This window comes from Sciurus carolinensis, chromosome 2 (genome assembly GCF_902686445.1).
Source record: "Sciurus carolinensis chromosome 2, mSciCar1.2, whole genome shotgun sequence".
Lineage (NCBI taxonomy): Eukaryota > Metazoa > Chordata > Mammalia > Rodentia > Sciuridae > Sciurus > Sciurus carolinensis.
In genome coordinates, this window is record NC_062214.1 from 159,012,807 (window position 1) to 159,285,916 (window position 273,110).

A 273,110-nucleotide genomic window follows, 5' to 3' on the forward strand; every position below is an offset into this window, starting at 1 on the left:
GGTAAGACTGAACATGGTGGAAGAGTGTGGCAGAGGGAAACAGCTCACGTGATGATCAGAAAGCAGAGAGAGACGCCACGTGTAGGATACAAATATATACCCCATAGCCACACTTCCTGTACCCCACCTCCTCCAGCCACACACCACCTGCCTTCAGTTTCTACTCAGTTAATCCCAGCAGGGATTAATTCACCGATTAGTTTAAGGCTCCCACAACCTAATCTTTTCCCCTCTGAATCCTCTCGCATTGTCTCACACGTGAGCTTTTGGGGGACACCTCACATCCAAACCATAACACTGCATTACATAACTCTGGAATCCACATAATGGAGGTTAAAGGAATAGTGTACTGTGTATTCGCTTATTTTACTGTATTTTCTGGCAAAAGAAATAGCACTTACTGCTGCCTCTTCTCCCCACTCTCTCTCAGGTTTTGAGGTGGTTTTACTAGGTAAGTTCATTTCTGAGAACACAGTGGCTGATGCTATTGAGAGGGAAATGACAGGGCAACAGCTAAAGCCACATGGGCCTGTTCCACCAATTTTTCATCTTTAGAGGGCTTCTAAGTTAAATACCTAAAACAGACAATGCAAAAAAAAAAAAAAAAAAAAAAAAATGAGCACAGCTAAAGACAGAAACTACATTATGGTTAAAATTAAATCCTCCTACCAGTCATGCATTTTTAATGTGAATGTTTTTGGAAATTGTCTCAATGTTTAGACAGCCTTTTCTTTCATTGGTTATTTATGATGCTTTGCACCTGGAAACACAAGCTAATCGGGAAAGCCAGAGAAAGTGATGTACTTAACAACCCACAACCTTGTCCTACTGTAAATAAGAAGGAAGCCCATCATCTCTTCAAGCGGCACTGTGATAAATAAACCTAAAAAGAAAAAATTAACAGAACTCATGACACCTTTTAATTATTTCCCAAACTGAGGTTCCTCAATATGTAATGTCTTCTAGAGATTCTCTGCCTTGTTGTTCAGTTTAATGTGGTCATTTTATGATTTGAAATGTGCACATAAATAAGAATTTAATACAGTCAAACTAATTGTTTAATGCTTTCAGACAAGTAAAAATAATTTAACAGAGGTGGGATACTAACATAAAAATGAACAGTAACATAAAATGAATATTATGGCTAAATCAACAAATGGATATGTCATTAATATTATTGATTAAATTAAATAAGTTATTAGTTAATTTAGTGAAGTAACAAAAATGAATAGTGACATAAAGCCAGGTCTGAGAATAGGAAAAAAAAAAAAAAAAAAAAAAACAAGGACTTGAGAACCCCAGAAAGGAAATTGGCCCCAAGTCAGTTAAATTCTTCCATGTTGATATCGGTTTCTCACACTTAGACCCACAGATGCATTTCTATTTTAGAATGTTAGTGTGAGATTCCCTGGGGGAATATTACAGATCCGCAGTGGTCATTGTCCTGAGATTAAGTTTCTACAAACAAATTTCCAGATATAAAAGTGAGTGACTGAGCCCACATGCTGAGCCTCAGGGCAGAACCATTGCTCATTTTATGGTACATCTCTCAAGTTAAGATGTGGGTCCTAAACAACAACTCTGCTATTTTCAGAGAAGCTTGGCTCTGGATCCTCACTTCACACTAGGGATAATCTCTAGGATTATTGTAAACATGCTAAAGGTCTAAACATGCTGGAACCACCTCACAGAAATTTGCATAGCATCTCAGTTCTTCAGGAGATGCCGTGAGTCACCCAGGACCATTCCCACATGCACAGAAGCCTTTCCAAGTGCTCTTTTACTGGGGGGAGGTGGGTACCAGGGATTGAACTCAGGGGCACTTGACCACTGAGCCACAGCCCCAGCCCTATTTTGTATTTTATTTAGAGACAGGGTTTCACTGAGTTGCTTAGGGCCTCATTTTACTGAGTCCAAGTTCTCTTTTTACAGAGCAAGAGATTATGTACCCTATAGCAAGTAAAACACAGCAAACAAGACCAAAGGGCTGCCTTAGGTGGTCTCATCAGCCCATTCCTGCTAGGAATCACAGCGCCTGGCTCCCCTCCAGTCAGCCAGCGTAGTCCTGTCTGTGTCATGATTCTGAACACTCACAGCAGATTTGCTGATGACGGCCAACTTCACATAATCCAGATTGGACAGATTCTGGTCCCTGTTGATATCTACCTTTTCTTGAGAGCATTTAAAAAAAATTTTTTTGTTCTTTTTAGTTATACATGACAGTGGAATGTATTTTGACATATCATGTTTACATGGAGTATAACTTCCCTTTTTTGTGGTTGTACGTGATGTGGAGTTACACTGGTTGTGTCTTGACAGCATTCTTAAAATAGCCCCTCAGAGGCAACGCATAGAGCTGGAAAAGAGCTCGATAAGAAGGGGTGAAGTAGTTAATGGAAACTACGGGAGCTGTCATATCCCAAAACAATGCCAGTGTGACTGTGTCACAGGATTAGCTACGCTGGTCCCACAAGTAGGATAATCGTCACGTCTGAGATATTCAGATCACTGCATATCCCCTTGCTGTGTAGACAGAGGGTCAGGACTCTGATAACAGTTAAACCAATTATAAGGGCTGGGCATGTAGCTCAGGGGTAGAGCACTTGCTAGCACACATAGGCCCTGGGTACAATCCTTAGTACTGCAAAACAAATAACAAGGAAAAAAAACACACAAAGGACAAAACGTTTCTGGAAGCATCCTACACTCACACACCTGAACTTGGTGCTGACTACCTTTGGTTCAACATAATATAATGCAAATAAGTGAGTTTTTAAAGCTAAAATAAAGTCATAAAACGAGTATTTCACTTTGTAAAAAATTACTGTGCTGTCCCCTGAAGATTGTGCATATCTCCATATACTTCAATAGCAAGTGTCCTATGAGGTAGCAGTTGTATTCCCTGCAACAAATGCTGCCACCATCTTAACAACTGATGAGCTACAAATAGTTTGTGTGTGTGTGTGTGTGTGTGTGTGTGTGTATTAGTTTTCAATGGATTTTTATTTTATTTATTTATTTGTAGTGCTGAAAATTGAACCCAGTTCCTCACATATTCGAGGCAAGCACTCAACCACTGAGCTACAACCCCAGCCCAACTTTGTATATTTTTAAGTGGTTGAAAAACATCTGATGAAAAATATTTTGTGGCATGTGAAAATTATATGAATTTTCAAAGCAGTTACATTTATTCCTTTGTATATTTTCTACAGTCGTGGCTGCTTTTGTGCTACAACACATTGAAGTAGTTGCAACAGAGAATATCTCATTTGCAAAGCCTTAAATATTTATATTACTGTCACATTATAACATTATTCATATTATCTATGTAAATATTTGTATTTTTATCTGATCCTTTACAGAAAATGTTTGCTCACCCTAGATTAAAGGACAAAGGACAGAAATCAGCCAAATATAATTATAGTGTATAGCTTTTTTCTTTCTTTCTTTTTTTCAGTACTGAGGATTGAATTCAGGGACACTCTACCAGTGAGCTATACCACCAGTTCTTTTTATTTTTTATTTTGAGACAGTGTCACTGAGCTGCCAAGGCTGGCCTCAAATTTCTGGGATTATAGGCATGTACCACTGTGCCCAACTCACAGTGCATTATTATTTTTTCTTTTATTTTAATTTAGCACTGGGGGTTGAACTTGGGGCATTTAACCACTGAGGTACACCCAGGCTCTCCACCTTTTTTTAAGTTTGAGACAGTCTCAAAACTTAAGTTGCTTAGGGCCTCACTAAATTGCTAAAGCTGGCCTCAAACTTGGGATCCTCCTGCCTCAGTCTCACAAATCTCTGAATGAGAGGCCTGTGCTGATGCACCCAGCTCACAGAGGATTATTCTTGGTGGACCCAGATAAAAAAAAAAAAAAAAAAAAAAAAAAAAAAGAACTATTATAAAGGGTGTTTTGAAAACAGTTTGAGAAATGTGACTATGTTGTTCTGTATAATTACGTAATTATTTATAACAATGTTAAATTTCCCTGTGTAATAGTGATGTTTTGGATATGTGGGACAACTGTCCTTGCACTGAGAAGATATTAAGGTATTCAGAGCAGGAAGATCAAATAACTGCAACTTACTTGCAAATGGATGAGTGAGGAATGAACAAAAAGGACACAAATTTATCACTAACAAGACCAAATGTTAGTCATCAGTGAATGTCTGTGAGGCATCCCAGGGTGTTTATTTCAACATTTCAATAGGCTCAAAAATTTTCAAAATAAAAAAGTTGGGGAAAATACACACAAACCTAAAAGCAAAAATGTTAAAGAAGTCTCCAGTCAGGGTAGAAATGACTGATCAGTATTGCACACCAGAGTCATCAGTTAATACAAGTGGTTTGAAGTTTGCATAGCAAACCTCTTCGACAGTTTCGCTTTAGGGCTTGCTAGGGGATGTCATCTCTCAGTCCTCAGCTCTCATCTTTGTGGCTTTTCTAAATTCTCCCTTCTGATTTTTCTGAGGTGATTCCAGACTGCACGGGGTTTACCAAAGATTTACTTGTTATCTGATCTCCATATTCGAAGCAAATATGATAGTCAGTGTTTATCCTGTCTTTCAAGAAACATTTTTTAAAAAAATACCTCCCACATAAATGTATTCCTTGGTTTTTCCTGGTGGGGCATAGAAATCCATCATTAACTGTCACTTTGCCTTTTAAGAATTTATTCCTTGAAGATTTATCATCTCTTTAATCAGAGAAAACTCTTAACCCACCAGTAATGATCAGTAATGTACCAGTAATTATCCACCATTTTCAACCCCTATTTCACCCGACTATTTTTAAGAAAATTTCTTTTTTAAATTATGCTTTTATCTGTAGGCAATAATTTTGAGGGGAGGAACCAGAGGAGGTAGAGTTTGTCATGAAAGTCTGCTTATGGGTCAGCACAAGTTTTGAAATTCCATTCGGAAACTCTTACAGGCCACCAAGCATAGGCAACTCTGGAATGCAGTAAATGTAATTCTCACTCTTCAGGGCCAGTCCCTTGGCTCCCATATCAGGTTGGCTCCTCGTAATATAAAATCTATTTTATCACACTCATTTAGTCTCAGATTGCCAAGCAGAGATTGTGCATGTTGTGGCTTCTCAAGGAAATGAAATGGCATTTGCTTTACGAATAGAGTGTATGATCTCTTCCAAGCAAAAATGTAGATTAGAAACAAATTATTCTTTACCCACTAGTTGAGATTTAAAACAACTCCCCAAATGTCACAGAAAGGAACTAGACTTAATGCAATGTAAAATGCTCGAACCAGTTTCTAAAAATAAAATTGGAAGCACTTTAGTTGCTACAAACTTCATTCCAGGAAAGTGAGTTATAGGAGCATCTTATATTGTTTTATGGGACTTGGAGATTAAAATGATTTTTGGTAGACATTGTGTCGGCTTCCTATTTGAATCAGTTCAAGGTGAAGCTGAGTAGAATTATAGGGGAAATAAATGAATGAGCGTTACTGGCAGTAAAATAGTCAGGCATTGCCAATAACTTTTTAAACATATATACATGTACTTTATACTCCCTTCAAATTTTTATTGGTTATGTCCACTTAGACTGAAAGTTCTACACCAATGGTACCTCTCAAAGATGATTCCTGGTTGTTCAGGCCATTTTATGGTATGATCAACATTAAAGTTTGGAGGAAAGGGACAAGAGTCAGCTCTTTGTGATCCTCATATTCCCAACTCCCATTCTAGTTTGGTGATGGGTAGCATTGCCCTCACCTCAAAAATGGTGACCCTCTACAAAAGACTTTTGCAAAAAGAAGTCCAAAAGTGAAATAATTAGACATACATAGTGGGAATGTATTTTATATATTTCACTCTCGGTAACTTCCTTTTATTCTCCAGTCATACTATCATTGACCCAGTGAAGGGAGAACACCAAAAAATCACAGGAGAACTAAAGAATCTAATACTAGGCTCAAACCTATGCTGATATCCACAGTAGGTCCTTACACCTGTGGCAAAGGCACTTTGAAAGAGATAAAGGGGGAGGGAAAGGTTTCTTCAGCATCTTCAGCACCAGGAAAAGAACAGGAAGTGCTCAGAATATAGTATTTATACAATAAAATCAACGTCTGACTGCAAAAGTACCCGCTCACACACACATATACACCCACACTCAAACAACAGACTTGAGGCAGCAGCTGGAGAGAGCTGGGACAGTTGATGGAGGTAAACAGGACTAATGATGTGGTCCCTGTAAAAGGCTTCCACGCCCTGCTCCCCCTTGATCCAAAACTCTAGGAAAGAAGAGGTGACAGGAACCCCCAGAAAAAGACAAGACAGGAGGGAACTTCCTACCGGGATGCTAAAACACAATGAGCTCCTCCACACCACCATAGAGTAGCAGCAATGAAATGGAAATACAAATGGACGGGGCAGGCCACGGGGAAAGGATATGAGATGCCACCTCACACACACACACACACACACACACACACAAACACACACACCTGGAGGAAGCCCCAGCAAGTGTCAGGGTTGGACTGGCACAGAGAGACCTAAAGTGCCAGCTTGCAGAAGACTGGAAGAGACACCCACGGCGGAGGCTATGGGTGGGGAGCCAGCGACAGAGACGGGTGAAAATGCTGCTGAGTTTCAGAAGCCCAGCAGCCAGAAGCCAGAGTTGAGGCAGGAACCCTGTCAAGAGTGGGGTCAGCTAACCCTGGCTTCCAGGGTGAGCGTGTGGAGAGAATAGGTTCCAACTTAGTGGACCAGCAGAGAAGTGGCTATACATCAGTGGTGTCTCCATAGATCCTGAGATTCTGAATAAATCCCCCTCAGCCTCAGACCTCTCCTGGAGAGGTGGAGGTGGGGAAAATGGAGAAGGAAGGCTAGGTGAAACAGAAAATGACTGGGAACCCCCAAAGAGACTGAGTTTAAGATAAAAGCAGTGATTCTCAACTGGGGGCAACTTTGTTCCTCCAGAAGTTTTGTGGTTGGCATAACTGTGGAGGAGGGGGACTGCTGGCATTTTGTGGGTAGAGGTCAAAATTCTTCCTAATACCCCACAATGCACAGGATGGTCCTCACAACAAAGAATGATCTTGCCCAAGTTGTGAATAGTGAATAATATTGAGGATGAGAAATCCTGAGTCCAGGTGATTGAGTTTCTACTATCAGTAGATATCCAAATGTGAGAGATGTTATAAAAATAAAGATTTGCACACCTGAGTTTCTACAACAAATATGCATGCATACATTCACATAAAATGCAATACAAAGATGACATTTTCAAGAAAATGGTGAGTGGAACATAAAATGGTAGGGCACAGCCATGACAAACTTAAAAATTCAAAGGTGAAGTAAGGAAAACCCCTGAAGAAGAGTTGGGGGAGGAACAGTAAGGAAAAAATATTAAGTGTGTAGTAGCACAAAAACTAAGGGAAAAGAACAGAGTGACTCAAGAGGGACAGAAAAACTAACTGTATAAAATGTGTCACAAACCAAGATGATCAATTAAAAAAAAAGATGGATCAAATTTCAAATTCAGAAATTCAGCATCCTATCCCTTAGAGCAGATGGGAGGAATAAGATCCAGAGAGCATATGAAAGGCTCATCTAAATAGAAGAGGCTCCCCCTGTATTGGAACCGGAGGGAAGAAAAGAATGGCTGTGGGTACAAAGTAGTCTTGTAAATTTTATTAAATAAAAGTTGTGAATTTTTACTTTATCATAACAAGAAAAATTGTGAATTTCCAAAATAGGGGGCAAAATCATCTGTGGAAATTGAGAGGAGAAGAGAAGAAGTCAAAGAGTGTGAAGAATTTGAAATGATGATAATTATGGAGAACGAGTGGTTCGGTCAGTCTATTAAAGAAACTTGGTACCTAGTAGACATTGGTGACCATGAAAATGTAGCAGTGACAGTTCCCCAGCATGTTCCAGCTGCTCAATGCAGTCACAGAGAAATAGCTACATTAGCCAAGTTGGGGTTTTGGTAGAAGCAGTGGTTCTTTAACTAGTTTGTGTCAAAAATCATACTGAGAAAATTTAGGAAACACATGTATGTGTGGACTTTATTCCAGAGCTTCTTTCTCCAGCTTCAGAGGAAGTTTCCCAGTGACATGCAGCAACCCAGTTAGGAACCACTTACCAGTTTGGATTCAATCAAAGAAAATTGGCAAAGGAGGGAATACAATGGTGGGCAGTAAAAATCTAAGCCAAGTGGGACATGGTGGTGCTCACTTTTACAAGTGAGCAACTCCCAGCAACTCAGCAGACTGAGGCGGGAGGATCACAAGTTCAAAACCAGCCTGAGTAACTTAGCAAGGCCCTAAGCAACTTAGCCACTCTCTCAAAATAAAATAAAATTTAAAAAAGATTGAGAATGTGGCTCAGTGGTTAAGTGCCCTTGGTTCAATTTCAGGTACCAAGAAAGAAAGAAAGAAGGAGAGAGAGAGAGAGAGAGAGAGAGAGAGAGAGAGAGAGAGAGAGAGAGAGAGAGAAAACAGAGTTTAATGCGAGAGATGATCATAAATTCAAAGAACATGTCCTATATAGAAAGGGTGATGATAGCAGGTCTCAGAATAAATTTAGAGTGTATTTCCATTCTCATCATAATTTTTATGGAGAAGGAAAAAAAATAGACCTATAGGCCCTAGGATGTGGAAGCCCAGGGTTTGAACCCCAGTACCACATAAAACAAAAACAACAAAAATAACCCCCCAACCTGTAATCTCTCAAAAAGCTACATTTTCTTGTAAGAAATGACAGAAATACTTGCAACTTCTGTGATACTAATTAAACACTGAGGTTACCAAAGGTCAATTAGATCATAAAATACTGCCCACAGGGGTTAAAAGTATGCCTCATCTCCTTGCAGATGTCTTCCCATAGTGGCTGAAGAGCAAAGAGGGGAATACACATTGAGTCCTGACCAACGGATGAAGGCCCTGATGAGGAGGGCTGTCCCCACACTGACAGGTGGAGCTGCTGAAGACCTCCCACCATTTTATTGTGAACCAAGGTCTCTTGTCATCCAAAGAGAGAGTAACACTAAATAAGAGGCAAAGATTAGGACTCTGACAATTCTTATTTCATTATTTTCCTGTAAATTACTTCTGTAATTCTCCTCGGAGTGAAAAAAAAAAAAAAAAAGTTCTTCCTAAAAGACAACATTCTTTTAAGATAGAAGCAAAATGTGAACAATGAGGACCTTGGCAAATGAATTTAGGAAAATATTCATCTCTGGTTAATAAGCTACTTAGATTATCTCTTTAAAGATCAATAATCCTTAGTTGTCTGCTTCTAATTTCAAGAGCATTGACTATGATCACTATTATTCTCTCCTCCCAGCAATCCTTGCACCAGCTCTATCAACAGGAAGCTTACCCAGGGGATGAGTTCAGTGTGTACTGAACTCCCATAGAAGGGGGTGGGCCTGGGGCTGAGCAAACCTGTGAAGAGCGGAGAGCCGGCCTCCTAGCCTGGTCTGAGCATGTCCATGCCCCACACGCTTCATGGAGTTGTCGGAGACTGAAGGGGTAGCCCCACCTTTGCTTTCCTTCTCAGGGACAGGTTTCTACACTATAGTTTAGTGGTTTCCCAAGTTGTACAGTCTTTTGCTTTTTTCCTGGATTTGGATCCAAGCTTGGTAGCAGACAAGACCCTTCTAACCCAGCAGCTGACTGTATCTGTGGCTTCTCTCCTACCACTTTCCTTCCTCTCTCTCTGAAGTCTGTACCCCAGCCACACAAGGTGATGACATTTCTTGGTGATAATATGATCTCATAACTGTGTCTTTTTTTTTTTCCTTTCCTTTTGTGTGGAACTGGAGATGAAACTCGTGCATGCTAGGCAAGTGCTCTCCTACCACACTCTGTCTCCAGCCAAGCACAACTGTGTTTTGTACACATAGGAACATACTCTTCCTGGTAGGGAGACAGACCCGGATTCTATTCCCAGCTTGGCCATTAATCATCTGGGTGAATTCAGTTTCTGCCTCTATAAAATAAGGGGCTAGAGACTTAACAATGGCAAAGTTGTGGCTGATGGGTTGAGTCTGGCCCCATAGGCACTTAGACATGCATACTGTGAGTGTGCGAGTAGTGCACACGAGTACACCTACATGGGTGAGTCGCACTTTCCAGTCCAGTTCCACCCCCAGTGTTCTCTCACCCAAACACAGCAGCATTAACATTGGCATTAGTGCCTGGCCTTAGAAGGCACAGTAATTGCCACCAAGCGACCAGATGATCTCTGAGGTTTCTTCCAGGTTTAACAACATGTAAAATAAATTAACTCCAAACACACGGGCTCAGGCAGATGGTAAGTGTGCATGAGAGGCATGAAAGACCTCAGCCTCAGGTACCAGAGACCCTATCAAATATTCCTGGACTGACACCAAGACCTTTATTAAACAATCAGATTCCCTTGACTGAGGCCATATGGTTAACGAATTTACTTCCTTTTACCTTGTGACTTAGCAGATACTAGCACCACTACTCCCAGAATGGTCTGTTTTTCCACATGAAACTAAACTCATTTCTTTGCAGGACACCTGTTCCTTTTGAAGCTGTAACCCAATGATCAACAATCATCATTTTCCTTCCTGAATACATGAGAGAAAATGGAGATCCTCGCACTTCTTATTTGAACACTGACAAGCATCTGCAGGTTTCAGCTGCAGCAGAGGAAATCTGGAGCCCATTTCTCTCAGCCACTTGATTTTGACAGGATCGTGAGCCTCTGGAATTCCAGTCCACCCTGGGGAAACTTGTTGTTCAGACCCTGTGAATTACACTCACCTATCCCGCAACCCTTTGCGTTGACATAAAATATATGGCCTTCTCTTTGACCAAAACCTATCTCACCTTAAATTAGTTTGAACCTTTTCTTTCACTAAACTTCATGCTGCTCAGGTATGGTAGAAACAAAAAAAAATCATCCAATTTTCCCAAAGAAAAAAGGTTATGGCAACCAGAAAAGGGCAGAAGGTTGAATCAGACGGTCTCTTAAGACCGCTTCTAGCTCTGTTATTTCATAATTCTAAGCTTAAGTCATTAAATCCACAGCTAAAACAGTGGATGCCTCATAGCAATTCATGAACAAAAATGATTATTAAAAATAAGTATAATTGATCTAAAATACATTAAGAAATCTCCCCCTTGCCAAAGTTAAAACAAGGACTCATTGAAGATATACATGTGGAGACACCAATTTCTGGACATCAAAGAAGAGGTCAAAGTAACATAGAACTGGAATATGCAGAATGGCACCCAGAGACCTGAGAATTATGTTCAGGTGATGATCTACAGCTCCGAGGCTCCAGACCTGGGGTACTTGAAATGATTTATAACTGCAGAGCTATGTACAAGAAATCTATCTGGAAGTGGAGTAAAGAAAGATGCTAGTGTCTTAATAAGTGCTTGTAATTCTCTGAGAAAGAGTGAAACCCTGTGAAAGTTAAAACCAACTCTGAACGTTTCTAAGCTTGAGTCACCTTTTAGAAGTCAATACATAACAGTGACTGAAAAGACAGGGTGGAGATTTATGCAAACAGAATTATGACAGTTTTCAACTCATTTCATTTATTTGGAAACTATCTTTTATTCCTGAAACATTTGGTTGGGCAGCGTGTCAGTCAAAAGTACCACAAATCACCTGTGTAGTGAGATCACAGAGCTGTGTACTACCAACCATTCATCTGTACAGCACACAGGCTTGCCTCTCAAGTGCATGGCAAGAGAGACTGATATGAGTAAGAGAAGGGAGAAAAAAGGAAATGGAAAAATGAGGGGAAAGAAAAACATGGACAGGAGGGAGGAGGAGAATAATACAGGAATAGAGAGAGAACTTTTTTCTGAAGAGTCGTGCTTAAATATGGCCTTAGGAAGGCAGGCATGAAAGTCCTACAGACAGGGTAGGGTAAAAGGGCAGATGAGAGAGAGGAACTCGTTTGCCAACATAACACAGATAAGTACCTAGCTAGGACTTTAACTCAAAACCCTAGTACCCTTTCCCACAATCCATGCTGCCCCACTAGAGAATGCTACTCAGTGGGCATGACTTCTAAAGAAGGCCCTACTCGTTACTGCTGAGACAGCTTTGCCAACAAAGCTTGCCACATTCCCCTTCCCCACCCACCAAAGAATGGCAGAGCTGGTATTAGCAACCAAACAGAATTAAAACAGACCCACATTTCTAAATAGTAACAGTGAAAAAGTTCCCAAAATTGATAAACACTTGGAAGAATTCATTTTTCTTCTCTGTATGAATAGCCATCATTATATATTTGTGTGATAAATTCAAGGCAAATCGAGCTCATGGGATGCTAGTGAAACTTCTTAGAATACCTTTTTTAGTCATTTGCTTTTTTCATCCATCCTTTCCTATACAATCAGCTCCTTGGGAAATCAAGGTATAAGCTAGTACAGCAGATTGAGCCACACCTTGGCCTTGAACTTGTTTTTCCCCTAGTAAGAAAGACATGCTATCAATTTCAGCAACTATAAAAATTTCCTACTTTGTAGTTGTGGTAAGTTGTACCTTACAGTGAAAGAAGAACTTTTGAAAATATCTTGGCTGATTTTAAGGATGTTTCTTCACAAATAAAATACATAAAGAATTTGAATCAATTTGGCTATGGGAGAAATTGTGTTAAGATAATATGCAAAACATGTTTGTATTTAAAATATTTCTACTAGAAATTGTTAGAAATATCTACAGTATGGTTGCCTTAACACATCAACAGTTATACATACATATGTAGGCAGTAGAGTGAATAAGCCGTTGGAATGAAAATTTCATTTCATTTTAAAGTGTAACCAAAGAAAATTCCAAAATATGATTTATTAGCTAAATATAAGCTTTAAGGCATTAGATGTGTGTCCACTCAAAAATCAGGGGGAAAGTACAACACAATGAAACAAAACATTACCCAAAATCTCTCTCAATAGATAAGCATCAGGAAAAATGTTATACACAGTCCTTAGAGACACAAAGTACAGGAGAAAAAATGATAAATTCAAATGTTTTATAGTTTGATCTTGTCACATTGGAATTCATGAAAATTTCTAAGTAGAACATTACTTGGAAAATTACTAAATAGACCACCTTGGTCTGAGGGTTGAATAATAACTATAATAGCTGTCATTTGCAAAGCACTTAGTATAAGGCAGGTATTACGCTAAGTACTTTACCTTTTTTATCTCATTTAATCCTCACAACAATGTATGAAGTAGGAGTTATTTTATCCTATTTTTATAGATGACCAACATAAAGCTTAGAGAGATTCCTCATGGTAATTTGGATGATAAACAAAAAATCTCTTGGGTCATATTATGTCTGACTCCAGAATACCAACCTTTAGTCATTATGCAATATCAACTTTCTATCAAAGAAATTCATTGTTCATTCATTCAGTCACTTCTATTAATCTAAGAGCCAATGGAAGTTTTAAAGAGTGATCAAATTGTTTTTTTAGGATATTCTGGCAACGGAGGGGAGATGACTTATGTAGCAGAAGAGACTGGCGTCAGGAGAACTATTTAGGTTTGTCATAGTAGTCTAAGATGTGAGGAAGACCCCTCCTTACATAGTGATCATGGAGATGGAGAAGAGGAATCAGATTTAAAATATATTTTCATGATGTAATTAGTAAGGATAGATGAGAAACCGGATAGGGAGGGGAGAGGGAAAAGAAGTTATTGGGAATGGCCTGGTATCTTCTGGTTTGGCACCTGACTGATGGAGAAAGGAAAATAGGAAGACAAGAATGTCAGGAAATGTGACAAGGACAGTGGAGAGTTCAGTGTGGTGCCTGGAGTCCTTTGGCGAAGGTGTATGGAGCTAAAATCAGTTGGAGGAGTCCTTACCATATGGAGGGAGGTTTGCAGAGCTGGAAGAGAAAACAATCAATAATAACTGGAAGCCTGTGGAAAACTAGCAGTTAAGGCATGGGCAAAAAAAAAGAGGAGTGAGCAGAAGATACACAGAAGCAGAGCACTGAGTGGTGAGAGAGCTGTGTTCAGGAAGGAAAGGGAAGGGTCTCAAGAAGGGAATGATACAGGGAGGCCAAGCAGAAGAACATCCAATACAGATCTTTGGATTTGATCATTAAAACACAGCACAGTACAAATCAAGCAATAAAAGTCAATGTCATTTAGAGTCAAGGTAATTTTAGATGGAATATGATGGCTCCCATAATATTCAGTCCTTTGTTTGAGATTGAGAATGAACTGCTTTCATAATGGAAGAAGGTTGTGAGAGAGTCTTCTTTGCATGACTTAAAAAGTATAGACCAGTCAGGTGCAGTGTTGCATGCCTATAATCCCAGCAGCTCGGGAGGCTGAGGCAGAAGGATCACAAATTCAAAGCCAACCTCAGCAATTTAGCCAGACTCTGCTCAAAATAAAAAATAAAAAGGGCTGGGGATCTGGTTTAGTGGTTGAGGACCGCTGGGATCAATCCCCAGTACCAAAACCAAAAACCAAAAAAACAATAACATAAAAAAAAAAAAAAAAAACAGACCAGACATTTGGGGTGGCTACAAATTCAGAACTCTGTGTTAAACTAAATTCAGAGCATTGGTATTGCTTGACCTAACTTTTTAAATTAAATTCTAAGTCCTAAAGTGAGAGATCTTCAGATAATAATTGCTTAACATACCATATTGTTTTTGTATAAGCAACAGGAGCATCTCACATAATGAATATGAGCCCAGAGACCCTGATCAATTCAGTTATAAAAGCTCAAGGCCTATGTCGTTGAGAAATAGTCCTGGTGAGATAGAGCATACATTTTTGCTTACCAGTTAAAATGAAGCCAGGATCATTTGCCAGGCAAGGGCATTAATGATCTGCTGGACTCATCAGTTTTGGAAATCATGTGATACATGATCAATTTTTAATTTGAGCAGTCTCAGTATCTCAAATTTTGACATTAAAGAAAACTTTTTTATACTATAAAAATGATATTTTTGTAATAATTATTTTATATACTGTTTTAATGCATATAAATTCACATAAAATACATCCACACTGTTTATATTAATGTTACCTTACATGTTAAATGCCTAAAAAGATTTTTTAGAAGTTTATGTTTGACAAATTTGAGAATACATTTACTATGCCATTTCATAAGCGTTACACAAATATAAATATATTAATATCATCTTTAATCATAATATTAAAGTCACTTAATGACATCTTACCATTTGATATATTTCTTTAAGAAACTGATAGAACTTGTAAAATGTTCCTTACTTTGAACTAATCTGCACTCCGACTGGGCTTCCTACCCCAACTCTGTGTTTTATGGGAAGGGCATAAATTATTCTGTTTTACAGTTGAGACACTGGGTCTCTGAGAAAGTGAAAAGAGCAACTTGAGTTATGGGCAAGTTGAGATTAAATCAGACAAAGAATGGGCAGATTTCTGTGCTTGCAGCCCTATTATTTCATTCTTTGTTACACCACAAATAGGCTTCTCTGTACCCCTAACTAGCTCTACCAAGGTGATGGAATTGTGTTGTTCAGATTAAAAAGAGAAGTCCTTGTTTCATCATTTTTATTTGTAGCAACTGGTGAGATAACAATCTTACAACATCTAGAATTCAGAGTATCTATTATCTTGAGATAACTACATGTCAGCAAATAGTCATGAGTAACATGTAGTACGCCAGTGTTAACATGTTAAGAAAATTAACACTGGTGCCATCTAACGTGTTGTCCACAAACAGAATGGCAGCATGAACTACGTCCAGTTGGGACAATGTGCAATCACAGAAAGTAGCAAGGACTCTTGAAAGTTGGAAAGGCATTTCATTTGGAGGTCTCAGAGGAGAAGACTTCAACAACTGCAGTTGAGACATAGGGGGGGGGAAAGCCTTTTTATTCATGTTCTAATTGTGCAAAGGCTGAATTCTAACTGATGAGAGGGCATGTGACAGCCAAGTGGGTTTGAACAATAGAACCAGAGTGTGGTTGGAGGGATTCAAGTTTAGGGCTACGAAACTGGAGTTGAATTTTCTTTAAGGTCTTGCCAAAGGCTTGCAGCTTGGCTTTATCCTAATTATTTATGCCCCTTCTTTCCCTCCAATGTTTCAATCCTTTTGTCTATAGAAATCAGGGAGGGAAATCATTTGTAGCATGCATTGTAGGATGTATGTGGGGATAACAAATTATGATAAAGAATTCTGTTCAGTCTTAGCTAGAGACAAATGAATAGATTAGACCACCCAGAGGTAATTTAGAATATAGGTTTTTTAAAAAAAACAATTACCTTCTTTCTCTGTTTTATATTTCAGCATGAAAAAAATTAAAGAGTACAAAACTAAAGGAAATTCTACCCATAGCCCAGAAACTATCACTGTTGACATCCAGTCTATTTCCTTTCAAGAAGTTGTGTGTGTGAGCATACACACACATGCTTGTGACACACTATTAACACTATTGAAGACAAAAATATTTTATGTAAATTATTATTGTACTATATGTAGTGCTGTGTAGCCTGCGTTTTTTCATTTCATAGAGAACATTTTTAAAAATAATCTTTGAAGAGTTTTGGTGGCTCCTATATTAGTCCATCAAATGTATATAGCATTATTTATTTGATTAATCCCATGTTTTGGACATTTAGGTTATTTTCAACTTTTTGCCATTAAAAACAAGTTGTATTAAATATCTTTAAACATGAATCTTTGTATTTAATTGATGGTGCAATTAAAATACACCTGGGCTGTTAAAATCATTTAAATGGGTTTTTTTTTTTTTTTTTTTTTTTTTTTTTTTTGGGTGCTGGGGATCGAACTCAGGGCTTTGGGCTTACAAGGCAAGCACTCTACCAGCTGAGCTATCTCCCCAGCTCCTTAAATGGGGTTCTTAATGCATATTTTCAGATGACTTTCCAGAAAACTTATCCCAAACTACATTTTGGTCAGTATTCTGTGAGAGTGTACATACTCTGAACTTTCTCAAATAAAGTTGCTTTCATTTTTCTTTCCTCTTTAATATTTGATAGACTTTTTAAAGCCATATTTTGCTTGTTTAATGTATTTGATTATTAATGAGCAATCTTATTGCATTAGGAGACCTATAAGTGCATTTATCATTGAAGCTCTTATTTTTCATAGAAGGTGAAACGTTTCATCTAATTAAAAGAATGTTCTACTACTAAGTCATAACCCCAGTCCAAATTTTTAGCTTTTTCTGAAAGTCCCAGAGGAGGCTGAGATGTCTGCCAATGGTTTAGAATGGGGATGTCAAGTTTATGCAAGTATGTGATGCCTCTGTCCTCTCTCCCTTATTTGGCCTGGATCACTAATTAATTAAGCCTGTGGGAGTTCTCACCCCTTTTCCATATCTTTATTAATTTCTAAAACAGTTTTCCTTGAATGTATTCAATAAATACCTGTTGGTTATCTAACAATGTAATTTTCAGGATTCTGCACTATGTAGTTGTCCTAGATCTCTTTGAAAATCAAAGAGAATTCTTCCTCCAAAGTTTGCCTTCACCGACCATCATTCGATTATGTTTCTTCTCCCTTCTGGGAAGGGATATTTCTATTTTAACATCCTTTTTTAATGCAGCTGATACCATTTCCTAAAGAAGCACCATTTCATGGTATCCTGAATGGCCATGCTGAAGTCAAGTCCACTCAATAAGCACGTAAGAGGGCGATTGCTGTGCAGCATCTTTAGAGATTGATAAAATCGTTCCTATGTAGTCCATTCATCTTGGAGAAATGGTGCTCTTTTATTGTGCTGCAAAAAAAGGGAGCAGCTGGCAAACAGTAGGTAATAAGAGCTTTGCTTTCAATGAGAAATAGGAAGGACCAAGGCCACAGGAACTGATGATGGAGCTTAGCCTGGCTCCTAGTCTGCATCTCTCCTCCCCCAATAGCTTGGGCTACCTGCAATCCAGACCTTAGGCAGGAAGGATTTTAAGATGGTCCACTTCCATCTGAGATTCAGAGCATCTGTCTAAATCTGACTTTGGGCTTGAGAACTGATTAATGAATTTCTTCCGTACTCACTCAGTCAACATTTCTGAGCACCTTTTATGTGCCAGACACTGTAGTGAAGAAGACAGATGTAATTACACAAAAATACTGTTTGGAGGTTTTAGACATCCCATAATTTCTGTTAGCACTCTTTCTCACTCCAAATAAACTCCTAGCCCTTCTGATAACCAAATTCCCACTCAAATCCTCTTCCTATAGGAATTCTGGAACCACAGCTGGTCAGATCCCTACCCTCACAGAACTTACATAAAAGAGTCAAGCACCAAAAATCAAGCAGTTGATGGCAGCCCAGAACTGCAAGTGCTCTGACATGGTGCACAGGGGTATCATGGACTCAAGAAGGATATCAAACCCAAGCATCAAAGAAATGACATCCAAGATGAGAATGGTGATGGTTAATTTTACATCAACTTAATTGGGTTAAAGGAAACCTAGATAACTGATTAAAATATCATTTCTTTCTTTTTTTATTGTAAACAAATGGTATACATGTTGTTTCTCTGTTTGTACATAGAGTAAAGGCATACCATTTGTGTAATCATAAATTTACATAGGGTAATGTTGTTTGATTCATTCTGTTATTTTTTCCCTCCCCTCCCACCCCTCCCACCCCTCTTTTCCCTCTATACAGTTCTTCCTTCCTCCATTCTTGCCTCCCTCCCTAACCCTAACCCTAACCCTAATTTCTGAGGACATGTGTGAGGGTGTGTCTCAAAGAGTTTAGCACATGACTCAGCTGACTGAGTGAAGATTCACCCTCACCAACTGGGGTGGGTATGACCCAATCCATTGAGGACTTTCCCCATAGAACGAACAGGAGGAGGAAGGGGAAATTCTATCTTTCCTTGAGCTGGGACACCTATCACCTCCTACCCTTGAATTTCAGAGATCCTGGTTGTTGGCCTTTGGACCCCAAGACTATAACCAGCAGTCTCCTAAATTCTCAGGGCTGTGGACTAGGACTGGAAGTTTTACATGACCAGCTCTCCTGGTTCCCAGGTTTTTGACCTTGAGTCAAATTGTCCCATTTGTTTTTCCAGTTCTCTGACTCACAGACCATAGATAGACAGTGGTACATCTTGCCCCCATAACCACATGAGTTAATTCCTATAATAAATCCCTCTCTGTCTCTCCCTCCCCTCCCTCCCTTCTCTTTACTATATATCCTATGGGTTCTATTTCTTTGGAGATCCTGCACTTACACAGTAACTAAACTTGATACAACAGAGGCAGCAAAAGAGGTAGAGAGAGGTACAAATGTCGGCAGGAAGAAAGTACAACATATTCAAAAATTAAGTGTTAAAGTGTAGACCGTCAAGGGTGAAGGATAAGCGAAACAGGGTAGATCTCAGGATGTGAGAACAGGGAAGTGGGAAGGGCCAGATGAAAGATGGCAGCAAGCATGGTATGGGGTTTGGACCCCATCCTAAGAAAAATGGGAAGTGAAACCCACAAGTTTGAGGGAAGCAAATGACTACTGCGTTTGTGTTTAGAAAGATAACTCTGGGTATAGGGTTGGGGACTTGATCCAGAAGCTGCTTCCAAGGGTCACGAGACTGCAGCCAGGCTCAAGGTGGCCGGCCTGGGAAGAAGTACGGTTGTGTTAGTCTGAAAGGCTAAGATAACAAACTACCCAAAACTGGGTGCCATCAGACATGGTAGTCTCACCGTTCTGGAGGCCAGACGTTGAAACTGAGGTGTTGGCAGGACTGTGCTTCCCCTCACAGCTCGAGCAGAAAATCCTTCCCTGCCCCTTCTGGCTTCTGGTGTGTACCAGCAGTCCTTGGTGTTCCATGGCTCGCAGGCACATCACAGAGCAAGGCCATCTTTTGCCTGTGTCTATGCACATCATCTCCCCTCTGCCAGGGTGCCTCCAGACTCCCCCTTTTATCATAACACTGGTGGTGCTGGATTAAGACTTACCAGTGATTTCATTCTAACTTGATTACATCTGTAAAAACCATATTTCTAAATAAACTTGCATTCTGAGGTGCTGAGGGTTAGGACATCAACACATCTTTTTTAGGGAATCACAATACAAACCACAACAGGGTTTCTTTCTTAACCCAAGCCCCAGTCTCCACCTGAAGCCTGGGCTAGATGACGGCCTCTTTCTCCAGGCCTGAGTCCCTGTCCTCCAGGGCATGCCTGGTCCTTCCTAGTCCTTTTTTTGGAAGGCTACAGTCTTATCTCAGTCTAGGAAATGGGATCCTTGGGATTTTCCTACTACTGCTGCTGGCTAGTTTAGCTCTCAGAACACTGTGTCTGCATTCTTAAACCAAGACTCTACCCAGCCTCCAGAACACCATGTTCCCAGGCTGTGACATTTCTGTTGCCATTTGCCATTCCTGACTATCACCCTTTACTTACTTTGCAACCTAGTAGATCAGTGTTTCTCAAAGTGTGATCCACAGACCACCTGCTGCAGAATTACCCAAGAGTATTATTTTAATATATGCTTTATTTTGATCCGCCCAATCCCACTGAATCAGAATCTCTCATTACAGGATCTACATTTCTAACACACTGCCCTAGTCGCTTTTATGAACATTCAACTGTGAGATTCACTGCTCTAGATTATGCATTCTTCTTATCTGGACACCCACACACACCTGTCCCCAGTGCAGGGTCTGCCTCCCAGTGTTGGTGCTGTTCTTGGGTATAGATCTCTTCCAGTCCTCTCTCTCTCCAATTTTCCTCATGCTATCATGGTTAAACCAATCATTCAGACCCATTAAGGTGGATCTCACGAACAGACAGAAAAGAACAGAACTGAAATAAATTTTTCTTACAAAGCAAAGGCCCAAGTATTGGAATTTCATTTGGCCTGGTAAGGGCATATAATTACATACAACCAATGAAAATGTGATAGGAATAAAGTTATTTATTGAAAACCTTTAAGAACATGTAGAAAACTTTAAAACATGGTAGATAAAATGGAAGGATCATCCAAAGATTACATATCTACAATAGTATGATATACACACTATGTAACGTTTTATGTATATAGCTGATAGTGAAGACAGGCTATCTAGAGCCCCGCCTGCTTCCCTCAACACTACACATCTATACCCACTCTAATTCAAAAACATCATGATCAGAAAGTTCTCACTCACCTAATATTTAGTTTAAAAGAGCAAATCTGGTGGTTTTAAGGATTTGGAATTTTGAGATTTGGCTCCAGTCTAAGTGGGTTATACAATAGATGAAAGTACGTAAAGATGTCTACTCACTTTTAGAGTTCAGTTCACAAAAGGACTTTTATAATTTTCTTTGAAGGGCTGAAGTTTCAACTCTATCTAACCAGCAGGCATGGGGCCAGTGCGTAAGCAGCAGTCCTGCAGGTAACAAATAAATATTTGATGATGTTGATCCCATTCTTGCCCAAGGTAAAATATCACCAACAGGGTTATAGATGATCATTTCTCAAATGACCTGCTCTTATGCATACATAAAACTCATTTCAGAGTTTTACTTATTAACAACTTGTTATATGTTGTGATGATAGAGTTTTCTAAGCACAGTTGCCTACCAGCTATTTATAAACAAAATGTCAGTGTAGAGAATAGAAATGGGAAACTCTAAAACAATGCATGGCTGACAGAAGGACTGGTCTCACATTTAGAGTAATGAAAAACTAAAGTATTTAAGTAGATTAAACCTAAATAGACCAATTTGGTCTTCAGAGATAGTACCCGAAAATTTCAGTCAAATTAGATGTTTTCGTGTCATTTGTCCATAATTACACAAAGTTTCAAAGAAAAAGATGATCTTGTTCAATTTTTTAAAATTCAGCAAACTTGCATTTCTCTTTTTTAGTTTTTTACAGACTGCATTTTGATTCATTGTACACAAATGGGGTGCATCATTTCGTTTCTGTGGTTGTGCACAATGTAGATTCATACTATTTGTGTAATCATACATGTGCATGGGGTAATGATGTCTGTCTCATTCCACCATTTTTCATACCCCCTCCCTCTCATTTCTCTCTACATAATCTAAAGTTCCTCCATTCTTCTCTCACCCCCCCATCCCCCACTCCCATTATATATCATCCTCCACTTATCAAGGGAAACATTCGGCCTTTGATTTTTGGGGATTGACTTATTTCACTTAGCATGATATTCTCCAATCCCATCCATTTATCTGCAAATGCCATAATAACAACTAGCCTGGAAGAGAGTGTAGCTCAGTGGTAGAGCTTGTGCTCAACATGTGCAAAGCCCTGGGTTTGATCCACAGCACCAAACCCGGCCACCCCTGTTTTAGTCAGTTTTTTCACTGCTGTGACTAAAAGATCTGACCAGAACAACTATAGAGGAGGAATAGTTTATTTGAGGGTTCAAGGTTTCAGAGGTCTTAGTTCATAGAAGGCCGGCTCCATTCCTCTGGGCTCGAGGTGAGGCTGAACATCACTGTGGGAGAATGTGGCAGAGGAAAACAGCTCTCATGACAATCAGGAAGCAGTGAGAGACTCCATTTGCCAGATACAAAATATATACCCCATAGCCACGCCCCCAATGCCCACCTCCTCTAGCGACACCCCACCTGCCTCCAGTTACCACTCAGTTAACCCCATCAGAAATTAATTCAGTGATTAGGTTAAGGCTGTAACCCAATCACTTCTCCTCTAAAACTTCTTGCATTGTCTCACATGTAAGCTTTGGGGACACCTCATATCCAAACCATAACAACCCCAAACAAACAAAAAATTCAATCACCAGTATGAAAACAACATTTACTATGTCTTATTAACCCATTTTAATCCTACTTTCATAATTCCAAACATAAATACAAACTCCTTTATTGATTTTTTTCCTGTATTCTTGCAGGTAATTTTTTGGAGGGTGGGAATCAAACCCAAGACATAAGCACAAGCTCTACTATTACTACTCTCCTAGTCCCTGTACACTTTAAATAGTTGAGATGAGGGGGTTTTATAGTAACAGACAAAAACCAGAGGTTGTTGAACTTCTGACACCACCAGAAATGTTGTAAATGTACTTGAGTGGGAGGAAACTTGTCTTTCTTATCTTCTCACCTCCTTTTTTACCCTGGGTCTACCATCTGTATAATGTTCTCTTTACTGAGCTTCCCCAAATTGTCCTCTGTTGTGCAAAACCTCTTTTTAAAACTTCACGTAATTTCACACTCAATCACTCTCAAGTACCTTGTAAGATAAGATGTTAAAAAAAAAAATGCCATTCTCATTTTTTTCACTCTACTTCAAAATGATTTTCTTATCTAGGAATTAAGAAAACTTTAGATTATTAAGGTATCTCATGTTTATGTCACATTTTAAAAAGTAATGTGTTTGATTAAATGTGGAAGGAAAGAGAATGAAATAGGGTTCTCAATGTCCCTCTGCGTGGTGGTCCACATCCCCATGACTAATATACAAGAGTGTCTTAGTCTGTTTCCTGCTGCTATAATGAAATACCTGAGATTGGATAAATTATAGAGAATAGAAGTATATTTGACTCATATATCTGGAGGCTGGGAAATCCAAGCAGATGTGATTACCCTCGGTTTCAAGTACCTACATTATAACATGGCAGAAGGTGACAGAGCAAGAGTAAACCAGCGTGAATGAGTGGTGGTGAGAGTAGATGACTTTTATAATGACCCACTCTTGTAATAACTAACCTTCTCCTGAGACAACAATATTAATCCATTTATGAGAGTAGAACCCTCATGACCCAATCACTTCCCATCAGGCCCTGTTTCTCAATACTGCCAGGGATCAAGCTTCCAAAAACTGAATTTGGACACATCCAAACCATAACAAGGGGAAACAAACGGGTACCTCACCTTTTCTATTTAACACACACCTTTCACCATAATTTTTCTGACCAGTTAGTCTCAGTCTCTCAAATGTATGATACCTCATGATCTTATACGTAAGCCTCATAATTACTCTTTCATCTACCATCAGGAAGCATTCCCTCAGAAACCCAAACAGAAAGTAAGAAAGCTTTGATTTTTACCTCATGTTATCTTCTTTTATACACAGAAGAATTTTTGTTTTTCTGGGTACTGTGAGTAATTTTGGAATCCATAATGATGTGAATAACCATACTTTTCTCTACATTTCAAATATCCATGTATTAAACTATTTCCTCAGAAGACTTCTTGGAATGCAGAGTCCAGACTTGAAAATGTGGCTTGGTTTTCCATTGAATGCGATTCTAAACTAGTCAGATAGTGTGTTGCTGGTATTTGTTTTTTAATGTGCAGCTATAATAAAAGAACTCATTGGGGCAAACATAAAATTGTGTTTAACTTCAAGGTCAAGGTAATTAGAAGTGTTTCGTCTTGCTTTTTTGTTTGTTGAAAATTTTGTAAGTTTAAGATTTTGATCTAGTTTCCTTTTGATTTTTTTCTTTTCAATGAGATACATTAAGTTCTATTTTTAAATGGGTCTAGGCCTATAGAAAAGAAATATAAACAAAGGATTAGAATACCAGTTCTAAACCTTAACCTCCAAGGGCAAGCACCATCAAACTATCTTAATTTAGTATCAGGCCCAACTGAGTTTGAGAAGTGCCATGAAACAGAGCAGTAACTACACAATTCACATTTAGCAAAGCAGTCAGTCTGAATTACTGTGGGAAGGAAATTTTATGACATTTTTTCCTTCCATTTTAAGATTTTCCTCAGTTTTACAAGGGGGAAAGTAACAACTATCATTCAATAGACTACATTTGTACAGAAAGACTAAGAGCTTTCATCATGCAGACAACCAATTCAATGCATATACATTTTAAGCTGAGAAAAAGAGGGCAGATCAAGAGCAGTCCACAGCTAAGCACTCAAGAGGATGCAGGTAGGGATGCAACAGATCCCAGGGCCGAATAAGGAGTTGCATTTGCAGGTGAGCTGACAGGTGACGTGTTCCCCAGATAAGCCACACTGCAAGCTTGCAGAAAGTCCCTTGTATCAGTAATGGTGATTGCTGGAATGCAGATCGAGTTACCATAGCAAAGAGAATCCAAAATACAATGCCCTAAGTAAGCTGGGAATTTTTTTTCCCCTCAATGCTGCCTAGAGGGAGTGGAGCATCCTGGGTAAGTGGTTTTGTTTCAAGGGAGATAGGAGTGAGTGGCTTTTATTTTGCTGCTCGATTTTCTCTCCAGGTGTTGCTCTCCTCCTCATGATTGATGGTAAGTTCCCTCACACCAGACCCTGGTTCAGGCCTCAGAAGCCAGGAATGAGAAAATAGAGGGCAGTCAACTACCTTTTCAAGGACATACTCCAGACACTGCATAGATCACACTGGTTCATAAGTAGACACAAAGGATCTGGGAAACATCATTCCAACACGGACAGTCTAGACTCAAGAGTTTCCCTGTTCAAAGAAGAATGGACATTAAGCTTCAACTAGCATTCCTCTTCCATATTCCTGAAGGATGACAAACTTCAGAATGTGTGCACACATGTGTGTATACGTGTGTGTGTACATGTTCATGCACAGATATGCTTAAAAATTATAGGGACTGATATGTAAGGCAATATTACTTGTTAAGAAAGACCAAGCATAGACTTTGAGATCAAAGATACCTAAGTTTGATCCTGACTATATCACTGATGAGGTGTGTAGATCTTCAAAGCATTAATTTTTCACTGAAAATGTAAATAGCTATAAATATAGTTTATAGTATAAACTATTATGAGGGGAAATTAAATTATGTATATTTTAGTATAATAAAGAATTTTTCTGGATTTCATTCCCAGTTCCAGGCAGAAAGTTTCTAAAATCCTTGCAATTTCTGAAGGGATAGGAGTGTCTTTATAGACCTGAATCCCTTTGATTAACCTGAGTTTATGCTAATGAAATAAAGAAAACCCCAGATGGGAGATGGTTTTCAGAAAAGCCAACCATGTGATTAAAGCATTGGGACTTTGAACCCTGGGATGTCAGGAAGCAGGGGCAATGGAGATTGAGTCCAGTATGTAATGAAACCCCAGTTAAAACTCTGAACACCAAAGCTCAGTGGATCATCTTGGTTGGTGAGCACATCAATGTGCCAGGCAAGTGACACATTCTGAATCCACAGGGAGAAGGCACAGAGGTCTGCATTTGAAATAATATTTAACTATTATTCCACAGCCTTTCTCATCAGAGTTTTTTGAGTGTTTCCCTCAACTTGTGGCTATCTCTGAGCTAGGGATAGAAAGTTGAATTGACAAGTGTTCCTAACAAGTTAGTGAAGAAAAGCTAGTACCAGCAGCAAGTCACCCTCCACTGAGCAACCAAGATGACCTTCAACAACCCCCAATGTCAAGTCTCCACATAAGTGCTTATGACAAAGCACTCAGGCTGATGAGCCCTTCGGAGTGTGGAGTCACTGGAGGGGGTGGAGTTTTACTAGAAAGGACCTTGTGATTATATTCTGAGTGTTGCCGCCATGATGGAGGGTGGGAACCTAACTCATAGTCACCTTGCCTGGTTGGTCAAGGTATGTGCTTTATAGCAATGAAGGATAACTAAGATTTAGATGAGACAATACAGGGAAGTTTTTAAAACATGAAGTGTGGTAGAAAAAAGTGGGAGTTGCAATTTGACAGAACTATGTTCTAATCTCATCTGTCACTAGTCAACTGTGACTTCAGGCAGCTTTTCATCTCTCTGAATTTCAGTTTCCTTTTTATATATATAAAATGGTATACCAAGAGTCACCTATGAGGTTGTTGGAAGGGAATAACAAGATGAGACTTGTAATCACTGTAGTGCCTGCACCGTAGAAGGTGACTGAATGCATATGGTTCCCTGTCCTTCTTCCCTTCATCAGGGGGCCATGGTGGGAGGGAACTCCTTCTAACTTGCTTACTATTTAAAAGCTCAGTGCAGAAAGCTTTCCAGGATCAGATTACCAGTTATTCTTTTCCTGAAAGGCAAGTCTTAGGTTACAGTTTTACTGTAAACATCTCCAAACACTGCAGGCAGAAAGATCAAGGAGATTTGCAGTTCCTAGAAGGATTCATGACATCCCATGAAAGTTCATATTTCAGGGCTGATCTACTGGCTGATGGAATTCTGTCATCAAGGGTTTTCTTTCTCCATGTGGCTTCTTAGAAGATAATCTGACCTTCACAGTTTTATTCCTCACAATTTGTCCATTTGCACAAATAGTATTTTTTTATCACTTTGATATTAAGACAATATTTCTATTCGGCATTTGCTGCAGGGCTGGACTACTCTACTAATGAAAAATCTTTTTTTTAATTTAGTCAGTGTTTGTAAGTCTTCCTTTTCTCTCCTGTCTTCCTGATGTTAAAGTTCTATATGCCATGATTACCAAGGTAGAAAAGACTGCAGGACTCAAGGTTACTTTTAACGGATAGTTATTTGTGTGGTGTCAAATGGAGGTAGGATATAGATCCTTCAGAGGAATGTGCTTACATGATCGACATGTGTCTTACATGATCTACAAGTTTCTAGGCATAAAAACATCACTAAACTAATACTGACCAACCAATAATTATGTATTTATAACTAATGTTATGTACAAATATTAACAACAAAAATATATTTTTTAGTCTTTCCACTTCATAAAAATGTACAAATAAACTGAAGAATTAGTTAACTTAATTATGGAATTCTATATAACAAATCACTAACCAATAAAATTAAGTTCTAGAAGTCTATTTATTAACATATTTTTATATTAGCCATCTGTGTGTGCAAAAAACATCTAAAAATACATATTATGCAATCTCATTTTTATAAAAAGTAAAATCCTATTGTATGTATACTGTGAAGATGCCAGGGAAAATCTTCAAAAGAATAGGTACTGAAAATCAAGGGATAGAATTACTGTTGGCTTTTATTTATTTTTTTCTGTAGTATAGTTTCAGTTATTCTATCAAAAATATGCAACTTGCACAGTTTTAAAAATTATTGGTTACATAATTATTTTCGGATCACCTTATTTCACAGTGAGAAGAAAGTGCCAGAATAGGCAAAGTATTAGAAGAGGCAGAGTTTTAGAGGAGCAAGCCTCCACTGAACACCAGGATGCTGGCATCCTTAGTAAGCTCACCTCTGTGCAACATAACTGTGGGCAAGGAACATTTCTTTCTCGGTACATCACTTTTTCCATGTGGAACAGCACAATGACATCCTACACCTCTATGAGATATCACCCACATTGGGTGCTCTGGGTCACAGGAAAAAGTACATTGTCAGCACTCTGGATTTCCACTAGAGATATGAGCACTCTGGATTTTCCACTAGAGATAAGAGCTATGGGTTTTTTGGGATATTTATTCAGTATTTTTATTTATTTTACTATTATTAGATTATGTTCTGGAAATTTTTCCATGCATCATGAAGAGAGGTTTCTCTGTCAGAAATCCTAAATTGGTAATCATTTCCATCAGGAGCAGAGTAGTTTTTTGCTTTTGCTTTCCTATTAAGATTAAAGAGATATTTTATAAGTATATTGCTCAGTTTTGCAGTGCAGGCTTTACTAAAGCATAAATTTACAAATAATATGGTCTCTGATCATAGAGTGAAGTAATTCAGTAAAAGGGAAATTAAGGGTTCATAATGATTATTTGAACAAGGTGCAGGCCATTGAATAGAAAATAGATTATAAAATAGAGAAATATCATAAAGTTGTACAAGTTGACTCTTGGCTTTTATTGAGTCTAATTTCTACACAATATTCAATGGTTCATACTCTTGAATCTTTGCAATGTCTAATGGTATGGAAAACTGCTCACCTAATCATCTAATAGAAAAGGGTGATTGCTATCAATTGTTTCTTCAAATTAATAAAGCTGACAGTGAGCATTTAAAACTGAATAAGTTGCAATGGTAATAAGCTTAAAATAGGTTTCTGAGATTTTCGTTCTGATTGCTTCCATGGCACGCACACTTCTACATCTGGCAGGAAAGTGGAAATCTTATTCTGAGGTTACAGATTATCATTGTCAGGTGCCTAATTATAATTCATTTTCAATTTCAACTTTACCGTTCATTAAAGTAGATATCCTTGACTTGACATTCAGTGCAAGAAACACTCAAAAAGAAAACGTGATACACAATTCTCCTGAAAAGCTACCGCCTGGTTCTTTTATAGCCTTCCGCTCATGGTAGCTATAGTAACCATCATTTAAGACACAAACACACAAAATCAAAGTCCTAGACTGATGAGACAGCTCTCAAATGGCTTTGTTCCTTGTCTAAGATTTTCCCTTCCTCCTCTCGCATCATATTTCACCCCAAAGCCTCAAGGGACTCACTCACAGCTTGGGGGTGGGCAAGCCAATGTCCACAGGGACAAAAAGGACCAGGGTGGGCTGGAGACAGAGCGTATTAGGGCCACCTGCCTGTTCAGAGAAAATAAAATGCTGATGTCTAATGTGGCTAAGGAGACTCAGCTCCCTCTATGTCCTGCTGGGAAAGAAAGAGGCTGGCCTGCAACAGCTGTTGCATTGTGTGAGTTTGTCCAGCCCCCTCTAGGAGCAGAGATGGGGTCAGGCCCTGCGTTGCCTGGCCACAAACTCACCGTAACCTTGCTTGGGCCGGGGGTGGGGTGGGAGTGTGGCTTCCAATTCTAGACTGAAAAAGGACAGATGATTTTTCAAGTGTTGATTTCTAAGCAAAGAAAGAAGAAGAAGGGAGCAATGTGGGAGAGGGAGAATAAGCTAGAATTAATACTCTAAACACGAAAAACAAATTGGGGGCAGTGATTTTTTTAAACATTTTAGTTCATTTGATTTATTTTTATAGCAGATACATGCGATGTGTTCAAATAGAGAAGTGGTAAATAGAAACGATTCCATTTAGGCACTTACATTTTCCACATAAAGGGATGCTCACAATTGTATCCAAGACCAGTCTAAAATGCTAAAAGTACACTCTTCCAACATTCCAGTAATTGAGAATAAGTGGGTCACTTTGCACAAGGAAAATTACAGACTCCAAAATATCCCTTTGGAAGGCTATATATGACATTACATTGAGGAGCATATTACCTTGGCTGGAATATTTTACACACATATAGTCTTAACTGAATGACTAATAATTCCCAAGAATTTATTTAAAGAAAGTGTAATATTTTGGTTGGCAAATGTGCCCAAAGGAAGTATTATATTTATAATACTTTCTTTTAATACAGATCCTTTCTTTATATAGTCAGAATGCTTTATGGTGGATTAAATTCACAAATTGAAAGGAGAATGAATACACTTGAGCATTTATGAATTACTCTGTCAAAAGAATACTCTTAAGAACCACAAAGACAAAACCCTGTCTCATGCCTGAGGGAAAGGTTAAATGATTAATGACTTGAGAAATTTGCTATACATAAGGTAATAATTCATTAATTAGATGTGAAGAAAATGCATACTATTGTACTATTGCTTTGCTACCAAAGATCTTAACTGTAACCTAATCTTTTACCTGCCCAAATTAAGTGGGACCTAAATCCTACGATCTGGAGATAAAATACATTTTTAAAAAAGTATGATCCATAACTCAAATGCTCCTGGGATCAATAATATCTTTAGATGAGTTTCCTGACACTGCCAAGTGAAGAAATGACCTGAATGAAAAAGTTCTAGAACTCTGCTGCATGTCTGAAGTGCTGCATATAACATTTATGTCTGCAAAGCTCATTCACTAGTTAAGTTCCATAATCAGTCCCCATGTAAGGCAAGGAAAAGGTGAGGCACAAGGAAGGTGAGGGAACATAGAGTCTCATCCTGTTTACCTTATCTGCCAGTTTGGTACTACACTTAAAAGCATAACAGCAGCATTTAAAGAAGTACTGCTGTTGGAAATGCTCAATTGGCAGATGAGTGTAATGTGATTTCTTAATGCAAAGGGACAGATGCCATTTAATGCAGCTATTAGAAAAAGAAGGATACGTCTTATTGATTGCTGTAGCTCAGAGTCATGCTGATAAATACAAAGTTGACATTTATAAGGCATTATACCCCAAGCAATTGGGACATTCACTGGGGTGGAAACAGAATCAAATCAGGGTTTTTAGCTACAAGAGATTTTGTAAGGCTGCTTGCTTGGCTCTTTTGAGGGCCTTATTCAAAAGTAGGGCAGCATTCTACATAAAGAGTACACAGGTTCATTTTGTGTAGGTAGGAGGGAGTTGGGTAGAATGGGTAGGGCTTGGTACCCATTAGGGTACCAAAAATCCCATGAAAGTGAACACCCTACCTACCTTGATCCTCCAAAGATGCCCCAAAACACAGACTTGGGGCCTAGAGAGACTTAATTTTAAAATGTAATTGTGTGATCTTGGGCAAATTACTCAGTCTCGATGAGAGTCAACTTCTTACCTGTAACCCATTCTTCTGAGAAATAATTCTAAGTATAAAAAATGCCTGCTCATCACAGTGTTCAGTACCTATTAGACTTTCTTTTTCCTGCATCAACCTCAATCCCCTGTCATTTCCTTCTCTGCTGTAAACTTAACGACAACAAGAAGCCTATTCTTTTGCTTATCGATACATTCCCTTGCTGAATATTTTATCAGTTGCCAATATTTTCCTTCCATCTTCACACAATTGAAAAAGAACTATGAGAAAAAAAGAAAAAACAGAATGACAGAACTATTTTAAGGTAATGCATATAAAGTGCATATTGGAACTGGACATTCATGCATTTGTTCTTTTCACAAATAATCTCTGGACAAAAACAACACATATGTGACTGTGGCATATGTAGAACTGGGGGGCACAGAAAAAGCCAGACTTGAGAAGCCTATCTTCAAATAGTTTGCAATCTATTTAGATGCTTTAGGGATATGTGAAAGTACTGGGGGAGGGTGGGCTAACAAAACTACTTTCAAAAAAATAGATGATGTTGTAGTGATACACACTTGCAATCCCAGGAGGCTGAGTGAGGCAGGAGGATTGCAAGTTCAAGGCCATCCTCAGCAACTTAGCAAGATCCTGTCTCAAAATAAAAAATTAAAAGGGCTGGAGATGTGTCTCAGTGGTGAACGTCCCTGGGTTCAATCCCTGGTACCAAAATAATAATAATAATAATAATAATAATAATAATAATAATACTTGAGTTCACTCTTGAAAGGAAAGAGGAGACAACCAATTGGGAGCAGGGAGAGTGGAGAGAGTGTGTTAATGAGGAGTGGCAAGGGAAGAAATGACAGGAAAATTCAACACACCTAGAGCTTCCAATGCACTTTTCAGTTCCCTCATCTCAAACATGATTGTCACCTCTGAGAAAAGCTCCTAACATGAAAGACTGAGCCCCATGCTGAAAGACAATAGACAGACAAACAATACAATTTTGAGGGAATAAAACAATACAATGAAAATCTTTTTAAAAATATTATAATATCATGAGACTAAGGAAGATCTCATACCAATGAAACAAAAACAAAACACTGCAAAAATTTTGGAGAACAACCAAAAAGTTTTTAGAAATCAAAATATTGAAAAAAAAGTGAAATTTGAGATATAGAGAAAAAGCAAAGGTAATAAAATAATCTCACTTTTAAGGTGGGCAAAACAGAAATTTTTTGCTATAATACAGATTTTCATTTCTCCTTAAAGGTCTACAGATGGAAATTATTTCAAATAACCAAAATCACTAACAGTGAGATATTTGATGATAACCTGTGGGAAAGGGGTGCTCAGAAAAATGAAAAAAATAAGACTCGATTCTTATTCCTCAGTCTAGAGAGGAAAATTGTTGTTTTCCAACCTGTGTGTGCTATTGGTGCAAAATATCTTATTGACATAAAGTGATGACACTCCACTCTTAGTGATGCAGGTATTTAAGAATAAGTTTTGAAAGAGAAGAAAATCATGACACATACAAACACAAACACATTTGGAAATTGCATTTCACACATTAATGAGGGAACCAATAAGATATTACAGAAGGTTCAGTAGACATTCAAAGTACCACATGGGTATAGTGAGGTGAGGAAGGCTGAAATGACTTTGAAGAACAAAACTTAAAAGGTGGACTTATTTTCATTGCTTTGTGACACCTGAATCTGAAAAGAACCTATAGAATGTTCGAATTTTATTAATATTTGCACCACAATGAGCTGTGGTTCTTTTCAATCATGTTATCTTCTATATTTATTTTTAAATTTGTTATTATCTATGAGGCAGGTCTCTCCAGAGAAAGAAAATCAATAAGATATACATAGACACAAACATACAGAAGAAATTTATTAAAAGGTAGTAGTTCACATAATTATAGAGGATGAGAAGTTCCACAATCTATGGTTGTACACTGGAGGCCCAGGAGAGCGAGTGGTGTAGATCAAGTCCAAATCTAAAGGTCTGAGAGCTAGAGTACCTTAGTGTAAGTTCTAGTCTGAGTCCAGGAGACCAATGTCCCAGTTCAAAAACTGTGAGGCAGAGAGAGAGAAAGAGAACTCTCCCATGCCAAACCTGTTGTTCTATTTAGGTATCCAATGGATTGGACAAGGCCTACCCACATTGGGGACCACAATTTGCTTTCCAAAGTCTACCAATTCAAATGTTAAATGTCATCTAGAAATAGCCCCATAGACTCACCCATAATATGTTTAACCAGACATCTAGATAACCCAAGGTCCAGTCGACATTTAAAATTAAATAACATCCCTTTTAACTAGATAGACTACCACCTATTATTTTCTCAATCACCCACAATCCCATTTTAACAGAATAGTCAAATCTCCTCTGACAACTTTCTGATTTTTGCCTTCCCCCAAAGTGGCTGAGTTTGTCCCTTGATAAAACTATTAACTGGGTGAATTCTTATTCAGCAACTTCTTGCAGTATTCTAATTTAAGGAATTCCTTTTCAAGGATTCAAAACCAGAAAGTATACATCCAATTCCTCAAAGTGTCCCTTGAACCAGGTTAAAAAAAAAAAATGCTGAAGGTACTTTCGTCCACTAACTCACCCGTCAAAACCCACTGTTTGGGGTTAGGGATGTAACTCAGTGGTCAAGTGCTCTGTGTTCTATCCCGAGTACAAACAACAACAATCCTTCCCTCCAAAATGATTGTCTGTGTCTCCTTCCCTAGAAGTCATGTTACCTTTTTATGAACTATTTCATATTAATGAATTAATTATATTCTTTTCCCAGATGTGTTTACATTTTAAGGGAAGGAAACATTAGGACACTTTTAAATACTAAATATATATATTGAGTGCTGTTTAGTGTAAAGCGTAATGCTCTACTCCATCATCAAACATGGCCAATTCCCATGCTCAGGAAGCTTGTTTCCTATTGAATTTTAAGTGCCATAGTAACATTATTTATTATAAAAAGTCCCAGTGCTTCTCAACTTTGTGTTCAGTTGACCTTCAACAAGGGTGTCAATTCAAGTGTAGTCTTTTCAATAAGTGGCACTGGATGACTGGATATTCATGTGTGACACAATAACCCCTATCTCACAACATACATAAAAAATTAATTAAAAATGTGTGGAGACCTAAACGTAAGCACAAAAACTATAAGATTCATAGAAGAAGGCATAGGAGCAAATCTTCATTGCTTTATGTTATAGACTGAATTATGTTCCCCTTAAAATTCATAGGTTGAACCTCCAATTTACACTGTGACTACATCTGGAGATAGGGCCTTTAAAAAGTAACTAAGTTTACATGATATCATAGGGGGGAGCCCTAATCTGATAGGATTGGTGGTTTTATAAGAGGAAGAGTCACCAGAGATATCTCTTCATGCATGTACACTCACAGAGGAAAGTTCTGCGAGGACACAGAAGGCAGGCAGTTGAATGCCAGAAAGAAAGGCCTCTTCAGAAACCACCTGTGTTGGCAACTTGATCTTGGACTTCTAGCCTTTGGAGTTAGAAGAGAAAATAAACTTCTGTTGTTGAAGCCGCTCAGTCTGTAGAATTTTATTATGGCAACCCAAGCAGACTAATACCCTTGGGTAAATAATGGTTTCTTAGATAAAACAGCAAAAGCATAAGCAACCAGAGTGAACTGTCTCTAGGTAGTCCTAGGTAGAAAGAATAGTATGGGTCAGGGAATTCCTCTCCATCTAGACCACAGAGGAGACTGTGCAACCAATTTTGACTTCATCAAAATTGAACATCTTTGTGTTTCAAATTCAAAGGACATCATCAAGAAAAGCAAAAAAAAAAAAAAAAAAAAAAACACCTCACACAATGGGAGTAAATATTTGCAAGTCATCTAAATCTGACAGGGGATTTGTTATTCAGAATATATAAAGAACTCCTGAATAGGCATTTTTTTCCAAAGAAAACATATAAATAACCAATAAGCACATGAGAAGATGCTTAACTTTCTGAAGTCATTAGGAAAATGCAAATCAAAACCATAATGAGATGCCTCATCACACAAACTAGAATAGCTATAATTTTAAAAATAGAGAATACCAACTGTTGGGCAGGACATAGAAGTATTGGAACCTTTATACACTGCTGGTGGGAATACCAAAAGGCACAGACACTTTGAAAACAAAGTTTGGCAGTTCCTCAAAAATTTAAACACAGAGGTACTATATGATCCAGAAATTCCACCTCTAGGTATGTGACAAAATAATTGAAAACATATGTCTATACAAAAACTTGTATACAAGTGTTTATGCCAGCATTGTTCATAATAGTAAAAAAAAAGGAAATGACTCAAATGGCCATTAACCAATGAAAGGATAAGCACGTTGTAGTTCTATGAAGTGTTGATACATGCTACAACATAAATGACCCTTGAAAACATTATACTAAATGAAAAAAAAAAAAAACAGTCACAAAACATCACATATTATATGATTCCATTTTTGTGAAAGGTCCAGAATAGGGAAAGTGTATTAGTGGTTGCCATGGACTTAAGGGGAACAGAGAGTGGGGGTGGCTGTTAATGGGTACAGCATTTCTTCTAGGGTGATGAAATGTCCTAGAATTAGGTTGTGGTGATAGTTGCATAACTCTAGGAATATACTAAAAGCCACTTCAATTTTGTGAATTTTAAGATTTGTGAAATGTATCTCAATTAATATATACACACACGCAAAATGACATTTGGTCAACTTTGATCAATGTATTAAAGAAAGAAGAATTGAGTTTCACCTAAGGAAAGGTAAAAAGGTTTTTCAGCAATAGGGAAAGTTATAGGCAAAAGCAAGTCCCTGTGAACTACGTGATGTCTGAGAAATCTGTGGCCAGTGCATACCTGGAAGGAGGTTAATGGGAAATGAGACTGGAAAGTGAAATGAAGACCTGAATCAGTCAGACTCTCAGCAGGAAAGATAAAGTACATTCGAAAGATGGTAATTTAAAAGAATGTAATGCAGAGATTGCCCATAGAGATGTGGGCCAATTTAGAGAATCCCAGAGGAGATGGTGAAGCTTGTGTGGGTCTAGCTACGTCGGGAAGGCATTACATGCCATTGGTCTGCGAGGTCAAATGGAGGGGGAAATAACAAGAACTCAGTGAGTGCTATAGCCCTAGGAAAGAACCCAATTTATCTGGACTTTAGGTCAAGAAACTCCACTGCAAAACTTTGAGGGAAGAAGCCCAGGGAAAACATAATGTGACTTTCTCTTCAGTCTCTCACCAGTCTGCCCAGAAGGCATAGCGCCCAGAACCTGTTGATGTAGTGCAAAGAGTGCCTCCTGCAGCCAAAAACTGGGCAGCCTTTGTGAAGAGTGAGTCTGGAGAGAAATAGCTCAGGGCTTGAGCATAAAAGACTTGTGTGTCTTGCCAAGAAGTCTGGACTTTGTCCTGTAGACAGGAGGAAACCATAAAAGGGGTTTAAGCTGGGAAGTGACTGCAATATGATGGTTTGGAGGGAGAGAACCTAAACCCCTGATTCTCAAAGTATGGTCCCCAGAACAGCAGCATCTGTAGCACATGGGAACTTGTCAGAAATGCAAATTATGGTATATCGTCATGCACCTACTGAATCAGAAATTACAGGGCTGGGACCTGACAATCTTTGTTTTAACAGATCCCTTCAGGTGATTCTGACGTGCCCTGAAGTTGGAAAACATTATCCCCTGAATGCTCAGTAGGATCACTGAAAAAACAATTCATACTGATTTGAGTATGGTCTGACCTAAACAGAACCACCACGTATCACTGTACAGGACAGCAGTGAGGAATTTCTAGAAACCACTGTTGAGATAGACTGCAATAGCCTTGCTACTGCAAGGTGGAGGGAATACCACAGGCTCACGCCTTTACCTTGCTAGTTAGGACTTCCAGGAGTCTAAAGGGAAGTATGTGAAATAATCCAATATATCAGGATGGTAAAAATTTTAATCCTAGAATGAATTGACATTTGTTGAAAGAGTCTACTTTCTCCCCTTGGTATGCAACTGTGTGTGAAATATTGTTTGTCCTGTACAGGAAGAAGACAGATACTTGCAAATGTAATCTTATTTGAAAACAAGCTAAATGTTCAAAATTAAAAGATTGGCTAAATAACTGATATTACATCTTCAAAGGTAATATTATATAGCATTATGATCGATGATTTATGAGAACAACTAATGTCATTTAAATTCAAAAAATTGTACTGGTATGTCCTATATGATTTTACAATTGTAAAAAGTTGCATGAACATTATATATGCATATACATAATCTGAAGGGATACACTTTATAATGTTAGTAATTTGTTTCTCTAGGTGGTAAAATTATTAAGGTTTTAATTTACGCTTTTAATTTATTTGTATTTTAACAAATTTTTATAATAAATGTGGTTTTGAGCTAAGAAACAAACATTATTTAAAATAAAAAAGAAGCCAGAAAGTGTCATGGGAATATATTAATATTTGAATACCTAAAACTAAAAAAAAAGTATAAATATGACAAAGTTGCCATAAACAATGTTAAAAGAAAAATAGAGCTGGAAAAATGTTTATAAATTACATAACAGTAGGTAAATAAGAAAAAGAATACCCCAATGTAAAGTTGCTGAAGTCATAAACTATGATCTGTAAAAGAAGAAACATGAATTTTAAATAAAGAAAACATATTTAGGGCTGGGTGCAGTGATATATGCCCATAAATCCAGCAACTTGGGAGACTGAGGCAGGAGGATTGCAAATTGAAGGCCATCCTGGACAACTTAGTGAGACCCCCATCTCAAAATAAGATTTAAAAAAGGAATAGGGATTAATCCCCAGTACCTCCTCCCCAAAGAAAAGAAAAAATATCTAACCTTTCTAGTAATCAAAGAAAAGTTAGAACAATGTGCAATTTTTTTTTTACCTCTCTGATTAGTTTGTAATAAGATTAAAGTGAGTTGAGTTTTATGAGATGTGGAAAATGGATTATTTTATCATGCCTTTTTTAGACTTTTTATTTTTATTTTTTTAGTCGTAGGTGGACACATACCTTTATTTTATCTTTTATGTGGTGCTGAGGATCAAACCCAGGGCCTCATGCATGCTAGGTGAGCACTCTACCACTGAGCCACAACCCCAGCCCCTTATCATGGTTTTGACATGAGTAAATACAGTTACAAAATTTGGGGATGGAAATTTCAAAATATATTTCCAAAGTCTTAAAATATAGACTTTGATCAGAGAGGAATTATTTCTAAGAATTTAATCAGATAATTATATGTATATTTAACTAATAAAAACTGAGAAGACACCTAACCTCACTATAAATCTGAGAAAGTCAAAGTAAAGTAATATGCTATCTTTCATCTAGGAAACTGTCAAAAATTTTAAGTATTCCAATGCCAAGCACTGGCAAGACTCTGAAAATACAGATATATATTGCTGGCAGAATATTAAATTGGTATACACACTTTGGAAAGTAAATTTGACACATCTATTGAAAAACTTACCATGCTTACTCTATCACCCAGTAGTTCCATTTTTGAGTGTCTAACCTAGAGGAAAATATACACATCCACAATGAGAAATCTATAAGGCATGCATGTACACATCTTTATAATAGGCAAAAATATGGGACTGGGGAGAAGAATGGCAATCTTAATTTCCATAGGTAGGGAGTAGATAAGTAAGAGATGGCAAAGTCATAACCTAAAGGCAAGAATTCCTTATGGATAAATGAATGGGAATGGATCTCAAAAACATTGCTGAATGAGCAAAGCAAATTGCAGAATGATATAGGCAGAACCAATATTATTTATGTAACAAATAACACAAGCTGTTTCTTTATGCTTTTAATACATATGTTACATGAATGGATAAAAATGAATTGAAGCATTGGGATGTAGCTCAGCAGTAGAACACTTGCCTGACATGTGTGAGGCCCTGGGTTTGATTCCCAGCACCACAATAAATAAACAAAAATTACAATATGAACCAAACTCAGCAGTCATTTCCTCTGCAGAATAGCAGGTAATGGCAAAAGGGAATTTCATTTTACTGAACATTCTTATCTTTTTTGAGGGGACAGGGATAGTTATTTTTGTATACTTTAAAATTACTTATAGGGGGCTGAAGGTCTAGGTCAATGGGAGAGCACATACCTAGATTGCCTGAGGCTCTGAGTTCAATATTTAGTATAAAAAATTATATATACATGGAAAACCTGGGAAGCAATATATTGAAACAGTAATAGTAGTTAATTCTGAGTGGTAGGAAATAGGTGTGTGTTAATTTTTGCTTTCTTTATTTTGTTCATTAAAAATACAATTTGGGTTGGGGCTGTAGCTCAGTGGTAGAGTGCTTGCCTTGTACATATGAGGAACTGGGTTCGATCCTCAGCACCACATCAAAAAATAAAATCAAACAAAATAAAGATATTGTGAACATCTACAACTAAAAGTATTTTTTTTAAATACAAATTCACCTCCAAAGTAGATAAATGTAAATAATCTTTACCACAACTTTATTTTAAAGAAGGAGAAGGAGGAGGAGGAGGAGGAGGAAGATGAAGAAGAAAAAGAAAATTTTAAACAACTTAAGGGTTGGAAATGGTACAGTGCATGCTTAGCATGCAACAGGACCAAGGTTCTATCCTAATCACCACCAAAAAAATAAAAAAATTCTTTCTTTTTAAACTTTTTAAAAATTTGTTCTTTTTAGTTCTACATGACAATAGAATATATTTTGACATATCAAATGTACATGGAGTATGAGTACGGGCTGTTCCCATTCCTGTGGTTGTACATGATGTGGTGTTACACTGGTTGTGTATTCATAATGAACATAGGAAAGTTACATCCAATTTATTCTACCATCTTTCCCATTCCCGTCCCTCTTCCCTTCCCCCCATTTCTGCCTGTCCAGTTTGGTGAATCTTCACTCCTCCCTCCCCATCACCTATTGTGAGTCAGCATCCGTATATCAGAGAGAACATTCAGCCTTTTGCTCTCTGGGATTGGCTTATTTCACTTAGCATGATAGTCTCCAGTTCCTTCCATTTACCAGGAAATGCCATAATTTCATTAATCTTTATGGATGAGTAGTATTCCATTGTGTATATATGCCACATTTTCTTTATCCATTCATCTGTTGAAGGGTACTTAGGTTGGTTCCATAGCTTAGCTATTGTGAATTGAGTGGCAATAAACATTGATGTGGATGTGTCACCATAGTATGCTGATTTTAAGTCCTTTGGGTATATGCCATGGAGTGGGATAACTGGGTCAAATTTTCTGAGGAATCTCTATACTGCTTTCCAGAGTGGTTGCACCGATCTGCAGTCCCACCAGAAATGTATGAGTGTACCTCTTTCCCCACATCCTCACCAACACTTGCTGTTTGTTACTTATATTTTTATAATTGACATTCTGACTGAAGTGAGATGAAATCTCAGTGTAATTTTAATTTGCATTTCTCTAATTACTAGGGATGTCGAACATTTTTTTTCGTCTATTTGTTGATCATTCATATTTCTTCTTCTGTGAAGTATCTGTTCAGTTCCTTAGCCCATTCATTGATTGGATTATTTGTTTTTTTGGTGTTAAGTTTTTTGAGTTCTTTATATAACCTGGAGATTAATGCTCTATCTGAGGTGAAAGTGTTAAAGACTTTCTCCCACTCTGTAGGCTCTCTCTTCATGTTCTTGATTGTTTCCTTTGCTGTGAAGAAGCTTTTTAGTTTGAGTCCATCCCATTTATTGATTCTTGATTTTACTTCTTGCACTTTAGGAGTCTTGTTGAGGAATTTGGTTCCTAAGCCAATATGATGGAGATTTGAGCCTACTTTTTCTTCTAGTAGGCACAGGGTCTCTGGTCTAATGCCTACGTCTTTGATCCACTTTGAGTTGAGTTTTGTGCAGGGTGAGAGATAGGAGTCTAATTTCATTTTCTTACATATAGATTTCCAGTTTCCCCTGCACAATTTGTGGAAGAGGCTATCTTTTCTCCAATGTATGTTGTCTAGTATGAGATAAATATATTTACGTGGGTTTGTCTCTATGTCTTCTATTCTGCACCACTGGTTTTCATGTCTGTTTTGGTGCCAATACCATGTAGAAGAAAAACAATCCTTAAAAATTCCAAAAGAGAGTGTTAATTAAATTTTGATATGCCACAGGAAAAACTATCATCAAAAACAACATAGAGGCAGTTATTTTTTAAACTTACAAGAAAGTTTGAGAAAATTATTAAAATACAGAGGCAGATGCAAACAAACTTTAGGGTAGGAATTCATTTTTTGTGAAAAAGAAGGAAGCATTTGAGTGACAGGAATGTGGATATCTTTGGTTTTGTTTATCTGTATTTTCTAGTTTATCTTAAAAAACCCTTACTAATTAAATAATAAAGTTAGTAAAAAGGGAAAAAAAATTTAGCAAGAATACAATAGTCAATGGCAAACCTAGTATCACCACAGGTGATACTCAATTATTTCATTTAGCTTCTGTACGTCTCTCATTTTTCTTTTTAAAACCTGCCCCTCAACTCCCAAAAATAGACATTCAGAGTTGCATACTGCATAGGGAAACTCTCTGATGGGCAAAAGGGATCTGAAACACAGTTTCATACTGAAATACAGGTAATGACAGAGCTACAAGTTCCACATCAAGGGACCTGGGTTCCAGTCCTTTCCAGTATTTCTGAAGTGTAGAGAGGGAAGCCCCGGTCTCAGAACCAGCTGAAGTGCTTGTTAAAAACGGAACCCCACACCAAGCCTGGCCCTAACAGTAGTACGCACCCAATGAACACTGAAACTCGAAAATCTTTGCCAGAGACTAATCATTAGACCACTGTGATGTTTTGGAAACTTGGATCCCTCATCAAAGTGCCATTCTTAACAAAATATGGATCATGATGCACTACAGTGCCCCTAAGATTGCTTTGAAAGGGGCAAACACCAGAGAGATGAAAACTATTATTATTGGTTATACTCCTTCTGAGGCAGAACATTTGCATTTTAAAGAGGACCAGAGAAAGAAGGAAATGCTTCCAGAGTGAATTATCTCTAGGTAGTTCTAGACAGGAAAAAGAGTATGGGTCAGGGAATTCCTCTTGATTCAAACCACAGAAGAGACTGCAAGAAGCCAGACCCAGGCCCCCAGATGGGTGATGAGTGTGCAAGAACATAAATCAAATTCCCTAGAATGCAGGGAATGCCTCTGATCCATCACAAGGAACGTCTGCTTCTGACAAAGGAGACTATTCAGTCCCTTGGTACCTCAGGATGATAACAAGCATAGCTTAACTGCTCCTTGGAAAACTTTAAAATTTAAAGAAGCTATCCCTTTCCTGTTCCCAACCAATTTCTGGCCCTAGGAGGTACAACAGAACAAGAAAAAGAAGTACCCCATCCTCAATAAATATGAGCAACAGTGAGTGATATACACAAAGCGTCCTTTGGAGTAGAAGGTTCTAGACTTGCACTGCCCCCTGTGGTAGCCACTGGTTACAAGGTTATTGAGCTTTTGAAATGAACCTAGCCTGAACTGAGATGTTGCAAGAGTAAAAGAAACACAAGAATTTGAAGACATGAAAAAAACTGTAAATTATCTACTTAATTATTTTTAAGTTGATTATATTAAATAGTATTTTTGATGTATCTGGTTAAATATATTATTCAAATCTATTTCTCTTGTTTCTTTGTAAATTTCTTTTCAAATTAAATGATTGATTTACTTTAATTGTATTTACTTTAAAACAAAGTCAATTTAAGAAGGGGCAGACTACAGAGATTCGCTAATGTTAGACAAATATGAGTTCTAAAGTCTAGTTTTTTTTAAAAAAATGTTAAACTGATATACAAAATTATACATATTAATGGGTTACCATGTGATGTTTTGATATACAGATGTATTGTGTAATGTTTAAATCAAGTTAAACATATCTATCTCCTCAAACATCTCGTATTTCCTCATGGGGAAAACATTAAACATCTTTCTTACAGCTTTTTGAGATACATAGTTCGCAACCATTATCTATAGTCACCCTACTGTGCAATAGCACACTGCAGCTTCTTACTCCTAACTGTAACTTAGTACTCATTGATCAACTTCTCCCATCCCCCGCCTCTCTCTCTGTACTTTTAAAATATGACTGTTAGAAAAGCTTAAAGAACAAAGTTGGTGACTCCTTGTAATTCTACCTGACAGTGGTGCTCTAAGAATAAAAAGTAAGCAGGTGTTTCCTAGCAAAGACTCAAGTGACAAGTAGTTGCTCCATGGTCCTTCAGCCCAGTTCAAACAAAAGATTTCTTTCCCTTTCCCTGGTGAAGTTCACTGTGATGAAATGAGTTGCAGGGGTTTGTTGTTGTTGTTGTTGTTGTTTTGTTTTTTGTTTTTTATCTTTTTGGTCTTTTTGTTCCTCAAGGTCAGGGGCCATGTTGCCTTCTGATTTACAAAGCTACCCTCAACTACTGTTATGGTTTAGATGTGAGGTGATTCCTAAAACCTCACGTGGGAGACAATGCAAGAAGGTTCAGAGAGAAATGATTGGGTTGTGAGAGTTAACTCAATCAGTGAATTAATCCCCTGATAGGGATTAACTGAGTGGTAACTGAAGTGGTAGGGTTTGGCTGGAGAAGGTGGGAATTAGGGTGTGGCTTTGGGGGGGTATATATTTGTATCTCGCAAGTGGAGACCTCTCTCTCTGCTTTCTGATCACCATGTGAGCTGGTTTTCTCTGCCATTCCTCCTCCATGATGTTCTGCTATATTGCCCCAAGGAATGGAGTTGGCCTTCTATGGCATAAGACCTCTGAAACTGTGAGCCCTCAAATAAACTTTTCTTGCCTAAAATTGTTCTGTTCAGATCTTTTAGTCGCAGCAGCGAAAAAGCTGACTAAAGCACCCACCATGAATACAAGATACAGATCCACCATGCATCAGAGATGACCCTCAATGATCACCATACTGGTTCCACTTAATGGTTGTTAATGTTTTTGGCTTTGCATTAGTGATAGTGTTTGTAGATGACAGAAGCAACTATTCCTACTGATGAATGTCTATTACTAAAGAGTAAAGACTGACCTGGAGATGATAATAGCTCTGAACAATAGCCCTAAAGGCAATCCAAGCATGTAACAACACCTATGTTGTTGAAAACTTACCGGAGTAAGTATATATTTAACAAGGAAATAAAGGGGCAATGAAATCTGAATTGTAATTAGAATATGCCTGCGGCAATCACAGCAGAAAGACGTGGGTCTAGGAAGGGAATAGCTGGGCACAAAGAATGTTAGACAAGAGTATAGATTTGAGAGTTGTGTAAGACATGTCTCCCAAACTTGGCAAAGAAGAATCTGCTGTGACTCTTTGTGTTGTTTAATTACAAATTGAGCCCTTCTTACAAAATGATAGTTTGTTCATGCATACATTAATTTTTAACCTACTACAGCACACGTGTGCACCTACACACACACAGTTCACCTCATACCATTCTCCTTTTAGGGTTGGAAGCTCCATAGTTCCCATAGAATCCTTTATGGGAAATATGGAGATTTTCAAGTATAAATCTAAAAAAGGATTGTTACAGGATTGCAAGGTTTAAGCTTGAGACATTTGTTTTTCTGGGGCCGCTTGTACCAGTGGGTAATTATCAAAACAAGGATTAGCTAAAATCCAGCTTTGGCCAGTTTGGGAAAATCTGTGGGCCAAAGGGAGGAGTTTGTGAAAATTGCAAATACATTTTGAAGGATTAAGCAGTTCACTAAATGTATACCTCTAAGGGACTTCTCTCATCTCTCCCTCTCCCAACACTCTTTTTCCCACAAACTCTTACTCTGTTTTGTGTTGTAGTTGTTTCATAAGATAGAACATGATTATAATTCGATCTCATACAATTACACGAACATGATTATATTTCAATCATTGAACAAACTCCATACAGTCAAAAAATAGAATGCCACAGTAAAGCATACAGGGAAAAGTACAATATTTGCTTTGCAGTGCCTGAAAAAATGTTAATCTAAAACAGCTCTTAGAAATCAGTAATGAGGACACTAACATTATAAGGGAAGTGAGAAAAAAGAAATAGGGAAATGAAATAGCACAAATGACTAATAAGGTTATATGAAGATGATCTAGCTCCACCCTTACCCAAGATTGTGGGGTTTTAAAATTTCAAAACCTATTGCCAATTTGTATTTGCAATACAAATACAATATGTAATTTGTATTTGCAAGTTTCCTAAAAATTCAAACGATTCTGGAATAGTAGGAATTTGTCATTCACACATTTGTGTAAAATTCATTCATTAACACCTAAGATGAGCTCTGCTGGGGAAATGGATGGGTGGACTGCGATCGAGTGGAGGAATCAACAAGTAATTTTTGGAACGTGGAACATCTCAGTAGTTCAGACGGAACTGCAGAGGTGCCACGTGGAGGGATGAGGCCTGGAGGGGCTCTACCAGCTGCCAGGACAACAGGCATAGGTGAGGTGGGGAAAAGGAGCACAAATCTCACCTGCTTTAGATTTCCTGGGGGCACTTCCACTGGCTAAAGAGAGGGCAAAGCTGTACCCGGTTAGATTTTGGCCTCTTGTTCCTGCAGGAACTGCTCCTGCGCCCACCATTCAGACCTCAGGGTAGCCAGAGCAATGCTAGAACTCAACTCTATTTTGTAATGAATTCGGTTTTTAGGTTGAGCGTGGGAATTTGATCATCATTTATAAGACTGATCTTTTCTTAAGAGAAAAGAAATATTCAATAATGCCACAGGAAATGGGTCAACATGAACTTTTGAGACCAAATTAATCCTAAGATAGAAACAATAGACAGATGGATTGATAGAGTTTGCTCCTCCTAATAGCCTCATGCTCCAATAAATTAAAAAAATAAAAATAAAAACTCTTGAGACGATTAACCTATGGTCCCAGAATAAACAATAGTCCTTTATATGAAAACATTTTGTTTCACACACACACACAAAACAACCTCCACATTGTCTCATTCTTTTGCAGACTCATGAAAAAGTTTTTAAGTATAGCATGTGAGGTCCCATTCTAAGCTGCTGTGTGGTCACGCAACTCAGTCCTAGTGCAGTTCTTCTGGAATTCTCTTCGCATTCCCTCAGATACCTACAACAGCCCCAGGTTGTCATCCTCTTCTTTCTGGCTTGAAACCATTATCCCCTGCTAACATATCACCAAGCTTTTCTTTCTTATTGGAGAGAATAGGCTCAGTTTCTTAACCCAGGAAGGAAGTGGGCTCCTCAGCTCATATCTAATGCCACTCTTACTCCTGCCCACAATGAGTAGGATGACACATGCTTGAGAACACCATTTCTAAACTCTATCAGCAAAATGAAGTCAGGAGAAAAAAACAAAAACAAAAAACAAAAAGCACAGAGCATTGCACAGTGGTTAGAGGAGACCTATTCTTGTCATTGCAAATGCAAGTTTTGGGCATGCCGGGAAATGTTTTAACAACTGGATTTGTGGGGGAAGAACTAATTTGTAGCATATGCAGATTTCTTGTGGTGTTCAATACCCCCACAATTTTGAACAACCAATGTGATGTCACTGAATGTGGAGTTGGGAAGAGATGGTCTGTAGCACATCATAACATTCTGCTTCCACCATTCCAGATTCAGAAGCAAACTCGAGAACACAAACAATCTTAAACCATAGTAACAATGAGTGAGTGATGGACTTTGAATATTTATTGGCTTTGTTTTCAATATATGTGATTTATTTAATATATTCATTTGTTTTAATTTTTATACTGACCACATTTATTTTAACTGCTTGTCCACAAAATTCCTGAAATTTGCCAATGAGTCTTCCTGAGGCAGTCAGTACCATGGAGGCCCAGAAACCCATCTGCCTTGAGCAGGCTGGAGACTCAACCTGCACATTAAGTAGGGATGTGCATTGAGAAAAGTCTTCCTGAACTGATGACTGTAAGGATCTGCCACTAGTGAATTGCATGCACAATCAAACTTTCTTAAAAATCTATACTTATTACCAAGACATCTGTGTTTTCTTTGGACCCTCTCATCCCAGTGTGACCTTACTCAAAGCTACCTGATTCACAAATATTCGTGGGCTTATAGCCAGAGGTGGTATAACTTCAAGGGTAGGTAACTTACATGCAAAAATCAAGAGGGAGATGACCTTGATATTTCACTGGTTCACATGTATGAAAAGTAATGGGGTTATATTTTGCTTGCTTTAATTATGTTTAGATTTAAATGAGTATAATTTTCTAAAACAATAACATAAATGCCAGAGAAGAAAACCTGTCACTTACAGAAAAACAGAGCCAGAATAAAGAATTCCAATATTTCCCCTTCCCCTGTAACTGGGTGGCTAGTCTTCTGACAATGCAAAATATTATTTTAGGAGTTTGAGACACAAGGAGAGAGTACAGACAGCCTGAGAGAAAAGGTTACAATCACAGTTTGGTGAAGAGAAAATACTCTCACAAAGATAATATGCCATGACATATTGTACTGAAGTGCGGCTTTCCATGAGAAATCCCACATCACAAGGTTCTCATGTAACACAGGGCCAAAGTTGTCCCTAATCTTCAAATCCAGGGCCCAAGTGCTAGCACAACCCGCTGAGAAACAAGGCTCTTATACAAATCCTACACATTGTAATATTTCTGCCACAAAGATGAATACATCTGCCAGGATAATTCCCAGCAAAGAGTGTTACTAAAATCAAAAAAGTAAACAGAATTCTTTCACTCCACTGAATGCCTGGTCCATCTTTAACTTGCATACGAAGTTTTACCACATAGGGACTGCCCATTTTAGGGTTAAAGAGCCCAAGCTGAGATTAGACATTTAAAAAAAAAAAAGAAAATGAAAATTGTATGACACCCCCAGTAGGGGATATTTTGAAAGCTAACTTGGGATGGTTTTCTAAAATGTAAAGCCAGGGAATTTTTACCGATGGAAGGTGGGTAGAGGCTCCATCTGAGAATTCCTGATCAAGAGCGGCAGGATTGTGTACCTGGAGGCAGGGTCTCAGTCTTCATATCCCAAAAGAGTCTATTTCAAGATTTCTACATAATTCAGGAAACAGTGTTTTCTGCTTGTTTTATTTTTGAAAAGTTCCAGGTGGCTATTTTCAGCTTTGAGATCCTATCTTTATTTACTGATCAAATGTTCAATTGCTCTAACATCTGTGTGACACAATCATGTAAAACACTGGTACTGAGATCAGGAAAGCCAGTTTTCTCTTAGATTTATCAAGTGCTATAGGCTGAATTGTGCCCCTTCCCCCAGATTCACAGCTAGAGTCTTTATAAAAAGGGTAGATTTGGCTATAGACACAGATACCATAGAGAGGAGATGATCTGATGAGACACTGAAAGTTGATGAGCATAAATAAGTCAAGGAGAGTGGCCCAGAGCACATCCTTCCCTCATGGCCCTCAAAAGAAAACAATTCTTCAGACAGAGTTTAAAATGTAACTTCTGGCCCCAGAACTGTGAGACAATAGCATTCTTTTGTGCATTGTTACAGCAGCCATAACAAACTAATACACCTTGCATGCCCTAGAAGGCCAAATAACTATGGATAACATGTGGTGTTTCCCTTTCCCTCGGGCACTATTAAACATTACTCCTACTGGATAGTTTCTTCAACCGTGACACTGACATTATTAAAAATTTGTCTCAAATAGTTTAAATCACTCTCAGGACATGATTCAATTCTCTCAGAGAATGCCAGACCTATGTGGGTTAATAGGACACATCAACCATAACATCTATAAATAATAAAACGAATATCTGGGCAATTTGGCAATTAATTTAAAATTAAAAGTATTTTTATCCTTCTATCCTGTAATTCTACTTCTAAAGATATAATCATGAATGGGCACAAAAATTGAACTAGAATGTACATGAGAGTTATTGATAATGACAAAAAATTAGATCTGACTTGTTCTATGACTCATAATTGATTTTAAAATATATGGTTACCTTCATGTAATAAATACTGTGTAGGCATTAAAATACTAATGATGTCAAAAAGTTCAAAGAAAGGGAGTGGTGAGAAAAATTTCTCCCTGATGTGTAGGATTATGGATGATTTTTAAAGCTTTAAGTCATAGTATTTTCTAAATCTCTACAACAAACTTGAGTAACTACTGCAATCAGGGAAACTCAAAAACTCAGGTACTGGGTATCAGAATACATAAAAGAGTGTGTGTGTGTGTGTGTGTGTGTGTGTGTGTGTGTAGTTTTTATTTCAAATATTTGTTTAAATATCATTGTTATTCCTCATGACAGGAGGAAAGATGGTCACCCCCTGCAGAAATTTAGGCAATATGCACAGATCTTTCAAGAACAGAGACAACACTATAGTTTTGACCAGAGAATGGAGTGATTAACTCTCAAGGATCGATAGCAGGAGTTGTTGGTAAAGTATGGCTTACAGGCCAGTCCACTGTTTTTGTAAATAAAGCTTTATTGGAACACAGTCACACTCATTTCTTATATCTTTATGATATCATTCTATCAGATGTATTTCTACATTTGATGGGTGTTTAGTTTTTATATTTCCCTGATGACTAATGAATTTGAGCACCTTTATGTTTATTGAACTTTTGAGTATGTGTCGGGGAGGGAGGAGATGTGGTGCCTATTCAAGATTTCTGACCATTTTTCTATTGGGTTAATCTGTTGTTTTCATGGTGATCAGCAATTTATACTATCATCTGGCTTAAAATGGTAGATTTTCCTTTCTTTTTCTCTTCATATTTTCTCTCTCTCTCTCTCTCTCTCTCTCTCTCTCTCTGTCTTTGGAATTTGACTTGGGAAAGATGAAAGAAAAAAGTGGGTTTCAATATGAACACTATCTAAAAATCCATAAGTGAAAGAGTACAAAACAGTGCTACCAGTAGAACGTTCTCAAATGATATGAATGCTCTATACCTGTGATGTCCAATATGGTAGCCGTTGGTCTCATGAGGCTGTTGTGACTGTGAAACTGAGTTTTAACATTTTATTTATTTTAATAATTAATATAAATCATAAATTTAGGCAACCACATGGTGCCAGTGGTTATAGAATCCAACAGAGTAGGTCTCCTGTATGGGCTAAGGGTAAGGAGTTTACGAAGATGCTGAGTAGCTAATGCAAAAGAGGAGTTTCTGAGACTAGTCTGGAGAGAGCTTTGAGTGGCTGGAGCTATTTTCACCTCCTTTTTACTGTGCTTTACTACTATAACTGTTTTCACATTTTTGTATGAGTCTGTTTCCCTTGTCCTGTCCTTTAGTGTTTCTGAGTTCTCAATTAAATCCAGTGAAATAAGTCTTTTCCGGGTGCCTTCCTAGGGACTCATTTGAATAGTTGGCATACAATGCTACAAAGTACTTTCCCTCAGGAAGAAGATGATTTTACCATGGAGACCCTAACAGACTTACCAGCTTTATCCAATATCCCGTGAGGTCACTGCCAGGTTCACAAAGGTTCCTTCTCATCTGAGCCATATCATCTCATTATCTTTGTTACAGATCATGCCTTGAAAACTTCCATAGGTGTCAGAACCAACTGGGTGACTTGTTAAAACACAAATTGTAGGTACAGTCCCTGAAGTTTCTCTTCTAGTGGCTCTGTGGGCGAAGCCCCGGGCATTTACACTTGTAATAAGTTCTCAGGATGTCACGGTTGCTCCTCTGGGGAACTGCATTTCAAGAACCACAGCTGTAGATAATTATATCAGGGATCATCATCCTGAGACAAGGCAATCAGCTTCTCTCAGGAATTTGAAATTTGGAGCAAAGAATCAGAGAGACTGAGGGTTACCACAGAAGGTCTGAGAAGTACTACTGCCTATGGTCCCAGGGTTGGTCTTGTTCTTATTTTTCATGAACTTTGGTTGAATTAATTCTTTGCATAAATTCCTCCATAGAGGAATTGCCCATAGAACATTTCTGTTGTCTACCACTAAAAGAACTTTAACTAAAACATGAATATATCTTATATCAACAAGAAAACAGAAACCGTTAAACAGACAGCATAGTTCAGGGAATTGATCGTTTTGGCAGCAGAACATCTGAGAAGCCAAACACACAATTTGGAGATTAGCAAAGTAGGAAGCTACCTCCACCCCTAGATTGGAGGGACAAAGACAGAAGGTGGTGTTATCAGAGGTCAGTGTGACCTAGAATAAGCTGGAACCATAACAGACCAGTCCAAAGAGGAAAGTGCTTCTGCTACTGCCAGAAACATCACCCAGGGTATCTCTGTAGAGGTAGAGGAATACCCTAACTTTTCCCTTCCTTCTGCTGCCAGTCTCTGGCACTGCCTTCCCATGCCAGGAAGTTTGGGAATGGGCTCCCCATGATACTGAAGACAGCTGAGCACTATGGTAAGATAAGTTATGATTAAGATAAGTTATGAGACAAAGATATGGAAAGATAAGTTATGAAAACAAACTGGAGACAGCCCCGTTAAACTCTGGATTTCTAATTTTTTTTTCCTTCAAAGGCATTTTGACTACTTACAAATTAGAGAAAGAGTAAGATAATATGTGCATCATGCTGTATAATTTCTAAGAGTGTCTTATTAACAGAATAAGAATTTGGGGGACTGGGGATATAACTCAGTGGTAGAGCACTTGCCTTTCATATGAAAGGACCTGGGTTGATCCCCAGCACCAGAAAAAAAGAGTATTTTTTTAAAAAAAATTATTTAAATAGGTTTTCATTAACTTTTTCCAGAATTAGGCCTTAAATTTCTGAGGTCCTTTCCATGGAAAAATTGCTAATGACACAAGAACTAGCATTTGTAGTTAGTTTGAAAAGTATTTTTACAGGTCTCCTCTAATTTAATCCTCAAAAGCCTTTTGAAGTAGGTATTATTCTTAACCCAATTTTATAAATAAGGAAAGTGAAGCTCAGAGAGAATAAGCAACACATATAAGCAAAGTCACATGACTCAAGATGGTAAAATGGCACAGTTCCAAACAGGTTCAGCACACATTTTAATTGCTGGAAAACACCAACTTACTGTAGGAAAATACATTTAAGATTACAAACTTTGACTTGTATCTCTGTTGATGTTCCAATTCTTCCCTTAACTCAAACATATTATCTGGAGAAAAATCTTATAACTGAGAGAGGTTATTTTGAATGATAAGTCTTATTTTGAAAGATTGCCCCAGTGCGCCTTTGCCACTCCCCCACCTGTACAGAGGGTCTATTCTCAACTGTCCTACGGATTCCTAATTACCAGGCCATGATTACTGAATGAGGCAGGGCCTTTTATAAGATCATTCTAGAAAAGCAATAGTTATTTAAAAAGCAAAGAAACCGAGACTATAAATAAAGGTGGACAGTGTGGGTGTTTTTGATGGTTTATAAGACTACTCAGTCACCTAGAATTAAATACATGCACAATAAGTGTGTGAAAAAGTGTGTATGTGTGTGTGTGTGTCTGAGAGAGAGAGAGAGAGAGAGAGAGAGAGAGAGAGAGAGATCCTGTCTGTATCCATAGAAGTGTCCAAACTTCCTCTGGATCCAGATCTGCAGACTGCATTTATGATGCTAAAGAGTCATCATTGTTTCCCTTGGTTACCATGAAAGTGAGCAGGGATCAGTTCAAATCCATTACCACTTAGAGGAAAACGCTTTCAAACACAATGCCTTCTCTTTATATGTATTATCTATATTCACACATATTTCTTCTACAGAGAAAGCTCATATGCACGTATCCACACACTTCTGTGATCATAGTGTGCCATATGCGCGTGTCCATCATTGTGGGAAAGAGCTATATTGCATGGCACACCCCTGTCACCTTAGTTGTTACAGAGAATGGAATTTTTTTCACAGGCAGACTCTATCCTTCCCTTTCCTTCATTGCTGAAAAACCAGGAAAACCTGCTGTAAGGTGATTTCTCCTATAAAATTACTCCTCAGAGTGTGCCCCAACAATATACTTTTATTTATTTATTTATTGTTTATTGGTACTGGGGATTGAATTTAGGGGCACTTGACTACTGAGCCACATCCCCAGTCCTGTTTTGTATTTTATTTATAGACAGGGTCTCACTGAGTTGCTTAGTGCCTCGATTTTTGCTGAAGCTGGCTTTGAACTCACGATTCTCCTGTCAGCCTCTCAAGCCACTGGGATTACAGGCATGTGCCACAACCTCAGGCTCAATATACTTTTATCTACAAGGATAAGCCCTACCTTATAGAAAGTCTCCACATTCAATTTATTGACTCAATAAATATAAGGCTCACCAATTATGTTTCCATCTAAAAGCTTTACACAGCTATAAAATTGGAAGAGCCTTTGGAAACATTCAACTTTCTTTTTGAATATTTTTTCGTAGTGAATTGCGCAACATATTAGAACGTCCAATTAGCTAGAGTATAACTGATTGCACCCTTGATCTGATGGCCAAAGGAACATTTGTATTGTCTGAGTTCCATTTAAGATAATATTTGAAATGGACAGTAGCTCAGACTAGAAAAGCAACAAAGTTGTCTTTTTTTGGTGGGGGAGAATGGGTCTGTTCTATAAAGAATAGGCTTGTTGAAATCAGAATTCTGCACTAAAACATTTCTGCTAGCAAAACAAAGCATTTTCTTCTTTCCTAAGATCCTTAACTAGTTCCACAAATATTTTGTACTTGAACATAAGTTACTGTTGCAGAGTGAAATGAAAGGCGTGATAGGATTTCCACTAATAATTAGGTGGGAGGGTTGTTTGAAACCTTAATTGTGAACGTCCAGTTTCCCAAGAAGCAGAGTTGTCTAGAGATTTTGTTAGTGGAAATGTGGGTGTGACCTTATTCCTGTATATGGTCAAGATACATCAAATACCATTATAATTTACTATACTTTACAACGCGACTAAACGCATTGAGGTTTTTTTTTTTTTTTTCTTTTTTTATCCCGTGTTAAAAGACAACTGGAATTTTTCATGTATGGTATTCATTGACTAATTGGATAATTCCACAGAACACTTATTATGTACAAAAAATAAAATCTGCCTAAGGGGTCAGTATTCTGCTGCACATCTTTTGTGTACATTTGAGTAAACATTTAGCTGTATTAGGATCGGGACAAATCTTGAAGTGTGTACAATGCAGTTCTCTCTAAAGTCTTCTAAAATATGTTCCTAAGTGAATAGTATAGAAAATGAGAGGAGAGTGTTTGGATTTAAAACTATATGTACACACACACACACACACACACACACACACAATTGACAGAAACTTGTGACAAGCTTGATATCTTCCTAGGAGTTGAGAGTCACCAGAGCGGGAAGTCTCTGCGGGGATGAACAAAAGCATGGCTGCGCGATAGTATTATCTCTGCAGCAGCAGCAGGCTCTCTGACGGAGGTTTGCGGCGACTGTCTCTCTCTAGTCTATTACATTGCATTTTTATTCGTGACAGACTCTGGTTATTCTGTCAGTTAAGCCGACTAAGCTGTTCCCCACGTTCTTCCTGATCATCCGATCTCTAGTAAGTGGGGAGAGGGAAAGAGAAGAGAAAGGTGAACTGAACCACGTTGGGTGCTCGAGGATCCCTCCCTTTCGCGGCTGGCGTTGCCTCATTCTCGGGTCTTGGGGAAATACCAGGACCATATTTAGCCCAGAAACCAGTGTGTCCTCCAAAGTAGTTGCTATGCATGGGGAAGGCAGAGAAAAGGCTTAATCGTCGCTTCAGCTGGGACTAAGAAAGCCGGGTAGGTCAGAACTGCCTGGCGGGTGCGCACAAGTCCTGGATCTCTCGCGGCCCTTGGAGACCACGCGCTAGGGAGAATAGAGGTCAAGTCAAAGGGCACGACCACAGGGTGCCCCTCCCTCTCAAGTGTGCTGTCCTCAGCTCTGCTTCTGAACGACCACCGTGGGCACAGCAAGGCGGGAGGGCGGGGAGGGGGCGGGTCCCGGTGGGGGCGGGGCCGGGGGCGGGAACCGGGGGGAACCGAGGGTTGCTTCGGGAATTGTAGTTCTAACGAGCTCCGGCAGCTAGATTGTCCGGGTTTGGTCTGTCCGGTAAGTAATACAACTCCCAAGAGCCTACGGGCCCGACCGGGGAGTCTATGCGCAGTGGGCTCCACATTGTAGCCTATCAGGCAAGGAGAGGGTGATGTCACCTGCGAGTTGGTAACCTACGAGCGGCTGCGAAGGGAAACTGTTTAACCGGATCCCATTGTATCCGGAGCACAGAGCCGTCTTTCCAGCATGCAGGGGCTGCTCAGGTAAGGGGGACGTACCGTCTCGCCCGCCACACTCATTCATTAAGTGGCACCGCGCGGTGGCGCGGGGGTGGGTGTGCTTCCTTGGGCCAGGCGCTGGATTCAGGAGGCGCGCCCTCCCGCTACCTCCCCGGAGCTCCCGGGCCAGTAGGTAAATATTAAACCCGTCCTTCAGGTTGGGTCTGGGTGGGAACAGGACTGAGACAGCTCCCGGCTGCCAATCTGGGGTTTGGAAAATGGCTGCAGCGCGGCACAAAACGAGTCGAGCCCAGAGGAAGGCGCTTCTGAGGACTGGGGGCGCTCCCGAGGACAGGGGTCCCTCCCTCCTTTCTTTCTGAGGCTCCTGGATGGCAGGGGAGCCGGCAGGGTACCGCTTGTCGCTGTGCTGCAGGCTCCCGGGGTTGGTTGGGCGCTGGGGGATCGTAGCCTCGGCTAGGGGCTGCGGGCACTGCACTGGCGGTTGGGAGCTTCTGGCCCGGCGACTCCCAGAGGGAGAATCCCAAGGCAGTCTTGCTGGACACGGAGGTGGCCACAGAGAAGGAGGGACTTGTGTACCCGTCAGCGTCCGAGCAGGAACCCCACCATTCCTGGCACCCTCACTTCAAGCCCCATTTGAAAGGGATGGGGTGACTAGTCAGGAAAAGTAGGAGCTAAATGTTTCAAGAAAGAAGAGGGAAATACGGCGTTGCGGAGCGAGCGAGGGGTGTTGGCGTACAGCGGCGAGGGGAGGCTGCGCCGCCGGTGAACCCGGTTCCAGGCGCTGCAGAGCTCTACCCTTTCGCGTCCTTCTCGGAAGGGCGCACCTCGGGAGAACCGGTACTGAATCGCTTGCTCTGCAAAGAGAACTTGGGCTGTGGCACAGCTCCTGTGTCCCGGAGCCCTGGGGTTGCGGAGGGGCGGGGGGAGGGTCGGATAATCTAAAGATAAGGCTCTCTGTGGGGCAGGAGGGCTGGATAATCGGGTTTACCCAGCTGGTGCCGAATGCCAACTGCTTGTGATCCGGCTTGTCCTCTGACTGGAGACGTTTGCGAGGCCCGACAACTCTTAAAGTCCTCTGGATTCCCTTTTTCCCTAGTATCTTCATTTCTTCCGTTTACTCACTCATTCATCAAACCCTAGTAAGGTCTTTTTTCGAATTGCTTACAGCCTGGGTTTGGGGTGTTTGGGGTGTTCTGTCTCTCGCCCTCATAAAATATTTTCGTGCGCTCAGGAATAGATTCCTGCACCCTATTCCGGACCTCCAGCCCTCCATCTCTCAGGAGAACATCGAGAGCAAATGCCTCCCGTGACCATGTTTGCTCTCATTGAAGTGGTAGTTTTGTGAGCTCTGAGCAGGACCCAGTGAATTGAAGCAGAGTTTGCCTGCAGGACGAATCCCGTTACTATGGCGACTCCTGCCTTCGGAATCTTAACTGCTCCCACTGCTGTTTCGATTCGATGTGGCTCTGCGGCCAGCTGGGAGGGCGTGGCCGGTGGGTGTGGTCAAATGCTTGTCCTGGGCCCAGCTGCTCTCTCCTCCTCACCCCTTTCAAAGCCCTGGACTTTCCCAATTCTCTTGTAAATAGTTTGGACACAATTCTTGGACCCCTTTTCCCACTTTCGTGCTGATACTTCATCTGTCCATCTCCTCCAAAACTGTGGAGCCTTTTCCCTGAGGCAAACTCTGAAAGTCACAATTTGATAGATCTCTTTCCCCTTTCAGGCTACCTGCATCTTTACCCCAATAATGTTGGAGGCAGATTTCTCAAGAAGCATGCTCTACCCTGCTCTTCATAAAGAGAATTCCCTGGTTACCTGTAAAGGTTCCCAGTTTGCCCTAGGTGCAGTTGAATGGAAGTGATTTGGGGACATTTAAGAAGTGAAGTTGAATTTTGGAAATCACTGCCATGCTTTAGAGTTCTGGGAAAATCTAAATGCCATCCCAGAGGATGCAAGTTCTTGAATAAAGCACACATGGCTGGGAGCCAAGAACCCTGGGTCCTGCTCTGACTCTGTCATTACTGGCTAGCCCACCCTGCGGTTTACCCTTTACTCCTGAGAACCTCTGTCTCCCCATTGGTAATGTGAGAAGAGGACTATGGAGGGTTCCTAAAGTTGATTCTAGGCATAAACTCTTGTGACTCTAAAACATAGTTGATTGTTACCCTCTCCCTGCAAAGTATTCTGAAGATGAGGGTTTAAACTCAGCTTCTGACACTGCGGCATTGGGTTAATGTCCCTGAGCCTTACTAGTATGACAAAATAACTTGGTTCTTCATGGCAATGCTTCAAAGTGGGCAAGGCACCTGTATTATTGTTTCTAATAATGTTTATATTACTACTGCTACTACTACCATTATTACTTTAGTATCTCGACCTCTAATTATACTTTAGTCTTAGAATTAATTGTTTAGACTTTGCCATTTTACAAATTCTTGATGAATACAGTTATTTGTCATCTAAACTTAAGTGCAATTAAATTTTTTACGAAGATTTTGTTTACCCTCTGCTTGCATTTTATACCAAGTGCATTGTCACAGAAATCTCAGTGGGAAGTGGGAAGTGTGTATATGTGAGTCAGGCACACACATTCATGTGCAGCTTAACACTTGAGGATGCTGAGTTCCAGGTGGTTGACACTCATCATCTTGTCTTAAATAGGTGATTACATCCCCAGGGGAAATCCCCATGAGGGGCCAGAAGTTATCACTCTTAATTTTTGTCTTACAACTTATCATTAAAGGAAAATCTCCTTCATTTTTCTGCTTATATTCCTCACTAGATTATAAACTCTTTGAGGGTGGGGCCTTTGTCTTTTCTTCTGTCTCCTCATTTGTAGGTCTTTAATAATTATTTGCTGAATGAATATTAAGTAGTAGAACTCTGATTGGAGATCAGAAGAGATACAGAAGTCTGTATTTTTTCCCCTGAGAGTTTCCCCCTTTAGTTTTCTGAAGTTTTTTTAACCAAAACACTGTGTGATATAAAAGCCCTTCCTGTGTTTGAAAATAGAGAGATGTATTCTATAGTTATTTGCTTTTAGAATATATTCACCCACTTAGACTTTTTTTACTTCTCCCCCAGGGTACAATTTCTTCTCCAACTGGATGTTTCTAGATTTCTATTAATCACTCTCCTTAGTCTTGCTAACTCTTCCAGGAGGTATGTGATAGGAGAATGGGGGAAAGAGACCAAGGCAAAGATTCCTAGAGACACTGCCAGGCTACCAATGGCTCCCAGAAAATCTGAAGACAGCAGTCATCTCATCTGGGATAGAATTACTCTACAAACAGGATCACTTGTCCCAGGCTGGCTGATATGAAAGCAGAACATTTGTCCAATATTTGTAACATTGTTATCCAGTAGTCAGATTCTGTAGGCTTTCAGAAGTGTAAGTTATGAGGCCACAGTGTGATAGTGAAGGGGTGCGGTGGGTCACATCCTTGTGGTGCTCACAGGAGTTCAGTGAATAGGTGTTAAGGAATTTGAATTCTGGCTTTTTTTTTTTTGCTTTGTGGACAGTTCTAGGTGTTAACAAGGTAAGTCTCTGTGTGGTTTTATTTGAGCTACTTAGTGTAAAAGGCTGCTTTTAGTGTTGGTGCTGCGGTTCTGAGAACAAACAAGATGCTTACAAATAAAACACAGTTGAGATTGAAAGTGTTTCATTTTGTAAATATTTGGGGGGATGGTATAAAGGGTGGCTTTGGCTTGAGAATCTAGAGTCCTTCTGTAAAAACACTTTAAAAGTTAACAACTGTTGGATCAGAGGAAACAAACTTTTCCAACAAAGCCGGTACCATTGACAGCCTTTGGTGTTAGGTTCAGAAAATTATCCACAGAGCTTGTCACTGCTGTGGGGCCTTCCCTGGCCTCCAGCCATGCTCTGGTATTTTCAAGTGTTAAGTCTATCCTTATACTGCAGAAAACAAAGCAACTTTGCCAATTTAGTTTAGCAAATTTGTTTTCTCCCTGATGGGGCCTCAATTGAAAAGAAAGTGATTTCTCCTCTTTGGAAGAGGACTGTGGACTACTGTCACTTATTTTGGTGATACAATTTCTAGCATGGTAATGGAGGAAACCTTATAAGTGAATATCTATTAAATACAGCATCTGTTCTTAGTGGTTTCCCAAACAGCTCAAAGTTTACAGGCAGCTGAATGCATAGGTACTGTTTAAGAAACTGGTACCGAGGGTGTTTTTTGCATGTGGCTTGGGAGCATGTCTGGTTGGCAGAGCAGGCTGGGGCAGGCTGGGGTGGAGGATACTGCTTTTGAAGTTACATTAACTTAGCAGATGTACTGTCTTTAATGTAGATTGTGTTATTTACAGTGGCTCAGGCTGCTGACAGAGACTGGAATTGAAAGATGGATTTGAAGCATGGGTGGGGAATCCCAGCCACCACCTTATTAGTACCCCCACTGAAAGAGGGATAGAGAAAGATGAGATGCAAGTTGATTTTAGTGACCTACATTCCATTCTAGTAGACTCTTTATGCAGCAAAAAGAAAAAAGTGTTTACCTTTTGGACTTCTGGTATCCTTTCTATTATTCCAGGAGCAGAGAACATTTCAGAGAGGATTTGAATCCATAATGTCTAACATTGAGTTAAAAGTTGAAGCACAGCAGCAAGTGTACAGAGCCTTGTCTCCAGCCTCCATTAATGGGGAGTTAGCAAATAATCTCTCCACTTTGATGAGCCTATTTTCCTCATTGATATTTAAGCATTCCTAGTCTTTACCCCTCTGTGACTTTCTGCACCAGTGTTTCTTCTTACTTGGAGTGTGCACCCCTCTAGCTCCTCAAATACTTAGGTGCTTTCCGATGGAGTTCAGGTACCATAGCTTCCAGGATGCCTTCCTGCCTTACCTCTCAGTTTTCAACCTCCTTCCTCCTCAGAGCCCTTCCCCTGATCGCAGTACACTTAGTAGCATAGGTGTGACATGTCAAACCCTTTCTGATACTTTGTGTGGACTATAACGTTGACTTCTCCCAACTGTACAAAGTAGGTACTATTATTGCCATTTTACTGCAGATAGGGAAGTTACGCAGTTTGCCTCGCTGTGATGCCAGACCAGGCTGGGAACTCAGGCACTCTCATTCTCTTTACACCACAGAATTGATTGCCTGGGTTCTGATATTCCTGTGTGTTATTCTTTTCTCTCCATCTTGCGTTGGGGAACTTTCCCTACTTCCTTTGCATCTCTTAATATTGAGGCAGTGGTTGGTCAACAAGTGCTGCTGTTAAAGAGTAAATTTGCTTCTTCTTCTTTTTTTTTTTTTAATTATTTTGGTACCGGGGATTGAAGCCAGGGGGGCTTAACCACTGAGCCACATTCCCAGATTTCTTTATATTTTATTTAGAGACAGGGTCTTGCTAGGTTGCTTAGGGCCTAGCTAACTTGCTGATGCTGGCTTTGAACTTGACATCCTCCTGCCTCAGCCTCCTGAGCTGCTGGTTATAGGTGTGTGCCACCATGCATGATACCTGTGAAGGTTCTTTTGAAAAGAAAATAATGAAAACTTGAACAGTAGTCAGATGTGTGATGTGATATTGAATATCCTTGAATATTGAAATAACCTTTTTTTCTCTCCACCTCAGAAGACTTTTGTTATTACAATGTAGCAAATTTGGTGCCAAATAAACTATTGTAACTCTTTTAAATCATAGCTACCATTGTAAATTAAATGTGGAAAACCAGGAAAGCGAGTTCAATTTCCAGTGTAGTTGGTGTGATTTCCTGACTTACAATAGATCTTTTCCTTTTGGCTTAAAACTGAATATTGTGCCACTTTGACAATATTTAATGAAGACAATTGACTAAAACAGAAACTGGGTAATTTAGGGAAATAAATAGGAAAGCTATGCCCTAATAGCTATTGCTAGGAAGGGAAAATGAAAACAGAAACTTTAAATTAGTCATTAGGCTACTCAAAAATATTATTCATTTGGTAGACATTGATTTCAGAAGCTTTTTTTTTTTCCATTCAACTTGTTACACTTCTTAAGTATGTCATTTACCTTTAGTAATAACCTGAGCTCATTCTGTTCTATAAATTGTACAGGGATTGGAGTTGAAGGTTACCTGTATTTCTGCCAGGGACACAATTAGGGTCACCTATTAAAATGGTATTTTTCCTTTTTGTTTCTGAAGAAAATACCTGCAGTGCAATTGGCAAACATTGCCCATCTGATGAACTTTCCGAATTTAGACTTTCAAGAAAAGATAACCTAGATCTTAGCTGTGGGGTTTTACAGATGCCCAGCTTTTATTTTTTGAGATGGGCTCTTGTTGGTTAAGCTTAGTTTGTTAGTGACATATAAACCAGGTCAAGGGCATGGGCTAGCTTCACCTTGGTTTGTAGCCACAAACTGTACCCATAACCCTACTTGGCTTTATTTTTTAAGTTTTGCTTTTTTAAAACTCATACTCTTGACCATAAGAGATTAGACAGTACATTGTGGATATGTCAAAGTGCAGTCATCATTGCTAGGGGCAAAAGAAAGTATATTATAAAATGAACTGCTGGAAGGGGTCTTTGTTTTTTCAGACCATATGAGCTAGTGGCAAGTCTTTGCCAAGGGTTTGCCAAGGAAGTATATGCCTCTGACAGGTGTCCTTCTGCAAAGATTGGGTCAGGACTAGGACAACTTCCTAAAAGTTTGACAAAGCCCATACCTTTTATTTCTTTCTTTTCTTGGAGGAATGAGAGATGCCATTAGTGTGTCTTTTGGTGCCTCTTCTTTTTTTTTTTTTTTTTAATTGTGGTGCTGGGGATTTGAACCCAGGGCCTTGTGCTTGCAAGGCAAGTACTCAACCAACTGAGCTATATCCCCAGCCCTGGACTTTACTCTTTCACAAAGCTCCTGCAGATTTACTTTTGGGAAGAGTGAAGAGTGAAGGATGGAGGTCATCATTTGTCACATGAGATAGATTGTCCATTGGTGCTGAGGCTTAAATGTGCGTTCGTTTCATAGAGATCAGGCAAAACCAAGCCGTGAAATGTCCAGACTCGAGTTAAGTTAGAATCTGCACTTCTGTAACAAGAGATCTGGCTTAGGTTCCCCCTTAAATCCTGAGACTTTATTGCAAAACTTATTATAAGAAATTGAAGGAAATGAAATGGACAACTTAAATCATTTGAAGGACCTTGGCTTATGCTCCTCTCTTGAGAGTTGGTGAAATTGTGGATACAGAAAATACCATCCAGTTCTGCTCAGGCAGCCATTTGATATATTTTTGTTTTTTAATAACAACAGTTAACCAGATATTAATGACTTAGGATGATGGTGGCAAAAGAAACAACAGTAACGTTTTTGGTTTTCCCCTCATCCTGTTTGTTTGACAGTCATGTTTGCATTATAGCCCCCACTCCCCCCTCAACACTCAATGGTAATTTGAACTAAAAGTCAGAGAGAGTGAAGGATAAATAAATGCTTGGGATTGAAGCCAATGACTGCAGTGTTTTCTCAGAAAGTTAAATGAACAGGCCTGCTTTTCTATTTGTTTATTTAGTTTTTCCACATTTTTTTTTTAAATTGGTGCATTATGGTTGTACATAATGGTGGGATTTATTATTACATATCCGTACATGCATGCAATATAACAACACTGCTTTTATATTAATATTTTTGCATTTTTAAAATCAGGAACAGAGATGGAATTGGATTAGAAAAACTCTGACCCATTTAGGGCTTGAGATTCTGTGGGTAGTGATAATACTTCTAACTACAGAAATTCTAGGAGCTGTGGCAAGAAACTACCTTACCTATGACATTTTCTGTTGAAGGATTGATTAAAAATTTAAAAAAGGAAACAACATATGTGTTATTTTTAATTTGACCCAATTTCTTATCAGGCTGTGACTGAAGTTACCTTTCTTCCGTACCTGACCCTTCCCTACTATGTATCCTGTGGATCGTAATTTGCCAGTTCAGCTCTCAGGGACACCTCAGCCATCCAGGTTCCATATCAGGGGACCACAATCACTGACCTGATAAGGAAGCACATCTTCCCCCTTAACCCTCCAACTTACCTTTTAATTCTGCCAAGCTCAGGTTGTTTTTCTTTCGGGACGAGTTGGAGGAAGTAGGTGGAGGGGAGGACAGAGGGAATTGTTGGGTCTCATTTATCTTATCACTTGTTTCCCTGTGGATTGCCTTTGTTTATCCTGCCTCTTCAGGCCAGGAATTCCTGTAGCAGAACGCATGTATCCCTGCAGGAGGACTCATATCAGGGCTTCCTTCTTCTTCTGTTTCCATGTGCTGATTTGACTTTTCTGTCCACAGCCTGATCTTTTGAAAGGAGCTACAAGTATTTAGTCTGCTTTTAATCTTTCTGTTGTGTGGAAAAGACGTCTTAAAACAGTGACTTGGGACAAACATGTTAATAAGTTTTTCAGATGGAGAAAAAGAATAATGCCAAGTAGGTTTAAATGTAAACTTTATGTCTACATGTTTGGTAAACAGCTCAACCATCCATGTGTGATACCTCGAGTGAGCGGAATCACTTCATTTTTCAATGGGGACTTTGCAGTTAGTTGCAGGGAAGAAAAATGCCACTTGATTTTAGATTCAGATTTGGGTTTTCTTTGTGATACCTTTAAACTTCCTGGGCCTGTTTCTTCAGTTGTAAAACAGAGTATTCACATAGAATAAACGTCTCCTGGGTAAAAATTTCTTGGTGTGTAAGAGAACAGTATCATCTTAAAATAGTGACCTCACTAATGTGGTATTGTGTAATACTGATATAACATCTACCAGGTTTTTCCAAAAGGATGGGTATAGGGGAACCCTATTTTTCCCCATCCAAAAGTTTCCCACCGTGGCCTCTGCCTGGCCCAATGTACCTGAGATCTGTTCTTAGCTGGAGCTAAACCCCCATGGTCTGACTGACACCTGATCTCTTCTTAACCTGACAGCTCAGGAAATTCCTAGGATGGAAGGGAGGAGGCTAGACCGTGTCTTTTGGTCATCATCCCATCTTTCTAAGTTGATAATCTCTTTAAACCAGAGTTTGACCACCAGCGGTCCGTGGGGGTGAAGGTAGGCAGCCATGATGTTTGGCTTGGCCAGCACAGTATTTTTTAAAAATGAAATGATTTTAGTGAACATTTATACTCTGGTTTGTCACAGATCTCACCACACCCTTATGCCTATTCAGAGTCACTTAGTTTATGTGATATTTCTTACCTCTTCGGCTCTTAAAGCCATTGAGTTTGTGATTCTTGTTTTAAACCAAATTAAAGTGAGATGAGCGTCTCTTCAAAGGATCATCCAACTGTGGGCTGGCAAACGACCCATTCTTCCACTCCAATTCATGGTTTTTCAACCTCAGCACTATTGAAATGTGGGGCTAGACAATTTTTTGCCTGGGGGGCTGTTCTGTGCACTGTAGGATATTTAGCAGGATCCCTGGTCTCTATCCATTAGGTGCCAGTAGCACCCCCTCCTCCAGTTGAAGCTTCCACATGTGTCTCCAGACATGGCTATCTCCTGGGGCAAAATCACCCTGGTTGGGAGCCAGCTGACAGATTTTAGATGGCCTGAGAACTTTTAGCATCAAACCAGTCTTGCATATTTAGGGGTAAATTGGATTTCATGTGGGAAACTGAGCTACCCTGCTGTTTTTATTTATTTGGGCAGTTGGTTAGAGCAGAGTAAAGGTCAGTGGATTAGACCCTTTGGGGGTCACTTCTCCATTCTTCCATGACCACAGCCTGGGAGGTCAGCCATGTTTTAAGGACATGTCCTTGGTCACAACAGGGGACCCGGTGAGACACCAATGCTGTGTCAGGGTAAGCTCACCAGAGCTAGTGAATAAACAACTTTGAAGCCCATCGCCTGGGTTGGTAGGTCAGTAATGTTATCTCTGGATAAGGATGACGAGACTTTGAGGAGAGGAAAGGCCAGCTCTGTCATTGTTGCCAATGGTCAAAATGCTTTAAAAAAAAAAAAAGGATTTATTCCTGAAAAATGACAACTTATCTCAAATCAGAGTGTAGGAAGAGCTCTGAAAAGGAGTAACAGTGCGATATTCCATCTTTTTCCCCTCCCCCAAACAAGAATGTCTTTTAAACTTGACTCTAAAATTTGGGCGTTGGTAGCTCTCACACTTGATGTTTTTAGTGGACAAAGCAAAAATGTTGTTAGGTTTTAATTAACCAACCCAAACTCCTTGTTTTGAGCAACTAATGCAAAGATAATGCTTCAGGAAGCACATGGTCTCAGTTAAAATGTAATCCAAGTTCCTTCTCTGAGGGATAGGTGAGACTCCTAGAGATCCACCCCCTGCTTCAGGACTGCTGGGCCTGGTCTGTTGCTCCAGTCCACATGGGCGTCAGGATTTTCCACGGTGGATTTAAGAAAGAGAAGCCTAAGGAGGCTGATTCAGTAGATCTGGGTTTGGGGGCCTCATCTCCAGGATTCTCAAAGACCCCCCAGGTAATTCTAACATTCAGCCAGGACTGAAAACTGGGGGTGAGGGACTGATTTTGGGTTTTGGAAACATGGGTACAATTGCAGATGTGTCCTAGGGCCGGCTGCCTGACTGATTCAATATGCAGCTTTCCTTTTAAATTTTTGCATTCATTTTGTGTGAATATTTTTAAAAATTTTAGCATTTTGAACCTGTGAAAAGGAAAGGTCTTGTCCATGTGGTATAGTGTGCTCTTTACAATATACTGGGCCCAATGCTTCCAATAAGCTTGAAACTTTATTAAATTTTGGCAGTTTTAATTGAAAAACTCTATCTATGGAAGTTATCCTTTCCTCAAAATGCCTTCCTGGGTGGAGTCAATGAGCATTTCAACCTACTGTTTGAAAGAAAAAGAAATAGAAACTACCCAATCACAAATGGTCAACACTATGAGCTTCCTGGAGATCAAAAGAGGGTGGAGAATAGAAATAAATGCTCTTTCTATTCTTTATTCTTGAAAAGGATCTAAAATAAAATAATCTAGAAAGCATCTAGGTTATTGCAGCAAACTCTGTAAGCTTCCTGTCAGTCTCTTCTCTGGCTTAGCACATGTGGGGTGGCCTGTTTCTCGCATTTCCTTCTGAATCTGTGCCATGTGCCAGCACCACTTCTCCACAGAGGCTCTTGCCTTTGGTCCAGAGTTAGAATGACCAAATGGGGGAAATAGGAAAAAAAATGAACTTTTTAAAAGATAGAAGTTCAAACGCAGATTTCTAGCAAAGTCTAGAAAAAGACTTTTAGAAAAATATACCAAGTAATTTTTGGCCAATCCCATAAGCCATGGAAACAGCACCTTAAAACATTTGTCATGTAAAAAATGTCTGATGTTGGCCATGGGCATTTCACGATGCTGTTGAATGTTCTCAGAGAAGGCCCCATTTTTTTTCCTTTGGAATACAGAAGTATTGTTCTATATATTTAAAACCCAGATCCTCCTCTGCCTTCAGTGTCTGAAATGAACAGGTGACCTTGTGTCAGGAGCTTCCCCAGTGAAAGACTCTTTGCTCTCACTGCGAGTGGTTTCATGTTTTGCTTATTTAGAACATCCCCATCTTTTCGAAGGAACGTTTATAGCATCGGTTATGGGAAACTGACACTGTTCAACCCTGTTTTTCCAATACTTGTTATCCTATGGTTAAATCATCTACCTTCCATTCTCTTCTTTCCTGAATGCTGATTTTGATTCTCAGATGACCAAGGCTTTCTAGTACTAGAGAAATTTGTTAGTGTGATATGGTACTGAAAAAAAATGACAGTTTTAAAAGACGATATGAGTATAGATATTAGAACCACCCTGCTGGTTATTATTTATAGTATTATGTGAGTGAAAAATACAATTCCATGTTGTTGAATAACAACAACAGCAAAAGACAAGATAAGGTTTCTTTTGGGGGGTGATTAAAATGTTCTGAATGTAGTGATAATGATTATATAATTTATGAATATACTAAAAATCACTGCCCTAGGCACTTTATATGGATGGATTTTATTATATATATATAATTGTTATTATATATATATTATATATATATAATTGTTTATTATATATATATAATTTTATTATATATATATAATTGTTTATTATATATATATAATGTCTTAATGAAGCTATTATTTAAAAAAGACAGACTAAAAGGAATCAAACTAAGTGGAACCTTAACAAACAGACATTTCGATCTCAGAGAGTTTGTTTTTCTATTTGTTATGTTCATGTACATGTCATTTTTTCCCTCTAAGCAGATGTATAACATGGTCAAAGAATAGTTGTGGTAATTATTTAATATTTATAGATCACCTGAAATATGGGAAATTTTGTTGTAAAGAAATTTTTGTTGTAGAGGAATCTGGCCTATATTTTTCTCATGGCTTCTTGTCATGAGTTAGGTAGTAGGAGATAAAAAGTTGTATTCCCACTGTGATGATTAGCTACAATTTTGATGATGCATTTGGCTTAGTCACAATTTGCTTTAAACTTGTTCCATTTGATTATTTTGCAGGATTTTTCTGCTTTAGAAAACTCCACACTATAAAAAGCATTCAAGTATGAACTCTTGCCTGCAAAGAAGCTATGTGTGTTGGATAAGAACTATTTCATTTATCAAGTATTATGTAGTTCAGGGTTTCTCAAATTTGGATTCATGATCTTCTGAGAAACACTGATTAGAAGTTAAATTGCTATATTCTTGGTGCCAAAAGAATTATAAGCCTGTAAACAAAGGTAGACCTTGAACTACTGTAGTGCTATTCAGGTGTAAGATGCTATCCAGGCATGTGTGTGTGTTTTCCTGCATAATAACTTACCATAAACTTGGTGGCTTAAAACAACACCAGTCAGTAGTCTGGACATGCTGTGGCTAGATTCTCTGCTGGGTCTCAGCAGCAAGCTAAAATCCAGGTGTCAGCCAAGGCCGCTGTTCTCATCTGGGGCTCAGGGGGTTCTTCTAAGCTTACTGCTAGTTGACAAGAGTACATTTCCTTGTGAATCCAGGACTGAAGATTGTTGCTAGCTGTGAGCCAAAGATTACCTTTAACTCTCTTCCTTGCAGGCCAGCTGGAGTAAAGAGTGTACCTGATTAGTTCAACTTGATTAGTTCAGCACCGCCCCCCCAACAATCTCTCTTTGACCTATAACACAACATAATCATAAGAGTGATAGCTCATTATGGTCACAGGTAACACCTGGGGTAAATTACATGCAGGCAGGGGTGATGGGCTTTATTTAAAGTCCTATCATACCAAGTAACACAAATATGCCGATAGGCTTTTATTTCCTCCTCTTCTTCATCCCCTCTTCCCCCTCCTCCTCCTGTCCCTCCCTTCTTTTTTGGCAATATTGAGAAGTAAACTCAGAGCCTATGACATGCTAGGCATGTGCTTCATTTCTGAGCTGCATCCCCAGTCCTTCTCATTTTACTTTTTTTGAGACAATGTCTTGCTAAATTGCCTAGGCTGACCTCAAACTTTGGATCCTCCTGTGTCAGCCTGGCGGGTAGCTGGGTTTGCGGGCATGCACCACCATATCCATCTGCCAATATGCTCTTGATGATTATTCAAATTAAAACACAAAATTAGAAAATCATCACTTCAAAACTATACTTCTAGACCTGCTCTAGCTCCCTTTAATGCCTCCCCACAGACTTAATACCTTCCTATTGCTACTTATCTTGTTTCAAGTAGTATGCACATGAAGATTTAAAAAAAAAAATTATTATTGAAAAGCTCCTATATACACATATGTAGAGACTAATATAGCCAGTTTAAGAATCCTGCATGTACCCACAGCTTGTCCAGTTATCAATTCATGACCAATCTTTTATCTCTATCTTTAATAGTTTTCCCTTAACTCTGGGTTTTTAAAAATGTGAGTCACAGACATCATATAATATCATCTATAAGTATTTTTGAATTTTAGTGTATATCTCCAAAAAACCCAAGATTCTAACATAACTAAAGATCCATTATTATATCTAGAATAATGTATATTAATTCTTTAAAATCATCAAACTTCTGGTCAGTGTTAAAATTTTCTTTCTTTTTTAAGTTTGTTCAACTCAGAAATCAAATAAGGTTTGTACATAGTGGTTTTTTATGTGTCCCTTAAACCTCTCTAGATCTCATGCAGTTATTTTTCCTTGCAAATTACTTGTGAAAAGAACCAGGTTATTTGTCTTGCAGAATTTCCCACAGTTTGGAACTCATGGTACAGCCTATTTCTGTTTTCTCTATTTTCTATAAATTAGTTAAAATGAAAGTAATTGATGCCTTGTACTATCCGGTTGCTAGAGGTAGAAAAGCTATTGGTAAACAGTATGGTGGGCACCCTTTACTAGATCTTATGCAAATGAATATTAAGAGTATGTACATGTGGGAATAAAAAGAATGTGTCAGGTTTTTCAGTTTCCTATTTGGGGGAACAGTCTTAACTGTTATAGATTTATAGTATATGAATTAGTTCAATTAAAATTCTAACAGAAAACATAATGTGTAAATATATTAGGTGATGTTTATATTAGCGCAAATCTTTGACCTAAGTGTTTTTGTTGAATCAGGTTTTGGGGCTTTTAAAAATGACAAGAAAAAAAAAAAAAAAAAAAAATTCTCAAATGAGAAAAGTACTTTAGTTTTGGAAAATAACCAGATTTTTAAAATTGAGGTCATGAAATAATTGCTTTTTTACAGTGGGAATTTGCTAGTTATTTTATATCTATAGACTGTCCAAAGACATGTCCTTTGTCCTCAAAGAACATGATATATATATTTTAAAGCCTCACCACAGGAATATTCTGCTTTTAAAAATGCAACACTGAGTTTTAGGAGAGTGTTTTTATAGGATTGTCACTGAAAGAAAATAGAAGGTTATCTAGTTTAAGTTTAATTTTGGAAAAAAAAGATAACCTTGGATTGAGGTAAGAAAGAACATGAACACTTAAAAGAGAGGACAGTGGACTTTTTCTGAAAAGAACCAGTTAGTAAATAGTTCAGGCTTTGCTGGCTGTGCTGTCCCTTACCAGCTGTGAAACTCTGCTGTTACAGTACAGAAGCTCCTAGACAATGCACAAATAAACAATTATGACAGTCTTTAGACAGCGGGGCTGGATCTGCTCATGAAGAGTAGTTTGCAGAACATTGCCTTAGAAATCTTTGTTGCATTTTGGAAAAGTTACATTAATTGCTTTGTGACTTAATTGAAATGATGTTTCATGTACAAACACTGGGTCATCTATAATTAGGAATATTTAAAACCACAGGCTTTAATGAAAGCATTGTAGACATTAGAAAATGTTTATCACTTTGTAAAAATATGACCAATAATTCAAAATAAAATACCTTTTAGATTATCTAATTTGGCAGTGTCTCAATTTGGAGAGTATGCCCCAGAATGTGTTCACCTATTTGTGTTTGCAAGGTCTGGAGTGAAGAAGAGGGAGACTTGATTTTAACCCAAAAGTGTTTTATGCTGTGTAAAAATGGAGAAGCTGAGAAGCTTCTTCTCAGCCTCTCTTGATGCAAGTAAGATTGAATCAGTCATTTCCTCTTTCTGTGGCTCAGGCATTTCATCTATAAATCTTGACAGGTCTTGACACCTGTTCCACTCTTACTCTAGTGTTTTTAAATAAATGGAAGAGATTAAAGCTTGTCAAATGCCAGACGTTAGCTACAGAAACTCATTAGAATCCAACTACTTTGGGGAAACCGGTAAGAAACCACAGTCTTAGCAATGGTTTGACTTAACAATTTTTCAGCTCTGTGTTGGTACAAAAGCAACACATGGTCAGTAGAAACTGTACTTTGAATTCTGAATCTTAACTTTTTCCCAGGCTAGCGATACGGCATTTGATGATCCCCTCTTGACAGTGCTGGGTGGCAGTCTTGAACTGCGGCTCCCATCAGCCACATGGAACCCACATTCTCTGCTGTGCCTTGTTGCTCAAGTATGGTATTTGGAAGGATGGGTTGATCAAATGAATTTCAGCTTACAGTATTTTCAACTTATGAAGGGCTTATTGAGATATCACCTTATCTTAAGTCAAGGAGTGTCTGTATTAGATACCAAGTCTCATTTCCCAAATTTTTGAAAATTAAATTTGTATTATTTTCAGCTATATTTAGCACAAAATAGTAACCTTGGGAGTGAAAGTAGAATCTTGGCAGACTCTGTTTTGTTGGATTAGTAAAATTCATTTTGCTACTGTTTTCATTTGTTTTAAAACCTAGTTTGATTATTCAATTAGTCTCTCACCTTCATTTTTATTAGTATTAAGGTTTATTTGCAGAATCTGATCTATTTGTAGTTTGCTAGTGCTAATGAACGAGTTGAAAAATAAGATTCTCAAAATTATAAAATAAACAAATGCCAACAATTTTTCTCATTGATTAATGAGGGAACCAGTAAAATGTTAGCAAATTCTCCTGCTCATAGGAGAATTTGAATAACAGGTAGATGTGTCTGCTTATTTGACTGTTTGTCTCTATATCTGTCTATCTTTCTACCATCTCTTCACAATCAGAAATACTGAAATATATTTGCTGGTGTATACACAACTATTTAATATACTAAAGGGCCAATGATATATACATGTTAGGCATGTAAAATGGCTGGATTGCTACCAGACAAAATTAATTTACTTTGCTGTGGACAGGAGTCATTACATCCCTGGGTGATTTTTGCCAGTTAATTCCTACACTTATAGAGCAGTGAAATAATCTGGTCCAGCGGGTTCTTAGACTTTTCAGTTTCAAGAATCTTTGGCCCTATCAGAAATTGAAGACCTCAAAGAGATTTGTTTGTGTAATATATTCATCATGTTAGAAATTGGAATTGACAAACTATTCACTTATTCATTTGAAAATATCAATAGTGAAACTTAAATTGTCATCCGAGTGATGACTTCATCCAAGCTTCTGGAAAATTCTGTGTATTTGTTGAGGGAATGAAAGTGAAAATGTCGAATAACATCATGCTGTGAAATTTTGAACTCACATACACACTGAAAATATCTGTGATTCCCCCAGATCCCTGTAGAACACACTTTGAGACCACTGGGCTAATTAAAATTTTAAAAAGTCAAAGTCAACCTCTGCAAGGCTTGTTGCACCACACACAGCACTCCCCTGAGGTGCCTGCTAGTCCCCTTTGCCTGCTTCCAAATCTTGGGGTTTTTTCCTGGTAGAAGTCCCTTCTTGAGAAATGTTGCCTTGCCTAGCTTGGGGAATTCTCAAGGTCATTCTGAAACTACATCAGAAACTTTTTTTTTTTTTTTAATTTTGGTTACAAAATTAAAGTGGGCTCACTATGGGAAAAAGTGAAAACATACGAATGTGTATAGAAATAGACACAAATCTTAAGAAGTTTAATAAATTTTTTGATTATGTACTATCTGTATTCTTTTGCATCCTTCTCCCAACTAAACATTGTCTTAAGCATGTTTCATGTTATTAAAACTCTTAGTAAACTTCTTAGATGACTACATTCATTTCCTTTTAATGCATGGTATAGGGTAATCATTTTCCTGTTTTTCTTTTAAAATTATTATGAATAGTTTTTTAAGTTTTAGATTATTCTTTCAGGATAAATTCTTAAAAATAAAATAAAAGACAATGAGTATGAAATTTGAAGTTATGTGTGGTTTTTTTTTTTTTTTTTAATATAAGTACTGCCAAATTGTCCTCCAGGGAGGCTTTGCCAGTTAACATCATTGATAACAATAGCATGAAAAAGCATCTTTCAATTCACTTAGTTATCTGAGGTTGAACAACTGGTCAAAGTTAGCACATTGTATTTTCATTTGCACTTGTAAAACTTGTTATACAGAACTTTCTTCCCCAAGTGTCTCATATATGTGTACGTGTGCATGTATATACATTTATATATATATATTTATATATATATATATATTTGTTTTGCTTAATGACCTTTTTGCCCTTTTATCTAATTTAAATATCAATATCTTTAAACTGATCATAAATGCAATGCAAACATGAAGTTTCCAGAACTTTTCTTAAATAGAGTAAATAATCATGCAACCCATTGAAAGGAAACTTTGATGAGATCTCTAGGCATATATAAAATGACCTAAAATATTTCCCTGTGATTAAGGGTCTGTGGCTGCAGTTTTGCTTAATTAATTATCTTTACAGGCTCTTTCCTCATTATCTGGAGGGAAACCTCAGGCCAGCTCCTGTTCCTTTATCACCAATTTGCATTTCCTGGAGTTTGCTTTAGTGGTTTTTTAAAAATTCTTTTGTGGTTTTCTGCTGATGGCAAGATGCAGAGAAGATTTCTGCAGGCAGAGAATCTGGGAGATGATATGTAGTTTTTCCATTGGATTAAACTTGTTTGAAAGAATGAGGTAGAACAATGAAATAATCCAAATATTATGAAGAGAGAGGGAGAAGTTTATAGTACAATGATTTATGTGATAAAAGAAATGTTATCCTTAGTTCATTTTGTTTATAAATGGTGTTGTAAACCAGATCCTCAATGCTTAGTGAAAATATCTGCAGCTTTACCTCTACAGCACCTTGTTTTATAAATACTGTAGTGGTCAGTCTGATCGCCTTCCTGTCAATATATCATAAATCAGTGTTGTGAGGAAAAAGGGTTTTCTCTTACCACAAGTGCTTTAAGTTTGTTTTAATTTAAATAGAGAAATAAACCCTCTCCCAAGAATTCAGAAACTAATTTTAGATGGTTGTGGTTATGCAGTAATAAGATGTAAAATAGCATTCTCCAGCAAGCTGAGACAAGACAACTTACTCAGCATTAGGGCTCAGTTCAGATTTTATTTTTCTGGGACAGTATTGTGAAGTTCTACACCTGCTTCTGTTTAAAAAGTCACAGCACACCGTGTACGGACACATCTCCTGTGGCACTCTCTGGAAAGGCAGATGTTGGTAGGTAGGTCCCGGTGTGCTTGTTGGGGAGATGTGGTTTGACTCAGTGGCACAGTGGTTGTTACAAGAGGGTTCTCTGGAGGAAGGACTAAGATAGTGAGGAGGTCATGTTTGCACATTGCTCATGAGACCTTAATTTATGTTCTTCCTAAGCTGAGAAAATGGAAATTTCTCCCTAGCTGATTTGTTAGTTCCTGGGTACCATTCAAATCCCAGCTGACCAGTTTCTATAAAATTGACCCAAAAAGCAGAATTTCCAAGAGTGCCAAATACCTTTCTAAATAAAAAATAATATGCTTTCCTCATATCATGGGAATAAGTAACACCACCAATGTAATATGGACCGTGAAATATTTCACCTTAGGTCCCTACATTTTTTGGACCTGCAGTGGCAAAATCTTTAATATAAGATGGAATAGTGATTGTGAACAGTCCTTTTCTCTGTGGCTGGTAAAATCTAAGCTAAAACTATTCAAACAATTTTTGTTGTTGTTGTGTGTTATGGTAAGCATGGTAGTAGTTTTCCTTTGTACTAAACATGTTTGAAGAATAAGGAGGCAGAACAATGAAATAATCCAAATATTATGAGGGAGAAGTTTATATTACAATAGTTATGTAAACTTACTATTTTATGAACTTATCAATTTAAGAAATAGAAAACACTCCTCTGTCATTTTCTAATTCAGTCATTTCCTGTTAATTCTTATTATATCAGTTTTGGGTAGAATATATGATGAATGGGTTCATGCTTTATAACTTTCTTGATGTAGGTTTCTATTTTTGAAAGGACCAGACTTAAGTGGGTCAAGCTTTGACACATAGTTTCTAAGTTAACATCATAAATTTTCTGAAGTTGGTAGCAAAGCTATTATTGGTTTTGTATTTAATGAGATTCTCAAATGTACAACTTGTCTAGTTTTGTTCTATTGAATAAATATTTTTAATACCCTGGCTTAAAAATAGCAAGTGACAACTATGATAGAATTAAAAAAAAAACAAAAAAACAAAAAAAACACAACCATAATGCATTTGGTATAATCGTCTGGTTGGTAGGCATAAACTCTTGAAGTGAGATTTTTTTTTTTAATGTCCTTATGTTATCAATTGCCACAAGGAGAACCAATGTAAGTAACTAAGTCAGAGTTTCAATCCACATATTATGGCTCATGTTGTAGAAAATTCTGTTTTAGTTTAATGACAGAATGAGAGTTGGAATTCAGGTCTTCACTGATTGGCGTCACATCTTAGATGATTGTCTGATGCAGCCTGGCATATCTAACATGAGAGACATGTGACCCTCCCTTGCTTCCTGCCCCTTGTACAGCCATGTCAGGCAGTGCTTGTCAAATGTGCCAGTCTTTCCTCTCCTGTCTGAACATGGACTCAGAATCCTTCTCAAAACAGCATTGTGAGCCACAGCTAGTAGTCCAGGGATCTAACTAGTTTGTGGTTGGAGGTAGTAGCATCATTGATCTTTAAGATTGTTACATTGTTTAATTCAAGTGGAATATTGTTTCTTTTTCTCCTTTGTGGTTTCCAGTCTTTTAGAGTGTGGTGATTCCTTTTTAATTTATGAAACAAATCAGAGTCCCACATGACCATGAAGTCAGTAACACTTTAAATGAATTTTAGTTTTGTTAATCCCAGCATATATTTATTTAGAAAAATAAGCATGCATGTATGTGTGAGAGATTTACATACTTGTGAATGAGGGATCCTTCCTAATATTTCTACCATGGTCCCTCAACCCCTGCCCCTGAGTAGGCCTTAGAAACCCTTTTTTCCCCTTGGTTTCAGTTAAACTTCCAAAAAGTATTCTACTGAAAGTAGAATCAAGTATTTCAGGGAATGCCTTTTCATGCTCTGCTGTGGAGTTCTAAGATTCTGGGAAAGGTGTCTCCAGGAGACCCAATCTTTCCTCCTGTTTATTTTAACTTTAAGTATTGGGGTTATCTATGAGATTTCATTTGTTTGAAGGATTTCACAACAAAAAACCACAAACTGAAACAAAACCCAAAAACCAACAACAAAACTACAAATGGTCTCACCTTATAGTCGTCTTATACATGATTTAATGCAGTGCCCAGAGTATTTGGGGGTTACCCTGTTAGTTAATGCTGAAGCCAGAGTGAGGACTCAGATTGGCTGACTTACAGGCCACTGTGTGTCCCTTTACCTGCAGATCTTCATATGACCAGAGGAGGATGTAAACTGATCCCAGCTCTAGCTGGGAGTATAGCACATACTCAAAGAAAAATCGTTTACATTGTAATACCAGGGGACTCAAATCTACTTCCACCCTTGAGTAAAGGATGGACATATGTGTCAATGCTTGTCTTACTTCAGAGTGGTCTCCTCTTGCTATTTAGGGCGGGTGGAGGAACGCTGAAGCTTATCCTCATTAATTTTCATTTTGTTGCCTTCACAATGGTGAAGCGCTCCTATAGCATGCTCAGAAGGCAGTTTCTGTGTCTTCTTTTCTCTCCCAGTGCTACATGCCTTGCCTGTGATGTTTGTGGCCTACTTGTTCTGGTGTAGATTTTCAGCATTGCCCCAGCAACCTCTCTCATCTCTTTCCTGGATTTTGCCATCTATAAAAGAGTAAGTTCAAGGCTCATTTCTTATCAGAGGTTGCCTGTTGCCATTATGAAATCAGCGTGCCATCAAGATATCGTCCACCTTTGGTACTTTGAGCTGCCTTTTCTGGGATGATAGCCCAAAGCCAAATTTTCCTGTGAAGTCCACTATGATTCCTAGGATTGCCTCAGTTTACCTTGGAAGAGTGAGGCTGTAGGTGATCCAGGATAACAGGAGCAGGGTCTAGGGATGGTTTCAGAGGATGCTGTGCTAGACCTCAGCTCGTCTGGGAAGGCTCGTCCTTTCTCCTGTGTCCTTTGGTTCAGGTTCATTTGAATTAGTGTGGGGCGTTCAATGATTCCCATTCAGATCCCTTCAAATTGGAGGGGCCAGCAGACCTGGCTGCTATTGCAGACGCCTCACAGGCTTCTTTCTTCCTTAGTACTCAGGAAGGTCATCTCCCTGGTAGAGATGCTTTTCTGTTAATTGTGGCAAAGTGGAATGTTTACTTCAGGCAATACTTTCAGCCTCTGTTCTTGCCATGTGGTTTAACAAATTTGCCCTGGCACCATCCCAGGCAACCACTAATCTGCTCTCTTTCTGTTTGGATTGGCCAATTCTGGATATTTAATATAATGGGAGGCATGAAATATGTGGTCCTTTGTGCACTTTTTCATTTAGTATGTTTCCACAGGTTCATCCATGTTGTGGCACATATCACCACTCTATTCTTTTTTGATCATCAACTAATATTCCATTTTATGTATATACCACATATATACATTTTGTTTATTAATGGACATTTGGGTTCTTTCTACTCGTTGGCTCTCATGAATACAGCATTTGCGTGCAAGTTTTTGTGTGAACATATGTTTTTGGTTCTCTTGGATAAATACCCAAGTATGGAATGGCCAGATCATATAGAGACTCTATATTTAACATTTTGAGGAACTGCCAAACTGTTTTCTACAGTTTACTGCACTATTTTTTATTTCTACCAGCAATGAATGAAGAGTAGTTTCTCCACATCTCAGGTGTTTCTTAAGCACCCTTTTTGTTGTGTTTATGAAATGTTTCCTCTTGTCTTGGTGGGGAAGGGAGCAAGACAATGATAATTTTGGAGGAAATGAAACAAATGAAAATCAAATAAATTATTTTCCGATTGGCTCAGTTGCAGCTCTGGAAACCTTTCAGCCCTGAACCTACATGCAAACCTTCCTGTTTGACTGGATATGACATTACCAGGAATTTTACTTTCCTGCTTTTTCCTCCCTGGAGAGAAAAAGAAATATGCCTTTTCCTCAGTTAGACATGGAGGGTTCAAACAACATGAAGGAACCCTGAGTTATTAACAATTCCGTTGGAACATGGACTTGGTCTCTGCCCAGGATCGTTTCTCTAAAATCACTCTCTTGGTACTTCCCCTATGCTGTTCTCCATCGGAGCGTAACATAAGAACTGAATCAAGGTCTGTTCAGTCGGTGTTTGGAAAAGAAACGGTGGCTGGATGCTGGTCAGCTGGCTTGTGCTGTTGGCAGGACAGCTGCAGAGCATGCTTTTCACAGGCAGAAGCCACTACAGGCTCATAAAGTTCTGCACTAGGCTGAGGGATTTGCATTTCCCTGTCTGAGCTCAGGATAACAAGGCCTTTCATGATCCACCGTGGTAGTAAGCAGGCAAGTCCATGGTCCTAGAAATGTCCCAGTAAACCAACTGGAGGCATAAAATCCCCGCTCCTTTTCCCTGTATAGCAGATGTGGAGATTGGGGTCAGTCAGGATGGGAAACACTAGTAAATATGGGTTCTGATACAGAGATATGACAACTCCTACTATCTTCTGGGCATGGCTAATGACTTTTGGTCATATAGAGGCAGTAAGCAATGTGATTATTTTTCCTGATGAGGTGACACTGTAATGGAGAAGGCTGGCTGGCCTCTTGTGACAGCCTCTCTCATATTCCTTCCTTCCTTCCTTCCTTTCTTTTTTTTTTTTTTTTTTTTTCTTCCTTACAGAGCAGAGCTTTATGAATGATGGATTTGTTTTCAAGGATAGATTCTCTCCTGATATCCATTCATGCACCCTCACTCTTGTGGGTGGGGTTCACTGCACATATGTAGGGTCTGGAAGGTGAGTGTTGTCCCCCAGCCCTCCAACCCTGTTTTAGCTGAGCCCTTGAGCACTGTCTTGTCATCCTTCCATTGACTTCCCAGGGCCTTCCACATAATTTCTTACTTACATCAGGAAAGGACCCCGTGTTCCTATCTCCTCTCCATTAAAAGCTGCCCACTCTAGGCACATTCTGTCAAATGAATATCTTGTTCTGCTAAAATGAGGTTTGGTGTGTGTGTGCGAGATAATTGTGGATACCTACCTGTTGATTGCACTCATATAATTTGTCTGCTCCTTTTATTAAACCTATTTTTTCATAGTGTAGGCAAAAGAAAAATTTGAATACATCAATTTCAAGGGTCAATTTAGTATCACAATGAAGTATTAGAGCACTATTAGAATAGCAATGGATATGTTTTCTGTTGGCTAACCTATAGCATGATTTCTGAAATACTTAATATATTTTACTGACTTTAATTGCAACTATAAGTAATTGAATTTTAAAGATTTATACAGTGCACACATATTTCTTTTGACTTGTTTGTGGTCTAGTCATGCTTGGACTTGATTGAAAGTTAATCCTACCTTCCCAAACTCCCCAAAATTGGAGGCAAGCAGCTTTTAAATTTTTGGAACAGATATTTGAAACACATTGCATTTGAAACTCATCTTGCATTGTGTTTCAACTAGTCTTGGGAGGAAAAACTATCTGAAGAGGGCTGGTTCTTATGGAAGTGAGCAGGCTAATGGCTCTTCCCAATCTGTATCTGGACCTTTTTTTCATTACTGACCACAGTGGGTTCAGAGGGGCAGCCTGCCTTCTGCCAAGCTCAGGTCCCTCTCCCTGTGAGTGACTAGGACTAACTCCTCAGGCAGTGCAGATTTAGAGTGTGTCAAGTACCATTCACTGTGACATTTTATATAGTTACCTTCAACTCACACACTGTGAGTGGATTACACGCATTACAGTTGCACTACAGAAAAATCTTCCTTTTATGTCTTTTTTGATGTTTTCATCTTTGATGGGTTTCTGATGATATCAGTGTGGTTTGTAACAGGATGTTTTAGTCAGCTCTTTTACCACTGTGATCAAAAGGCCCGACAAGAATAATTTAAAGGAGGAAAAGTTTATTTAGCGTTCATTTTTTCAGAGGTTTCAGTTCATAGATGGCCGACTCCGTTGCTCTGGGCCTGAGGTGAGGCAGAACATCGAGGGAAGGGCATAGAGGAGGAAGGTAGCTCAAGACTTGCAGTTAGAAAACAGAGAGAGGTCTTTGCCCACCAGAACAATATAAACCCCAAAGACACACTCCAAGTGACCCAGCTCCTCCATCCACACCCAACCTGCCTATAATTAATGCACTGATTAGGTTACGACTCATAATCAGATCATTTCAACTCTAAACTTTCTCACATTGTCTTACACATGAGCTTTTGGGGGATACCTCATAGCTCCACCATGACACAGGAGTTAGTAGAAGTCTGAGATTTCATTCTTTTATTAAAAAAAAATGACCTATGTTATCTAGTTTTGTTCTACAAGCCATTTATGATTATTTAAATTGTAATTAAATTATGTTTAAAAAATTTAGTTCCTTGGTCACACTAGCTTGCTTTCAGATGTTCATTAGCCACACGTGGGTTAGTGGCTACTTACTGCAGAGGATGATGTGGGCATAGAACATTTCCATCGTCACAAAAAATTCTGTTGGACAATGTTGACTATAGACATTTATCTGCCTCAAAAGGAACAAGAAAGGGTTGTCAATCACAGGAATTCAAGCACTTTGCTTAGGTGAGTTCAGAGACATTTTTGCTGCCTGTTCCTAGCCTCGGACCAGAATAGTCAACAGATGTGCCATTTAGCTCCAGTTTTCTTTGGTAATGTTTCCTTGCTGTACTTTCATTTGTTTTTTTAAGGGCTGTGAATATCCAGTAATGAGTCTTGCACATATATTCAAATGCAAGTTAAATATTCTAAAATAGTATGCAGATGGTCCTCAATTTATGATGAGTCAACTTATGATTCTTTCATTTTATTATTGGGTGTATAATTAAATGCATTTTTGACTTAGATATTTTTAACTTAAGGCTGGTTTATTGGAATGCAACCCATTGTGAATTGAGGAGCATTTGTATACATAAACTATTATCTACCATTAGTACTTTTCCATTAGAACTTTTAATTCTATGTCCAGTGAGATGAGAATAAATTAAAACTATGCTAAACTTGGATATCATGATTGACCTGTTTTCCAGTGGTGCACATGTGTGAGTTTCAACTTATGTAGACTTTGTTTAGGGACTTATATTTCATTATCATTGGTTTTGATGTATGTCTGTTGGCTTCTAGTTCTTTGGAGTTATTTTTAAGTCTGAATGTGTAACTACCTTGAAATTTGAATTCACAAATTATAAACTTATAAACAGAATTGGGCAAAAATCATCCCTTCCCCCAACCTTTCACACATGGATTCCAAGTTGTGCATGCTTTTATGTGTCTGATATCCAAGGGTTGAGACTGTGTGCAAGCCATGTAATAGACACATAAACTGTGCTGAAGGACAATTCTAGTAAAGGGACAGAGGGGTGACAATTACTAGAAAGATCCTTCCTTGTCTATGTCACTATTTTTTCTTTCATTTCCATTAACTTCAGTGGTTTGGGACATATACCTGTGTTCTTTCTAATGATGGTGTTTGGTGTGATGGTTTCTACACTGAAACTGTACTAATTTCTAAACTTGGGTCTTTTCTAAGGCCAAGTGTGTGGTTCCAAAGAGGAGTTTAATACCCCAGCCCCACCCTGTCACCAACTTATCTTCAGAAACCTTGTAGGTGAGTTTGCTTGTTTGTTTTTTTCCCCTGCCTTCCTTCATAGTCTTTTCGTGACAGCTGGAAAAACTTACACCATAGCAATTAGCCAGTGCTTGGCCCAACCTCCTGGTGAGACCATTGTCATGGTGTAAGTATCCCAGCTCTTGTTCCTTGCTGTCTTTGTGCTGATTAACTCTAGAGCAAACATTGCTAAGTGTACTTTTTTTATTTGTTCTTATTTTTGTTAAATATTAAAAGGTGCTAGAAGTTGAATATTCTATATTAACATAACCTTTGCCGGTTTTGAACCACGAGCTGGCTTAATGACATACCTTCCTCATTGACCACAGTTGTTGTTGCCTCCAACAATACTTTGTTAGTCAGGTTTTCCAGAGAAACAGAGCCAGTAGGAAATATGTAGATACTAAGGGGGAAATCATGCCATTTGCAAGCTGGAGAACCAGAAAAGGTGGTAGTGTAATTCAAACTGAGTCTGAAGAAAGGTCTGAGAACTGGGGGAGCAGTGTTGGTAGGGCAACAGGGGTGACTTACTGCTGGTCACTTCTTATAACTTCCTTGGACTTTCAGGGCCTGCTCAGGCTGGTCGCATGTACATCAATTCCATTTGATGATGGGATGCTGCTGTGAACACTCAATTTTATGGCTTGGTGGGCCAGATAACACCAGTTTATAATAGGCAGCTCAGGTTGCAAGGTAACCTGTTAGTCCATGGTCAGACATTCAATTTCTTGGCAGCAGGCCAAGAGCTCTGTCTCAAAAGGAGAGTTGTTATCTGTGGATGATGCAGGGCCTTTCTCCAGGTGTTTCACCTATGAATTCTGCCAAAGGCTCCAAATAGCATCCCTGTCTACCACTTATACTTCTGGCACCTTTACATCTATTGGTTCATATGGCCAAGATAGAGCAACTTGGCACAGCAGCCTGGAACTGTTGCAGAACCTTCTCTTGTTCTGGGTCCCATTCATTAGCAGTTTTTCAGGTTGCTTGCTTAATGGGCTATAGTAAAACACCCAAATGGGAAATATGCTGCCTCTAAAACCCTAATAGGCCTACTAGATGTTGATTCACCTTCTTGGTGGTAGAAGGGGACAGATGCAACAATTTGTCTTTCACCTTGGAAAGAGTATCCTGACATGCCCCATATTACTGGACCCAAGAAATTTCACTAAGGTAGAAGATCCTGAAATGTTAGTCAGATTTATTTCCTACCCTCTGATATACTAATCTTTTATCAATAATTGCTCATTAGGTCCAAGTAGCATAATGTCATCAATGTAATGGACTAATACGAAATCTTGAGAAAGAGAAAGATGATGAAGATCTGTGAATTAAATTATAACATGGTACTAGAGTCAGTTTACTTCTAATGTGGTAGAGGTGTACTGCTAGCCTTGTCAGCTGAATGCATACTGCTTTTGCTATGCCTTATGACCAAGTATGGAGAAAAAGCCATTTGCCAGATCAAGAGTTGAATACCAAGTATTAGAGGATGTGTTAATGTTCCTAAGCAATGAAACTGCATCTGGTACAGTTGCTGTTAGAGTCACCACTTGGTTAAGGATGTGGAAATGTGCTATAATTTTCCAACATCCATCTGTCTTCTACACAGGTGAAATAAGAATTCAATGGGGATGTGATACAAATTACCATCCATGCATCTGTGTGATAGTTTAGATATGAAGTGTCCTCTAAAAGCTCATGTGTAAGACAATGCAAGGAGGTTTAGAGGTGAAATGATTGGGTTGAGAGCCTTAACCTAATCAGTGCATTAATCCCCTGATAGGGATTAACTGAGTTGTGACTGTAGGCAGGTAGAGTGTGACTGGAAGAAGAGGGTCATGGGGGGTGCACTTTTAGGGTATGTGTTTTGAGTTGAGCTTAGATAGTCTCTCTACTTCCTAGTGTGAGGTCTTGAGCTTCTTCCCTCCACCACACTCTTCTGCAATGATATTCTGCCTCCCCTCAGGCCCAGAGCAATGCAGTCAGCCATCTATGAACTATAACCTCTGAAACCTTGAGCCCCCAAATAAACTTTTCTTCCTTAAAATTGTTCTTGCCAGCTCTTTTGGTCACAGCAGTGAAAAAGCTGACCAAAACAATCTATCAGGTCCTTTATGGTGATACCAATCTTGGCATTGCTCCCAGGAATATTGCTTTGATTTACTATTTTCCCAGGTAGAGGTGGTTCTGTTGTCTTTCATTTGGCCTTTCCCACTGTAATATTTTTGGAAACAGGTAACTGGTTTGCTTTCATATGCGAAAAGCTGGAGGCAAATTAGCTCAAAATGAATCATACCTTGAGTTTCCTCTGATTTAGATGATATTTAGATGAGACTGGACTTAAGACTTTTGAGTTGATGTTGAACCAAGTCAAGATTTTTGAGACTTTTGAGAATGAATGCATGTATTTTGCATATGAGAAGGAGATGAATTTTGGAAGTCAGGAGATAGAATGTTATAGTTTAGATGCAGCACCCCAAAATTGTACGTTGAATCCTAGGTGATCATGTTAGAAGATGGGGTCTCTGGGAACCCTCATGAGTGGGATTAGTATGCTCTTACCTTTGGACCCAGTCCAGTGCCTTCTACTGTGTGAGGACATGGGGAGAAGGCATCATTCTATGAACTGGAAAGTTTACCCTTACCAGGCACGAAATCTGCTGGCACCTCAGTTTTGGACTTCTCAACTTCTAGAATTGAAAGAAATTTCTGTTCAATTTTTAATTTTTTTCTTTTTTGGTGGTTGTGCTGGAGATCAAACCCAAGACCTTGAGCATGCTAGGAAGCACTCTGCCACTGAGCTATATCCCTGCCCTAAATTTTGGTTTACAAGTCATGTAGTGTAAGGGAATTTATTGTAGCAGCCAAAACAGACTAAGTCACTCACTATGAATCTATTGATGATAATTAGTAGCCCTCACCCTGAAGCCAAAACTGAATGTAGTTCATGAGACAATACTGACGAAGTGGCTCTTTCCTCTCTAATGAAGAGGGGACTTGGGCCTCCTCCTTTCTCTTTGCCTTGGCTTTGGCCTCCCAGCTCAGCTCAACAGATTTGTTTAGACTCATTTCTTCTGTTAGTTGGGGAGGACTTCTGAGGGTTCAGGGATTCCAAATTTGCCTGGGGGTGCGTGGAGTGCTGGGTTTGGTAGCAGAGATAGTGATTTGAGCCTATCCTTGGGCCACTTTTGCCTCTGCTAGTTCTCATTCTGGGCAAGGTTTGATATAGTTTCCTCCCTTGTAAAATGAGGATTTTGATGCCTTGCTTACCTGACTACCTACCTGGACAGGACTTGTGAAGATCAAAGAAGAATAGTACATGGAATCATTTTGCACAGTGCTTTAAAATGTAAGGTCATTGATGTTAGAAATAGTAATATTACCCGTGCATATCTATGAATTACATTGAATCCTTTTAATGCTGTTTTATAAAACCCAATTCTCCTGACATTGGGGGTAACTAAGAACAACTAATGGGACTTGCTGAAAGTGTATTTTAGTTGCCTGATGATATCCATATATCTGTATACATAGATATCTATATTTATCTACCCTTCGATCTATATATTTGCATTTGAATGGTCACCTTGGTTCTTCCGATTATTTCAAATAGTTTGAAACTGGAGGTCAGAACATTTTTCACTGAAGTACTTTCGGTAGAGTGTCCCCTGGGACTTTCACTGTGGTGGAGAGCTGTTGAATTTGATACGCTGTTACCTGTTCTCTTGGTTCATGCCTCTCTGTAAAAGTACAGAGAAGGCAAAACAAAACAAACAAACAAACAAAAAACTCACCTGTGAACTGCTTCTACTTTTAGCTGACATATCAGAATTATTTATGTTGCAAATAAGAGATACTAAATGTAATTTAAGCAAAACAAATAAATAAATAGCCCAAGAGAATATGGGGTAGCCCTTATATCTGTAAGGAAGGCTGGAAAGCACAGATTCTGGGGATTTGATTTCCAGGGGGAAGGTCTACTTGGCTCATCTCAGATCTGGGCTCAGTATGAGCACATTTTTGGTAGGATTGGAGGAGGGCTGGGCATGGCACCAAGACTGCAAGGAAAGGGGACGAGTCATTCCCTATGAAATTAGAATGTCAAACAGGCAGGATTCTCACTTCTCTGAAACTAGAGAATTAATTTAACTTGCTTATCCACAGCATGGGTTATGCCTCCTTTTCCCTTTGGCTAATAGAGGAGCAGTAGAAGTTGAGAAAGACCGAAGGAGGAAGGATCATTGGATCAGGAGGCATTTGTCCTGGAAGTACAATATGAGACCCTTTCCTTACAATCTGGAAGTAGGCAGTGCATTCAGCAGGATCTCTGTATCATTTTATAGGAAGGTGGATGGCTGTGTCGGCTGGTACTGCCGAACTCCAGTGGCATAGGTATGAATGGTGTTCCTGGGGTTGTCCAAGGTCACAGCTTCTACCTCGCCATATTTCTGTGTTTTTGTCCTATTCTTTCCCTACTTCTCTATTTTAATTAATGTGTCCAGCATAGGTTTGTAGAATTTCTGGTAAAACAGCTAATCCACTGCTTTGAATTAAAATGTTGACTTCCCCAGAATCAAACTAATTTATGCTATACTTTTAAAGAATTGTCTTGTGTTCTAATTTTAGCTTCTGATTCTATGGACAGATGGCCTTATAAACACTGTTGGTGCTCTCATAAGGTGACCTGCTGTACAGCAGTGATTCACATGTGAGCAAGGAGGGTATGATGTCCCTTTTCATTTCCTTCCCTCTGTCCCTGGCCCCTGACAGTGTGCTTTCAGAAGAAACTCCCTGGCTCTCCATCACACATCAACTAAGTGGGTCACCCTCTTGTCCTCTTACACAGTTTACCTGAGACAGCTGGCCATGAGACTGCAAGACCTGTTTGTGTGAAGTTCCTGAAAGACCTGTTTGGGGTGACCCTGTATTAGGAGTGGGATTTGCAAGTGTAATTTGCTCTAATACCTAACATTCCTGTAGAATTTATCCAGTGCTGTGCAAAGTATGCAGAAAAATGGGAGACCTCTCATCTAGGCCTGGATTTTCTTCTTGTCTCATCTCAATTATCTGTAACCTCGTGTTTATTCTGCTTTTCCCAGTGTCCCGGGCCAGCCCTGGTGCTTGTGAGCACAATTAGGAGAAACGGCAAGCTCTTCTAAACTTATCTTGATTCTTCTAGAGGGTAGAGAAGAGTCGTAGGGGTTGCGTTTACTTCAGGGCTGGGCACATGTGGGACATGTAGTTGGTGTGCCTTGGTTGGGTTGAGCACCCACATGCACACCCAAGTCTGATGACTGGATGGTCCTCTCTTACAAAGGCAGGCTGTCATTACCTCTGTCCTCTACCTCTGCCTCATACTGGCTATTGTTCTTTCATGACCTAAGGACATGCCTCCTCTCTGCTCTTACACATTGAGCAAAGTAGGATCCTTTGCATCACTTTTTTTCTTTTAATGAATGATTTTGAATTGTGTGGAAACAAAGAAAACTATCTTGTTCTACCTGCCATTGAAGAAAACTTTCACCTCAGATGGAGACTGTCAGAGCATTGAACTTAGCTGCTAGTAGATACCATTTAAATCTTTTTGGAAGAAATGCTGAATTTAAAATGAGTTTCAAACCCACAAGTTATTTTTTTTTTCTTATGACTTTTTTTTTTTAATCTTAATGGAACAGGAAAACAAACAAACAAAAAACAAACCCTAGGCTGTAATAATGAAATCTTCCAAATTTGTAGCATGATAGGAAAATGTAATCATAATGTCAACATTCTGTCATCTCTGTTCATCTTTCTTTACGGGGCAAAAAATAATTAGGGTGGTTTTCACTGACGAAATTCCAAGGACCTAATGCTTTCCCATAACATAAGTTAGATATCAAAATGTTTTACTGAGAGATAATATCAGCTTCTCATAAAATGTAAATGATACTTTTGCCCAGTTTTATGCCCCTCCCTCCAAACTTACAAGAAAAAAAACTAAGGAAGGGGAAATTGTGTTTTTACTACTGGTTGACAATGGTTCAGAGCATCACTTGGATTTTAATGAAATCTGGAAACTCACTTAACTCAGTTTTATCTTCCCACACATATCCAATGAATGCTAAAAGGAAAATACCTCTGTAGAAGTAGAAGGGCTATTTTTAGATTCATTCCTATTTTGGGATTCATTACTCAGAATTTGTTTCCCCCAGGGCCAGGGTCATATTTGTGTTCTGCGCTTGATGGATTTTCCTTACTCTTCTCTTTACCAGAACCACCTGGAGGCCAGCACACTCAGTACGCACGTCAGTTCATAATCTGAATAAATCCTCTCTTCTTGCCTACCTCTTCTCTCCGCCTTTCCCCCAAGTATTGGAGATCAAAAGGTTACTCTGTTTTGAACTTAACCTTTGGTTTCAGCCATTTATTTCCCCTGGTTATTAGTGGCAGCACATTGGTAGAAAGAATACTTTGTCTCCATTCCCCCCCGCCCCCTGAGTTCTATAACACTTAATTTTCCACAGATTTTTTTAAAAAGTTATGTTTAGAAAATGTTGGAGAAGTAATCTAATAGATTACTTTCTTATGAGGATTTAATTATGAATATTTGTGCCTTGGATTCACCATCAAGTATTGAAACTACGGGGTGTCAATCTGAAATCACAACAAATGTCATTACAGATGGCTGGTTATAGATCTAATTGGCTTTTCTATCATTTGTGAGTGGGGCAGCCCCTCATTCTGTGCAATACAGTGAGGTTCCCATTGAGCAACAGCGAAACAGAGGGATTTGGAAGTCAGGTATGAGGAAATAGCAATGGAAAACAGACAGACATCAGATTATTTCAGGTTACTTTTTTGTAAGGGTTAAAGCAGAGTCTTCTTTATTCTGCTGACTCAGGTAAACTCTCCTATTTTCAGGAAAAACTGGTCTGTTTGGGGATCCGTCTGCTTCCTGAAAGCTTCATTTTGATGGCATGTTAGTTAGGAGTGACTCCATTCTGGTTTGGTCTGGTCTGTTTGAACCCAGTACAGGAGCTCCCTTCAAACAGTGGCCTCCAGTAGTTTTAACAGAAATACTTTACTGGGCTGATCTGAAGATTCCTCTCAGGGTGCTTCTTGAGTGTGTGCTTCCCCACCCTGACACATCAGCAAAAGTAAGTTATTGATTCTGCGTGTTTGCTAAAGACACTCCTAATTTACTGAGCAGATAAAGCTGTTTGCAGTTTGTTTTCCATTACGTCTGGAGGAGGTCTTCCTGAGGCCAGTGTGTTGTTTAGCTTCTGGTTTTGGCGAGTTGTCTCTCTGTAGTCTAAAACCATACTTTCATCCTGCAGGCTGGAACACTCAGCGTCACCCTACATGATGTCACACTGCATGTCAGCTACTTAGTCGTTGGTCTTCATGGTATATTGCTGTCCTTAAAGGCCTATGATACCCGTGATTGGGAAACTCACTTCATGAGGCTTTTTAAGGGGGATAAGGGGTAAGCCCAAGAATGAAAACCATGAAAGCAATATTAAAAGGAAGGCCTACATTTACTTGTAATCTTTGTATATTCATTCATTCTCCTCTCAGCTTTGGAGTTAGTCCAGTGGAAAGATTTCTCCAATCATTTATCCACTAAGAGGCGGTCAACAGTGTAGTCCTAACTTTTGAAAACTTCGTTAAGAGTAAATGAGGTGATGTAAAACCTTCTCAGTTATACTTGTTTGAAATTAAACAGGGAAAGGCTTGCCTTCCCCCTGTGGGCCAACTTCTGTTCTTAGCAAGCCCTCAGAGACCCTTTAGCAAGGTGCAGCCTCTGTCCCGACAGGCAGCCGTGGCTATTTTTCTGCCTATAATTAGCAGTGGGTTGAGATGAATGCAAAACAAGTTTCTCTCCACCACCCACCATTTTAATAGCAGAATGTCTGAGATAATGGAACAGTGATAAGGGCAAATAAATTTAGCACTGTGTCCACCATCCAGTATAAATCTTCTTTTTTAAAAAAATTTGTGGCCCACCCTTAACTCTTTTACCCTTGCAAATGGAATTTCAGCTGTGACGCAGGTGAAGCAAACCACATGATAAATTCATCATTTCACAATCCCTTTGCGAAAGAGCAGGGTGGGCCTCTTACCACATCCTTACAAATGAGTACCCCCCGGGTGACCATAGAAAATCTAGACTCCTGGTAACCTTCAACTGGAAGTCGACTGGGGTAGCACCGGGACTAATGTAATTGGGAGCAAATACACACTACAGTTTAAAGGCCTTTTTGTGAGTCAGGGCCCTCTAAGCCCGGAGACAGTGGTGCACTGCTTCTAACTAGAGCCTCTTCTTGGCCCTGAGTTTCTTTCTGTCCAAGCAAATTAAGTATTTAAAAAATAAAACAGGCATCAATTAAAGTCACTACAGACTTCTAAATTATGTGAATTTGAGAAACATTATTCTATAGCATGTAGTATTCCTTCCATCTTCCTTGTCAGAATGAAGTTTTCTTGATTGAACAAATTGTACCTTTGCAGTCAGTGTATCTTTTGAGGCCCGAACTAATACAGAAGTTAAGACGGATCAAGTTCAAATGTTTCTAGCTAACGTGGTGCACCTGAGCATGGGAAGGAAAACACTCGTTTGCTTTGCATGTGAAAACACACAATGATATTCATTTCCATATGTGTCTCATTTTTCTTCAAACATGTGGCACTCTCTTATATTTTCCACTTAAAAATTAACATACTAAATTGATAACTCACAATTATATACGGGGTACAATGTGATGTTTCGATATACGTATATCTTGTAACATGATTAAATCAAGTTAATTAACATGTGGCACACCATTTTATATTTTACCACTTTTTTTTTTTTTTTCCTATTTTCAGTGCTGTGGATTGAACCCAGGGCCTTGCCTATGTTAAGGATGCACACTACCATTGAGCTGCACTCCCAGCCTCCCACTTTTGATATAAATGCAAGCCCAAGAAATAATTTACTTTCCTCTTTCTTCTTCTATATGGAAAGAAAAGTACAAGTAAATAATGATGAATAAGGACCCTTTGACATTGATGTTGAGATAGAATAGGAAATGTTGGGGACCCTGGGAAACCGAGCATCAAATTGTTGCTATAGGTAAAGAAAGTCCTGTGTTAATAGAATGGCAAGCTATTTGATGATTAATAAAACTGCCTTTAAAAACAAGTTTATTATTATTTTCTAAGAAGTTTGTTCTGGTGGTTAAGTGTTTGGCTCTAGAGTCAGCCAGGCAGGGTTCAAACTCAGTTGTGCCATTGTATAGCCTTGGGTGGAAGAGTCAATCTTTGAGCCTCAGGTTCTTGCTGTACAACAATGCTAATAATGAAAACCACACCATAGGCTTGTAGTTAAGTAATCCACTAGCAGAACTCAGTGTCTGGCACATGGTGCATGCCTAACAAACTTTAGCTACTTCTATATTATTTGTCAACACTGAGTAGGTCTCAGAAAGCACATCAGTGGGCCACCACAATGGAATGCACATTTCTGTCCCCCACAAATTCATATATTAGAACCCTGATCCCAGTGTGCTGCTATTTGAATGTGGGTCCTTTGGGAGGTAATTTAATAAAAACTCAGTGAGTAAGGAATAGGAATTGGTGGGCACATTTGATGAAGATACTATTTGTTGAACGCTCAGCAAACTATCCTCCAGCCTGGGAGTTAGTACTATTTTATACCCACGTTACAGATGAGGAAACTGATAGCAAGTTAATTCTCTTGAGTACTGTGCATTGGATTTCTCCAGCAGTGCCTTTGCTTAATACTGGCATTTTAGCATATTTTTTCCACATTCTATGTCTACAGCCTGGTCGAGTCTGGTTATAAGCACCCATACCTGTCACCACATGGTGTTCCCCATCAGTAGAGCTTTTCCTGCAGATCCAGCCATTGTCTCCAGGATGTCTTATCTCCAGAATATCTTGTGACCACTGATTCTTCCTAGCTTACACTGATGAGTGAGAGTCTTGGTTTTGCCAGAGCACCTCTTGTCTTGGTCTTTCTTCAGAATGCCCTTGACTTGCTTTATTCTTATATCTAAGAATGGAAAGTTGTCTCTTCAGAATCATAAATTCCCTACAAAAGAGGAAAAGGAAACAAAGGAGGTTGATTTGATGGCTAGTCACCAGTATGTTGAAATTCTCTGCCCGGAAACAGTTCTCCATTTAGTTTGGAGATGGCCAACTGAGCCATACGGTTTCTCTATTTAGACGAATACTGCCTTTCATTCAGACTAGACAACTGCTTTGAAAGAGTTCGGGTGGAACATGAATGCAGCTGATACACAGAGGTGGAGCGGAGACAAACCTCTCTTCATCAAATGAATAGCCAAGCAGACTTAGGAAAGCAGACTTAATTATGCTTAATAATGGGAAATTCTCTTTCTTAAAAAAAAATACCATTTTAAAGGGTCACTTTATGAAATGAAAAGGGTGTGTAGTTTTGTTTGGGAGGGAAATTACTGCCTCTTTAGCAGAAACTATCTCTAATAGAGTATTCTTTTCTTGATCTATGGGGTAATTGAATCTTCAGGTAATTTTTAGCAGATCAAAAGGAAGAAATTGTGGCAGAATGATTAATTTTCTATCTGGTAGTTTTTTTGTTTTTTTTTTTTTAACAACTAAGGATCTGAAGGTGGAAAATGATTTTAATTGTGATTGCACTCCTCACCCACCACTCATGACCTGGCTCTTGCTAACGACCCCTTGACCTTGCTTTGCATCTCCTCTTGCCTACCGTGTTTCAGGTACATCTGTTGCCTTTTGTTTTTGAGTGTGCCTCGCTTTTCCTCCCCTCCAGCCTTGGCTCTCTGGCTGGAATAGTCTTTTCTTAGATTTCTGTGTGACCGGCCTCTTATCTATCATTCAAGCAGCACTTCCAATGGCATTGTCCCCATTGTCATCTTTATTTTGATTTTGTGTCTTCTAAGGAATCACTCCCCCTCCTGGCCCCTCTCTCTATACATATCTTGCTTTATGTATTTGAAATTAACATAGTTTTGTTTGTATGTCTCCTCTCACTAAATATAACCTCCCAAAACAAGTCCTCGTCTTGCCTGGTTCATTGCTGAGTTTCCAGAACATAAAATGGTGCCTGAAGGAGTTCATTATATGCTTGTTAAATGAATGAATGATTTTTTTTTTTTTTAAATAAAATAAGTGGTTTCTGAAAACTACCCAAAATTCTCATTACATGTACTTAACATAGAGCAGGGGTCAGCAAACTTTTTTTTTTTGCAAGTTGCTAAACAGTAAATGTTTTAGGCCTAAGAGCCAAAAGATCTCTGCTACAGCTACTCAGAAAGCAGCTACAGACAATAAAACTTTATTGACAAAACACTGTTGTCAGGGGAGGGCTGCCAAATTTGGCTCATGGGCTCTAGTTTGCCAGCCCCCAGTGTAGAGTCAATCATTTTATCTTGTACATTCTGGAATGTGAAAAGGATTTGAAGAGTTGCAGTTGGAATTTGAGGCTCAGTTCCCTTGCTTTGGAGCTAGGATATGTGGGTTATCTATTCCTGTTCTGCTAGAAGGGAATGTGTAGTAGAAAACTATTCGTAGCATGATAGAAACATTCCAGAAGAGAGAGCTTCCCACAGGTGGTGGAACACAGAGACTGTTGTAGAAAGAAAATTCAGTTCCCAGTGAGCATTGGAGGATATAGAAACACCAGGAGAAATATTTCTAAGAATTTTTAAATTGAAACCTTTATTTTGACCATTCCCTGGCCAAACTAAACCAATAGAGGATTTCGTTTTAGGCTAATGTGGAATAATTTACATAGGCAGTATATTTAGAAAATGGAATGATCAGGGATTATGGAGCTCCTTATATTCTTTTTCCTCTAAAGGAAGAATAAACTTGAGTTTACCTATATGCCATTGGGCACACTTTTGAAAACTTGAGTTTGTAAAAGGTGTTGTACCAGGGTTGACTGACACAGACCTTGTTGTCTGCAGTATGACACTAACATACATCTGGGCTTTCCTTCTCCCTTCTTCCCACACCAAGCCTCAAAGCAGGAACCAGCCAGCCAATGGGGTTTTTCAGATTTTCAGAGTAGTTTATCTCTGCAGTTGGGTTTCTGTGTTTCTTCTTTAGCCGTGAGAGGGTTAAAGAAAATAAAAAGTTGATTAAATTCTTTTGAGCAGTTAGTATTGGTTTGTGAAAATCCTTGTAAAATTCTGAACAGCATGTTTAAAACATCATCATCTCAAGTCAAAAACATGGAATTTCTTTTTTCTCTCTCACCTACCAATCATTTATAAATTGTGGTTAAAAACCACGTTTATTTAGGATTTTGAGATTTCATTAGCTAAATGAGGCTTCTCAGTTATCAAGAATCTATCTAGAATCACTCCTTGAGTCTTTATAAGTGTGTGACCTGGTGGAAGGCATTAAATCTCTCATAGGGTCTATATTGATAAATGAAGATAACCTGTGGGGTTCCTTTTATAAAGCGCTTGAGCTAGCTAAGCTCAATTTGGTTTAAGATGGGAAAATTAGTGAAGCCCATATTTTCTTTTGAAGCTATTAGCATGCTTTTAGATGATGTATTTACAACTTGCTTCTCCTTCAAAATCGAAAGGTATCTTAGAATGGCTCATGAGGATACAAATGACAATTTTGAAATGTAGGGTATTTGGGTTTTTTCCGTTTTTGGATCTTTTCATCAGAGGGTATAAAGGCCTTTTAGAGAGCCATGGGACAGGCACAAATGGTCCATGTTTCAGGCCCTGATAAGGTGAATGTCTCAGCTGGGTTTCATCAGTTTTTTGTTTGTTTGTTTTTAAAGTTTTTTTTTGTTGTGGATGGACGTAATACCTTTATCTTTATGTGGTGCTGAAGATTGAACCCAGCGTCTCACACGTGCCAGGCGAGCATTCTACCACTGAGCTACAACCCCAGCCCTGTTTCTTTATTTTTTAATGAGATGTTTTCGTGACCTCATGAATGAAAGACATCTCAAGGGGGCTCCTGCGGTACAGATGCTGACACAGACCCATGTGGAAGTCAGAGTTCTCAGGACGAGTCTCCTCAGGGAGCAAACAGTTGGCCTTTGTTGCTTTTCATTCCCTTCCTTTCTGCCTCATCAAGACCTAACTGTTCTGTGAAGTCCCATTCATATTTATTTCATCTCTTTCAAAAAACTTTTGAGATCATCCTAATTGGAAATACCCTTTCTGTCCTCGGAACCCTCCTAGTTCTTAATACCCCTTTGTGGCATTTATGTCTGCTGCTCTGTACTGTCACGGTCTCCCCTCTGCTGGCCCATCAGGTCTGTAATGATCTCAGCCCAGTGTGATTGCTTTCGCTGTTGACCACCTCGTCAGGACAGTCTGGGCTGCTTGGGTTCCAGCAGCTTTCCCTTCCTGTGTTCCCTGGCGCTGTGCTCACTGTGATCCTGCAGGCCAGCCCCCTCCCTTTTCTCTACGTGACTTGGGAAGGCACGGAGCATGGCTCATTCAGTTTGTTTCCCTAACCCTTCCCCTAACCCCTGCTTTCTGAGTATTTGGATGAACCCAAGACTGAGCAAAGCTGTGTTTCCCTAATAACACACTGGAATTCTTCTGAATGATTTTTTCCCCCACTATTGTGGATACCTCCTAGAAATATGGCACATTGCTCTCCAAAACACTGGATGTGCTGATGACACATAGGAACCATCTCGTTCAGACACAATCTAACTGGTGTTTCTTCCATCGGAGCTTTTGAGAGAAGGGGTCTTGGGCTACCCTTTGTTGGACAATTTTAGCATGGGCTGACTGACAAGGCAGAATATTAGGGAGGGGACATCTGAATTCAAGTCTTTATTCTGCTAGTTAGGAGAGGGTATACCTGGGCAGGCCACTTAACTGCTCAGAGATTGTTGCTCATCTGTAAAGCAGAAATAAAAGCTCTTTCTTGTTGCCCATGCCTCTTCCTCTTTTAGGGGAATTAGGAAAATCACATGATATTGTGAACACAAAGGTACTTAGCAACCTGTAAATTACCTAGGAAGAGACTATGCTACTGTGCAGGGTTATGAAAAAGAGTGATGTCCTAAGGTTTTAACACTTCACATTTTTTGTGGTTATATAAAATAAGCAACCCTACCTATAATTAGGACAATTGGCTATTACCCACATGGGGACTTCTAGTGCCACCTGTCATACCCAGATCCTGCAAAAAAGGACAATAGTGCCAAGTTAAACATAGTTTTCTTATTGCCTAATTCTTTTCTGGATGGGAAGAAAGAATTTTATGCCTAGAGCAGAACACGAAGTTTTATTCACTGCATCCTTAACCTATTTTAGTTTCTCACCTCCTTCTGTACCATTTTTGATATCTTACCAGTATCACGTTCTTTTGCAGGTTTCATGGTAGAATTTTCAAATTAGTGACACTTTCCCTAGGTTTTACCTTGTTGTACCCCCACCACTACCTTTTATACCCCTTCCTTGTCACATGGTCTATCTCCCTCAGACTCCACTGATGAGGACAGAATTAGAGATGAATGGCTGAAATTTCAGATTGTAGCTTGTTTTAATTGAGTAGCTGGGTAGTATTATTTGTAAAAGCTCCTTAATTAGCGATGATAATGATTTTTACATTCTAGTAACTTTATCTTTCCAGCACTGCATAGATCAAACCTTGTGTTACTTCCAAGCTTCAAGGAATGCATCCCCAATAGGCTTAAGACTCCTGTTAAGTCAATCTGGCAAAACTTGCTTCCAAAATAGGAACTCTTTGAGTAAAGAAGTGTTACATTATTCATATCAATATGTGAACAGCAAAGGTTCATATTAAAATCTCTTCTAAAATGAGACATTTGTGTTTAAATTTATAGTTTGATCATTAGGCTGACTATTAAGTTGTTTCTTAGAAAATAATAATGCTATAGCTTGAAAGATGTGTTTGTGGTTTGAGGGAATATTGCAGATAGAAAAAGAATGGGTCTTGGAATGAGTCAGGGTTTAAATCCTTGGTGACACCTTATAGTTCTATGGGTTTTGATTATTATTTCATTTCTTGGGACTTTTCTTTGTTATAAAACTATGCTGTCTGTTTCCCAGCATGACTACAAAAATGAACTGAGATGACAACACATGATGAATGTTCCACACAGGCTGTGGTATTTGGAGATACTCATTAAATATTAGTTTCCATTTCATTTGTTCAAGTTGAGTACAAATGCGGTTGTTTGTTTTTTGTATTTTGCATCTTTAGGTCACAGAAACCCATAAATTGGCCTCAGGGAGGAAAAGTTCATTGAATCACATAATGGGAAATTCAAGGGTTATTTAACTTGAGGCTCAGTTAGGTCTTACATTTAAATGATGTCATTAAAGCCTCTTCACATCCTCCTACCCCTTGTCCTGTCTCTCAATTCTACTTTTATCTTTGCTGACTTAATTTTTGTGCAGTTTCTAGAACATGGTAGAAAAGGCAGCTATGGTAAATTTCGGGTGTATGTGGTCCTCATTCATTACGATTCCAAGAAAAATAGCACAACCCTCTCAACTGCAGTATCACTCCACATTAAGACCTCTAGTTTTAGCCAGGCATGGTGATACACACCTGTAATTCCAGTGACTAGGGAGGTTAAGGCAGGAGGATCATAAATTCAAAGCCAGCCTCAGCAACTTAATGAGGCCCTAAGCAACTTAGGCCCTGTCTCAAAAAAGGTGTGTGGGGAGCTGGAACTGGGGATGTGTCTCAGTGGTTAACTGCCCACCCTGGCTTCAAACCCTGGTACCAAAAAAAAAAAAAAGACCTCTAGTCTTTCTGGTGTCATGTGCCATCCCCAGATCAGTCACTTGGTCTAGGGGTAGAGTGCTTTGATTGGCAAAGCCAAGGCCATGTGCCTGCCTCTGTGGACGAAGATGTAGGGGCCATCTGGATGACTTCCCTACTGGAGCAGGTGGAGGAGTTGGAGTAATTCTCATAGGCATGTGAGGTCAATGAATATGGGAGCCATGTCCATCAGAGCTAGTGATCAGAGTTCCAAAGACAGATACAGCTTATGCTCAAATTTTACTTTGTGCATGTGTGTGCACGTGCACGTGTGTACGCATGTGAGGGTGGGTGCGTAGATAACTTCAAGAATGCCTTCAGTGTGTTTTGGTCGTATATTTTGTGCTTGCCAAGAGGTCCATCGCGTACAGAGGGGGACTGAGAACTTCCTGAAATCACATATGGCATTATGTATAAATATATATATGTATACACACACACAGGGAGAATGTTTTCTGGGTTAATGTTGCATGGCATATTCTCTTCAACAAAATTAAAAGGAGCTTATTACTTTATAAGATTTTGCAAAGCCAAGCCTTTGGCATGTCCTCTGCAAAATGTTAGGAAAGCTTTGGAAAAGGTTCTTTTTAAACTGTTTTGGAACATCAATCATAGATTCTCTTAAGGTTCAAATATTTCCTCTGTCTTACAGTGGGACCTCTTTCTTGAATGAAGTTCAGAAAGAAAAACATTGGTTTTTGAGACTTGGCTAAACTTATCTGTGTTTTGTAACCAATTAATTTTGTGGGAGGATTTGTGTTTGTAGTTGATAGCTTCCCAGTTGTGGTGCATCCTAATATAAATAACGGTTCAAAGAAATTAGCTGTTTACATATTTCTTCATGTTTCTCTTGCATAAAGAACTTCTGTAGTATAGTACCATTTTTTTTTCCTTCTTCATTATGTAATTGTAGACAAGAGAGACCGTTCTGTTTCACTGGAGCCGATTCAGACTTTGGAACCAGGAAAATCTTCCCTGCTTCCTCTAATTATATTATTTCACCCTTCAAAGTCAAAATGATGGTTTACCCAGCAACAGATAGAAACAACTAGGCTATGTACTCCTCACTTTAGTGGGATAACTTGGGTAGCCTTGGTTCTAGGTTTGGTAATGCAAAGACTTATGTTTACTAATCCTAGATTTAAGAGCTTATTTCTTCTGGGTTTCTTAGATCACAGACTATCTTTTCCCCTTCCTTCTTTCTTAAAATTAGTTGTTTTGATACTATAAGAGTTAAGTTGCTTAAATAAAGGCAGAAAGAAGGTACTTTTAAAATGGATCCTCTGACTTCTTCAGATTTTAGAACTGAAAGGGACCTTGAAGATTGTCATCCTGCCTTTCTGAGGCTAAACTAAGGCTCAAACAGCCTAAAGATGGAGATAGAGAATATCATGCTAAGCAAAATAAGCCAAACCCCAAACACCAAAGACTAAATGTTTTCCCTGATATGCAGAAGCTAACTCACAATAAGTCGGGGGATAGGGAAGAATACAGTTACTTTATATTAGGTAGAGGGGAGTAAAGGGAGGGGAAGAGGTATGGGGGAAGGAATGATAGTAGAGTGAAACAGACATTACCTCACGTACATATATGACTGCATGACCGATGTGATCCTGCAGTATGTTTAATCAGAAAAATGAGAGATTACACTCTATATATGATCTATCAAAATGTATAAATGCATTCTACTGTCATGTACAACTAATTAGAACAAAGAAAATTAAAAAAAAAAAATGAACTTAACCAGTGTCACAGAGTTACTTAAGGAGCCCAGTAGGGATTAAAGCCTAGATTTCTCTTTAGAATAGTAAGTCATTTTTTTTCCCCTAGCTAACCCACATTTTCTCTGAAAATTTTTTTCATTTTTACCCCCAAAGCTTTGTTTTCCTTGTCACATATCTCAAATGTAAATGCTCTGAGGGCAGGAATCAAATTGGCCTTTTTCATCAATGTGTGCCTAGTAGTAGCATTAGTAAAAACAGCAGTAGCAGTACTAGGAGTAGTAATAATAATAATAATAAAAATAATAATAGTATATTATAATAGTAAATTAATAATAGTTATTATTATTATTATAAATGTACATGTAAGAATTTATGACAAATACATAGTTATTATCTATACATACATTATTTAATCTGAACAGCAATCCTATGGACTGAGTACTAGTAATATTTTTGTTTTACAGATGAGGAAACTGAGGTCCAGACCTATGGGGCCTAGAAATACACATAGAAGGTACTCAGTAAAAATTGTTGAATGATTGGGTGAATCCCTGAAGTTTCCAAAGCATTTTGATATTCATTTATGATGTGATGATTGTTCAAGGGATAATATTATTCTGAGGACACCATGGGTCAGAGAGCTTAAAGAGACTGACCAAGGTTAGTTGGGTAAGAGAATCCAGGACTACCTGGATCCTGACCTTCATACCCTCTTAGTATCATCTGTCCTAAAGGTCAGTGGCTAGGGAAGCTGTGAGGCAGTGCCTGGTTGCGTATTTACCTACATACTGGCCATTCCAGCATTCTTCACTGCTGCTTTATGTAGATCCAGATTTCTATCTGCCATCAATTTCTTTCTACCTGAAGAACTTACTTTAAAGAGTGATGGAATTTGTTCTGGCAGTTAAGCTACACAGTTAAGTTACTTGGGATCATTGAGGTGCTTTTGAAACTCCTTTTCCTGGAGGAGCATGAGTCTCAGATCCTTTTGGGGATGCTTCCTGATGTATACAGAGTATAAGATCTTTCTACCCAGGCTGCTGGGGGCCTGTGTTAGCCCCCGGTCCAGGTGCAAGTCAGTATTTAGCCTGAGATTTGAGGTCCTCCTTTTCAGATTTCCAAAGCTATCACTCTCTTATTCCCACTGAACTTTTAACTCTGACCCTTCAACTCAGCAAGAACCCTGAACTTGGGGTTTCCTCTTCCAGCAGAACCACTGGAAGCAAGTAGGGGCTGAACTCAATGGATCTTGCTTTTTCTGAAATTTGCTGTCTGGCTCTGCTCTTGTCCAGTGACTAGAGTTGTTTCATAGATTTTGTCCATTTCTCCAACTATTTGTAGTGGGAAGGCAATTCCAATAGTAGTTAGTCCATCATGGGTGGAAGTGGAGGTCTAGTGTCTCATTTGAAATTCCAAACATTAGTATCCCAGGGATACCTCTGTGCCCCTGTTTCTCAAGAACGCAGACATCACTGTCTCTTTCCTTCTATTTCCTCTCCTCAGTGGTCCATGTTCAAGGGAGCCTGGTAGTTACTGGCAAGCTGAATTGAGATTTGAGGCAAGTAGAATATCTGCTCGGCCCTGTTGAAGTTGAGGAGAAAGCCTGGCCACCCCTGTGTACACGCACGCTCACATACCATCCCTCTTTTCACAAAGCCACGCAGCATATGGGATGTTAAGATGGCTAGAGAAGCCAGAGGCTCATGTGGCTGAGAACTATTGACTCTGTGAGTGCAAAGTCCACATCTGTTTTTTTCCTCCTTATCTACCGAGATTTAACAGGGGAGTGAGTGTCCACCAGGGCCTCACATTAATGAATGAATAAAAAATGTACAAATTATCATACATACACTGGATTGCAAAGTTGAGATTTGTATGCGTGTGTGGATAGGGGTAATTCTTGACTGCCCATGAATTGTAGCTGAGGAAAAACCAGTTTGACCTGTGGGGGGTGAGTGTGTGTGTGTGTGTGTGTGTGTGTGTGTGTGTGCACGCGCGCACGTATGTATTTGTGTGTTTGAATATCTCTGGGCATGAGCAAGTATGGTTGTTAACCAGCATATTTTCCACAAAGGGACTGGTTTTTATGTGACACTACCCAATAAGGTGGGGCAGTGTTTATATACCTGCCAGCCAGGAGCATTTGTCATGGTTCTCTTGACTGCTGACAATAGGAGGGAGACTAAATGAAAACAAACCGTCCTGGGTGATTGTATTTCTGGAATGGAAGCTGGCACCTGTAAGGTAACTGATGATTTCATGGGGGGTGGGAAGAAAGATATGGGGATCAGTAGAAAGGTGATGTTATATTCTGTAGAAATCTTGAAATAATGAATAAGAGTTAAGCATTGTTTTTCCTGTCATGTCTTCAAGTGAATTGAATACTTCCTTGAATTGTAAAGGAAGCCTAATTTTCTTCACTTTGTTATTTTGAGATCTCTTTTAATGTTATATACCTTTTTATTTTGACATCTTATCCTTTAAGCAATAGTTACTCATGTTTTCTTTTGTCTTTTGTGATCAGCTGTTGTATTTCCATTTGGTACACTTTTGTAATATATACTTTCCATTACTGTTTTTGCTTACTTATTTAAGATTGGGTCAGAAACCGTGAATGTAACAGGATATAGTGTATTGCTATTTCAATAGCTTTAGAATCAGACTTTAGGAAGCAGGACTTTGAGATTATGAAGTGAATTTGTTCCTGTCGGGTCAAACCTTCTAATAAATGCCTAACCAAAAAATTCTTCAATTAGATATTTCTAGTCTTTCATATAATGTTCCTAGGTCTGCCTCCTGGAAAGTGGGTGCTCTGAAGATAAGTAATGCATACTTCTGTAGCAAAAAAGTAGACTGACTTAAGGAACTTTTAAATTATAAAATTTAGGTGAAAATGAACAGCTGTGTGTTGTGTGGTTATAGTGATAAGAGGGTAACACTGATGGACAGAATTGTCTTTGTGAATGGTTTAGTAGCCTCTCTCACCTCTCCCACTCTAAGTTGATTAAAAGTTTAAAGGAAGAAAATCATTGCTTCTATTAGGGTTTTGCAATTGAGCAGACTGTTTTCAATTGTGGGGTTGGGTGTAGTGTTATGGAAAATTGCAGAAAAGAAGGCATTCTGTGAACCAAGTTCAGAGCATAGTTATTTATGACAGTGGAAAGATGAAATGAGACACTTAAAGACTCATGGTATATCTCTTTGATTAATCAAGGTAGTGAATGGATGTAAAGCATATTAAAAGTGCCCAGCCTGTTGAAGAGGGTTGGCAAATGACTGTTATATTTAAAAATTTACCATATTATCATTTTTATGTGTATGGTTTAGTATTAAGTATATTCACAGTATTGTGAAACCGGCCTCCAAAACTTGGATCTGGCAAAACTGAAACTTTTTACTCATTAAACAAGCCAAAAATTTCCCATTTCCCCCTCCTTCTAGCCCCTGGTAACCACCACTGTGCTTTCTGTTTCTGTGAATCTGACTTCTTCAGATCTCTTATAAATAGAATCAGTCAGTATTTATCTTTTTTCAGAATGGCTTATTTCACTCAGCATAATGTTTTCAAGGCTTACACATGTTGTAGTATGAGACGGGATTTTCTTTTCTTTTTTAAAGGATAAATAATATTCGCTTGTAAGTATATCCCACATTTTGTTGATCTATTCATCAGTTAATGGCTTGCTCCTACCTCTTGGCTATTGTGAGAACAATGCTACTGTGAACGTGGGTATGTAAATTACTTTGAGACCCTGTTTTTAATTCCTTTGGATGTATTCCTGAAGGTAGGTTGCTGGAACCTATCATAGTTCTATCTTTAGCTTTTTGAAGACCCACCATACCAGCTTCCAGAGTGGTTGTATCATTTTACAATCCCACCAGTTACACAAGGGTTCCAATTCCTCCACACCTTGCCAGTACTTGTTATTTTCTGCTTTGTTTTGTTAGTAGCCATTTTAATGGATATGGGGTGCTATCTTACTATGGTTTTGATTTTCATTGCACTAATAATCAGTGATGTTGAGCATCTTATATGCATGTTAACCATTTGTATGCCATCTTTGGTGAAGTGTCTTATTCAAGTCCTTTGCCCGTTCTTTAATTGGGTTGTTTGTGGAGCTGTAAGAGTTCTGGATGTCAGTCTCTTGCCAGACATATTTTGCAGGTGTTTTCTCCGATTCCACAGCTTACCTTTTCACTGTCAATTGATACACAGAGGGTTTGAGGTTTGAAGCATCCCAGTGGTCTACTTTTGCTTTTATTGCCTATATTTCTGGTGTTATAGCCCAAAAAAAAAAAAAAAAATCATTGTCAGATCCATTCTCATGAAGCTTCCCCTATGTTTTCTTCAATGATTTCTATAGTTTTAGTCTTTAGTTCATTTTGAGTTTATTTTATACCTGAAGTAAGATAACAGTCCAATTTTATTCTTTTGCATGTGGATATCCGGTGTTGCCAGTACCCTTTGTTAGAGGGACTCTTCTTTCTCCAATAAGTGGCCTTGACTTCCTTGTTAATCATCATTTGACCATATATGTGAAAGTTTATTTCAGGGATGTCTACTTTATTCCATTGGTCTCTAGGCCTATCTTTATGCTTAGACCATATTTTTTGAATTATGTAATCTTAATACAGTGTTTTCAAATCAGGAAGTGTAGGACTTCCAACTTTGTTTTTCTCTTTTTCCTGATTGTTTTGGCTATTAAGAGTCCTTTCAGAGTCCATGTGCCTTTTAGGATGGATTTCTCTACTTTTGCAAAACAAGTCATTGGGATTTTAATAGGGATTGTACTGAATCTATACATTGCTTTGAGTGGTATTGACTCATTCTATCTTTAGCTTTTTGAAGAACCACCAATATTAAGTCTTCCAATTCATGACCTAATCCATGTGCTTTAAAAATTATTTTCAGAAATGTTTTGTAGTTGTTAATATACAAGTCTTTCACCTCTGTGATTGAACGTTATTTAATTTTTTAAAGAACTGAACAAATATTACTAAACCATTCTAAACTTTCGGAGACTGATAATTTAGGAGAAAAATATAATCCAAGCCCGTGTTAAGCCAAACCAAACAAACAAACAAACAAATGAAAAACTAGATCAGAAGGGACTAAGATGAAGTAAAGTTTCCATCTTTTTCTAAGTTTCATTTCAGTCTTCTAAAAGGTGCCACTCTTAAATGGGTTTTGGTTTCTAATTTGGTATCCAATTTTATCACACGCTAGCTAGCTAACTTCTTTGCTTGAACAAGTATATCCATTTTGTATGTATATTTATTATGTAACTTGAACTTTTGATTTGAGTTAGGCCTCTTAAATTGAAAAGTGTTTCATTTTTTAAACTAAAATATAGTTGACAAATAAAAACATATATTTATAGTGAGTATCTTTCATTCTTTTACGCTGTGAAGCTTCCCTAAATCACTTAACCAGCCCCATGTGAAGGCTTCCACATTTAGCCCCTGATAACTTTTGGCTGTTTAACAACATTCCTGAGAATCTGAAGTCCAAACATTGACTCCAGTCCAAATACTCCAGGCTTGGTAAGGGAATAGGAATAACAACTTAAAAACATCTTTTCATGTTATTTCATTTAGAACAAATTTTGCAAGAGAGACAGACTCTTTAGTTTGTAGTCCTCTTGAATTACCCAATAAAGCAGTTAGTGTTCACACCTAATTATTTAGAAGATTACAGAGTTGGGTGGAGAGGACACAATGACTAGCGAGTGGCAGCTTCCTTCTGATGACAGTGGAAAGACTTCTTATTCTGTTTTGTTTTTGACCCAGGCTTGAATCAAGAGCGTAGTAACCCTCTTAGAGAAATTAAAATCCATGACCCATCTTTCTTCACTTATTGTTTGGCTCCTGCAGTTTCAGAAGTGTTTGTTGAGCTAGGTGAATAACTTCCCAGGGACATTTAGCACATGAAAAGGAGTCACCAATGAGAAATCAAACTTTCCTGTGACTGCTGGTTCTTTCTCTTTTAATCGTCAGCTTTGTTTGATGAAAAAAGATGATGTATGTCCACCATTTCAGACCTTGCTCTGGGAGCATGCCCAGGAGCTCATGTAGCTTCCTGCTGCCCTTTCCCCACCTCGCTGTCTGTGAGCTATTGATATTTTGCATAGGTGGGGTAGGCAGTTTTGAAGTACATATTAATAATAGGAAAGCACCTTTTGTTTTCCTGAGAGTGCATCCTTCATTTTTGTTCTTCCTCAAGACTCTACCTTTGTGTGGCTCCTTCATACCTGGATATGGTATCCTTCCCTAATTCTCCCTAGGTCATCTGGGATTTCTGGAATTCACCTGGAATGCAGTTGACAAAGGAGCCTATCAATGCAACAGGTATCATAATAAATTCCTAGTACCTTAGGTATTTCCCCAAAGCTTGACAGGCATGCCCCATTGAGTGATGCTGTGTCATTTGGACCTGATCTCTGTCCTCTGAGCTGCGTGTCTGCAGTTTATGGCAATTTCAGAAAAATCTATTTTTTCCCCCCAACAGACATTTGCTTCTAAAATAATGGTAACTCTATTCCACTGGAATGGATACTAGTATACTGCTAATCATTTTACAGTTCTTGAAACCATTGATTTCCTTTCCAAGTATCTTCAATGAACGTTTGAATCAGGTGTATAAACTTGGGAGGCGTAGCCAGAAGCAATTAGAGTCTTATCTCATTGGTCAATTATCAGCATTCAGATCTCAGTTTCATAAAATTCCTTGATAAAAATCTGAAATTCATGCTGCATGACCATCTCTTGCCTCTTGTAAATTCACATGGTCAACATATTTCATTTCATTCTGTAAGCAGTGTGGTGACTTTTATTGATCGATAAAGGGGACTCCAAACATTCCACCTTTTTAAGATATAACCTCAGGAACATATATTTGAGAACATTGCTGGAAACCAATTTTAAGGTTTCCACAGTCAAAACATTGAGCATACAAGTTAGTCGTGTTAACTAAACATTATGTATAGTTTTTAAAAAGCATATGAAAGTAGAAGAAAGTTTTGAAAATTGAACTGAATTCACTTCTATAAAAATATACATTTTTATTATATTTGATTGCATCTTAAGAATCTACCAAGTAATACATATTCCAAGTAATATGTTTCATTTAGGAGCATCCTGCAGCCTTCTATCCTGGAGCATATATGTGATACTCAGGATTTCCAATAGAACCATAATTGAAATGGAGCCAAATAAAAGAAAACAGTGATAGAAACTGTTGTGGTCTCTTCTAACTGGTTCTGGCACCATTTGAAAAACTTCTGATATAATGGCTTTTGTGAGCCAGAGATTCTGCATAAATTGCCACTCGGGACCTGCAGATTGTAAAACAACACAAAACATTGTTTAAATATTTGTTACATCTTATCCCGGTAGCTGCTGCCTACAACCTTGGGTGCATTCTCCCTCTGTGTTTCTTCAAGGTTGCATCTTACATTACACTGATGTTTTTAAATTTGTTGGCTGACATAGAAAAACTTTTAAGTGGGCCACTCTGATGGATATGCTAACCAAATTAATATTGACAGTGAAACTCTCTGCATTATGGATATGAGTTTCAAAATATGCACAAAAAGCAAACTGTGAAAGGGCCAATATAACAGCTAATGATTTTTTCAGGTATATACTTAGTTTTAATGAGATTATGAGAAGGCTTACAAACATTCTAGTTTTAATAGTATGCTGACACCTGCATGTGCACTTATGAGAATTCATTTTCCACTTGAAACTGCCTGTAGGTTCCACAGAGACAAACTTAGATGACATGGAAATAATAGTCACCAGTCACCGTTTATTGAACATCTTCTATATGCCAAGCACTTGGCTAAGTAGTTATGATACAGCTAATACTTAAAGCAATTCTGGAAATATCTCTATGCAGTCACATATATAGAATTTTGGGAGGGCTGTATATCTAAAAAAATATGCATGTTGATACAAATACAACTTTTTTTCAGTTTTTGACTTGGCTGCCCACTGGAATCACAGTAAAATAGCCATGCCGTGGCTCCAGTACCAGAGATTCTGATTTTCTTAGTGTGGATTATAGCCTTGGCCTCCAACATTTTTAAAGTGTGAACCTCCAGCATTTATTAAAACATTTGCCTATGGAAGAAAATGCATGCTTCTCTATTACAAATCATGAATCCTGTTTGCTTTCTATGGAAGGCCATAGTGAACTCGTCAATGCATCTCTGTGCCCATATGTATCTGTAGGTTAAATTCCTCGATATAGAATCTAAGGCTTCTTCTCAGATGTGGATCGGAGGCAGTACATTACAACAGATATTGCCAGATCGTCCTCCCCCGAGGTGGTAAAAAAGTTCACTTTTCCATTCACAGGTTATTAGACTGTGCATTGTGGGGCTGAAGTCATCTCCCTGCATCCTTGTGTTTTTGTTTTAATTTGTTGGAAGGGATGTTTATTTAAGTGATTATGGAAGTTCCCAACATGAAGAGAGGCTGGGGAAGTCCCACGTCAGAGCTTTGTTTCTCTAAGTCTTTTTAAAGCTGAGTCTTTGGAGGCTGACATGACAAAGCAAACTAATGCCTTCAGTTGTGAACACAGGGGACATGTGTGTCTCCCTAGGGGCTTGGGGACTTCTGGATGGAAAGTGAGTCAGTACTTGCTGGACCCACACCCACCTTACACAGGACAGAACCAGAGGTCAAGTGTCCTCTTTACTGCCTTTTTTTCTACACTTAAAACTCACACACAATGGAAGCTTCTATTATGATCTTTCCATAAACCTCTTTTGAAGATTTATTATGTAACGTTTGTAAGTAGAATTTTTACAAAGGGCAGGGTTCTTCTTTTGAAGGGAGTTCCGGTTTTCATAGTGTGACTCCATCTTCTGGCCTTTTGGTTTCTGGGTGGCTTCTCCCTGCCTTGTCATGAACAGGACTCCTTAGGGAAAGCCTGAGCATAGGTGTGGTGCTGGCCCCAATGCAACGCTCAGCATGTTTTCCAAAATGAGCCCCTCTGAGCAGCAGGTCTTGGGGAGAGGCTGGGGCGCTAGTAAACAATTCACCACACTGTAATTTGAAACCCAGGAAACACCATATACTTAGCTTTCTATAAACATTTTTCACATTTGTAATGGCAGATGGTAGCTGCGTTCACGTGTGTTCAGAATGATCTTTCTGAGGCAAAAGTGTGAAAGCCAGTGGCCCTCCGTGTTTGCTTATGTGTTAAGGGTTTATGGTAGGTTTTCACTCTTGATGACCAATTCACAGTTACTTTTCTGGCCAAAGGAGATGCTTTCTGAATTAGAAAATAGAATAATAAGTAGATGAGATCAGTGACTGAGGGAACTATGAAGGGGCATCGGATCAGCACTGCCAATATCAGTGTCCTTGCAGTGACTAAATTGGGTATGTTGCATGGTATTTTTTGTGCGAGTCGTTGGAATATTTATTAAACCTTTTACATTCTTCAAAATATGCAGGAAAGCTTTATTTTAAATGCCCTTTTCCACAGTGCCCCCAAAACCCTCAGAGAATTTCCCACAATTTGCAGATAAGCTGACCAACCTACAGAGCTCTTGATTTAGTGATGACAACTGCCTGTACAGATTAAGCCAGCCTCATTCCAGGAATTTGCTCTGCTGATACACTCAGGAATGTCCGAGAAAGGAATCTGGTTAGCATATTTTCACCAAACAGTAGTTAACAAGAATAAATCCTCCCTCCAACTTTTTAACGGGGTTCTTACTTTGCGTTATAGTGTCCACTTAAAAAAGCCACCGGGTACTTACTGAGTACTCAGTGTGCTAGACAGTGAGGAAACAGCACACAGCAGATCTCTTAGCCCTCAGATCATGCCTGTGAGCGGTTTTTCCCAGAGCTGAGAAGGAATCTTCTGTTGGGGACAAGCTGGTAAGGCTTCTTTTAATTAGTGAGGGAGAACTGCAAGATCCATCCATTTTCCTTTTTGCCTGGGCTCTTTGGAAGCTCACACTGAAGTTTGTGGTCTAGCTCTCCTAGACTTCATCTTCTATCCCCTGGACTCCTCCTATCTCCACATTTGTCTCTCATTCTGTGTTGAAGGTTTGGTCTCACTGGATTTTCAATATTAAACTGTCTCAATTTACTTTCTGGAAAAATTATACATACCTCTTCTTCATTTCTACAGACGATAAAACTAAGCATCAAGAAATTCAAGTGTCTTTCCTAGAGTCTTTTGATGAAAGAAATGGCCGAGCCCAGATTTGAACCCTGGTCACAATTCCACGCCTGCCAGTATAGAATTGTGTCATTCATCAGCGTCCTGCCTGACTGGGAAGCACAGACATCTGCCCCAAGGGAGAGGGGGGGGGTTCTTCATTATTACCAGAGAGGAGGGCTAATTTTAACAGAGAATCTTAGTTCTACATGGTGTTTCATTTTCTTCTCTTACAATTATATTAAAGTCATTTGGCATAAAAATAGTAGGAAGAACACAAAAGAGGAAGGTAATTAGTGAGATTTAAAATTTGCTTTCAGTAAGCATGAAAATAAAAATCCCTTTGGGCAAATCTTTCTTTATTTTCAGTCCAGGGAACTGAACTGTACCATCCTTTGCCAAGTGGTCCTGTGACCCGGTGGTCTTCACAGAAACCTGTGTAGAAATAAAGATTACACCCACCTGACAATGAAATGTCTTGATAAGTTATAGTTATAACCAAGGAGTACGAGAACAGCATCTGATTTGGGGGCTGTGAGGGCGGGTAGCCATCACCTCTCCTAGGGACCATGTCTTCTCTCCTCACAGGGGAGAGGGACTGCATATTACTGTGAAGATGGCCTCAGGAGTCCCCAGCTCAGAGCATCTCCAGTCTGCCCCTCCCCCTCCCCAATTCATAGTATACTTTGAAGATCTAGAAAACAGTTGTTGAAACTAAATATATATCTGTGCAGTTTCTTTTCTCTCAAGATGCCTGAATAATTTTAGTTGTGAGGAAGTTAAAAGAATGCCTGAAAGAATCTTTCTTTTTTAGCCAGGGTCTTTGCATATCATTTGCATTTCCGGTGTGGATGCGCCAAATGCTGATATGCTAGTGTAGGAAGGTCTTAAACCTTAAGTACCTTGAGTGTGGTCATTGAGGTGGGGAATGTTTTAAAAGGCAGCTATAGTCACAGGTTTTTGTGAAGACCAACTTCAGGAGCAGCTGAGGACCACAGCATATAGAGTACAGGTGATTACCAGTATTTTGCAACACACCAGTGGTTTTTTAAATGGTCTTACTCTCAGATCCCTTTTTTTTTTTTTTTTTTGGTACTGGGGATCAAACCCATGGGTGCTTAACTACTGAGCCACATCCCCAGCCCTTTTTGATTTATTTTTTACTTTTGAGGTAGGTTCTCCCTAGGTTGCTTAGTCTTGCTAAGTTGCTGAGGCTGGCTTTGAACTTGTGATCCTCCTGCCTGGGATTACAGGCATGTACCACTGTGCTTTCCCAGATCCTTTCTGAAAGAGTTGCTAGGTGATTCAGGAAAGTTGGGTTTTTTCACATATTAAAGAAAAGAACTCAGCCTCTTGGACAAGTGAGAGCTTTGATGTGACAAAGCCAGCCATGGAGTGGTAGCTTCTTACGATTTTGTAACCCACATTTGTGTTTGTTTTTGTGCATTCTTTGAGTGAATCCCTTAGAGGCAGTGAAGACTGGAGCCCAAAGGGGAGAATGATTTGCATTTCTTTTGCCTTTAGTTTAAATGTGTTTATTGATTTAACTCCAGAATTGTGGCAGGTCAGCAGCGGAGGGGCAGTGCTCTCTGGCACAGTTGTGATTTCTTTGGTGGGGTGCGCCAGTGATACTTTGGTTTGGCTCTTTCCCTGATGATTGAGATGAGATGTGCTGGCTTCCAGACTCTGGTTTCTGTCATGTGAGCAGCACAAATTTCCTAACTGGAGAACCGTGTTATATTGGCTTTAGGGATTTATACCCTAAACCTATGGTTAAATTATTGGGTCATGAGACACAACAGTTGCTGCCAGTGTTTTAGGGTGAATGTCTGGAGATGCCCTTGTTTGCTCTTTACATGAGGGGTGGGGACAGGGTTACTGGCAGGAGTTTGTGGCTTGGGCTTGGAGAAAGACCTTAATTATGTGCTGATTGAGGCCTGGTCTGGCTGAGGGTGTTTGTGGAATGCTCTTAGACTCCTTTCTCCCTGACCCAGGAAGGAAGAAGGGGAGGCAGGGACCTGTTCAGGCTTTGACTTTGTGCATGTGCCTACCTTAATGCAGTGTTTTCAGGGTGGCTGGTGACTTTTTTGGGTGTTTGGTTTCTTGCATCAGATAAGTTACTGGGTTGAGAAAACTGACTGTTGAGTGAATTTTCAGGAGCCACTCTAAGAGGTGCCCTATGAGAACATCCTTCAGGGACCAAGCATATGGGAAGGGTTGTCCCTCCATTGGACACACTTGTCAGGAGATGCCCCTTCCGTTTCCTGATGAAGAGGATGTTGAAACTCATGGAGAAAACACAATTCCCTCTCAGACATTTCTCCTGCAACCTTTAGACTCTATCCCATGATTTTTTAAAAAAGCTCTAAATAGTATTTGGCATCTGGTGGACTTGGGAAATGAAACCAGACATGAGGAATGTGAGAGGGGGAGAGAGATGGCCAAGGAAAGAAGCAAAGCAATTTTTTCCTTTCACATTTCTCTTGATAAGAGAGTTTGGGTGTTGTTGCAACCCAAATTATATGCTGGGGCCCTCTGGAAAATTGCAAAATGTGAGGTTCACTGTAGCTCTGAAAGCAATAAGTATGGCAACCAAAATGGAGGGTCCCCAACCTTTTGCTCTGAAGTTGCTCTTAGAGGATACATTAGTGCCCCTGCCCCTCTTTTTTATGTCTGTGTCATGGATTCCATTGTTTCAGAAATTCCAGAGATGGGGTATAGTACAGAATCAATGCCTATGTTTTAGGGTTGAGAGTTTAACTGGAGAATTCAATGTGAAGTGCTGCCTATCTTGATTAAAATAATAGAAGCAGGGAACAAATATGGTCCCCACTGTGCTGTGCAAGTACATGCAAGTGCTCTCAATTTTAACCCAGCTGGTGGCCAGTAGGGGTTCACTGTCCCTTGTTCCTTCCCTTTCTCTCCCTAGCATATCTAGGCTTCTGTTTCCCCTGTAGCAACTCTGGTCAGGGGAAACCTTGGTAACTTGCCAGCAATCAGATCCCTGGATGTGGACAGCCATCTCTTATACATGTGTGACAGAGTCCCTGAAGACACAATTAAAATGGTGTATCTATCAGTGCAAATCTATTTTGTCATCTCCAACCTTTAAACTTTCCCCATATATTAGACGCTGATTGTATCTTGCTTTGTGGAAAACAAATTTTATTATGTGTATTATGACTTGGCATTACCAAAGGAAAAGTGTTAGGAAGGGTTTTCTTGTGCACTGTTTACCATGTTTTTATCATCCGAATCATCATCAAATTTCCCTAAAATTTGGCCTCATTTTTTGACTGTTGTTACATTGAGAGTCTTGTTTGTTTTGTTAAAGAGCAGTACAAATGACTCTGACTTTGAGCTAGACCACAGATGGATTGAATTTCTTATTCTTTGCTAAGCAAAATGCACCTGCTCCAGAATCTTAAGTAGCTTTTTAATTGCTTCCTTGTGCACAACATAGCAATAGTCATCTGTAATGTTATAGATGGATTGCATTTTGGATGTCCCAGAGGTGACTTCTTCCTTTGCAAGAGTGCCAGAAGCTGAGATTAGAAGAGAGTTCTGGTTGAGGGCCCAGCCGTCATGGTGGAATTAGTCCTTTCCTTTAGGCTGATCTGATTAAAAAGGGGCCAAGATGTAGAAACCTAGGACTCTGGTTTCGGGAACTGCTCATTCCCTCTTCATCAGACTAGAGAAGGGCCAGGTCCCCTGTTCACTCATTGATGAGTCCCCACTAGGCTGTGATTTCCAAGTGTTGGTTCTTCTGTGTTTCTGTCTCCTAATCCAGTCTGTCATAAGGAGGAGGGTCAGGCAACAATAGCTGAGTAAGTGAATTCTTTCTTGAGTTAAGCATCCACTGAAGGTAAGGAATTGGAAAACTATCTAAAAGATTTTATCAGCGGATCTATTTCCAATGGAGCTTACTTAGGAATGAATTGAGAAAGCAAGCCCCAGCTCTTTCAGCCCAGAAGCTCCTTGCTCTAGGGAAACTGCAGATACTCTGAGGGTGACATCCATCTGTGAAGCTACTGACAGCATCAGAAAAGCTTGACAAGTGGCAAAGGAGTATCTGGTGATCCAACTGGCTTCAAATTTTTTGGTCGTTGTGAGAAACAGATCCAAAGACAACTGCAGAAAGAACACCCAGTCACACATGCCTGAAATTCAGAGGTGGGACCATCTGCTCACTTAAGCATTCATGCTTTTGCATACAGGAAACATTTATTGAGAATATAGTGTGTGTCAGAGACGGAACAAAACTTAGTCCCTGCTTTCAGGATTTCATCGGCTAGTGGGGCAAACAGCTTAAAAACAAACATTTCGCTCAGCTATGTGTATGGCATAAGAGGTGTGGTAAGAAATGTGTGCCCATCCCTGAGAAACTTATGGCCCATAAAAATACCATTATTGGAGTGGAGTCTTGAATGATGAGTGAAAGATGGTCAGGTAAAGAAGGAAAACGCTTTGGGCTGATGGGCGAGCTCAGAGGTGCACCTGGTGTCAAGGTCTGATGCTGGCAAGCTCACGTGTGCGTGGGGCCTGGGTTTGGGCAACGTTCAGGATGTTTGAAGATGAGGGCTGGAAAATCAAGTATGCCAGACCTGGTCCTCCAGTGTACAGCTCTTCCAGTCTGAGCCCCTCTCCTCTCCAGCCTCCCATTACTCACCACCTTTGTCTTCCCTCCATGACTCAAATTTGCCAGTTCCTTACCTGCTCAGGTTCAATGCACACACTCCTCCTGTCTGAAATCCTTTTCCCTGACACTTTGCAGGGCTGGTCCCATTTTGTCTATTCAGTCTCAGCTAAGTGTCACCTATCTGGTATGCCGTCCCTGATCACACTGTCTTCAGCTGCTTAAACAATTAAGTAGACAAACATGCAGGAACAAGACAGTCATTGGTGACCTGCACACAAGCCTGCCACCTGCTTTTGTGGCCAACAGTTTAAGAATGGTTTGTACATGTTCAGTGGTTGAAGGTAAGTTTTAACATACTTATTAGTGACATGAGAAAGTTGTATGAAATTCAGTGTCCACCGTCAAGTTTTATTAGAACTCAAGACAGATCCCTTTTACAGATGTCTGCAACTACTTTCATGGCAAAATGGCAAGGTCGACTACTTGCAATGCAAGCCTAACAGCCTAGAGTATTTACTGTCAGGCTCTTTGCAAAAAAGATCTGCCAGTCCCTAGAGTGGGAAATCAAAGGACATGGGAGAGAAACTTGTAGTCATTGTGATGGAAGGTGAGGGGAGGCTGAATTCCTGGCCTTGGGTTGGAGAGGTGGAGTCTGGATTCCAGCCTTGCTGAGAAGGAAGATCACCTACCTCTACCAAGTTCCCTACCGGCTCCCAACCAGTCAGGCTTCTCCACATGAGCATCTCTACCTTCCCCAGCAAGCCAAGTCTCCCTCAAACTTCTCTCTTCCTAACTGGATCCCTCTCACCCACATCTCCCCTGTGATGGAATGAAGTGATGGGTGTGAATGGCATGTGACTTGCATGCACCCAGTGGTTGTGGGCTCACTCCTGATCGGGAGGTGCTGGAGCAGGTAGGAGGGCTGGCTGTATGTGGCTGCGACCTCTGAGGGGTCAATGGGATGATTACTTGCTTCCTGTTTTGGTCTGTATTTGAGAGAGGAGGATCTGATAGTGGATTTCCAAATATGTATATAATATAGTTGCTGGTTGGGAATCTCAAACACATGCCGCCTTCTATGGTCGAAGGATGGGTTGTGGTTCCGTGGAGAAGCCACCATAAAAACTTGGCCTTTGGCCTTTACCAAGTCTTTTAAACACAAATTGCCTGTCACAGACAAAATTTGGATTCTTATTAAAATGATTTCAATTGGATTCTTGACTGTAATAGGCTCTGTATCTTATTACCCACTGTAGAAACTCGCCAGCACCTTCCTATTCTTTTCTTATAGAACTGTTGGCATTTTCTTTTTAAAACTCGAAGAATGTTTTGGATTGATTTTTAGATAATTTCCCTGGCCCCCCTTGATGCAGGATGTAATGGAATTTGGGTTTATGTGAAACGACTTGCAAAATGCAAAAGTAAAACTATTGCTCTCTTTATTTCCCAAATACTTTGGTTGTACTGTGTGTGAGGCACTAAGCAACATATGCCATGGACATTTTTCCATATGGGGTTGACTCTTGAAGGAGGGAAGAAAGACCCAGTTCTCAAATTGCTGTTAACCTTTGGGTCTGCATCATGGGGGGGTCACAAAATGCTAAGAGAGCCCGGACCATGTCTGTTTAGGTAGATTAGCAAGACTGCCTGGAAGAGGTGACTGAAAATGAAGTTGAAGGGAAGCTTGAACCATAGCCTACTTGCAAGCGCTAGTCTACTTGATTTTCTTACCGTCATCTCCCTGCAGCATGAACTCTGCCCCCTACCCTGTCACACTCACGCACACAATGATGCAGACCTTGACCTGAGCAATCTCTTTTCAATTAATTGGCAATAGGACATTGCAGGGCTTCTGCGTGGTATGTGGTTCCTGCCCTGAGGACTCATACTGCAGACAAAATTAACAGTTATATTTTAGTGAAATAAGTCTCAATTCCCATGACCCAGTGTCTATCAGTGCTGTTGCTGCCAACCTCTACTGGGTACAAGAATTGATAGCAAGAACTTAGAGAAACCTTTATAGCAATTTGACATTGTTACTGTAGTATGCTGATTTTAAGTCCTTTGGGTATAAATCGAGGAGTGGGATAACTGGGTCAAAAGGTGTGTGCATTCCAAGCATCCGGAAATGTTTATAGCAGCTTAATTCACAATAGCTAGATTGTGGAACCAATCTCGATGTCCTTCAACAGAGGAATGGATAAAGAAACCATGGTATCTATACACAATGAAATATTATTCAGTCATAAAGAAGAATAATATTATGGCATTTGCAGATAAATGGATGGAACTGGAGAATATCATGCTAAGTAAAATAAGCCAAGCCCCCAAAACCAAAGACCGAATGTTTTCCCTGATAAGTGGATGATGATACATAGTGGGTGTGGGGTTGAGGAATAAGAGAAGAATGGAGGAACTTTAGATTCCTTAGAAGGAATGAGAGGGAGGAGGGTGTGGAGGTATGAAAGATGGTGGAATGAAACAGACATCATTGCCCTGTGTACATGTATGATCACATGAATGGTGTGAATCTACATCGTGCACAACCATAGAAACGAAAAGTCGTACCCCATTTGTGTACAGTGAATCAAAATGCAGTCTGTAAAAATAAAAAATAAAAAAACAATTTAACATCGTTGAAGTGTTCTATATTTTATAAAAGTATCTACTTATAACAAATGAGAAGGGAAATAACAAGTCTTTCACCACAGATAGTTTGAGAAACTGGTTGTATAGATCATTATAACCTTGTTTTTTTTTGGTGGGGGGGGGTGGTACTAAAGGTCATCCAGGGCCTCATGTGTGCTAGGCAAGTGCTCTACCACTGAGCCACATTCCTGGCCAATGAAAAAAAATTCTTTAAATCTCATCTAATTTATTAATTATGAAAGCAGTATGCCTTCATTGTGATAACTTGGAAAGAACAGAGAGGGTTTTTTTTTTTTTTTACTTTTTTAAAATAAGCAAAAAAATTAATGCGCACATCTGTCACAGAACTAACTGCTTCTCACATTTTGGTACATTTTTCTCATCCTTCTTTCCTGGTTATATATGTGAATTTTTTTTCTATCAAAAATAGGCTACTACATACCTATTTTTAACTTTTATGTTGCAATTATTTGTATGTCCTTGAACATATTTTTTTTTACAAAGGGCTGGTTAGTGGTCTATCACCTAGTTGTACCATAATGTATTTATTTACTTATCTTTTCGTAAAGTCCTCTATTACTAGCACTTATTTTGCGACCTCATTCATTTGCTCTTTTTGATAATGCCTTCAAAACTTTTGTGTAGACATCTTTGATAGGCTACACAAAGAGAGAATATATTTCCACAAGTTGAAATACTAGGGCAAAATGTGGACTATTTTTTAAGGCTTTGATAATTTGCCCTTCAGAAATGTTGAACCAGATTTCATCTACTGTGAGCAGTAGACATGTCTCACTGAACCAAGTACTCTTGGGCTTGGTTCTCTCAGGGTGGGAGGATAGTGACAGACAAAGACCAGGGCAGCAAAGGACGAGGGAGCACTTGGTTAGAAGATGAGAGGAGCACAGGATGTTATGAGGCATGGAAAATGGCATACTGAGTAAAGTGTAAGATATTTTTAGGGAAATAGAAAAGATGAAAAAGTTGAGCTAAAATTCAGTTCACTGGGCCTGGGGTTGTGTCTCAGTGATAGCACTTGCTTAGCACGTGTGAGGCACTGGGTTTGATTCTCAGCACCACATATAAATAAATGAATGAAACAAAGGTCCATCAACAACTAAAAAAAGGTGTATATGTAAAACAATCCACTGGGGCACCGAAAGCCAGTTTGGAATGGTACTGGGCATACCACTGGATTTTGAGTAGAAGAGAGCCCAGGGCTCTGCCATGGGAAGATACAGCACAGTTTGCATCGTGCCTCTCAATCCTTGTTCACACCGTGCTCGGCCCACCTCATGCCTTTTGTATGGTTCCCTGTGCCTGAACACCCTGCTTTCCATGTTCTACCAAAACCCCACTCATCCGTCAGGGACTGTTTCCTGATCTCACCTAGATGTTTCCTGCTTGTTTACCTAGCACTTTCAGGTAGGACACGTCCTGTTACCTTGTTATAATGACTTGGTGTGCTACCATCTCCACCAGGCTATAAGCTCCTGGTGACTCATTTCTGTACCCTTCAGTGTCTACTATGATGTCTGGTAAATAGTAGGTATTCATACACATTTGCCAAAGGAATCCCAGGTACTACACAGGTCTTATATAACCTCTGCACGTACATGCACCCCAGGCCAAAAGGTGTATGTTCCAACAGAGTGGGACACTGGATGTCTCTGCTCCATCTTTATTTCAGAGCCAGTTAGAGCATTATGCAGGATTCCATGATGGAAACCCTGCTCTTAGCCTTCCCATCCCAGAGACTTCCACTCGCCAACTTAGAGTGCGCAGAAGGCTTGACTCTACCAGTGTCTACAAGTCATAGTTGTTTTCGAGAACTTTTACTGATAATATTAATTATGAAATCAAGAAATTGGTGACAGATTTTTAGACTTGGGGTTTGGATGATGCCATATGTTGATGGGTCCAGTTTTACTTTTTAAGACTTAAGAACAAAAACTCTTCTCAATTAACCATTAAATTAAAAGTTGACACACTCCTACTCTCTCTTCTGTGTGTATACTTTTATTTTTAAGTATATAAATTATGTGTGAATACATTATTCTTTAAAAGCTCAAAATCTTATAGGTAAAACTTAAGATTTCTTTGACTTTCATCCCATATCCCATAGTTTTAAAATTTTTTGAAGTAGAACAACTTTTAAAAATGATATTTTAAAAAATATATTTAAGTCCAATATTCATTCATTACATATGTAAGTATCTGTATTCCATGTGCTGGGGACAAGTAGTGAGCAATATGTTAAAGGCCTCAGCCTGCATAAATAGTCAAATAAGATAACTTCAAATAGTGACAACTACCACTCTTCATCACACAGGATAAAAGAATAAGGATTAGGGTGTGGAAAGATTACTACTACTTTGGGAAGGTTGGGGATGACCTCTCAGAGAAGATACTGAGGCCTTAGTGATGAGAATCAGCCATGCACAGGTGTGGGCCTGGACATGCCAATCATGGACACTTGCTGCAAAGACTGTGAGGCAGGAGCCACCATGGCCAGTGTGGATGAGGTGCAGTGACTCATGAAGAGTGATGCGTGTTAGAAAGGCAAGCAGGGGCCAGATTGTGGTGACCCTGGGGGCCGTTGCATGGCTTTTGCATACTCTTCTAATGGTCATGAGTAGCCAGAGAAGGTTTTTATAAAATAGTTGATATATAATATTTCAATACCCAAAGTAGATGAAAGCAGAGCTGCTGGGATTGAAGCTGTAGGAAAGATCCAAATCTGCATATCTGCTGGATAGGAGGCGTTTGGGGCACCTTATGTATAATGGGTTGGGTACATTATGCCTTGGACATTTCTAGCAGGTAATTTGGTGTGAAGACAACACAGCCAGGGACTCTTTATCCCCATTTATCCCCATACACTGGAGAATCTTCCTTTATCTACCTGTAGCTTCTCCCTGTTGGCTTCCACCTTGGGGTGCCACAGCTCTGATCCTGCGTAGCAACTCTGAAACCAATTCCAGGATAGATGTGGACCTCTACTTCCCCCTTGGGTCTTTCCTTGCCTTCCAGGAAATGCCCACCGTAGTGTCAGCCCTGTCTGTGAGGACATGCTCTGGTGTATCAGTAACTGTCAGCATGGTGACATTAACTGCATCTCTGACAGGCAGTGCTCTGTGCTCTGGGGGGTACTCAGCATTCCTGGTAGCCTCTCCAGCTAGGTCACCTGTCCTCAACTCTGAAATATTAGTGCAATCAAGACCCAGCCACATCTGCCTTCTTTGTGTCTTTAAAGAGAAGAGTAGGGGAGGCCGATGGCTAACTATGATTCCTGTTGCTTGTGGGATGATTCCAGACTCATCAGCCCACTGTTTAGTCTGACTCCCTGCTGTTCCTCTGGGGAATTTCTGCCTTTGCTCTGCCAGCTTTCCTGCCAGAGGTGTGTTTCTTCCCCTCCACTCTTTCCAGCCCTTAAAGGGACAATTCTTCAGCTTTTTTTCCCTTTCGACCGTACTTTTTTTAAAATGAAAACTCCGTAAAAATATTGAATACAAATAATGTTCATTATTAAAACTATAGCATGAAAAGAATGTTCCCTTTCTTGCCTTTTCCCAGTTCTATTCCTCTCTGAGAGTTGGAATTTGCTGGATACCTTTCCAAATGCATATCTTTACTATGCATTTACATGTAAATGTTAGTTTTTTTGTGTGTGTGAGATTGTTTTCAAAAGATTCACTGGCATCATACTGAGGACTTTATTCTTCTTTGACTTGCTTTTTCATTTGATGGTATCATTTGGAAATTTTTCCAAGGCAATACATGTAGTAGTAACTTAAAAAAACAAAAAAGCAACTTTGTAGTCACTAAAAAGATTTTTGTGATGAAAATTCAAAAGGCTATAAAGAGAAAGAAATACTTCTCCAACCTCCTTCCATTTTTCTTGTTTTTATTTTTGGGGTTACTGTTATTAACACCTTGTTGTATATATTTTCAAATACATCACACTTTCTTTAAAACATGTAATCCTGTACTATTTAGTATGTATCCTCTATGGCATCTTGAACAGTTTTCCTTATCTACATAAATGGATGCCTCATTCTTTTTGGTGAATGAGTAGGATTCTTTTGTGTGGATATATTATTTAACCATTTTCTTATTGGTGAACTCATACCATCTTTTGTTTGAAAAATTCTGACCCTTCTGGCTCATGTGAAGTCCCTTTGGTTTTGTCATGAAATGAAATTATTCAACACAATAAGCATTTACTGAATGCCTCCTTTTTTCTCCTGGCACTGAGCAGGGCATTAGGGCCACAAAGGACTTTAATGCACAGTGTCTCTGTTCCCCTTTGGGTTATCATGTTCTAAAAGGATGCTTGAAGAACAAGATTGTGATACATGCTGGACTGACTTCCGCCATATTCCTTGTCATATATATTGTACTATTAATTCCACTTAGGGAAGGGAAAGTGAAGGAGAAAGTGGAATTGAACTTAAAGGATGAATGAGATCTCCTAGGGGGCAAGGAAGAAAAGGTCATTCTTATAGGGAGAATAATAAGAACAAAATAGATTGGCAGGAAAAGGAAAGTGATGTACAAAGAATGGCCAGTAGCTCAATGTGGTTAGAGCATGTTGTGGGGTGGAGTGGGTGAAGCTGCCCTGTTGGCTCAGCAGTTGGTCACAGAAAACATTCAGCAAGTGAATGTCTGCCCAGCTAGACTTTGAGCCCTCTTGGGGCTAACCTCTCTTTCCTGCAGGGTCCACACATTGCCACCAGCACAGGGGGCTCTTTCTTGAATTGGTCTAATGTTTCAAAGCATTCTTTGTCTCTTGCACTCCTAACCATGTCTTGGTCTCTTTTCACAGAATTTAGTCATATCCAGAAAGAGGACAGAATTCAGCCATGGCTCCCAGGAAGAGAGGCGGACGGGGGATTTCATTCATCTTTTGCTGTTTCCGAAATAATGACCACCCAGAAATCACATATCGACTGCGAAATGATAGCAATTTTGCCCTTCAGACCATGGAGCCAGCCTTGCCCATGCCCCCTGCGGAGGAGCTGGACGTCATGTTCAGTGAACTTGTGGTGAGTCCCAGATTTCTATGGCACTGGAGGGAGCGAGGGAGGGAGAAAAGGAGGGGGTGTGGATGGGTTCTTTTGGTTTGTCATGGACTTCCTTTTCCACTGAAATGGCCCTTTTCCACTGAAATGGCCCTTGTCCTTGTTTTATGCCTGCACCCTCAGGGTCAGCAATGAGCTGTGGAGAGGAGGAGTTAAAGAGGGTGGCATTACTACATCCAAGTGCTTGCCTTTCTAATTTGTCCTCATTCCACTCCGAGTCTATACTTGTGTGCATAAATAATCCCTTCATGTACTTCACACCTTCTGGGATTCCCCGCTGCTCCCATACCCCCACTCCCAATGTGTAGTATTAATGTCTTATTAAAAACTAGTCATACTTCCTAATTTGTCCTTGATCCTTTGTGAGAGACATTATTACTTAAGCACTGTATCATTATTTAGCCTAATGATAGGATTGAAATAATAACTTTGTGAGAAACTTTTTATAGATGCTATCAGAGTTAGAACACACTATCCTCTAGCAGGCTCTAAGCTTACGTTTGAAAGCAACACTTCTTTTGTGCCCTCAGTTCATTGCCAGTGTAGCTCACAGGGCCACACTTGACAACACAGGTGTCTTCCTGCAGGGACTGGCACCACAGGTCACATGGCCAAGCTTGAGGTCACTGGGGTGGGTGGAGGACACATAGTCCTCTCCCAGGGAGGGGCAGTGAATCATCTACCATGATGGCAGTCAAGGAGGACATAAGAATGCATTTACAGGCTTATTCCATTTCTTACTCAAAGTACTTTACAATCGAAAGTCAACCTAAGGAGATGGTGTCACTCATAGCTGAAGACATCCTCAGTGGTACCGGAGCCAGTGGGCATCCTACGTCCATTTCACATTCTGTTAGCTCCCAAAATGAGACCAAAGCAGGAGCCCATATGGTGGCAGATCCCTGGACTTCTTAAAGACATCTCATTGTTCTGCATTCATAAGGGAGAAAAGTCCATTCTCTCTTCCTTATTGATGTCTCTATTCTGTGTGAAAATTGCCTACAGCTGTTAGTTGTTAAAAACCCCATGCCAAACCAGAACTTTAAGCCAAAACCATTGGAAAACAGATTATCTTGAGGTTTGTATCTGTCCTGGTGAGTGACGATGGATTTTTGTCTAGTCCTGACTTCAGGGACTTAGACCACAAATCCTTCTAACTGCCAGGGGAGGCTTGGGGCAAGAGAGGTGAGCTCAAAACCACTGACACTCCTGCTCCGGGTTTCACTGAGCAGTTGCAGAAGCAATTCTGCCTCTGCCCACGTACAGGAGAGGAAGTGGTGGCGGAGAGCGCCAGGACTCTGGAGTCAGACAGCTCTTCTTGCTGCCAGCTCTGCAGCCTAGGGAGATTTCCTTCAAGATGGTCTCTGTTTGAATCTGAACTTGTTTCTTTGCCTATAAAATGAGGATTGGTGTGAAGATTAAAGAAGATAACTTCTTTAAAAAGTCTGGCACCTAACAGATACATTATTCCCTACATCCCAGTGCAACAGGAGGGATGAGAGATATGTTTTTGTTGTTGTTGTTGTTTGTTTTTCTAGGCACAACACTCTAAACAAATACCCTGTGTTATCCCTTTTCTTTCAAGCAAATTTGCTTGCTGTGAGTGGGCCATCATGGGTCCTGGCTTGCAGGCTTCTTCATCTCTGCTTTTATTGGAAAACCTCTCATCAGAGCCAGCCATTGTAAGCTAGTTTGCCCTCTCTGATGAGTCACTCATGACTTTTGTAAAAAGTGATACCAAGTGGATTTCTTTCAGAAGTACCTACTGCAACCTTATCATCTCATTAAAAGAGCAAAACTGGTTAGGAAGTTGGCCATGTGAGAATCTTTTTGAAAAGGTGGCCAGTTCTCTAGCAGGCTCCCTGCCCCAGGCAGGGGAACCAGTATTCCCAGTCGCAGGAGGCAGTGGTTTCTGGGGGTCCTACTTCCATATCCTGCCTATCTTTTAAACCAACAGCTTTATTGAGACATAATTCACGTACATGTAATCTACCTATTTAAACTGTGCAATTCAGTGACTTTTAGTGTATTCACATAATTGTGCAGTCATCCCCCAAATCAATTTTAAGACATTTTCATCACCATAAAGAACAACCATCATGTCCATTAACCATCTGTCCCCATTGATCCTCAGCCCCACCGTCCCCTGGCAACTACCAGTCTCCTTTCTGTCTCTGAGAATTTGGACAATTCATGTCCAGAATCATGCAATAGATGGTCCTTTGTGACTGGCTTCTTTACTTAGCTCATGTTTTCACTGTTCATTCATAGTAGCATGTAGCAGTACTTCATTTCTTTTTATTGCTAAATAGCGTTTCATTGTACAGATATACTGCATTTTTACAATCCTCTAATCATTGATGAACATTTGGGATTTTGTCAGTTTTGGGTCATTATGAATAAGTCTGCTACAAACATATTCACATGAAAGTTTTTGCTTGGAAATATGTTTTTAGTTCTTGTGGTCATATACCTAGGAGTGGAATTGCTTCTCTGTAGAGAATTCTGCGTTTACCCGTTGACATGTGTCAGACTATCCCAAAATAGCTGTAGCATCTTACATTTTCATCAGCAACATGGAGATTTAACCCACTGAGCTACATCTCCAACCCTTTTTCTTTTTTATTTTGAGACAGGGTCTCACTAAGTTGCTTAGTGCCTCATTAAGTTGCTGAGACTGGTCTTGAATTTGCAATCCTCCTGTCTCAGCCTCCTGAGCTACTGGGATTACAGGTGGGCACCACTATGCCCAGCAGCACTTGTTCTTATTTATTCCTTTTTAATTGATTAACCAGCTGCATTTCAAGCTGCTTAATGGTTCCTAAAGGACTGAGGACATATAATGTAGGGATTACTTTTTTTGTGAGTTGTCAGATAGAAATAAAATGTCCTGCCAAGAATTACTAAATTATTTGGGATATTTGCAAATAAAACATTAAATTGAGTATCTGTTTAATCTCTGCTGATCATACATTTTATGCCTTTTGATCATTAGTTCTTTCTGTATTCTCTATCCTGCCTCCTCCTCCCCTCTCCACTTCTTCCTCTTTGCTCTGTGCCTTAGTCCAAATAAAGAACACCATCAATCTGAGATTGGTTCCTTAAAATAAGATGCAGCTAGCTATATTCTTTTCTTTACTACAAGCTCTTAAAGGTCTTTAGGTTACCCCAGCCAACATATTTGAATAGTTTGAGGCTTGACAACAATCTAAATTGTCTTCATTAAATGACTTTTTCCATCTCAATATTAGCAGTAGCAGATTTCCTTTGGGGTAAACAGAAGAATATGTCATTCATTGACTGACCGACAGTTTTGATGTGAATGCATGTTAAATGCCTGCCTGTGCCAGTCCCTTGATGACATTGTGGAGTTGAAGGTCTAGCAGAGAAGACAGGCACCTACATGTGCAGTCTCATCAACTGTGATCTAATCTGTGAGAAGGGTCACTTAAGCAGGACATTTTGTTAGGGAAGAGTCTTTATTCCCCCCTTTTTTCAGGAGAAGGAAGTTTTACGGGAATAACGTTCCAGCCCTCTCTTCCAGCTTCTACTTTTCTTTCTTTCTCTTTTTTTTTTAACAACCTAAATTTATTTTCTCACAGTTCTGGATTTTTAAAAAAATTTTTTTATTTGTTCGAATTTGTTGTACATGACAGTAGAATGCATTTATACATTTTGATAAATCATACATAAATGGAGTGTAATCTCTCATTTTTCTGATTACACATATTGTAAGATCACATTGGTCCTACTTTTCTTTGCAATATACTGAACTCAGTTCCTTCTCCTTTCTGTTTTGCTGCAAATCCACCTGATTTCAGAAAACACACAGTCTGTGACCCTTAATAGTATACATTTCACAGTAAGATCCCCCTTGAAAAGTTCTACGGTCATCTGGCCATCTATGTGACTGACTAGTGGGTGTCTAATTCAGCATTGAAATCTTCAGTTGTCTGCAGATGTAAAGTTGGGTTCTCCAATGCAGCTTTCATGAGTAAGAGGAAGGTATTTTGAATTCCATTTGCATGATTCCTTAGCTTAGCTCTGTTAATTCCAAAGATGCTGGGGAAGGAGGGTACTGTTCCTGACACCCACTCCTACTGTTACTATGTTGTGTGAAGGATCCTGGAAGGCTTCCTGGGGGAAGTGACATTTAATATGAGACATGAAAAATAAGAAGTAATTACCTCAGCAAAGAGGAGAGAAAAGAGTATTTCAGACAGTGAGAATAGCCTGTATAAATGCTGGGAGGTGAGAGAGAATGGTGGAAGGCTCAAGGAACTGAAAGAAGTTCAGTTTAGGTGGAGCATAAAAATAGGAGGCTGGGGCGTGGGGTGTGGACTGGAGATCCTGAGAAGCAAGCCTGGAAAAGGCAGGTGGGTCCTGGTTGGATTGTTTATTTAAATATATATCTTGAATTCTTCCTTGAACCCAAGGAGAACACCTCTGCTTTCTTACAGGTTTTCCCAGTGAACTGGAGAAAGCATAGCACATCAAAACATTTTGCTACTTAGCTACATTTATAAAAACAGCCATTGCTCTCTACAGCCTCTGTGAGGTGTTGGTAAGGTTCACCATGGTGTCAGGTCTCCCTGAGTAGATTCTGAGTATGTTTCCCATTTTGTTGTTGAGGTGAGACACCTTCTTCTGAGAACATACACCTCCTCTGGCTATTTTAATTTTGAAATAGAAAGGAGAAGAATTACTAGGAGCTCCTCACTGCTCTTCTCCGGAGCGAATCCCCAGGGCTAAGGGTTTCCTGCAGTGCCTCTCTCAGCAGCACTGATGTGGGAATTGGTATCCTCCTTAAGGTTTCTGCTTCTGTCACCCTCAGCTCTTTTGCCCTATGAAGTGGCCGAAATGTCCAACTGCATTTCCTGTATGAGATTCTAAGGGAGAAATTCAAGTTTAAAACAAAGTCTGGTTATTATTTTTGAATGTGTTATTGTAAATCTCACCTCTTATAGCTCACATGTTATATATTTAGTATTCGTTTCATGGACTTCTAAGGGAAAACTTTCATTTATAATACAGCACTGTGAATTTACAGTTAGCTGGAAATATATGCCGCATGAACCCATGCTTCTCTAATCCTGAAATGTTACCGATTCTATTTTTTACTGTTTTCTGGTTAATCTGTTTTCTTTCAAGTCCAATTTTTATTTTTCCATTTATTTGGCCAATGGTTCAAATGATTTAAGATGATATCCAGTATTGTGCCTTCTAGGAAGTGTGAAATATTTTGAAGAAATGTGTTGAGAAATCCATTACCGGTCACAAAACCACCCTTTGTACTCCTGAGGGTTGTCGAAGTTAAATCTAAATGAAAAGGTAATGATGGCGGATACAGTAGGGTAAGAAAATATGTTCTCAAAATATAATCATGCATAAAGATAGTTCATGTTGGGAAATTTTCATTAAGTTCTTTAGGACATTCTCAACATTAGTAACCAGCACAGAATTTGAGAAACCGAGATAGTAGGAATGAGAGAATTTTAGTTGATAGATTAGATTTAGATGAATTCACAGTCACTGTGCCAAGTACATTCACTTGGGAACCTACATCAGTAATCTCTTCATTTTTCAATGTACTCTGAAGTCACTTTGGTATGAAAGGGGCTGTAGGAATCCAACTCTGACTTAAGAATTACCAGTGTACAAATTTTGTCCTATCAGCCACGAGAATTGTTACCTCTTTTCTCAGATGGATGACATAATTCTGTTTCCATTACTAGAGATATTTTAAGCTTGCTTTCATTGTCACCAGAATCAATGAAGAGTTTCATCATGTTTTATCTCTTTATTTTTAAAACTTGCCTTTTACACTAAGACCATGACTAAGAATAGAGCTTTTCACAGGCACTGTTCAGTTCCCTGTCTCCAAGAAAGATGAAAAAATTGGGTAGTAGGAACATTTAATTTTAAACTGATAGAAGAGAAAAAAATACTGTTAAGGAGACATAGTTTTAATTTATTATTTCTTAATTAGAGTGTAAAGCCTTACTTGGTAATTAAGTAGAGGAAACCAGACTGTATAAAGACTTCAAAGACATGTCTAGAATAGTTTCAGAGTACCCTGTTGTCTGGAAGCCAAAAATCAGACTCTAATGAAGGAATTGACATTAAAATTGTTCTGTTTCCATGAGGTTCATTTTCATTTGACAAACCTATAAAGGTCAAAGGAGAAAATTGTGTTTGTCTAATAGACACAACTAGTTGACAGAGAAGAAAAAATAATGAGTAGATCATCCCTTGACAGTACAGCATTTATGGATAAACCAACTTGATGAATTCACAGAAAAATGCTTAGAACAGTGTGAAAATATGCAGTATATCACAAAGAGAAGTGAAAATGTAGATATGGACTTAAATGTGTGCAGTGCTAAAATTCCTATGTAGTAAATGTGAACTACTGCCAAAATACAATCAATGTAAAGGTGACAAAAAATGATCTTAAATCCAGAACTTGATAAATAAATTATTTTGGCCCTGAGAATAGCAGATGGTTTGTGATACAGGCTGATGTTGACGTAAGTGGTTTTGGTCACCTCTATCTGTTTTACTTTTGAATAGAACATTGCATGGCTTCTAAGAAGCAAAGAAGGATTAGCAGCAGATTTTCATCCCAGTGGACTTTATACACTTCTTTGTACTGGCTGAAGTCCTTACTCTCTGCTTAGAGACAGTAAAATGGTTGAGATAGACTCGAAAGTTTCCTTCTAGTCTTCTGATTCACTAAATGGGCCATTAAAGCCCAAGGTAGAACTCTTCCTTGTAGTCTAAAATTTGTATTTTATCTCACAAAGATCATTAAAAGTGAGACCCTGTCTCTAAATAAAATACAAAATAGGGCTGGGGATGTGGCTCAGTGGCTGTTAAATTTGGATTTTGACTTCATGTTAGATCCATTATCAATCTAGTAATCACTTATTTCTGGATTTTTCTTAGTATCAGATCAAAGGAACTTGAAATGGGGGAGCATAAAGAGATAGAGGAAAGAAACAGGAAAAGATTCTTTGTAAACAGAAGTAGTACAAAACCACATCAGGATTTATAATGCTATTGGGGAAATAGTTATGAATTCCCTTGGACCTGATATTTTCTATTTATATGAATCCTAAAGAGACCGGAATGGTATGGACCTACTTAGCTTAAGCTGCAATTTAAAACCTGATAATTTAACTTAGTCCCAGGTGTGAATTACACAAAGTCAAATATATTGTACTAACTTGCCTACTCCCTTCAAATCCCATATAAGAAGCATAATATCGGTGTTCAAAGGTGGGGAGAATAATTCGATTGCCAAAAGAGGTGGTGTTTAGGTAGGCTGTCAAGTGTAATTTTGTAAATGTGTTTTAGTGATGGCTAGAAGGATCTGGTAGTTGTGTATTTTTTTTTTTCCCTACAAATTCTGGACATAAGAATATATTTTGATGCTCTGAGAATCATCTAAATACCATCATTTACTCTTATAAAACATGTGACATGGCCTTTGGAAGGCAAGTGTCTAATACGTGGATGGTGTATTTGAGTCCTAAATTGTCTGAGAATTTTTACCTGCTATGTTTGGAACCTCCCCACCACCACTCTCAATTTCCAGAATTCCTCTGGAATTTCAAACTGTTTCTTAATGGCTCTTACGAGATGTCCGTGACTAATGACATCTTTAGAAGGAAGAGCTGGAATTTTGGTGGGGAGAAACCAGATCCCTAAAAAAATTGAAATTTTTTTTCTCTTGCCCAGTTGTAAGTGAATTTATTGGAAATGTCCTAGACTTGCTGGCTATTTATTTCATTACACATTATAGTACTTAAGAACCAAATTTAATCAAATGACTGAAAACTCCCTTAGAATATACACATGGATTCGTTTCAGGAAAGATGGGCATATTGGATCTAGAAGTCAGAAAATCCTTTGCCATCTTTTCAGCAGTCAGCTTGAGTTTATTCCCCTATAAATAACTCAGCATGTGAAATTCACTATGAATATGTACCTTTGTACACCAGAGCAGAATGGCTCAAGCGTTAGTTCTGGCATTTTCAGTCTCAGGATCTCCAGAGCCTTGAACAATACCTTGCCCAGAGTAGTTGCTCAATAAATGCTTGTGGTCTGAATGGATGGATAGATGGATGGATGAATGGGTGGAGCGATGGATGGATGGATGGATAACTAGTTCTTGAAGCATAACACAGTAAGCATCTGAATGAATGCATACATGCATGTATGGATTAATGACTACTGAATCCATTAGCAGCTGGGTTTGTGTTTTGAATACTTCTTGAAGTAGTGGTAATAGGCTTGGGCTGATCCTTGCACCCACCCTCCACCCCACTCATCTGTCATTCTTTTTAGTCATCTTCCTCGGTGCGCTGTTTGTTACTATGGAAACATCAGTGGTCCCCACGAAGGGTGGTGGATTAAAGGATAAGAGTAATTGATAGTGCTTAAGAAATATTTTCTATTCTTGAAAGTCTCTCTACCATTTATCACATGGTAAAGTAAATACATAGCTGTGCTGTAGGAAGAGACTCACTGTGCTAGATTGTCTTTTGACCCAATTAAAGCTTAAATGTGTCAGATGAGCTGCCAGCAAATCTCCTGAGGGTGTGGGAGGGGCCTGGGCTGGTGAAAGCCGAGCTGGTGTTGTGGAGAAGGGGGCTGTGTGAGCTGGGCTTCAGAGTTTCCCACTGAGCCTCAGGGTGCCTTACTCAGCTGCCACTGTACAGCTGGCTCTGTGTCCCACTAGACAAAGTTCCTGCCTTGAGTTAGGAAAACACTGCTTAGAAATTCTGTTAAGCTTTGGCAACTGAAGTTGCCCTAGATGACAGATTAAAATTTGGGTGGCTGGATGGATATTGGGAGATGATTTAGATATTGAGATCAGAGTTGTTTATTTTAGATGACTGGGAAACTCTGCTGGTGTTTCAGATTAACTAAAAGAAAGTCACTACGATGAGTTCCTAATTGAATAACAAAAGCTGAATAAGAAGTCTGTAGGTTTAGTGGCAGACTTTGCCTAGCAAATGAAATTTAGTTTGCATTGCCTGCAATAAGGGAAAGAAAGGGAATCGTCTAAGACACTAAACCATCGGTAGTAAGAAGCTAATAACTATTTCTACTAGTCAGCCTCTGCTTGTGGGATTTCTTACTTCTTATTTTTGTATGGAATGAAAACATGCCTGTCAGACACAGAGACGATTGGTGTGTAGGTGGTGGTGAGTCAGGTTGTGGCGTTCTGCACAATGACTAAGAATGTTGGCAGAGGTCTTAGAGGCTGGAAACCTTCCAGGTTTGTTCTCTGTGTGTACACATCCCTTTTGGGGTTTAAAGCTCTCTGTTGTTTTCCATTTCTGGCCTCCCTGGCTGGTTAGGAGCAAGTAATAATTCACTGAATACACCTTTATTTAAACTGACAAAAGACTTATCTAACTTTCAGATTTCTAACTACCACCATGGAAATATGGTACTGATCTCAGAGTCATTGCAGTTAAACTTTAAGAGCTGTGTTGGCAATTCATGATTCCCGGATGTGATGGTGGTTTGCTTTGACGGGGCTGCATGTTTATAAGTTTAGTGAGTTATCATAGTCTAACAGTACATTTTCTCCATACATTTATAAAAGTGTAATATTTCAATTTTAATTTTGCTGCCAAAGTGTCACCCTCCAGCCCTCCATCTGCCTTGTCTGGCCTTTTCCACTCGATGTTGTATTTGTCCCCGTGACTGCTGACTTGTGTTCTGGTTGCTGTCCTCACCGGGACTTGACCTATTTCTGGTACTGTGGAGTGGCAAGGGAGGGTTCATTTCGGAGCGGACACTGCTAATGTTGGTGTATTCCTGAGGGAAACCAGAAAGGTGCAGCCTGCTGGGCCTTTGGGAAACTCCGGACTGGGGTTAGGCTAGGTGACTTGGGCCTGTTGGCTTTGACAAATACCAGAAGTATCTAATTTGAAGGAGAAAAGTCAGACTTGTCTGAGTAATAATAGGGTTGGAAATTCTGCAAGCTCTTGACATTGAGTCAGATGGACGGTTAGCTTGTCAAAGACCATTAAAAAGTAAAACAATACAAAACAAAAAGATGAAACCCAAGACACAGGCATACACAAAACAGTGAGTGGATAAGTAGGGTAATCCCTTGGGACTGTGCGCTTCTCCTGCATGTCTTAACTCCATTGTGCCCCAGATCATTCATTGTCCTCCTCACCTCTGTCTGTCTGCGTATGTGTGTGTATGTAAAGGGTTAGCTTCACTCATCAGAAATAGAAATCCTGAATGTCTTAGAGATTTCTTGCTACCCAGAAACTTACCTGCCAGCCCACTGCAATTTATTGATTTGGTTGATTTTTCAAAGAATAAATGCTTTAAATATTGCTTTGGAGGTTTTACAAATAACGTCGTATTTCAGTTAGCTAAAATCTCCAAAAAGAGTTCACTGTTAGAAAGTGTTAATCTTTCTACACATTCAAGACCCTTATTGTATATTATTTCAAAACTCTTTCCCTCCCTTTATCTACCAAATCAATCCGTTTCCTTAGATTGATTTGTGCTGTGCCAATTGTTTTCTGATTTATATAGGTTTCTCTACAGAGCTGCCTGCTTACTCCAGAGTGGAGGACGGGTGGCATTTGTATGTGCAGAAGCTTTCCGCAGTGGGACTTAATAATGTGCTTTGTTAGGGGCGAGATCTAGACTGTAGTTCCCACAGCTGGGCTTCCCTCAGAGGTCCCTTCTTATAATAGTAATAATGTCTTTTGTCCAAGATATTTTAGCTGTATAAAGTACACATTTTATAAATACATAAAAGTATAATTAATATCTCCTCCAAGAGGAGCCTGTGCATGGGTTCTCCTCTCATCACTTGCTAAATCATGTCCTTTAATTGAGTTTCAAAATCAAGCCAGAAAGAATAGTATGGCAAAGAAGAAGGATCCCGTAACCAGTGCTCCCCCGTGCACTTCCCGGGCCTTAACTGATGACGCTTGTTGATTTTGGTGGAAAGCTTGGTGGTTGACACGTGGAGAAGCCAGTGGTGCCTCCTTCTTCATACCCTTCTTTCCAGTTTCTCCTCTAAGGTGACTCCTTGGTTTATCTACATTTTCAACCAGCATTTGGTTTCCTTACTATGAATAGAAGAATCTATTTTCTCTGCCAGGTCTGCCTAGGAATCATTTGTTTTCCTGGGACACCTTCAGATTTGGGGGGGGGGGGAGAGAAAGAGAGAGAGAGAAAAGTTGAGATATTGAATATGAAAGAAGGAAAATTGCACTGTGAATGGAATCCAGTGCCTGGTGCATGCCAGGTAAGCACTCTAACCCTGAGCCACACCCCAGCCTTGACTTGGCTTTTAACAGCTTTATTAAAGTGTACTTTATGTGTCACAGAGTTCACTTATTATAAATGGAAGTTTGAGTTTAATAAGTTTTCACATTAGTGCCACTGTCACCACTAGAGCATTTCCAGACCCACCTCCCCCATGTCCATTTGACCTTCTCTTCTGCCTCTGGCCTCAGGCAAACACTACGTCTTTCTGCCTCTGTACTGTTTAATTCACATGCAGAGGTACTGTTTGAGATACAGTGATCCTAATTGCTTTGTTTCCCATAATTGCTTCTTTGAATATTTTAATTAATTATCAGAATATAAAAATCTCCTGTAACATTACTTTGAAGTAATTTTAGAGATTAAATAAACAAATCTGTCAGAGTGATTCTGAAATTAGTTTGTATCCCATTGTTTTTCCTTCCTCCATCACCTGTGTTCTCTTTCTCTCTGTACCCAGCAAAGAGAGCAAGTAACAGGAAAGGACAGAAGGCAGAAGCAGCCCAACTGTTCATAACTAGAGAAGCACTGTATGTCATCCAGGAGTAGGATGTATGGGATGGATGACAGAGTCAAGTATGGAAGCCAAAAGTAAAACTATATACAATTTCCAGAAGAAACCATGGGATGTATTTTTTGGTCCATAAGTTACAAAAATTTAAGACTTGAAATAACTAGTTATAAGGGGAAAATCTCAACAGATTAGATGTCATCAAAAATATAAATATAAACACCTGGTGATCAAAATATACCCCTAACAAAATGAAAAGGCAAGCCAGGCTAGGAGAAGTGTTCTCAGGACCTGTGTCTGACAAAGTTGATATTTCCATAATCTGTAAAGAGCTCCTTTTTGTCAATAAAAATGTGATAGACAATTTAATAAAAAATGGACAAAAGATCTGAATAGCTACTTCACAAAAAGAACACATAGAAATAGCTGATAAGCATGTGGAAAGTTATATTCAGTATCAGTTGTCCTCAGGAAAATGCAAAATAAAACTTCATTGAGGTTATACTTCACATAAACTGGTATTGCTAAAATTAAAAAGACATAGCAACAAATGTTGGTGAGAACGAGAAGTAACTGGAAATGCCATATATTTTGCTGATGGGAATGCAAAATGGTACCATCAGTTTCTAAAGTGTTAAGTGCTACAACCACTTCAGTGTATGCTTTTGCCAAATTCAAAAATGGCGTACTTAAGATCTGTACATTTCACTATAAGTACATTTTGCTGGAGGGAAAAAAAAAAGAGAAAGAAGTAAAGAATAGGTGTTAATCTTTAAAATGCACTGATTATCACTGTATCTTACAGCATCCCTCCCCATTCTCTCTCCTTGCCAGTTTTCCTACTTTCCCCACTTTCCTCCTATCTTACTGGTTTTTGTTTTGTTGTTGGTGTTTTTTTGTTTGTTTGTTTTTGTTTTTGCATTCCTACTGTGTCAGATGTTGTTTTAGGGACTGAAATTAGTGCAGGGATGAATAGAACAAATAGAGTTCTTGTCCCACTGGAACAAGTCCATAATGGGAGTCAGATCTGCCAGAAACATAACTGTAGCCATGTGGTAAATACCATAAAGCACAGAGTTACTACCTTGTCCCAGGAATGGCGACATGGGCTACCTGGAGGGAATAGTGATACTCTGGAAAAGCTTCGATGAGTAGGAGTGCTCCTAAGACCCATTGGGAAGGGACTTCTGGGGAAAGTTGACAGCATGTGCCAAGTTTCACAGGTTGGCAACTTGGGATCCCAAGTACTAGAGGGCGCTGCCCTTGCAGGAGGTGAGGGGCGGGGCACAGCAGCAGAGGCCCAGTCATGAAGGCCCTTACTTGCTATGGAATTTGGAATTTATCCTGAAAAGAAAGGAACCTTTAAAGCTTTGTGTCATCTTGACTTCCTAACTAGAGGATATATTCCTTGAAGGCAGGGTGTGTTGTTCATTTTTGTGTTCTTTATAATGCCTGGCCCTGGTCCTGGAATGGGCAGGACAGCCAGGAAGTGTTAATGGATCTCTTAAGGCTGTGATAGTCTCTGAGAGTCTTACATGCTTGATTCAGCCATGTGATTAAAAGAGAATGAGTCACAGCAGAGATGTTTTGGAATGGAGGGGCGAGAGTCTTATTACATCCTCGACATTATGCCTAGGCACTCCCTAGATTAAATTATTGCCTAATTTGATCTGTCATTCTGCTTGCTCAGAATTCACCAGTGACTTTTGATTATTGCTCTGAGGATAAAGAACAAAGTTCAGAGTGGCTTTCACAGCCTCCATTGACTGTCTCCAGGGCTTTTTCCTGCCTTATTCCTGTTCATCTCTAAGCTATCACTTCACCTCTCTGGGACACTGTCCTATCTTTCCCACAACAAGCAGGCTCTCAAAAACTTAGTGTGTGCCCATCCCATGATAGTGTGATTATGTGATTTCCCTTCTGCCCTCACGAGAAGATGTTGGCTTTTTGTCTGTCCCGGGCCTATATAAAAATGCCTGGCATTCAGTTAGGTACTCAACAAACAAATAACAATGACAATAAAATTTTGGTTGCAGGGTGAATCATTGAGAAAACTGACAGGAATATATTATTGTTTTGTCTTCAGATGAAGAAATTGGAGTTCAGAGGTTAAAGCACTTGTTCAAGGTTGCGTAAACAATAAGGGCAAGGCCTAGAACCCACAGGCGTCTGCCAACAAAACCTCCTTTTGCTCACAGACACAAAGCGCATGGAGACTTTTCATGTCTTGCATGAGTGCTGTGATCCTGCCTGCCTGCTGGTTGGTTGACAGATTGAACGGTGTGGTGATTAAGAACACGGGATCCGTAGTTCTGTGACCAGGCAGCCTGGACTCTTATACTTCTTCTCTGCTGGCTTTGGCCCCTTGTACAAACTGCGTAATCTGTGAAAAATGTGATCATATTACCCACTTTAGGATTGATATGAGGGCCAAAATATATTAATCCACATGAAACACTATTGTTAAACAAATAGAAACTACTCAAAAATTGTTAGCTATTATATATTATTGGTATTATCAGTATGCATTATTATCATTATCCCCACCCCCCTTTTTTTTTTGGTGGTGGTGATGCTGGGGATCAAAACAAGGGCTTTACACATGCTAGGCAAGCACTCTACCACCGAGCCATACCTCCAGCCCTGTATTCCTTACAATTTCCTTACTGTAACCCAAAATTACATCCAGAGACCCTATACCAATCTAAAATTTTTTTCACTTTTTTGAAAATTTTCTTTTTACCTGAAGCCATCTGCCCTTAACTTATTTTTTGTCTGTGTTCGATTTAAAATTGGTAATTTCTGCATCACAGCAGAAGTTGTCTACCTCTAACAGCAATGTCAAGTACTATTAATATGCTTTGCTGTGAATTTCTAGGCTTTAGGGTTTACACTTTTCTTCACATGTCTGCTCAGTTAGCAAAAACTGCTATAGTGTAGTAAAGGATGTGCTGTTAATTGTGCTGTCCTGCTCTCACAAATCAAACACCTTTTCCCCAAACTAAGCAATATATAAACTGAGCTGTTTGATTAACTGACCTGATTGTTGGGAAGTGATTTGTTACTCTTATTTCCCCCATTCTTCAATAGATAAGACCAGGTGTGACTTGCAGGAAATTTAAAAAGGAAGAACAGAAAGAAAATAATTACTTCACATCTATAACAGTTGCATGCCAAAATTCTTACATTTTAAACATGTTCCCTCATCATGGAATTTTCTGTAAAAACCCTTCATTCCTTTCCTGGTTATTCATTGTTGAAATTCTTAATAGCTAGTTTCTTGTGGTTTGGATGTAATTGTGTGGATGTAATTGTGTAGATGTGTGTGTGTGTGTGTGTGTGTGTGTGTGTGTGTGTGTGTCTGACTTAACTGTTTACCTTGCTCTTAAAAGAAAATAGAAACTCATTTGTGTTCACATAACAAGAGAAACTACAGTACAGTTCCCACCCTGTGCCAGGCATTACGACATGTTTAGTTGACGTTCCTGATCCTGGTAAGAGAAATAATATGCCCATCCTGAAGAGGAGGAAACAGATTTTATAAGACTATAAACCTCTCTGGGGAAGTTGGCATGCCTTAGCTCTGGAGGTGTTAGGTGTTAATGAGATCTGGTGTAAGGGGATAACTAGAAACAAGCCTGACAAAGTAAGTTGGGTTATAAATGGAAGACCTCAAGAGTCAGGCTGAGGAATGGGTAATTAGCTTTTCAGGTACTGTGGAAGTAATGAAGTTTTTTTGAACTAGGAACTTGGAAGAGCACAGGTGCTCTGCAGACAGGGCAGTGACTCTGAAGTATGGTTTCCAGATCCAGCTGCATCACAAGCACCTGGAAACTGAATAGAACTGGGCGTGCATGCGCCTCCTCCCACCTGTTCAGTCCTAAGCACTCGCTTGTTAGTGGCTTAAGAAGCCCACCTGGTGATAGCGACATGCGCTCAAGTTTGAGAACTATTACTTTAAGAGAATTCTCGCAGTGCTGAGTAAGGATTGGAAAGGCCAGGAGGAGCAGTGAGAGGTTGTGCCAGAAGCCAAGCGAGAGGTTATTAGGGCACAAGTAAGTTCGGGTGATTTCACTGGGAAAGTAACAGAAGGAAATCATAAGATTTTTCAAGGAAGATGTAATAGGACTTGATGACTAAATGGTGGTAGGAGTATATGATATGAAGCCAACATTCTGTGTCTGCATGTCCACACCACACTGTGGCAGAGCTGCAGACAAACACAAAAGCCTCTTAGGGTGGGAACTTATTCATATTCACTAAGTTGCTGAGGCTACCTTTGAACTCACAATCCTCTTGCTTCAGCCTCCCCAGTTGCTGGAATTACGGGCGTGCACCACCATGCCTAGCTTATCTGATGGTCCTTTGCATAACTCAGTGCTTCAACTAAATTGGCCATGGTGTCTCTAAAGTACCAAGTCTGTCACAACAGCCTGGTCTTTTTATTGTTGCTTTGTTAGTCAGTATTTTGTCATTGTAACAAAAATACCTGAAATTATTAATTTATAAAAAGAAAACGTTTATTTTGGCCCACAGGTTTTGAGGCTGCAATTCATGATCTTTTTGGCTCCATTGTTTTGGGCCTGGGACAAGAGAGTACATCAAGGCAAACGTCTGTGACTAAGCAAAATCACTCACCTCATGGCCAGGAAACAAAAGAGAAAAAGAGGAAGAGACTGGGATCCCAGCATTCCCCTTGGGGGGACAGTCCCAGTGACCTAAGAGCCTCCCATTAGGTGCTCTCTCAAAGGTTCCATCACCTCCCCAATAGCTCCACACTGGGGACCAATCCTTTAGACAAGGACCTTTGGGGGAGATTTCACATTCAAACCAGAGCCGTTGCTCCCCCACATCATGTCCACGTCCTACAGGATCCAGCCAGTCAGTGTTTGTAAAGTCAACCCCCACAAACCCTGATTTAATACAATTAATCCTAAACTCCCTTGCTTGATGGCCTCACTACTCAGTGGACCCTACAGAGCCATTGGCAGTAGCTCAGGATGACTGTCAAAGTGGGGCCCACTTCTCTTCAGTACTTCTGAGGCTGTGCTTTGTTCATCCTGTTGTGTCCCATGCCTGGCCATTGGCCAGCACATGCTGTCTTAAAGGTAGTGACACACACCTTGACACAGCTTTGATCTTTTCCAGGTTCATTTAAATATGTGTTGGTGTTTTTTTTCTCTCCCCAATGATACTGATAGTGTTCCCTATAGGAATCACATTTAATCCATGACATGCTAATTATTTTCTTTCTTCTTAGGATGAACTTGACCTCACAGACAAACACAGGGAAGCCATGTTTGCACTTCCAGCTGAGAAAAAGTGGCAAATATACTGTAGCAAGAAAAAGGTAAGATATTCATCGTGATATCATTCTTGATTCCCTTCGCTCTCCCATTTGGCCACCGGGCAACTCAGTCCTTTGTAATGTGAATGCATGGTTAACATGTTGTGTTGTGGCCTTGGTGCTCTATGTGGCCAAGTGCCAACTCCTTGCATGTTGTTCTTGTCAACACTGTATTGTGCTCCCTGGCACCTGTAACTGTTATTCATAATTGTGTGTGACCGAGACCCCAAATAACACTGGTTTACACGAGACAGAAGTGTCCCCTGCTCTTTACACAACGAGACGAGTGTTATGGGTCAGGATGAGTGTTATGGGTCCATAGCACTCTGTGACCACCTTCTAGTAACTTTAAATTTTGCTATCTCTAAGGTGCAGCCCGATGTGGCTCCCCAGCCATTTCACAATCCAAACTAAGAATATAGAAAAGGGAGAGAGAGGGCACAAATTACCCCATGCCACTTTTTAGAAACATGTTTCGGGAGTTATACACCTTCCCCCGACTCACGTCCCACTGTTAGGAGCATAGCTATATCTTGCTGCAAAAAACAAAGTCTTATTCTGGGCATTGACTTCCCACTTAAAAGCTGAGGCTTCTGTTACCTCCTCAGGTGATGGGAGAATGGACCTGGGAGCAGTGAAAATACTCTTCTTCCCTAGCCCTCAGAGCGTGAGGCATCACTCCACACGCTGAATCTCCTGAAATAAAGTTCCTCTGCCACCTCTCTAACCCTGTGGCAGTTTCTTAGACTGTCCCCATGCCCATTTTTGGGGAGTGATTCAAAAGTGTTTATGGTCACCTTTTGCTACTTTTGCCTTTATTCCAACAGAGTCTTGAATCAAGATGGATAAGTGGGAAGGGCAGAGCTAGCACCTAAGAGAAAGGCAGTGGACACTCAGATTATTCAGTCTTGACCTAGGAAAGAGCATCAAATGATTACAGCCCAAAATCTTTCCAAGATGATGGAGTCAGCCAAGGAAACCCTCTGTTAGGTGACTAGCATGCAGTTTGGACCTCCACTTGCCCACATGGCTGCCTCTGAGCACCTTGGCCCCCTTTGCTCCCTCGAGTCACAGATGTGCCGCCCTCCCAGGAGCGGCTCCCAGTACTCAGTAAAGGGTTTCTTTGGCACTGAGCTTGCACACTTGTCTCTCTTGAGACCCTGCCTCCAGTTGTGAGGCACCTTGTCTTACTCATCAACTCCAGTGTCTGGTCCTTTGAAATGAATTCATGAAAACTGGACCACTGAATTGTCAACAGTGTTATGCTGAGTACTGTAAAAAGGAAAGCGTGTTTAATTTCCTCCCTGAGCAGTTGTAATTGGTAAAACTATGCATCAGATTTGGTTTTGATGACCTTTGCAAGATGTACCCAGCTGTACCTTCTCCTCAGTGTGATTGCTGAGCTGCTGTCACATCAGCCCAAATCAAAGTCTTCAGGGTCCTGATCCAGTAGTAACCAGTAAGACATCTTCGTCAATCAGTGCATCATTGTCCTCTCCTCTTCTGCTCTCTTTAGACTTGTAGCCAACTAGAAAACTTCTCTTTTGCTGAATGGATTGTCACTCTCACACACACACACACACACACACACACACACACACTATTTGTAATATATTTTATATGCACATATGTATTATACATATATACATATATATCACATATATTATCCATATATAATATATATTATGTGTATATATGTATAATAAGTATATATATATAATGCATATATATTACACTGGGAAGAAAGGAGGTTTTGTTTTTGAGATGGGGGTCCACTAAGTTACTCAGGCTGGCCTTGAACTTGTGAATCTTCCTGCCTCAACTTCCTGAGTAGCTGGGTTTCAGACATGTATCACCATGCCCTACTTGGGAAGGAATTTTAAAATGAAAATAAATTTGTTCATCCCTTACACTGAGAGTATTGTGTGGTCTTTGGGAGCTAGGGTCCTTTTTACTCTGCCATCATAAAGGTCTGTCACCAGGACAGAGAAAGAAAAATCTTCCCATGTCTCTGTAACAGAGGACATTTTTTTGTTTTGGTTCATCTAGTGCATATTTTTTTTTTTCTTAAGATTAGGAAATAATACAAAGTATCGACTGAGAATATGCATTGGCTGAAAGGAAAGGGCAAGAAAATGGGAGCAGCTTACTGAGGTGAAAGTTTTCTTCTTTCCCAGATTTTATTACACCCTTGACAGCAATTGAAAGTTAATCATGGAAACTGCTGCCCCTTACATTAGTGAAGGCAAGCCCTGGAGGATAGTAATGACCTCAGGCTCGCAGCTGCTGCTCATTTTTCAATTTCCAGGTCTATCAGAATCCCTTGCAAGCTTCATCTGAAGTGTGCATGATGGGGTTGTCTGTTGGTAGGAGGATGGATATGGATGTGGCCTCTGGCCTCAGAATCCTATTTCTGATCAATGGGCCCGTCTTGCCTGTACCTGTCTGGATTGCATGGATCTTAGGGGATGATGCCCTGTGCTAGCTTCATTCCACCACCTTAGGTTCCTTGTGTGACTTGGTGATGCCATGGCTGAATGGGATGCCGTTGTAACTCCTTAGGGAATCCTGTGGTCTTATAGATCTGTCTCACTTTAAAATGAATGATAGCATGACTTGACTAAAGATTCTCATGGACAGAACTCCTCACACTGTTTAAACAATGCTATGCCTGTGGTCCAAAACTGAACTTCTTAGGCACTGTGATAAATAAATACATAATGAATACGAGGACACAAATATTTCACCAGGAAGAGTATATGATGTTTCCCTCTTCAGATAATAGTTGTCCAGAGGGACAGGTTGTCCATTCTCAGAATGGAGCACCATAGTATCCATTCTCGATAGTAAGAACAGATTATTTTCCTTGGAACATCTCTTGTGTAGCTTTTTCAGATCAGGCCTATTACCAGCAAGCCAAACTGCATTCATTTGTCAGGCGGAGGGAAGCTACACCCATGGCTTCTCTGGATTTTCTATCTTTCGAGATTAGAACCCAGGACATTACAGACATTCTCCCACAGACTGAAGCTGTAGAGCAAGAACCACTGAAGCCAACAGAAACAAACCACAGGAGGTGGTGGAAAGCAGGTTCTCTGTGTGAATGAACAGAAGTCCTGGAAGCAGACAAGACTGGGACCTGAGCACAGGGCCAGCCTTCTGTCAGCCGATGGCTTCTTTTCCATCAGTGACTAGAGTCCCAGCAGTGGCTATCTGCTTATCAACTCTCTGTTCGTTTATGAAACTTCTCTATCTAAGTCTCTGGTTGGAAACTAATTTCCAGAGCCAAAATGAAAGCAGTAAAAGTATTTCTGGAGCTAAAATGATTGGAAAGAAATTAATTGGAATTTTGCCTAATTGAGTAATCTGGGAGAGAGTCAGAGATGGATGTTGTGGCCTTGTTGAAAGTCCAAACAAATCTCCAACAGTTACTGGACTGGTTGGTCAGTCCTGGTTTGTCATAGACAGCAATCCATTGTCAAATTTTTAAATTTTCATGAAAGGTCTGAAAAGGTCCTGTAGGTGGGACGGGGGCGTATTTTCAAATAGGAAATGTTTGTGGTTCTTATCTTTAAAGGTAATTCCCTTTTTAGTTCCAATCACAACATACTCTTTTGTTTAAATGAGGTTTTTCCCAGTCTCCAGCCAGAAACTGCATCTGTTAACAATCTTTTGGATTTTAAACTGAAGCTTTTTAAACAATGAGCCATCTGACCACGAAAGGCATCTGGCTATGCTTTATTTGCTTATTGTTAACATGATTTTTAAATCCTGGGAAAAGTAAGGAGTAGGTCTTCAGAGAGGTGAAAATAAACTGGTGTATACACTGTATTGTGCTGACAGAAATCTTATCAGCACAAGAAGAAATCTTCTTTCATTGCCGTTCTTCCCAGGATCAAGTGTACTAGTGTGTCATTTAACCAATTCCTAAAAGTATCCAGAAAATGCTTTTAACCCTTCTCAGGCCTCAGAGTTTGCAAAGGAAGTAAATTGGGATACAGACACCTAGCTTAACCACATCAGATTTTGAGACCAAGATCAGGACTTGGAGACTTTGCCTAATTTTCCTCCATTATTTCTGGTCTCTAAAGCTAAGGCTTAAGTAAACAGTATTAGCTTCTTCATACTACATTTCTGTGTTTCGAGGGCCACTTTGGGAAAGGTGAATTTCCACTCTCTTGCTGAGTGTGATTCTAGCTTAATTAAACCATTCAAGATTCTTGCCTATCCTGGCTGCCGTTCAGCCGTGGGTTTTCTGCAAACTGCTGAAATGGTGCTAGGTACATTTTGAAGACATTTAGGGAAAATGGCTTCGGTTGTGTATCCTAACTGGATAATACTCCTCCCCTTAGAGACAAGTTCTCCTTTCACAACAGACACAACAAACTGAAAACTGTCTTGAGCGTGGGCAAGCAGGATGCAGTTCTTTCAGTTCCTCGAGAGTTGGGGTCACCTGTTTGGAATACCAGGAGCAAGTTTTTGATCAAAACATGACTTAAAGGAACGTAGACAAAAGTAGTGGAAATAAAGAAAAAAGAAACCATCATTTTTCTACATGACAGTCAAATTAGCTAGAAAACGAGGTGAGATGAGCCTTTAGTCCTCTAGTTGTTCCTAGTCCCTAATGAGAAACTGTCATGGGTGGACATGGAAGAGAAGCAATGATGTTGCCTTTTTTTTTTTCTTTTTTTTCCTTCAGTGCTATGGATCAAACTCAGAGGTTTTGCAACTAGACAAGCTCTCTACCACTGAGCTACACCCCCAGCCCTATTTCTAGACTTCTTTAGAAGTACCTAGTTTTATCTTCTGCCACTGAAGTTTCATCCTATGAATGGGTTCCAATTGGCTTTTGAGTGATAAAGGCTTAAAGAAAGTTGCAGAAGCAGTCATGATTAGAAATGAAATTTGCTGTTGGGCACAGTGGCTCATGCCTATAATCCCAGTGACTCAGGCTGAGATAGGAGAATCAGAAGTTCAAAACCAGCCTCAACAAATTGCCAAGGTCCTAAGCAATTTATTGAGACCCTGTCTCAAAAAAAAAAAAAAAAAAAAAAAAACTTAAAAAAGACTGGAGATATAGCACAGCGGGAAGGTACCCTTGGGTCCAATCCTTAGTGCCAAAAATAAAAAGAAGAAATGAACTTTGCCCATCCTTCCCCCTTGGCCTCTCTAAAGGATGCATGAGGGACACTCAGTGGCCACTGACCATGAGCATCTCTAGACTCTGTAGGCTCTGAAACGCTTCCTATCTCATCTACATATTCACTGGCATCAGGAGATGAGACTTTGTTATATAATCCTTGGCTGGAACAGTGAGAAATAACAAGCTTTGGGCATCCAGTGTTTCACACAGTGAAACTGTGCAGTTGGTGAAGGGCGGCGCGGGGTGTGATTTACTAGTCCTGTAGAGTCTCTTCTCTAGGGTAGTTCTTGGCTAGATTTTTGAGGATGATTAAAAAGTCAACTTTTCTGTAATGGATGGTTTTGGTAGGAGATACACATGAACCAGATGAGTGTCTTGTCATAAGTTCCACAATGAGTGAAGCAGACAGGCTTCGGGGCACAGAGGAAGGGGCACCAACCTCTGGGGATGTGGCTGGGGCCCTTGTTCCTCCCCTATTTTGACCACCTGTGGGTTACACCAGGGGAGGCGCTGATGTCGTCATGCTTCCATTCCATCATCTAGAAACTGGCTTGTTAACGTCTGAGCTAAGTTCACAAGACCGTACCCTTGACCTCCTAGTTTGCCCCTTGTTCTCTGTCCCTTTTGCCATTGCTTAACCAGTCACATTTAGACTGTTGACCTTTTCTGCTTGTTACTGAACACAATTTTCAGGGCTTGTTAGGAAATCTCTAAGAGGCTGACCTCTTCAAACATAAAGGCCCTGTGGAGAAAGACTAAAATAAGTGAGGTTTGTTTAGCCTGGACAGGAAAAAGTCAGGTGGGTACTTGAAACCAGAGCAATGTTCTCCTGGTATGTCCCTGTGAAGCTTAATCTGCCAAAATGTTACCAATTCCACTTGGTAAAGAGGAGCTGCCCCAAACCCTCCCAATGAAAACTACTCTGCCAACCTGTCCCTTCCCACAAGGGCCCACTGGTCTTCCTCCATGACTCAGAAACTGGAGGGCTAGCTCCTGTCCCCACACTGCACTATGGTTCTGTCTCACTGATTTCCATGCTTTGATCTAAGTATGAGATACTGATTGACACCTGCAGATGGTGATCAAAACCATTTGGTAATGGCTATATAGACCTTCAAACATTCCCATTCTAGGAAGTGATCAGAGATACAGACAGAATTATGTGTGTGAATATTCTTTGTAATGTTCTCTCTAAAAGCCAGTGATTGTAAACACCTTAAAGGAAGATGGTTAAATTGTAATACACATCCACTACAGTGTCTTAGAGCTAGTGAAAAGTCGTTTTCCAAAGGAACTTTAATGACATGGGAAACTGCTCAGTATGTAATGTTGAGGTTTAAAAGAAGGATTAGTATGTATGTATGTAATTAGTATGGTCACAGGTTTGCAAAAACATATATACAGAGCTAGATGGACAGACAGAAATACAGCTATTAGGTGGGATTGTAGGTGTTTTACTTTGACTTATTTTTTCTTTTATACAAATATTTTTCAATTTTTCTACTATATATTAGTCTCCCTCTTACCTTGAAATATCTTTGTTCTGATTATAAAGATAAAATTGCTTTGTTTAAAAAAATACACTCAATGTATTTTGTATCAGTCAGGTTTTGGTCAGAGAAGCAAGACTACTAGTAGATTCTCAGTATGTCTGCCTGCCTGATGACTGTCTGTACCTCTCTGATTTGTTATAGAGAAGTGCTGTTAAGTAATGATAGAGATTGGGTAATGGTCTTTGCATCTAGTTGTGGAGCCCAAGTCCACAGAGCAGACAGCTGGGAAGAGAAGGTGGTTGTGGAATGTGTCTGTCCTGTTGCCTTTGACTCTGATAAGGGCGTCTAGAGCCCTTCGTCACAGAGTGTAACACATACTCTGACCCAGAAGAAGCCAAGAACTTCAAAATGGGCTGCTCCACTGCCCCCCCTAGCTCTCACAGGAGAGTTTCTCCCAGGGTTCACCCTACCAGAAACCTATGAGAAAGGACACAGTTCAGCTAATTTGAACACTACAATGCCATCATGTATTTCTAGTAACACTGGAGGAAAACAAACGTTATTTAAAATGGAAACAACATGTGTGTTGTCAAAACCCCTGCCATTGTTTGCTTTGTCTAGCTCAGAGACCCTACCTTCCCTCCACCTCGGTTCTTTACTTTTCCCTGAAAGATTTAAAACAAAGATGATCAAACACACACAACTTATAATGTATATAATAAATTTATCCATTAAAAGAAAAATGACTCACTAGGAAAGCAAAATTAAGTTTGACTACAGAGCCCCAATAAAAGACTAAGGGACTCCAAAATTTAAGAAAATCATCAATGTAATTTAGACAAATGCAAAACCTTCAAACTCAGCAATCACGATATTTATCTCAGACAAATTTGAATTAAAATTGAAAAGTACATGTGAATCTTTAAAAATGATTATAGGAGTAAACTACAGTGCATTTAAAATTGTATTAATGGAACATAGATAAGAGAGAGAGAGAGACACATGTAACATTTCAAGTTCATAATGCTACTGATAGGAACATAATATAGTGTTAGAAATCCACTACCCAACTCAGTCCTTTGTGTATCAGTCATTAAGAATAAATGAGAAAAGAAAAAAATATAATGACTACAATTATAATCACTATAATTTTGTTAGCATATTAATCTTATTTACAAAACAATAATGAGATGCACTTTCTTTCTGCATATTTTCAAAAACTCTTCCCAATAAATTTCTGTTCACATATAAAATAAAAACAAAAACAAAACAGCAACAAAAACCCAAAGATGAAGCCATTAGCTATGTAGAGTTTTGCATTACCAATTCTGTGACTTTGAAAACATGACGACCTTGACCTGATGAGATTCCTCCCTTTTCTGCTCATACTCAGAACCAAAGGTCTGGTTCTGGTTGCCCGTGTACACCTAAGTGGTATACTCTAGGAGCTGGTGACTCATTTTCTTGTTATGGAAGCCAATACTGTCAAAATGAAAATGACGTTTTAGATATGAAGTATAAAATACTGTTCATTCAAGAATTCTCTGCCCCTGATGGTACTTAACCAAAGTGATGGTTCCAAAATGAAGGTTGATTAGTTCTTAAATATTTGCCTCCTCTTCCTATATTTCTTCTGTTTAATCAAACCAGTTCTGGGTGTTATTATTTTTTTTCCATCCTTACCAATTCTGTCATTCCAGCTCTCCAGACTCCCTTCCCTTGCTTGTAGAAGATCCCAGTTTGCAATTTCATAAGTGTTGCTTCTCCATAAGAGTATGCAAAAGCAGTCAGTGAATGTGTACTTAGGTTAAATCAAAATATATTTCATTTTTCCTGCTGGGAGAAGTGAATAAGTCTTAAATATTGCTTATAACTTTTGGAGAGTTCTTCTGGAGTATTACATTCTGGTTCTGTAGAGTCCTCTGTTAGAATGGATTATCTCCCAAAGTCTTTCAGTCCAGAGAACTGCATGCAAGTTTTCTAAATTTGCTTGCCCCTCATAGTTGTTTTAAACTGTGTTACAATGTCTGTGCAACACTAGTTTGCACAGATCTTATGCTACAGTTATATGTTATAAACAAAAGGCAAGTATTAGTTTTGGGAGATACTTTTCATATTTGAAGACCACCCCAGGGTCAACTCAAGAAGCAGGATACATACTATTTACTGGTTACACAATGTCTCTGATTTCTCTTTCCTTCTAGGTAAAATGAGATCAGTTTCACAGAGTTGTGAAGAATTTGTGAAAGAATAGACTTAGTAGTTTTTAGAGAGCTTGGAACCTGGTGATGATGTTAGCTACCATCAGACAGTGATGGCAGCTGTGTTCCTCATGGTAGTATGGACCTCTTGTCCACCCATATGCTGAACTATCTGGATGTGATGATGTCTGATTTCCTCAGAAAAGTTGTGAGAACTTCAAAAGCACCTTTCCCTTAGTTGAACCACAGTACATTTCAGAGGCAGAGATGGTAATTTAGGAGAATATATTGTAAATAAGGAAGCAGACCAAGAAAGTCCTTCCTGTTAGCACCAGAAATTGGTAAAATGAAGACCTGTTTGTAGCAAAAAATCTATGGCAATGGTGAGCAACCTATAGTTCCTTAACTTCTGAGTGGAGTCCTGGACCTGATTTCAGAAGCACCCTTAATTTATGTTTGGGAATACTGAGGCCTAGAGAAAGTCAAACCTCACTGCTTCTCAGCCATGTGCCATGGTGTCTTAATGCTCACTGAACTGGTCTAGTCCATGGAGACACGCACTTGATTGGGTTTGCCTGACAAACCATCATTGGCACCCACTGAAGTCAAGTCCAGAAAGTGGGCACGGGTGTCGGTTGAACTGCCTTAAAAAAAAAAATTCCTCACACTGTCTGCTGCCTAGAAAAGTGACATGGTCGATGAATATCTTTGGCTTTGAAATAAGAAGACTAAAGGATATTTTTAAATGAGAACATTATCATTATTATTGTTTGTAGCAGGGGGAAAAATCCCTTTATAGAGCACAACACCGAGAGGTCCCACGAAGCAAGTGTCTCCCCCAAGGGAGTGACTTCCTGGGGCCAAATGCCCTGTCTCACCACAAAATGTGTTCAGAGTTTCAGTATTATAATTCAACAGTGTGTTCTAATTGTCTTATATCTTCGGTTAAGCTAATAAAACAAAACTTCATTGTTGGGGAGAGAGTAAAAAGAATGTTTCAGCACAGTTGCAGATATGTTATTGTTAGAAGTATTAAATCTAATCAACAGAGCAGATGTTCTGGATTTCAATAAATTGGAAGTCTCCAAAATTTCTAAAAAAGAAAACTAATAAACCACTAATAACTTTCCCTTCCAGCCATGGAAAACACTATTATTTCCTGGTTGATTATTTAATTTTTCTTATGAAAGTTTTAAACATTCAAAAAAATCCACAATCTAATAACACTCATATTTAATAAAAAGCTAATATTTTGCTATTTTCACCTCAGGTTTCATTTAAAAAAGAAAGAATCTTTTAGAGTTATACCCCAAAGGTGACCTATATTGTGAAGTGCTATTTTTTTCTTGCCCACATATTTATAACCTTATTCTACATACACATATTCATAAACTATATGTAGTATTCCTTCATTTTAAGTGCTATGTAGTGGTACGTTTTATGAGCATGGCACAGTTTGTCTTTATCTTCATTAGCCAGAGCTTAGTTTAGATTTTTCACTATTTAAATTCTTATGCATATGTTCAAGAATTTCTCTAGAATAGACATGTAGACATGTAGTTACTGAGTGGTTTGATGTGAACAGTTTCACCTTTAATTGCTTTCCAAAATGGTTATAATAATTTATTTCTGCAGTGAACTAATTGCCAACCCTCTTTGGGTTTGGTATTGTTTGAGGGAGGAACGAGTATCCTGTGGCGCTCATCGGTCACTTTACATTGAATGTTCCTGGTACAAGAAGCTATCATTAAAACTCTTCAGGTTTCCCCTATATGTCTCATGAAGCAAAGGGAAGTTAAAAATTACTGGAGTAGAAAATGATCATTAAAAAACAACAACCAAAGCCCACGGTTTAGAAAATGAGAAAAGCATTCCATTCAAATACCCATAAAGCTATACAAAAATACAAAATATTGCAAGTTTATAAAAATAGACAATTCACTCTGAATTATGTTTCTTTGGTTTGCCTACAAAGAAAACTTCTCTGTGTGTGGTTCACTCTTCCCTCTAGATCTCTTTGCACCCTCAGTTCCAGATCCAGGCAAATTGTGTTTCCATCTTTAGCAAGCTCTTGACTGATATATGCCATCACAAAACACAGGAAGTTCCTTGGAGTCATTTGCCACTTCCCCAGTTGATGACTGAAGTGCAGGTGCAGCCTCAGCCTGTCTGCATAAACATTTTGAAAGTCTCTCCTCCACCTGTACCCCTTGATTCCTTTGGATATTCAGAAATTGAGGGGTTCAACTTGCTATCTGCCATACCTACACCCTGAGCTCCTTCTTACATATGAGTTCCTGAATTTTGAGGTTGTTTATTTTCCATTCTGCAACTACTTTATTTTGGTTTTTGCAGCATTGTAAAGACAATGAATGTGCCTCTGCTTTGTGGATAGCATATTTCTCTTGCACTTCCTAATACTCACATTTCTTCAATGAGTAACAACCCTGTCTTCAGGCTTTTGCTTTCCCTGTAATTAGGGAACACAAGGCTGAAAGAGGGCAGGACTTCTTGTGTTTGTGTTCACTCATATTCATATAGTAACAAAAATAAGTAAGCAATATACAGCTGAGAAAAAGTAAGGCATATTAGTTGGACAACTCAGTTACGTGAGGTCATGGGGAGCTTGGAACTTGTATGTCCTGAGGGGCTCTCTTTTTACTTCTAGAATGGGAGATAGAGGAGCAACTCCCACAGCTTTCACCCGGTGCTTGTCACTTACACCTACATTGGTGCTCCAATGTGAGAAGAACGCTCTGTCTGCACCTCCATTCACTGGAAGAGACTTGGAGCTTTCGGTTTGAATGGAAGCCCTGGGAGGGCAATGATTTTTCAGCCACCACAGAGCAGCTATCTTTGGCCCCCTCAAATCATTAATTCTTAAGCAGGTTCCTTTTGACAGCTCTGGATTGCATGCCAGTTGCAGAAGTTGGAGTCAATAACTGTCTTAGAGCCCTTCATCTTTGTCATGGATCACTTATCAACAGGGCTGTTGTAAAACCAAGACATAAAGTATGCAGGCCCTTTAAGCCTCTTGCCCATGCATATTGAAGCACATAGGCACATTCCCAAGTTCTTCAGTCTGCAGATGGGAAATTTTGTTAGGCATGATAATAGACAGCTGCAGTGTCCTGTAGAACCCAAAGTGAGTTTGGTTAAAAAATTTGAGTAAGTGGTCTTAGTAACAACTTAACTTTGATAGAATGGAATATCAGTGTTTCTCATATCTGAGAATTCACAAGTAACTATTCATTTTGGACCCCAGTGGTCCTTCAAACACAGAGTATAAAACACATGCTGGACCAGTGTACATTCTTTGTTACATTATTCCTTTAGGACCATGACTTCCTGCTATAGTTAATTGAATGGGCTACAAATAGCCTTAAGCATAACTGGTAAAAAAAAAAAAAAAAAGATGTATCTTGATTTCTAGCTCTGAATAATTGGGAATAAAAACCTGGAAGACTTTGAGAAGGATTCAGTAGTGATGAATGATCTCAATATGAAGTAACATGGTAATTGATTAGCAGTGTCTGCTATAACACATGATGGGAGAACATGACATATATAGCAAATATTTGCATTCCTGTCCTTTAAAGTTCTTCTTGTTCCTAGATTATAGTCAGATTTAAGTAGTATATTCCATACTTTTCCCTTAGGCCTCTCTGTTGTTCTCAGCAGACTCTCCAAGTGCTGTGGCTCCTACTTTCATAGATTGCTCCAAGCCCACCTGACTTTACCAACTCCATGAGATAGGTCTATGAAAGACATCAATAAAAGTAAAAGCTCCCCTTGGAAGAATGATGAAGGGAAGAACAAAAATACACTTAAAAAAATTTTTTTTTTCAGTGTTGATGGATATTTTATTCATTTATTTATATGTGGTGCTGAGAATCGAACCCTGTGCCTTACACTTGATAGGCAGATGCTCTACCACTGAACCATAATCCTAGGCCCCCAAAACACACTTTTCCTGTGTATTTCTTTTCATTAAGAGCTCTAGTATTATCATGCCTGATACTATTGATTCCATTTCGTTTTTGGCACAATTCAGAATTTCTCCTCTTTGAGAAGTAGGAAGAAGCTTTGCACTTCCAGTGTAAGTTCGAATCTGCCACTAATACTTCTAATTTGGGGTTCTCGAAATTCCTTACTCTGTAGGAACCTGGTAATTTGTGGTACTAGGAATGGGTTACAGTAGAAGGTCTACTGAAGAATACCACCCTTAAATTATAGTGTCTTAAATTCTGTTATTCTTTATTGCAGTGTAGGGCAACTTTTGACTTGAACAGATTTCAGATGGTATCCTTTTGTTTGTTTCCTCAATTTCTAAGAAGGATTGATTCAGTGGTGATGAATGATCTCAACCTGAAGTAGCATGGTAATTGATTAGCAATGTCTGTCACAATACAGGATGGGCAATACTTCCACATAATTAGATGCTTCTGATAAAGTGGTGTCTTGCAACTGATGCTTTTCTTTTTTATTTATTTTGCCAAAAATGCTATCCCTAATTCAGTGGTACATTGTACAGTCAATGATGGCTTAAAATTAGAGTCTTGACTCCCCTTGAGGACAATTGACCCTGTATTAGCATTTTTTGTCATTATCCTGAAAATGCTTCCCTGTAAGGACCATGCTGTTAGGTGCTTACTGTTTCCCCATTCTCTTCTTAATTACTATTTTCCAAAGGGTCCTCTCTCATTATAGCTGGTGTTAAGCTTTATATTGCAAATCATAAACACACTTTGATTGTTTTCCCAAGAGCAGGTTACGGAACATCAAAACCTGCTTTATGACATTTTGAAAGGCTGGTCTAGTAGCAGCAAATCTGGTAGCAAGATGTGAGGCAGGAAAGGCGATTGACACACTGATTGGATTTCCACACTGCATAAGAGCTTAGTGATGTGTGTCCAAACCTGTTAACTTACTAACCAACTGGACCAAATTGAACCTGGGTCTGTAGCACCCCATGGTGGCATGTGGGTCTGAACAGAACTGATTCTGAACAGGCTCCATGGAATCATTTGTTTCATGTTATTGCACACACTCATGTCACAGGCAAAATGCCTGCCTGCAGGAGAATGTGGGGTAGTATCACCTCTGAAAATAATATTTGGAGAATGTTTCTTTTTCTTTGTCATGAAAATGAGGGGGTCTTGTCATCTAAAATTGGTTTCAGATGTTGGAGTTGTAACCGATTGAAAGTTTTAGGCTTCAGTTATATTCCAGACTGTGAAGTGCTTTGCCAAAGAAATGACTTGTTAAAATAAATAAAGTCAATGTCTCATAGTTTGGGAAATGGACTGTAAAGGCTTAGCTCTTAGTTCTAGGCAAGGTTTGTGGTGCCTTCTTAGATAGAGCAGCACATGAGATGCATTTACTTCCCTGAATTCCGTAGCAGATGACTTTTAAGACTGCAAGTCTGTCAAGTCATTTGGGGCTTGTCTAGGAAAGGAGAGGATGGTGGGACAGGGAGTTCCTGAACTGTTTCAGAAATGTCGTCATACTCTTGTTCTTTATTGTTGTTGCCGCTCCTCCCTTCAGGGTGACTAAATGTCTTTAGAGTGGCACTCTTCTTGCTTTTCTGATGTGCTGGGGGAGAACAAAAGTGATAACTGGCTAAGAAGAAGCACTCGCCTGGTGTTTCATGTGCCGTCTCATTTCAGGCCATTCAGAAATCGTGGTATCAGTGTAAATAAAGATTGTGACACATAGACAATATCAGTGTAACATTTTGTGTTAGCAAGGAACTGTATCAAAGCATTTTTCCCCACTGGAATTCAGGTATGATTGTGCTTAATCTTTATTTGTTTGTTTGTTTGTTTTGGGGGATGGGTACCAGGGTTTAAACTCAGGGGCACTCGACCACTGAGCCACATCCCCAGCCCTATTTTGTATTTTATTTAGAGACAGGGTCTCACTGAGTTGCTTTAGTGCTTTTCTGTTGCTGAGGCAGGCTTTGAATTCTCCATCCTCCTGCCTCAGCCTCCTGAGCCTCTGGGATTACAGGCATGAATACTTAGGAAGACTGTGTAACCCTGCAGCAATACTAACACAATACTGCTGAGTGTAGTACTTCTTAAATGTAGAACAGGAACAATGCCCTTTCTTTTAAATATTTTTTTTTTAGTTGTCAATGGTTCTTCCATTTATTTATTTATATGCAGTGCTGAGGATCAAACCCAGGGCCTCACACATGCCAGGCAAGTGCTCTACCGCTGAGCCACAACCCCAATCCCCAGAATCCCTTTTTATCTGCTCATAATCCACAGTGCTGAATAGAATCCAAAAAGTCATTTGAATTTCTTCTCATCACTTTATTCTTCCACTAAATATTGAGTTCTCTTATGGACTGAGCACTGTTCTAGGTGTTACAATACAGGAATAGAATAACTAAATTCCCTTCTTTTCCTGTGAGTGATCCATGAAGCACTTAGCAGGTCCTAGACCTCATGCCTCCAAACTTCTGAGCTGAGAGGTTACTAGAAAATCACTAACTTGTTCTGATAACCAGTTCTAAGTCTTTGCAACTATCATTAGCAATAATTATACCTATCAATACTTTTCACTCTTATTCTCATTATGTTAAAAATGATCAAGTTTAATTAACTCTCTTGTACCTTCATTAAGCCCCAAAGTTTATAAATGTATCTTCTAACTTCAAAATAAAGACTAAGCACTTAACACTGCCACAAAATGTTAGTGAGCAGTAGCCAGCTGTGGTCTTCTTTTAAGTCAGAGGGTCTAAACTCACTAAGCTCATAGCTGTATTTGATGACCATCACAGAAGTCTTTGTAATATCCCAAATATGTGACCAAAAATCTTCCCAGGGGAAGATAGAGGACCAGGTGCTCCCTTTTAGTGGAGGTGAAATGGAATGGTTAGGAGTTCAGTGGTCTCAAGTTAGAGATTCTAATACACAGATAGAAACCATGCCATACAGCCTCAACATGGCAAGAGGAAGACAGCAAGTTGAGGTGCAGTAAATGGCTAGGAGTGGAAATGTACTTAACATCCTATCTTTAGCACTCTTCAGAGTTATTTCTGCCTGTCATTATCTTTGAGTATTTCACAAATCTGTAAATAGCTTATTTTTTTTAAATCCCAAATTGGTAGCACTTCAAATTATTATTACCAATTGAAATACAAATTGTGTCTGATGCAGTGGATTATTACCCTCTTATTTTGCATCTGTATGTCTACTCTTTGGATTTTCTTTTAACCAGTTGTAACATCTTCCAATTCCTTCATTTATTAATGAATTAAGTAAAATCTTTGACATGAGTTCTTGCCATACTTTTACTTTTGAAAAAATTCTTTGTTAATATAGAATGCTAAACAAGGGACATAGAGGAACTAATGTATTATAAGTTATTTAAGGTCTTTAAGACCTCAGAATATTTTGCTTTGCAGTATGTGATAGGCTAGCAGGCAGCTCTGCATGAGAAAATGTGATATTTTATATGGGCTCTATTAGGCTTTATACCTGCATAGACCAGAGAAGGGGAGGGAGTAGAGTTCTGGGAGTGAGAAGAGTTGTAAGACTTGACTTGCTAAATGGAAGAAATCCCTATGATGTGTGAAGTGGTGCATACTTAAGAGAGGAGCAGAGAGAGCAAAACTTTAATCTGGAGGTGAGAAAAACATTATTCTAAAGGGGCTTAAACTTCCCACGAAGTTTCTTGGCAGATAGCAATCACAGGTCCTATTCATCTGTGTTCAATTCTCTTAAGATTTTTTTCTTAGAGATAAAACATCCTTAATCTCATAATAAGAAAATCAATTTTACTATTTAGTTTATGGCCAACTTTGTTAAAATTGGGATTACTTAATAAAATAAAAACTGTATATATATATGTTTAGCTCTACTTTATATGACATGTGTCTTTTATTCTAAGTCCTAAATGTTATTATTGGGGAGTTTCAGTTTCCTCTTGGAGAGGGATTTTGATCAGCAATCCTCCAGTCTCAGGAGAAACAGCCTGCAGTGGTGCATCCTCAATACAAATATCCGAGAAGAGCATTTCCTAGGAATTTAGATATATTTGTAGGCATTATCTCTGCAAATAGTGGACATGAAAGTCTGATGAATTTATGGAAAATCTGAGATTTTTTTATGAATTGAGGAAGATAAACTTGTGCTATATAGCCAGAGGAGAATTGTTGGCTTGGTAAAGAGGAGATTTGGGGAGAACATAATCACTCTGTTCAAATTATTTGAATATTTACTGAGTGGTTACTCATAGGAGAGATTAGACTTATTCCATGCAGTTCTCAAGGGAAAAACTATAGCCAACAAGTGCTTAAAGTTATAAGGTATCTGTCAATTCAGTATAGGCAAATTTTCTTACAATTCATGAGAGTGCTGGTTCCAGTGGATTGTGGATTTCTGGAACACTTCTCAGTGGTAAATTGTCTGCTAGTGACTTTATAAGGGACCCCTGTGTAGAGAAACTCATATTATGATGTCTCTAGGGCCAAAGACCAACTATATAATTCTGCAATGTCTTAAAAACATAGACATTTTATAACATTAGGAAAAAATGGGAATGATTTGTTCTTTCTTCTGTGATTCCAAATGGCAAATATGAAAGTCATTGTTCTTGCAAGTCATCATCCTTGAGTCTTTCTGAAAAAAATGACTGACGTTCTGAGGCTTAGGAGGAGATGCTGGATTTCCTGGCAGATGAAGAAGCTGCTATTCTGTAATCATTCCTTGTGTGGACCCAACCAGATTTTGGCAACAGATACGTTTGATGTATAATTGTGGCAGTGGCCAAAAAATATAACCAAGGATTGGCAGTTCTAGTGACCACATAAGTATCATGAAATGTGACAGTGTAGGAAATATTTTCTGAAACCCACTGCCTGCCTTTGGCCAGCTTCAGAGATAGGATATAGTTTTAGCCTGCTGCTAGGGGTTAAAGGAAGGTGTTGAAAGGAGGGAAGGAAGCAAAGTTTCAGCAACCCAGGTTTTTGAGCCTCTTAGTCCTTCTTGATTAAAGAAGAACGAGATAGGCAGAGGGGTTCTTTTGTGTTGTTGTTGTTTTTGTTTTGAGGTGGGTACAAATATCAGAATTTAAATGACTTCACAATGTGATGCCATTTTAAAAAGCAGGATTAGACAATATTCAGGGAGCAGTGAGCTTGGCAAGAAGGTGGAATTTGCAGACTTTTAGGTCACTTTTAGGTCCAGAAAAGGTTGACATTACTGTGCAAATTGCAAACATTTTATGAGCTGATCATAATTTGTAACTGGGCTTGCTAGAAGTACAGAGGCTTCAGGGCCAGGGAAAGCATAAAAAATAGTGGTGACCACATTAGGATTTTGATGTACTCCAGTTCTCTTGAGAGCCAACCTTAAACTAGAACAGGGTCAACAAACTACTGCCAGTCACCTGTTCTTTTTATTTATTTTTTTAATTTTTAAAATTTGTCTAGTCACCTGTTCTTATAAATAAAGCTTTATTGAAACACAAAAATGCCCATTCATTTAAATGTTGTCTGCCGCTATTTTCACACTACAGAAGAGCAGAGTTGAATAGTTGTGACAGACTGTGTGTGCTCCACAAAGCCTGAATTATCAGCTGGCTGGCCCTCGGTCTGTCAGGTTGGTCCACACTTCATCAGGCGTGTTTTGAGAAGATGCTGTCTAGTCTGTTTTGAAGCTGCAAGGAGAGTGGACAGAAGTTTTTAGCAAAGTCTCTCATTAGTATGTTTCCATCTCCATCCTCTCTTCTCTTCCTTCCTGTCATTTGGACCTGGTCTCACACATTGGCACCTGCTCCCTCTCATTCACTTGAGTCTTAGATGCCATGCATCACAGACATACCTCGTGGAATAAATTGTTTTGTCCTGTCTGCCCTTTTCCATCTAGTATTCTATAAAAAAATTCTAGGTACAGAGTGGATTTATTTAAAGTCCATTGTATTCATTAGTGTTTGGAGGTAGGCCCATGAAATTCAGACTAGTAATGACAATTTAATGCAAAAAGGTAATTATTTTGTTCATTAACAAGGGGGAGAATTTCTTAATCACATATGATCACATGTGTATGTGAATTTTCTAATAGTATTTTCTTTGTGTATAGAACCAGCTTTTATTAGTAATTAGCTGCCTTTTCTGTATAATGGAAATCATCAGAATGAAATTTACTTTGAGTCGTACTGAAATAATTCCCTTCTGCTGGTGAAATTTGTTCAATTAAACCATAATATCTCTCCGCTATTTTTGAGATGATTGTAGTATCACACATCACTAGAAAAATTTTAGCCACTCTAGACAGTAAAAGAGTGTCTTTCTTCCTGACAAATAATATCTAAGAACCTCTTGGATTGGTAACAGCACACGTGGAGATTTATGGCTTTAGTGGGCTGCGAATGTTGCTTCAGCCTGTGATTTGTGGTCTAGTGAAGGACCGCAGAACATGTCCTTCACAATCGATTGACCTTTTGCGCAGTCTGTTCTAGGCCTCACTAAGACCATCTTAAGCTGAAGAAACACTCCACCTCTATTTCCATATCATTATTTGGGAAATGGTCCTATTAAGAAAGGGCCCTATGGCAATTTCAGAAAAAGTTAACAGTACTTAAAGACAGTTTTGTAATTGTACTGTGAGTCTTACATATACCAATGAAAGACTTCAGCTGCTCCCAAGAAAATTGTTTGTCACGCAAGTTTCCAAAAATGTTTATGTGGAAATCTAGAAAATTTTAGCCACTTTGGGTATTTAAATCTCATCCCATGACAGCTTCTTTGTCTGCATGACAAAGAAGGGGTTGAAGTGTGCTTTAGAAAGAAAATCCAGTGACAGAAGACAATTAGAAGAGAAATGTTTTTCAGTTATTTGCTGTGAAGGTAGAGGAATGCCCAGGAACAGAAGACAGAAATATCTCAGGTTATAGGGTGTTGATACATTTTATATTACATGGAACATCAGAAAAAGCAAAGTTCATATATTAACAGAATATACAATGTACAACACCTTAGACTTTAGTTCTATATTAATTGTAAAAATACTACAAGATTTGGGGAAGTTAAAAATTTGAATTGTACATAAATTTATAAGTAAAAGACTCTCTGCTATTACCCAGAGGTGGCCATTTAGTTTCCTTTCATGTATTTCTGAAAATAGTTGTATATAAAATATTATTCACATTCTTCCCTGCAAATGGGAAATAATATTCTGAAGCCTCCCCACCCCTTAATATATTTGGTCATTTTTATACTATTACATAAATCCACTTCATTCATTGTTATTGCTGCATAGTAATTTACTCAACCATTTTCCTCTCCATACCTTTGTTTCTTTTTTAGTTATTTGCTAATTCAGTGAGAAAATCTTTATGATATATATCTGTGAATATATAATTGTGGGTATATAATTATGGACTGGTCACATTTCTAAAAGTAGATTTACAGGGTCAAAGGTTATATGCATTTTTAAACTTGGACAATTACTGCCAAATTTTGCCTCTAAACGAGTTGCTCCAATTTTTTATAGTCCCAGTAACAAGTACTTAGGGTGGCCATAACTGGAGACTCCTGACTATATCATTATCTTCATAGCTAACATTTATTGAACATGTTCTATATGTGCTGTTCCCAGTGTTGTCCTTATTTTGTATTAGCTTTATAGATCCTCCTAATGACTCTATGAGAGAGGCAACCATTTTATAGGCAAAAAAATAAAAACTAAGTCACAAAGAGGAACCTTACCAGCCTAAAACTCACGTAACTAGTATAAGTGACTAATGATTTAAATGCATGTCTTTTGATGGTGAGACAAGTGGAACACGGTCCAACTGGAGGTGGCAGAGAGATGAAAGTGAAGTAAGAGACAGAAGTCCAGGATACAAGCCGTGGTGTTTACCTTGTAGAGAGTGAAAACGAAGAAACAATGCAAAATGTGTTCTTATTGGCAAAGTGATTTTGAAGAAAACAAATGCACCCTTGTGTGTTTTAAAGAGGAGCATCTCTTGAAGATTTTTATCAGCCACCGACCATTCCATTTAGAATGAAAAAGATGTGCCATCTGGACATGAAGTGAGCTTAAAAAGACTATGTATTTCTTTACCTTTTAAATGAGTTGAATGATTGAAAAAAGTCAGTGTTCTTGAAAGTCCCCTATATTGCACAAGTTCTTTTTTCTAGCACCCACCCCCCAAAATTGGGATAATGGGAGAAAAGAGGTTAAATAATAGTTTCAGTGAAGTCTTAAAGCACAAGTAGTGCCCAATGTGAATTCCATCCACCAGGAAATCTTAGCCGTGAAGAGCCTCTTAAAGATGTCTGGCTATCTCACAGGGAAACAGGAAGAACCAGATTAGAGAAATTTAAAAAAATGAATATTGGCATCTCTCCTGCCCCTGTTTACCTTACAAAGGAAGGAACTGTTGAAAATGAACAATTGTATAATTGAGTTATTGAACAACATAAATTTTAAAAATTATTGATGTTGGAAATCCAGGCATCACGCTAAGTACAGGGCACGTTGTGTTTTCCATGTTAGCTCACTGTTGGGGCCATGGAGAATCTTAGCACTTGTAGGAATTTCAGAGACAGTCTGGTCTCACCTGGTTATTCTAGAAAGAAGAAAACTCGCCCTAGAGACATTCACACTTACCAAAAAATAACAACTGAGAAGATTAAAAGGGAAATTCTGGAATTGCATCTTCAGATACCCTATCCACCATACCATCTCTCTAAAAATAAGTGATATATGTAAATAGTCTCAAAAACCATAAATCAGTGGAGAATTTAGTAACATAAAGTGTTTTTTCCAATTATCTAACAGACCTTCTGAAGACAAGCCTCAGAACTTCAACGTTTGTAATATTTTCAAGAGGAAACAAAACTAGATTTTAATATGAATTGTCCATTCTGTAAGTAGACTAAATAGATCATTTAATGTGAATGCTAGAGTTCACATTCACATAGGACAACCTTCTCTAAGTGTTATGAATACTTTAAAGAGGGAAAAACTTAAAAAAAAGAAAGAAAGAAAAAGAACAAAGCTAGGAATTTTGCATGGAGGAAAATTCTAATGGTACTGGTGCAGAAGGTAGGCAAAGAGACTTAAATGTGTTGGATTTAAGGAGGTGTTTGTTGCAATTCCAGTGCTGCAACAATGCTAACAGCTCAGTGCTCAAAGTTAGCAGCTAATTTTCAAGTCTTCTTGAGGAATCCCCATGAAGATGGAGACCGAGGTGTGTAACAGAACAGAACAGATTAGGAAGAACCTTGTAACTGTAGTCTGTCTGCCAGTGTATGAAGATAGGTATGACATTGATAAAGGGTCAAAGGGCTTCTACAGAAAGAGTCTAGAGAGGGGATTAGAAGTAACCTGGGGTAAAACATTAGGTTTTAGAATTCTATTAGAAATGTTAAATGGAGCATCAATAGCAGTAGAGATTTAGGGAAAGGTGAACTCATGTTTTGGCCACTAGCCATGTTTGAGTTCTCTTACAGTGAAGCGGTTAGGAACAAAAGCCAGCTTGGCACTGAATGTATATTGCTTGTGATTAATGCAAGGTCTAATCTTTGGAGAGGATTTGCTCCGATTCTTCCTCTTTGCCTCTGAATTTCCAGCAGTGTGACTGTCAGCAACTCACCTAACCTCTCTTTGCCTCTTGTATAATTGGTATAATAGCAATACCTACCTCCTATGGTAGGCTGAAGAAAGAATACCATGCTTAGAATGGCCCTGGACCATGATTAGCTGTATGTGTGCTGGACCACATAGTACATAGGACCCAGTTACCCTCAGGAAGATTGTACATTTTAGGAGTGCCTCCCCTCGGCATGTCTCAGTGCCCAGTGCTCTTTATGGGACAATCCTCTCTGCCCCTCTGGAACAGTTCATTCCTTTCTTTCTGGCCCATGCCCCTGTAGAACCATAGATTCTAAGAGCCACACAAAGCAGGAGAGAGGTGGTTCACAGGTGTGAGTTCCCTCGGCTACTGACACACATACTTCCATGCGGAAGGACCAGAACCAGGACTACTTAAGGGAAAGCTGGATATACATGGCCAAAATGAGTACTCTAAGGGTGTACCACACCCGCGTGCCCCGCCCCCCATTGAGTGATAACAGTCCATTTACAAGCAGCTTTCACATTCTTTAAGTGTGTTTGATTTTCTCAGTACTGAGGCATGCGAAATAAAAAGAAGCTTGCTTTGTCTTATTTTGACTACAGTATCTAGATTTGCTCTTAATCTGTTTGCATTATTAAAACATTTCCAAAGTGTGAAGTTTTCTCTCTGAGCACTAGTCTTCAGTTTCTCAAGCCATCTCTGTTCTGTAATCAGGGCTATTAGGCTTAAAACAGACAGGCTCTTGTGGGACCTTGAACATGGGACTTAATTTTGTTTGTTTTGGAAATTTGCCCTAGTTTGGGGAGAATAAAAAGATCTGGCACCTTCTATTTTATATTATAGGTTCAAATACCATTGAATATCACTGTGGGTTTTGGCTTGTTAAATGCACTGGCAACAGCGGAGTTTGGCTAATTTTAATGCTCCCTTTTAAGAGGGAAGCAGGGTTCAGCATTTATACTACCTCTGTAGCTATTTTATTAACACTTTAAATTATAATCAAGGGCTGTTCTAAAAACGCATCAGATTTCCTAAACTTCTTTAAATCATGGAAGTGTAATCCAGTCCAGCTTCAAAGCCACTGCTGTGGCCTTTGTCCCCAGCATCTGGCTTGTACCATCTCCAGATGAAATGTTCACAACTGCCCGATTTCAGCTCTCAGTTACTGCCAACTTTTAAGTGTTGTAAACAATAGTTATTTTGCCCCCTTGTTGGGAGTACTTAAAAGATAGTTTGGGAATTGCATTTCTTTTATCCCACCCCAGTAGGCCTGCCTGGAAAGATTTGCTTAGAGAAAAGTGTTTCTTTGAGGTAAAGTATGGGACTAAAATTAAAAGATCCATCTAAAACCACTCTTCCAAGGATTGGGGTTCTTACACCAGAAGATGGAGCTCTGCTAAATGAGATGCTAAAACAGACTAGATAGCATCAAATTCAGGTAGCAACTACGTGTGCATAATACAGCATATTCTCTAAGGGGACAGGAAATACTCATTGTAGTAAGGGGCTTTCTGAGTGTGAAGCTAGCCAATTGCTGAATTTTCCTTTTCAGGCTGTTTGATCATACAGATGACTTACAACCACATAGGTGTACAAAAATACATAGAAGTCCCCAACCACAAGGCTATGAGCTCTGAGCTTTGGTACAGCAGAGACCATGGCCAGTTGATTTTGGGGGAGGTTTGTGTTCAGGCTAGCACAGACCTCCATCCACAGAAACCCTGGGAGCTCCTGCTCCAGGTCACACTGGTTTATAAGATGGGAGGCTGACTCTGGCAGTCTTGGAACAGATTTCTGAATTCCAGTTCTTTTCAGCTTAGGCACACTATGTTTTCTACCAAAGTCCCTGAGTTGTCACCACAGTAGGACTGGACCCATTTCATTACCTTCCATTCAACACCAGGCTTCATTCTACCTCCTCTTCAGAAGCAGTAACCTCATTTGGGTCACAGCAAATGAAACCTTAACCTCAAAATTTTACTGTCTACTGAAGTCTGAATAAACTAATTGAACAAGAGGGGCTTACAAGTGGCTGCATCCTGGGGTCATTTTTGAGGCAAGTTTCCTTCTCCCACGAGTCCTTTCCTGATGCGCAGTCCAGCACCACCTTCCTCAGTGAGACATAGGATCTAGGGATTGTTTGTCCTCAGTCCCACCCAGCTGAGTCTTTTTGCGGAAATTGGATTGGGAAGACACGCCCCCCTAATCAAGTGGGAGGCCTGGATTTGAAGCCAACATTTAAAAAAAATAAATGTCTCCTATCTGAGTGTCTTCTAGTGGTTTGTGCTCAGGAGGTCAGGAGAACTGCTATGTGTGCAAAACTGGTGATATGTCACCTTTTCTTTATTTTTTTTTCTTTCCTTTTTAGGACCAGGAAGAAAACAAGGGAGCTACAAGTTGGCCTGAATTCTACATTGATCAACTCAATTCCATGGCTGCTGTGGGTATACTTTATCTTCTACCGCACAGTTTATAATCCAGTACAAAGTACACACTTGCACAATAATTTCAATTGAGTAAGATCTACCAAATGTTATTACCCTTCCAAGCTCCATTCCAAACCCTCAGAGTTTGGTGAGGGGCCCAAGGGAGGGATGGATAAAGGGGCAGAAGTGTTACTTGACAGAGTGATTTTTCTAGTATGTTTTAAATAAAGTCTGCACACACTAAAATATAATTGACTTTAATGTTACAACAGGAAACATAATATGCAATCTGGCTCATGGTCAACTTTAACTTGCAATTGCTTTAACTGATCATTTGGAGCTTTGCAATACTGTTCTAAAAGTTGATATCATTTGAAAATATTATGATTACACAGCTCCTTCAGTATACTCCTTCCATTCTCTTTCTTACTGGGATCTTAGTTCCTTCTTGGCTTCTTGACTTTATAGGGGATCATGATGCTCTTTTCTTCTAATAGGTCCTTCAGGAATCCATGGAGTCAGTGGTTTAATGAAAAGACATAATAATAATAATTGTACTGAGATGTCCTTGGGAAAGCCTTGGCACATGGGGTTTGGATCCAGTCATGGCTTAAAATGCATTCTCAATACCTAAAATATGAATTCTGATCACATTATGTCTTGTGATGTCAGTGTTCCAAGCAGCTTGAGGGGCATCTACTAATCACAGCTAAAATTCACAGTAGTAAGTCAGTCATTGGCCTTTGAGGACTACCATTTTACATCCTGTTGCTGCTGATAGAAGTTAAAGGTTGCCCACAGTCTCACCTGTGGACACACTCAGGATATTATGAGTCAATATATTATATTCACCTTTTGAGTGTATAACATCCAAATAGATAATAGTTTCTAGAATATTTTCCTCTACCAATTTTCCTGCCTTCTCCGTAGTCCTTGTGGAGAATATCTGATCACTTGAAGCAAACATTTTAAATTATCAGTATTTTGTTGTTGTTGCCAAAGTTAAAAACTGATGAGAATATGTGGACCATTCTCTCTTTTGCTAAACTTTGAGAGGCCTTAACCTATAGTAACTTCCTCTCTTCTAGCTTTTGCTTTGAAGATGCTTCTTCTGCTGTTACATGAGAAATGATAAACAGCCTGGTAAATGTGAACAGGGCTGTATTAATTATTGAAGAAACTACACAGTTTTTTGTCTCAAGGGTTTCTAATCTAGAAGCATAGCAGAAAAAGGACAGGAAAAAAATCACCAAATTTTTCTTATTCAATGCTTAATGCAAAATGCCAAAGATGAGAGAAGGGCGATCTCAGCATTTTTACAGATGCTAACAGAATGTGAGATTCGTGATGACCACCAGGGATTTTGTGTGCATCCACCCAAGCAATAATAATTTGGAGCCATTGAACATTTCTTGCATGTAAAGGCTATTTTGTGAATTCTTTTTCCTATTAGGGGAAAAAAAGAACTGTCAGGCAGACTGTCTCTCTTCGTAATTAAGTCAGCATTGTCTGATGTCTAACAAGGGAAGTTTCTTCTTTGTTAATGAATTCCTTGCTATACATGGAGAAGTACTGAGTAATATGGATTTTCCTTTCCTCAAATATTGAGGCAGTTATATTAATTTGTACATTAATGACTTTATCCTTGGCCTGTCCAGAGTAGACCTGCCTCATTCTTGAGGAACAGGGTCCATGGTATCCTGGTATGTGGCCCTTCTTCAAGATGCCCCTTTCTTCTCCTTCCAGCTCCTTGGATGTTTCTCTGCTTCTTACCATCTTTGCCTGGTCTGCATTTTATTTCTATTTGATTTTCAATCTGAAGTTGCTCCCAGGACATCACAAGGCTATTAAATTGTGGCCTTGACATCCTTTCTGTGTTAAACACCTAACAGAGGTTTCTAATGTCCCCATTGGGACTGAGTCATCATCTCTCCAAGGTCAAAGATAAAGGGCATTAACTGTCCATGGAGGCCTCTAAACCTCTGCCTACCTAAAGGAACAGGGAGATCTGATGAGACCAGAAACCCTGTTACATTTTTGGTTTTTCTCACCATATCTGTTGCCACCACCTCCTTGCATAGTTCTAGCTAATCTCTCTGACATCTGTGCTGGAGAAATCCCATCAACACACAGCAGAAATCCTGAGACATTGTCCCTGGGGACCGGAAAGGGGCACAATTCCTTCAAATCCTCTCATGGCCCAGCAGCTAGACTCCTTGGCTGTCCACTAAGAGAACTGTGGAAGAGGCATTTGTCCACATTGTTATTATCCAGTGTCTGCAGCATCCCTGACATCTACCGCTATTGAGTATGCCTCATGTGACAGGCAGGGTATCGGGCGCTTTACAGGTTGTTTTAAATTCTTACCAGCACCCTATGCTGTCAGTGCTATTTATAGAAATAGAGTCTGAGACTCTAAGAAGGGTAATCTTGCCCAAGATCATCTAATTAGGAACTGGTCATCTAATTAGGAGATCAAACCTATTGTATGAGCCAAAGACTCCCTCCAATTTGCCTTTCCCAGACTTGGTTTTTTTAAAACCCGTGGCACACGAAAGAGGCCCGGTGACTCTTCGACTCCCCCCTCACCCCCCTCCCCAGGCCCACACTGTTGACTTCTCTGACAGGGTGGGGCAGAGGGCAGGCATCTGTTTTCTTTAATGTCTCAGGAGTCCGATAAACAGTCCAGGTCGAGAAGCGCCACACTTACTGATCCTTGAAACCAGCCATTCGTAGAGCCAGTGCAGTTGCTTCACGTAAGCCTCCTAACAGGAATGCTTTGTTCTTTAAAGGACCCCAGAGTGATCTGTTGGCTTTTAAAGAGCGAAAAATGGTAAAAGAAAGGAACGCAAGCTAACAGGTTCTCAAAGGACTTGGGCCTGTTTTGTATGTGGCTTTCCCATGCTTTCTCAAGGAGGCTGTGAGTTGAAGTTCCGCGTGCTTAGTGGGTTTGCTTATTGATTTCACACCAAGGAAATGCTCCAACAGCTTTTCAGACTCCCAGTCAGGAGCTGTCCACCTCTGTGTATATCTCCACGTCTTCCAGTGTCTACTTTAGCAATCTTAACTGGGAGATCCTCTGCCCATGTGTGTCCTGCCCTGGGCCCACTTCTGTGAGCAAGCATTTAGGGAGAACATCCAAAGTAGGCCTCTCAGGGCCTGTTCTCTACATGCCAAGAGGCATTGTTTGGCAACGGAGGACATCTTTAGAAATGTAGGCTTTTCTATGAAAAGGTGTAAATTGCTGGGCGCGGTGGCGTATGCCTGTAATCGGGAGGCTAAGGCAGGAGGATCACAAGTTCAAAGCCAGCCTCAGCAAAATTGAGGCACTAATCAACTCAGTGAGACCCTGTCTCTGAATAAAATACAAAATGGGGCTGGGGATATGACTCAAGAGCCCCTTGAGTTCAATCCTTGGTGAAAAAAAAAAAAAAAAAGTTTAAGTTGAAACTTTTCCCTAAATGTGAAGCTTGCAAACTTTAGAATTTATATAAATCATTTTATTTTGGAAATTCACATTAGAATCAGGTTTATCTACCTATCCTCAGTTTTCTTAACACACTAAATGCAATCAAAGATGTAAATCTACCTGTATCGTATACAAAGTAATAATCTCCTCTGTTTTGAGAGGAAGTTAACATTCCATATTGCAAAAAGAAGTTCCAATTTAACTTTCTGTGTCATTTCATAAGTCTCCCAACTCTCCTAGAGAGAGACTTAATGTTGTCTACTTTTATTCAAATGTCTAGGGTTGCTAAAGGGATAGATACATGCATCTTTACTTGGCATTAGTGACCCAAAATAAAAATGGGTCATCTTAAATTTGGGGGCAGTTTTATGAAATTAAGCTTAGGAACAAGAAATGATATTCATAAAAGGCCTGACTCTGAGCTGCAGTGATTGCTTAAGAGTACAAAGGAATTCAGCTGTGCCACTAGAGATTAAGCATCCTTGGCTGGATTTGTGCTGAATTTTTCAGGGATAGGTCCCACAGAGCTCTGCAGGAATTCATTGGTTATTTCTGCACACAGTTTCTTCTCCTACTGTCCTCTGGTGACAGCTGTCCAGATGCATCACCAGTAAGAGGACAGCTTTAGCAAAAACAATAACAAGCTAAAAAGAAAAGAAGCAGCAGCAGCAGCTCTGCTGGTTTTTATTGTAGTTGCCATAAATGAGACTGATGTATTCATTTGCTTTAGGTTTTCCCCTTCTTGTTAAGTGGTCAAACTTAGGTTTTAATAAACATTTAGTTACTTTATACTGATACTATTGATTTACAGTAATAAAGTCACCCTTGGTGATTGGTGATCCTGAAACAAAGGCAGAGACTGGATCATTGAGAACCATAGATAAGAGTCAGTCTTTCTATGGCTATTCAGTCACCTCAGTCTCTTTCTCAGTCAAACCTTTTATCAGAATTGATAACAGAAAAGGCAATTGAGACTGCACAAGGATGTATTCCGAGTAGGACGAAGGAAAGGGACCTGTAGCTTCATGCTTAGAGCTCCTGGGACCATAAGCCTGGAGGTACTTTGGAACAACTAGGCAATCATGAAGTGAATCAGAGTGGAAAGAACTGTGAACCTTACTATATTCATGACTTTTTAATATCAACTGACATGTGCTTACTTAAAATCTTGCTCCTGCAGCATCAGCATCACCTAAAAAAAAATAAATTTCAGAAATGTAACATCTCAGGCTTCACATCAGACCTACTAAACCAGAGCCTGCATTTTCAAAAGATACCTAGACAATTTTCTTGTCCACATTAAAGTTTAAGAAGCCCTGCTCTAACAGATCCCAGGGTAGGAAACACACACACACACACACACACACACACACACACACACACACAGAGCTCTATCCATATCCTGTTTTCTGAATGATGTGGGAGCATTTCAGAAAGTTAACACATTCAATCTGGAAGAAGTATCCATTGTAGTTTCAGGTCCACTTTAAGTGTTGGTCTTTAAAAATGTTGATATAACAAAATCCTTTTGATCTTGATTACACTTTTTGACTAAGAAATGGGAGCAATAGCATGGGAAAAATTGCTGCCACTTTCTCCATTTGATGGTGTGACAGTATCAACTTTAATTGCCAGAATGCTGTGCTCAGCTACAGGTCCAGTCTTTCATCAACTTTGAGTAGCAATATCTATATCAGGGCCTAGTCATAGAATAGTTACATAAGCACCTGGGCAACTTCATCTCAATTATGAGTTCTAAATATTTTCTTAAAGTGTTATTTAAAATTGAAAAGGCCTTGTAGTAAAAATAAAAAAATAATATGGAATTCTTGGTGATGTTTTTCTACACTTGGACTTGTAGTAAACCTTAATCATATATTTATTGATTATTAGAGAGTAGCATGTAATCTGTGAACTTGTCTTGTTTGTATGATAATTAAAAATATAATTTGAAGAAGTAACTTGTTTTCTTTGCATAGAGAAAATCCCTGCTGGCTTTAGAGAAGGAAGAAGAAGAAGAGAGAAGTAAAACTATAGAGAGTTTAAAGACAGCACTAAGGACAAAACCAATGAGGTATTTGTTTCCTGGGCAGCATGTTTTTGTTTCCTCTCTCCTTTCCTTCCTGCCTTCTTTTTTCACTAGTCAAACCTTCCAAGAAGTCCTAAATTCTTTAACCATTGAATATTTAATAAATTGATATTCTTCATTTAAAAGGCATCAGAGAGTCACTAGGTTAGCTAAAATTAAGAAAGAGACTAACAATAATGGTAAGAATGTAGAAAAATTGGAACCCCCATTTATTGCTCTTGGAATATAAAATGGTACAGTCATTTTGGAAAAGAGTTAGGCAGTTCCGCAAAAGGATAGTGTTGCCATGTGACCTGACAGTTCTACTCCTAGACATATAGCCAAGGGAAACGAAGGTGTGTTCCCCCAAATCTTACCCATAAATGTTTATGTCACCATTATTCAAAAGCCAAAAAGTTTGAGTATGTCCATCAAATGATGAATGGACAAAGTGTGGTATGTCCACACAATGAAGTGTTTTATGACCATTAAAAGGAATAAAGTTTAAAAAAAAGAATAAAGTACCTGTCACAGCATACAGTAACCTTGCAAATATTATGCTAAGTGAAACAAATGACCAAATATTATATGATTATATGAAATGTTCATAAGAGGCCAATCCACATAGACACAAAGTAGATTAGTGGCTGCCAGGGTTGAGCAGGGGAGAGTGGCCTTTAAGGGGTTGTTAAAATATTCTAAAATTACCCAGTGGCTGGGGAGGCTGAGGCAGGAGGATTGCAAATTCAAAGCCAGCCTCAGTAAAAGCAAGGCACTAAGCAGCTCAGACCCTGTCTCTAAATAAAATACAAAATAGAGCTGAGAATGTGCCTCAGTGGTCGAGTGCTCCTGAGTTCAATTCCTGGTACAAAAAAAAAAAAATTCTAAAATTAGATCATGTTGATGGTTGCACAACATGAATATACTAAATCCACGGAATTGTACTCTTTAAAGGGATGAATTTTATGACATGTGAACTGTATGCCAATACATCTTTTATCAAAAATAAAAGATGGGCAGCCTTTCTGGCAGTAGTGCTTCCACTGCATGCCTCCTCCACCTTCACTCTCCGTTCAGGCCTCTAGGATTTGGTGAGGTGTTGAGGTTTTCACAAACACAATTCATTAGCACTGGTGCTATGAATGAAGCCAACTGGTTTAAAAGGCTTGACTATATCTGGATTGTGTGGTTGGGTGGAATGGCTCAAAAATAATTGCCTTTCTTTATTTGATAATAAAATGCAAACTTAGAAAAATCTACTAATTGATGAAAAATACTGTGCAGTTTTATGACAGAGGTCTTCCAGACTATCTTAACTAAACCAGTGTTTGTGTTGGTGTGTTTTGCATGCTCAGATTTAATGGGATATCCAAGGCTAAATAATTTGGAAGTTTCTCAAATAGTAAGATAAACCACTTATCTCTGGAATTTTCAAGGGCTTCGACATCCACATAGGCATTGTGAATTATTCCCATTGATTTACTTTACAATAAAAGTTATAAAATATTGATAAAAATTAATTTACAGTCATAAAGGATTACTTTATCTGTTTAACTATATTATATTGGCATGTCATACAAAGGAAGGATTTTGTTATAAAACCTCCTGGGGATGTAAACAGTTATTCGTTTGATAAGCAAATGTCCTGGAGTTGAGGGACACCCGTTTACTTTTCTTACAGTGCACCAGGGCCAGCAGTCAGCACATAGAAGTGCATGGGACATGGATGCTACAGTAACTCAGATCAGCTGATGATTTTAACCTAAGACAAGATATACATTCTGAATGTCCTTTTGGCCCTGGTCTTTTATTCATATATGATCTATTAACTGGTTCTTTGTACCAGTAGAGATGTATTTACCTCAAATGGAGTTTTTTTTTTTTTTTTTCCTGATTCTGGCTAGATTAGAAGAGGCAGGATTGAGAAGACCTCGTCCATGTAAGGCCTTTGGTTCTTTTAGAACTGAGTCTTCTTTCTTTCCCTGAAGCCTGTCTACTAAGGGCTGTTGCAAAATCCCCAAGGAGCTTAAGTCTGATGCACTTCTCTTCATGACAGGTTTGTAACCAGATTCATCGACTTGGATGGCTTGTCGTGTATTCTCAACTTTCTTAAGACCATGGACTATGAGACCTCTGAGTCTCGAATACATACCTCTCTCATTGGATGTATAAAGGCGCTAATGAACAACTCTCAAGGTCGGGCTCATGTCCTGGCTCATTCTGAGAGTATTAATGTAATTGCTCAGAGTCTGAGCACAGAGAACATTAAGACGAAGGTGGCCGTGCTGGAAATCTTGGGCGCCGTGTGCCTGGTTCCTGGGGGCCACAAGAAGGTTCTACAGGCCATGCTGCACTACCAGAAGTATGCCAGCGAAAGGACCCGCTTTCAGGTGGGCACGCCCTCACCTTCATCACCCCATCCTTAACTGCACAGATAGGTGCCTCTTCCAGGCCTGGAGGGGGAACGTGACTTGAGATTCCCTCCCACAAGTGATTACTCACCCTGTAACTTCCCTTCTTCCGGGTCTAAGGACCAGAAAACAGTACATACCTTCTATAGTTGACCAGTTTGAGATTTTAGATTTACTAAACTTTAAAATATAGCCCTGCATCCTGCACGGTACATAGCACACATTTTTTTTTTTGTATCCTCTCAACGGAATGTTCCCTGAAACTTTTACAGATTGCCATTCTTGATTTAGGATTGAGATGAATCGCGATTATGTCACCTTTTTACTCAAATGTAAAAATCAAGCTGAGGTAACAAAGGCTTTATACACGTCTGTGTGAACATGCATGCTGCAGAATTTTTGAAAGTAGAATTTTTATTGATGATCTGAAGGGGGAAAAGGTAGCTTTCATCGGATCAATGTAATTCTGACTAAACACAAGATTTTAAAAATTAACTTTTGGGCATAAAAAAATTTTGTGAAATGAGCATAAGGTTAGTAATGATTCAGTCTTTTGTTTTTATATCTGTGTCTTTAATAGACCTTAATTAATGACTTGGATAAAAGCACGGGGCGATATCGAGATGAAGTGAGTCTCAAGACTGCCATCATGTCCTTCATTAATGCAGTGCTAAGCCAAGGCGCAGGAGTGGTAAGAACCTTCTGTACTACGATTTTTAAAATATAAAGAATAATTTTCAAATGAATGTTATCTAGTCTAAAAAGCACAAATATATGTTTTATCACCCTTTTACTTTCAGGAAAGTTTGGACTTTAGACTTCATCTTCGCTATGAATTTCTGATGTTAGGAATTCAACCTGTAATAGATAAGTTAAGGGAACATGAAAATTCAACATTAGATAGGTAAGTGAGCCTGTTCTGATCTGAGAGAGTTGATGCTTCTTCCGTGGGCGTGATACTGTACTTAGTGCTGACCTGTGTCTGTGGCATGAGGAGCTCACACCAGGCTATCGGTTCAGCTGACGACCTTTTATCCTAACGTATTATCAGTGAAGGAGGCAGCATGTTGGGCAGAGAACTTGATGTGGATTTTGGCTTTAGATCTGAATCTATATCCTATCCTAGACTTGCCTTGAACTTCCTGTGTATCCTGGTCAAGTTACTCATCTGAACTTTAGTGTTTTTGTACTTATAAAAATTGGTGACCACGGTGATGATGATAATGGCAACTATCTTCTTTGTTGCTAAAATTGACTATAAAACTTGGTGGTCTCAGTACCCTTGATTGGCATTCTTGAATCTCACCTTCCATTTCTTGTCCATCTGTTCCTGTTTGCAGTCATTTTACTGTTTCTGAAATGGCCCCAGTAGCTCTCAGATCTCTCCTTCTACTACCCTTCTTCATTTACTGTATCATGCTTTTCTTGATAGTCTATGAACATGTCAATAAAACTTTTGCCTCAGGACCTTTGCACATACTATTTTCTCAGCTTTAAAAAAATCTTTCACAGCTATCCAGAGTGTAACCTGTTCCCTTGTTCCCTGCAGAGAGATCTTAACTTTCCTTTATTTTCTGTTCCCTTGACCCTGATGTATTTACTATATCAACCCCAGTGCATAGAATATGTAGTAATAAGGCTTAATAAATATTTGAATAAACAAATGAATGACATGAATATTTCTTTTGTGATCTTTAGTTCAATAGCAAATCAAATATGGGTAGATGGGCTTATTTTTCTATAAAGGAACTCTGAGTAGAAACTGAACTTGATTATTTTTAGATTTGATAAACATTAATTTAATAATTGTCTACTATATGCTATGTACCATAAGTTTCTAAATTTTTATTTTTATCTTAATCTACTTTTCCTTATAATGCAGTTAAGTGAAGTCATTCAGGTTTTATTACTTTGTGTCTTTTAGCAATATCTCTGAAAACTTAGGAAAGGTCTATTATTAACATCTTGAATCCTATGTACTTGTGTTTATAGAATGCTTTTAATAACTTCTTTAATTTTCTTTCAGGCACTTAGACTTTTTTGAAATGCTCCGAAATGAAGATGAACTAGAATTTGCCAAAAGATTTGAACTGGTATGTATACTTACAATTATTCTGGTTTAATGCATCAGCCTCACAGAATTTCTCCTTAAAATGGTGGTGTACCATCAGCATGGACCAGTGTAACCTGTGAGCAAAATCCAAGCTCTGTTTTGTTACATAAGACACAGGATTAAATTGTATTTGCCTCAGACTGACTTACCTTGCATTGGGGGAATTGAGGAACTTGGGTGTTTGACTTCGATTTGTTTTTTTCTATAAAATAGGTTCACATAGACACAAAAAGTGCAACCCAGATGTTTGAGTTGACCAGGAAGAGGCTGACTCACAGTGAAGCCTACCCTCACTTCATGTCCATCCTTCACCACTGCCTCCAGATGCCTTGTGAGTGTTTGTGACTTGCCTGGGTGTGGCCGGGCGTCTGAACATTGTCCATGGGGCTCTGTCTTCTGAATGGTGCTCATCACGGGGTTGGCCCGTGTACACCAGGGATTCCAGAACTCGGTTTCTTGACAGCCCGTGTCTTTCCCCATACAGCTTGAGGGATGTAATAGAATTCACAAAATGAAGCGGATTATAATTTACTTTGACTTTGAAAGTAAATATACGCTTTACAACACACTTAGGGGTAGAAGATGCCTCTCAGACAAATAAATAGTCATTAGATGTCAAAATTCCAGTGTTTTGGGAAGCTTTGGTGCAGATGATGTAAACATCTCTTTGGATCTGTGGCTTTAAAGGGTGACCACTATTGTGAAATATGCATCATAGTTTACAAACAACTCGACAGTTTCTCCCACCATTCTTTTTCCTTTTAGACAAGAGGAGTGGCAACACTGTTCAGTACTGGCTACTGCTGGATAGAATCATACAGCAGATAGTGATCCAGAACGACAAAGGACAGGACCCTGACTCCACACCTCTGGAGAACTTTAACATTAAGAATGTCGTACGAATGTGAGTCTCTTCTTATTCTGTTGCCTGTGACATAACAGTGATAATATAAGACATCTGTTTTATCCTATGATCAAACATAAGTCACTTTGCAAACACATGCGATATGTGCAAGCAACATCTGGGTTTAAATGGGTTTCAAGCATTGCCCTGAGGATTTTCTCTGCAGTAGACTATTTTTGCACCTAGAGAGAATACATTTAGCAGCCGACCTTTTACGTCTTTTATAATGAGTACTCATTTAACTTCTACAGGTTGGTTAATGAAAATGAAGTTAAGCAGTGGAAAGAACAAGCAGAAAAGATGAGAAAAGGTAAGTCTTGAGGCCCTCACCGAAGAAGAGGCTGTGTTGCTAATTGTTGGGTGACCCGACAGGAGCAGAGGACATGTCATTGGTTGTTGGGTAACAGCCCTGCTCTTTGTATCTTGGAAATTTGTACTGATGTTTCCTGTTGACTTACATACGTCAGGGAGCCTATCTTTTTCCACGTCTTAAGGGCATTTTGCACAGGCTTTTTTTCGAACCAAGCAATTTTGATTGTCATGCTGATTCCCAAATATTTTATCCTTTGATTATAATTGTATACATTTTTCGAGGAGCTTGTAACATTTGCTGCTCAGTATTTGTTCATTCAGATTTTCTTAACTACCCATCATCCAGACCCTTCCTCTGCCCTGTAGCTGCTCTTTAAAGCACTTTGGGTTTTAAGAAATGTAATAAGGGACGCTAGGGTTTGCCCAAAATTTTAAAAGGGAAGCATAGTCCACTTGGTCTCAGCATCCCAGTTCTCTCCATGACCTTAATTTGGCACCAGTCATAAAAAGAGAAATCATGCAGAAAATCAGCGACAATTGTAAAGATATGTGTTATGAAACTCTAACAGGCCAGCTGTTAGCATTTGAGTAAGTCTTTGATATTATCCCTCTTGTGTTCCTCATGGTGCCAGCCACTCACAGAAATGGATAGCTTTCCTGCTGCCTTCAGAATATTAGCAAATTAAAAGTGGCCTCTTTGTGAGAATAGTCATCCTCCCAGCCACCACTCTTTCACCATACTGGTCAACTGACTTCCTTTTCCTTGTCCAAGTTATTCAGTCACCGCCAATGAAATGCAGTAGCGCTCACCCCATTAGTTAATGCCCTGAAAAGATTGTCCAAGAGATGGCTGGGCATTTCCTTTCCTCTCATCACATTCATCCTTTGCCATAACGCACAAAAGCAGGAAAATACCAAATGTGAAGTCCTCTCGTGTTAACTAGTTCTCTCATGTGTCTCTGCTGCTCTCAAATAATTGAGGCTCTACATGCATTTTTATAAGTAGATTTCAGGAACTGCTGTGGAGAGAAGAATGGAGGAACTTTAGATTCCGTAGGGGGAAATGAGAGGGAGGAGGAGGTGAGGGTATGAAAGATGGTGGAATGAGACATACATCATGACCCTGTGTACATGTATGATCTCACGAATGGTGTGAATCTACATCGTGCCACAACCAGAGAAATGAAAAGTTGTACCCCATTTGTGTACCACGAATCAAAATGCAGTCTGTAAAAATAAAAAGTCATAAAAAAATTAAAACAAATAAAATAAAAGGCTATGTTCCAAAAAAAAAAAAATAGAAACGTTGACTAAAAGTTAGGGTGACGGGAGATTAAACCAAGGAGAAAATTATCCACGAGTGGGTGTTTTGGGGATACACCCCAGAACATGGAGACTTGATGGTACAAACTGAGGAGAGCACTTGGGACAAAAGTGTTTGTGCCAAGATAACTCTGCCTTCACTGGTTCTGTGAACAGGATAAGTCATGTCCTCCGTCCCACTCCAGACTCCCCTTCCACAACATGAAGATTAAACCTAACTCACAGGGATGTTGTGAAAATTAAGTGTCAAAACAAATAGAACGTTAGCATGGTATCTGGCACAATAAATGACAGCAGATATCACAAGATTCAGGTGGTTGAGATGGTGGAGGAGAAAATCCCCAAGGTCAGTGGGAGGAACAGGATGGTTTCAGTGAAGTCATGGATATACTATAAAAGAGGAGAGATTGAAGATCAAATATTCAGTCTTTTCTTGAGGCTTCAGGAAAGCAAAGTTAGATTCAAGAGGACACATGTTGACAAATTAGTGAGGGGGTACAGACTGCAAAGAGCAGGAGGGTCCAAGGACCTGAAAGGTGGAGAATATTTGGAGGAAGATTGTCTTTGGTGTGGAGCCTGCCGAGGAGGTACTCAATGAAAGCTTAGGGAACAGAGTCAATGCATGTCATTTGTGGGCATGTCTTTAGGCTGGAGTTTCCCAAACCTGGCATTACATTGGGATCATCTTAGGAGCATCTGGAAACCACAGTTTCCTAAGCCCTGCTCCAACCTATAGAATAGCCTTCTTAGAGTGGGATCTGGGAGGTACTGGAATGTCAAGACCTCTCATGATTCTGAGGCACAGCCAGATTTGTCAGAGGCATTTCTGTGAGAAGAAATGTCCCTAGTCTTATTATTTTCAGTGAGAAATGACTTGGAGGCAGGAGAAGGAAAATGGGATACAGTGAGGTCATTTTTAGATGCAAATCCAAGGAGGTCAGAGCAGCATCCACAGAGTGGTAGAAGTGGGTCAGTGGTTAACTCCAGGGCTGCCAAAACCCTAGCATTTTAATGGTTCCTGCCCCTCCCTGCAAATCCCAATTCAGGGGGACACAGAAAAGAGAAGGTCAGACAAAGAGACGACAAGAATTTAAATGTGTTATCAAACTCAAGAAATAGAGACCAGCTTTGTACAGCTCCACCTCAGTGGGTTATATCTCTAGTGGATTTATTGATATAAAAAGAATAGGAATTGGGGCCAAGTATTTGAAATAAAAATTTTCAGCCTAAACTTGATTCTTTCTCTTTTCCAAAGCTCATCACTCTTGTCAGCAAGCGCACTTTCGCGGGCAGTGTGAATAAGCATCGTGCTAAATTGGGTGCCCTGTTCCATTAAAGCAGGACTGGAAAAGTAGGAAACCACAGCTGAGAGCTAATATTTTTCTCCCCACATTACTGATTCTCATGCTCAACCTACACTACTGCCCTTAAGATATTTGATACTGGCATGATAACATTTGCTTTCCCAAGTTTTAAGAGCTTGCTGGGAGCATAAAATCCTTCAGGTGGTCTTCTGAGGGAGGGTGGGAGAAAGGAGTTGGTGTCAGGCTGATGGTATGGTCTGCAGCAGCTCCTCACTGTTGGAGAGCCTGCTTTTCAGCCCTTCCACCAGTGGGACACAAGCCAGCAAGCCTCACTCAGAGCTGGACTTCTCCCTGTCCCAATTCTAATTTGTTAGAAGAGGCCCTTTTAACATTCGTTTTCCCTAGTGTGGCTCATGGGCTATTTCTGTGACAGGATTTTGAATTAGCTACCAAACATTCTCCTCTACAAGTAGTTACTCAAACTTTATTTCATTTTTAGAATTATGGCCTCAGGGTCTCCTCCTCGCGTCTTTCGCAGTGTAGTTAATAGAGTTGTTCATCCGAAGACCTCCAAGCAGGAGTGTTCTTAGCCCAAGGGGCTCCCTTTGGTGGGGAGGAGAAACTACACCAAACTGAAGAGGAGTTAGTTTTCTTTGTAGAGAAACTGTTTTCCGCCTTGAAGAACCCCTCCTTTCATGTTCTATTGTTTTTATGTGTAGAGCACAATGAGCTACAACAGAAACTGGAAAAGAAGGAGAGAGAATGTGACGCCAAGACCCAAGAGAAGGAAGAAATGATGCAGACCTTAAATAAAATGAAAGAGAAACTTGAAAAGGAGACTACTGAGCATAAGCAAGTCAAGCAGCAGGTGGCGGACCTCACAGCACAGCTCCACGAGCTCAGCAGGGTGAGGACCACGGGCAGCTGCCAAAGCCTCCCTTGTCCTGGATCCCCACAACCTTACATACACAACTCGTGATGGGGGCATAGATCCGAGATGTCTCCCAGTGGTGCTGAGACTCGCTCCCTCTGCAATCTTGTGTTGATAGCAGAGGTTGGGCCTGGGGTGTATTTTTAGTACCAGGTCTGTACTAAAAGCAAAGGAAATCACATTCGCTTTTACGGTGAGAACCAATTTCATGAAAACCAGATCGTATGATGATGCAAAAGGTGAGAGAGCTGTGCGTGCTCTGTAGATAAGCTCTTGAGTGTCAAATACAAATACTGAGTCCATAAAGCCCCAAAAGAGACCATTTGACTCATCAGTCCTTTTAACCCCTGTGCTCAGAAGTGCGAGATTTCTCTCTGGTCTCTACTTTAGGCAAAACGACAGATTCTGAAAATCATCCAGTGAATTTCTTTCTTCCATTAATTTCCTCTTTTCCTACTTGTATCTTTTCAGAGGGCCGTCTGTGCTTCTGTCCCAGGAGGACCCTCACCTGGAGCCCCAGGGGGGCCCTTTCCTTCCTCAGTGCCTGGGTCCCTTCTTCCTCCCCCGCCACCCCCACCCCTGCCAGGTGGAGTGCTTCCTCCTCCTCCACCTCCCCTCCCCCCAGGGGGCCCTCCCCCTCCCCCAGGGCCTCCTCCTTTAGGGGGAGTCATGCCACCTCCTGGTGCACCAATGGGACTGGCACTCAAGAAGAAAAACATTCCTCAGCCCACAAATGCCCTGAAGTCCTTCAACTGGTTGAAGCTGCCTGAGGTGAGCCATTTGTTCCCACTTTGCTGCCACTTATTGTGTCCTCACTGAAAGGAAAAGCAGCCCTGACTGCTGAATGACTTCATTTTCCTGTGTGGACTCAGGGTTCTGACTCGCTCGGATATTTAAGTGGTTAAGCTTCTGAAATATTGACAAATTGTTTGAAACCAGCTCACTTTGAGCATCCTATAGAATGAACAATTGGGGACAGCAGTCCTGTTTATAAAAATTACCATGCCTGTTCTTTTTGTATACAACTAAAAACCAGAGAACTTGTTAACTTGATGTTTCTAGAACAAACTGGAAGGAACAGTATGGACTGAAATTGATGATACAAAAGTCTTCAAAATTCTAGATCTCGAAGACCTGGAAAGAACTTTCTCTGCCTACCAAAGACAGCAGGTAACAGCATGTGCCCTCTAGATGCCAAAAAAAGTAAAATAATCATGTCCTTGTGCATGATCCCCAGGCCATCTGCCAGAACTGTGATCTGATAAGCATCTTAGTTCTATGCCGCTTGGTCTGCCCTGCTGTGTTCCTGCAAAGCAACTCAGTGTGTATGTGTCCCCATGTGTGTCCAAGTGCCAGTCGGTGTGTGTGTGTGAACAGTTTAAGGTGTATGAGCTCTTTGTACCGATATGTGTCCAAGACCTTGTCTCCATCGGTGTAAAGAGTTCTGTATATTATTGTCACTGTGTGTAGTCAAAATGTATTGCCAGGAAAAAATAGGGAGATATGTGACCTATATTGTCACCTCACGGTATTTGTTTCTGAAGTCATTTTGGTTTACTGGGTTTTTAAAAGTACATATCAAATGAATACTCTCAGAAGCAAAATGCTTTTTGAAATAGATGGATGCTTTAGAAGTATGGGCATTGGTAAATACTATAATTTGGCAGCTAACTAGAACCTGTGGAAACGTTTTAACTATATGCCATGAACTTGATAGACTCAGTAAGGGTCTTGCAAAGGCTGAGGAGTGTGGAGACAGCAGTGACCCGAATAGCACCAGAAAAGCTACTGAAAAGTGAGCAAAGCTTATGTAATGGCAGGAGGAACATGTGACTGGGTGCCTGCCAGCTATCCGCATTGGCAAGACCAAGCAGGCATCAACTCCTGGTGAGCCCTGGCCGCGTCCAAATGCTACCTCTTACTCTTCCAGAGCTCCTATTAGTAGAGCTCTTAAGGGTGAACAAGAGGAGACCACAGTGTGTGGATAGTTTCAGAAAAACAAAGAAAAGGTGGGACCCAAGCAGCTGAGCCCTGAGAAGGGAAAAATTAAGCCGGAGTGTAAGGAGAAAAAGACTGACTGAAGGAGAGGAACAGTGAGGGAAGCCCATGATGAACACCCACACAGTGGCTTTCCTTCAGCTGTGCAAGAAGGCCCTGCAGTCCTACATGAATCATGCCCTGGGTGGAGTACCCTCAAGCAAGCAGCAGACTTCCTAGTTGGCTTACTTGGCTTGGTTCCCAAGAAAGAATGTCTCAGAAAAATACTAAGCACCAAGGGAAAAGATGGACTGAGGTTGGGGAGAAACAAAAGATGATTTTTTTTTTTTTTAAATTTCAAGTGATCTTTAATGCATCTGAAATGGGGAGTTTGGGGAGGTGGATATTTAGCCTGAGTATTTTGCTTAAAGAGAAGAAGAGCTTCTGTAGCACCTTTTGTGCTAGTTTAATAAAGTGCAGAAATAAAGCCTGCCATAATGACATAAACCCTAAAACCGGAGCCTTCAGCTCTGCAGCTGGACCCCTCCATAAGTAAGAAGGCAACTTATACAATATCTTACACACCAAATAAAGTTCATGAAGAAGACAAAGGCATGTCATTGTCCAGTAAAAAGCAGGACAGGTTATCTTTCAAAGGACAAACAAAGGGTGTGTCTGGAGTCATCCTAAGCCAATCAGACTCACTCCTGATTGACTGATTGGCAGCCACCTGCCTTCTCCCTCCCACCCCACTCCCCTCTTGTCCCAGGAAAGTGTCCTCTGGACCTTGGCATGAAGTCATAGGACATTTTAGCAAATTTTCTGGTAATTCAAATGATCTTTTGACCTGGTTACATATCCCACTGCTTTTCCACATGGGTTTCAATTGCTAATGTTGTCCATGCTGGTTGTCCAAAATGAAGGTTTGGGAACTTAAAGAAGTATTTTAAAGGAAGGCAAAGCAGCAGTATCCCAAATGATGCTGTTCAAGTCTGAGCATGTGGGTTGCATTTATTATGAAGGCAGGTGGTTGAAAGACCCAAGGTTACGAGACTCATAATTAACTGGCTTTCAGCAGAAGGTGCAGGAAGATGCTGCCAAAATGCTCTGGGACAAATATGTGGACAGTTCTCAAGAGCTCTGGGAGACCGGATTGCAGAAAGCCCAGCAATTGGGTAATTGTCTCCTAGCAACCGACACTGTTTGAGTAATCAGTAGTTGTTCCAGTCAGGATAGACCAGAACATGTTAGTTGGACTTAACACTAAGTAGATTGGTAAGTAGAATGAGTTGTGACCATATTTTCAGCAACACTTCCTGAAGAAAAATTTCAACACCTTTTGACATAAGAACTATATATGAGAATTTTTAAGCCACAAATATGTTTTCCAAATGAGGGTAAAAAAAAAAAAAAAAATTGAGCCATTTTATTGAATTTATTGAACATTGAGGGCCAGAAAAATCAGAAGATACAGACCTTCCGATTGGAATATGTCGTACAGAGTAAAGGAAACAGAGTTCCTGTCATTGAATGTCCCCTGATCTCATGATGGCAACATCAAAGAACTATGCATTTTCATTTCAGTCTTGGCAGTACATTATATAATTATCACCACATTTAAACTGCTCTCTTTTCTACTCCCAAATGAATACTGGAAACCTATTTTTTCCATGGTGTCTCCTCTTTCCTCCCTGCTGAGTTATGAAACCCCGGTCAAACTCTGGACCACAACCAGTTGTTTGGCTAGATAAATACTTCAGAGAGGCAGAAGAACACATACATACTATTACCTGCATGCATGCAATAAGGCCCTGCTCAGAGTAAGAATTTGAGAAATCTCGGGAATATTGGATTAGTTCATTCAGATGAATGAGGAATGACACTTAAGGAATACATACCTATAGAATATAGACACATTTACATATACATTTACTTGTATACATAAATGTATATGTATATATAAAACATCATGTAAACACATGTATTTAAAACATCTAGTTGATTTGAGAAATATTTTATAATTAAAATCAGGTATTCATATTATCTGCTTTGTCTATGAAGTACTTCAAAAGATTGAAATGTGTTCAACCTTTGCCCAGGTCCACAGTGCAACATACAGTTAAAAGCAGAGGTGAGAAAACCTTTTAATAAAGATAATAATTGCTATTAAGTATTCATTACATTTCTGGTGCTGAGTACACAGTTCTTAATCTTGTCAACCCTAAAATTTAACTCCCAAAGAGCTCTTTGTTTATTTTCTTATTTAATACTTACCCTTAACTCCATGAGGAGGATATTATTCCTTTATTATAGATACTGAAAATGCAGTTTAGTATGTATTCAGTGTCCCAACAGGTGGCAGTCAGGACTACAAAGTGGCATAGTTCTCAGTTTCACTTTCTTCTTAAACCATGGCTTTATTCATTATGAATACCAGACTTGGTAGAGGATTTTCTTTAACTCCAGTTTTAAGAACAAGACCACTCCTACTCAGGTTTTTTTTTTTTTTTTTCAGTGCATTTAATCAAAGGTGTGCAGAGCTGATTATGTAAGCTTAGGTGCACATGAAATGGAATTTAAAAGCATGTAGTTATTCTCCTGTTCACATTCCAAAAGTTCATTTGAAAGTCAATTTCTTGAATTTCAGGGCCTCTTTTTCCTCACTGAAACTACATTAATACATAATTTCCAAGTCAGCTACAAGAGGCTTGTACATATTATATAGCCCATTGCTTAGTATTATTATTTCAGATACAATTAAGCAATATTCATGTCTGTTTTATGGGAAAATTTCATCCTGACATGCTATAAACTAATTTCTCCTTATCCTTGCAGTTGAACAGAAGGAGAATGAGTGGAAGGTTCTATATTTACCTGAAGAGAGTTCTTGGTTCTATAGCAACATATTAACACTCACACTCTCTTCCTTTCCACTCTTTGCCCAAGGTAGCCCTTCATTTAGGATCCTATTACAATACATGGTATAACATTTCAAAGCCTCTACACTCTGATTTAGGGAACAAAAAATAACTACTGTCCAGTCTTCAGAATCTGACCTCTACTGCTAGCTTGTAATATATAAATCATTTTTTGGGTACCATCTGAAACATGCAGTAGTATCTTCTGACTGTTTATAAATGGTCAAAGATTTTTTTTTGTTTTGTTTTACAATTGTCATTATTCTGTACTTCTAATTTGCACATCTAAAAATTTTATGATTTAGCATATTTATTTCAGCAATCTTGGTCCTTACCCTTGGCACATGAAGGCAAAAAAGAAAATTGTGAATACTGGTTTTTTGCAGTCTGGGTGTAAGGTTAGAGGTTTTATAACTGAAGTCCATGGTAAAAGTTAACCAGATACAGGTTTTTATGTATTAGTGGATGCATTTTTTTTCTGGAGAGGGGTTCCCAACTTTAATCAGATTTTACCAAGATATTTCAACTTCCAGAAGATTGAGAATTGTTCCTACAAGGATTGTCATTGTCTATGAAGTGTTAGGTCATTACTTCTTTATGGATCCCTATTTAGAGCACTCTATCATCAGTGGTTCCCGAAAATGCAAGTGCCAACTTTCTATTTATATTCCAAGCCCTAAGCACTTCACCAAATCATCCAGAAAAAATCAGACATCCTGTTAGAGCCAAATATAGGTGATTTTATCATATTCAACCCAAGCCAATTAGAAGTATCTTTTTATATTCCCTTCTGATTTTTGAGTGAATAATTTAAGGTTTCAAAAAGAATATTAACTTACTCCTTCAAATAGGCCTGGAAGCATCTTTATTTCTAACATGCCCTCCCAATGAAACTCATAAGGTTTATGACTTGTTTTGATAATATGCTGATTAACAGACCTTCAAAGAAGTGTAATCTTGGGCTGAGGTTGTGGTTCAGTGGTACAGCGCTTGCCTGACGTGTGAGGCAGTGGGTTCAATTCTCAGCACCATAAATAAATAAATAAATAAATAAATAAATAAATAAATAAATAAAAGTTCATTGACAGCTAAAATATATATATGTATATATATTATATGTGTGTGTGTGTGTATATATATATATATATATATATCTTTTTTCTTTTTTTAAGAAGTGTAATCTTTAGGCTAGCAATTAGCCAAACCTTCCCATGAAATTTTCATCATCACTTCCGAAAAGATAAGATATATGACATAGCTGTTAACTGGCATACTTATTGCTGCTGGTGTTAACAGAAGGAAAATCTTGACAGTGGTTTTGCAGCTCACCTGAAAGAACAAAGAGGGGGGAAAATGGACTTGATTGTCAGTTTGAACAATAAAATAATGTCACATGATACCTTCCTAGTATTGAGCTCATAAATGTGTGTGAGGTACTATATGTGATAATTTACCTGCATACTCACATTTAATCCTTACAGTAATAATCTAGCTGTTGACCACATTTTACAGATAGACTGAGCCCCAAATCACACACCCAGTAAATGACAGCTGCCTGGTTCCGTAGACTAGTACAGTAGAGGTCAGAAACCCTAATTTCCTGATGAGAGGGACCATAAGATGCAGGATGCATTGCCAGAGAAATTCATAAAAGTTTCATCTTTGAAGGCCAGATGGAGCAGGATCTAAGTTCAAGTAGCAACTTTTTCTTTAAGAAAGAGGGTGGGAAAAAAAAGAAGGGTTAAGATGACCTCATGGGGTTCATTTCATCATAGTCTTTTCTGCCCTTGAAAGGAAACTGCTTTCACAGAAGAGTCCTGAGTTGCTTCTGAGTAGAAATGTTGGCAGTTGTAACAGAGACAAAAGAAATCTGGGTTATCAGAGGAGAAAAAAAAATTTCTTATGGTTATGAACTTATTTTGTAAATGCCTTTCTAGAAAAACAGTCCTCCTTGTATGGGTAGAGCGAGAGGAGGACACACTGTTTCCCACTACAAGAATTACGTGAACGGCTCATCAGTGTAAAATTGGCCTTGGCAGTGCTGCCAAGACCAGTGCAACCCTAAGGAATCTGCTGAGCAAATGCTAGTTGTGCAAGCTGTTCACCCAAAAGCTGGGTGTGTTTTGCACACCAAAGCTTTCTTCATTCCAGACTCGCAAAAATATGCAATGAAAACTCACTTTCTCACAACATGTCAATTACCTCTTCTTCTTTCCCTTCATCACTCCAAGTCTTTTCTAAATACTATTTCAAGAAGAGGTATTGATTGTGTGCTTGATCAGCTCTGAAGTAGTCAGGATAGGCCACCAGTGGCTTCATACCCTGTGAACCACTGATTGCCTCCGGGCTGCATGTTCTTTTTCCTTATACCAACCCATAGCACCTACAGGCATTGTTCAGACTCTTAGGGATACTGAGGGTTAATATCACAGACTTAGGTTGTTCAACTTGTCTCTTCTTAGTCTTTACTTATGATACAAGAAGATAGTAGATTATTGATTATTCCCACACACAACCCAAAAAGAATATTTTTCTGGTGGTACTGAACAATGGGAAGAGGTGCCTCAAATTGATGGATTAGCTATCCTCCTGCTTCAAGTAAAAATTGCCATGTTAAGTGAATGGAGCCCAGTGGTTGTGTCTAAAAGAATTTGTTCCTTTCATAGCTTGGGTCTTTCTGGAGCGTTCTAAGTCCTTTCCCATTCTAAGTTTGATGTACCAACATTGGGCATTGTGGACAGCACATGGTGACCATCTTTCTCTACCCCTGTGCTTTGTGCTGTGCTTCTCGCTGTATCTTTAGCCAGACTCTCACATCATCAGCTCTCATTGGTGATCGCAGGAGCATTGATCATCTTTTACCCTGCACCACCGATTTCCTTGACTGCTTTGACTTTCCTCAGTTTGTTGCTGTGATTTCTGAATTGCATGTATCTGATTTGCCTTTTCCATGCCTCTGCCATTGCCGTAGGATTTCTTTGTGAACAGTAACTCCAAGCAGGTAAGTGAGCTACTACCTAAACCTTGCTTAATGTAACTTCTTGGCTCACTGTAAGCTCAAAACTTCTCAGTGATCCTGTTTTGTTGTTTTAGATAGTGTAATTCCACATTGGTTTTCCACTCTTACCTGAATATATGGAGGTATGCCTGAAGCCTCAGCACAACAGACACTGGCTTTGGGTCTCATGCTGATTCATATTATAGATTCCATATTGCCTTTATTTCCGAAGGTGTTATACAGTTCCAGGGCTCTTTGGTCTCTTTACATTTTTTAAAACGCCATAATCCATTTTTAATTGATCTTGATTGCTAATGAAATCAAATTTGCTATTTATCAAGCTTGTCTGTGTTTTCTTCACCTTGAACTTTTTATTATTATCTAAACCTCTGCTGTGCAGTTTAATCAAATAGCATTTTATATGTAATTGTTTTATGCCTGTTCCACCATAATTTCAACAGGCCCTCACTGCTTAATACAGCAGTAAAATCTGCAAGTGGTGTTTAATTGTTAATTTAGGTAACTGAGCTAATTTCTTGAACTGCCCCCTCCCCACTGTCCATCAGGCTCCAGGGCGATGAAAGGTACCATCTGGCCTTGGGAGCTTCCTATTGCACATGAAGAAGTTTGGGAGGGTTTATTGTTCATCTTTTTGGAGTACTCAGGATGCAAATGGTTCTGGGGTGAATGGACCCTGCAATTGGTGGGACCAGCAATGGCAAGCCTCTGCTGAGCTTGATTCATAATGACAGTTCTTCTGTCTGCTGTCTGTGGGGATTTGGGGGACAAAAGGAGGACATCACTCACTGATAATTTATGCACACTTAACATCTTCAACTTGGAAGCACTCTGTTCTTCCAAATAATGCTTTTTCAAATGTGGGTGGTCGGCTTTTCTTATTTCTCTTTACCAACTAACTAGATCGTAGCCTTTGTTTCAATTCCACCACCTCCCTACACTCCCCAGCTCACCATCTCAGTCTTGTCCATCTGTGTATGTGTATAGTGTGTGTGTGTGTGTGTGTGTGTGTGTGTGTGTGCACGCCTGTGTGTACACAAATGTGAAGTCTGGTGTCTGAATGTCACTGACTTTGATGGATTTCTTTTGTGCTCTTTACAGAAAGAAGCAGATGCCACTGATGACACACTGAGTTCCAAACTGAAAGTCAAAGAACTTTCAGTGATTGATGGTCGGAGAGCTCAGAATTGCAACATCCTGCTGTCAAGGTATTGTTGAGGTTGAGTAAACATTTCTAGTAGGACCAACTTTTCTATTTTGTGGCTCAAAACCACATGTTTGTCAATTCATTGGAATCACTTTAATTGTACCCTGCTGAGTACAGGTTTTCAGGTTCCCTTCTGTTTGGGGTGAGGCAGACTCTTGGGTCACTTTCCCTAGTGGAATATGTCAGAGCTAGAAGCCAATTCTCTTAGGGTTTCATTTCCATTTTCTTAGGTTTTTCATTTCAGACTTTCAAATTTAAATTCAAGTGTCTCCTAAGTCAATGGTTTCTTCCTTTAAAGTGGACTTGAATTGTTTTATGCTTCTTAGCCGTCTTTGAGTAACACTGTCACAGAATCAGAAGCCACGTCGATGGCTTCTTGTTTTATTTTGCTTTCTGTATGTCTTTTTATATTCCAAGCTCATATCTTTTCATGTTCTTTTTGAGCATTTTTGTGGCTAAAAAGCTATGTAAATCTCAAACTTCAGTGAAATATTAATTTGTCCAGTTCAGCCCTGTTCAGAAATCTTTCTTAAAATTAGTGAACCATCACAGCCTTGGAACTTGAAAAGAAGAAAGGAAATTTGGGAGCCTGGAATCTGATTGCAGCTTGGGGCAAAGTTGTCAGATCGTTCTGGGCATTTCAAGTAACTTTTCTGTATTTAGTTTCTTCTTTCTCTGAAGGGGACTTCACAGTAAGCAAAGACACCTAATGCTTATGAGATGCATGGAGATGTAAAGAATGCTGAATGTGAGGCTTTAAAGATAAGTTACATTCTGGAAGGAATGGCATATGTGCATGAGACTGGTATAAGGTGACTATCGGGAACGAGGGAGGAATGTAGAGGTCCTTATTAGATTGCCTTAGACGGAGTTTCTTTTAACACAAAACGCTGCTGCTTGGTTTTCAGCATGGAAGCTTGATTGCTGGCCAGATATATGTTACTTTAGGGAGCAAATGTTTCTTTCAGTGAAAGAGAAATTGAGCCTTAGTGAGATCCCTGAATTTTAATGCAACTTGTAAGGTAACATGAACCACCCCGTTAGTATTTCATTTCTGCTCTAGCTGGAAGCTGTGTAAATGGGCAGACTGTGTATTTATTCTAATTTTTCCTTTATGAACTATGCTTAGGTTAGATAAAGAATCTGTCTGTCTCAAGAGGACACCTTTGAAAATAATTTGAGCGTGTACTTATTTTTCTTCTACAGTGTGTACAGTTTGTTTTATTATCTTTTTGCAAATCCCATTCTTAATTGCAAAATTAAATGAAGATTTGGGGAAAGATGTATGTGTGTGTGCGTGCACGTGCATATGTATGTTTAACGTGAGACTCTTTCCTTGTATTTTTTTGCTTTTGCAGTTCAGATAAATACTTTAAAACAGCTTGCTAAAGGGAGCCAGCACTCTGAACTTCTTTAGCGTCAAACTGCTTATAGAGTAAAAACTGTGACCTAGTTTCTTGTAGACAGATTATCCTTCATGCTAAGTGCCAGCCAGGATAATTACACTGGTTATAGATAAGGTTACAACTCTTTCTGGCAAGTTTCCCTTTCCATTATTGAAGGAATTATTCCTTATTTGTGGTGTGTAATTCCCTTGTTACCTCAAAAGTGTCAGAGCTGAAAGTGACTTAGAACCTGTATTGTCTAAAACTCTCTGGGAGACAGTTTTAAAGAACTTGCCTCGTATCTGTTAGCGTATCTATTAAAATCTACTTTGATGAGTATGTGTTGTTACAATGAGCACAATTAAAAGGTATTTTGTGGCTAACAAAGTAATTCTGGGTCCCAGTTGACCTTGTTAGTGGTACCGTATTGATTAGGTTGAAAACCTCCTCTCCCACAGGATTCAGTACCACTCCTTTTCTCTCCATGCTGAGATGTTTTACTTTCCCATCAGTAAAGCACAGGCTGACGTGTTAAATGTGTTGTGCTACAAATGAAAGTAATCAAACTGACTTAATTTTAATGTGTATTATATTTAGTTTTTCAGCCAGTTTGGATTTTTTTTCATTCTCCCCTTTTCATTGACAGTTTATTCCTGTACCCAAAAGGAAGCTAGGAAAAGCCTTAAAGCAGGGAAGAGATAGATGAAAGTGGATCCTCATACCTTTTTCCTAGACAGTCACCATTTGGGGGCATTTTTTTGCCTGACACTGTGCTAGGTGCCAGAGGATATATATACCAAAACTTAAGTTAGTGGTGCTGCCTTTGAAGGCTCAAGGCTGAATGCATGTGAGAAGACTTGAGAACATTTTGGGGTTCCGGGGCCACGGGATCTCAACCAGGTATGAGAGGGATTTCAGCAGTGTTCGCTGGAAGAAGTGGGTCTCAAAGGGAAAACGTAGAGGAACATGGATAGAGGAGACGGGGAAGGCAGTTCCATGGAGGCTTGGAGCCACTAATCAAGAGAGGCCCGCTATGGCAGCAGAGGATCATGGACTGGACTACGTGATACCCAGCAAGAGACTGGGATTCACATCTTAAGCCTATATAAGGGCATGAGTCATCCCAGGGTCAAGTCATAATAACCTCCTCCTCAATAAAATGGAGATCAGGAAAGTAGTAGTTTGGTAGTGGACTTGTGAGAATTAGCCCGAGTGTGTGTGGAGTCCCTGGCAGGGTGTCTACATGTGGTAGGTGCTCAATTAATGACCTGTTTATACATCATAGGATCGAGAAACTGCAGTTTGTTCAGGAGAATAGTATGTGTTTCATTAAGATTTTAAATTTGATCTTAGGGCTTTGCAGGATGAGTTGGAAGGGGTCTAGAGCTGGATGCAGGGGGAGCCATGAGATGGGAGAGACCTGATGAGGGACAGAATTGAGAGAGAGGAAGACAACCCTTGATAGGACTTCCATTCTGATTTTGTACTTAGGGATAAAGACTAGGATTATTTCCAAGATGATTTCAAGCTTTCCTACCTTTCCATGTTTACTGTCTTTCCTCTTTCCTATTTATTTCAATCCCAAAGACTAGTGAACTTCACTATTTCCTGCCTGACTGATAAGGTATTTATTTCCCAGCAATTGTTAGCAACAAAGTCCACCAGAGTGAGAGCCTCTGGCATATTCCGTGGGTTGTATTTTCATGGGTCTATGTGCCCACAGTGTTTGGTTATACTTTAAAGCTCTTCCTCACATGCTACCTTTTTGGGGGGATCCCTTGGTTAGGAACCTGAAGTGACCGCCTCTGGAGGCAAGCAGGCAGGTCTCCTCATGCCTGATAAGTAGGGCCTGCATTCCATTGTTTACAGCTTGAGTGGCCAAGCTCTCAGAGAGGTGTGAGTTTGAATGCTTCAGGGAACCAGGAACATGCCTTTCACAAACTCAGGAGGAGAGCAGAAAGGACATGATATACCTCAGAATAAGAAGCCATTAAGAACTTGATCTGTTAGGTTGTCTCTGAAAATCCAATTTAATGAACATGTATTACTACAATAGTCCCTCAGCAGAGTAAGCAGCTTCTCTATTGCATGTATATGGGCGACATGTAGCCATCTGAAACTCAGACTGTTTCATTCCCCAAAACAGACCTCTTCTTTCAAAAAAAGAAGAGAGAGAAAGAAACTTGGAAGCAGATTTATACTGCAAAATGAACCCACCTACAATACAATTTTATGAAGTGTTCTGCCATTCTTTTTTTCCAGATACTCACTTGACATGGCAGCCAGGGTGTTGTAAACCACAAAAAGCTACTTTAAAGTAGGGGGATTTGGCTCCAGTCCACTGAAGCAGAGCAAGGCTGATGTAGCTATCCATCCTTAACTTATTTTAATTACGCCTGATGTTCCAGTTCTCTCGGCAAATTTTTGAAATGCTTGAGTAGAATAAGGTAGAGTTAAATACTGTTTTAAGATGCCTGGTTTGTTCCTACCTTGTAAAGAACATTGAAGCGGGTGTCTCTAAGGTTGCCACCCTCCAGCATGCCAGAACACTGCCAAGCTTTAAAAGCAATTAAAAGGCTAGAATTGGTAGGGTCCTTAAATTACAGAGATTAGAGACTCATTCTGTGGATGACAGATGATACTAAGAACTCTGCAGCCTATAGAACCATCCCAGAGGGCGGGGAACCCTTCTCCCCTTTCCCTGAAGGTAGTGTTTCTTTCTCTGATCCAACAGGCCACGTGTATGGCGTTATGTTGACAGGTAGATTTCTTAAGTACTCTCCATTAAAGTCTCGAGTCTCTTTGTGGGCCACATTAAGAGAAACCAGAATTGTTATGAATTAGAGCTAGTGTTTAGTCCAGACAGCCTCTGGGGGTTGAGGAGCATAAATATATACAATTTCAAAAGCAAGAAGTTCTGCACTCCATATGGGGAGCTAATGAAATGCAAATCTGATACTTCAAGTATTGTTCTTGCTCTGATTTTCAACTCCTTTTCTTTTAAATGCAAAACAGAAGGACTGAGCAGAACTACACCATAAAATGGTTTCTTCAACTTGGTGTGAAAAGGACACAGAACTAATTAATTTTTTTCTTATATGCAGAGCTCTCTTATGATGATTACAAGTGTTTCCCTGACTGGTTGGTTTTCATTAGTGGCAGTTTCAATCTCCCTTTGACCTTCCAAGACCACACCGAAGTGTTTGCATTTAAACTGACTTGAGCCTGTAGTGTATGTCCTGGAATCCAGGGCTGTTCCGAACCTGCGCCGTTGAGACCTTGATATCATGATAGAGTTTTTCCCTCTTGTATACTTTACTCAGGCCAACTTAGCTAAATGGTTCCATTTAATTATGGGGATTTTCCATCATGATGTTCTGGTGAACATGTTCATGAAGCAGTGATTGTCCCTAGAATGACTGAAACCGCCTGTAGAATCTGCCAGGGTCAGGGTTGCCCTCCAGAGCATGGGGGTCATGATGACACTGCAGCTCGGAGGAGGTCCTATTTGTCAATGGAGGGTTTGCCATTTTGCCTAGATACTATAATTGGATTAGAGAACATGAACAAGAAGAAAAAGATGTTAGTACGATAGGATGTCCATATTTGTTCCTTCTTTTTCTTGTTTACTGGCTCATGTAACACCATGCAGTTTAGATACCTGGGTAGATGGTTTTAAGAAAATCATATCAAAATCTAAAGGAAAGGCTACGCCAGAGGTGTCCACAGTGGTGTGTCCAAGCAGCTTCACCCGGGGATCTCAGCTCCTTCAACTGCCTTGGAGTCCTCCCCACCTATCCAACCTTCCCTTTATAGGGGAGTGCCTGCTTTGTACACCTTCGGGTCTTGCCTATTTCTGCTTATCATCCAGTTCTCTCAAAGATTATAATTACCTTTAAGAGAAAGATCATCTCTTAGTTCCTTTTAGTGCTCCCAGGCCTAATGCTGTCTCATACAGGGAGAACATAGGTGAAATATGGGTGTGAGAGTTCTTTGGGAAGTGCTCAGAATAACCACACCAAGCTCTGTTTAATGAGCACGTGAATATTAAGGTCCCAAGAGTTCTGATACTTCTCTTCTGGCATAGAAGAGTGTGCCTTGTAGGGCATACAAACAGTTTATTGAGTCCAGATTTCTGTGACCAGAAACTATGCTAAGCTCTTCATGTGGATTTCACTTAACCCTTATGCGTGAGTGCATGCTTTTTTTGATGTAGTGGTTATTATCCCTGTTTTACAGCTGAGGAAACTGAGGCTCAATAAAAACATTTTTCAAGATCTCCTGACCAGGAATTGTCAGAACCAGAACTGGAACCCAGCCTGTCTGACACCAAAGCCCCTCCCTACCTTCTAAAGTTATATGTGGCATGTGTACATCTTGCTCTATGTTTGTGTTTGTGTCTTTATCTGCAGTCTTGAATGTGATTCTCATTCAAAAGCATAGACTAAAGGACAGGTGAGGTGATGTTAATAATGTGCTAGGTGGTGAGGAAGTGGCACGTTAGAAGTAAATGTGGGTCTTAAGTTTATAGATAAAGCAAAGAGATGACTGTTGTCACAGATGATAATGTCATTAAGATTATTTGCCTCCATGAAGATCATTATAAAAACACATTTGTATAGTATATTTTAGTCCCATGTATTTTACAGTCAACATTTTGTTATCCTGACTTAAGATACAAATCCCTAGTTAAATTAGTAAATTATTTAAGTTTATTGTAGATAGAAAAACAGAAAATAGATTTGTGCAAAAGTGTAAATCCTTCCCTATGAGATGTTAACTAGACAAGAAACATTTGTTTTTAGAGGGAAAAGAATGTTGGAGATAAGCAATCACAGAAGAGCTGGGCTTTATGGGTGCTGTTACTTTCTCTGTATGACTTTGGGCAGATCACTTGGTCATTCTGAGCCTCAGTTTCTCCACCTATTAAAAAAAAAAGAGACCATAATTATTTTGAGGATCAAATGAAATAACATACGTAAAAACTCCTCAACTATGAAGTGCTTATACATTTTTATTTTGCATAGAGATGAGCTATAGTTTGTGTACTTTGCAACCTTCTCAGAATCTATTTTTAACCTGACAGCAAACTCAGGGATTTAGATTTCTCTTCTCACCTGCAATTCATGGATGCTGTATATAAAAGAAAACGATTGCACTTATTTTTCCTATTTCTAATCTTCCGATCCCTTTCTTTAGGAAATGAAAAGATAGAACATAGCCGCTTTGTTCTCTGTGTCGGCAGAGTATTACCCAGCCCCAAAAGAATATTAAAACAGTTTCAAAACCCTATTTCTAGTTTCAAAATCCTATATTGTCAGGAAAAAAGCTTTTGCTGAGAGACTTTGAGAAAAACCATGTTCGAAACTCAGCAGCTGGAATAGCAAAATGAATTGTGGTGTATTAAACGTTAGTGCTCATGCCAGTATTGCTAACAACAAAATAAAATCTTCCTTCTCCAGGTTGAAATTATCCAATGATGAAATCAAACGGGCAATTCTAACAATGGACGAGCAGGAAGATCTGCCCAAGGACATGTTGGAACAGGTGAGCACCAGCGGCTTCTTGGAGTCTCAGTGACAGCTGACTTTTCCACAGGGAGTAGGATAGTTACACAATTTGGTTGTTGCTAGTAGATACTTTCTGCCTTTCTGAATTAAGAAGGTTGAACCAAGGTTTCATATGGCTCTTTTATGACTTCATTCTCTCATTTTCCTCAAAATGATGAATGGGAACGAAGGTCACAAATTTGTCAAATGCCTGGGTCCCACGATACCAGATTCTGTCCCTCAAGCTGCAATTAAGTTATTATGTCTTTGCTAAAACATAATAAATCTCATATAAATCTTCTATCTCGAGTAGAAAAATCTGTTTCATGAGACCTTGAGAATCTTACTAGCATTATGCAGACCATACTACGTAAACTGATTTATATTAAATTCTTAATATAATCTATGTTTGGTCATGGCTCATCATGCCATCAAGCACAAAAACCACTATTAAACCCCTAGCACTATCATCTGTCTCTAAATATTCCAGTGTCATTAAGTAAAATGTCAGTTTCTTGGGGCTAGGTCTTGTCTCTATTCACATATGGCACCCTCTTTTGTAAAAAAAAAAAAAAAAAAAAGGCAATTAATTCAAATGCCCAGGCTAGCAAGTGGGACTTACCCACAGTGGATACATGTAATTTTTATTATCTGTGGCCAAGCAGCCAGTCTCATGTGATGACCTGGTCTCTCTCTGTGCAGTATCTCTATAGCATTTCCACTTAGCCACTCTGACTATACCATGTGTTATTCAACAACTTTGTTTTGTTGTCTGCAAATGTCAAGATTGTTGAACTAACACATACACCAGGTCTTTCCCCTATCTCTTCCTCCTGCCCTTGGTCTGGGTTTTGGTTTTTCTGGGCCTCGTAGTGATAGTCTGAGGATACTCCAGGATTATTTGAGCTTTCCACCTCATTCCTCGGTGGTGGGTAGGGGATCAGATTTTAACTGGTTCAGGCCAGGAGGTCCATGTTTGTTAGATCCAGGCCCACTTAAGGTCAACTGTGGGCCCAAGCAACCATGATTCCAGCTGAACGAAAGGTCTTATCTGTAGGCATGCTCAGCTCCACGGGCACAGAAAAAGGGTCTTTTACATTACTAAAGTGATCCTGGATGGCAAGGCCACTCTGGATAGAGCGCTCTTCTCTCTGTGTGTGCATCTTCTGTGGTCCTCACTGATGTCCTCGAAGGCCTCAGACACACAGGAGGGAGGAGTGATGGGTACAGCGCAACCCCCCACCCCAAAATGGACCTGCATCCCCTACAACCTCTGCAACTGGAGTTGTCTTAGGGAAAAACCCTCACACTTGGCAGAGAAAAACTTTCATGCTGCCCTCAAGAGGTTTGATTTAATTATCAAAATAAATTAATGACTGTGTCCTCAAGTCTCCCAGGATGCGCTGCACATGAATAGTTTTAAAGCTTTCCCCATTTTCTTAGCTCATTTTGAGGTCTTCCCTCCCTCACCACACACCCATCAAAATCATCTCTGCCCGAGGAGTGGAAAGCAGAGCGTCCCTCAGCCCTCCCCAGCTCACAGATGACTCTGCCTTCGAGTTGCTAACCCAGAGTTCAGAGCAACATGTAAAGCTGCTTTAGTCCTTCTGTCTTAAGCCCCCATCGACAAGGTCATATGTTTAAAATTCCACAAGATCTGTTTACTGTGAAATTGCATCCAGCAAAATTCCTCCTTGAGGGAAAGGATTCCAAAATCTTGCCAAAAGACCTTGCAGTGCAAATAGAACGTACTTCAAATAAACACAAGTAAGAAAATCTGTCTACTGACGCAGAAATCTGGCCAAGGATATTTTTGACCTGGTCTCTCCTGATAATTCTATGGGCGCCTCACTCTCTGGTCAGCTCCCACGCTCTTCCTGTTCTTCCATATTTTACTATTCTACCTCTGCTCCCTTTTCTTCCATATACCTCTCTTTTCAGAGACATGTTGATACCAGCATCTATCTCTTTACTCCTGTTTGTGGTTTGCATTAGGGCCCACTCATTCCTTCCAGTCCTGCTGAGCTCAGATGTCAGATGAACTGTCTTCCTTGGAATGCATATCTTTCTCCTTGTTCCCAGGTGTTTGCCTAGCACTCCGTTCCCCTCTTAAAACTATCCACACGCAGTGCGTTTCTCGACTCTCCTTTGAGGGGACTGGTCCTTGAACTTGTGTCTCTTATTGTGCTCCTGTAAGTAACAAAAGGGACATTGTGGTTGTGTTATCCTGAACACTGGCCAGTGGGCTCAACACAACTAGCTGGGGCAGCAGGCTGTGCAAATTGATGAAAGGATCCCAGAGACTAGAACTGAGTAGGTTAAACTCCAAACTAAGCATTAGAAAAACAAATCTCTTCCCCCCCACTCTTCCTTCTCTTTTCTCCTTTCCCTACTGCCTTCCTTCCCTCTGTTCCCTGAAGAAGAGTAAGAAATTGCATGTCCTGTCTAGTGTCACCCTTTGAACACTGGCATAGCAATGCCTCCGTGTTCCTGGCCACCAGACCTGTGTGAACACCGTGGCACCAGCTTTCCTCTGACCTTCCTTCCATTCTGGCCCTGTCGCTTCCTTCTAATCAGGGGCCCAGCTGGATTGACTGCCCTGCCCCTAGATCATCAGCCTCACCCTCTCAACTCTTACCTTGTTGAATTTTCTGCCTTTAATACCCACGGATGTGCACACACCCATCCAGCTACTGTTTGCTCTCTCTCTGACACAGCCAGGGTGGACAACTTGTCCATACTCACCTCCTGGTTACTCTTCATCCACCCACTGCAGTCTGTCCACCTCGGCTCCCCAAAGCTGTTCTCAATGAGGACACTCACAGCTTCCCTGTGGCCAAAGGCAGGGGACACTTTGCAGTCCTTATCTTCCTTCATTTCTTGGTGACATGTGATACCAGTGGCCACTTGCTCCACCATGAAACACTGTTCCCTTGGCCTTGTGGAACTGCACTGGCTTCTCCAGCTGTACCTCTGTTGCTTCCTTTGAAGGCATCCTCTTGTGCTCACCCCTTGATTGTTGTTCTCCAGCCCTGATTATTTTCCTGTGGACAGTTCCTCTACTTATGTCACTCACATCCATGAGCTTTGTACAACCAATGCCACTACTTTGTCTTCCAAATACTTCTCTTTACGGTTTCAGACCCATTTGTCCCACCACCTCCTAGAAATCCCTCTTTGGTTCTCATGCAAGTGTTACAAACCCTGAACCCACCTTTTCATCCCCAGGCCACCTCCTGGCTTTTCTTCTTATTATACTTTGTGTATATTTTTGCCTAAGCCAGAAGTCTGTGCTTCATCCTTGAGTCTTCCTCCTTCCTTTACTACAGCCCATCCATTATAGTACTATTCAAGTTTCCTAAATAGCCCTAAAGTCTATCTTCTAGCCCTATCCAATGCAGGCCACCACCATCTCTCACCTGGATTACTGCACCAATGATTCCCTCATGACCCCCTAAGAGTTTTGGTCCCTCCTACTTCTTTCTCCACTCTAAATATAGTGCTTTTTTTAAAAAAAATGCTAGTTCACTCTCCGACATAAGATTTTTGAGGTATATCTTAGTGACCCCAAAAGCAAGCCTGGATTTCTTATAAAGCCTTTGTCCCTCCCTGCTGGTTGTCCTTACCTGCCCCCTATCACCTCGTCACAGCTGCTCTTCCACCTGCATGAATGCCATGCTGACTCTGGCAGTGGTGTGCACTCTGCCTAGGACATAGTCCAGCCTCACCCCACTTCTCAAAACTTCCCATGCCTCCTTCCCTATAGTTCAGTTCTCTTTCTCTGCTGGTGGCACCCAGGCTCATTGCTTTTTCTGAAGTCTCCCAGTTAAATCCAACAAACATTTGAAAACCTACAAAAGGGACCACCCAGTGCCAGCACCAAGTTACAGATCTTAGAGTTCAGAGGATCAGTGTAATAAAAAAAAAAAAAAAGAAAGAAAAATCAAAGAGCATTTAAGCTAGAAAATAGCATGCTTGCACAGTTCTACACATATATATACAAACTGAGAGGAAATCAGACACAGAAGTACTTTTCAACTTAAAATATTGTTGCTATTTTTCCACATTCCATGATCATTTCTCCTTCCAAAATAAGATATGGAATCAAAAACATCAGACCTCACTTTGTTCCTCTCATTAGCACTACATGGAATAATTAAAGGAGATGAAATTAGATAAGCAGAAAAATAAGCAAATTGAATGGAAACTGCAAATAGAATCATTCATTCCATCATGTTATAATAGGAAAAAACATTGAAGTAGGAGTCAAAGAGACCTAGGTTCTGTTTCTGACAGTTACACAAACTTGCTTTGTAGGCTAGGTAAGTTGCTTAACCTCTCTGGTCCTCAGTTTCAATGAGAGGGCTGAATCTCTAAGGTCCCTCTCATGGCCCATGCAAAGTGGGTCCATAGAGAACTTCCACAGTTCCTACTTGAGAGGCAGTAGAGAATAAGAAAGTGCCAGAAATTAATCTTAGACCAATGTAATGACTTTCAAGAAAAAATGTAAATATTTAATTATTTCTGTTGTATCTTAGTAACCTGTGAGTAGAGTTTATATGTTGAACAAAAGTTAAAATTTCATCTTGGGACAAATTAGCTGGAAGGGTAAAAACTTGCTGCAGAGATTTAAGCTATAAACCTTCGATTTATTATGTGCATGTACTTTTTAGCTTTTGAAATTTGTTCCTGAAAAAAGTGATATTGACCTGTTGGAGGAACATAAGCATGAATTGGATCGGATGGCCAAGGCTGATCGATTCCTGTTTGAGATGAGCCGGTGAGTTCCAAGATGCCGGAAGATGAAAGATGTCCCCTACCTAACTAATTGCAATTCACATTAAATCATTTGGGCCAATTAACCTGGTTTAACTTAAAGCTTTTTTAGATTCTAAAGTCTTTCCAAGTCTGAGTTGTGTGGAATTCGATTGTTTTGTTTATGTGAGTTCTTGCCCATAGATTAGCCAGGGTCAGGGTTGGTTTTTTTCACAACTGTCTCTATTTCTGGGCCTCTTTGGCTTATGTACTTTGGTCTCATCAAGTCTTAACTTTCCTAGCTCCAGTCTGTGCCATTCTCCTCACCAATCTGAGTTTTGAGGATAGTATTCATGCTCCCTAGTACCTTGGCATCTCAAGATTGTTAAAAAATAGAAAAGGAAAATGGTCAGACTCTGTTAATGTCAACCCAGAACTGCCATAACTGAATGGCCAGGGTCTGAATGTCAAATTGTGACACATGCAGACATCACTAATCAATCGTGGCACTCTTCCCACGGAGCGCTGGCAAGCTTTCTAAGCCCTTCTCCACATAGCCCTGAGGCAGTCTCTGCTTCATAATTGGGTTTGGCATGCGAGCTGAGTCTGTTTGTCATTCTAGGCCTAGCGAATTGATTCTGCATTAGGGAAGGAGCAGTGGTCCTGAAACTCTCTGTGAACCTCAGGGCAGCTCTTCTCCTCAGTGCCAAAGACCTACAAATGCAGCCAACGGGAACACATCTCTCACTCTTCATTCCTGCCATGTCCAGACTTATTTTTTCATGTCGTTCTATCACGATTTGCCATTTTGTGTACTACTGTCAAACAAAGAATGTCTTTGGAATTTTGACAGGTACAACCAACAGTCCTCAGTATAGCCAAGTAAATAACCATCAGCAATACCTACCACTTGTTAAGCATCTAGATCTTTGCATTTAAATGGAATCATCCCATTTAACCTTATTCTCACCCTGCCTGGGGAGATCTCAGGGAAAGAGGTATTTTATTCCACCTACCAATAAGGAAAACAAGACTCAGAGGAGTTTTAGTACCTGTTCAAGGTCACCCAATACAAGGAGCAACTAGGCTGCCCACTCAGGTCTGTTTGATTATATGGTACAGTGGAGGAGGGACTGATCCCAGGTCCTGTTGAACTGGCACTTCCAGCATAAGTGCATTAGGCGCTGACTTCAGAAGGCCTACTGTAACCCCCAGTAACAAGACAGCTCAGCTTGGTGGTGATCAGAGGCCAGCGTGCGCTCCTATCCTCTCTAGTTGCTCTGGGAAGGTGGAGTTTGCCATCCCTGAGGGGAGCAGATAGGAGTTAATTGTGAAGGAAAAGGAAGGTTTGGGAATGTGAGTGAGGAGAGGATAATAGGGCAGGATGCTGGAGACAGGTCTTTAGAATTTGGCCTAAAGCCAAATTTCGTGAAACGTTAAACTTGGGAAACTGCCCTTTATTTGCAGTAAGTGGAGAGGCCCTACACCTTTATTCCTTTCATCTCTTCTATGTTTGAGCTTTTGGCACTCTGAGGAAGTGAAGAGGGCTTTAGCAACAGCAGCTGGTTCTCCCTTTCTTCAGCAGTTGCCTTATTTGGTTGGAGCTAAGGGCTCTGGGACAGTGGCCCAAATATCCAGTGCAGAAATGGGTTCTTGTATTTAGTGAATGCTGATCAGTACATGCTTGGTCTTACAGAATCAATCATTATCAGCAAAGACTGCAATCGCTGTACTTCAAAAAGAAGTTTGCAGAGCGTGTGGCAGAAGTGAAACCCAAAGTAGAAGGTAAAACAGAGCCACCTAGTTTGGGAGTGATGTTTGTCGTAAGTGCCCATTTACAAGTTCCATCCAAGTGAACATAGTCATCAGGGTCCCTGAGGTGGTTTTGTTGCTTGAATTCTTTTGAAATCTAGTGGACAGCTGGGCACCATGTTGCACACCTGTAATCCCAGTGACTAGGCAGGAGGATCACAAGTTCCAGGCTCTCCACAGAAATTTAGCGAGACCTTATCTCAAAATAAAAAATAAAGAGGACTAGAGATGTAACTCAGTTACATCTCTGGTTAATAGAAAAAAAAAAAAAGAAAGTAAACTTGAACATCCAATGGACAATTACTTAAGGTCAGCACTTGGCTTGCTGTCCTGGCCTGGCATACCTCCTGAGCTCAACCGCGGGGCTGGGCTTTTGACCACATGGGTGTAACTTAGGAATGAATTTGACCATTACTAGCATTAAATCTGTAATAACTTTCTTGCAACAGGGCCTTAGTACATTTTTCTAAAGGTAGATTTAAGGCTGTTAAGTTTTTAAATATTTGAGATGTGGGCGAGGCCACTGGAAAACACAGTTACAGAATATGAGCTAAAGTCAGAGTCTCCTTGAGCTTCAATCCCTGTTTTGACACCTGCAAACAAAAACATGTAACATATTTGATCAGTGAACTTGATCAGTAATCCTGCTGACTGACTCCACCAGGCTTGAAAGTGTTTGCAAAGGAATGTTGAAATTGGAATTGCTATTCCATGTATTCTTAAAAGCTCAAGGTTGATGAGTCAGACCAGAAAAGGACTGAGAAAGGAGAGGAATCCATAACCAACTCGAATCTTTCTCTGCTTTAGTGTGTCCCTGTATCCTTTGCTTCGAGTTTAGATGTTCTGAAAGTACTCCCTGGTAGTCCAATGACCTAGTTTTTCATCTTCCATATTTGTTATGGTATGTCAATCTAAGATAGGCATCGCTGAAAGTGCTGGTGGTAATAGTTGTGTTTTTATGTGTTTTGTTTTGAAGCAATTCGTTCTGGCTCAGAAGAAATATTCAGGAGTGGCGCCCTCAAGCAGTTGCTGGAGGTGGTTTTGGCATTTGGAAATTACATGAATAAAGGCCAAAGAGGAAATGCCTATGGATTCAAGATATCCAGCCTCAACAAGATTGCTGACACAAAATCCAGTATTGACAAGTGAGTGTAGAATCTTCCAACGCTAGCAGCATCTGAGTGCTTAAGTAGGACTCGAGTTGCCCTCTCTGGTCCTCCTTGGCCTCCATGACACTGCAGTCTCCAGCTTGAACCTTTCTTTCTCAGTACTCTTCAGACATGAACTCCATTCTGCTCTCTCATAACCATGGGCATCACCCAAGTTCCCATGGGGCCAGTTATCTTTCATCCATTTTCAATGTAAGGGGACACTATCTATTTCAGATCTTTTTTTTAATTAGCCCTGTCTTTTTTTGTAAGCTTTTTTAATTATAGTATAATATACTAAAGAGAGGTCAGTAGGCATAAATGTACATCTCGATGAGTTTTGAGAAACTGAGTACACTTGTATGACCAAAATCAAGAAGCAGAATACCACCAGCTCTCTGGAAGTCTCCTCCTAGCCTCAAAGTCACTACTGCTCTGCAGAGAACTGTATTCCAGAGAGAAGGAAAAAAGTGATAGTTGATACTGGGAAGGTGAAGCTCGTTGGGTTTTTAGGTTGTTTTCCTTTCACACATTCAGATAGCTCACAGCTATCTGAAAAACTTGTGATGCATAAATGTATTTTGGCCGTTGGTATTCAGCCACTCATCCCAAGACTCATTAAAATGCTTCCTAGAAAGTGTACAGTGCTGCAGTTTAGGTGAACACTCTGGTTAGAAACCAGTGAAAATGCTGTTGTGTCATTGGCAGGTAGGGTCATTACGCCTATTAACTCTAGTTTTCCTGAGATCTTTGTTTCTCTGAGGTTCTCACTGACTTCAAAGGAACTGGCACAATTGTTTCTAAGGTAAGCATCTCTGCACCCAAATTCTTTTTAGAAGTGTGGGCTGTTCATCCTAATTATTCCTAGCTAATGAGGCTTTTTACCCTATATTTTCAATAGGGTTAGTGAAGCATACCATATGGCAACTCTCAATCCATCTTAGCAGAAATAAGAAACGTGTTAAGCTGTCATTTTTGCATCATGAGAGAGCCAGAGATGAAGAGCAGCTGTTGTATTATAGCCCCGCCATGGTGTTTAGAATGTGAGGACTTGATCCTTTTCAGAGCACTTTCACATGTGATGGTCACAACAGCCTGTGAAGTTCACAAGCCAAATCTGTTATCACCTATTGTCAGATAAAATGCTTGCCTGAGGTCACACCAAGCAAGGTATTTGGCCTCACAGGTATTTAACACCTGTTCTGTTGGTCTGGCTATAGTTCTACCCTTGCCAACAGATGGATCTTATTTGGAGGCTGAGCCAGGGACTGGCAGCCTCTGATTTGCATATAAGGAGCAGTGACCTTTCCAAGAAAGAGTGTTCTCTTCAGCTGCCCCTGCACACATACACAGAGGCAGAGCACACACACTCACCAGTAACCTTGGGCTTATGTAATTATTGGCTTATTGAGTTTACTACAGAATTTATCTAATGTACAAATCTTGTCAAAGAATTAAATATTTTCTGACCTTTCTTCTTCCTCTTTTTCTGCCTGTGAATATTTGGTCTCCAAATGTAGCACCAGTGTGTCTGTACCCACAGAGCCTAATGCAGCACCCACATTCAACACTTCTTCAACTGGGTATCACCAAACTGCTTAATGGTGGCACAGTCATCAGGGAAGGCTCAAGCTCCTGGTGACCACCAGGGAGTAGTCAAATGCATGGCTGTTTAGTTGTTCATTCTTCAAGAATTTGTGTTTAGTCAAATGGGGTGTTATTTGAATGGCAAACAAATGTGAAATGTCTGAGCTGGTTTCTAGGCTTTCTGCAATTAGAAAGGTACATAGAGTTAAAGTTATCTAAATTGCTCTAAATAACTAAGCATTTCTCTATGATAATGGAGAAAAGTAGCATTAGCTTTCCTGTGATGGCCCCTGGCTCTTCGTTCCCTCCCTTTATTCCTTAGGTAAGAGGCACCAGGGCAGATAGGTAGGTCCTGTGAACAGCAGAACTCAAGTGGAAAGACACAGCTAAATGCTGAAATCCTGAGTGGCCAAAATTATTGGCCACTGTTTTGATTTGCTGGACAATTGTTTTCTAATTACTGAAGAAAAATAAAGGAATTTTTAAAAAAATGTGAGTCCTTGATTCAGGGATAGGAATGTATTATCTGTATGAAGCTGCAAGGATAACCAGAAATGCTTTTTAGGGTTATAGGAAAGAAAATGGCAATTGTGATTCACTTGGCTAGATGTGGGCAGGAATCTTGTGACTTAGTGTTGAAAATGAGCAAACTACGCATATTATGGAAATGCTTCTAGAGAAATGCATTCGTACCTCTTGTTTATGGTAACTGCAGTAGATTAGTAGTTCTTGATGCTAGCTGCAGGTTAGACTCAACAGGGAATTTTAACAAATATCCATGCCTGGCCCCACCTTATTCCAATTAAATGAGCCTTTGGGATTGGCCCAGGCATCTGGATCCCAGGTGATTGTAATGTGCAGCAGAGTCGGTGACAGCGGGACCAGAGTAACACAGCTTTGCCTGATAGTGTTATCAGACACCCCCCCTTTCCAATCCAGGTCAGTCAGGGTTCAGCCCTGTCACCACCCTCACCGCTAGAGAGGGAGCTGGCACAGCCAGCCGTTTTAAGTACTAAGGGTTATGCAGTTAAGAGCTGAATTGTTGCTAAAAGTAGAACTGTATTCACAGCTGCAAGGACGTCATACATGTGATGGCACGGTTCTGGCCCGCTTCCAGGTTCAGCCCTGGAATAGGGGACTTTCTGACTTTCTGACTGCCCTTCAGATGGAATCTTGAGTAATAATGGTTATCAGTGAGTTGGTTCTTAGACTTGAAAAGTATTTCAAGTACTTTTAGACTGGAAAATAGCTACTCTCTTCAGTGGGTTAAACATCTCTCACTTCTGACCCCAACCCATCCAATTCTGCTTTGAATTTGTAAGGTACACCCTATTTGGGAACGGGTACTCTATAAAGGTAAACTTAATCTTCTCTCCACTGGCAGTGGTTCAGATTCACTTTTGCCACCAAGAATTACCCAGATTTTGAAGGATGCTCATTATAGAACAGAAATATAATTCTTTTCCTAACCATTCCTTTTTAGGCTCTCTCATTCTCCTTTTCTTTTGAGAGCCCCTGCCTTACCAGAACCTCCATATTATAAAGTTTGTGGAAGAATTTAAAATAATTGTGGGTGCTGCCACTTGAGCATATAAATCATATATAGATTAATTATGTTGAATGCTCTTCCTTTCTTTAATTGTAGGAACATTACCCTTTTGCACTATCTAATAACTATTGTGGAAAATAAATACCCCAAGGTTCTCAATCTAAATGAAGAATTGCGGGATATTCCTCAAGCGGCAAAAGTAAAGTAAGTACTCTTAGTGAATTATTGCAGTTCTGTAAATCACTTGGACTGTAGGTTAGCCATTGAGGGGACCTGGCATTGCATGAAGTAAACTGCATGACTTGGGTCCTTCTATTTGTTTTCCTCTGAACATGATATGAAATAAAGTTTCAATTATATCCAAATCATTCAAATATGCTTGTAACAACAAGTATTTGAATATAAATTTTTCTAGATCCATGTAACCTAATATTCTGAGTTATTAAGAGTATAGGAAAAGAATATGGTTTCACTAATGCCTATAAAATGCAGTTCTTATTATCTTATCTATTATCTACACAGGAAGGAGCACCTAAGTTGAATGAGGATGCATGGTTAGGCAAACGGAGACTTACATGTAAGGGTGTTGCTAGTAATTTTTACGTATGAGCACACTCCCTGAAACCAAGGCAACACTTTAATGGGAAGCAGTCTATATGCAGAGCAAGAAACTAAAAATAAAATGGGAAGTTGCCAAACTTTCACCAGAAACTTTACACCATGTTTCAGAGACTGGAGAGCAGGCCATTTTCCTTACGGTTCTTCCCTCCCACTTTTGACTTTCTTTTTTACATACTTACATATGAACTGCATCTTTTTTATTTTTTCCTTTTACTATGACTTTGAAAAGTATGATAAGCAGGCTAATCTATTCCCTCTGTAGAATCGGGTAGAAATATACCATATAAATACACCACGAAATTAAAACATTAAAGTAAATGAAGTGGGCTGGGGTTGTGGCTCAGTGGCAGAACGCTCACTCAGCATGTGTGAGGCACTGGGTTTGATCCTAAGCATCACATAAAAATAAATAAAATGAAGGTACTGTGTCCATCTACAACTAAAAAAATTTTTTTGAAAAGTAAATGAAGTATTGGTGAGTTTCTTTGATGTGAAATATCTGTGAGAATTAAGCTTCAGTGTCTGTTGTTTAAAAGCTTTGACATAGAAAGCCTTTCAGGAGAAGCTCAGGAATCTGTCTCTAATAAAAAGTAAAAGGCAGTGAAAATAAAACAAGCTAGTACAACCTTAAGAAAAGTCATTGCTGACTGAAATGCAACATTATTTTGTAATACTCACATTACCAGAGCCTTGGTGAAAAGTATTCTATTGATGGATGTGATTGTGGGTAAGCCAGTTTCTTTTGCTTTCTTAAAGAGAGCCAAGTATGGCAAGAAATGTATTTCTACATATAGTAACTCACTGGAGAGAGAATTTTTTGACACTGAAGCATAAAATACTTTTGTACACATGGGAGACATTTCTCTTTTGCTATTTTTAACCAGTAAAATATACCTGCTGGCTGTGGAAAACAGAAAACATAATTCTGTACCTAAATTCCAGAAATTTAAGATGCGGTCCTTCTGTGAGATCCAAACAAGGAAGGGAATTTTTTTAAACATTTAAAATAAACTGGTATGCACTTCTAAGTGTGAAATATTTAAAGCTGCTATATATTTAATCCATCTAAATTGCATGCTGATTACTAAAATGTTACCATTTACAACAGCATGACTGAGCTGGACAAGGAAATCAGTACCTTGAGAAGTGGCTTGAAAGCAGTGGAGACAGTGAGTATTTGCTTCCCACTCTGAGTTCCAGTGTCTTTGCCATCATTGGTGCTGGTGACTTTCCGCACAGGATCTGTGGGTTACCTTGGCTTGTGGCCCAGGACAAACGTTTCCTGGTAAAAAAGAAAAAAAGAGCAATCAACAAGAAGCAAAGATGGGTTTCATCTTGTGTCCAGCATGGTGCCTCAATTGTGGGTAGTGGGTGGGTCACTATAGCGGGAGCTGAAAGTAGACCTGTAGTGCCACCAATTTACCTGGGAGGCAAGTCTTGTTCAGATGAATAAGCTGGGCTAGACAATCTTCAAGGACCCTCTCAGCGTCCAAGTCCTTTCAACCTCTGATGCTTATCTTCGGTAGAGCAGTAGAACTTCTCTGCTGCCTCTTGAGCATTCCTTGGCAGAGTATTTACCAGGCAGACACTCGGGTGCGCTGGCCATGCTCAAGGGGAAAGGAGCATAAGGATTTGGGATCCTTGCCCTCTCCGGTGTTGCGGTCATTAAGAGAAGCCAGTTCCCCACAGAATATCACGTCCAGATAAAAACAATGATTACAGCAGTGCCTTAAGGAAAGGACTGGATTGGGAGTAGGCTAGAGGTTTGTGGACTAGCACAGATCAGAAGGACTATGGGGCAAGATGCACAGGAGGGAGGCTGTGCCGGGTACGTGAGACAACCTGGACCCTGGTCTCACAGGCAGAGGGGAGTGGAAGGAGTGAAGCACGACCATTAGCAGAGCGCCAGGCGGGTACTTTGCAAATGCAGCTACCACTGAGGGAAAGGCCAGGGATGGGAATCAGACAGGAAAGGGGGCTCACTGGCAAGCTCTCTTGGGAGAAGACACATAGCTCTGGCCTGCACTTGGTGAAGGAGACCAATCCACAGGCAACTTGGAAAGGTGCCCCTCTCTTAAATACCTTCCAGACCATTTATCATAACGCTGTGAGCACCCGCCCTTCTTTTTTTATATCACAAAATTATGCCATCGAGTACTGAATTCATTAAAGGCATACTGCTTATAAAAATTAAAATCATAACATCTGATTTTTTTGCTTCTATGAATTTAGGAGCATGTAAGGGTTTGTTTTCTTTTGTTTTTTCAGGGGTGGGGATACTGAAGGAATTGAGTAAACTCTTTCTCTTAGCCCCTGTGCAATTGGCCCAGAGTCATAAAACACATGGACAGTCCTCCCCAACTTTCAGAGAAGGCCAGGTTGGATCAGGGCCCTTTGGGTGAGGCATGTTTGATAGCCTTCACTCAGTTGCCTTTTCCTCCCCATGGAGGCTTTCTTGAGACTAGCATGGCAGTTGTGACAGCCCTAAGCCTGATAATGACTTTCTGACCCTTGTACCTGAGCTAGCTCAGACCAAGGCCAGGCGGGGCAGGGAGGAGGGGTGTTCCAAGGAAGTCCTGGTTTTGGCTTTTTAAAGAAGAGGTTTTCTGAATCTCTGCATTCTCTGGGTCATATGTACTGCATCACACTCTGCATAGAAAAGGGGCTGCAGAAGCCTTCTGTTCCCCCTGGTAGCTTAAATGTCAAGGCGTAACCTTGAAAGAAAACATTGGGAGGTAGAGCTTGGCCTGCCCAAACATTCATGTGTCCTAATTGTGCTTTACCCTAATTGATTCTATTGTTTAAAGGTACCAGAAATGGAATTCTTATGAAATAGTACATTAGTGAAACACACTACAGTAGCTACAGTACTAGAAAGGTGGCAGTCTCTTCCAGTCAGTCAGCTCCATACTTTATAAGTTTTCACTTCCATTATTTCATTTGATCCTCATGTTGATGTGGATACTGCCGTCATTTGAAAAATGAAGCCACTGAGACCCAGAGCAGCTTGCCATTGGTAAGAACTAAGTCAGGGTAGAGCTAAGTCAGAATTCACAGCCTGTGACCCCATGTTCCTGCTTCTTAGTCTCTTTGCCAAAGCAGGTGCCAAAAAAATAAGGGGATCCTTCCTGTTTAGTCAGTAGGTGCACTGCATAGTCATTGCCAAGACTCTAGAGGCAGCAGACCTAAGTTCACATTATGCCTCTACTTGACTTTAGGCAAAGAATTAAATTCCTCTAAACTTTAATGGAAATAAAGATTCCTTATTCATAGAGGAGTTGTAGGCATCAAGTAAAAAAGGGCCTCTTGCAATGGTGGGAATCAATTATTGAAATTTGATTTGAATCACCTGTGTGTTCATTAACACGATAATGGAGAATATGGAAAATTAATGAGACTAATTATTCTGCCTGCCTATTCACAAAAATCTAATGTATGGACAGGAGAACAAATGGTAGGTGATTTTGGTGCCTGAGTCTATATCTGAAATTCTACTGACCTAGACACCATGGTTTAGGAAGTAAGTAGACTTGGCAGAAGAGGAAAAAGAAAAAAAAATCATGCCACTAGAATTCTGAGCACAGAATATCAATCATCAAAGTCTTTTACTCTCCCTCACAAACCCTTTGAATCCAATTTGCTTATTTGTTATTTGTTTAACTTCTGTTAGTTTTATCCGTGCGCTAATTTGCTTACCTTCTAAAGTTAGAATAAGAGATTGCACTGAAAATGTATTTAAATAATTGTTAAATTGAACATATATAGGACCTGGCTCTGGCATGGTATAAGCAAAGGTAGGGGAAGCTAGAGAATTACAAAATGTTTTAGATGTGTTAGCTATGCTGAGTTATTAAATTTGAGGCATATAGGATAAGAGACAAGGTGTGCCTGTATTTGAAGCCTATGTTGTCATTATCCATTTCCTGTGTTTAAGGAACTGGAATATCAGAAGACTCAGCCCCCACAGCCTGGAGATAAGTTTGTTTCTGTTGTCAGCCAGTTCATCACCGTAGCCAGCTTCAGCTTCTCCGATGTTGAAGATCTTCTAGCAGAAGCTAAAGACCTGGTAAATTTCCCTCTTGCATGCTGTTTGACTGGACTGGGCTTTCACTGGTTACTTTCAGATATGATGCTATTTGGGAAACAGCAGAAATGGGATCCAAACACCATGGTTTAGGAAATAAAGTAGCAGATAATTATTTTCCAGATTCCATTGTTGTGCATAGTGTGGGCGTATTTTAATCTCCAGGACTGTGATTCATGGAAACACACCCTCGTTGCCTAACTGACCTGTTACTTTTATTTTAGCAAGATTTTGAAGGCTTGGGATGGTGTAAGACCCATAAATACTGACAGTTTTCTCTTGCTTTTTCTTGGATTGATGTGCTTATCTCTGGAAACTAGAATAGATGATGAACAGGAGCAGATAGAACTAAGGCTACTTGCCTCAGACCTCTTTAGGCATATACTTTTCTGAGAGAACCTGAAGAAGACAGGACACTACTAACAAAACTCATTCAATGAGATGCATTTTAGTTCACAGTCTTATCACAAGAGGTTGTTTTTTGTTGTTGTTTTTTGTTTTTGTTTTTGTTTTATTTTTTATTTTTTTTGAATTTTAGCAAGACATTTCTTTTTATGATTCTTGCTATTTAAAATTTTATTTTCCTGTGGAGAAAAAATTTTCATTAGCAGATAACAACCAAGACTTTTAAATATCGCCCCCTTGACACCCTTGTTGACCCCGCCATTATTTTTTCTATAATAAGAAACACAGGTATAAAAAGAGACACAGGTACATGTTCTCTTTTTCTCTTCACTTCTCATGTTTTTAAGTGATGTTAAGCCCCTACTACACTCCATGGAGTTCTTCTGCTCAGCCCATCTCTCAGTTGCTACCATGTTCCTGTTTTACTTGAATCTTTCCTTCAGAACTTGAGTAGTGAGTGTCATCTTTCTGTGGTCACTGTTGTAGGTGTGGCTGATTGGTCACATAAGGGTGTGCATACACTAGTTCACGTTCAGAAGTAGACTGTGTTCACAAGCCTCAGCTAATCTCAACAGTAAACTCACTCTCCAGCCTCATGAAATAAATGAGAAGACAATACATGGTCAAGTGACTGCTCTTCTCTGAGGTGCAACCTCTCACATCCCGCAGTGGAAATCAGTCAAGTGATATCAACAGCTGTGGTTCGAACCCCGACTGTGGAAGCCCCCATTCATATGTGTGGGGCTCACCACTTTGGAGTGTGCCCTCTGTGAAGGAAGAGTCACCTCTTGCCCTAATAGCCCAACAAAGAACCTGTCTCTTCACAGAGCTCAAACATGTTTGTAAGAGAAAACTGGATAACTAGTTTTTATTTAAACACATCCACAGCCGTGCACACGCATAAAACCTACTTTGTGTGTGGGGGGGGGACTTTAATCTGGCCCTAGTTTCTTTCAGATTTCTGAGACTAAAATATATATGATTTCATCATCACTAGAATTCCTAGATAACAAGATCATTCAGGATGCTTTGAAGTGCATGAACTTGAATGTTTTAGAAACTCAGTTGTGGACTGTTTATTGCAATTTTGTTCATACCAGAACTTTTAGAAATTAGCTTATAAAACCATGGAGCAAGCTGGAGCACTGTAATGTGGTGCATGAAGAATGTTATGTTTTTCCCCTGAAGGGCCCTTTTTTATAATAGAATATTTCCAAATAAGTAAAACATTGAAAACAACTCCACAGTAAAAAGAAAAGTGGTTTTAAAATACTACATATTTTAAAAAATGGAATATTAATTATAAAATGTTATAAATATTTCTATCTAGATAGGTGTATAACTAGTTGAATTTTTTTTTTAAGAATATTGAAAACTTTTCCTTTAAGGTCTATAGTATTACCAAAATATCTGAAAAACTTAACAATACAGTAAAGGCAAGTAATGTAAGAAAAAATAAAATCAATGAGAAACTTTTGAGTTCAAACAAACTACAAAAACCTGTCATGATCTAAATATGCTGAAAATAAAGTCTGGGAAATTTTAAGTGGGCGATTAGGCATAAAGAAAGAGAATTCATTTGACTTTGAAGCTGGGAGCACTGTCCTTGGTAGTTGAGACCTAGCAGCATCAGACCCTTACAGAAGAAGCACAGTCCGACTCAACTGAATGTGGTTATCATAATGCAGATGGTTAAAAGTGTATTGTCCTGAGTTATGAAGATAACCACTGGAAGAACTGCAAACAGAAACAGTTGAAACTTTTAGAAAGAAACTAGATGTTCTTCTTTTGTTACTCTATATTTTTATTTAAATGTTTAAAGTTCTCCCTTAATATTATACATTTTGGACAGCTTGAGATTTGACACTAGGATTTCTGAGACAAAGGGCTGGAATAAAATTATTTTTTCTCAGTTAAAAGTTGGGGGTTTCAAGAATGACTTCCTAATCAGTTATTGTTTTCTAATTAGGACTCAGGAAATATCATAACAATTCTAACATTATTTTTGATTAGGGAAAGCAGCTAAGAAGCACTGGATCCCGTTTGCTTTCAATAGTCACCATATGGCACCAATAAATGATATTAAACTACTTCAAAGACAAGTTAAAAGTACAAGGTTTCCTACCCCTGCTGAGTTTGCTATTAGTTTTTGTGTCTTGGGTGTTCTGCCCTACAATATTTTGCTTTCTTGTTTTTACTGTTGTTTAGTTAATAAAAAGTCATAGGAGGTAGTCTTAGATGTTAAGCTGAAATGAGGTGGAAAGGAATAAATGGTTTCAAAAGTTGAGGCATGTTAAAATTCTCACTTTACAAGTGATTAACAGACACGTTCAACTGCTGAAGGTAAAACAGGACTGCTAAAATCTATTCAGTTATGTGTGACTCCATTTGAGCCTTTGTCCTTCTAGGGAAATTTCCATTTGATCATGAAATTCTCCTAAAAGACTGAGCTTCTTAAAATCTTCTTTTCTCCAGTTCACTAAAGCAGTGAAGCACTTTGGGGAGGACTCTGGCAAAATACAGCCGGATGAGTTCTTTGGCATTTTTGACCAGTTCCTTCAAGCTGTGTCAGAAGCCAAGCAAGAGAATGAGAACATGAGAAAGAGGAAGGAGGAGGAAGAGCGGCGAGCTCGCATGGAAGCACAGGTGAGGGGGCATCCTCAACTGGCCAGGTCCAGCCCGGAAGTTCTCAACTGCGTTGCTCTTTAGATGCCCTGCTGGGCTGGCAAGAAGGTGGGCATGGCTGTGCTCTCTAGAAAGTTCTTAGGACTTCATCAGGTTTCTCTTGGGCAATTTGAGAGTGTATCACCAAAAACTTTAAAAATATATCCAGCATCCTTTGATCTGGAACTCTACTTCTTAGAAATTACCCTAAAGAAATAGTCACAAATTTGCACACAAAAAAATCAACATTTTTAAATACTAGTCCTAAACTGAAAACAATCTAAATGTTTACCAAAAGGGCATTGGTCCTAATAGACACACAGTGGAATATTGTAGATGTAGTAGCAACATAGAAGAATATTTGTGCAGTCTTTAAAAAACATGCCTTCAAAGAATATTTAATCATTCATTCAGAAAAACTTACAAAATGATTTCGACATGAAATCATTTTTGTTGTATTTTGTTTATAAAATAAATGTTAATATAGAAAATTACCATGGTAGTATAAAGCCCCAAAAGGTTCACAGTGTTTATCTCATGGTAGCAGAATAAAGAATGCTTTGTATCTCAATTATCAAATTTTTCTATATTATCTGTGTGTTGTGTGACTTTTAATAACAGCAACCTGCTCCACACTTCCATGGCAGATGCAGACTAAGCATCGATATGAGGAGTGGCCATGATCATTTGCTGTAGGCTCTCTGTACCCTAAAGAAACCAATGTTTGGGGGTCTATTTAATAGTGCAAACTTTGTTTTTCCATTACAGAAACATGAATTGCCTAATTATTCTTTTTAAACAAGAACATAATGATGGTGAGGGTCATTGTTTTTCACCATTTATCATGTATCTGCCATGAGACCTCAAGTCCCAGTTACCCCTTTCTCGTGTCATCCGGGGAGCTTAGGAGCTTAAATGAACCTAGCTTGGTGTGACTGAATCATTACCATATGTCGCAGACTTCATCCCCACCGAAAACAAAACACAGCATCTTAACCCTTTTCTAAGAGGTGTCTTTCTATTCACAGCTCAAAGAACAAAGGGAAAGGGAGCGGAAAATGAGAAAAGCTAAAGAGAATAGTGAGGAAAGCGGAGAGTTTGATGACCTCGTTTCAGCTTTACGCTCAGGAGAAGTGTTTGACAAAGACCTTTCTAAACTGAAACGGAATCGCAAACGCATCTCCAACCAGGTGACGGACAGCAGCCGAGAGAGACCGGTCACGAAACTGAATTTTTAGTTTTCCTGGATACTTTTCTAAAAAGCTCAGTAGCAGCCCTTTGAAGTGACTAGACCGTTCCATTACACTGCCTTGCAATCCAAACAGTGGCAATTTCCTCCTTCATCTGTGAGTGTGTGTGAATGTGTGTGTATGTAAATGTATGTGTATATGTATATTAAAAATGTATATAGAAGTCTGAGTATCGTCTGGAGACCTCTATGTATGGATAAAAATTTTCTGTTAACGTACGTGCTCAGAAACCCTTTGCGTATGCATTCATATTGAGTGTGGCTCATTTTCTTTCCCTGAACACCATGACTGTTCAGAAGCACAATACTATCTCCTAAAAGAGATGACAGACATTCCCTAAGCATAAAAAAGAAAAAGAAAAAAAAAAAAAAAGAGAGAGAGAAAGAAAAAGGCTTGTGAAATATTTTACAGTTTCCAAGCTTGCTGTACTTTGAAACTATTTTCATTGGTGAAAATGGAGTTGGAAGAATATAGATTTAAAATGGTTTTTGATATTGACAATGTGATGCTCAGGCATCATACCAGTAATTGATGGGATCAGCTTAAAATTTCTGATGTTGATTTGGGGATACAGTCTGTGTTTTTCAAGAACATCTTGCACACAATTTGTATTATGTAGAATGTCAATCAAAATTCTTTTTGTATATTTAAAGCTTAAACATTAGTTTCTTTTCTCCTCCTCTAATTTCATCAAGTTTCCTGCCAAGTGCTCTTGATGATTTCTTTAAATTGCTTTTGGAAAAAAAAAAAAAAAAACCAGTATCTAAATGCAACCCATACCCTTGTTAAAGAACAAGATTGCCAGAATGTACTTGTTATTCTAACAATATAGATATATAAATCTTAAAAATTTCCACCCAAGACTTAAAGGAAGAATTCTCTGAAGGGATAAAGATTATTTTAAGAAAAATTTTAATGGGGTGCCTTTTTTTTTTTTTTTTTCGTCTTTTTCTATTTTCTGTTTTGTAGGACAAGCTGCATCTTCTGTAAATATAGGTCTGGACTAAAGGGCACTTAGAGTGTCACAAAATATCAACATCAATAGAGATGCCCAGATCTATTTATATCTAAGTATATTTAAAGTGGTTTGATGTTATATGTTATCATTTTAAATTGTGTGTCAGTAAAGCTACCTGTAAAATTTCAGTCCAAAAAAATAAAGCTCTCAGGGAGAAATGAATAAAAACAATGAACATTAGAAAATAAAATATAGATGCTTACCATTAACCTACCAACTTTCAATATCCTTAAATTATATGATATATAAAGAGGACTGTTACTTTTTTTCTTTTTTCTTTTTTTTTTGCTTTATTTATTTGTAGTGGGGTGGGAGGGGGGGTGGGGCTGATGTTTTTTTCTTTTCTTTCCATCTATCCTGTCGTGGTTGGGTTTCCTGTGGAGAGAGTAGTTTTTCCTGTTGCACTAGAACATTATTTACTCACTAAATTGAGTTCTTCAGTCAACTAACAAATATTTATTAAGTATCTACTATGTACCAGGCATGGTAGAGCTGTAGTGGTGAGCAAGACAGAGTCCCTGCCCACAAGGAGCTTACGTTCTAATGGGAATATTCAGGGATGAATAAAAAATCAATGTGCGTGCTGTACAGGACTCATACTATTTAAAAATGATTTGTATAAACTATAATGCTTAGTGCAGATGGCGAGGTATCTGTGCTGTACGAAAGCTGTGAAATAATGCTCTAAGAGTTGTCAAGAGCTGTGGTTTTACATTTTTCCCTCATTGCAAACTTAGCGACTTTCCACCCATTCTATGGAAGCAAATGACTCTTGCAGTTAAAAGTTATAAATACAAAGCAGAGGTTACACTCCCCCAGCTCCTAGTTAACCAAGGTCTGCAAATACACCACGTTAAAGGTGCAGTTGGAGACTAGGCTCAAACAGGCTTGGAGAGGAGGAGTGGGATAGGATGATGGTTTTCTCTGTTCCTTAACTAAAGTGCCTCTATGTATATTTTTTTCTATTTATAGTAGGAGAAATTTGGTCTGGCTCAATTTTGGAACTGTATTTTGAAAATGGCTTTGTCTTACAGTTTAAGGAATGAACAAGTGGAAGGAGAGTCACAAAAGGAGCAAGTTTGTGTAGCATGTCCCTCTTGCCTTTGGTAATCACCCTCATTTTAATATGGCCATCCTGGTAGGCCTCCTTTGCCATTTCCATTTTTTGGTTTCTTTCCCTGAAAACTGTGTGCAGGTAATTCCATGTGCCATTGTTGAAAACAAAACAAAACAAAAAACTACTTTTTAGATTGGTGCTGGTGTAAGTAGCCACTTTTCTCTCTTGGGTGTGTATTTTAAAGTTTTTTGTTTGTTTTTTTAAATTAATGCCAAAAAGAAAAAGCATTATAATTTGTAAACTTAATTATATGTCTTGTATCTTATTAGCTTAGTAGTTGGAACCACTTAGTCTCTAGGTGCAAGACTGTTGTTACAGTACCAAGAAAAAAAATGTCGTATGTGTTATGAGACTGTACATTTTTTTAAATAGCAATATGCAATAAAGATGACTTCATTGGGTGTACATATATGCTTTCTATGAATTATTAAAATGACATCATATAACTTCTTTGTGCTTTCCACCATTGAATTAAATATTGGAAATTGTTCACTAAATCAGAGATACATACATACCTTTAAACTTGTACATGCTGGATCTAGAAGAGTGTAGTTTCTCTATTGGGACAGCAATCAGTACATCCAGGCTATCATAGCTACCTCTTTCTATATGTGGCTTATGTGTGAATTGAACGTTTTTGTGTTACATGTGGTGGGACTACTGGTGAAATTATTCTGCTGGGAGTACAGAAAAGAATCTGAGATCACCAGAATGATAACCCTGTTTTTGATTTTGAAGCATTTCCTTTTAAAAAATTAATTTTTGCTGTAAGTCTGTATGGGAACTGTCACCTGTATGGATCAAGAAATGTGTTTTTTAACTGTGCTCTGAAAGTTGGGGGCTTTCCATCGGTCCTACATTATGCTGGCTGTTTAGCCACTCTCAACCCAGCTTGAAGTCAAACTGAAAACAAACTGTCCAAGCACTCCATACAGTAACCCTTTTGATCTTTGGAATGGACTCACAATGTTCTTACAACTGTTGGTCATCTTATTTTCCACCAAGTCACTGGATAGCTCTATAGTATCCAAAGACCACATTGTTCTCTGAAGCTGACGTTCAGGTAGAATAGACTTTTCCTCATGTCAGTCAGATGTTTATTCCATCCCCCACACTGCTCCATTTCCTATTTGTGTATCTGAGTGTGGAGCTATGTACTGAACCACCTAGATCCTCGGTTGCCCTTGGTGTATTGATAGAAATGGGGGGAAATTCAAAACTTTCAGATCACTACCCTTAAGTTAACAGTCTTAAATTACCCCAAACATATCATTAATAGGGAAAATGTTCTTCTGTAGCAGGGTGAAGTTACATGAGCCACCCAGAACCTTGCTCCTTTTCTGTAACTTAATGGAAGTTTACATGAGGTAAATTAATGACCTTTACTTAACTCGTTTGCACACAATCATTCCAAAAGTCATGTTTTGGATGCAAAAACATTCTGAGACCTTTTTAATATAAACAATGTCAGCTGTTTCCTATCAAGTGGAACACATAAATAAAGAATTCTCAAAGCTTATTAGCTCCTTGCTACCACCTAGTTCCGCAAACACCAGTCTTGAGAACTGCTGGACTGTGTGTGGATAGATTTAAAGTCAGGGGTCTTGGGGTTCTTGCCTCAGGGTCTTTATAAACCATCACTATATTGAGTTATTGCTCATTTTCTCTGTGTGGTCTATCCATTCTTTAAGTCTTTATATCCCTCTTCCCCCCTGATAATACGAACTCCACTCAAATATAAAAACCTGTGTGTCTATAATTGAGGGATAACTAAACATCTATGAATTATTTTTCTTAGAGAAAGTTTAGGGTCCCTGGAGGAAAAGGTTTCTTGTTTATAAGGACTTTAGTGTTTTCCATAGCAAATACCAATCAGAATTGTTTTTTGTCTGGCTTGTGAGGAAAACATGAGACCTGCCCTTTGGTCTCTTCCCTGACATGCTTTTATCTGCTGCTATCCACTGTGTGTTTCCATGGTACCAAACAAACAGCATGAGCACAGGGCTGCACACCAGGATTTTCAGACAAAGAAGATCTTTATTTTGATCAAACCTTAATGTGTTTTGACTTCTCAGGGGAAAAAGAGTTTCCTAGGTGTTATTTTTTTTTTCCTATGTCATTTCAATAAAGCATCTCTTTTTCTATGCTTCTCTGTCTATGGTTCCTTTCTCCAGGAGAAGGAAAAAAGAAAATCCTGATTTTCATTACCATCCTCCCATTTCTTTTGTACCTATTGTGGTCACGTAGGAACATTTTTGTGGGAAAGGAATCTGCAGTCCCTCATTAGATGAGCATTTCTTGTAAATGTCTGCACCCCCACTTCCAGATTAGAGAAAGTTTCCTGTGTGATCAGGTTGGGGGCTGACTTGACTCTTCTAGGATAAGAGGGGGTGCTCAGCAAGGGATGCTCCCACTGATGCTCAGCAATGATTTGGGAAGACAGGAAAGAGAAGGAGGTGACTGTCCACTGCTTTAAAAAGGAAAATCAGGCTTCAGAATACAAGGTTAAAAATACACAGAAGTTAATCACTTTCCTATTTACTAGCAATGAAGAAGTAGAATTTGAAGTTTAAACAGAAGACCATTCACATTAGCGTACACCAAAAGTGAAATACTATACTTACATATAAGTCTAGCAAAATATTTATAAGATCTACAAAAGGAAAACTGCAAAACTTTGATGTAAGAAGTAAGCCAAATAAATGTCAAGCAAGATATTTCATGTTCACGGTCAGGAAGACTCAATATTGTTAAGACATCCATTCTTCCCAAGTTGATAAACTATAGACTCGGTGTGATCCCAAAGTCACAGCTAGTTGTTTTGTTTTGTCAACAAACTGATTCTAAGTTTTATATTGAGAGGCAGAAGGCCCAGAATAGCCAACACAATATTGAAGAAGAACAAAGTTGGAAGACTGACATCATACAACTGTAAGACATTATTGAAAGAAACAGATCAGTGGACTGTAGAGCCACAGTAGCCAACTACTCTTTGACAAAGAAGAAAAGGTATCAAAATACAATGAAGCGAAAATTGTTTTTTCAAAAAATAATGTTGGAACAACTAGACATTCACATGCAAAAATAAAATAATAGAAATAAGCCTAGGCACAGACCCTAACCAGCTCAAAATGAATCACAGACCTAATTGTAAAACATAAACTCCAAGACTTCTAGAGCTAAGATAGGAGAAAATCTGGATGACCTGGGTTTGGTGATAATTGTTTAAGATAGATCCAACACCAAAGACAATAAAAGAAAAAATTGACTAGCTGGACTTTATGAAAAATTTTAAAAATTCTTCTCTGCAAGAGACACTACCAAGAGAATGAAGAAGACAATATATGACTGGGAAAAAGTATTTTCAAAAGACAGATGAAGGAATATTATCCAAAATACACAAAGAACCCTTAAATCTCAACAGTAAAAACATAAATGACTCTATTAAAAAGATGAGCCAAAGACCTGAACAAACTTCATCAAAGATCCAAGATGAAAATAGTATATGAGAAGATGCTCTGCATGATCCACACCACATGTCATGAAGGAAATGCAAATTAAAACAGCAATGAGATACCACTATACACCTGTGAGAGTGGCCAAAATCCAGAACACTGACAACACTAAATGCTGACAAGGAGGTGGAGCACTAGGAACTATCATTCATTGCTGGTGGAAATACAAAATGATACAGCCACCTTGGATAGTTTCTACATTTCTTACAAAACTAAAAATACTCTTACCATGCAATCTAGCAATTTACCCGAATGAGTTGAAAATACGTCCACACAAAAACCTGCACACAAAACTGGGCACAGTGGCATACCCCTTTAATCCCAGGGGCTTAAGGAGTCTGAGGCAGGAGGATCTCAAGTTCAAAGCCAACCTCAGCAACTTAGACCCTAAGCAACTTGGTGAGACCCTGTCTCAAAACGATAAAATAAAAGGGTCTGGGGATATGACTCAGTACCAAAGTAAAATAAACCAATAAATAAAAACCTGCACACAGATTATTATAGCAGCTGTATTCATAATTGCCAAAACTCAGAAGCAACCAAGATGTCCTTCAGTAGTTGAATAAACAAATAAGCAATTATACCTCCCAATAATGGAATATTATTCAGTGCTAAAAAGAAATGAGCTATCAAGCTGTGAAAAGACATAGAGGAAACTTAAGTGCATATTATTAAGTGAAGGAAGCCAATCTCAAAAGGCTACATGCTGCATGATTCCATTTGTATGACAGGAAAAAGGCAAAACTGCTGAGGAGCTAATAAAAAAATCAATGGTTGCCAGGAGGAGGGGGAATAGAGAGATGAATAGGTGGAGCACAGAGAATTTAAGGGGCAGTGAAAATACTCTGTGTGGTAGTATAATGTCGTTATACATTTGTCTAAACCAGTAAAATACATAACACCAAGAATGAACCCTAATGTAAACTATGGACTTCGTATGACAGCGATGTGTCAATGTAGGCTCATCAATTGTAGCAAATGTGCCATCTGGTGGGTGATGTCAATAATGGGGGAGGCTGTGCATATAGAAGGCCTGGGGGATACATGGGAAATCTCTGTGCCTTCCTCTCAATTTTGCTATAAGCCTTCAAGTGCTAAAATTCAACGTGTACTTTAAAAAGAAAAGTCCCCGTGCACATGGTCAAGAAACTTCCCCACTACATCAGGCTAAGTCATCCCACTCCCTCACGCATACCCAACTACCCTTAGCCCCTTAGTGAAACCCCCTTTGGTAACTTTTCATGCCCTTTTGACTTACCCAGTTTATTTATATCTGGGTATGTCTATTTAAGGGGGGAAAAATGCCCAACTGGGTAATTTTTCTTAATACTTCTTTGGACTTCTCAGACAGCCACTCTCCAAGATTCTGGCCCAGTCCCTAAACTTCCAGATTAACTCTTAGACTAGTGTCCATTCGTTAACTCTTCGGGAGCTAGAGGGAAAAATAAAAGGAATAGCTGGTCACTAGTGAGTTAATCACTCTCAGGGAGTTGGGCTTATAAACCTTTAAGGTCTACAGTTTAAGATGGTTATGTTCACAGGAAAAGCTTCCCTCCCTCCTCACCTTCCTCTTTCCCTCCCTCCCTTGTTTCCTTACCCCAAACCAACTTCATTAAGCATGCCACATGAAAAGACTTCATTCTTAGGGATCCTGTTAAAATGCCTTTTGCAGAAAACTGCCTTGAATGTGAGCTAGTTGACCTGAAAAGCAGCAGCTGTTCCGTGACCTGACAGTTTTATGGTTGGTGAGTTCACACTAAGAGCTGGGCCTTCCAAAGTCTGCCAGGGGCACTGCTAGCTACAGGGTCATGCAAAACCCTAGAGCACCCAACTCTCTGCTGAAGGATGAATGCGATGCTGAATGAATCCTCAGTCATAACCTGGGGAAATGACACCTCTAGGGCAACTGGCATTGGTTTGTCCCTCACTGGACTATGGCAAAGGACACCCTGACCCATCCTAAAACTACTTAGTCATTAAAGTGCCCAGCAGAGCAGACCACTCCCAAGTTCCAATCTGCCTGTTCCCTTCCCTTAAACCAACATCTGAGCAACACATGGGACCCAAGAACTCTGAGTTTCAGAGTTGTCACTACTGCTGTCAGACATGAGCAGTGACCCTAGCTCAGTCTCTCAAACATCTTTGCTTCCTATTTTGAAACTGGAGAGAGTAGTTCTAAAACTTTCCATCAGGATTCTGTAATCCTGCCTCTGAGGACCTCAGCCCATGGGCACTGGGGATTCCTAGCAGCCAACTTACATTATTAAACAAACTCTCCTGATTGCACTGTTTATCAGTGACAGCCAAGAAACTGAGCTTTTGCCTTGTCTGTTTGGGAAGGGGAAAGGTCAAAGGGCAATTGCTGAGAGCACACTGCATTTTAGCAGTAACAGAGCTCATCCCAGGGATTTCCTTTACTAGGTCGCTGTGGTAATGTGGCCTTGGGGCCCCATCCAGGATGCACCAAAGTCACATGCATTGATTTCATTGTAAAATCAATGCATATCATCAACATGATTTTCCCCATAAATGCCACTGTGGTGACCTAGGAAGAGAAAAGTTGGAAGAGGGGGAAGGAGCTAATCAACTAAATGGATGGGCCTCTGCTCTCTTCGCTAGAGTGCTTATGATTGCTGCACTTCAAAAGAACACTGTCAAGTGAAAATGCACCCCAGGGAGGAGACTCACAGACTGACTTGTAAGCATCCACTGATAAGAAACTTTTTGTCCTGAAACACAAGTTATTAAGAAGTATGACAGCTGCCCTCCAATACGTAAAGAGAGAGAAAACTCATTCTATATTTCACCGGAAGGCAGGGCTTCCACTAGCAGGGGGAAGTCACCAACAGATTGATTTCATTTTCCCCAACCCAGAGAGAACTTTCAAACTCCTGAAATTAACCAACAATTGAATGGGCAGACTCGGGTACTGAGCATCCACTTCCTTCAAGGTATTCAGACCTGTAGGCTGGATGCCCAAAGACAGGGTGGCCATCTGTCAAATTGGGGACATTGTCTGAAGTTCGGAACTTTGTGGTAGTTCAGATAGATGATTTTTTAGAAAAAACTTTTTATTTGGAAATAATTTCACACACACCAAAAAATTGCTTGTAGGTCAGAAGTCCGAATGGGTCTTACTGGGATAAATCCTGGGTGACAGGAGGGCTGCATTCCTTTCTGAAGATTCTAGGGGAGAATATGTTCCCCGTTTTCCAAGGCTACCTCTATTTCTTGGCTTGTGACCTCCTTTTCTCCATTTTCAAAGCCACCAATGACAGGTTGAGTTCTTCTCCTGGTGCAGTTCTTTGACCTTTCTCCCATTGTGATCTCTCTCTAACCACAGCCAGGGAATATTCATTTTTAAATACCTGTGTCATTAAATCGGATCCATCCAATAAACCAGGAAGACTCAGCCTATCTCAAAGTCATACCCTCCATCACATCTGCGAAGACCCTTTTGCCATGGAAAATAACTTATGTACAGGTTTGCAGGCATGGATATCTTTGAGAGGCCATTATTCTTCCTACTATAGAATGAAAGAGAGACCCAAGTCTTTACATTTTAAAAAGTCTCACTGAGCTAGAGGTAAAGTTAATAAAGAGAGATTCGGACTTAGAGAGTTTAGCCAGGTACAGCAGTGCATGCTCGCAATCCCGGTGGCCCAGGAGGCTAAGGCAGGAGAGTCAGGAGCTTAAAGCCAGACTCAGCAACTCTGCAAGGCCCTGTCTCTAAATAAAATATTTTTTTATAAGGGACTGGAACACCACTCTACATGATCTAATGCCCTGCTCCACATCGCCTTCCAAGTCTTCCCAGAGCCCTTTCTGTTCGGGCAATGAATACCAGCCACATAGCCTCCTGCTGTCTCCTGAACCTCAGAGCTGCTGCACCGTTCTTCCCGTAGGTATCTTCTGGCTCTCTTCTTCACCCCTGGTCTTCACGTAAGGAATCTTTTCTCACAGAAGGGCCTCAAGGCCTGTTCTGCTCCGGTCACCCCCCTTAAAGTTCTTCTACCTCAAAATCTTAATTGTTCATATCCATAACTATTTTTCTAGAAAATGTATCACTTTCCAATACATTAATACAACCTATTTATTTTATGTATTATCTGTCCACTCCCCATCCACATGAGAGTATAAGATACTCAAGGGCAGGTATTTTAACTACTTTGTTTGCAGAAATATCGAGTATTTGGAAAAAGTACCCAGTAAGTGTACATCCTCAGCACATATGTGTGAAAGGAATTCATGAATGCTTGAATAAATGAAGAGCAAACACTAATTTTACTTAAAGAGTGTGTGTGTGTGTGTGTGTGTGTGTGTGTGTGTGTGTGTAGGTGACTTATGGGAATGACAAAGATTATGGGGTGGAATAGTAAATCTCCAGGCTGCTTCTTGATTCTTTCACTACTACAGGATGTTTGTAGGACAGGGTCCCCCAAAGAAGGGGGATGGGAAGTGGGAGAGTGAGAATGAATGCCGTAGGGAGGAGAGAAGAGAGGGGAGGGAAGAGTGGGATGGAGGAAGAGACTTAGCTGGTGCTGTGGTTTGGACGAGTGTTTCAAGGGTCCGTGTTGAAGGCTTGTTGCCCAGGGTGGCAATACTGGGAGTGCTGTGGACCTAAATCCCCCGAAGGGGATTGTGGGACTCTGACCTGTCCTCTCTCTTTGCTTCCTAGTTGGAGATTTAAGTGGATTGCTCCACTGGGCACTCCTGCCATGCTGTGCGACCATCACAAGAGGCTCAAACCCACAGGCTGCCTGCTTTTGGACTTGAACCTCCAAAACAATAAACCAGGGTTAATCTCAATTTATTTCATAAGTAGCTTGCCTCGGGTATTTTATTAGCATGATGGGAAGCTGACCAATACATCTGACAACAGAAATATGACTGCCAACTGATAGAAACAAATATATTCAAAGGCCCTTTATGTCTTAGCATTTAACCCCTAGTAAATTCAAGTAAGTATTATACTCCTCGATACCTAACCCTTTATAAATGAATTCTATAAAGAATCATGCCCTAAAGCAATTCTAAATATCCTGCCAGTTCTCTTCCCAGTCTTCTTCCCCTGGGAAGAAGGAACAGAATTTGGAGCCCAACAGGAAGCTGTAAATCACTCTGACTTGGTACTCGATTATGCAAACTCAAGAGCTCGGAGAGTACGAGCCTTTTTCAAGGAAGAATTTTCCCCTCTCCTGGTTTCCATGAGGATCGAGGTAAGTGAATGCAAGGCAATTTCCCAGTCTTTCATAGAGCAGTGATGGGGATAGCCTCTCATTTCTCTTTCAATTAGTGCTATGGATGTGAGGTGTCCCCCAAAATCTCCTGTGTTACTTCAGGAATATTCAGAGACAAAGGGTTATGAGAGTTGTATCCTAATCTGTCCACCCTCGTTTGAATGGACTAACTAGGGGGGTAACTCCATGAGGTGTGGCTGGAGTAGGTGGGTCACTGGGAGTGAGTCCCAGAAGAGTGCTTCTTCCCGGCAGCCTCTACCTCTTCCTCTCTCTGTGCTTCCTGGCCAGCATGAACGTAGCAATGCTTCTCCTTTACACCCTGCCGCCATGTTTTTCTGCTTAATGTTGAGCCCAGAGTAAAGGAGTTGATCTACTATGGACGAAATCTCTGAAATTGTGAACCAAAGTAAACTTTCTCTCCCCTAAGTTATTATTGTCAGGTATTTTGGTCATAATAATGCAAAACTGACTAATACAAATAGAGATTCAAATATTTTTCAAATATACATACTTATTTTAAACTCTACTAATATAAAAACTTTAAATTTATATATGTTTAAACATACGGATATATGTTTAAATCTCACACATTTATGTATTTAGTTCAGGCCATAGGTTCTTGCATCCAGCTTCCCGCTCAGTTTCTTCCCTTGGAAGTCTAGTAGATTTCCCAAATCCAGCACTCCAAAACTGAACTAATCTTCTGTTTTAAACTCACTCCTGCTCTATCTACTCTTACATCTCAAATGGTAGCAACTTTGTCTCCTTCCCTTGTCACGCCACTCAGACCCACTCCTATAGCAACTCCTGCAGGCTTTCCCTTCAAAATTTGTGCAGAATATTACTCCGCCATAAAGAATGATAAAATTATGGCATTTGCAGGCAAATGGATGAAATTGGAGAATATCATGCTAAGTGAGATAAGCCAATCTCAAAAAACCAAAGGACGAATGATATCGCTAATAAGTGGATGATGACACATAATGGGGGGTGGGAGGGGTTAGTGTTAGGGTTAGGGTTAGGGTTAAGGAGGGGGGCAAGAATGGAGGAAGGAAGGACTGTATAGAGGGAAAAGAGGGGTGGGAGGGGTGGGGGGGAAGGAAAAAAATAACAATGAATCAAACACCATTACCCTATGTAAATGTATGATTACACAAATGGTATGCCTTTACGCCATGTACAAACAGAGAAACAACATGTATCCCCTTCGTTTACAATAAAAAAAAGACAAAGCAAACCAGATCATTAAAAATACAAAAAGATATTAAAAAAATTTTGTGCAGAATTTGATTTGTTCTCATAATCTCCACAGCTGCCACCCTGGTCAGCAAGTCATCATCCACCTCCTGGAGTTTTGCAATGGCCACTTTACTGATCCCCAGTTCCTTGGCACCCACAGTGTTCTCATCACAACAGCCAACACCATGCTTTCAAAATGTGTAGAAAGTCACATGACTCTGCCTGAACTCTCCAGAGGTTTCCCAGCTCGCTTAGAAGTAAATGCCACAGTTCTCACAATGGCTTCCTTGACCCTAATGACCTGGACACTGGCCCAGCCCCGTCACCCTCTGACCTCATCCCTACAAATCTCTCTCCTCCTCCCTTTGCTCCAGCCACACTGGCTTCCTTTTCTTCCTTGAACACACTGACCCACATCAGTCTTTGCACTTTCGTTTCCTTTGCCTGAGACACTCTTCTCTTAGACATCACATAACTTTCTCTGTCATCTCCTCCAGGTCTTTGTTCTAAATTAACTTCCTCAGTAATGACTTCCCCACCACCCAGTTCATAATTACAACTCACGCCCATCCCAGAACCCATTCTATTCTCTATATATTTCGCGTAACAAGGATCATTATGCGTTTTGCACATAATTTGTTAATTGTTTCCTAATCCAGTTCCATTCATTAGAATATAAGATCCTTGGAGTTAAAAAAATATATATTTGCCCGTTTTGTTCACTGAGTATTCATTCCCAGCACTTGGAACAAACTCTGACGTACTAAGGAATCTCATTAAACATTTGTTAAACTGAATAAATGGCTTCAGTATATCAGTCATTTCTTTGATCGGTCAAATATGAAAAAAGTACCCAGCAGCTTGGGAGGCTAAGGCAGGAGGATCAAGAGTTCAAAGCCAGTCTCAGCAATGGTGAGGTGCTAAGCAACTCAGTGAGATCCTGTCTCTAAATAAAATACAGAAGAGGGCTGGGGATGTGGCTCAGTAGTCAAGTGTCCCCGAGTTCAATCCCTGGTACCTCCCTCCCCCAAAAAATGAAAAAAAAAAAAAAAAATTGAAGGGTGTGGGCATGTAACCACGGTAGAGAATTTGCCTAGCATGCAAATGGCCCTGGGTTTGATCCCCAACACTCCCTACCCCCAATACAGAGGATATGAACAATGTGATTGAAGATGTTGACTCAATAATTGATTTTAAATGAAGATGTATTTGGAAAGATAAACCTCTCTATTCAAATGTTTAGGGTAGATTTCCTCAGCAGCAGTTATTGTGTGTTGTATAAATAATTTTTGTTGGGGGCCTTTCACGTGCATTGTAGGATGGAAGCAGCCTCGCTGCCTCTACAGATTTCATGTCAGTGCATCAATATTCTACTCCCCTAAACCGTGACAACCCAAAACAGTGGCAAGCGCCCTCGATGGTAAATCCTCCCAGGTGAGATCACGCAGCCACGGTTATTCCTAAAGTGAAGCCACACATCCACAAAAAGGACAAAATGTAGTAAGAAAAGTTTAAACAAAAAAGATCACAAAAAAGTCAATTGGGAGGAAGACCCTCCAAAAATATTGTGCTAAAAGTTAACCAAAACTACATTTAGTTCTATTTTATAGGATGGACAGACAAAACACAGGAACTTAGTTAAGTTTGATTTTCAGATAAAAGTTAAGCAATTTTTTTTTGTTTGTTTAAGTATGTTCCATGCAATATTTGGGACATAATTAAACTAAAATTTATCTGTTTTAAATTCTAATTTAACTGAGAATTTTACGTTTTTATTTGCTGAATCTGACTACTTCAATTTATAAAATAATGACTGTAGGTTTGCTACATGTAAAAATATAACCACCACACAGTGCTCACTTTGGCAGCACATATACTAAAATTGGAACGATACAGAGAAGATTAGTATGGCCCCTGCACAAGGACCATACGCAAATTCGTGAAGCGTTCCATATTTTTTTACTACAGGGATACAGCCACATCGATGTTCATAGCTGCTCAATTCACAATAGCCAGATTGTGGAACTAACCTAGATGTCCTTCAATTGATGAATGGATAAAGAAACTGTGGTATATATATACAATGGAATATTACTCAGTCACAAAGAATGATAAAATTATGGCATTTGCAGGCAAATGGATGAAATTGGAGAATATCATGCTAAGTGAGATAAGCCAATCTCAAAAAACCAAAGGATGAATGATCTCACTGTTAAGCGGATGATGACACATAATGGGGGGTGGGAGGCGTTAGTGTTAGGGTTAGGGTTAGGTTTAGGGTTAGGGTTAGGGAGGGGGGCAAGAATGGAGGAAGGAAGGACTGTATAGAGGGAAAAGAGGGGTGGGAGGGGTGGGAGGGGTGGGGGGGAAGGAAAAAAATAACAGAATGAATCAAACAACATTACCCTATGTAAATTTATGATTACACAAATGGTATGCCTTTACGCCATGTACAAACAGAGAAACAACATGTATCCCATTTGTTTACAATAAAAATAAATATATATATAACCACCATGCATAGAAAACAGCCCACTGCACTCTCAGCAAAGGAATCCTTGCCAACAACTTCATTTCTTAAAAAGAGAAATGACTAGAAATGAACCAAATGTTTAGCAACAACAAAACAAACTAGCAAACAACAAATAAGGCGAAGAAAATCAAATACCTAAATCTAAAGGAATTGCTCACAGCTAACATTCTTTGAAGGAGGAACCCTGCTTGCTCTAGTAATAACAGAAGGCTGACGATGAACCTCAAAGTCCCATGTTCGTGGACAGTGCTGCTCACTCCTCAGGTGCGGTGTTGATGTCCTCTTCCTTTATATACATTATCGCACGTCTTCGTCATGCTCTGAAAAGACAGCCAGATGTTGTACACATCCCCTCATCTTCTGGCTAGAGGGAGCTCTTCAGTGCCCTCTACAGACATTACAGCTAAGGTGGATGGTTTTAGAAAGGGCCTATTCTGTGCCCATTTAGTTGACTTAGATACACTAGGACCTACAGGGTTTCGCGGTCCCTGGTACTCATGGTGCTCCTATGCTTTTAGAGGTGACTCCAGCATTTTCAAGGCCTTTCTCTCACCTGTGTTTGAGACATCCTCAGGGCGATGGCAATGCCTATCTGAAGCCATTAGCACCAAGACATGGACTTGGGATGGCCCTGCGAGTGTCTGGACTCCCTGAAAGAAGCAATTCTATCAACCAATTTTGGGAACCAGCAAAAACAAAGAAGTAAGGCCTATTGTGCATGATCTGCTATCACCATGTCGTCATTTCCTGAGCAACGTTCTGTTCTTCTTAACAGTGGCTCCATTGCCAATTTTCGATTCAAAAGAGCATTACAAGGGGAAAAATATCCGAATTTTTATGTAGTATTTCCTAGAGTAATAAACACAGGATTTCCTGCATCCAAAATGACTTCAACAAATTGTGTGTTCCTTCAAATAGGACCTGGTGACAAATCTGGACTCTGTTCCTGTAGGTGCGGATAAGCACGCTGATTGAAATCTCCTCCAGCTGAGCAAGACCTTTTTTTACTTTTTCTTTTTCTTTTTCTTTTTTTTCCAGCTGTCCAGTCCCACTGAGGCCAGGAGCCACAGGGATGAGTTCTCATTTCAAACTGATTTCATCTTGGTCTTCGTATTTCATGTGCTTGCATCTTCTCTTCCCACATCAAATACACGACCTATAAGTGACAGAATCACCCTTTTCTTCCAAGAGCTCAAGCAGGCAGCATGGTGAATAAAAATGCAGGTAGGCAGTCAATAAATGCTTTTGAGTCATTCATCTTCGAAACACGGAGATGAGATACTTCCGGAGGGATGACTCTGAGGTTTTGAGTGCTGGCATGTGTGTCTTTTTTTTTTTTTTTTTTTTTTTTTGGGTGCTGGGGATCGAACCCAGGGCCTTGTGCTTGCAAGGCAAGCACTCTACCGACTGAGCTATCTCCCCAGCCCCTGGCATGTGTTTCTGGCAGGGAAGGATAAACTTCCCAGCTGACCATCTCAACAGGAAGGAAGGATGTCCCATTGACCCAGGGGCAGGAATCTCCCCCTCTCAGATATAACTCTGGTCACACCAGGATAACGTGTAAATCGAAATTAGAAATGGTTCCTTTCCCCATTTCCCAATCCTAATAAAGTGCTCATGATAAACTAAGTGAGTGGTGTCCCCTCCCCAAACTTCAGTCACTCTGTTTTAAAATCCTTTTTTAGCAAGTCACCTCCGGAAGCTTGTGGTTTCATAATTCCCAGTACATGTTGTTGGCCTGAAACTCATTTGTAATTTTATTTTAGTCATTACTTGATGTACCAGAGTCATAGCAACTGCCTCACTTTGCTAAAGAACACAAGAGAGGATATAATCAAAATCCTACAGAAATACGGTATTTTATGCTATTATGTGGAAATCACCAGGGAGGAAACATTTTCAGGAAAAGCCAGGGTAAATTTTCAGAGTGATCATTTGTAATGTTCTTTCTACAATGTTGCCCAGTTGCTGTCAGATATAAATGCCAGCTATGTACCTGGACAGGATCCCTATGACATGTCTTTGGATTCAGGGAGCACAAATCTGTAGTTTCAGTGAGTTGCCACCATTAATTTTATTAGTCTCTTGGATTTGGTTGTTGAGAATCCAGGAATATCTATCTGCTCACCATATCTCCAAGGTTTAATGAGTTTATAAAAATGAGCTCACTAAAATATGGTCATATAAATTTCCGTAATTAACATTTGACAGGGAATTCCCATTCAGAACACTAACAATAACTACCATTTACTAAGGCCAGACACTGTTACAAACATTTCCCATGGAACAATCTAATTAAAAAAAAAAAAAAGATGAAGTATTTTTGCTTATATTTTACAGATGGAAAAACTGAATCTCAGGAAAATTAAGAAATGTAACCAAAGTCACATAGAATTCACCCAGAATCCAACCAAAACTGTCATTATCCTCCTACTTTCTTGTCTTCCATGTTGATGCTATGGTCAAGTTTAAACTTGGAAATGACACAGAATCTGCCCCTTGTTCTCTGGAACCAACGCATCACTTTGGTTTGCACCTGGAAATTCTCTAATAATGCAATGATAGAACAACAGAATAGTCATAGAATCCTCAGGCCAGAGGAGACCTCAAGGCATGTGAGTGGACATGCGCTGTTTAATTTCCTGAAATGGATTTCCTCTTCTGTTATCCATTCTCCCCCTGACCATTTTGATGGTTGGTCAAAATGTTCCCAGATCAAGAATAAACATGTGGTCCAGGCAAGGCAATCAGAGCTGAGTAAACACCAAATCTGGTCCCCATGACAAGAAAGACAGCTCTTTTAGACCCATCTAAATAGAACCCAACAGATTCCTTGGATCTGCCTTCCTTTCTGAAGTTTAGTTCATTAGTTTTCCTAGCAATTCTGAAAACCAGCAGTCAGATTCTGTTGCTTGCAAATGAACAATCCTAACTGATGCAAATGTTTAATCTGGGATCTTTATGAGGCCGAGGAGCCAGACAAATTAGGAGCTAGTCCTCTATTTCTGGTTAAGAACAAAGGACACTGAACAGAAGGTCTTGTCATTAAAGAAAAATATGAAATAGCACTAGTCCAGCAGGAACTCTAAGTCTTGATTAGCTCAAGTTGTGACTATCCATACCAGTTCGTAGAGTCTTTCATTGAGGTTTGCATACTAATTTATTTTGGAATCTAATTGAAATGCAAGAAGGAGAAGATAGCACCTAAAAGTTCTCTTGTACCCAATCAAGAGAGAGACTTGGAGACAACTGCCATCCCAATTCACTTTCTGCTGATCATTTTTTCCAACCTCTTTTTTGTGTTCCAAAGCACATCTGAACTTTTCTTTAAACTACTTATTACTATCACAAAGTTTAAATGGACAATGGCACATTCTTCTGTGCACATCTTCAATATTAGTAATTTTCATTATTTTCCATTCCATGTCTGTCAAAGGAGGTTTGTTCAATATAAATTTGTAAACTTTTAGCAGACCAACTAAATCTAACAAGGCTGACCAGAACTCCTGAGATATACTGGTTATTTCTCACACTGTCCTTCAAGAATCCAAAGCTCTTTATGAAGTAGACATGCACATTTGATGTGTAGCTTTTTGGCTTGAGCTTGAATGTAATTCAATATTTAACAGAAGACACCTGTCCGCTCTTCTCAAAATTAAGTTTATATTTAATAAATGAGCTAACGTCATGAGAAAATTGAAGGTTTTCAAACAGAGTTGGGGCTGGTGTGGGGTTCCCATAATCCAGTTGAAATTCTTACAGCATGCTGGGTATAACAGATAGTTACCAACATGGGAACAAACTGAATTCCAAAAGTTCAAATAGGATTGCTATTTAAAACTCGAAATATGAGTTCCACTGGAAAACATGTTCAAATTCAGCCTACCAAAGACTTTCAGATAATACTATGCTAATAGTCCTAGCAAAGGTGTACATGAAAAAGAAAGGGACACCTCTCTCTTTGCCCCTCATCCTGGCTTTCAAGACTCCTTTGCTCTCCTTGGTCTTCTCTGGGGTTCTCAGGCTGTGTTTACCTCAGGTACTACTATCCTTGGGTCACCAGAAGCAAAATTAACCCGGAAGCTTATTAAAGTGAAGGTGACTGAGCCCCATCTCTTAAGTGGGGCTTCTATTTCTAGAAGTGGGGCCACAGACTGCATTTTAACCAATTCCCTAGGTGATTCTTTTGAAAATCTGAGGTTTGAGAACTACTGCCCTGAGTGATTTTATTTCTAACCCCCTTTTTTCACCTTTGCCCAAATCCAGATTTCTCATCACTAAAGTTGGCTAAGCTCAGTTCGAGAGAAGAGAAAGCCCAGAATTAATGTGATTTTTCTGACAATTTATGTTATGACAGCCTCAGGGTTCTTGCTCTTCCCCCCCCCCCCCATGGAAACCCTCAACCTAATGAAATCATTTTTAAAAACTAGATATATTTTTCTTCAGTTAGAGACAATTTTGGGGGGGAAATGGTATTATTATAGAGATTTTCACCTTACTTTTTTTTAACTTAATGAGATATATTTTTCTGACCTATTAGGTATTTTGTGACAATAAATTTTATTTTATTTATTTTATTTTTACAGAATGCATTTTGATTTATTGTACACAAATGGGGTACAACTTTTCATTTCTGTGGTTGTACATGCTATAGATTCACACCATTCATGTAATCATACATGTACATAGGGTAACAATGTCTGCCTCAGTCCACTATCTTTCCTCCCCCCACCCCCTCCCCTCATTTCCCTCTACACACTCCAAATTTCCTCCATTCTTTCCTTATCCCCTCCCCTACCCCCCGTTATGTATCAGCATTCACTTATCAGAGAAACCATTCAGACTTTGGTGTTTTGGGATTGGCTTAGCATGATATTCTCCAGCTTCATCCATTTGCCTGCAAATGCCATAATTTTATTCTTCTTCATGACTGAATAATATTTCATTGTATATATACCACAATTTCTTTATCCATTCATCTATTGAAGGACATCTAGTTTCGTTCCACAATCTAGATATTGTGAATTGAACTGCTATAAACATTGATGTGGCTGCATTATTGTAGTATGCTAATTTTAAGTCCTTTGGGTAAAAACTGAGGAGTGGGATAACTGGGTCAAATGGTGGGTCTATTCTGTTTTCTGAGGAATCTCCACACTGCTTTCCAGAGTGGCTACACCAATTTGCAACTCCACCAGCAATGTATGAGTGTGCTATTTTCCTCACATCCATGCCAACTCTTATTATTGCTTGTGTTCTTGATAATAGCCATTCTAATTGGAGATGGATGAAATCTTAGGGTGGTGTTTTGATTTGCAGTTCTCTAATTACTAGAGATGTTGAACACTTTTTCATATATTTGTTGATCGCCTGTATATCTTCTTCTGTGAAGTGTCTGCTCAGTTCCTCAGCCCATTTATTGATTGGGTTCTTTGTATTTTTGGTGTAAAGTTTTGTAAGTTCTTTATAAAGTTTGGAGATTAGTGCTCTGTCTAAAGTGCGTGTGGAAAAGATTTTCTCTCACTCTGTAAGCTCTCTTTTCACATTATTGCTTGTTTCCTTTGCTGAGAAAATGCTTTTTAGTTTGAATTCATCCCATTCATTGATTCTTGCTTTGATTTCTAGCACTTTGGGAGTCTTGTTAAGGAAGTCTGGTCCTAAGTCAACATGATGAAGATTTGGGCCTACTTTTTCTTCTATTTGATGCAGGGTCTCTGGTCTGATTTCTAAGTCCTTGATCCATTTTGAGTTGAGTTTTATGCAGGGTGGGTGAGAGATAGAGATTTAATTTCATTTTAATACATATGGATTTCCAGTTTTGCCAGCACCACTTGTTGAAGAGGCTCTCTTTTCTCCATTGTATGTTTTTGGCTCCTTTGTCTAGTATGAGATAAACTGTACTTATGTGGGATTGTCTCTGTGTCTTCTATTCCATACCATTGGTCGAACTTGTCTATTTTGGTGCCAATACCATGCTGTTTTTCTTACTATTGCTCTGTAGTACAGTTTAAGATCTAGTATTATGATACCTTCTGCATCACTCTTCCTGCTAAGGATTTCTTTGACTATTCTGGGTCTCTTATTCTTCCAAATGAATTTCATGATTGATTTATCTATTTCATTGGAATTTCAATTGGAATTGCATTGAATCTGTATAGTGCTTTAGGTAGTATGGCCATTTTGACAATATTAATTCTGCCTATTCAAGAACATGGGAGATCTTTCCACCTTCCAAGGTTTTCTTTAATTTCTTTCATTAGTGTTCTGTAGTTTTCATTGTAGAGTCTTTCACCTCTTTTGTTATATTGATTCCTAAGTATTTTTTTTTAGGCTATTGTGAATGGGGTAGTTTTCCTAATTTCTCTTTCAGAGGATTCATCACTTATGAATAGAAAGTATTAGATCTATGTGTGCTGATTTTATATCCTGCTACTTTACTGAATTCATTTATTAGTTCTAGAAGTTTTCTGGTGGAGTTTTTTGGATCCTCTACATCTAGAATCATGTTGTCAGCAAACAGTGATGGTTTGAGTTCTTCTTTTCCTATTCGTATCCCTTTAATTTCTTTGGTCTAATTGCTCTGGCTAGTGTTTCAAGGACTATATTGAATAGAAGTGGTGAAAGAGGGCATCCCTGTCTTTTTTCAGTTTTAAGAGGGAATGCTTTCAGTTTTTCTCCATTTATGAACTTAACAAATTACCTATCTATTGAACATTATCACTCTCATAAACAAGGTTCTGATGAATATTCTTGAATATAAATCTTTGACAGAATCTCTACTTTTCCCTTGGGGTTCATTTTTGGAAACAGAATTCATAGATGCCAGTTTACATGCACAGCAGCTGGGTATGAGAGATCCCTTCTTTGAACCACACCATCATCCACATTGAGTAATACCAGAATTTAAAAATGTCTAGACGCTTAAAAACATAGAGGAATTATCCAAGATGTGACTTCAAAGGACAGAAGAAGGAAGGGAGATAAAATGGAGTTGTGGGGAGATCCCTGGAGAGTGATTCAGGAGTTGAGTCAATGGAACCTTCCACTTACCCACTGGGGGCTGCCTTGGTCTCCCTGAGCCTCTGTGAACCACACCCACCGGAAGGCTGAGTAGATGGTGAGGCCACTGTCCAGTAGAACTGGAGGTGCCTCTCCTACACTTCTAGGCAGAGTTACCAAATCAGTGGGTCACACACATTAGCATGGATAGGAACTCCCTAAGACAAGAATTCTCAGGTCCACCCAGAGATTCTGACTCAGTTGGCACAAGGCAGGGCATTTTGATTAAGAATCCCAGTTGAATCCAACACAGGTGGCCTAGGACCTCACTTAGAGAAATACAAAGCTAAAGGAAGAAAAAAATGTCTCTAGGGTGCCAACCTTATAAACTTATTTTATTCCAGGAAATTACTCCAATATTGCTCTTTCCAGGAGGAATTCACTCTGAGCAGTTTTGGAGTGTTATGATGACTTTTCTTTTGTATTCTGGAGTGGACTTCTGCAGCGGGAGGCAGAACCCCTTGAGGGATGTGCTGCTGCAATTGCTCTTGCTTTCAATCCAGCACAGGGATGGAAACTTCAGCTGTATATGATTCTAGCTCATGAAGATAACACAGAGACTTTGGGTGGTCATCTTTCTCTCTCCCGCCTCGTGTGGAGTTCTAACCCAGTTTGGTGCTGTGTGGTGCTAACCAGAAAGCAACTGTAACAAACGCCGGCATAGCACTTCCTATGGCATATACATATATATAATTTATTATATATATAGGAATTATATATATATATATAATGTATTTATTTATTTATTTATTTATTTTTCATGATACAAAAAGTAACCCAGGAAACAGACTACAGTGTGTAAAGTCAGGTACCTTTTGACATCCTGGGAGAGGCCCCTAAGGCTAGGTCTCTCTATCAAGTGCAGTTCTGAAAAGAGCTAGAGTCTGCCTTAGCATTCAGGCTCCACATTTGCCAATTCCAATTACCATCTAACAGTGTGCTTAAAGGGGCCCTGTCAACATTGCTTAGATCCAAAGACCAAGCTCAATGAATTTCTGTCATTTAAGCCACCCAGTCTAAGGTACTTCGTTATGGCAGAACTAGTAAGCTAATACATCCCCTGTCGTGTGTTGCCATAACTCCCACCACACACAAGTATGCCTCTACCCTCCCCAGTCCACCTCCCTGCCTGGAATACTCCCATTAAAGATCAGTGGTTTGTGGCTTTTGCTCCTCAATTTGGTAGTTTCTTACCGAGTAATAATGCACACACGAGCTCTCTCTCGCTCGCTCTCTCTCTGTTTTTCTCATTCTGGCCTGAGCAGCTGGCTGATTCCACTTTATATTTTTCAGGCCACATATCAGGATCTCAATCTAGTGAAATGCAACAAGCATTTATTAAGAACTTACTGTACACCAGACATGCCAAGTGATAGAGATTTTAAAGTATCAGATGTAATCCTTATATTTGAGGTTCTCACTGTCTGGGGAGGGAGAATCACTCATAATTTAATGATGGAGATTGCTTTCAGAGTACTGAGTTGGGAATGACTAATTTCGCCTGTGGGAGTTGGGGAGGCCTCACAGAAAAGGTGAGTTTGAAAGGATGAGTAGGAGGTTACCAGACAAAGAAGAGGGAAATTCTGACGAAAAGGAATAGTGTGTGCCAAAAGACAGGCAAGGCAAATGAAGTACATTTGGAAATGGTGAGAACTTCAGTGAGGGAAAACGGCCACAAGCGCCATGTTCGGGCATGGATGGCCAGGCAGGACAGAACTCCCCACGTGGCGCACTTTGTCCAGGAGGACCTCCGGTTTCCCAGACTCTTTCAGCCTCTCTGGAGTGAGTAGATGGTCCCTGCAGCCAGAACTCCCAAACCCACTCCTATGTGTCGGTTTTGAAGAGGAGGCAGGGAGCCCAGCACAGGGCCAACGTCCCCACACCCATCCCACTTTCCCAGGCCCGGCCTTCCCCTCTGGAGAGCTGGAAAGTTACCAAAGGAAGAAATGAGGTTTAAGTTAGTCCCTCACATCTGCTCAGAAGAACATGATATCTTTATTGCTGTCTTCGAGTCCAGGGTTCATTCTGCTCGTCAGAAATCCTGATGGGGTTCCTCCTCCTTTCTGTGTGGTCACCCCAGAATCTGTGTGTTTTGGCGAATAACCGATTTTCTTCCTATTTATAGACTGTTTCCCATGTTACTCACTTACGGGGCTTCTGTGGTCCAGTGTTCTGTCAGGCCCCAGCTGGCCAGCAGCACATAACAGCCATTAACACCACAGCTGTTTTTTTATATCCTCCATGTATGGCCTAGTTGTTAAGCGCTCTTAGATAAGTTGAAAACTGTTTGCACTAAAACTCACATATCTAATTGGGGGGAAAAATGCTCATTTGTGTTAAGTGCCTTTCAAAATTCATCTCAAAGCTAAAAATAAAAGTTCTCCCCTAGCCAAATGATAAAATATTCATTTTTGCCTTTTCAAGATATAGAAGAGTAAAGAAATAGTTTGGAAAGAATATTTCCTGACTGTTCTAAGTCAAAATATAGTCTTCGATAAAAAGGAAAATGTCCTAGGGACTGAGCAAGAAGCAAAAGACCTTTTTTCTATTCCTTTCTTTTGCTTCCTTCTAAACTGTTTTGAGAAGGAGAAAATTTGGTAAGTTCTTCTTTAAATGTTAAATTACCTTTTTCAAACAGAATTTTTAACAACTTCTGTAACTGTTGACTTGTAAATCTCCTCATCCTGTAATCATACTTGATACCAACTGCCTTTAAAAATAACGTTATTGAAATATAATTCATATATCATACAAGTCACTCATTTAAAGTGTACAATTCAATGGCATTTTTCACATTCACAAAACTGCGCGAGCATCATCACAATTTCATAATGTTTTCATCACCCCAAAAAGAAATCCCACATCCATTAGCAATCACTCTCCATTCCCCATCCCCCTCCCCTCGAGCCCTCGACAACCACAAATCTACTTTCTGTGTCTATAGATTTGCCTGATTTGGACATTCAGTGAAAATGGAATCATGAATTATGTGGTCTTTTGTGGTTGACTTCTCTCAATATAATATTTTCACAGTTGATCCACTCTGCAGTAGATTTCAATATTTTATTCCTTTTTATTGCTGAATAACCCTCCATTGTACACTTTTGTTTATCCATTCATCAGTTAATGGGCATTTGGATTTTTCTCTGCTTTTTGCCTTATAGGAGTAATGCTGCACAAGTTTTGTGTAGACATGTTTTCATACATTCCTCATGGGGTAGAAGTGTTGGGTCATAACATTTTGATTGGTTTTCCAAGGACACCCCCAGATTTTATAATTGATGAACACAAAGAAAGGTATTGGTCAATATTGCCCTCATGGCTTAGAAAAGAGTCCATTTTGTTGTTAACATCACTACAGTCTTCTTTTGTACAAAGCAATAAGTGAGTGCTGTTCTGGTGATGATCTCTGATGTACAGAAGCATCAAATCTATTAGTGACCGTTTCCACTCATAATCTAAGGAAGCATCTATGTTATTTGAGTGTGCAAACCACACAAGGTATTCAATGTCCAAAGTCAAACTTCAGTAAAACATACTCTCCTCTTTGTGTCATATTTAAGTGTTTAGTAGGAAGATCGGGCACCATGATTTGCAGGGAAGGCACAGGGACTGTAATAGAAGGAGTTCCTGCTTGCCAACTCTGATGTTGCACCTTCTCTGCTTGTGAGATACTTCATTTCGACATCGAGCATCTATAATGAGCCAGGCTTTAGGTTCATTGAGGAGGGTAAAAAAATACCACTAAGACATGATCACTTTCCTCACAAAGGACCCAAACCAGTAAAAAGATGAGACAGGACAAGCCCACCAATCTTTAATGCCAGGCAGGCTTTCTGTGTAGCTATTCAGATGATGAAAAATGTTCCACCAGTTGAGGACATCAGGAGAGATCCCAACAAAGAAGTGACTTTCAACATATGTCTTGGCAGATTATTAGATTTTGATATGTAAATTATGTGGGAGGATATTGCAGAATGGCACATGAAAGACATGAATAAGGGCAGAGAAGAAAGTAAAGGGCCAATTTGAGGAGTTCCGATTTAAATTCCTTCTGTGCTGCTTGTTGATCATAATACTTTGGCAATTTACCAGCATTTTCTTAGACACGTTCCTTAATTCTAAAACAGGCAAAATAATACCATATGCTTGAAGGATTAACAGATAATATATTTAAAATATTCATCCCAGTGCCTAAAACTTAGTAAGTGCTCGATAAAATGTTGGTTCCATGGTTTTGGTTGTAACACAGGTAGAAATGAAAGAAAGCAAAATGTAAATTGGACCCATAATGCATAGAGCCTCAAGTGGAATGTGAAGTTGCAATTTAGATCCACCTGCAAAAAGGAATTGCAACCTCCTTGGAGCTGTGCTTGAGCAGGAGCAAGTGAGATGGGGTGAAATTGGGTTAATCTTTAGAAGGTCATTGAAGTAATCTTCAGGAAGTAAGGCAGAAAGTATAAAAATTAAAATGAGGAATCTATTCAAAAGGCTCTATAAATGGGAACTATAGAAAATATACAGCAACTGCTTAAATTTTGGAGGCAAAAGAGAAGGCAAAGCTTTTGAGTTTGTTCAGCTGCAAGAAGAGTACTGTCTGTCATTCACCAGGAAGAGGGAAGACCCCCAACGCTTTGGCTCTGAGGAGGGAGCTATCTGGGAGGTGACTGTGTGAAGATGTCTAGCAGACAGTTGGAAATGAGGGCCGCAGCATGGAAGGGACACTGGCATTTCTGCTAGAAATGCTGAGTGACAGAGATCTTCTCAGGAGAGTCAAGACTGCCATAAAGAAGAAGAGAAACAAAACTGAGAAGTCGAGACCAGCCCTGCGTGTCTAACAAGGTTAACAATAGGAAATCCTTCACGAGCTGTCAAGCACTGCGGAGCCTTGAATTGATGAGAAACAGGAATTGAACAGGTGCCGTAGCAGAGGCTGCTGGGAGTCCTTTCCTGAACCAACAATACAACTGTGATTTTTTTTGATGGTTCTGATAAACAGTCAAATGAAACACTCACACGGCTAGTTCTTGGCTAGAATGTGATGGGAAAGGACTCATTAAGCCAAGCTTTTTTGACAAGAAAATTAACTCTCATATGCTTCACATAACTGTGTTGGTCATTCCAACTTTCCTGATTATTCCAACTGCTTTTTGAGTCAGAACTTTCGGCCATTTTTCCAAATTAACTAAACCCTGGGGACTTCTCTGGCAAGGCCCTGGTACAGGGACCAATGGTGCCATCTACTGTCCTCTTCTTTGATGGAACAGGAGCAAATTATTTTTCTCCCATCACATTCTTGACATCAGGTGGTGACAGTGCAGACAGTTCTGCATTTTAACATTTATAATCACTCGAAGGAAGATGGCCTCTTGGTGGCACTTGCCCCTTAAGTTCTCACAAAATCTTACCTGATATCTCCCCAGATGGTCATTTGGGAAGCCAGAACCTGAGGCCCCAGGAAAGAGGTCAGGATGTACCAAACTTCCCAGAGCCTGTCAACACTTCACCTCGGTAATCCTAACAGTTTTTCACAAGGGCCTTGGGAGATATTTACTTTTATTCCACTTTTCAGACAAGGAAACTGTTACTAAGAAAAGTTAAGTTGACCAGGGTCAAAAGCATAAGTGACAGAGCTAAAAGCTGAGCCAGTATTTGTCTGACCGTTTTTGTACCAAATAACTTCTTTCTGTTGGCTTTGTGAAGATTGCTACTGATGTTTACCACCACAGTCCCCAACGCAGTCCCGGGCTCCAGGGGATGCAGAAGTGGTAATTCAAGGCACCAAATTTTATTCTAATTAAACCATTTAGCACTTCACCACTTATGCTAAATTTACCATTCCATATATTTCCCTGCATATCCTTTATCCTCAAATGCCTCTAAGATTGCTTTGCAGAAAAGTACACCCATTTAAGCCTAATTATTTTTTCTATGTCCTTCTTAGACAAATCCAGGAAGGATGAAGAATTAAATTCTATGTCAATGAAAAGACGAATCTACATTAGTGCCTTTGAAATATTTATATATAACATTACATAAATGCCTTTTCACAATCAGGACTGCAGAAGTGACAAGTATAAATCTGAAAGCATTTAAGAACAATAAATAAAGCTCTATTCTTGACGTGTAAAAATTAGTAAAAATTGTATAGTTTAATTGCCCGCAGATAATGCAACTATAACAGCCGTTTTATACAAAATATAGATAAATCAGAATAAACTAAGAATTTATATATTATATATATTTTTATATAATTGACAGTTTTAATTTCATGCTTTCTCCAAACAGTATGCTAGAAAACTCATTTGCCCTAGGAAAGTACATACACAGTAAAGCATGCCTAGTGAGATCTGCAGTTTTATTAAAACCAATTACTACTTGCCAACATTAAAGGGAAACAGTAATTTATAGAGCTGCAGTGAATGCAAGTTTTAAAAAGTATGTTCTCTCCTAAGGGAAAACTACCCGTGAACAAATGCATTTATAAGAGAACAGTCAGAAAAGTTTGGAAGCCTGGGCATTTAGTATATTTCATAGCGGTACAAGATTTTATTACCATCATTACTCTAGATAAAGAAGAGAGTTAGACCCTACACAACCCTCTTGAGCACCCGTAGAGCTGTGTGCTTGTGCATATCATCCCATGTGGGCATCACTCCACACTATGGCCTTCCTAGTCTCGGGTTCTTCTATGCTGATCCTGCTCTCACTGATACTATGCTTTAAGCATCTAAAACATTGCTTCCCTGGATTAATCCCACTGTCTGATTTTTTTAGTACTCCACCAAGGACTGCTATGTCCCAAAGGTAACATGGAGAGAAACCACAAGCAGTCACATGGGTGGGAGCTACTACAAGTTCAGTCCCACTGACTGCCTGGGATCTGCCTTCTCCTCCACCCTCTCCAGAGGCTATCGCAGGCCTCCCTACATCCTGGGTTCTCAGTGGGCTCCCCACTTGCAGGGGTGTCTGCTCTTCCTCCCTCTTCATCCCTTTTCCTCCATTTCAGGGGACAAGGCCCCTCCCACCACCTTCCTCCAGAGTCTTGTTCCATTAATTATCATCTCCTTGGTCCCCACTATTCTTTCTCCTTCTCCTTTGATTCTTTCCTTTATTGATACAGATGGTGCTGGATTTCATGACCCATTCCTCGACAGTGTCCCCATATTCAACCTGTGATAAGTCATCTCTTAATCAGGTGATGTAACCATACCAAGTTTTTTGGGTTTTTTTTTTTTTTTAATTCTGGGGATTGAACTCAGGGGTACTCGAACACTGAGCCACATTTTGTATGTTATTTAGAGACAGGGTCTCACTGAGTCGCTCAGCACCTCAATTTTGCTGAGGCTGGCTTTGAACTTATGATCCTGTTGCCTCAGCCTCCCAAACCACTGGGATTACAGATGTGTACCACCTTGCCTGACCATACCAGTTATTTTAACTGAGATAATTTAATATAACAAATGTTTAACTAGGTAAAAAGTTTTTAATCTGATAACTGAGAAGTTGAAAATTCTAAGATAAGGCTAAGTGCCTTCTTCAGGAAGCAATTCTACTTCCAATACTGAAGGGACATAGGAACTGCCTGGAATTACGAAAACTATAACTTAGAGAAGAGACCCTGAGGGGCAGGACGCAGTCCTCAGGGGAGGAGCCAGGCCGGTCCCTGTGAGCTGACCGCTGCTCGTGTCTCTAAGTGGAGGCAAGAGGAAGCTGATTCTGCCAGTGTGTTTCTAACCCTGGACTCAATCACTGCTCCTGGAATGAGCTGCAGCTGCCATGTGAAGAACAAGACTGGGGGACACCTGTGCCCACTCCCTCCTCCAGTCCTACCGGCTCTCTCTATTAGCAGCGCCTAAGAAGCAGCCAACTGTCAACGCAGAATATGGTCTACAGGCCCTTGCACCAGCCTCAGAAGGAGATCATAGACAGTGAATTTGGAGAAAGAGATAACAATTGGTGCAACCCCATAGCCTCAGATTGGTCGGGGTTACCAGCGCTCTGGTCCTGCTTGGAGGTGTGAACCCACTGGGAAAATTAAAAAGTCTGAAAATAATCAATAAGGAACAAAAGACAGAAGGCAGAAAATATTCAAAGCTGGGGCCTGGTGAGTTTTCCAGTCCTGGCAGGAACTGGAACTGCGCAAGGAAAAAGGCCCACATTCTTTATTTAAGGTTTCAGTGTGGCAGGCTTATTGAGGAAAACAGGATAAAGAGGGGAAGAACACGTTGTTTGGGGCTGGGGGGGTCACGCCCACATCTGGGGGCTGCGTTCGAACCTAGGGCTGTGAGCTGAGGTAGGTGTCAGCTTTCATCTGAGCAATCTGCACCAGGAGTTCCAGAAAAGCAACACCCCTGCCTTGCGATGGCTCAAACGAACCCACGATTCATACGCGGCCTCCCGCATCAGATACCACTGAAGGATTCACACACCTGTTTCCTTAGCCCGGCCCCTCCCGTGAGCCCCAGACTCATTTAGCCTATCCTCTCTGGGGACATTTACTTGGATGCCCTGTAGTGACATCCCACTGGAGGCAATTCCCTCCTTTCCCTTTCCATTGCCTCTCATATTCTACACCCTCCTCGTCGCTTACTGGGTGAAGTCCTCAGCTCCTATCTAGTCTCCCTCTCTCACATTTTCCTCTGTTGCCATACCCTGGGCTCTAGTTTCCTGCCAGTGGTTCCGTATACAAATAATGTAATCTTTCTGAAATGCAAATCATATCACCCTCCTCTCTGCTTAAAATCCTTTCTTAGCGTCTCTGAATTGTAAAATTACACAGTCTCTGGCACAACTTAGAAACCTCTCTGCTCTTCTTCCCTCTATTTCTGCCCCTGTCCCTTTCTTCAGGGCAAGGCGAATTCAGCGACCCAAGCGCACTGCACCACTCAGCTTTCCCACCCAAGTATCCTTCCCTTTCCTCTGGCTAATTTGCACACATCACAGCCCTTTCCGTATTAATCCTCTCATTTCCCACCTCTGACCCATTTGCCACTCTCCTTTCTATCCTTCAAGACCGAGCACAAGTTTTGACTCCTAGGAAGCTTCTCTCTGTCTCAGTCCTTCACCCCCCATATTCTATTCTGTTAATGCCTCTCTCAAGAGACTCCATACCACTCGTGGTGGGTTTTATGTGTGTGTGTGCGTGGTATTGCTGAGTGGTAAAGAGTGAGAGACCTGGAGCCAAACTGTATTTTCGATGCCCTGCCCTTCATCTTGCTGTCTGTGCGATCCTGGAGTTATTTACTGCTGCCCCCACCTTCCTACATATATAAACTAGAACTTATAATAGTGCCTTCCTGATCAGTGGGTATGGAATTAAATGAGATGATGTATGTAAAAACCCAATCCTGGTTTGTAATCATTCTTTTCACAGTGTCTCATCTACTTCTCTGATTGTTGGTACATGCAGATTATGTTGAAACCATGGCACGAATTGATAGTATATTATTTTAGAACAACACTGCCTTTAAGCTACAACTCTCAGCTATATTTATTGTAGAAGGGCTAAGACCAGATGGATACAAGACTTGCCTTGATTCCATAATTCTCTGGGGATGGGTGCAAGCCTTATATTTTCTTAGGCACTAGGGCCTTCTATTTCCTCTAGGAAGAAGAGTGAATCTTTGCCAGTCCTAGTGTGAGAATGCTTTGCCTCTGATTGGTGTTCCAAAGAGTTTAGTGGGAATGCCATGAGCTGTTCATGGGAAAGAGGGAATTGGCCAACACTCTGTTTTTGCCTTCCAGTTTTGCTGGGGTCCTGGCTGAGCCTGGAGAGAGAAATCCACTGAAGCATGAGCTGAGGCAGCCCAAGTCCTTCTCCAGGGTCCAGTCAGCCAGTGAGCTGCAGGTCTACCTCGAGGCACATGCTCCTCCTACACATTTATTTGTGCTTTTGAACCCAAACTCCAATGGGAACATAAAACATTATTCCAAAAGAGATCACTCCTACCCCTACTAATTACTTCTACCACACATGGAGAAAAGGAAATCACACACAAGCCAATCGTATGGAGCTTCTCTGGAGAGCCTTCTGACCACCATGTACGAAGCCCTCAAATGTAGCTATGGGGATAGTAACATTTGGGGAAGGTGCGTATGCAGAACGAAGATGCATGAATATTTTGTTTTGATTTTCTTTTCACCAGACCTATACTTGACTTTTCACAGACTTCCCACCAGAGGAACTGGGGTGGATGATAACATGGGAGAAAAATGTTCCACTGTGGCCCATTTGCGTTCCTGCCGAGAGAGCCGCTTGTGTGCACGTGCGCGAGTAGCAGAGGGCCCCAGCTGGCTACAGAGAGAATGGGGAGGCCTTGCTAACCCCCTGGGAGCTGGGGTGAAGTGACCTCTGCCTTTCGGGTCCCTGGGAGGATACAGCTCACACTGGCTCATTGCCTGCTGCAGGCTGTCACCTCAGATGGCCTCATGGAGGCAAATGGAGCCACTTTCAAATTAGTCACGACTTGCCTACATAATGCCTTTGGCATGTCCCCTCAAGGAGCAATAAGATTCTGACTCTATTGGGCTAGTAATAATCATTAGGAAAAGAGCATAGGAGGGACCACACTTTTTTTAACCTGATAAGTTTTTTAAGTCTTGCCTGAAAAGCATTTCTTCTTAAGGAAAAAAGAAACAAACAAAAAACACGAGAGCCTGAATAAGAAGAAAGGCTAAAATATTAGTGTCTCTAGGACAAACTTCAATCCAAAGGAATACAACATTGCAGTGACTCATGGCCAACAAGAGTTTCTATTCAGATACCCAAACTATACAATCATAAAATTCAACTGTATGCAAGCATTTTGCATGTATTCTTCATCATTCTTATCACATTACTGAAATGTAATATTGATATTTAAGGTATTACCTCAAAGTATGAGTGTCTCTACTTACTTTTCATTTTTTTAATTTAATTTGATTTTATTTTAATTTTTTATTTGTTCTAATTTCTTGTACCTGACAGTAGAATGCATTTATACATTTTGATAGATCATACATAAATGGAGCATAAGCTCTCATTTTTCTGATTGTACATATTGTAGGATCACATTGGTCATGCAGTCATATAGGTACATGAAGTAATAAGGTTTCACTCTACTATGATTTCTACCCCCATGTCCCTTCTCCTCCCTTCACTCCCCTCTACCTTATATAAAGTAACTCTATTCTTCCCTATTCCACCCACTACTTATTGTGAATTACCATCTGCATATCAGAAAAAACATTTGTTTTTTGTTTTTGTTTTTTTTTTTTTTGGTTTGGTTTATTTCACTTAGCATGATATTCTCTAACTCCATCCATTTCCCAAAAAATGCCATAATTTCATTCTTCTTTAAAGCTGAGTAATATTCCATTGTATTTATATACCACATTTTCTTTATCCATTCATCTGTTGATGGGCATCTAGGTTGGTTCCATATTTTAGCTATGGCAAATTGAGCTGCTATAAACATTGGTGTGGCTGTGTCACTGTAGTATGCTGATTTTAAGTCCTTTGGGTATAAACTGAGGAGTCAGATAACAAGAAGTTAAATCAAGAATCAATAAATGGGATGAACTCAAACTAAAAAGCTTCTTCTCAACAAAATAAATAATCGATAATGTAAAGAGAGAGCCTACAGAATGGGAGAAAATCTTTACCACATACACCTCAGATAAAGCACTAATCTGTAGAATACATAAAGAACTCAAAAAACTTTACACCATAAAAACAAGTAACCCAATTAATAAATGGACTAAGGAACTGTGAAGTGAAGGACGCTTCACAGAAGAAGAAATATAATCCATCAATACATATGTGAAAACATGTTCTACATCTCTAGCAATTAGAGAAATGCAAATCAAAACAACTCTAAGATTTCCTCTCACTCCAATCAGAATGGCAATTATCAAGAATACAAGCAATAACAAATGTTGGCGAGGATATGGAGAAAAAGGTACCCTCATACATTGCTGGTGGGAATGCAAAATGGTGCAACCATTATGGTAAGCAGTATGGAGATTCCTCAGAAAACTTCTATTTACTTTTTAATTCCTCCACACATTGTACCTGCTTCCTGGCAGCACTGGGAATACTGATATCCTCAGGAAAGGAAACTATTGCAGACTCTTGATGAAAGATGTTGGAGCCATTTTTAAATTACTGAAAAGTTCAATTTCCATTTTTAGAAATTAGAGGCAGCTTGCATCATTCACTATAAAGAAATAAATAAAGAAAAGTATATTGGCTTAACTAGTTGTCTTTTGAATATAGTTTTATATAAGTATATTTGGAGGTATTGATTTATAATTCTAAATACATATTATTTTTGTCTAGGATTGTGGAAAGTTATTATTACCTAAAAAATAACCTGTAAAATAGATAAAGTGGGGTTCACATATTCTTTAACAAGAGAAACATGAATCTGTAGGGCCATTTTGGTGGAAAGACCTTGAGACCCTTCTCTTGGCTGTCATGTCTGCCACATCATTACACAAAAGGTGTTTAAATAAGTTTAAAAAAGAAAATGACCTATTGCCAATATGTCTACCATCATTAGCCATTAGGGAAATTCAAATTCAAAACTACAATGAGATATCACTGCATACCAATTAGAAGAGCTAAAATAAAAAAGGGTGGCAATACCAAATACTGACAAGGATAAGGAGAAACCTGGTCACTCATGCACTCTGGTAAGAATATAAAGTGGTACAGCCATTCTGGAAAATGGGTCGGCAGTCTCTCAAAATGCTATGAAACTTTACAAGGACACTCCTGGGCATTTTTCCCAGTGAAATGACAACATATGATCACACAGAAACCTATACACAAATGTTCACCTAAGCTGTATTTGTAATAGCTCCCAAGTGGAAACAACCTGGATATCTTTCCACAGATGAATAGTCAAACAAATCATGGTACATACATGTGACAGAATGCTACCCAGCAATAAAAAGAAGTCAATTATTAATGCATCTAACCACTTAGATGAATAGCTATAGAATTATGCTGTATGAATAAAGTCAATGCCAAAAGATTACATGCTGTGTTAGACCATATATAACATTCTTGAAATGACTAAATTACAGAAACGGAGAAAAGATTCATGTTTGGCAGGCTTAAGGATGTGGGAGGAACAGGGTGTAGCTACAAAAAAGCAACCTGAGAGATTCTGCTGGTGACAAAAATGGCCTGTATCTTGTCTATATCAACATTATCATCCAGCTCTAACACTGCACTGCAGTTTTGCAAGATGATGTTATTGGGGAAAATTGGGTGAGAAGCACATGGAGACTCTGAGATAACTGTGTGGAAATCTGCAATTTTCTTAGAATAAAAACTTTAATGATTTAAATAAAGCATAAAAAAACTCTCTAAATCTTGTCTATGATTCTGAGTAACCCCATATAGCTATAATTTGGGGATATCACTTGCCGATAATTTTATTCTGTCATTCTTATTCTGGAGGGACATATTACTCTAGAGATAGCCAGCACGTCCCCTCAGGCAAATGCCAGATTCCAGATTAAGCTCAATTTTCTTCCTTCCACTCTGGCCCCAAACTCTTACTTCACTTGAAATCATGAATCAATGCAGGATTTAGTGCTAGAGATGAGCCTCATGTTTTTTTTTTTTTTTTTTTTTTTTTCAGTTCATATCTTCTCTCAATTGGATAGGTATTTAGGTGACAAGACAGTAAAAATAAACTGGGTATGGGGGCTCACGCCTGTAATCCCAGTGGTTTGGGAGACTGAGGATCTCAAGTTCAAAGCCAACCTCAGCAACTTAGCAAGGCCCTGTCTCAAAATTTAATTTAAAAAAAAAAAAAAGGATTGAGGATGTGACCAGGGGTTAAGCATCCCCAGGTTTAATCCATGGTGCCAACAATAAAAAAGAAAAAAGAAAAAAAAGATAGCAAAATAAGTAAGAGGTAAATAATATCAATGAGAGATGATTGGTTGTTTGGTGACATGGATCTCCCTCATTTCAAAAAAGATTTAGGATATCATTTTTTAAATATGTGTTATTTACTGTAGTGAGCTGAATTATGGTACCCCAAATAAGTCCACATCTTTATCCCCAGGACCTGTGAATATGTTATGCTACCTTTCATTGTAAGAGGAACTTTGAGGATGTGATTAAATTAAGGATCTTGAGATGGGCAATAATCCTGGATTATCCAGGTGCACCTGAGGTAATCATGAGGATTCTTGCAAAAGGTGGGGAGGAGGTTAGAAATAGGACAAGGAAATTCAAAAATGAAAAAGAAAGGAATGATCGGACCATAAGGGAAGAAATACCAACAGCCTCTGGAATCCAGAAGAGACAAGGAATGGATTTGCTTCTGAAGTCTTCAAAAGGAATCAGCCTCACAGACAACAAGTGTTTAGCCCTGTAAGATTCAGTTCTGACCTCCAGGACTGTGAGGGAAGAAACGTGTGTCGTCTTCAATCATCAGTTTGTGGTCATCTGTTACAGCAGCAATAGGTGTATGTGAAGCTATTAAAGGAGGAGAAAAGAGAAATAAGACAATGAGCTTACTCCCTCTTCTGTTTAATTTTATCAAAATATTAATTAGCAAGTAAGACTTATTTGTTATAAACTATATACACTGTGCACTTGAAAGCATAAAACAAAATTAAACAAAACAACTCTCATAATAAAACATTACACTATCTCTAAAAATTAATTTTTTTGAACTCTGCTAGTAAAAAAAACTCCTTATAATTTTATGAAGCATTTCTATCATTTATTATAGCCTCAGTAAGAGTTGAGGTCAACATTCTCCCTTTTCTTTTTTTCTCTTTTGGAAAACCAAGAGTAAATAAATTACAAAATTACAAAACAAAATTGTTAGAGCTTTGAATGCATCTCTCTATTCTTTCTCTTTTTTTATTTGTTCTAATTAGTTATACATGACAGTAGAATGAACTTTGACACATCATACATAAATGGAGTATAACTTCTCATTCTTCTGGTTGTACATGATGTAGATTCACACCAGTCATGTAGTCATATATGCACTTAGGCAATAATGTCCAATTCATTCTATTATCCTTCCTACCCCTATATTCGCTCTCTTCCCTTCACTCCCTTCTGCCTAATCCAAAGTAACTCTGTTCTTTCCTGACCCCTCCCCTTTATTGTGAATTAGCATTTGCATATCAGAGAAAACATTTGGCCTTTGGTTTTGGGGGACTAATTTATTTTGCTTAGCACAATATTCTCCAGTTCCATTCAATTACCAGCAAATGCCATCATTTCATTCTTATTTAAGGCTGAGTAATATTCCATTGTGTTATATGTACACCACGTTTTCTTTATTCATTCTTCTGTTAAAGGGCACCTAGGTTGGTTCCATAGTTTGTCTATTGTGAGTTGAGCTGCTAAAAACATTTATGTGGCTGTGTCACTGTAGTATGCTGATTTTAAGTCCTTTGAGTATAAACCAAAGAGTGCGATAAACTGGGTCAAATGGTGATTCCATTTCAAGTTTTCTGAGGAATCTCCATACCACTTTCCATAATGGTTGTACCAATTTGCAGTCCCACCAGCATGTGTGAGTGTACCTTTTCCCCACATCCTCACCAACATTTATTGTTGCTTGTATTCTTGATAATTGCCATTCTGGTTGGAGTAAGAGGAAATTTTAGTTTTCATTTGCATTTCTCTAATTACTAGAGATGTTAAACATTTTTTCATGTATTTGTTTATTGATTGTATTTCTTCTTCTGAGATGTGTCTGTTCAGTTCCTTAGCCCGTTTATTGATTGGGTTACTTGTTTTTTTGGTGTGAAGTTTTTTGAGTTCTTTATATATCCTGAAGATTAATGCTCTATCTGAGGCGCATGTGGTAAAGATGTTTTCTCATTCTGTAGGCTCTCTCTTCACGTTATTGATTGTTTCCTTTTCAGTTTGACTACATCCCATTTATTGATTCTTTTTTTTTTTTTTTTTGGGTGCTGGGGTTCAAACCCAGGGCCTTGTGCTTACAAAGCAAGCACTCTACCGACTGAGCTATCTCCCCAGCCCCCCATTTATTGATTCTTGATTTTACTTCTTGTGCTTTAGGAGTCTCGTTAAGGAACACAGATCCTAAGCTGACATGATGAAGATTTGGGCCTATTTTTCTTCTACTAGGTGCAGGGTCTCTGTTTAGTGCTTGAGTCTTTGATCCACTTTGAGCTGAGTTCTGTGCAGGGTGAGAGACAGGGGTGTGATTTCATTTTATTACATATGAATTTCCAAATTTCCCAGTACCATTTGTTGAATAGGTTACCTTTTCTCTAGTGAATGGTTTTAGCACCTTTGTCTAGTATGAGATAACTGTATTTATGTGTGTTTGTCTCTGTGTCTTCTATTCTGTACCATTGATCTACATGTCCTTTGATGCCAATACTATGCCATTTTTGTTACTATGACTCTGTAGTATAATTTAAGTTCTGGTATTGTGATGCCTCCTGCTTCATTGTTCTTGCTAAGGATTGCTTAGGTTATTCTGGGTCTTTTATTCTTCCAAATGAATTTCATGACTGCTTTTTCTAGTTCTATGAAGAATGTCTTTAGAATTTTAATAGGAATTGCACTAATTGCACTTTTGGTAGTGTGGCCATTTTGACAATATTAATTCTGCCTATCCAGGAGCACGCGAGGTCTTTCCATCTTCTAAACTCTTCTTCAATTTCCTTCTTTAGTGTTCTGCAGTTTTCATTGTAGAGGTCTTTTACCTCTTTGTTTATATTGATTCCCAAGTGACTGGGGCAGATTTTCAATGTAATGAAAAAGGAACTATCACGATCGACACTACTGAAATACAGAAGATAATTAGAAACTATTTTGAAAACTTATACTCCAATAAAATAGAAAACCTTGACAACATTGACAAATTTCTAGAGACATATGACCTACCTAAACTGAATTAGGAGGACATACACAATTTAAACAGATCAATTTCAAGCAATGAAATAGAAAATGCCATCAAAAGCTTACCAACCAAGAAAAGTCCAGGATCAGAGGGATTCTCAGCTGAGTTCTACAAGACCTTCAAAGAAGAATTAGCACCAATACTCCTTAAATTATTCCATGAAATCAAAAAGGAGAGAACCCTTCCAAACTCATTCTATGGGACTAGTATCACTCTGATACCAAAACCAGACAAAGACATATCAAGGAAAGAAAACTTCAGACCAATATCCCTGATGAACATAGATGCAAAAATTCTCAATAAAATTCTGCAAATTGCATATAAAACATATTAAAAAGATAGTGCACCATGATCAAGTGGGGTTCCTCCCGGGGAGGCAAGGTTGGTTCAACATACAGAAATCAATAAACATAATTTGTCACATCAATAGACTTAAAGACAAGAATCATATGATCATCTCAATAGATGAAGAAAAAGTATTTGACAAAATACAGCACCTCCTCATGTTCAAAACACTAGAAAAACTAGGGATAGTAGGAATATAACTCAAGATTCCCACTGAAATCTGGAACAAGACAGAGATTCCCTGTTTCACCACTTCTATTCAACATAGTCCTTGAAACTCTAGCCAGAGCAATCAGACAGATGAAGGAAATCAAAGGGATACAAATAGAAAAAGAAGAATTCAAACTATCACTATTTGCCAACAATATGATTCTATATTTTATATTTAGAAGATCCAAAAACTCCACCAGAAAATTTCTAGAACTAATAAATGAATACAGCAAAGCAATAGGATATGTGTTCCTATATATCAGTGATGAATGCATTATTTCTTTTTGGAGGCAATTTTATTTTGATAACCTCTTCCTGACATTAATTTTTTACCACAAATTAATTCATTCATTAAAAAATTACTGAAATGTATATACATACATATAAAATATGCATACTTATACATACATATCCATTCATATAATAGGAATTAAAGTACTCCCCTGATTTGTAATGTATGTATAAGAACACTGAAGATTCTGGTTTTCAGGGTTAAGGGTGTAGCTCAGTGGTAGAGGGCTTGCCTAGGATGCATAAGGCTCTGGATTGGATCCACAATACCAGAGAGAAAAAAAAAAAAAAAAAAGGTTGATTTTCAAAAAGGTGAGTCCCAGAACATGGTATCTGTGTTTAAGAGCATTTATAAAAAAGATGGGTGATCCTTTAAAGTCAACAAAATGGCTTTTTTTTTTTTTTTTTTTTTTTTTTTTTTAACCAGGGATTGAACCTGGGGTGGCTTAACCACCGAGCCACATTATTTTATTAGGGTCTTGCTAAATTGCTTAAGGTTTCACTAAGTGGCTGAGGCTGGGTTTGAACTCATGATTCTCCTCCTGCCTCAGCCTCCCAAGTCATTGGGATTATAGGCACGCGCCACTGAGCCTGGCTAACAGTGAAGTGGCTTCTAAACCAGGCTCAAAATAGGCAGTCTCCTAATGTGAGGGCTTCAGAAAGTTCTTTTGTCCCTATATATGTCACACCTATGTGCTCCAACTGTCGTAAGACTGTTTTCACAGAGTACCTACTAGTAGATGAACAACTTGATTAGAAACAACATTTGCCAAGTTTATATGTATATGGCTTAAAAAGCAATTATAATATACTTTTAAAATTTGTCATTCAGGTATACAACCCACAGCACCTAAGAGTACCCCTCTGAGGTCATCCAGATCAGCCCAACAGAATCCTTCTAGAGCTCTCCTGAGCATCTAAGGGGAATGGAAGCTGGCTCCCTCCTGATTCAACATATTCACTAGGCATTTCATTTATATAGAGCTAACCTCTGCCTTTACTTAACGGAAACTCTTTGTTCATTTGTAAATAACAAGCAAAATTCTGCCTTTCTAACATTTAAAAACAGCTATTTTTCCAAAATCTTCCTTTTATTTCCCGAGTTAAATATCCATTTTTTTTTCTTGATTCTCCTTCACAGGACATTTTCCTGGCAAATCTATCCATACTCACCTTCTTTGCTACAGTTTTTCTAAACCATTTTAAAAATGTATTAGTCACATCTGGCCACAACTGTTTACAATAGTTATAGGGGTAATGCTCTATTTTAATTTGTGTGGCAGGAGATTTCATTAACTTCATAACTTTATTGCAAGGATTTACAACAAACCTTTGTGTGTCTTTTAACAAGTCAATCATAGAAAATGTCATATAGAAAAAGTTTATCACAGGACTGAACTTTTTGCTACTGTTAAAAAAAAAAAAAAGATATCCTTCCAGGTAGACATTTAGGATATTGTCTTTGTGACTCCACCTAACAGTCCAACAAAGAGCCACTGTTTCTTTATGCTCTTCATAAGGCCACCATGGGAGACCTCCCATGGTGCCAGTCATGGCTCCTTACAGGTGAGGCACTCCCCCATGTAACCAATTCATAATGAAGATGACTTGACCTGTCACTGATTTTCTGAAGTTCATCTCTGAATATTCAACCACCATCTGTTTACAAATGAGCCCTTGAATTTTTCCAAGACAAGTTATCATCTCACAGGATTCACCTTTTGAAAATTGCAATGATAATTAGGCATCGCTGCTTTCCTAGCACCCACTGTCGTCCAATATATTTGAGGATTATACATAGCAGTTCTGAAAACATCTCTATGTCTGTTCAAAATTGTGGGATAAGATCACCTAAACTTTTAATTTACCCTAAACTAAAAAAGACTAGAACCCAGAGAGACTTCCCTGCCTGACAGTTACCCAGTGGTCACACAACTGGAGGGAAGAGGGAACCTCTAGCCCCCAGTCCCTTTCAAACATGACAGGGCCAGCACCATGTTTGACTTTTGGTTCTTCCCATTTCACAAAGCAGCCTCTGTAGTACAAAGGTCTTCCCAGCAAGTGGCAAAAGATAAATTTGTAGTTATGTCACCTGATTATTAAAATAATTAACTTTGTTGGGGTTATGATGCTGGGAATAATCCTATTTCTGTATAACATGACATCTGCTTACTTTCTTACCATTGAAATAAGATGCCACTAAGGGATTTGTCACAATTAATAAAACTAATTACTAGCTTCTAAAATGCTAGGTCTTAGAGCCAGAGAAGAATCTGGAGATATTGTGGTGCCTCTCCACTCTCATTTTCCTCTTCCCCTCTGTACAGCTTAGTATTGGGTGGGGTTGATTTCACTCCCAGCTCCAGGGTGGACTCAGATTTGCCGCATAGGTTGACCAGGGAGGGCATATGACTTTGTATTGACCAGCAAAGTGGAATTCAGGATACTCTTTCACTGTTTGTGAGGGGGAAAGCTGTGTCTAATTCACGCGTGGGGGTTGGGGTGGCAGCGGGGGGAGGAGGTGACAGTCTCTGATCAAATGCAATCTGAAATTTGCACTATTTTGGGACCAGCTGTTTTCAACCAAATTTCCACAGGAGAATTAAGCCTTCATGGCCCTAAGATACACATTGTATGTAATAAACTAACTTCTCTTGGGTGCATCTAGAATGTTCCTAAGTTCTGTGTCTTTGGGAGAACTGAGAAAATAGTCACTCAAATCATTTTTTGTGTTCTGTGGTTCAGATAAGGAACTTTGGTTGTAAAAACAGTTTGATTTCCAGTTGGGCGGGCTAGTAAGTCATGCTTATTGTTGAAGTCATTTTGAGTTATAGTGTCTATTTTTGGACCCTCAAAGATACAGAGACAAACATCTTTTTGGACTCTTGTTTCTTTCCTACACTCCATCTATTGGTCTAATTGCAATTTCAACAAAATTACTATAACATCTGGCTCAACAAATGCAGACTCCTGTAGATAATCTGATGAATCACATATCTGTTGATTCATTTCTCAGGCATTCAATGATAAGAGGGTCAATTCATCAGGAAGATAAAACTATTATAAAATGTGTACGAGTAAGTATGGAGACTGCAAATACATGAAGGAGAAACTGACACAATTGAAGGGAAAAATATACAATTCAATAAATGGGATGATATACCATTACCATCATTAGAAGTAGTGGAAGTGGTGAGTGGAAAACTGAATATTATTGTTAAGATGATAGCCTTTAATTGATTTATATAGTCAATAAAATACCTACCAACATCTCAACTGGCTATATTACAAAAACTAATTATAAAATGCATATGAAATACAACAAACCCATGAAAAATCTTTAAAAAGAAAAATAAAAAACTGGAAGACTCACATTTCTCAATATCCAAACTTACTATAAGGCTATAGTAAACAAGATAGCATGATACTGGCATAAGAATAAACCTATATCCTAGTATAGAATTGAGAGTCTAGAAATAAATTCTTTTATTCACGATCAATTGATTTTCAATGAGAGTCTCAAAATAATTCAATGAGGAAAGAATAATCTTCTTCAAAAGTGGAACTGTGATAATTAATATCTATCTGCAAAAGATTGAAGTTGGACTTCTATCTCATGCCATACATAAAAATTAACTCAAAAAAAAAACCTGGATAAAAGAGTTAAAAATATTAAACTTTTAGGAAAAAAACAGATGTAAATCAGTGAGGTCTTGGAGCAGGCCTGTTCAGATATGACATTAAAGTATAAGCAATGAAATAAACTTGTGGTTTAGATATGAGGTGCCCCCCTAAAAGTTCCTGTGTTCATGCAGGAGGTAAAATGATTGCATTATGAGAGCTGTAAACTACTTGGTGGATTAATCTATTTGCTAGATTAATAATCTGAATGAATTAGTGGGTGGTAATTATAGGCAGTATGGTGTGACCGGAGGAAGTAGGTCATTGAAGTTTTGCTTTGGGCTATGTATATTGTCCCTGGAACTTTGGAACCTTGTGCTCTCTCTGCTTCCCAGCTGCTATGAAGCGAGCACCTTTCCTTCACTAGAGTTACACCCCTCCACACAATATTCTGTCTCAGGCCCAGAGCAACAGAACTGGCCAAATAAACTTCTCCTCTAAGTTGCTTTGGTTTGTGTGTGTGGGTGGTGCTGGGAATTGAACCCAAGGCCTTGCATATGCTAGGCAAGCACTCCATCACTGATCTGTGTATCTCCAGGCCCCTCTAAGTTGTTCTTGTCAAGTATCTTGATCATAGCAATGAAATCTGACTAACACAAACAGGAATAGACAGATTGGATTTCATTAAAATTTTAAAATTTGGGACATCAGCAACACTATCAAATTCCACAAAATGGAATAAAATAGCTACAATTTAGATATCTGTCAGGAACTTGTATCCAAAAAAATTTCTTACAAGTTAACAATAAAATGACATTAGTCCAATTTTAAAATGGGCAAAGATTTGAATAGATGTTTCTCCAAAGAAATACAAATGGCCAATGAGCACATAAAAAGATGTTCAGCATTATTAATCAGTGAAGAAATACAAGTCAATATCATAATAAGATAACACGTCACACCTATTAGGGTGACTGATATTAAAAATTAAATGATAAACATAACAAGTATTAGTGAAATGCAAAGAAATTAGAATTCTTATGTATTGCTGGTGGAAATGTAAGATGGTGCAGTCACTTTAGAAAACTATTTGGCAATTTCTGAAAATGTTAAACAGAGAGTTAACATATGACCCAGAAATATCACTCCTTAACCTAAGAGAAATGAAAACAAACATATATGCAAAATTTAACCACAATGTTCATAGCAACACCATTCATTATAACTAAAAGTGGAAACAACTCAAATGTCCACTAGCTGATGAATGAATAAATAAAATGTGTGTATCTATACAATAGAATATAGTTCAGCAATAGAAGTACTGATACATTCTACAACATGGATGAATCTCAGAAATAATCAGATGCAGAAGACCACATATTATATGATTCCATTTATATGAAATGTCCAACATAGGCCAATTCAAAGACACAGAAAACAGATTAGTATCTGCCAGGGGCTAGAAGGAGAGGGGAGGGGAGAGCAATTTCTAGAGACTACGGGTTTCTTTTTCGGGTGTAGACAGTGGGAATGGATGCATAAGTCTGTTAATATACTGAAAATCACTTTAAAGGATAAATTGTATAGTATGTGAATGATACCTTGAAGCTGTTATAGAAAACAAAAATACTGTATTAGTCAGCTTTGCACTGCTGTGACCAAAATACCTGATAAAATCAACTTAGAGGGGGGAAAGTTTATTTTGGCTCATGGTTTCAGAGGTTTAGTCTGTGGTTCACCAAGCCCATTGCTCTGGGCTTGAGGTGGGCAGAATATCATGGCAGAAAGGTATGCTGGAAGAAAGTTGCTTACCTCATGGCAGCCCGGAAACAGAAGCGGGTGTGGGCAAGAGGCTTCAGGGAAGATATACCCTTACAGGGCATACCCTCAGTGATTCACCTACTCCAGCTGTGCCTGGCTATAGATGCCACCTTGGAACTAGGGTGGGCTGATTAGGTCACAACTCTCGCAATTCAATCTTTTCACCTCTGAACGTTCCTGCATTAACACAGGAACTATAGGGGAATACCTCATATCTAAACCAGAACGGTACCAGAAAATTTTTACAAATCTGCTTTATCATGTACTATCTCTCAGGCCTCATTAACATCAATGTGGTTGTGAAATGAACTTTTAAAGACATCTAATGTAGAACCTCCCATTTAGAGAAACTAAATTTCAGTGAAATAATTTTTAGTGAATTTTGAAACTTGTCATATTAGAAAAATTAAGCCAAACTGTTGAAAGTATGAGGTTCAAAAAATCATCTTAGGTTTACAAATGTGTTTCACAACTACAAAGTTTAGTTTTAAAAATTCAATGAATTGAAAACATGAAGAAATTAAAGTTTATCATCACTGGTATTTATTTTATTAACTTCAAGTGTTATGAACATAAGAACTAAAGCAATTTATTTGATTTGGCTGAACAAATTTTAATTACTTAAAAATAAAGCATAGTCATAGAAATGGCATGCTTAGAATGCCTGCCCAGTGATTTAGAACTAATTACCAAGTATTATTCTGTTGCTAAATCTTTACATTTGTTGTGCTGAGGTTGCCATATCATTCAACATAAGGTTAAGCATATTTCTATCATATATTTGATTAAGTCACAAACATACATTTTTCCCATATTTTAATGGTGGTTAATAGGAAACTTATCTCATTATTTCCTAGGAAAAAGATACAGAAACAAAGATTCATACATAGAAAATTTATTGTGGAATGGTTTCAGTAATGAAAATCATGAGGAGTTAAGGAAGGAATTTTGGGCAAACAGAGTTAAACTGTGAATCAAATTGAAACAAAACAAAACAAAGCAAAAAATACTTTAGTTAATCCCATAAGGAGTTAGGATGACCTTTCTGAGTTGTTCTAAATTACAGCAAGGGGGCCTGATTTTTGCCCTCCCACTCTGACCAACTATCGGATGAGGCTTTCCCCTGAGGAATAGGCAGAGACTTGGGTAAAGAAGTTACTTTAATCTGAGGGCAGTTCTTAGGCTATGAGTCAGCCAAGAGTGATACTCTGGCAGCTGGGCAAATGGGTGTCTTGCTCCTGACGAGTGTATATGGACAGGACACCACAGTCCCAACCGCAGTCCACATTACATAGTTTGCATTCATTTGCTTTGTATAAAACGTTCACACCAGCTGGGTCTAAGCTCCTTCTGGTTGGTCTTTTTTCCTGCAGAAACTCACAAGAGGAAAGTTAACAAGATGAAGTACCATCTCCACTACTGCAGCTGATCTTGTGGCAGCAACTAATATCCAGCCTCTCCCTTTGCTATTATCCTTTCTGAATTCTGCTGAGCCTTGTCTCGAACCTCGGCTTGTCTAGGTGGCTTACCTGTAGAGGTGACCCGTTCCCTCAATACTGTGCAATCTGAATCCCTGCTCACTCTGTCTGGTCCAGGCCAAGGTGCTGCTTTGCTTCTGAACTGTTAAAATTAAGTAGAAGGCGAAGAGGTGCCCCCATGCATAATGTGACCCCAGTGGGTGGCATGGAGCTAACTATTCTTTCCGTCCCCATTGTGGAGCAGGAGTCCTGCCTCCGGAAGAACCTGTGCTTGTTGGAAATGCAGCCACATAGCATAGCTTAGTTCTCGAATCTGGGGAACTCAGCACTTGAGAGTCCACTCTTTGCCCTACATCTCGTCTGTGTGTCTCACAGTATGACTACTGATGTCTCTGTGTGTATCAAACAAACTGACATTTCTTTCAAACTGCATCCTCTACATCTTTTCAGTATCGTGCTGACAACCAGAAAACCAACATGTAATTTTAGAAATGCTGAGAAGTTCTCTAAAAATGGAGAATGTGCTCAGGGAGCACTGTCTTTTTATATTAGCTAAGTTATTTGAGGAGAAGTCAGTCATGTTATTTTCTCCAAAGGAGTAGCTTAATTTTTAATGCACCAGGAGGGAAGATATATTCCATCTTAACTACCTACCAGTTTCCCCATAATTGAGGTGGAAATTTATTCAGCCAGGTTGTGTCAGAAAAATACACTGTAGCGTGTAAAGCCAATGTTTTTGTCCACACCATACTGGTTGTTAAATATTTTGACTAGCACACTTTCAGTTTGAAAATTTGAAGCTAAATTATGAATATACAGTTGATTGTCTTTTTTGGAACCAAAGAACCAATCTGGAAATCATTTAGAAATCATTTGACGGCATTGACCTCAATTTCACCTCTGTTACTGAGTTAAATACTTTGGTACACAGGAGTAGGATTTTAAAAAATTGTTTGTAGTTGTTGTTAGATAGGCTGCCAGGTTATTCACTGCATGGGAAATCCAAAGTCTATGTTTAATTTCAGATTATTTTTGTCTTGCATCTATCTAAATTATTGATATAAAACAAAATGCACTTTTGACTGTGAACTCTTATTCCCTATACAGTTATCGGAATGCAGAGGTTGATCAAGTAGCCTATGTGGAAATGATCTTTTTATCAGATCTTTAAAAATATGTAGATATGTAGTAATGCATAACCACTGTTGTCTCATTTATGAAAGCAAAAAAAGTTAAATTGGAAAATAATTTTTGAGACAATGATACATTTTTTTAGTCTAGAGTAGTTCATTTCTACTTAGCTTTATGGATAAAACTTATGGGGTATGAGAGGAACGGTGTGAAAATAAAATAAGAATTTATCTGCAACCTACTTTACTGTATTTAATAAAAATTCTGCTTCCCCCAATGTATATGCTCCATAAGACAAAATAAGTCTCTGTTTCTGACTTCCACTAAAGTCTGAGAGCCTGGTACAAAGATGCCCCAGAAATATATGTCAAACTTAAGAATGTAGAAAGTTTTCATTGCTTATCTGGTACTCCACTTTGCAACTGATTTCTTGTCTCCTTCTTCCCTTTTTTCTTTCTTTCTTTCTTTTTTTTTTTTTTGTTATTCTCTTTCTCCTTTTCCCACCCTTCGCAGCATCTTCTGTCTCTTTGTTTTCAGTTTCTTCTGTTCTTCCCTCCCTTCTCCTCTTCTCCCTTCAGGGTAGATCATAGGAAGTAGTTTAGGAGACACTCATTAGAAAGTAGTTTGTGGCAATAGAGAGCAAAAGTTTTTCACACAATCACATTTTCTATTCCTCCCCTCTTTAAAAAAATTTTTTTTTCATAAAAATCCAGGAAATCCTGACTACATGACTTGGCTTAATATTTTTAAAAGGTATTACCCTGTTACAAGGGTGTCTCATGAATTAAAACAAGGAATCCACAACTGAAAACATTCTCATCCTGTCCCTGTCTCACTGGGTATGATTTCTAAGAGGATCCGACCTTTCCCAAGTCCCCAGTGATGGATATCTCTCTGCATTAGAGTTAACATAAGACTGTAAGACTAACTTCCCATTTACAAAGACAGAACTGGGAAACTTTTCTCTTTCCTCTAAAGAGGTGGGTCTGTATGCAAGTTGAGAGCAACCCAAGCAAGCTTAATGCAATTTCCTGTCCTTCTCACGGGAAAGAGAGGTGGGGTTCCCCAGAGAGAAGGGGCAGAAGAGGTTGCAGGTTTTCACCAGTGTCGGCAGGGTAGCTGGTACACTGGCAGAGGGGTGGGGGTGAAGTTATTCAGTCAGACTGAACACCCCTTAGGGAACTGGGTTCTTCAGATGCACTGGGAGATCAGAGTCTGTGAGTTTATGGCTACTTGCCTAGGCTGCCAAGGGAGATGGCCACTATGTCTATCAGTAGTGACAGTCAGTGTAGGAAATAGATAATCAGGTCACATCGGGGAGATTGGGGCTGACTCAAGAGGAAAAAAAAATAAAATGCTGATATCTCCAAATCCCTTCTCCTTCCTCCTTCAACCTGTTGCCAAGGTGACCTGCCTCCGAAGGAGTTGTTAATTAATGCCTCCTGGGCTGCTCCCTTCCTGCCCAGGATCACTCCACATTTTGACCCACCTCATGGTCACTAGTCACACCTGCAGGACGGGGGAAGAGAGTCATGAGAACAAAGGAAATCTAAAATGTGTAAGAGGGGCAAGACACCCCCACTTCTTTGGATGCCAGCTCTGGATCCCCTTCTTACTCCCAGGAGAAGTCTGCCTCAGTTCTATTCTTTAAATAAAACTTGCTGTCTTCGCTCGCCTTGCCTTGGCATTTCTCAGGTGTTCAATTTTCACATCTGGGGAAACAATTCAGCCCTGATTGACTCTCATCACTGGCATCAGTAGGACCAGCAGGTGTAGTCTCAGCCTTTACTAAGGGCAATGAAGCATGGAGGAACTGGTTGCCCAGGTTCCCAGAAATCATTTAAAAAATTATCATGGGAGGCCCTTTTCACTTCTTCTTTTCAAACATCAGACTGATGCTTAAATTCAAACTGACTGGAAGAATAGAGATTCGTCTAGCAGCACAGCTGTTGGTAAGGATGAGGGAAGCAAGCTAACAGATAGAAATGACTCTGGTGAGCTCCCAGACAGGACGTTACTTTCTCTCCTGTCGCCTCCTCACTCTCAGTGTCCTGGACTTCCATCTGCAGCTGCTTTCCCTGCATCCCTACTGTGATGGCTTCCCATCCCTGTCCTGCCATGGCTTAGTTGGACAAGTGATCTTGAACAAGTTATTTCTTTGAGTCTCAATTTCTTCTTCTAAAGGACAGCGGGGAAAGTAGCAACTAGCCCACATATGAAATGGAATAATCCAAGAAAAGGACCTAATGAAAGCACTCATTAAACTCTGTTACAACCAAAATTCCACTCCCCAAAGAAGAAAATATTATAAGAATAAAACTCTAAATTTCAAACCCAATTTTATTTTCCAAATGTAAAAAATTTGCCTGATTTTCTCAGTTACCTTGACATATCCCATCTACACATTACATATGAAGTAAGCAATTTAAATGAAAATTTCATTGAATGTTCATAGCACTAAACTCATTTATTTTAAGATTTTTTTCAAAAGTTAAGGAAGAAAAAAATTTCTAGTATTAACATTATACATTGGGAGATATTTTAATTATAACAAATTTTTATGTATATAGTTAGCCTTATTTCCTATTTAAATACTTAAAAAACATAACTACTCAGAAATGCTAGTATCAATATTTAAGATTTTACATAATCCAATACATAGTACTCATTGCTTTAATTTTAAAGAATTATATTAAAGCTATGACTCTGTGTATTTTGGATTAGGAAAAAAAGCTACTAAATAACTAATTGCGTTTTGCTTTATAGGTAGAAATTTTTAGCCAAGGTTAATCTTTTTTATTTGAGTTGGAAAGTCAAAGCTGACCTTATGGTATGGCTTGTGGATTAGATGTAACAACTGAAACACAAGAAAAGTTGTTTTTATTATAATTACCTACTTATACCTTTCCTCCCCCACTAAAAAAAAAACTGTCTTGTTCTGCATTCCCAGCTTAAATTGTAAATTTAATATATGATACGTGTCAGCTTTGCATAGCACTAAGGTGATACACTATTTTGTATGATAATCAAAGTTAAATTGTTATCAATAAGAATGTCAAAGCATTGAAAGTTTAACACACCAGTTGCTCTGCTTTTAAAAATAGTTCCATGTTGTCCTCTTAGATAATTGTTGTGCTTGATAATGGTGCCTCCTTGTGGAGAACTAGCAGCATTTCAGGCTTTCAAAATGCAAGTTGTACAGTAGAAAATATATACTTATCTGTGGATCCCTGACATCCAGAAATCAGCAGGAACTTAAGGACCATCAGGATGTGGGGAACTCTGTGCTCTCATGTTTGGTTTGTTGTCCTTAACTAAAGATAAAACATTGTTATTTTTTTTTCATTCATTGAGTATATGTTCTTCAGAGAGAAAAAAGGGGACTCACAATTGCTTCTACTTTTGAACTGTCTCATGTAGCAGAACCCTTGAACATATTAAATTTGGAAAATACATTTTTTCTTTCATCTTGTGAAGTCATTTTTCTACTTTTAACCAGAGGGTGTGATCTTCTAAGAAAGGTAGCCTTATTTAACAAAGCAGAATGCTTTGGGAGGGAGACAGATACTAGGCATCTAGATGAGCCAGCTCAATCTGTCAGTGAACATGATAACAAATATTAGTATCTGATGGTTTCTGCTTTCTTAACTAAAGATACAGGAAGCCTGAGCTGCAGAGGAGTCAGTACGATGCAATAAGTGATATAATGAGATTATGCTCTACTCCTTTATGATCACCCACCGCCCGCGGGGATGATCACAACGCGTACGCTCTTCTTGATCACAGGAACCAAAAGCAGTTTATTCCCCAAGTTTCAGACTTATATCAAGAACATCAGCCTATCAGAGAGTAGACTACCAGGAAAGTCAGCCTATCAAGGAACAGTCTCCAGGCAGATACCAGGATCGCCTCATGTACAACAGCCAACCAGAGTTACTTCCTAAAACTTATTTATGAGTGCAGCTAAGTCTGGCAAGCTGCCAGGCGCCATCTTAGCAATCAGGCCACGGTGCGGCTCTGGGGCCCTCAGAGCCCGCCCCTGACACTCCTTCACTCATATCTGTAAGACAGAATATTGGGTGCAAAAATGATCTGAATCCAAGAAAGAGGGATCATATAACAAAATGATTAAAAATAAACAGACCTGGCTTATAACGCAACCAAAAATTTTTTCAGGATTTTTTCTAACTAGTTAAATACACAACTCAGAAGGCTTCCTATAGTAACTCGGGCCTCCTTCAGAGGTTACAAGGCAGAAAAGGCAGAACCTCTAGCCAACAGTCAACCAAAATCCAGGGTCCACTTCATTCAGCAAATAGGCAAATGATTCCAGTCCCTCCTAGACAAAAAAGAGTGACTTGCCCTTCTATTCTTCAACACACACCTTCAAAATACTCTTATGATTTATCTTTATCATACATTTTTAAAAAGTAATATGTCCTTATTATGAAAATATAATGAAGAAAATTGTTAGCAATAATTATAACATTTGGTTAAATTTTGTTTAGTTAAAATATTATTATTTGAACCTGGTGTGGTGGCACATGACTATAATCCCAGCAACTTGGGAGATTGAGGCAAGAGGATCATGAGTTTAAAGCCAGCCTCAGCAACATAGCAAGACCCTAAGTGACTCAGTGAGACTCTGTCTCTAAATAAAATACAAAAAAAGGACTGGGATGTGGCTCGGTGGTTAAGTGCCCCTGGATTCACTCCCCAGTACCAAATAAATAAATAAATATTTGGTAGTGATGTTATTTGGTAGATATTTGCCCAGATTTATTTTAATGAAAGTTTATTCTCAAAAATGAGGTTGCTCTATCATTATTTGATAACAGATTTTTATAAAATATTATAGGTAAAATTTCATATCAACAAACAGATTTACAGAATAAAACCCAGCATTTATTGACTGTTTACACAAGCGTGGTGCTAAGAGCTTTATGTGCATATGTATTATGTAAGTTATTCCATCTTTCTTCTTAGGGCTGTTTTCTCAGACCTTGGTAATGGAAGGTTGTCTTCTCAAGTTGAAAAGACAGCTGAAGTGACTGGAATTTGTGCACCAGGATATTAGAATGGAGATCATGTGATGATGGGGAACACAAATCTGTGTGGGGGCTTGCTCTTTTTCTTTGGTATAAAATTTTGGGTTGCACAGGTGTGGAATAAATCACCGTGAGACCTACAGGAGAGAGGCTACAGTAGGGCAGAGAGATGAACAGACATCCTTGAATAATCACACTTGGCAGGATAATGTTGGGATTATAGTCCAGCCAGGGAGGAGAGATCTCCTTGAGAACCTCAGGCATTCATTTAAGACCATGCCCTAAAATACCTAATACCATGTAGCTATTTTTAAAAAGATGTTTAAAAAGGGAATAGGAAGTTTTCAACATATCATATGGAAGAATTTCCAGGACACATTGTAAATGAGAACAGCAATGTGCAGAAGAGTTTATAGTTGGCTAACTTTTGTGTACAAAAGGGAGAAAATTAAGAAAATATGTCTTTGTTTGCATAACACAAATTTGCAAAAATTAACTGTGGCTATTTAGACATGAGGTGTTCCCTAAAAGCTCATGTGTGAGACAATGCAAGAATGTTCAGAGGTAAAATGATTAGCTTATGAGGTATGGCCCAACCAGTGGATGGATTACCTGGGTTGTAACTGTTGAAACTAACCAGGGTGTGGCTTGCGGAAGCAGATCACTGGATGTGTGACTTTAGGGTTTATACTTTGATCTTAGTGGGCAGAGCTTGCACTCTGCTTTCTGATTGCCATATCTTGAGCTGCTTTCCTCTGCCATGCACTTCCACCATCATGTTCTGCATCACCTTGCATTTAGAACCATGGAAACTGCTGTCCATGGCTTCTGAAACTGTGAGTCAAAATAAACTTCTTTCTCTTAAGTTATTGTTGTCAAGCCTTTCCATCACAGTGACTAAAAAGTTGACCAAAATAGTAACTTTCAAGGTATATTTGTTGAAGGATAGTATGACTTAATATAGGGTTCTTGGTTGACAGTGTTCTTTCAGCACTTAGAAATGTCATCCCACTGCCTTCTGCCTTCCATTGTTTCTGATGAGAAGTCAGCTATTAATCTTATTGGAATTTCCTTGTATGTGATAGTTTTTCTACTTTCAAGAATTTCTTTTCCATTTTTTTTCTTTCAGCATTTTTATTGTGATGTGCCTCTGTGTATCTCTTTGTAGTTATCTTACCTGAAGTTCATTGAGTTTTCTGAATGTAAAGAATAATTCTTTTGAAAATCAAATTTGGGACATTTATAGCCATTATTTCAAGTATTTTTTCCAGTCTTTTTTTCCTCTCTCCTCTTCACCTGAAAGTCACATTAGGCATACATTGGTGCACTTAATGACGTCCTTCAGGTCTTTGAAGCTCCATTTATTTTTCTTCATTCTTCTTCTCTTTGTTCTTCATGTTGCATTACCTCTTTGAACTATTCTCAATGTCACTCATTTTTTCTGCCAGTTCAAATTTACTGAGTAAATTTGAGTAAACTTCTTCAAGTAAATTTTAAATTTTAGTTATTATACTTTCCAACTCCAAAATTTTCATGTGTCTTTTTTTTGTTGTTGTTGTTCCTTATCTCTATTGATAAGACATTGTTAACATACCTTCTTTCACTTCTTTAAGCATAGGTTTTTAAAATTTATTTGAACATATTTATAATCACAACTTTGAAGTTTCTAAAAAATCTGACATCTGTTTCCTCCCATAAGCAGTTCTCAGTCACTGCCCCGGCGGGGGGCCTCATACACATTTTTATTTCTGTTTATGTCTTTCACACTTTTTTGTTGCTATTGTTGTTGTTGCTGTATATTGGACATTTTATAGAGAGAGAACCAAGGAGAGAGAGGGCCGGGAAAAGTCCTTCTGGAGAAACTGTAAAAGCTCTGGATACAGGTTCCCACTGCTCTTTCTCTGGGGCTTGTCACATGGTTTGCCTGTCTGTTTAGTGATATAGTGGCTGGACTAATTGGTGCAGTGTGATGCCCCTGGTGTTGTTTCTCAGCACAGCCTTGCATATGCCCATAGTCACCCTCAAGATCACAGTTTTAGTAGGAATCTTTTTTCCTCATGACATCTAATGGTTAGATGTCACTAATTCTTAGTTAATTGTTCCATTGCTATTGACAATACTCTGAGGCATAAATTGCTCCTGAGTCTGATCCAATGACATGGCTAGTTTCTGGGGTTGGTGTTAGCCCACAGAAGTTCTTCCTAACTTTTCCTTCTCCTGGTCCTCCTTGATAATCTAGATGGTCTATGATTTAGCTTTTATATCTCAGGAAGTTCTTAATTACTTAATCATCAAAATTCCATTGTTTTTGAGAATGACTTTAGACTTGCACTTTCTCATTCTGTGCTTCAAATAAAATTAGTTTCTTTGAGGAAAACTTCAGAACTTTTTGTTAAAGGTCTATCTCTATAGCTGGGCATACTCTCTAAGCTGAAACTCTAAAGTCAGGGGCAGGGACAATGACCCACCTCTTTTCAAGTGGCACTTTGCTTTAGAAGCAGGGCACTGAATTGGGAGGGCAGTAGTCCCTGGTCTTCTCAGCTTACCTATCCTGTTACAGAGCCTCAGTCCTACAAATGAACTGGGTTCAGGGTAGGCATGACCTCAATATTCTTAGCATAGCAAAACTGGGATAAAACATCTGTCACATGAGTAGGGCTAGGAGGAAGAAGAGTACCCCTAATTTCTTGGCTACGTTCACCTCTTTCTGCGACATGCAACTGGAGAGATGAGAAGTTCTCATGACCTGCCTTTTCCTGAAAAATACCATAGTCTTCAACTGGGTGCTGGGGAAAGAGGCAGGTCTATGCTCTTGGCTATCCATACCTGGAGTGGAATTTCTGTCATACTGAGTGGGGAAGCAGGGAAGGAGTGGTGGATATAATTCAAATGCTTCAGATTTACTATTCATGACTGAGTTTTGGTAGATTTTTCTTGAATAAATATTCCTTCATTTTTTCTGTGTGCCCTTTGGTCAACTCCAAGAGATTTCAACTGGTTGTTTTTTCAATAATCTTCATTAGTTACAGTCATTTCACTGTGGACTAAGTCCACTAAGCCTGTCACTGTCATTCCAGAAGGGAAATTTTCAATGTCTGTCTTACATATCACTTTGATTTATTGATCTGACAATATAAAAGCATGTCCAATAATACAAAATACTTTAAAATAAATTTCAAAAAGCAGTCTGAGATAGCCTTATGGTTGTGGTCACAATCCTCTGTGTGCTAAGGTGGAGCAACAATCTTACTGTGTCCAGAGAGGAGCTTTGGAGTGCTTGCTGCAACTGGATCCTCTTGGGCTGAAGTGGGAAACAATTATGCATCAAACTGTGGATGTCAGTCTATAGACAGATTGATGGATGCCTGGATGGAAACCAGTATGGACAGATGACCATTGAGGTCTCATGTTCACCAAAACCTTGGCCTTAAACCAGTCCTCAGACCCCAGATGCTGCTGTCTTAAATTTTTTTTTCTATCTGGCAGAATAAGGGATTGGGAAAAAAATGAGTTGCAGAAAAATAATGACTTTCTTATGCTTCTAAAATGGTGGATCAGGACTTATATCAACTAAAAGTATGTATAATTCCTGTGGTGATTATGGTTGAAAGAAGGGAGCTGAGGGAGAGAAAGGGGGTTAGATATAGGAAAGATTTTGTTCCACTCAAGAGATTAGGGCATGTTTAATGCTCACAAAAGGGATTCAGTTCAGCAGGAAGGTTGAGGATACCAGGGGAAGGTTAGATTTTTTAGGGTTGGTGCCTAAAATATGAGGCTATACACAAGTCTGATGGCTTCTATTTTCTTGGCAAAGTAGGAGCAAAGGTCATCTTCCAAGAGGATAGGATCTGTTAAATGTTTGAGTGGAGAATGTCTGAAGGTCACCAAAGTGGGCAAAAAAAGTGAGTTGACAAGTGGAAAGATTCAAATTGCTGGGCATGGTGGCAGAGTCTGGCAAACTATGGATTTTAAGTGCAGGTGGTAATAATTGATATGACTCTATAATTTTTCTCTAGCTGTGTTCAGATGCTCCAAGCAGGAATGGAGAAGATGGAATATTGGGATCATCATCCAAAGGGTTGGGATTATTCTAGAAAGCAACTGCTCAGAACCTTTTTAAAAAGCACACATATTGAGCCAGGCATAGTGGTGCATGCCTGTAATCCTGGGAACTCAGGAGGCTGAGGCAGGAGGATTGCAAACTCCAAGCCAGCCTTAGCAACTTAGTGAAGTCCTGTCTCAAAATAAAAATTAAAAAGGGCTGGGAATGTGACTCAGTAGCTAAGCACCCCTGGGTTCAATCCTTGGTACAAAAAAAAAAAAAAAAAAAAAAAAGGCACATATCTTATATAGCTATGGTTATTTTCCAAATTAAATAAAAATTTTATGATATCTATTTTCCCATCCTTTTGGTAGTTGTTTTTACATTCTCTGACTCTTTTCCAGGTTTCCTACTATATTTTACAAACAAGAGAGAGTGCACAGTATAGTAATTAAGGATGACTTCTTGCAACTATCTCCTAGGAACAAATCTTACTTTTAGCACTTACTAGCTGTGTGTCTTTAGGCAAATAACCTAATACCTCTGTGCCTCAACTTTCTCATCAGTAAAATGGGAGAAAGGATAATATAGCAATACCCCATTTATAAAGTTGCTCTAATGACTAAATTAACTAATGTACACATTATGCTGAGTATTACTTGTGTCTATTATTTTTTGCAGCCCAAAGAAAATACTCAAACCAGAACAGAATAAGACATAAAGGATTATATTCTGGCAATAATTAATGCATCCCTATATTTCATAGCTTCTTTTTCTCCTTCTCACACGAAGTCACATATTAATTGCACATTCATAGTAGACATGAGGAAAGGCCTAAGTCTCAGATTTATTTGAGAATCATTCTCTCTCCTTTTATTCAAGATATGAAACTGGATTGGTTCCATGGGATTTGTTGCTGACCTTTATTTAAGTATCTTTTGCTTACAAATTCATGTCCTTCTTTAAAAACCTATTCTGAAAATGTACCTTTTCTTCCCCAGAAGTAATTAGGAATTCTGATTAGGGATGATTCTTATAAAGCACTAAGTCCTCAGCTGGGCTGTAAACATTCTGCAGGCTGGTACTGTGATTTCTGTCCTTTAGTAACCTTAGCTCAGAGGAAACTGACTTATGTAGAGTTGAAAACAAAATGGTAATTGATGATGATGATGGTACCATAAATTCTCATCCTTCTTTCCCTGCCTATAGTCTTTCAAGGGGGACCAGAAGGTAGATAAGGGAACATGGCACTTTGAGGCCCAACTAAGACTGCAGTGAAAATTCTGGTTCTGCCACCGAAGAGTTGCATAGCTTCAAATGAAAAGATAGACACACACTAACATTGTAAATTGTTCAGTAACTTACTAGCAATGTTCTCCTTCCCTCCCATTATTGCTGACCAAGATTCTTGGAGCCACTAACAGAATGGTCTCCTTCACAACCCATTCCTTCCTTAAAACTCCCTTCTACTGAAGAAGTAGGGGGAAACAATTTTTTTCCTTGAAGTCCTTCATGCTAACACCTTGGAATGCCCAGTCTTGGATTTTTCCCTGTATTGACCAGGCAGGATTATTCCACATCATGTTTGTTTTTGTTTGTTTCTTTCCTTTCTTCTCAGGCAAGACCTTACTTTACACCATGCCACCTCCTAAGGTCTCTTACTCTCTTTCTGCTCTTTGTTCATAGTGGCTGATTCCTCTTCAATAGTATGTTTTATAATTGGAACACGTTATCATTTCTCCCTAAATCCCATAAATGACTTCTATTTTCACATGATGCC

General features: G+C 39.4%; 1 protein-coding gene and 1 non-coding gene across 5 annotated transcripts; both read left to right on the top strand.

Annotated features, from left to right (window-relative positions):
- Positions 1-55,373: 55,373 nt before the first annotated feature.
- On the top strand, positions 55,374-215,131 carry Daam1 (dishevelled associated activator of morphogenesis 1). Of its 4 annotated transcripts, XM_047538383.1 has the most exons (27): positions 55,440-55,490; positions 81,781-81,858; positions 121,656-121,875; positions 139,002-139,091; positions 163,893-163,964; positions 169,399-169,493; positions 171,544-171,877; positions 172,479-172,589; positions 172,699-172,802; positions 173,925-173,991; positions 174,225-174,342; positions 174,777-174,915; positions 175,167-175,225; positions 178,574-178,761; positions 179,257-179,556; positions 179,848-179,955; positions 186,652-186,681; positions 187,798-187,904; positions 194,751-194,835; positions 199,511-199,617; positions 201,289-201,377; positions 202,381-202,549; positions 205,785-205,892; positions 207,418-207,478; positions 210,244-210,375; positions 213,274-213,444; positions 214,491-215,131. In XM_047538383.1, the coding sequence occupies exons 3-27, from the start codon at positions 121,693-121,695 to the stop codon at positions 214,698-214,700; spliced, it is 3,237 nt and encodes a 1,078-aa protein (XP_047394339.1). In that variant the 5' UTR covers positions 55,440-55,490; positions 81,781-81,858; positions 121,656-121,692; the 3' UTR covers positions 214,701-215,131. The 4 variants fall into 4 exon arrangements, with proteins under 4 accessions (XP_047394338.1, XP_047394341.1, XP_047394339.1 ...); XM_047538382.1 differs by lacking the exon at positions 81,781-81,858 and having other exon boundaries at positions 55,374-55,490; XM_047538384.1 differs by lacking the exons at positions 55,440-55,490; positions 81,781-81,858 and adding an exon at positions 55,554-55,638.
- Positions 215,132-228,693: 13,562 nt separating this feature from the next.
- On the top strand, positions 228,694-228,800 carry LOC124978340 (U6 spliceosomal RNA). The gene has a single exon (XR_007107377.1). It is a non-coding gene; the product is annotated as a U6 spliceosomal RNA (small nuclear RNA).
- The last annotated feature ends 44,310 nt before the right edge of the window (positions 228,801-273,110 follow it).

Bases quoted from the DNA above. Each gene is read 5' to 3' on its own strand.
- Daam1 (XM_047538382.1), top strand. From the start codon at position 121,693: ATGGCTCCCAGGAAGAGAGGCGGACGGGGGATTTCATTCATCTTTTGC. The intron at 121,876-139,001 runs GTGAGTCCCAGA...CTTTCTTCTTAG, and splicing joins TCATGTTCAGTGAACTTGTG to GATGAACTTGACCTCACAGA. The intron at 163,965-169,398 runs GTGGGTATACTT...TTCTTTGCATAG, and splicing joins AACTCAATTCCATGGCTGCT to AGAAAATCCCTGCTGGCTTT.